The sequence below is a fragment of the Chrysemys picta genome, chromosome 4 (genome assembly GCF_011386835.1).
Source record: "Chrysemys picta bellii isolate R12L10 chromosome 4, ASM1138683v2, whole genome shotgun sequence".
NCBI classification, from domain to species: Eukaryota; Metazoa; Chordata; order Testudines; family Emydidae; genus Chrysemys; species Chrysemys picta.
Window position 1 is genome coordinate 35,117,448 of NC_088794.1, and position 288,358 is coordinate 35,405,805.

General features: G+C 42.5%; 3 protein-coding genes across 14 annotated transcripts; 1 reads left to right on the forward strand and 2 right to left on the reverse strand.

The window, feature by feature from the left end:
• The first annotated feature begins 7,411 nt into the window (after positions 1–7,411).
• AP2A2 (adaptor related protein complex 2 subunit alpha 2) lies at positions 7,412–109,141 on the forward strand. 12 transcript variants are annotated; one of them, XM_042862186.2, is made up of 25 exons: positions 7,412–7,615; positions 36,092–36,160; positions 60,897–61,039; positions 61,791–61,984; positions 64,339–64,468; positions 65,926–66,027; positions 68,380–68,488; positions 68,714–68,864; positions 73,521–73,689; positions 74,848–74,985; positions 76,256–76,438; positions 79,249–79,346; positions 79,534–79,765; positions 83,294–83,467; positions 85,204–85,353; positions 87,364–87,441; positions 87,977–88,140; positions 90,410–90,487; positions 91,268–91,350; positions 91,974–92,063; positions 95,351–95,474; positions 99,945–100,061; positions 100,268–100,337; positions 102,014–102,148; positions 105,883–109,141. In XM_042862186.2, exons 1-25 carry the CDS (start codon positions 7,549–7,551, stop codon positions 105,958–105,960), a joined length of 3,126 nt encoding a protein of 1,041 aa, XP_042718120.1. In that variant the 5' UTR covers positions 7,412–7,548; the 3' UTR covers positions 105,961–109,141. The 12 variants fall into 12 exon arrangements, with proteins under 12 accessions (XP_042718120.1, XP_042718122.1, XP_008162724.1 ...); XM_042862187.2 differs by having other exon boundaries at positions 7,437–7,615; positions 68,717–68,864; XM_042862188.2 differs by lacking the exon at positions 90,410–90,487.
• A 7,384-nt stretch (positions 109,142–116,525) lies between these two features.
• On the reverse strand, positions 116,526–224,112 carry MUC6 (mucin 6, oligomeric mucus/gel-forming). Its single transcript, XM_065594051.1, has 53 exons — positions 223,942–224,112; positions 207,343–207,438; positions 203,737–203,881; positions 201,107–201,247; positions 189,541–189,594; positions 186,756–186,990; positions 184,499–184,625; positions 182,780–182,867; positions 180,974–181,083; positions 178,939–179,146; positions 176,065–176,187; positions 175,131–175,251; positions 173,361–173,499; positions 171,636–171,740; positions 170,706–170,775; positions 170,451–170,588; positions 169,248–169,409; positions 168,719–168,813; positions 167,829–167,961; positions 166,829–167,078; positions 166,174–166,226; positions 165,959–166,068; positions 164,762–164,913; positions 163,671–163,812; positions 162,861–162,971; positions 161,025–161,210; positions 160,017–160,256; positions 159,226–159,382; positions 158,220–158,366; positions 156,538–156,600; positions 155,534–155,578; positions 155,259–155,325; positions 145,046–145,204; positions 142,817–143,355; positions 141,419–141,886; positions 140,928–140,966; positions 139,509–139,976; positions 138,111–138,578; positions 136,713–137,180; positions 136,212–136,250; positions 134,793–135,260; positions 133,395–133,862; positions 132,894–132,932; positions 131,475–131,942; positions 130,077–130,544; positions 129,576–129,614; positions 128,106–128,624; positions 126,039–126,593; positions 124,277–124,822; positions 123,607–124,005; positions 121,730–121,768; positions 120,261–120,363; positions 116,526–117,998 (listed from the first exon to the last, which is right to left on the reverse strand). The coding sequence occupies exons 1-53, from the start codon at positions 224,110–224,112 to the stop codon at positions 117,821–117,823; spliced, it is 11,121 nt and encodes a 3,706-aa protein (XP_065450123.1). The 3' UTR covers positions 116,526–117,820.
• Positions 145,810–154,663, reverse strand: LOC135982981 (mucin-2-like). The gene is made up of 5 exons (XM_065592019.1): positions 154,186–154,663; positions 149,504–150,280; positions 148,106–148,573; positions 147,605–147,643; positions 145,810–146,653 (listed from the first exon to the last, which is right to left on the reverse strand). Exons 1-5 carry the CDS (start codon positions 154,436–154,438, stop codon positions 146,106–146,108), a joined length of 2,085 nt encoding a protein of 694 aa, XP_065448091.1. The 5' UTR covers positions 154,439–154,663; the 3' UTR covers positions 145,810–146,105.
• Positions 224,113–288,358: the final 64,246 nt, after the last annotated feature.

Consider the following 288,358-nt stretch of genomic DNA (forward strand, 5'->3'; position numbering starts at 1 on the left):
GCAGGAACAGAGTACAGCTGGCAGGGTACAGTGTACACCCTTAGAATGCATTCGGGGGAACTGGAAAGTGTTTGGATCTGACCAGTTGATTAAAAGTAAATTGAAAAGGTTCTGTACAGTTGCTTGGCTTCAGTATCAGCTAGAGTGCCAAGAAAGGTGGCCACCGGAAGGATCACTCAATTACAACATGATCCTTCAGTTGCATCATAGGTACTCTAGATAAGTAGTATGTGATCATATAATGGAAGACTGTCATAATGCACATATACAAGAGTTAAGGTTGTACAAGCAATGTTAACTTTGGCATTTCTAGACTTGAAAATATCTACCTATGTACCTACGCATATGGACCCCCATCATCATATCTGAACACCTCCCAGAATTACAATGTATACATAAAGATATTTATCTCTCTCTCTCTCTCAATTTTGTCCAATCAATTAGAGAGAGACTAGTTATTTTTAATGTGGTACTATTGTGGAAAAATTTGTTCAAAGCAGCACATTTTTCATTTTGCCTTGAGGATACTCTGGTTTATGATTATCCTGTAATCTTCTGGGAGTGAATGCTAGATTTGTGGGCCAGTGGCCAAGAAAGTTCTGTCTACTGCACACATGAGATTAAATTTGTAGTAGAACATAGTTTTGGGAAGTCATGATCTCATAGTGTGAAGCAGCCCTTCAGGTAATTTGGGTCAATTCCATATAGGGCCAAAACCTTGAATCCATCACAGTATTCATCAGACAGCCAGTGTGGACAGCATTGAAGTACTGAGGTGATGTACTCTCTGCAACCTGTGTTGCTAAGCAGCCTGGCAGCTAGGCTGCTGTGTTCTGAAACAACTGTAGTTACTTTTTTATTAGGTTGGTGCTTTAACAATTAGGTGCAGAGTTACAGTTATCAAGCCTGGAGATCACAAATGAATGAGTTACTGTCACTAAGTCTAAATCTCAAGGAGGAGGCACAGGCTTCTTGTCAGAAAGATGGAAAATGGTGTACTTAGTAGCCATGACTATTTGATTATCTGTGATGTTCTGTTCAGGGCACCCAAAACTGTAACCCACTGTGACACTTCTGCCTCAGCAAGTGAGAGCTTTTTTGGAGATTAGACTGTGTGCCAACTCCCTGCCACACTAATCTGTCTGTTTCACCAGCAAACTCTTTGAGACTCTGCCAATCTGAATCTTGCCTTGCAAGTAACTGACAGTGAACCTCAGCTCCCAAGTTCCTCCAGAGATGTCTGTATGCAGTGTCATGTTCCTCTCGCAGAAATTATGAAGTTTGCCACCTCCAAAGAGATAGGGCACACACCAGCCTGTTAGGTTAGCTGAAAACTCACACTTTGCTGTAGTAACACAGCATTGAGATAGTTTTGTAATAAACTAAAAATAAGTTTATTAATAAAGAACAGAGATTTAAGTGGTACTAAGCAAGAGAAAAAGATACTGGTATGGTTACAAACAAAACATTATTTCTAGTGACTAAAACTTAATCCTAGCAAGGTATACCTTTGTCTAAAACAGTTTCTCATTGTTTCTCACAGTAAGTTATCAGCACTTTTTTCCCCCTTCAGGCCAAGAGGACCCAACTTTCACAGGCTGAGAGGATGCTGTTCCATATGCCCCTTAAGTGATGGATAACTAGACTGTCTTTCTGCACCCCTTTTTATTTTCCAAAGACCATTGTCTTTGGTTCAAGAGCCAGGAAGTGGCTGGGGTGAAAACTCTGTCCCCTGATGTGCTCATCAAGCTCCTGCTTGTTAGCTTTGTTTACCTTATAAGTAAATGTACTTTCATTGTCCTCTGGCTTACAAAGCTTGATCCAGACAGGTACATCCACATTCCTTTGTCTAATGCAGGCTGGTTTATCAACTCTCTCCACAACATAGTTTAGGAACATATTTCCAGCACACATACATAACTCTTTATACACCACTCATACATGCATCACACATTGATATTTGTGACCAGTATGTCACCAGCTTTCAGAGAAGACCTTGCTTGATGCACTTTTATAGTACAATAATATTGTATACAATCAGCTGATTTAATTGCTTAATATTTGGGAGTCAGAGCCCCTGTTTTCCCTCTGGGGTATCTGGACCCTAATTGTCACAGTATCCAGAATCAGTAAGGAGGCCCAAGTGGCCACAAGGCTGTGGACTGTCTTAATGATCTAAGGATTTACATAGGGTTACCATCCGTCCGGGTTTCCCCGGACATGTCCGGCTTTTTCAGCGTTAAATGGCCATCCGGGGGGAGATTTCTAATCAAGTAGAAATGTCCGGGATTTCCCCCTTCCCCTCATGCGGAGTGCGGCGCGGCTGATTGGACGCCTGGTCTGATTGAAAGCCGCTCACAGCCACTAGGGCCTCTAGCAGCCAGAGTCCCTCCCCCTCCCCTGCACCCTCCTCCCCCACAGAACAGCGCAGCAGTGTTTGATTCCATGTGGAGCCTGCATTTCTGCCTCTGCCAGGTGAGCGGGGGGAGCAGGGCAGGCGGCGGGGGTGTGTGTGTGTAGAGGCTGGCAGGGCAGGCAGGGGGCGTAAAGGCTGCAGGGCAAGTGGGGAGCAGGGGGCACAGAGGCTGCAGGGGTGGGGGGGTGCAGAGGCTGCAGGGCGAGTGGGGAGCAGGGGGCACAGAGACTGCAGGGGCGGGGGGGTGCAGAGGCTGCAGGGGCAGGGCAGGCAGGGGGCGCAGAGGCTGCAGGGCGAATGGGGAGCAGGGGGCACAGAGGCTGCAGGGGCGGGAGGGTGCAGAGGCTGCAGGGGCAGGGCAGGCAGGGGGTGCAGAGGCTGCAGGGCGAGGAGGAGCAGGGCAGGCAGGGGGCGCAGAGGCTGCAGGGCGAGTGGCGAGCAGGGGGCACAGAGGCTGCAGGGGCAGGGCGGGCAGGGGGCACAGAGGCTGCAGGGCGAGTGGGGAGCAGGGGGCACAGAGGCTGCAGGGGCTGGGGGGGTGCAGAGGCTGCAGGGTGAGGAGGAGCAGGGCAGGCAAGGGCATAGACGCTGCAGGGGCTGCGGGGCGAGTGGGGAGCAGGGAAGCACATAGCAACCCCCAACCAAGATCAGAGCAGGAGGGAGGAGGGGGAATGCGGGGTGCTCAGAGGAGGGGGCAGAGTTGGGGCAGGGACTTTGGGGAAGGGGTTGGAATGGGGGCGGAGAAGGGGTGGGGTTGGGGCGGGGCCGGGGCCGGGGCTGGGGAAGGGGCGGAGTTGGGGGCAGGGCCGAGGGCGGGACCGGGGCCCCGTGGAGTGTCCTCTTTTTTAAATGTTTGAATATGGTAACCCTATGTCTGGTCCCTCTCAGTCCCAAGAGCGAACGACTTCCCAAACAAAGAGCACAAACAAAAGCCTTCCCCCGCCCCAAGATTTGAAAGTATCTTGTCCCCTTATTGGTCCTTTGGGTCAGATGCCAGCCAGGTTACCTGAGTTTCTTAACCCTTTACAGGGAAAAGGATTTTGGAGTCTCTGGCCAGGAGGGATTTTATAGTACTGTACACAGGAGAGCTGTTACACCCTTCCCTTTATAGTTATGACAGATGCTATTGTGCTTTTCAGGTGCAGGAGCTGAGAGATCATACAGTCATATAAACAAAACTACAACAGATAATAATGAGGAAGGATGGTGTTAGGGTTAAGATGCTGAACTGAGACTGAGAGATTTCAATTCAATTCCAAGTTTTGTTACTTTGGGCAAGTCACTTAATCCCTCTGTGATTTACTTCCCCGTCTATGAAATGGAGATAATAATTCTTCCGTCTTCTTTTCTTCCACCTTTTTCCTGTCTTGTCTATTTAGATTATAAACAGTTTGGAACAGGAACTACTGTCTCTTGCTATGTGTATGTAAAACATTGGGACCTCCCCAACATTGGTTGAGGACTCTAGTTGCTGCTATAATAGAAAAAATAATAAATAAGTAATGATGCTAGAGCAACTGTGGACCAGACAATATTGTCCAGCTCGTAACATGAATTCCTGTGTCCGGTAACAGAAAAACAAATTAAGGTAATATATTTTATTAGACCAATGTTGGTGAAAGAGACAAGCTTTCCAGCCACACAGAGTTCTCTTTCAGCGCTGGGTACCACACTCAGGTACCACTGTTATGCTCTGGTGCCCAGAACTTGCAAGAGGCTACCCCCACCTCGGGAATGGCAAGGGGAGCTGGTGTTATTAATAGGGCTGTCAATTAATCACAGTTAACTCAGGTGATTAACTCAAATAAATTAATTGTGATTAAAAATCGTGATTAATCTCACTTATAACAATAGAATACCAATTGAAATTTATTAAATATTTTTGGATGTTTTTCTACATTTTCAATATTGATTTCAATTACAACATAGAATACAAAGTGCACTGTGCTCACTTTATATTTTTATTTTTGATTACAAATATATGCACTGTAAAAATGATAAAAGAAATAGCATTTTTCAATTCATCTCATACAAGTACTGAAGTGCAATCTCTTTATCATGAAAGTGTAACTTACAAATGCTGATTTTTTTTGGCTACATAACTGCATTCAAAACCAAAACAGTATAAAACTTTAGAGCTTACAAGTCCACTCAGTCCTACTTCTTATTCTGCCAATCGCTAAGACAAACAAGTTTGTTTACATTGATGGGAGATACTGCTGCCTGCTTCTTATTTACAATGTCACCTGAAAGTGAGAATAGGCGTTCACATGGCACTTTTGTAGCCTGCTTGGCAAGGTATGTATGTGCCAGACATGCTAAACATTTGTATGCCCCTTCCGTGCTTCAGCCACCAGAGGACATGTTTCCATGCTGATGATACTAGTTAAAAAAATAATGCATCAATTAAATTTGTGACTGTACTCTTTGGGGGGAGAATTGTATGTCTCCTGCTCTGTTGTACCCGCATTCTGCATATATTTCATGTTATAGCAATCTTGGATGATGTCCCAGCACATGTTCATTTTAAGAACACTTTCACAGCAGATTTGACAAAATGCAAGGAAGCTACCAATGTAAGATTTCTAAAGATAGCTACGGCCCTCGACCCAAGGTTTAAGAATCTGAAGTGCCTTCCAAAATCTGATCGGGACAGGGTATGGAGCATGCTTTCAGAAGTCTTAAAAGAGCAACACTCAAATGCAGAAACTACAGAACCCGAAACACCAAAAAAGAAAATCAACCTTCTGCTGGTGGCATGTGACTCAGATGATGAAAATGAGCACGCGTCAGTCCGCATGGCTTTGGATCATTATCAAGCAGAACCCATCATCAGCATGGAAGCATGTCCTCTGGAATGGTGGTTGAAGCATGAAGGGACATATGAATCTTTAGCTAGGGCTACCATATGTCCGGATTCCCCCGGACATGTCCGGATTTTCGGTCTATAAATAGCCGTCCGGGGGGGATTTTTAAAAATCTAAAAATGTCCGGGATTTCCCCCCGGTTGGCTATTTATAGATAGAAAAGTGGCGGCCAAGCGCCGCTGGGCAACCAAAGCCCCTTCCTGGCTCCCCCCATCCCCTGCAGCCTTACCATGATGTCCGGCCCCGCAGCTGTCTTCCCCCTCCTCCCCTCCCCTGAATGCTCCGCCCCTGCTCCTCCCCCTCCCCTGCTTCCCGCGAATCAGAGCTTCGCGGGAAGTCTGAAAAGAAGCAGGGGCAGGCGGGAGGCAGCAGCAGGTAAGCTGTTGCGGGGGGGGGCGCGAGGACGATAGCTCCGGGGAGGCGTGGCCTTGGCCGAGCAGCGCCCGGCAGCCCCAGCGGCTCCTGCCCAGCTCGGGCCCCAGCAGCGCCGGCCCGGCTTGGGCCCCAGCACCCCCGGCCCGGACCCGGCCCGGCTCGGGCCCCGGCCTGGACCCGGCCCGGCTCGGGCCCCAGCAGCGCCGGCCCAGCTCGGGCCCCAGCACCCCTGGCCCCAGCACCCCCGGCCCGGCTCGGGCCCCAGCACTCCCGGCCCGGCTCGGGCCCCAACACTGCCGGCCGAGCACCTCCGGCCCGGCCCCAAGCCCCGCAACCCCGGCTGGAGCGCAGCCGGATTCCTGGGCTCTTTAAAGCTAGCCCTGGTCAGGGGACGGGGGCGGGGGGATTGGATGGGTCGGGAGTTTGGGGGGGGGCTGTCAGAGGGGCAAGGGTGTGGAGAGGGGTTGGGACAGTCAGGGACAGGGAGCGGGGGGTTAGATGGGTCTGTGGGGGCTGTCAGGGGGCAGGGGTGTGGAGAGGGGTCGAGGCAGGCAGGTAGCAGAGGGGGTTGGATGGGTCAGGAGTTCTGGGTGTCCTGTCGGGGGCGGGGAGCAGTTGGATAGGGCATGGGAGTCCCTGGGGGTCTGTCTGGGGGCGGGGGTGTGAATATGGGGTGGGGGTGTGGATAAGGGTCGGGGCAGTCAGGGGACAGGTAGGGTCGTAGGGCGTTCTCAGGAGGGGGCAGTCAGGGGACAAGAAGCAGGGCGGCTTAGATAAGCGGTGGGGTTCTAGGGGGCAGTTAGTGGCAAGGGTCCCAGGAGGGGGCAGTCAGGGGACAAGGAGCGGGGGGCGTTGGGGGTTCTGAGGGGGCAATCAGGGGGTGGGAAGTGGGTAGGGTGACCAGATGTCCCGATTTTATAGGGACAGTCCCGATTTTTGGATCTTTTTCTTATATAGGCTCCTATTACCCCCCACCCCTGTCCTGATTTTTCACACTTGCTGTCTGGTCACCCTAGAAGTGGGGTGGGGCAGGGGCGGGGCTAGCGTGGGGCTCCTCCCCCCCCGTGTCCTCTTTTTTGCTTGTGGAAATATGGTAACCCTACTTTAGCGCATCTGGCATCTAAATATCTTGCAATGCCAGATACAACAGTGCCATGCAAACACCTTTTCTCACTTTCAGGTGACATTGTAAACAAGAAGCAGGCAGCATTATTTCCTGCAAATTGTAACCAAACTTGTTTGTCTGAGCGATTGGCTGACCAAGAAGTAGAACTGAGTGGACCTGTAGGCTCTAAAGCTTTACATTGTTTTATTTTTGAATGCAGTTTTTTATACATAATTCTACATTTGTAAGTTCAACTTTCAAGATAAAGAGATTGCACTATAGTACTTGTATGAAGTGCATTGAAAAATACAATTTTTTTCTTTTTTACAGGGCAAATATTTGTAATAAAAATAAATGTAAAGTAAGCACCGTACACTTTGTATTCTGTGTTGTAATTGAAATTAATATACTTGAAAATGTAGTATACATCCAAAAATATTTAAAATAAATGGTATTCTATTACTAACAGCGTGATTAATTGTACTTAATGTGTTTAATCCTGCGATTAATCGCGATTAATTTTTTTAATCGCTTGACAGCCCTAGTTATTAACTAAATAACCCTCCTTGACTCGCCTTCCCCGTCTCCACGCAGCAGGGGGCGCTGCGGGCCCCTATCTCACAGCCTCCCTCCCCCCACCACCTTGTTTTGCCTGCTGGGCCGGCGGGCGGGCCCCACGCGCGCCTGCGCAGACAGGCGGAGGCTGAAGAGCCCGAGTGCGGAGGAGGTGGTGGTTGTAGCGGTTCCGTTTTGCTGACGGCCCCGGGCTCAGCTGCTGGGCCAAGATGCCGGCCGTGTCGAAGGGAGACGGGATGCGGGGCCTGGCGGTCTTCATCTCCGACATCAGGAACTGTGAGTGCGGCCGCGGGGCCGTGCTGGGAACTGGGGGGGGGCTGCGGGGCCGTGCTGGGAACGGGGGGGGGGAGTCGCGCTTGAGACGGGGGTAGCGCGGGGGCCGCCCCGGGAGGGGGCCCGGTCTGGGGGAGCTGCTGCTGGGGGAGCAGGGGCTGCTGGGGGGCGGCTGTGCTGACGTGGGGAGGCCGATTGTAGCGGGGGTTATGCTGGGAGGGGCAGGATTTGTATGGGGAAGGGGACTGTGTTCCCTTACGTTAAATGGGGTGTCTTTGGGAGCCTGTACAGTCAGGGGGCAAACTAGTCTGTATGGGTGGGCTTGGACTCGGGGTTTCTGTGATGGTGATGTCTCTATGTGAGTGGGTTTCTGGCCTGTCCTTCTGCCCCCTCCACGCATGCTTGTTTTGAGAGCTCCAAGCGCTGCGGCGACCTGGGGCTTTTTTCTTATTGACTTGTGGTGAGGGTGACAGTCTCATTGCATGACGGCTCCTTCCTAGTTCCTGGTTGTGTGGGTAAAACCTGGATTGTTGTGGGGGTTATTCCAAGCCTTTAGTTGTCATTTTAGCCAATGCAAAGGAGTGCAGTGTGGGTTCAGGAGGAAGACTCTGGCCTTGTTCCATAGCAAAGGTTGTGGTAGTGGAACTGAACTCTGTCTTTAATTTGGTTTAAAGAGGTACCACACCCCCCTCATCCCCCAACCATTCTCCGTGGACACACTTAAATCTACTTTACAATAGGGTTATATCAATTTAGCTTAATTCAGGATGTTACTGAACTAAGCGAAATCAATGTCAGTTATAGGCCACTTTAATTTTGCCCACACAGGGTGTTTGTGCCAGTCTAAATTGTTTTAAAAAAAATCTGTTAGTTAGACAAGTGTAACATGTGCAGACAGAGCTTTTGTCCCTGATCTTTGAGAAGACCAAAGGTGAGGTGAAAAGAATCATGAAAAGAAAACTGTGTGGCTGAGGGTGATGGCAAGGGAGGGGTTGTGTGTGTCAGAGAGAGGCAAACACACATACTCTGCTGTGTCTGATAAAGGGAAAAGGTGGGGGAGGAGGAGAGCATGTTAGAGAGAAGCCTGAATTCTTTGAGTTCTTTGTGTGACCTTGGGAATTGGATTAATATTAAGCACAATGGTAACTCTTCTTAAAACGTTTGCAACCAAACACTGCAAGTTCATGAGAACTCCTGAGCACAGAATTAGTCATTGTTGATCAAATGTCACTCAGATTTTCAATGTGTTAAATAAACAAAACTAACACTAAAGTGCTAACTTAGGTAGAACTCTTAGAAGAAATTGCCTGACAGTGTCACTTTAATGTTCCTCCATGATACTGATGAACTAATGGGATCATTGAAACACTTTATCATTCTTTGAGTATATCTAATTTGCTTGGATATGGGATTGTGGCTTGTGCTACATATATACAGACTAGATGAGAGGCAGTATGATTTTTCACAATCAGAACTGCACAAAATGAAAATTCCATGGCCGGAAGAAATTCAACTTTGCTTGCAGTTGAAGATGACTAGAACTCTAGGAATCCATGATAACCAAAAAGCTGGTGCCCCCTTCTGCAGCTGTAACGATTACCTTAGTGTTCCACATTGATAAGATGAATCTAAAATGCTGACCTGGCATTCTATAGTTTTCCTGCCTGGACACGGCATAAAGAAAAACCCATACATTTTGCACGATGAAGACAAAATGCAAGCAGTGGTAATAGAGGCAGAGGTAGGGGTGGAAGAAGTGACTTAGTTGGAGTGTGTTTAAGGGTGGAAATGGGGGCAACATGGTCTTCAAGTAATTGTAGATGTATCTATTATATAAACAAGGCAAGAAGCAACCTATTGTATGGTTGTGACATTTAGGATCCTTAGCCTGCAAATGGAGAAGAAAGATGGTCCAGTGGCTAGGGCACTAGCCTGGGACTTGGGAGATCCAGGTTCAATCTCTGCCACAGACTTCCTGTGTGACATGGGCAAATCATGTAATCTATCTTCCATTTCCCATCTGTAAAATGGTGTTAATAGCACTTCCTTACCTAACAGGGTGTTATGAAAATAAACAGACTGATTGACCATGGTGCACTCAGATACTGTGGCAGTGGATGTTAGGCAACTAGGAGAGAGATATCTAAGATCAGCCATAAGCAGATTTTCTTATTTTTTCATTTGGTGGGCCCAACTGTATATTAAAGATTTCCTGGAGAAATGCAGAGTACTATGTTAATTCTGGGAATTTGGTGACATTTAACATCAAATATAATGGCTGTCATTCTTAATACTGCAACCATTGATTGTTTTCAAGTGGTTGTCCAATAGTGCTGCTATTCTGTTCTTCATAAAGATTGGTTATGATAGTTCACACTCTGAGAACATGTACATGTTCCTATTATCTGGGCTGAATTAATGGACCGAAAGAAAAATCAGTTAGGTGATAATGGAACCCAGAACAGATGAAACATACAAGAGAAAATTAATGGTCTCACCAGTTTTTCCATAATTTGGGCTCTTGATTTAGCCCTGTTAGATTTGCACAGGGACTTGAGTTTGGAGGCTATATCACATAGTAATAAGCTGGAGAAACTTGAAACTTGTAAGTGTCTTGTAATATTGTGAATCAAGTCTAGGCTCTGTGTGCCAAGACACTGCTAGGATGCTAATAGGCAGACATCCTGAATGTCCTCAGCCTTAGAAGGACCCAGCTGAAGAGAAATAAAAAGGCCTTGCTTGCATTTGCTGCATGAACTAGGTTGGCAAAATATTAACTTTATTACAAAATATTCACCCTCTCATTCTTCAGACAAGTTTTTTTCTTACTATACAGATGCTGCTATAAAATGAAAATAATTGAGCTCATTGTTTATATCTAGTGACTTTCTATCACAATTTTCTCTAGTATATCCACTATCTGCCTCTTAGACATTGTTTTCCTCAGTTCTTAATATAGAACCCTGTATTATTTTGTTTGCTACTACTAAGCAAAATGTAATACAGAATTAAGTGCATAATTAAAATAAAGAATGCCTTGACAACTAAAGCAGAGCAGTAATGATCACTTTAAGTATTTTTAAGATATCACTTACCACCGTTCAATAAAATAGAAGTTGATCCAATAAAAGATATTACCTCACCCACCTTGTCTATTACTTATTGGTGTCAGTTACAGTAATGTTTACATAGAGTTGTCCATAGTGAACTTTGTTCTTCACCTCTCTGGGGTTTCCCAGCTTTGCATACTTTTTCTTTTCTTGTAATCCTCATCTTTGTGGCTATGACTGCAAAAAAGTGGCTTAGTAACATGTTATGAAAACAGCAAAACTCAGGTTCAGCCTTGTTTTCTGGAAGGCAGTTCTACTGAGGTGGAGAGGCAGACTGGATTGAGTACTTTTCTCTGGATATTGTAAACGTCAATATGAGAAATGCTTGCATTGTTCCTTAGGAGTGCAGCTGTGTTTGGTTGCGGATGAAACTGGTTGTGAATTAAACTCTGTAGTTAGGCCCTGTCTATGGAGGGCCTTAAAGATTAAAACCAGAGCTTTGAATTCCTACTGGAAGTGAACTGGGAATGTGTCGTTGCGGCACACCACCATCGTAATATTTTTTCATGGGCCTTTCTTGTTAAGGACAGTAAAGTCTGTGTAAGATTGATTTTACATTGCCTACACCCTCATCCACAAACACAGTGAATTATAATAATCCAATCCAGAGGTGACTTGCACAAATCAGTATGGTCAGAATTTCATCCTACAGGAAAGAACATAATTTCATAGGAACTGGAAACAGGAGGGTTTTCTCACCACTGTTTCTGTCTGGATATCCATAATTAATTATGAGTCCAGTAGGACCTCAGGGACTTGTGCTGTATTAACAAATATAGATCAAATGCTGTGGTGGAAGTGGCATTGTCTTGTAGTTTTTTCAGCATGCATTTTCCCTTTTCAGTATTGTGAGTTCTGTCTTGTTTACGTTCAGTTTGAGTCAGCTCTTTTTCATTCTGGTGCTGATCTCTTAAAAGCATCACAGTGTCTTCGAGGGCAGTGATTTCTTCTGGTAAGAAGTTGAGATAAAGCTGATGTTATGAGCATGTAGTTGGCAATGGAACTTGTGCCATTTTGTAATCTCTGCCAGTAGTCAGAGTATGCTAAGATGTCACATCTTAAATTTAAGCCTGATTGAAGGGTATAGGATGTCAGTGAATGTTAATGTTGGAATTTGGTTGAATATTCTTGTGATCCTTGTCAAGGAAAAGGAGATTGGAAAGAGGTGGAAGCTGAAGAGACTGTCCTTCATTGTGCCTAGTTTCATGTGCCCTTTACTGACTATGGCATGTTTAGGGAGCTTTAAATGTTGTCAGTTTGTCAGTAGGCTCATTTACTTTTTGGGTAAAATTTTCAAAAGTGCCTAAGTTTAAAAAAAAAAAAAAAAATTAAAGAACAAGGATCTGTTTTTGCAAGTAGTAACACAGGCATTACTTAAACTTTCCAGTACTTCCTGTACATGATTGGGAAACTGGAGGCTGCTGCCCTCTGTTCTAGTTTGAATCTTCTGACTTCTGGAATTGGTTCTGTACTTAGGGAGGGGGAGTGGGGGAAACTGTACACCAAATACAACTAATTCTACTTAAATGAAAGGCTAAATATCTGACACACTTATTATCTTGTGCATAAAGCCCACTGGCATTCTGGGTTTCAAACTACATTTCTTGGACTTGCATTTTTTAGTGTAGATATTTTTGTTAATACAATTTATATTCAGGTGGAAAGGTTGCAAGCAAATAAATTAAGTGGTTGTTGAAACATTACTTTTGTAACTGATTCCTTCCCTGTTATCACAAATAACATTACTTGGATTAAGTGTGTTTGATTTTTATTTGTTAGTAGTTGCAACTCCTGGATTATGGAGGATTGGCTGATTTTTGCAGGTGCCATCACTAGCAGTTGAAGAAGGGAGGCTGCCAGTCCCGGGGGCCTCATAGCATTTCACAGCTAGACACTTGAGTTAACTCAAGTGCACAGACCAATTAACTTCTAAATCTCTGCTGGAAGCATATCAATAGATGTTCCTCCTGGTGTTGGAACCTGGGCTCTGAAACCCGCCAAGGGGGGTGGGTTTCAGATCCTGGGCTCCAGCCTGAGTGAAAATATCATCTGTACTGCTATTTTTAGCTCTGCAGCCCAAGCCCCATGGGCCCAAGTCAATTGATTTGGAATCTCGGAGTATGTCTACACTGCAGTTACACACCCACGGCTGGCCCATGCCAGCTAACGGGCTGTTTAATTGCAGTGTAGACATTCTTGCTCAGACTGGAGCCCGGGCTCTATGATCCTGTGAGCTGGGGGTCCTGAAGCTTAGGCTGCAGCCCTAACCTGAATGTCTTCATCACAGTTAAACATCCCCTTAGCCCAAGCCCCAGGAGCCCGAGTCAGCAGGCATGGGCCAGCCATGGGTTTTTAATTGCAGTGTAGACATACCCTTAGAGACTGGGCCAGCAGATTGGTTGGTTGTCTCTACATGCTATATTTAACAAATGCGTTCTCAGTCCCCTTACATGTATTTGTGTAATGGTTTACAAAATTCTTTGTATCTTTTGGCTTCACTGAAATGTGCTGAGTGTTTTACGTGCACTGTCAGGATGTAAACAACTTTTTTATTTGGGGGAGCTAGAGTTAAGAAATAAACTAGCTGTTGAATATCACTTCAGTGAGTAGTTTTGTACCACAAATAAATTTGTCCACTGCTAATAAAGTGCAAAAGGCACTTCCGTTCTAAACTCAGTATTTTCTTTATTCCGCTGTGTGCACCAGTACTGTTGAAAGTTCTAGTAATCATTAATTTCTGCTTTAGACTTTGTTTCTAAGTTTCAGAGCCACTTAATTTAAACTGTTGGTAGAACTTTTAAATAGCAAACACAGTGGTGGAGGTGGGAGAGCAGGTTGCTTACATTGAAATCTAGTTTTTTTTCCCTTAATGTTGTCATTGTTAAGGTACAAAATGGCACCAAAAGTCGTCCTGCATGGAAAATTTCTGCCTGAGCAGTTTAAATTTGGCAAGGTTATAAGCAGCTGAAAATAGTTCTTAAAATGCCTTTAGTTATAATTTATTTTGATTTCTAAAATACATAAAAGGATACATAAAAAAATCCAGTATCTTTTATCTGGCTTATTCAAATATAAATCCAAGGTCTGAAGCTATTACAATGTGTAAGAGAGATTCTTGATCTTTCTAAAATAGAGATTGTTTTCTTGAAACAAAGTGGGGAAAAGGTCTGTAAGATGTCTCCATGCAACTGGGGAATGCTGAAGGGGGCAATCACATCACTAACAGAAGATAAGAATTAACTTTTTGCAATGCCAACAATTATTGAGCCCAAGAGAAAAAGGTTGGTTTTTGGGGGAGAAGATGAAAAAGGTGCAGAGCTGAAGTCTGAGGAGAAGTATTAAGAGTTTGTATCAGTAGCTTTACTAAGTTACTGCATTTTGCACTGTTGGATGCCTCTCACATTGTGTATGAGAGCAGAGGCTAGCCCTAAAACGGCTGTCTGAATGGTTAGCTGTTCAGTATTTTCTAGACATAAAAGATGGGTATGTAGATCAATGCGCTGAGGTTCTTGGAAGCTAATTCTAGGCAAACTCCCAGTGCACAAAACACTGAATATTATAGTAAACAAAGTTCTTACTTTAATGTATCTGTTAAATGTGTTCTGTGCACAACCTCAAATCAAAATAGTTCTTTCCACATTAGAGCCCTTTTACTAGAGTAGGCTGGCCAATATAAAAAAAAATAATAATTCAAGAAAGTTATCCAATGAATGTACTTCTGATAAATTACTATACCAAATAGTGGTGTGAACTGACTACCTTAAGCCCCGTCTCTGAAAATTTTTAGGGAAATATCCCACTGGTCTAGCACCAGCACAGCTCCATCAGTGCTACCAATAGTGGGTAAGTTGTTGTAGACCTCCCACTGGCATTTTTACCTCTGGTGAGAGATTACAGTAAATGCCTGTGGCTGGTCTATATTAGCACTAGTACCAGTTGAGCTGCAATACTGGGGGGAATTCTCTGAAATTATCATTGTAGATCCAGCCTTACTGAAAAAGGTAGGCTTAAGGTAGGTACTTACATGGCCCATGACACTTTAGTATATAAACACTTCACAAATTAATTAACCCTATAAAAATCCCTGTGAAACAGGAAAATATCTCTATTTTACACTTTGATGTTGCAGTCTATATGGTTTTATAAAAATATGATAAGTGAATATAATGTAACTGGGATATGGTTCATGCAAAAGGTCTCTTGCAAGGTATAATTACAAAGCTTATAATCTACTGAGTGTGATCATCCTATTTGTATAAATGTACCACTCTTGTATCTGAAACGAGAAATATGAAATATAACTCTGAGGGCCTATTCTAATTATGCAAAGTGTGGGTCATTAATGGTGGTTTGGAATCTTGATGACTCCCATTAACCAGGACCGTTGTCTGCAGATGGCTGTGTTTTACTGAGAGTCTTCCTGTATGTGTGTGTGCTGGCAAGTGGGTAATGAAGTCTTGCAGTGACATGTGATCATGTCACCTGATCTGGAATCCATCTTTAACCTGGTGCTTTTCCAGTGGAGGGGGGGGACCCAGAGGGACAAAGGGTTCCCGCCTTATGCAAAAGATATATAAAGGGGTGGAAGAGAACAGAGGAGGAGAGGAGCCATCATGAAGAATCCCCTAGCTACCACCTAAGCTGGAACAAGAGCTGTACCAGGGGAAAGAATTGTTCCCAGGCCTGGAAGGTGTCCAGTCTGAGGAAAAAACTTCTTGAAGCATCTCTGAGGGTGAGATTATCTGTATTCAGTTTGATTAGACATAGATTTGCACATTTTATTTTATTTTGCTTGGTAACTTACCTTGTTCTGTCTGTTACTACTTGGAACCACTTAAATTCTACTTTCTATATTTAATAAAATCACTTTTTCCTTATTGATTAACTCAGAGTATGTATTAATATCTGGGGGAGCAAACAACTGTGCATATCTCTCTGTCAGTGTTATAGAGGGTGAACAATTTATGAGTTTACCCTGTATAAGCTTTATACAGGATAAAATGGATTTATTTGGGTTTAGACCCCATTGGGAGTTGGGCATCTGAGTGCTAAAGACAAGCACACTTCTGTGAGCTATTTTCAGGTAAACCTGCAGCTTTGGGGCAAGTAATTCAGACCCTGGGTCTGTGTTGGAGCAGACGGGAGTGTCTGGCTCAGCAAGACAGAGTGCAGGAGTCCTGAGCCGGCAGGGAAAATAGGAGCAGAGGTAGTCTTGGTACACTGGGTGGCAGCTCCCAATGGGGTTTCTGTGATCCAACCCGTCACATACACTTGGTAAACCATGACACAGCTTAATCCCTAAGGTCATAGTCTGTGGCATAGCTATGAATTGTACTTTTCTTCTGAGCCCCAATTTGGTGCCTTGACCACAAGAGCATCTTGCCACAATTAGTTTATATTTCTGTATCCTACCATCTTCACCGTAGTTGCTGTAATCTGGAGTTATTCAATTGGTCTTGCATAATGAGGAACCTTCTCTGCTAACTTGTTCTGTATCCTACTCTTCAGAGGAGATGCTGAATCTCCTATCGTCCTAGCAACATATTTGAGGCTACCATGGCTATTCAAAGATCTCAATCTTCTCCCAGGAAACCAATGTATGTGGAACTGTCACATGAAAAATAGAGCCTTTCTACACAATTAACTTCCAGAGGATCCATTTTCAGCATGATTGTACACTGTCAGTGTACAAATGTAGTTATGCAAGGGAGGCCATTAAACTACAAAATGTCTCCCTACACTTGAGAAGGGGCTTCTAGTACACAGTTAATGTATTTGAATCTTAATTGTTTGAGTGATAATGATCCTTTACAAGTGATTAACATGATGTACAGAATTTTCTTTTTCTTTATTTTTTCCCCCCGTGACGTTCTGGGGAATAAGAAACTGGGTCTGAACTGAATTTTGGATTTTCATAGGATATTAAACATAGGATTACCAAATCTGCTCACAGTGGCGCCTTCTAAATGAATAACTGATATGAAAAATACATTTACTGGTTAAATGGATTGAGTTATATGTAGTAAAAAAAAAAGCATATATTGGAATAAAAGATCTAAGACTTCTAGACGGAACGATGCTTTAAGGATTACTGAATTGATTACAAGCGACAAGTCCAGGAACAGTTTAATCTCATGATTGTCATTTGTTGCTTAAGTTTTGGAGTGATAAGATGAGCTTTGTCTCTGTCAAAGTAACTTACTGCCATTAAAACTAAGACAGCCCTTTCTAGAGCATGGCATAATGCAATGAAGTGGTATATAAACATCTTCTGATATAATCCTGACATATAGTGTGCCTAGCTCCTCTCTTGATTTGGCCAGTCAGTTTAATTTTAAACTTGACATAAAATGATCCCATCAAATGTGCTTAAGTTGTGACCTGATCCAGGTTCAGACTTTGAATCAAATGAGAAGTTACAACACTCCAAAAAAGGTAAATATTTACATCTGTTTTTCTTCCCAAACCAGAAACTCAAGTTATGCAAGTTATCCACACAGTCTCTTACCTTCTTTGTCCCCTGCAGATATGTTTAACAGTGCAATTTTAAATGTTAGCTCTTGTTTAAATGTAAATTGTAGTGGTGACAACTTGAAGAAAATTCAGATAACTTGCTTGATATACTGACAAATGCCCGGTCATTCTACAACAACTACAGAAGTTAAATTATAAGGATGATTTTGTACTACATTATAATGCAGGGGGAGGGTTCTTAAGAGGATATGTGTATCTATCACTATTTGGTTGTAGCCATGACTCCTCACCCCCTCTTGATTGCTAATAAAAATGGAAGCTCAAGTTTTCTGTGGAAAAAAAAATAAACAGATTACAAACAACTTGTTGCCCAAAACAATGCTTCTACTCTCTTCCTTTGTCTGATTGGTCGTACAGAATCTATTTTAACTCTGGATGTGATAGGTCTTATGATTTAGGTGATGCAAGGTATTGAGTAAGAAGCTCTGAATAGAATAGTGCTACATCTTCATTTCATTAATAGATTTAACAATAGTAGACAACAAATTGTCACATCTAAGGAATCCAGCTTTAGATCACATGGCCTCTGAAATGTGTGTTTTACTAAGTTTTGGACCATTTCATGGAGACCTAGATTTCCAGTTCAAATAGAAATCAACCCATCTGATTTCAGAACTGTGGGATAATGTAGTTCTCCTTCAGAATCCAAATACTTTTAATGTGTTTTAAGGGCTTATGTACACTGTAAGGGAGGCTGATTTCTAAAGCGCACTAATGAGCTGCGTTTTACTTGGTCCATGTAGACTCTACTGGAGCGCAATAAATGTTCTCTAGCATGCATTAATGTAGTATTGTTTCATACAGCACTATGTTACAGTGCATTAGACTAGGGAACCTGTAGTGTGCTCCAGTAAAGTCTGTGTCAACCAATTAATGCACAGCATGTCAGTGCTGTTGGGAAGTCACTTCTCCCTCTCCCCCACAGTGCATTACCCCACTGTGTAGACAAGCTCCAACTCTAATATATTATTGCAACACTCTGTACTCTTGCCACAGCTATCTTTGCAAATGCTTGCTGTTCTTACTACAATTGTTTCTGAGATGCAAGAGTTTGTCTTCCTATAGTACATTGATTCTATTGCTCAGTTATCAGAAACGAGGCACAGTTGGAGAGAGTAGCATTTCAGCTACTTAATCTTGACAACTGGATCTGACATACTTTTCCTGCAAAAGCAACATTCCATCTGTTTGGTAAGGGTGCTAATGGTGAACAGTGGTGCTGAGAAGAGCTGCTGAAGGGTTTTTACCTTAACTGATCTGAATAATGTAGGTAAAATAGTTAAGTTTGAGTTAAATTTGTTCCTCCTTTCTTAGACCTATTGGGCTTCGGCAACATGTGGCTGTACAGGCCAATGCTTTATAAATAGCTATCAGCACTTTAAAGGCACTCCTGGGCAGGGCGGGGGGTGGGAGGGCAGTATTGCAAGACTGGCTTCATGCTTAGAATCGTCAAAATAGGTTTCTTAACCATACACAGAGAGATTTAAGTTTAACAACACTTACTTATCTCCCAGCCACACAACTCTTCCAAATGGAACTACTAATCTCCACCCTGAAAGTGAAGACAGTTAACAGCCATATTTTTGCTATGGAAACTTATATTCCATTGCACTTCTTTAAAGTGCACTGATAACCCAACCCAAATACAGCACCATCTTGATGGAATGTACCTAGACAAGAAAGTGAGAGCTGTTCCTTGAGACACAGGAAACATGAGACTTCCATTGAACGTTTTTAAATAAGTTGTTTCTCTTGAATTTTTTGCTTAATGTACAATCCAGGAAAAAAATGCCAACAGCTTGTTTTTAGGCATACTTTGTATCTTCTGATGCTATTCCCTGTGTCTCCAGATGCTGCTCATACTTTTCTGTCTTTTTCAGGCTTTTTTTTCCCCCCAAACTTCTCCCCAGAGTTTAGTTTCAAACCTAGATTATCTGTCCCCCACCAGATTTCATACATGCATTTTCCCCCTACCATGTGCTGAAACGGGACAGGTGTCAAATCCCTTCAGGACACTGTTTTTATACCCACCGTGCCTTGAGAATGGTGTTCCTCTGTGTCTGGTTTGCACATGGGAAAATGGGCGCAATGTGGAGGAGAAGCAGAAGAATGTAGACTGGATTAGGGGAGTGCACACTGAATTTTCCCTCTGGCAGAAGACACCAACCCAGTGTGTATCCTTTGTGGTACTCACCCAGGGGCTACCACAGTCAGTGGAAGTCACTGGTAGAACTGCTTTCAAGGAGCTGGCAGTGGGGAACAGTGTGAGGTACAAGCTTCTCACAGGATCCTTGAGATTGGCCAGTTTGGGACCAACCTACTCCTTGGGTGGAAAAAGAGAGAGGAACTCACTGAGGTGAGTAAAAGTCTCCTTGAAGAGATTTCACTCCTTCCTGTGAAATAGCATGCATGGGAGGAACAGGGCTTTAGTGATCACATATTTGCCTAATTAACAAAAGAGACTGGCTGTATTTCAGCTGCAGCGTTAACTTAGGTTTACACTTGAGTATCTTTGAGTGAGTAGCCATGCTGCAAAGTAATGTTCTACCTGTTTGTGTTAGCAGCTGACAAGTTGTGCTAACTCAAGCTGTAGGGCATGGTGGTGCCGGCGTCCCCCGTATGGGAGACCTCTGTGACATCGCGGTCCTCACGCACGCCTTCCACCTCCTGACGTGCCCGGACGCCAAGGTGAAGAACGTTGCAAAGACCGCCCTACACGCCACCACCGAGAAACGAATCGGCAGACCTCCCTCCGACCGAGATGTGGCCACCTTCCTGAGCGGCTCCCTGGACGGTGACTTCGCTCGGGACAGAGGCGATCTCGCCTCGCTGTGGACCCGCGCCCGCAATGCCACGTGCCAGCTGGGAAAGCGACTGGGCTGCCGCTGGGAATGGAACGAGGAACGGCAGGAGCTGGGAGTCCTGATACCGCGGATCGGAATGGAGGACAACATCATCATCAGCCCCGGAGCCAGAGGCGTGCTGGAGAGATCCCTGAAGGCCACCGTCCACGCGCTCTACGTGGACACCCTGAAGAAAAAGCCGGACCAGGGTAAAGTCTTCGAAGTAACCAGCAAGTGGGACTCCAGTAACCACTTCCTCCCCACAGGCAGCTTCACCCGGTTCACCGACTGGCGGTTCATTCACCACGCCCGGCTGAATTGCGTCCCGCTCGACGGTGCCATCCGCCACGGGAACCGGGACAAACGCTGCAGGAAGTGCGGGTACGTCAACGAAACCCTGCCCCACGTCCTCTGCTGCTGCAAGCCCCATGCCAGAGCCTGGCAGCTATGCCACAACGCCGTCCAGGACCGTCTAGTGAAGGCCATCAACCCGCGTCTGGGAGAGATCACTGTCAACCGCGCCGTCCCTGGCACCGACAGCCCGCTGTGCCCAGACATCGTCGTCACAGACGAGGTTGGGAAAAAGATCATCTTGGTCGACGTAACGATTCCGTTCGAGAACAGGACCCTGGCTTTCCGCAAAGCCCAAGCCCGCAAGCTCGAAAAATACGCTCCCCTGGCTGACACCCTGCGGACTAAGGGCTACGAGGTGCACGTCGACGCTCTGCTCGTTGGGGCCCTGGGTGCCTGGGACCCGTGTAACGAACGCGTGCTGAGGACCTGTGGGGTGGGCCGTCATTACGCACAGCTCATGAGATGCCTAATGGTCTTGGACACTATCCGTTGGTCCCGGGACATCTACATCGAGCACATCACCGGCCACCGCCAATACCGAGAGTGAGCTGGGGAGACCTCGTGCACCCACACCCCCCCGCTGGACTTTATCCCCTGAGCCCTGAACCCACCAAACCTAACTGAATCCCACCACGTGAGGGTCACCCCATCCCCATTACCCAGCCCACTTACTTATACCCATGACTGTCTCTACTTCCTATATGGGTGATAGACCCTCACTGCTTATTGACTGTTTCCTGATCCCGCCCACCGGTTACCCACCCCTCATTGGGGACATTGCAGTCTGTATATACTATGTGTGCTGCCCAACCCCAAAACACCAACATACCCCTACACTCTGTATGTTATCCCCAATGACCAATAACTGATGCTTCAAACTTTCTGTATCATTTATTTTTTAAATATGCCTCCTGTCAGGCTAGCCAGTTCAAGATAAAAGCACCACCACACTGAAGCTGCAGGTTCTTGTGTGTGAATAGGACTCAAGTTAATGTGAACACTCAAGTTGCAACTCAAGTTAAATTTGTAGTGAAGACAATCCATCTGAAAGCTTTCCCAGTTTTTTAAATACTATATAATGTCTATTAAATGATTTAGTCTTGTAAAAGATCACTTTTGCTTTCCTCTCTTCCTCTGCCTCTCTTTTTTTTCTCAGTTTTCCTCCTCTTTCCTTTTAATGTGTTCTCTGCTTCTCTCTCTCCTACTGATTTTAATTTTTAGTATAATAGTCTAGGGGTCTAGCAGAAGCAGTAAAAATTAATTAAAGCTCATTTTACTCTGGTGCTGCCAACAGCACTAACTAGGAACAGCAAAACTAGAACTTGCATGATTCTCCTTGGGAGATTAACCTGGAGAGGATATCTGAAACATAACCTGCATTTCTGAACAATAATCTTCAACTGTTATAATTTTATCCTCCTTTTGTCCTTTCCTCATGAATTCTGAAGATTTTGTTTCTCAGTGGATGCTTACTCATTAGGGTAACAACTTTAAGAGCAAGCTTTGAGCCTGAATCACTAGCATCTATTTTATAACACAGCTAAAGATTTATAGGGGTTTGATGGACCTACTATGTATATCTGACTCCTCTGCCCCCCCCCCCCCAACTTCGTTGCAGTAAACTGTATTACCATCATTATCTACTGGCTTTGAAATATGAGGCCTGATCGACCAAAATCTGGGCCAAGTTAACAGATGCTTTTGTGGACTGTTACTGAGAAGATGCAGCTAAACTACACTAACTTCTGTTTTAATCATGTCTGAGCATGCTTATTTGTCATCCCCAAATTCCTCTGAAATAGGCAAGTTTAGAAACTGCAGATAAACAAGGAGAGTACATGGGCAAAGCCAGAGTACTTTTCATAGCTTCAGATGGCATTCTGTAAAATAATCTTTTTGGAGTAGTGTAATAATGTAGCATTGATCATAGAGATGTTGCCATACCGTTTGTAAGAGGCTACATAATTGTATGAATGTGTTTTGCTCCAGAAATGTGACTACTTAATTGCTGATTAGCGAGGGGGGAAATAATTTATTGGTGAATAATGCAGAAGTGCAAGAGTAGAAGCTTTAGGCTGTTTTCATCGGGGTGTTTCTTTCTTGAAGCTGTGATTTTTGCAGTAGGAATGAATGTTTCCTTAAATTAATCTACCAGATGGAGTTCAGATGTCCTAAAAATAGCCAGATTTGAACTTCTTATGGTAAATTGGTTTCTCTGGATGTTGGAAAAGTTGTACATGTAAGTGTTCGGTGTGGGAGCATTACATTCTCACTGGAACTAGGAATTCTGTTACATAGACCAGATTGTGGCATATCTCACTTGTGATGATGCACTAGGTCCCAAAACAGTAGACATTTCAATGATCTCAGGAGTAAAAAACAAACACACTGTTTATAAACTTGCACTGAAATATTATGTGGGTCATAATTTTCATATATGGATAACTTTGTGCCATTTGTGTTTAGTTCAGTTCTTGCTGTCTTTCACTGGCTATCACAAAAGCAGACTAGAGGATATTGGGGTTCTTTCACTGGAAATAATATGGACCAGTGTAAACCTGAGAGCTTTCTATTGATCTGAATAAGCTAGCATGCTAGTCCCCATCTGTTCACTCGAGTGTTTCCCAAAAATGAAGTGGAAGACATTTGGCACCACATTTGAGGAAAACAGGTTAGAAAAAGAGGAAAGGACTCCTCTTACTTTGGACAGAAATTCATGGTTATGTAGTAGCACATATAAAATGCCCATCATCATAGTCTCTATTAGATTAAACACCATCAGCAACTATGACAGGTTTCAGAGTAGCAGCCGTGTTAGTCTGTATCCGCAAAAAGAACAGGAGTACTTGTGGCACCTTAGAGACTAACAAATTTATTAGAGCATAAGCTTTCGTGGACTACAGCCCACTTCTTCGGATGCATACAGAGTGGAATAAATATTGAATATTTATTCCACTCTGTATGCATCCGAAGAAGTGGGCTGTAGTCCACGAAAGCTTATGCTCTAATAAATTTGTTAGTCTCTAAGGTGCCACAAGTACTCCTGTTCTTTCTATCAGCAACTATGTAACTACCCTACCTATGAATGCTACCTGCTCAGGGCAGGATTTTCAAAGGCACCAGGTGCCCAACTACCTATTGTGCCTTTGGAAGATCTGCCCTATAGCTGTTCAGAAAAAGAGGACTTTTTTGGTCAAGCTTACTCCCTGCAAGGGCAGGATGTAGTCTAATGATTCAGGCCCTAAGAGGACATTTCTATAACCTACTACACTTAATATATTAGAAAGAAGTCACTTGCACTGCATAATTTTGTACCTGAACAAAACTTAAGTAGAGTGTTTGTTTTGTTTTTTGCATGGAGGTTTACTACTTTGTGTAGGTGTCCTTGTTCATTTGACTCTGTCTCGAACATGTGATAGACACTAAGAGATCTGGGACCAGTTTGAATTCATCTGAAGGGAACGGTATGTTAGGATGCTTGCCCATGCTGTTACTGACAAAATCAACCATCCCAGATAATCAGTGGGATGTACCCCAAGTTCACACTTATACCACATAAGGGTAAGCGTGCTACAAAGAAGATAAGCACCTTGCAGGCAGCTGCTACAGGGTGCTATAGGTCTGTGTAGTCTGTCTGTCTTTTTTTTTTTTTTTTTTCTTCACCCTGCTGTGCCAGATAACCAGCTGCATGTCGGATTAGGGAGAGGAGGAGGGTGGAATTGACATCATACTTCATGAAGTTAATGACATTCTCTGTAGGGAAGGGCTAATCCTTACTGTAGTTTTGGCATCAGTGTTCTTCCATTGCTGATTAAAAGGAATAGTTTTCAGTGTATTGGTGCCAGAACTATACAGAATAGCAGATCAGCAGAGCATACAATGGGTACTTTAACTACAAATTTACCTGAACCTTTCCATCAAAGTGCAGAGTTGCCATTTAAAGGCAGGTGAAATGAGTAAAAATAATTTTTATTTATTATACTAAAACTTAGTATAATAGCCATGCTGACATCAATGAGTTACTGCAGGGGGAGTTTTTAAAGCCTGTGTCCACTGTCAGTGGGGATCAGGAATTCAGGACTTCCTTGTTTTCAATCCTGTGCTTGGTTCACGAGACCATTCTGCATCATACTTTTGAATGCCTTTCCTTTGGCCCAAAAATCACATTAACTGGTCAGCAGAGTATTTAGCTGAAATGGAACTAGTCTTGGAGTGTAATTCTGTGGGCAAGTTGATTGAAATGACACCCCCCTTACCTTTCTTTCTTAAAAATCTGTGGAATCATAATTTCAGTAGTGTCACTCTGCAGCGTGGTGGGGGAATGGGAACTTACTGCCTTCCTTTCCTCCCGCCCACCCGGCTCCCAGGTCCTCTAGTTGGTGGAAATTTTGATATTTCATTGGAAATGGGCCGAGTTGGGTATTATTCGAAAGTCCTTTCTCCCATGAGTACAAGGGTACCAAACAAGACAGACCTAGACCAATTATGTAGATGTATATTTTAGAAAATATTTAAAAATCAACATCTTTTAATTATACTTTAATACAGGCATGTCAGACATGCAGCCCTCACAAGTTAAATTGTGGTCCTCTGCTGACAGCACTGTTACCAGTTAATGCTCAGAACATGATGCCTGGTGACTTTTTTTTTAATATTCTAGATTACTATAAATGGAATGAGGGCTTCAAGTTGATTTGCCATCTTTGGCAGAAAAGAAGCATATTAGTAGTTTTGATTATCACTTTGTTTATTATGCCAAAAGAGTTGTAATGAGGCACTGGATAAAATGTCAGCACCCAGCCATAAATTAGTGAAATCCATCTGTAAATGGTATGCACGTACATTATATAACATAATTACAATCCCTAAGCAATTCATTATGGAATCCTTGTTTTTACTTGGGCCTTTATCATTTTTAAGGCATCAGTGGGCAGACAGAGTACCAACTAGTAACTAAATCCTTGGAGAGTACTGCTGCAGAGGCCTGGTTAAAAACAGCACTCAATGGCACCTTATGTGCCCCCATAAACTGAATTTGGCAAAATTGGAAAGGCAGTACATTAGGCATTAGGAAAAAGTTGAAGATGCTGGGACAGATGCCAGCTGTGGGCAAGACTCGTCTTATGCTATGTCCCCTGGCAAGCATTTTGAGAGGAACACCAGCTTCTTCTATAGGCTCTGTCATCTACCTATTACAGTTAAGATGGTGATTCAGTAAGATGCAAATCAAAGGAAGGTAAGCAGAAATTCAAAATAATTGTGGTGTTCGGCACTTAGGTCTTAAGTGGTCCAGCTGAATGCCAACCATAAAGATCACAAAGTAAAGAACCAAAACAGTATTCATAATATCAGAGTAAAAGCAAAAATGTCCTACTACAAATATCTTACAGTCCAAACCATAGTCCAGTAATAAAGGTTGTACATAAAACATCCTGGTGTTCAGGGTAGCTGTCTGCATCTGATATTTTCTGGAAGCTGCTGTGATTCTATATTAGTTTGTTTAGGAAATAAGTTGTACAATCTGTGGAGAACTAAATGGCAAAACAGCCCCCAGATAGGCCTTGTGTGTGTGATACAATCATTAATCTTGATTAATGAAGCCTTTACCATATATAGTGTATATTCAAAGCCAAAGCTGCTCCTTGGCACCTCTTTCTTATGAGCAACAATATTAAAGCTAGCAAGTTTGGATTAGAATTTCTACCTGCAGCATGTGGACAGTTTTTTAGATAAAGTACTGACTTCAATTCCAGTGCCTTTAGCCTTCTCTTCAGGAAAGGAAAATGTGCATCTCTTTGAGAACTGTAGGATAATAGCTGTTAGGTTGTGTAAGCTTCCTAAGAACACTCCCTCTTAGCAGAGAATGAGCTGCCAAATTAGGGTTAGTGGGTGCTTAAAGTTGCATCTCCTTGGAGGGTTCCATCTCTGCAGATATCTATGGAGGAAGTTGCCTGGGCACCTAATTAAGGAAAAGGGGTTCCAGTAAAAACCATTGGGTTAGGAAAAAAACTCCCCCTGCCTCCTAGAATAGTACACTGCAGAGAGCAATATCTTGGGTTCCAATCAAGGTCTTCATTCTAATTCTTAAACCCCATAGAACTTTCTTCAGTTAGTTCTTAAACACTCTAAAACTTTCTGTAATTAGCTCTAATTAAGATAATTACTGGTCACTAAACTCTACTTTCCACACTCTGGAGTTAATCTGCATTTTACTTTGTTATATATAATGCATTTAATGCCATATCTAACCAAATTCAGGTGTTGAGACTTGCATTGTTCAGCTTTACAGCCAAGTTTATTAGATTCAGTAGCTGGAGCCATCCCTGCACCAAGATGTACCTCCTTGCAGTTGGTGATTAAAGAAAGCATTGCAAGGAAAAGAGCTGTTCTTAAACATTCTTAAGGCCCTGAAACGCCTTGCAGCCAGATGAGCCAAAGCCAGTTGGAAAAACAAAGGAAAGATCATAAGAATGAATGGCTTTGTGCAGCTGAGAATGATCCATCTGTATTAGAGCCTGCATGTGTGCACCTTGGGCATGAAATGTAGCATGAGCAATTTGCATTTGTCCATGAAATGCATGCATTTGCTTAGTGTGGCAATGGCAACAACTAACCTTACTGGAGCAGCTCACTTATTTAGTAAGTATTAAATAATGAACTAATCAAAATATATTAAAAACTCTGTCTCAGAACCCTGGTTTCTGCCAAGCTGATGTCATAGATCTGAAACGTCCTCTAAACGAATAAACCAAGAAGGATCAATTCATCTCTTGTCTAACTCCTCCCGTCTCATTCATCTCTTGTCTAACTCCTCCCGTCTCTTCTGCTTTACTGATTTCTAGTAAATCTAGCTAGTTCAGATTAGGCTGTTTTAGATAATTATAATATTTATCTGATTGTGGGCTTATTTACTGTAAAAAAAAAATCAGCTATTTACAGTAATTCTCATTCTCAAAAGCATTGTTTTTTGACCGCCTGTGTTCTTCAGTGGTTTTATAATTACCCTCCAGCTTCTGGAAAAGAGGTGGTAATCAAATCTAATAGTACATTGGTGGAGACTGAACACATTGTACGTATTGAAGGAGGGCGGGTGGCAGGCTGTAAACTGTTAAATTCTAAGTCTGGTAAACTGCCAAATCCAGTTAAATAACTGATTTGAAAGTATAAAGGATGCTGTTTGCCACTCTGCTGACTGAGGTGCTTGAGTTGACTAGTGTTAGTTCTCTCAGGTACTGTTCTCAGATGCTTTGAAGACATGCAGCCTCAACAACACTCCCGCAACATCTGGATGTTTGCTTAGGCATTGAAGCAAATGCTGAATCAATGGATACTACAGTAATCAAACAGCAGGCCCACTTATATAAAAACAATTTGATGTATATGGTTAAATCACACAAAGATCACTTCTAACTTCCTGATAGTAATACCTAAATACAAAGGTCTCGAGCTACTCTTGATCTCATTGGTTGGCTTGGACCTGTTTCAGTAGCTTGTCCTCCAGAGACATGGACCTTGGTGAACTTGAGCTCAGAGTCACGTCTAACCACTGGATCACCCCATTTAGCAATTACTTACTGTGATGCTGTATCCATCTTTTGTCCATGACAATTGACTTGCTGGCTTTCCTTTTCAGCTTCAAATCTTGGGGTAAACCTAGAAACTAGAAAGACTGAAGTAACTAAGTGTGAGGGAGAGGATGTACTCTGAATTGAAATGGATACCCTTTACATTCCTGCTTTGGCTGTGCTTGAGTCTATTCTTATTTTCCTGCACAGAAGTATTTCCAAAGCCCATGCAATCATAATTCAGCAGTTCTAACTTGCTTGGCTTTGCAACACTAATATTCTTGTAATATAGTTTTTGTATGCAATTTCTCTCTCAAAAAAGAGAAATTTAATGGCAACTGTATCAACACACTTCCATGTGGCATTGGTAGGGTTTGAACTCTGGGCTTTCAGCGCTGCAGCATAGCTTTCTCTCATGTGAACTCAAAAACAAACATAAGCTGGCATGAGGAGTAGATCCTCCTCCTCTAGACCAACTATAAGCAGAGGTAAAGCGGTGGGTTAAATAAGCATTTTACAGAAAGTATCATTAAATGCACAAATCTGGTAAATTCTGTGAGGCAGCATGGCTAAGTGCAGAGACTTTGATCTGCCACATTTAGAGGTGTGTTTTACTCCCAATCCTATCTAACTTTTGTGAGGCATGAGACCCTGCTCACTAATTAAGAGTTGCGATGGGTACCCATCGCAAATCAAAGCAGTGCAGAGGGTTAAATGCACTGTACTGATGAAATGTTAAAGGATTTCACTTAAATCTTAATTTCTTCACTTTGTCAATTTTAATCTGAACAGTAGCAAGATCTTCTAGTTCTGAGTTGCATGAGCCACTAAAGTGAAAGTTGATTGCAGTAAATTTAGAAAAGTCGCAGAAGGCACAACCTGCTATCTTTAGTTTTGAGTGTAGTAAGCAAAAGCAGCATATTTATGATCTTGTGGCTGTTCTCAACCACAGCTGAAGCTGAAGTAGTGGTACAGCTGTAAAAGGAGAAATGCCAGGCAGACATTTACTGTAAGCAGCAGCAGTGGAGCCACCACTTTTCCCTCGAGCCACAATAATTTACTGTAGTAGTCTGAAAAAAATACATTCAAAAGCAAATCCTGTGCCTTTTTTGATCCCATGAATACAGAGGGTTCCCGGTATACATCTCCCCCTTACCTGTTGTTTTGGATAGCTGTCGCTCATCAATGGGGGGGATCTGTTCGATTTACGTTGGTCTAGATCTGCATATCATTGTTTGCACGGATTGGGACCGACATGAATTGGAACACATTCCCCTATTCTACGGTACTGTATTTGCGTCCTCCGGCCACATTCAAGGCTTATTACCTACAGAGGATGTTCTCCCTGCTGATTAAGGAGATAGCAGGTGAAGGAAAGCCCAGTATAAAGGTGTTTTGGAAGTCCTACAATATCTTGAACGCCATTTATTCATTGACGCGTCATGGGAAGAGGTCACTTCACAATGTATGAACGGCATTTAGCGCTGTGCATGGCCAGATGCTGTCCACCGCTTCATGGGATTTGATGCCGTTCCTGGTCTCAAGCAAGGTATTGTCAAGTTGGCAAAGGATGTCTGCTTCAAGGAGGTGGAGGAGGATGATGTACAGGAGTTGTTGCAGTCTCTTACTGAGCAGCTGACAAACGAGGAACTAATTGAGCTGGACCAACAACAGATATCCAGAGAAAGCAAGGACGATGATGACTTAGAGCAGGAAGCCAGGAGTGTGACGACAAAGAATCTCTCCCATTTCTTTGGATTGCTGGATGAGATGATGGAAATCTTACAGAGCGGTGATCCTTTTCGTGAATGGTCTGCCAAAGTCTCCAGGGCTCTCAATGATGCAGTGGCTTGCTACAGGGAGATCTATCGTTCAGATTCATGCAGGAGAGCAGATGTCGATAAAATCCTTTAAGACTTCTGCAACCAAAAACCCAGCCACAGAAAAGCCAACCCAAGAAAACCCACTCGCCACCCCCTACCTAAATTTCGTGTAATGGACCGTGTTTTATACTATGTTACTGTTATTTACTGTATTAAAATGTTGATGTTTGAACAGTATTAGTAGGGTTCTTCATTATTTTATTCTATGTTTTATGTGTAAAATGTGTACTGTATAACCTGTCAGCGTAAAAGGGTACACTGTTTAGGCGAAAAGAGCATTGTCAAAGGCGAGTGTGGTGAAGTTGTGAATGCATTCCTCCCCCCTCCCCCTTATTCCATTATTTCTTTATGGAGAAAAATTCCCTGGTATACGTCATTTCGGTATCCATCGCCCTTTCCAAAACTGCAACCCCAGTGTTTATAGGGGATTCCCTGTATGATACATTCCAGGGACTTGTTCTTTTGGCTTTGAGCCTTCTCAAGCAAGATGCAATCTGGACACTTCTAGCTGAAGTTAATAAAAGGGAATCCTCCAAAGGCAAAGAAAAACATGCCTCCATGCTAAATTTGACGTCTGTATTTCTCTCAGTTGCCCGGCTAGTATGGATTTAGAAGCCGATGAATTCAAGTGACCTTTTGTGAAGATGGCTTTCTGGACAGTTATTAAATGGTGTGTAGCTGAAAAGCAATTGCCTAGTCCTTCCCTGTAAGAAAAAACAGGGAAGGGACTGCAGTGTTCTACTCTGCAGAGCAGCTCATTCTACAAAAATACTACACTAGTGTCCAACACATTCATGAAGGAATTACTGATTTTATGTCCAAGGCATTAATGTAGCTGAAATCATCAAAATATGTTGACCAAGCAGATGACTTGGGGATTAGTTATGAGTTTGACTGTTGCCGGCCCTCTTACATGTGGAATACAGTAAATACTGAAGCAACTTGTTGGTAGTATAGACAGAGTTGCATCAGCTGCCTTGTTTGTGTTTTATTAATCTCCGTCTGAGAAGACATTTCGTTCATCATACTTTATGGCCTGGAACAATTTATATACTTTGCCTTAGGGCAGGTTTTTGGCTACTGTTGACAGGGTTTTATATAAATTCTGGACTCTGCTATATATTTGTGGGTACATTGACTTTTTAACGGAAACGTTAAGGATTTGGGAGAGTTCTAGCAATGTGTAGACTAGAACACTGTGAAATAGCCATTTTTTTTTCTGCTGAGAATGTAGTCTGGTAGGTTTTCTTTTCTCCCCCCTTCATGCATTTGTGATGCCAGCAACCCTTGAAGTATTTTGGTCCAACTTTCCTTATGCTTAGATACTTTTGTAGTCAACTGCCTCTAGAGAAATAAAAACCATTTCCTAGGCAAGAGTCCCAATAGGTAAAAAGCCTTTTTTGAAGTATTCTTTAGGGGCAGGGAAGGATAGCTTTTTGTGGTTAAAGCATCAAACTTGAAATTAAGATCCTGACTCCATCCAGGCTCTGAGTGAGACCTGGAGCACATAATTAAATCTCTTCTCAATTTCTGTATCTATGTAATGTAAAACCCACACACGCATTTTTTGTATTGTAATGTTGATGTTAAATTCTGTTTAAAGTGGGGTGAGATAGTTTAAAGATGTTATAGAAAGTGTTCAGTTTCTCTAATCTTAATTACACATATTCCTAAATATTCTGCTATCAAGTCTTTATTTTGCACTTCTCTTTTTATAAAAGCGTAGTAGATTTGCCTACACAAGAGCAAGGTATTTATTTTCTTCCTGCTGGCTCTCATAGAAACAATAAATGTAGTGATATCTCAGACTGATGTCGGTGTTCAGTGGTGCCTAGTTATCTAGATGAACTTTCAAAGGAAGTGCAAAATCTCTTGTGACTCAATGATTCAGGTCTTAAAGGTCAGCATTTTACTCTTCCCCTTTGTAAAAAATAAATGGTGCGCCAGCAGCTTTTTGTCAGTAGTCACTGAAATTTACACGAATACTAGCTCTTTGTTTTAACACTTTTTCCACAATTCTGGTTATATGGAAACAAGTTGGATTGCTGAAAACAGGACCACGTAACTAAAGACCAAAAGCCTTCTCTACAGGAGGGTTTCTTACTAGGGAAATTTCAACACAATTCAGACTTCAATACATAAACCCTTAAAATATTCTCATTTGTTAGTTGCCATATTTTAAAATTATTGTAACCCCAGTTCCTTAAATCATTTTCCTCTCACACCATCCTGTCTTTGTTCTTGCACTACAAAAATCCCAAGCCTGTTCTTAAAGGTAGTGATTAGGTAGGGTTGCCAACTTTCTATTCTCTCAAAACTGAATATCCTTGCCCCGCCCCTTTGCAGAGGCCCCACCCCAGTTCCATCCCCCCTCCCTCTGTTACTCACTCTCACCACCCTCATTCGCTCATTTTCACCGGGGTGAGGGCTACAGCTGGGGGTGTGGGGCTGGGAATGAGGGATTTGGGGTCCTCTGGGCTGAGACAGAGTTGTTCAGAGGGCAGTAGGGGGATCAGGGCTGGTGCAGGGGGTTGGGGTGTGGGAGAGGTCAGGGGCTCTGGGTGGTGCTTACCTCAAGCAGCTCCTGGAAGCAGCGGCATGTCCCCCCTCCAGCTCCTATGCGAAGGTGTGGCCAGGCAGCTCTGTGCACCGCCCCGTTCACAGGCGCTGCCCCCGCATCTCCCGTTGGCCGTGGTTCCCCGCCAGTGGGAGCTGCGGATCTGGCGCTTGGGGCAGGGGCAGCGTGCGGAGCCTCCTGGCTGCCCCTTTGCTGGGGAGGGGCGGGGGCATGCCGCTGCTTCTGGGAGCCACACAAAGCCAATGTAGGCAGGAAGCCTGCCTTAGTCCCGCCGCACCACTGACTGGACTTCTAATGGCTCGGTCAGCAGTGCTGACCAGAGCCGCCAAGGTCCCTTTTTGACCGGGTATTTCAGCAACCTGGCAGCTCTATGGTTAGGCCATTATTTTGGCCTACCTAATTGTCCTCCTGCATTGTTGTGCTGTTTAATGGAAGCATTCCCTCCCAATGTTTGCCTGGACTTCACCAGGATTTTGGTGCATAAATGGGGCTAGGTGTAGCTTCTTTGTAAAGCACTCTGTATCTTACAGAATGAAAAGCCACATAATAACTCACAGCTACTACTGTCAAAATGGCAAACAGAACCTTCAATGGGACAAGTAACATTACCTAGTTGTTGCTACACTTTGCTTTATATACTTGTGTTTTGTTTACCCTTTGTTGGTACAGAGTAGGAAAGCACCAGTGCACATACTACTCATTCTGTGCTTTCATTATTCTAATGTAATAGACAAGGCCATCTCTAGACGTTGTGGTGCCCTACGCAGCCCCCCCACGGGTTGGGGGGCTGGCCTCAGGCCTCCGGTGGGGGTGGGGGGGCTGTGCTCAAGGTCTGTGGGGGGCAGGAGCAGGCTTGGCGGGCAGGGGGGAAACACTCCGCCGGCTCGTGCTGGGAGGCGGGACATGTTGGGGCTAGGTCGCCCCACTTCCTGCTGCCCGGTGATTGCAGGGCGGGCCCGACCTCGCACTCATGGGGCGGCGGGAAGTGGGGCGACCTGGCCCCAGCCTGTTCCGCTCTGCTTCCCTGGCTCCCAGCCTTGCCCAAATTGCCCCATATTTCCTGGTGCCCTACGCAGCTGCGTAGTTTGCATATGGGTAAGGACGGCCCTGGTAACAGATGTATTGATGGCAGAACTGAATTTTCCTTTAGTCTTAATCACTTTCAGGTATTTGCAGAACCTGTAGTAAAGCTCCACAACTTTTTCAGTTCCTCTGAACCTTGCATTTAAATAAAAGGTAAAAAGCTAGTTTGAATTGTATTGGCCCTTGGGATTCTACTAACCTCAAAGGCCGGAGTATCATTGGAAACCTCCTCCTGGCCCTAGCTCCCTCACCTGCACAACCAGTTACCCTGGGTATCTCCCGTCTGTCCGTTGTCTGGATACGTTCTTTTGCATTGATGCTCCATGTGGTCAGCATTAAATTTGTGGCACTCTTGAAAACTAGTGAATTGTGCAATAAACTGTGCAGCAATGTGACTACAAAGAAAGCATGGGCCCTGGGTCAGGGCGTTCTAGCTAAATGCACATGAGTGAGGGCAGGAGTAGTGTTGGCTACTGCTGCTACCTGGAAATCTGAAGCCCCAAGCAGCCTTCTAAATGTGAATTTACGATACAAATTGTTGGCCCACGTCTCCAGTGAAAGGAGATTAAATGGTCTTTGTCATTCCTTCCATTTGCTTTCCTTCACATGCAAGCATTACCTCAGTCATGCCTTGGTTAAGTCTCAGCCAGTTGATCGTAGGGAGTAACTAAAGTTGAAGTGAATACAATACTATAACTCCATGTACTTGTTTGATATTGTTGAAAGACCGAACCCAAAAGCTAGTATACTGATTGCTGTGTACAGTTATGTGTTTGTGAAACTTAAATTATTTTGTTTGGGGTAAGCAAATGTATCATCACCTAAATGTCAAAACACAGCCACTTTCTCTGAATGTCTCTGTGTATTTTTTTTCTCCTCTAAGGAGAAAATATTTGACTTATAGCTTGTTTAAAAAAAAAAGTATTACAAAATGAAATCTAAATACTCCTTTGACAGCTGGTAGAGCAGTTTCCTATTGCTAGAGTGTAAATGCAAGTCCTCCCACAGCTATGCCTTGCTGCTTTTGTAGGCAAGTAGTATATTGGCTCATCATCAACATGCTCCTTTTTAAAGTTCTTTATTCCTGTTCTCATTAAGCGAGCAGGCTGCTGCAGAGCAGAAAAATGCTGTGCAAGCTCCAATGATAGTAAAGCAAACTCATGAACTTGTCGTGTCATTAGACTGTAAGGAACTTCAAAGTTTGTTGTTTTTTTTTTTAATTTCTTTATTTATGTTATAAATGTTCAGGGCCGCCCAGAGGGAGGGGGACAAGTGGGGCAATTTGCCCCCGGCCATACGAGAATATAGTATTCTATAGCATGGCAACTTTTTTTTATGGAAGGGGCCCCCGAAATTGCTTTGCCCCAGGCCCCCTGAATCCTCTGGGCGGCCCTGTAAATGTTTGATCAAAAGAACAATGATATGGAAGTATGCAAGTTAAAGCCTACTGATCATTAATGGCCACTTAATAACAAGAATTTAAGTTTAAATGGTTTATTTTTTAAGGACTTCAGGAGTAATGGTAGAAGGTTTTAAGACCACAATTGCTCGGTAACTGAATTGCTCAGGGAGAGTTCAGAGGGTAAAATCAAACTATTGACTAGATTTTAAAAATGAGTTAAAAGTTGTTTGTTACACACACACACACACACACACACACACACACACACACACACACACACACACACACACACACACACACACACACGTTCACGCTCCAATTTGTGTTTTACAGTTTCATTTTTCTATTTCTTATATGTCTGATCTCATTTCTTCCCCCCCCCCACCCCACATTTTGTAAAAGAGCAGCACACATATGAAAACTCTATGCAAATAAATTATAGGTAACCCTTTCGAAAGCACTGACTTCTTATTTTGAAAATGATGCCATGCATGATTTTTCTTTTAATAGGTTAAAAATCAGACTTTTTTTTTTTTTAACTTTTGGCTATTTGTCAAATACTCTGAAGCTTTGTTCTCGGGACACTTTAATGTGGGATTCAGAGTAGCAGCCGTGTTAGTCTGTATCTCCAAAAAGAAGAACAGGAGTACTTGTGGCACCTTAGAGACTAACAAATTTATTAGAGCATAAGCTTTCGTGGACTACAGCCCACTTCTTCGGATGCATATAGAATGGAACATATATTGAGGAGATATATATATACACACATACAGAGAGCATAAACAGGTGGGAGTTGTCTTACCAACTCTGAGAGGCCAATTAATTAAGAGAAAAAAAACTTTTGAAGTGATAATCAAGCTAGCCCAGTACAGACAGTTAATGTGGGAGAGCAGAGTGATAAGCCTTTTTAATTAAAAAAAGGCTTTCCATTTCCCCAGAAGATGTTAATGTACTACACTTGGTGTTCACTTTGTAGTCTATTATTGCTGTGGGGGAAAAAAGATTCTACCAATGTCTCCACTTTTAGTGAATGAATGGTGAGTTGAAAAAGCTGTGCTGAAAGAATTATAGTCAGATTAGGAGCTGTTTGAAATGCTGAACCTTGATGTAAATTGTCTTGATTTCAGGCAAAAGCAAAGAAGCAGAGATAAAGAGGATAAACAAAGAACTGGCAAACATTCGGTCAAAATTTAAAGGTAAGTGTATTTTAAGAACCTTCAAATCTTTACCTTGACTTTTATTCTGTACTTTATTCTCTCATCTCATCATGTGATAATTTTCTTTCTTTATTGTCTTTCATTTTTCTTCTGGTCTCAAGTGAGCAAAATGCTAATGTTATCTATCAAATATAATACTGAGAACTGAGTAGTTGTCCATTCTAAATGATCTGTCAACCTGCGAAAGTCCATGCCAGAGGATGTTATGAAAGCCAAGACTATAACAGGGTTCAAAGAAGAACTAGATAAATTCATGGAGGATAGGCCCATCAATGACTTTTTAATGGGGCTTCTAAAATTAGATTCAACATAAGCAGTTTTAAATTTTAATATAGTAATATAATGTGAGCAATACTAAGTATTCTTATAAAATGAAGACTAGAGAACACTTAGCTTCCATGCTGTGTAGTGTTAAAACTATACCTCAAGTGTATATTTAATACATCATATATACCTATAGTTGTAATCTCATCCAAGATTACTAAACGTTCTGAATTTAAGTGTCTGGTTTGTGCAGTTACTAGTGGCCGCTGCAATTTCCTAATGAAGTGTTTCACCAGCGGTGTCTTCACTCAATAAATGTTTATATTGACTTGTTATACTGAGTGAGGGCTGCATATATTTCAATAGTAATGTGTAGTAGGGTGAAAGCTGTCTGCATCTTCAAATTTACTATATGGTAAACCTGTTAAGATTTTTCTCAAAAGCTCCCCAAAAGTCTTGTATTCTCTGTCACAAATAGTGCTATTTCTAATCAGAGTAATCACTTGTTCACTTAGACTTTGTCTTAAAAACACCACCCCTTGAACGACAAAAGTTTTGCTGACGAAAAGCACCTGCGTGCTCCCAGCATAGCATTTTCATATGCCACAGGCCTAAGTGAATAGCCAGGAGATCCTGGTGTGCACATTTTACTGATCTGCCTGCAGTATATTTCAAACTTAGTAGATACAGCACTTCTGGGCTCTGCTCTCTTGATAACCTTGCAATAGTCCAAAGTTTTGGTGTATTTAAAACTGCAGACACAGCGGACTTAAATTTGTTTAGCTGGGCTGTTTATTTTATCAGGCAAAGTCTCTAGACATGAAGCATCTTGTTAGTAAAATATGTTGGGGAGCAAAGAGACGCTAGTTCACATGCTAATTAACAGACTTCTTTTGCAGAAACAAGTGTCTAGGGAAAGTGATACAGGTGGCTTCTAGAAGAGAAACAAATTAAGATTAACAACTGCAAGTGATAGTAGACACCACACATGTTTTTTCTTCATAAACATTGTACTGATTCAACATGATACTGATTATCAGAGATGTCTTCAAACTGATGAGAATGTTTACTGCTTTTAACTGAAAGTTTTAATAATCAGGCAAAGTTTTCACAGTTAACAGCAGCTGCTGTAATTTAAATATCTTCTGAATTGGGTATTTTGCAGCCTAAGTGCAGTATTTGGTGAAATGGAGCAGAAACGTGCACTGCATTGACAGTACGTCAGTGAAATAATTTTCTTCAATGAGAAGTAATAATCACAAGGTTGCATTATATTAGAGCATCAGACCTTTTTATCTAATACTAATATGTTCTGTACATGCCCAGACCTAGAGGTAAACTATATCGGTATAATAGGATTGCTTCAGTCTCCAAAGTCTTGTCTACAATTATTGATAATGGTGATATTTCTGTAGACTTGGGTAAACAGTCTTATACTTTGTCAAGACCATTTGCTTTGACCATTATCTGCAGTAATACTATCATTGTCAGCTATGGCACTGGTAATGGTGGTGTTGATGCAGGTACAGAATGTGGTGTATAGGCAAAGCTCTGAGTATTTATGATTATATTGCTCCCCCTCATAAAGCCTTGGTATTGTCCTAATAGCCACTTTACAAACTGACTTGCAGCAGGTTCTGTGCAGATAATGGCAGGGGGGATTAGAAGTATGTTCTGAACTTCGTATAATTACTAGGTTATAATGGTCCAGATAGCATGGTTGGATGCTTGGCTTACTCAGTTCATTGACAATCTGTTCAGTGTCGGCATAAATCCTGTTTGATGTGAGGTTTTGCACAGCCCACCATATTGCTGATGTAATCTCATACTGTTCTCTCTATTTGTATATTAATGTGACTTTTCTAAAAATGGCACATCTTCTCAGCTCTTCACTCCAGCTTCTGCAGGGGATCAGACATAACCATGCCGTATGGTGTTGGCTAATGTTTGTGACTAATAAAGAAATATGTAACACAATGCTAATCAACAGTCAAATTTTCCCTAACAAGCTATTTTCAAATATTAAAGTTTGACTCTACTTAATTAAGTTGAGAATACTGTGCCTCTTAAATTGTTAACTATTCTAACATTTTAAAACACCAAACTAGAACTCAAATCATGGTTCTAAAATCCACTCAACACCTCATGTATCCCTACTAACCTTTTACCTATGAGCTAGACATACTTTTACATGCTTACCCTATCTAGATTTCCAGTATGGGCCACAGACTGCCACCATCTCTACTGTCTTCAGTATACTGCCAGCTGAACAGCCCACCTGCTATTTATGGGCTCTAATCTCATGTCAGGCATGATAACCTCTTTCAGATTATCCATCCTTCATTCCAAACACATCTTCCTTTATCCGTCATCCCATGTGGGGCATGGAGTTCAGGAACCTGATATCTCCTTATGTGGCTGGAAAACTAGCTCTAGTCAGTGTGCATGGCCCTTGGTTCTCCATATAGTTCAAAGATCTATTTTAGCATGTTTACAATGGTACTATTCGGATCCTGGAATACCCTGTACATTGAAAGAAGGGAGGCTTGACTTCTGCTTTAGGGACAGAGGCTCACTTAAATATCTCCACTGTCTAAGAAATGTCCTCAGTTTCTTTTAGAGCTAGTCAAGAGTTTTTATTAAAATGTTAGTCAGACTTTCTGGCCACATCTACTTTATTAAATATGTACAAGAAGAATCTTTAACTTTAATGGATTGCACATGTGACTTCAGGTGCAAGTATCTCTAAACTCCCTTGAAATCTATAACTTGATGAATGCCATTCTCTGGATTTTTTTTTTCTTCAGGTGCACAGCACTAGTGCACTATCAAGGAAGCAAACAAAACACAGCTTGTACTGCAGCTCCACTAAAATAACATGAAGGGTGGGGAAATCAGTGTTTTGGGAAGAGGACTAAATCAATAGGTGAAATTTACTAAGACATTACAAATTATCTTAATATTCTTTGTCACAGAGCCACATAAATGTAAGTCTTCAGAAATAAGCCAATTACCCACACAGCTCAAGTTAATTTGACTGATTTTTTTTTTCCCCAAGAGTGGCATTCAAAAGCCTACATTGTTACTCCTGCAAGCTTGTTTTAATCACAAGAATGAGAATTTAAAAGTTGCTGTTTTGATATTTGAAGCTGGGTCCCAACCCACACTTCTCTCTGTAACTGGCTTTTTTTTAACAAATGAAAAACTTAAAGAGCATATGTAGATAGATAGCATATGGGATAACTGTACGCATTGCAGGATACCAGATTACACTTTGTTAGTACGGCTGCTTTCTGCTAGTGGAATTTCACTGAGTCGTTAGCATTGAAGGTCATTACATTAACATTTTGGAATTGTAAGTGTTTATGTGTTGAAGTCCTTATTTTAAAAACTTTCCCTCATAAAGCTGACTGTTCCTCAGTTGAGGATTTTTTGGGACTGAGACTCTCTCCTTTTCCCAATATCAGCTTTTTAAAAATCTGCCATGTTTCTGTGCAGATTGAGAAAATATTAATTACAGTGACTTTCCAGGAAAGCGTGAGCATTGTGGCTTGTGGGTTTTTTTTAAATCTATTTGTAGACCAGTTGTAGTTCTACAGCTGCTTGTATGGAGCCAAATTTAAATTAATGGAGATACCCTATCTTCTAGAACTGGAAGGGACCTTGAAAGGTCATCGAGTCCAGCCCCCTGCCTTCACTATCAGGACCAAGTACTGATTTTGCCCCAGATCCCTAAGTGGCCCCCTCAAGGATTGAACTCACAACCCTGGGTTTAGTAGGCCAATGCTCAAACCACTGTGTGAGTAGCAGCTGTGTTAGTCTGTATCAGCAAAAAGAACAGGAGTACTTGTGGCACCTTAGAGACTAACAAATTTATTTGAGCATAAGCTTTCGTGGGCTACAGCCCACTTCCTCGGATGCATAGAATGGAACATATATTGAGGAGATATATATACACATACACAGAGCATGAAAAGGTGGGAGTTGTCTTACCAACTCTGAAAGGCCAATTAAGTAAGAGAAAAAACTTTTGAAGTGATAATCAAGATAGCCCAGTACAGACAGTTTGATAAGAAGAGTGAGAATACTTACATGGGGAGATAGATTCAATGTTTGTAATGGCTCAGCCATTCCCAGTCTCTATTCAAGCCTAAGTTGATTGTATCTAGTTTGCATATCAATTTGAGTTCATCAGTTTCCCCTTGAAGTCTGTTTTTGAAGCTTTTCTGTTGCAAAATTGCCACCCTCAGGTCTGTTATTGAGTGACTAGACTGGTTAAAGTGTTCTCCCACTGGTTTTTGAATGTTATGATTCCTGATGTCAGATTTGTGTCCATTTATTCTTTTGTGTAGAGACTGTTCGGTTGGGGCATTGCTGGCACATGATGGCATATATCACATTGGTAAATGTGCAGGTGAATGAGCCCCTGATGGCATGGCTGATGTGATTAGGTCCTATGATGATGTCACTTGAATAGATATGTGGAGAGAGTTGGCATCGGGCTTTGTTGCAAGGATAGGTTCCTGGGTCAGTGTTTTTGTTCAGTGGTGTGTGATTGCATTACAAACATTAAAGACTTACAAAGTTAAGTCTTCCTCTTGTTGCTATTATAGAGTTTTCATGTTGGCATTTCCTGAACATTGAACAGAAATGGCTTTCTAAAATTAAGTTGAGTTGTGCAGTCTGCACTGAAATTGCCTTTAGCTAGCCCTGATCCATATTATTTATATGTTGTAATCTCCCCTCCTCAGGGACATTTTCTGCTGGTTAACAAAAGTGTCTTTTATTCTGAAAGCAGAGCTTGTTAATTGATGGAGGGGAACATAGATAAGTGAATGTTGTTGTGGAACAGGGCTTAAAATTCTTAAAATCTTTGTATTGCTGTGGCACTTTTACTTGGCCATTAGATCTGCTTGTACACCCAATATTAAGGAGCAATTTGACTCCGTTCCCATTAGCAGTAACCTGTTGTCTCCCCAAGCCAAGATTGGTGGTACATCTTCCAGTGAAATAAACTTCACAACCCTAAATTGTGTGCTTGCTTTATTTCATTATCTCTTTTTTACTATGTTTTTAGCATCACCTGCTGCCTGTTGTATCCATCTTCTTTACAGCTCTTTATTTCACAGGTCAATAAACTATATTTCCTTTTTGTATATTCTCCTCTCTTGGTTGTGCCTCTGCCCTCCGTTGATAGCTTTCCATATCTGGAGGGGAAAAAAATCCTGTTAACATCTATTTCATCACCTGCCTTAGGTGTGGTTTTTTTTTTTTTTTTAAACTATTGAAATCTGTCCCAACACCCCTATTAAGAATTTTGAACTGCCTGAAAATAGTACATCCAATATTGGGTTCAAAACCTTTATAAACCAACATATTTTAAACACTGGTAGGGTAGTAACTGGAGGCATAGCCATTAAGAACTTGGTGACTTAAGCCTCTGCATGCTTACAGCAGCACAACTGTTCTGATGCAGCTGCGCCACTGTAAGATTGCTTCTGTAGCCGCTTTATACCGATGAGAGCTATCTCGTCAATGTAATGAAACCACCTCCATAAGCGGCAGTAGCTATGTTGGTGGGAGACATAGCGCTGTGCACCCTGCCATTTATGTCGGCGAAACTTATGTTGCTCAGGGGGCTGTTTTTGTGTGGTGGTTTTTTTTTTTTTTTTTCACACCCTGGAGTCACACAAATTTTGCTCCCATAAGTGGTAGTGTAGACATGGCCTTAGAGAATGCATAATGGCTTAATTGTGCACTAGCACAGAAAAGTTGTTTTGCAAATGTATGCAGCACCCTTTTATTATAGTATCGGGGGTAGCCGTGTTAGTCTGTATCTACAAAAACAACAAGGAGTCTGGTGGCACCTTAAAGACTAATAGATTTATTTGGGCATAAGCTTTGGTGGGTAAAAACCTCACTTCTTCGGATGCGCATCCGAAGAAGTGAGGTTTTTACCCACCAAAGCTTATGCCCAAATAAATCTATTAGTCTTTAAGGTGCCACCAGACTCCTTGTTGTTTTTGTAGATACAGACTAACACGGCTACCCCCGATACTATAATAAATGCGCATCCGAAGAAGTGAGGTTTTTACCCACCAAAGCTTATGCCCAAATAAATCTGTTAGTCTTTAAGGTGCCACCAGACTCTTTGTTGTCCTTTTGTTATAGGGATTGTTATTAGCTCCCCCATATTTAAGTTGCCTAATGCTTTCATTATAAAAGGTCCTTGTGACCTTTTCTGAGAAGATCTAGCACTTCCATTGTTTCCAGTGATTCTCTGCCATGTAGCGGTGAGAAAGATGGCCCAAAGCCTTTTCTTTCCAATGAAATTACAGTTTTAGCCAAATCTGAATGCAAACTTCTGAAAACTACAATTGTTTAGCATTCTAACAAAAGCAGAGAAAATGTTGCTGAGAATTACTGAACATACTAATTAGAAGCTGGGCTCATACCACCACCACCACCACCAAAACAGCAATACACACTGGGTACTGTGGTGCAGAGCAAGTGTCTTGCTGGGCTTCTCTGAAAATCCTTCTGGATTTGCACATAGCTCCAGTGACCCATAACCCCTCTGAGAAGTGAACATGGGGAAGGAACTCCTCCACTTTCTGGGCAGAGCTGGGCCGTGCTCCCTCAGGCCTAGTAAGTGGCCCGACAGAGTCCCTTCCCTTCTTTTCTCCTCTCCTGCTCTTCCCCTCCACCCCCCCAAATAATGGCCGCCTTCTCCAGCTGCTGAGAGTTCAGGGTTCAGTCCTTGTTGATGCATAATGAGATTCTTATAGATCATGTAACTTGTTTTTAATCTTCATCTTTTGCTTTAAAAAAAAAAACTACATAAGCTAAAGAACTCTTTTCTGTGTTACAAAGTCAAGCGCTTAAAAATTAAGAAATGCTACAATTTAGGTTGCCCATGATACCTTACTTCTGTTTCCTTGTGTGTAAGCATTATGATGATTTTTAGCTATTTAAGAAGTTTTAAGACTAACAAATTCTAGCCACCAACATGGAAAAATTTCAGCCTGAGTGCTAGGATTTCACTCTGAATTTCAGCCTGAGTAATTTGTCAAAAGTATAATGCATCAAAGCCAAGGTTATTACAAAATTTTGCGCAAACATGACTAAGTATTGCTGTGTGCTCTGCCTATGCTTTGTTAAATGTTGTGTGTGACTTGTGTGTTCCTTGCAGAAAAGCCTCTCTCCAGTTAGTTTACCATGTGTACTTTTTCTTAATTTTCAACTTAGAATCATTTTAATTAGAGAGAGAATTACTTTATCTTCACAGTATAATTTGATATTCTACATTGTGATAATAAGAGATGAAATGTGATGTGTATGGCAGTTGGAAAGCTTGCAGTTGAAGAGCCTGTTATACAGGAGTTCTTGAGGCCTGGGGGCATACTACTGTCCCAGACTGTGTTTACAAATGCTCTGGCTAGAGAGAGTTTTGGTTGATGTAAATTGAGTTAATTGCCAGCTAGTTCCAGTTAACTAATCCTATTGGAAATATTGGCGCTGTAGGCAGAAAGTTAAGGTGAGGTGCTTACTGGTTGGATACTGTGTAAATTGCCTGAGGGCAGCCAGTCTAACAGTGCAGAGCTTACTGATAGCAGAGCTTGGGGTGGGCAGGGAGTGGTACTAGGAAGCAATGCTGGTGGCTGCCTTTATTTTTTCCTTCACCACAGTTTAGTGTTCTCTGCCTAGCACACCTTTGCCTGCCTGCTCTGGCATTGCTCAGATCCAATCATCTTCTCCATTGCTTTGCATCCTCAGACTTTATTGGCCCATATAGCTCCAGTACTCTGGCTTTCACTCCTACTCTTCCCCAACCAATGGACCCACCATGAGTTCTTTTGTAATTATCTTGTAGGAAGGGATGAAGAATTCCTTGTGGCTATTTCTCAAGGGTGGCTGGCTAGCCCCAGACTCGCGCTCTGTGACTGTTCCCATCCCACTGCATGCCATGGCACAGAGATCTTTAGAAAAAAGGGAACTTCTATACCCCAGCTGGTGGAGCCCAGGCAGCCCAAGTACATAGACCTGGGTTCTAGCACTGCCTTTATGTCGGTTTCAGGGAAGTCCTTCCCCCAGTGTGTTGGAGTTTCCCAATGGCTAAGGATCTACGCTAACTATCGACTTGGATTTTTCAGTACAAGGAAACTTGGCCACTAGGATTGGGCCTTCCTTGACTGTTGTTTCAAACACTCTCTCTTGTACACAAATCAAAACAAAATACAGGCCCAGGAGAGAGAATAGAGAATACAATTAATGTTGGTGTGTAAAGAGTGAAATCTAGGAGTCTTTGTCTTGAAAGAAAATTCTAATGTAGCCCTTTTATTTAAACATCTAGAAATGTGCCTTTTTCCCCAGTGGTAAATTGTAAGCATGGCTGTGAAGATATGAGTACTAGTAGTTCTTCTTCGAGTGATTGTTCATATGTATTCTACAGTAGGTGTGCATGCTCGGCATGTGCACCAGTGCCGGAAGTTTTTCCCTTAGCAGTACCCATAGTGGGGGAGCCCCGCTGCGACCCGTGGAGTGGTGCCTGTATATCGTGCCATAAAGGGGGCTGCGCGCTCCCCCCACCCTTAGTACCTTCTTGCCGCCAGTGAAGGTAGTTGGAACTTTGTGCTCCGGCCTTCGCTGCAGAGATTCTAGCCTTAATGGTACTTGTTCATCAGTAGATAGTTTCTTTAGTTGGTAGCCTGGCTCGGGACATGCCCCGTGCCCCAGGCTTCAAGTTGTGCGACTCCTGTCGCATTCCATGCCCAGAAGCGATCCAAACTCCAAGTGTCTTTGCCTCTGGGCAAGTCTCACATAAGTGAGTGGTGTAAAATTTGCAAGTCTTTTAATCCCCGGACTAAACGCGAACGCGAGATCCGACTCCGGGCCCTACTTATGGAATCGGCATTGGTACCGGCGCGCCAACCCGACCCGGTGCCGGGCACCGTGTCCTCAGTGCGGAGCGAAGCCCCATCCACCAGTCGGCACCGCTCCCCGGCCAAGAAGCAGGGCAAGTCCCAGCGACGCCGTGAGAAGGACCGGGGTGAGGCCGGACCTGAGTTGGCCAGCCCACGATCCCTTTCGGGACCCAGACCTCCGACTTGTGCGGAGCGGAGTAGTCCGGCCCCGTATGCACGTGCCTCCCCGCTGATACGGGCTCCTTCCATGCCGGAGGCAGCCCAGGCGGCGCATGACATCCTCGTCATGCCGGTACCGAGCGGGCCGCCAGAGCTGGGGCCCCGGTTCCGAGGGAAGCCGCCGTTGGGCTCCCAGCCCTCACCGGCCATGTCGGTCGTCGAGACCTCCACTCGATCCACCGGGCCCTCCCGTAGCCCCCAACAGAACTCCACTCTGTTGTCGGGGTCGCCGGGGAGCGAGTTGCCTGAGTAGTCCTCGATGCGAAGGGGCCGCAGGCACCAGCACGGAAAGCGTCGACGCTCTGCGTCTAGTGATAGCGGGTCTCGCCACCGCCCGTCATATCGCGACGATCGCCATGTTCAGTGTGCATCCCGGCACTCACCAGCCCCGCGGTGTTGCACTCGTCGTCGAGGTCGAAATCCTAGGGCAGGACTCGACGTGGATGGCATCGGTCGAGCCGCTCCTATGGCATCGTGCGATCCTTGGTCATCTCTACCTCGGCTCCAAGCCGCCCTTCCCTGGGCCGCACCGTTCCCCAGGAACAGATAACCCTGGTGGGACCCCAGACTGCTCAGTGGCAAGGGGCGCCATGGCAAGGACAGTAGTGCCAGTGGGCACCGTGGCCCAGGCGCCCACACCGCAAAGTCCCCGCTCCGTGGCTGGGGCATCCCAAGCCCCTCTGCGTCCCCACCTCGGCACAGAGAGCAGTCCTCGGGTGCCGCGCCACCGGCACCGCACCCGGATGCGGAGTGTGACCTACTGGCACCGCCCAATGCACTAAAGGGCCATCCAGGTCGCCCTGCCAGCACCGGATGAGTCCAGAGTGGCACCGCCTCCTCCTTCTCAGGAGGATTTCAAGGCACACCAGGAGCTCCTCCGGCATGTAGCCGCCAATCTACAGCTGCAGGTGGAGGAGATGGAGGAGCCACCGGACAATCTATTCAATGTCCTCTCCTCCTCGGCACCGAGCTGTGTGGCACTGCCGCTTCACCAGGGGGTGGCTAACATCTCCACGGGCCTATGGCAAACCCTGGCCTCTCTTCCACCTATCTCCAAGAAGGCGGAACGTAAATACTTTGTGCCAACAAAGGGGCATGAGTATCTCTATACTCACCCCCACCCCGAACTCATTGGTAGTGGAGTCAGTCAACCACCGTGAGCGGCATGGTCAGCCCGCACCAACCCCTAAGGATAAGGAGGCCAGGAGACTGAACACTTTGGAAAAAAGGTTTATTCCTCTGCCAGTTTCCAGCTCAGGGTGGCAAATCACCAAGCCCTCCTGAGCGGGTTTGACTTTAACTTGTGGGGATCTTTCCCAACTTTGAGCCCTTCCTTCAAGAGCAGGACAAAAAAGAGTTTTAGGGTGCTGCTTGATGAGGGTGCGGCGGTAGCAAAAGCAGCTCTCCATGGCAGCTCGTTCGACGGCCACAGCAATCTCCATGAGACAGGCATCTTGGCTTTCCCTCTCAGGGCTGTCAGTAGAGTCCCAGGCTCTGATGCAGGACCTGGCATTTGATGGCAAAGAGTTGTTTGCAGACCAGACAGACACCCATCTGCATGGGATGAAGGACTCCCGCACCACCCTGCAGACACTCGGTCTCTATGTCCCGCTAGCCAAGGACAAGCCCAGACCGCAGCCCTTGCCTCCCCCTGCACGGGGCAGATACGAGCCCCCACCCAAGAGGCCTAGGGACTAGAGGCGCAGATCTCAGCATCAATTCCGCTCGGCCCCACGAAGGACAAGAGGCCTGTTGCCAGGGAACCCCCCACCCTCAGTTAATAAAGTTGGTTTTTGGCAACCGTTTATCCGCCTTCAGGGTACATTGGTCCCGTATAACGTCGGACCGGTGGGTCCTCAGTACCATCTCCGAGGGGTACAGGCTGCAATTCGTTTCAACCCCACTGCACCACCCTCCACCCCAGGATGCCCCAGGGGACCCAGAGCACGCCCTTCTGTTAAGTCAGGAGGTGACGCGCCTCCTCACCCTAGGCGCGGTGGAGAGGGTACCTCAGGAATTTCGGGGCAAGGGGTTTTACTCCCGGTATTTCCTGATCTCGAAGGCGAAAGGCGGGCTCAGGCCCATCCTCGCCCTGTGGCATCTCAACCAGTTTCTGGTTCGCTGCAAATTCCGTATGGTGTCCCTGGCCTCTATTGTCCCGTCCCTGGACCCGGGGGATTGGTTCGCAGCCCTGGACCTCCAGGATGCGTACTTCCATATCCACATTTTCAAGGGCCACAGGCGCTTCCTACGCTTCCTGGTAGGGACAGACCACTACCAGTTTACAGTCCTCCCCTTTGGTCTTTCTACGGTCCCCAGGGTTTTCATCAAATGTATGGCGGTGGTTGCAGCCCACCTCAGGAGGAATGGGCTGCAGATCTTCCCCTACCTGGACGACTGGCTGCTCAAGGGCAAGTCTCGGTCCCCAGGCGCAGGTGGAATTCCTGATAGACTCCTGCACGAGTTTAGGCCTAGTGATAAATGAGGAGAAATCCACGTTAGCCCGAGTCCAGCGCATACATTTCATAGGGGCGCTGTTAGACTCGCTGGGGGTCATGGCCTCCCTCCCCCAGGACAGGTTCGAGACGCTCAAAGGCCTCATCACCTCGGTCACGGCCTTCCCTGTGACGGCGGCACGGATGTGCCTGCAAATCCTAGGCCATATGGCAGCATGCACCTTCGTGGTGCGAAATGCCAGGCTCAGGATGAGGCCCCTCCAACTCTGGCTGGCCTCCCAGTATTCCCAGGCCAGGGACAGCCTGGACAAGGTGGTCACACTGCCACCCTATATAGTTGCCAACCTACAATGGTAGTCCCTCCCGGGCAACATGCTCCAGGGTATCCCCTTCCGGGAGCCCCCTCCCTCCCTAGATCTGATATCGGACGCTTCAGACCTGGGATAGGGAGCCCATGTGGGGAACATCAGGACCCAGGGCAGATGGTCGCCCTTGGAATTGTCCCTGCACATAAATATCAGGGAACTCAGGGCAGTAAGCCTGGCGTGCCTGGCTTTCCGCCAGCACTTAGAAGGGAAGGTGGTCAGAGTCCTCATGGACAATACGACCCCAATGTATTATATCAACAGGCAAGGGGGCACACATTCAGCGGCCTTGTGCTAGGAAGCCCAACTCCTGTGGGAGTTCTGTATAGCCTATGACATCCTCCTGAGGGCCTTTCACCTGCCCGGCAAGCGCAATATGCTCGCAGATCACCTGAGCAGGTTTTTCTCCCAACAGCACGAGTGGTCTCTACACAGGGAGGTGGCCAGGTGTCTCTTCCTACACTGGGGCACTCCCCAGGTAGATCTGTTCGCCACTGTCCAGAATCGCCTGTGCCCACGATTCTGCTCCAGGGTGGGGGAGGGCGAAGGGGCGATATCAGACGCGTTCCTTATTCCATTGTCGGGCTACCTGTTCTACGTCTTCCCACCCTTTCCCCTGATAGGAAAGGTCCTACAGAAGGTGAAGGTGGACGGGGCGCGAATTATCCTCATAGCTCCGGATTGGGTCCGTCAGCATTGGTACGGGACCCTCCTGCAGCTTTCAGTGGCCCCCTGCCCGCACAGGCTGCTGCTTCGGCCGGACCTCCTCTGCCAGGAGGAAGGACGTCTCCTCCATCCCAAACTGGCTGCGCTCCGCTTGACAGCGTGGCTGCTCCATGGTTAAATGAGGAAGAGGGGAGGTGTTCGGAGAGTGTTAGACAGGTCTTCCTAGAAAGCAGGAAACTGTCCACACGTCGATCCTTCTTGGCAAAATGGTATCAGTTCTCCAGGTGGGCGAGGGAGAAGGGTGATTCCCCGTTCTCCGCACCCCTCCAACTCTTCCTTGATTACCTCCTGTCCCTTAGGACCCAATGGCTGGTGCCCTCCTCAGTCAGGGTGCACCTGGCGGCCATCTCGGCCTTCCACTCCCCGGTGAAGGGCCACTCGATGTTTTAACACCACATGGCGTCCCGGTTCCTAAGAGGGCTGGATCGGGCCTTCCCGTACGCTAGACCCCCGGTCCCGCTGTGGGACCTGAACCTAGTGCTCTCCCGCCTCACAGGGCCCCCTTCAAGCCCTTGGCCACGTGTTCTTGGTCCCACTATTGTGGAAAGTTGCGTTCCTCGTGGCCATCACCTCAGCCCGCCGGGTCTTGGCGCTCAGGGCCTTGACCTCGGAGCCCCCATACACGGTCTTCCATAGGGATGTGGTCCAGCTCCGCCCCCACCCGGCTTTTCTGCCGAAGGTAGTCTGATCTATGTGAAAAGCCGAGGATGTTTTCCTCCCGGTCCTTGTCTTGAGCCCCATTCCTCCAATGAGGAATGGCGCCTGCACATATTAGATGTGCTTACAGTGCTGGCTTTTTACCTAGACAGAACCAGGCCATTTAGGAAGTGTGTCCCCCCCCCCCCCCCCCCCCCCCCCCCAGCTGTTTATTGCATCAGCCGAGCGCATGAGGGGGCGACCGGTTTCCACCCAGGAGATTTCCCGCTGGATCACCTTGTGCATACGCACATGTTACGACCTGGCAGGGGTTCCCCCGCCTCCTATAGTGAAGGCTTATTCAACAAGCCTCCTCGGCTGCCTACGTGGCTCATGTCCCTATTCAGGACATATGCAGGGCTGCTACATGGTCCTCTGTCCACACCTTTTCATCGCACTATGCGATAGTCTCCCAAACGCGGGATGACGCTGGGTTTGGTAGGGCGGTACTCCGCCCAGGTAACCCTTAAAACTCTGACCCACCTCCATCAGGTATAGCTTGGAGTCACCTACTGTGGAACACACATGAGCACTCACTTGAAGAAGAAAGGACAGTTACCTGTTCCATAACTAACTGGCGTTCTTCGAGATGTGTTGCTCAAGTGTATTCCACATCCTGCCCTCCTTCCCCTCTGTCGGAGTTGTCTGACAAGAAGGAACTGAGGGTGGGGGGAGCGCGCAGCCCCCTTTATGGTGCAATATACAGGTGCCACTCCAGGGGTCGCAGCGGGGCTCCCCCACTATGGGTACTGCTAAGGGAAAAACTTCTGGCACCGGTGCACGTGGTGAGCATGCCCACCTACTGTGGAATACACCTGAGCAACACATCTTGAAGAACACCAGTTATGGAACAGGTAACTGTACTTTTCAATGAGGCTCTCTTTACATGACTGTTTCTTAAGGAAGCTTACTGGGTTAATAAATCACTTTAATCTGAAGATCTCAAAGCACTCTTTAAACCCTGAAGCTGTGAAAAACTAGTCTCAGATGCCAGCTATATGCTGATTCTACAGGCAAACTGTGTCTGTCTTCTCAGTGTAGTAAGTCAGTGGTAGAGCTGGGGTAAGAAAAGAGGAGCTCTAAATCCCAGTTGTCTGCTCTAATAACTCACTAAACTGTTCCTCTACTAAAGCTCAGCCACTCTAACCTAAGATGCTTCATTTTTATCCTTAAAATGTTTGTTGTTTAACTTGTGCTATTGAAAGATCCTGTAATTGTAATGGTCTGTTCTGATTTCTTATCAGAATTGAAAGTCCTGTCACTGTTCCCCTCCCCAAATTGTGTGCAGAGATGCATCATTAATACGCTTTCTACCAAATGATTAAGAAAGGGCTATGGACAGGATGCGGGACAGGTGCTTGATGATTATACCAAGAACTACAACAACCAGTTGCTTGTATTAGCATAACGTGAATACTTCATTCGTCTAAGCAAAAATGTTCATGCCAAAGGCTGGTCTTAGCAGACGACTGACTGACACATTTTCTGTTAACACTTTTTGAAGCAATATTTCTTTACCCAGTTTATATAGAACTTAAATTTAATTACTTTAGATAAAACATTCTTGGAGGTGGTTAACAGATTTTACTGTAAACTGATATTTAAATCCTGATTGTGCTTCCTGATTTGTAGGTATCATAGTAAGCTTGTCTGCTAGTATGCTGGCAACTAAGTACTCGAGGATTTATAACTGCCATTGTAAAGTAACTCCTGGAGACTTTTGCTTGTTCACTTAAACTGTTCAGTTAGGCTCCTTTCTAGAATTCCTGCCACACTTGCTGGCAGAAGTACATAAATTACTCTGAAGTGTATAGATGTGAACATAGAAGCTACCAAAACTAGATAGCACATTACAAGCTGTAATATGAGGGTTTACACCCAGAATACTTAATCTGCTGGTCCATTGGAATGCTGGAACTAGTGTACTAACTACACAAAAGCAAGTCATATAGAACTTAAAGCTGTCATTCAATTGCACAAACTGGTAAGCAAACTTTTTGCAACAGAATGTATTTTCTCTCTCCTGAAGGTAAACCATTACCCCCTTAACATAAAATTGAAATCTTTACATTCCAGTTGGTTACTGGCTCCAAAAAAACCCCACTTTACTAATACCCACATAAGCTAATTGGACTGGTTGGGTGTTATCCGTTACTTTAATTTGTGTAAAGACAGTCAATTTACATAGAATTGAGTGTTCTTACTCTTCTTTCTGATAGTGTTCAATAGACTATACTTTAAAAACTGCTGTAAAATTGCTGACTGCTCGAGATGTTTTCCTAATTTTCCCCTTTCTGTTGTGACTTCATTTATAAACTATTATTTGTACATTATCCTTGTTTAGGTTTCTGGTTGGAATAAATTTAGCGGAGACTTCATAATGTTGCTTTTTATGTATGCTTTTCCTATATTGATTAGGTGTCTGAGAGAAGCATGACCCACAACTACAGTTCCTATTGGTGTGTGCAGGCTCTAGAATCTGGTGCTAAAATCTCTGAAGTGGTAGGGGAAAAACAAGAAGAAATTTGAAATTATGATTTGCCCTTCTTTACAACAGTGCAATTTGCCTCATCAATGGATAGTAATTCCATCAGATGACAAGAACACCAAGTTTTCTAGGGAAAGAAGTCATTTTTGTTCTGTTCGTTGTGGTTGAAACTGCTGACCAGAATTCTTTGACTCCTTCCTGTTTCTGCTGAATTTCAAACATAAGTTGTTAAAGAAACTTACGTATATATTTTTCATTGAGGAGAACCTGATCAGAAGAAAAACATTTCCTGTTCCTTTCTGTTTCCTGTGAGGAACAAAATATGAACTTGCTGTTGGGGGTTAGAGGAAAATATATAATACTTTGTCACTAGAACACGGGGGGAGTGGGGGTTTGTAGTGAAATTCAGCATGGACAAGGGGTATTTATGCAATTTCAGACTACAATAAACTGTGCAAAAAATCAGAATAAGTGCTAGGATGGAGACTTCAGTAGTGCAAATTGAGGTTTCTTCAGCATACATAAGTGTGCCCAGGCATGTGTTTAAAGTGGAGCTGTTGAGTTATCACAACATACAGTACTTAAAATAAAGCTGTGTTTAAACAATAGTAAGGTTATTTAAACAAACAATACACAGTTCAATTTAGTCTTTGGAATTGGAATCCATCTTAGATTTTATATTGTAATACAAAATGAAACAAACTAGGGCTGTCGATTAATCGCAGTTAACTCACGTGATTAACTCAAAAAGTAAGTGTGATTTAAAAAATTAATTCCGATTAATTGCAGTTTTAATCAACTGTTAACCAATAGAATACCAAATGAAATTTATTAAATATTTTTGGATGTTTTTCTACGTTTTCAAATATATTGATTTCAGGTACAACACAGAATACAAAGTTTACACTGCTCACTTTATATTATTTTGGATTACAAATTTGTACTGTAAAAATTATAAAAGAGATGGTATTTTTCAATTCACTTCATAGAAGTACTGTAGTTCAATCTCTTTATCATGAAAATGCAATTTACAAATGTCGATTTTTGTTTTACATAACTGTTTTGTTTTTGAGTGCAATGTAAAACTTTAGAGCCTACAAGTCTACTCAGTCCTACTTCTTGTTCAGCCAAATAGCTAAGACAAAGAAGTTTGTTTACATTTACAGGAGATAATGCTGCCTGCTTATTATTTTACAATATCACCTGAAAGTGAGAACAGGTGTTCGCATGGCTCTTTTTAGCCGTCATTACAAGGTATTTACGTGCCAGATATGCTAAACATTCGTATGCCCCTTCATGTTTTGGCTATCATTCCAGAGGACAGGCTTTCATGCCGATGACGCTCATTTAAAAAAAAAAAAAAAAAAAAAAAAAAAAAGCATTAATTAAATTTGTGACTGAACTCTTTGGGGGAGAATTGTATGTCTCCTGCTCTATTTTACCCAAATTCTGCCATATATTTCATGTTATAGCAGTCTCGGATGATGACCTAGCATATATTGTTTGTTTTAAGAACACTTTCACTGCAGATTTGGCAAAACTCAAAGAAGCTACCAATGTGAGATTTCTAAAGATAGCTACGGCACTTGACCCACGGTTTAAGAATAAGAAGTGCCTTCCAAAATCCAAGAGGGACTAGGTGTGGAGCATGCTTTCAGAAGTCTTAAAAGAGCAACGCTCCAATGTGGAAACTACAGAACCCAAACCACCAAAAGAGAAAATCAACCTTCTGCTGGTGACATCTGACTCCGATGATGAAAATGAACATGCATCAGACCACACTGATTTGGATCATTATCGAGCAGAACCTGTCATCAGGATGGATGCATGCCCTCTGGAATGGTGGTTGAAGCATGAAGGGACATATGAATCTTTAGAGCATTTGGCACATAAATACCTTGCGACGCCAGCTACAACTGAGCCATGGGAATGCCTGTTCTTACTTTCAGGTGACATTGTAAATAAGAAGTAGGTAGCATTATCCTCTGCTAATGGAAACAAACTTGTTCTTCTGAGCGATTGGCTGAACAAGAAGTAGGACTGAGCGTATTTGTAGGCTCTGAAGTTTTACATTGTTTTGTTTTTGAGTGCAGATTTTTTTTTTTTTTTTTTTTACATATAGATGCCTCCCGGCTTACGCAAACCCGATTTACGCAAATCCGCACTTACGGAAAAAGTTCCGTAAGCTAGAAATAGTGTTTTAGTTTTTTGCGTAATGGTGGGGTATACGTTTCTGACTTACGCAAGCGTTCCCGAACGCCTTGCGTAACTCAAATTTTGTGAAAGTCGGGGAGCGTCTGTAATTCTACATTTATAAATTCAACTTTCATGATAAAAACATTGCACTACAGTACTTGCGATGGGGGGATTGAAAAATACTATTTATTTTGTTCTTTACAGTGCAAATTTTTGTAAGAAAAAAGAAATTGAGCACTGTACACTTTGTATTCTGTGTTTTAATTGAAATCATTATATTTGAAAATGTAGAAAACTTCCAAAAATATTTAAATAAGTCATATTATATTGTTTAATAATATGATTAATCACGATTTTTAAAAAATTGCTTGACAGCCCTAAAACAAATTATTCTTCTTCCTCCGATACGCATCTCTGCTGCCACATGTACAAGATGAATAGGTAGCAGGGTGGATTAGATTTTAAATCATAATTTAAATCACTAGTCAGGAAGACTCGATTTAATCATGTTTTCTACATAAGAGTGCATTCTTGTTGGTTGTTATAACCTTAATACATACTCTTCACAACTCAGAGATTGATGTAGGTTTAATTTTTTAGAATGTACAAATACTACAATGATTTATTTTGCTAATTTAACAGATTACTCTTACAGCTATATCAGAAAATGAATGATTGGTTATTTCATTTACCAAAGGTAATTGAAGCAGATATTTATGAAGTCATTGGAAGGTAAACTCTCTGTAATATTTGGAGGATTTTCTTGCCATGTTGTATTAGGAGGAGAACATCACCAGACAGACATTTTAATGTTTTTAGAAGGTCTCTTTCTATAATATATAACTAAACTATTGTTGTATGTAAAGTAAATAAGGTTTTTAAAATGTTTAAGAAGCTTCATTTAAAATTAAATTAAAATACAGAGCTCCCCCCTCCTCCCCCCCCCCCCCCCCACCAGTGGCCAGGACCCGGGCAGTGTGAGTGCCACTGAAAATCAGCTCGCATCCCGCAGGTTGCCTACCCTTGCTCTACAGTATCCATCTTACATTTTTTAAATCCAAGCTGCCATCTCTCCCAGTTCTCGCTCCTCTTCCATCTTTTTCCCACCCATTTTGTCTGTCCCACTTGCTCTTTACTATTGCCTTCTCTTGTCTTCCTTCCCTCCCTCCCTCCACTTTTTGCCTCCTTTGTTTGCTTGCCCTGCCCTGAAGGTGCTGCTGTTCCTTTTTCACTCAGTTGCATGAATCTAGTGGATTTTCACTCCACTGCTGTTGCTGATAGTGCTGTCTTTCCGCAGGATCAGCAGAGTTGTAAGCATGATTCATTGCTGAGGGAAGGATAGATTTATTTGCTCTTTTCAGTTTGCTTCTTTATAGATTGTCCCATCAGCAAAAGAAGATCCTGTCTGGCTGTACTGCTGTTGCTTTAGTGCTTCCCCAGCAAGAACAGCATAGTAACATTGACTATTTTGTCAGTTGACCTGTGTTGCTGCTTCTGTAGTACTCCTGCGGGAATACTGCACAAAAAATTGAAAACTCTGTGCACAATAATTTAAAATTCTGCAAAATTCTGCATATTTTATTTGTCAAAATAACACTGTATAATCATGCCAGTTTCAATTATTTTTGGTAATTTATTTCAAAATCCCTGTCAGCAAGTATGTCTGTAACAATACAGACGACAACAACAAATTCCCTCAGAGTTAAAGAAGCCACTATGATGCTTTTGTTGGGTGCCTCAGTATGGGTGTGCCACATGTGCCAGCTAGGCACCTGTTGGGGGGGAGAAAACTGCCCCTTTGGTCTCAGACACCCGCACCTCCTACCCCTCAGAGCCCAGCTGTGGGGCACCCCCAACCCCTCCAGAGATCCAGAGAGAGAAACAGCCTGATTCTGGGTCCCAGGCTTATACAGAGTTTTCTGCACGCCACCTCCTTCCTTTAGGATCTGCTGGGAACTGCAGCTGCTCAGAATCCTCCAGCTCCCCCTTCACTCCTCACCTCCTCCCCCACAGAGTCTGGAGAGCTGTGCTCCGCTTGATCCAGCGGCCCCTAGTGGCAGCCAGCAGCTCTGCAGCATCAGTTCTATGGGGGGAAATGAAATTTGGCATAGAATATTAATTCTGCATTGCGCCGTGGTGCAGAATCCCCCCAGGAGTACTATATGCAGAAGCACAGGCATGATTCATGGCTAATTTAAATCCTTGATTTAATTGTTCTGGCACTCATGGTCTCAAGAAGTCAAGGCAATCTTGTTTGCCTTAAGTTTCAGAATATGTAAAGGGATTTTCTTCATGCTGGCCATCGTGGTGGTTTTTTTTTTATGTTTGTTTTTTGTTTTTTTTTCTGTCAGTTTGTCATATCTACACTTGTCTGATATAGGTTAGAAAACAGTTTCTTCCCATTTTTTCCCACAAGTCTAGTGATATTTGGTTTTTTCTTCAAGCCCTAGCTCCAGGAATCAAGTGGTAACATGAAAATCTTTACTATAATTTAAAAATTTGTTAGCTTTCATGCTTGTAGAGAAACTTGAAAATTTGGACCCTCAAGGCTGAAAAAGCAAATATCTCCCCCTCCCAATCCCCCTCCTCTCCCTAAATCTTATGGCTCTTCGGAGCCTCATCCAGGTTTTTTGGCAATACTGCAACCAGTAGGCATAATCTGCAATATGCCAGGCAGTCTGTCTATGACATTTTGTACAGTCACTGAGCTTGCTATGTCAACTGCAACTAATTGAATTTATGTAATAGCAGCGCTTAAAAATTTTGGACATCTTTATAGATGTGAATGCTGAAGTTTCTCAGTATTTAACCACCAAATTAAATGGCCTGATTATCAATACATGTCAGTGAGTTGTGGGTACTTTGCACCTCTGAAAATCAGGGTCACTTCTTTAACTACATAAACATGGATTTGTTTGAAAACTGGCCTGTTGATTCAGGTGCTGTAGGTTTAGCTGGTCACTTCTCAGCCTGTTAAATACATGCAGTGAGTTGGGTTTTGCTGCTGTATTTTTGATTGTCCCCAAATCATATTTGCTCTTATGTAATCTTTCATATAAGGCTTTATTCCATATAATCCAGTGCTGACTAATGCTGCCCATCAAAAAAGAATGGTAATTGATTTGACAGATATATCTGTCTCACTCTGAGTGAGGCAAAAATAGCTGAAAAGTTTTTATAAGCTTCTGGGAGAAGCTTTCCCTGAAATTTTGTTACACTTACAGAACTCTAGGAAACTATCTGATAATTAGACATTTCCTTGTAGGCTTGAATGGGGAAAGGAAGAGGCTGTTGGCCAAAAGGCACAATGTTCATGTTTCTCTACAAGAAAATAATTCCTATACTGTAACAGATCATCTGCCGGAAAGATTGCACTTACAGCCAGATGGCTTTGGCTGTACTGTTCAGTACATAAGAATGACCATACTGTGTTAGACCAACGGTCCATCTAGCCCAGTATCCTGTCTTCCGACAGCGACTGGTGCCAGATGACTCAGAGGGAATGAACAGAACAGGGCAATTTGAGTGATCCGTCCCCTGTCATCCAGTCCCATTTTTTTGGAGGTTTAGGGGGCCACAGAGCATGGGGTTGTGTCCCTGACATCTTAACCACTGATGGACCTATTAGCCATCTTCTATGAACTTATCTAATTATTTTTTTAACCCAGTTATACTTTTGGCTTTCACAACTTCCCCTGGCAATGAGTTGCACGTGTTGACTGTGCGTTGTGTGAAGAAGTAATTCCTTACGTTTTGTTTTAAACCTGCTGCCTATTAAGTTCATTTGGTGACCCCTAGTTCTTGTGTTATGTGAAGAAGTAAATAAAACTTCTTTATTTATTTCTCCACAACATGATTTTATAGCCCTCTATCATATCCCCCCTCCCGTTTAGTCATCTGTTCGCTACAATAGGATTTTAACAGAGAAAATAAGGTTGGAAAATAATGATGATGAGCTTTCAGAAGTACATATTTTAGAGGTCTGTACTACAACCATAAAAGGTAAACTGTTTTAGAGCAATCCCCACCACCACTTTTTTAAACAAAACACCTTAACCTTGTAATCTAAACCATCTTGAAATTTGACTTGTAAAGCTGACTGGATAGCAAGTATTCAAGAGGAACTTAATCTTACCTTATTGCCTGTACACATGATAGTCATTGTAATGTTTCAGACTTTATAAAAAGGCATAATCAAAATAATGTTTTTGTCACTCTTCCTCCACTTCCTGATGTGTGCATTAACTGTTGTAGAATACTTAAATGCCTTAATCCAGAGTATTAGGGCTTTGCCATTTCCACAGATTGTGGGACAAAACTGACATTTGTATATTCTAGGGCTGTCAAACGATTAAAAAGATTATTTGCACGATTCAAAAGATAATAGAATACCATTTATGCAAATATTTTTGGATGTTTTCTACATTTTCAAATATATTGATTTCAATTACAACACAATACCACTATACAGTGCTCACTTTTTATTTATTTTTGATTACAAGTATTTGCACTATAAAAACAACAAAAGAAATGTGAATTTTCAATTCACTTAATACGGGTACTGTAGTGCAATCTCTTTATCATGAAAGTTGAACTTATAAAGGTAGAATTATGTACAAAAAACTGGATTAAAAAATAAAACAATGTAAAATTTTAGAACCTGCAAGTCCACTCAGTCCTACTTCTTGTTCAGCCAATCACTCAGACAAACAAGTTTGTTCACATTTGCAGGAGATAATGCTGCCCGGTTCTTGTTTACAATGTCACCTGAAAGTGAGATCAGGTGTTCTCGTGGCCCTGTCGTACCCAGCATTGCAAGATATTTACATGCCAGATTTGCTAAAGATTCATATGTCCCTTGATGCTTCAACCACCATTCCAGAGGACATTCTTCCATACTGATGACGGATTCTGCTCAATAACAATCCAAAGCAGTGCAGACTGACGCATGTTCATTTTCATTATCTGAGTCAGATACCACCAGCAGAAGGTTGATTTTCTTTTTTGGTGGTTTGGGTTCTGTAGTTTCTGCATTGGCGTGTTGCTCTTCTAAGACTTCTGAAAGCATGCTCCACACCTCGTCCCTCCCAGATTTTGGAAGTCACTTCAGATTCTTAAACCTTGGGTTGAGTGCTGTAGCTATTTTTAGAAATAGTACATTGGTACCTTCTTTGTGTTTTGTCAAATCTTCAGTGAAAGAGTTCTTAAAACGAACAACATGTGCTGGATCATCATCTGAGACTACTATAACATGAAATATATGGCAGAATGTGGGTAAAACAGAGCAGGGGACATAAAATTCTCCCCCAAGGAGTTCAGTCACAAATTTTAATTAAATTATTTTTTTAATGTGTCATCAGCATGGAAGGATGTCCTCTGGAATGGTGGCCGAAGCAGGAAGGTGCATATGAATGTTTAGCATATCTGGAGCGTAAATACCTTTCAATGCCGGCTACAAAAGTGCCATGTAAATGCCTGTTCTCACTTTTTGGTGACATTGTAAATAAGAAGAGGAGGGCAGCATTATCTCATGTAAATGTAAACAAACTTATTTGTCTTCACCATTGGCTCAACAAGAAGTAGGACTCAGTGGACTTTGTTTTTGTTTTTGAGAGCAATTATTTAACAAAAAAAATCTACATTTGTAAGTTGCACTTTCATGACAAAGATTGCACTACAGTACTTGTATGAGATGAATTGAAATACACTATTTCTTTTGTCAGTCATTTTTACAGTGCAAATATTTGTAATAAAATTAATGTACTCTTTGATTTCAATTACAACACGGAATACAGTATATATGAAAATGTAGAAAAACATCAAAATATTTATTTAATAAATTTCAGTTGGTATTCTATTGTTTAACAGTATGATTTCACGATTAATTTTTTTGAGTTAGTCGTGTGAGTTAACTGCAATTAATCGACAGCCCTAGTATATTTGGTTACCGGTGTTCTGGTGCCAATGTTTTGTAGAGACATCTGATCAGTGTTTGATTGCTTTGAAGCTTAGTTCAAAAGTATTGTACACCACTTTGGGTTGTTTTAAATCTGAATGTATTAATAGATATTTTTTTTTACAGTCAGAGTGTCTATCAGAATATCTAGTCAAGCTACCCAATAACTTTTGTATTGTGTAATAAGCACTTCATAGATTCTTCCATTTAATGGATCAAAAGAACCTTAAACATAAATAATGAAACCTGACAGGGTAAAACTAGAACTCTTGAAACAACATTTAGCACATGCTGTAGTACTTGAATGGTACTGTGTGGTACTAGAATGCTAGTGTGTGGCAATACAGAGATATACAAATGTTGGCCTGTGCTGCATTTCAAAGAGTCTTGGTTTTCAAATATGTTTTTTCTTAATTGTTTACTAGGTGACAAGGCTCTGGATGGTTACAGTAAGAAAAAGTATGTCTGCAAGCTACTTTTCATCTTCCTCCTGGGGCATGATATTGACTTTGGCCACATGGAGGCTGTAAACCTACTGAGTTCTAACAGATACACAGAGAAACAAATTGTGAGTAATTTATCAACCCTGAAGAAGGAAATATCTATGAAATGTCATACTGCCTAGGTGCCTATCCTGTCCTGCCTCACTATATAACTAGCGGCTTAAATAATTTTTTTTTCTCTTGCCTTCTTTCTGCATGGTCTTAGCTTGGTTCTAGCTGGGATTGCGGAGTAACTTTTAGCTGTACATATGAGTCCTTTACTTGTTTGAATAAGTAACTTTGATGGATTTTCTTGCCTTTTTAACCTCTAAAATAAATGTTGCACTAACTGCAACAGAAGACTAGTCATGTTACATTTTTAATGTACCTTATCAAGAAACACACATTCCATTAGACAAGGTACTTTCTTTTTGTAGAACATTAGACATTTTAGACTCAGAGGAAATCTAGCGTTTACTAGGTGCGTGTGAAGTGATGGTGTGTGACTAGTACTGAGCAGAGCTTGGGTCTTTGAGGAGCAAAATATATGATTTGGGTGGAACGTACATGTGATTTTCCCCCTCCTCCCCCTTTCCCCCTGAAGACATTGCTATCGTACTCTGCAACTCTGGACCTCTTTATTCTATTATTGGACTGAAATTCCAGGGACTTATTTACACAGAACTCTTGGGAGACCTGTAAGGACAAGTATTGCTGGAGGGGAACTGCATGAGTGCATAGAATACCTTACAATATTAGCAAATGACATAAAATTCGTTTTAGCTGACTTGATTTATCAGAAATATTACTTTTTCTTGTCCCTTTTCTGAACCACAGGGATATCTTTTCATCTCCGTGCTAGTGAACTCCAACAGTGAGCTGATCCGCTTGATAAACAATGCAATCAAGAATGACCTGGCCAGCCGCAACCCCACCTTCATGGGACTAGCTTTGCATTGTATAGCCAATGTGGGTAGTCGGGAAATGGCAGAAGCATTTGCTGGAGAAATTCCAAAAATACTTGTAGCTGGGTATGTATTGTATTGTATTTGAAACAACTATACAACAATAGGTAGTACTAGTGGTTCTCAGCATGAAGTTAGGGGTCGAAAGCCATATTTACGCACCTACGTGACTTGATGTTCTAGAGGTGCCAATTGCCGTCAGGAACTGAAGGTAAGTGCTCAACACACCTGAAAATCGGGTTGCTTGCTTAAGTGACTAAACATAGATATCGAAACTAACTTTTTGTACACAAGTTAAAATATTTTGGCCTAATTATCTCTTGGCTAATAACCCAAATTGCATTTTTGCAGAGTCCAGTTCATTACCCACGTATCTATGAATTTTTTTAAAAATATCTACTTTTTATCCCAGAAGTGTGATCCAAAATATTTTGCCTGGGAAAACAAAAGTTGTTTCCTTTTTCCTGTTCAGATAAATCCTAATAAAATGGGCAGCGAATGAATCTGAAAACACCATACTTCAACTATTTCCTTATTAGAAATGTACTCCATTGGAAGCTCATTATTGCTGTCTATGATTTCATTAGAAAGGTGAATTTTTTTTCCCACCCTATATTCGAGCTTCCTCCAAAATCCACATTTCCTTTCTAGGTGTACATAGGAATAGGCAAGGTTTTATATCCACAGGAAATCATTTGAGTGACTGTTTTCTTTTAAATTGCCACTAATCTTTTTTCCCTGTTTTGCCCAGCAAGACCGTGGCCCAAACAAAAGTTTTGCAACTATTATCTGACTGGAATTCACCCCAGTAACTGTGTAAATAAGAAATTATGATCATAGGACTAGGCCTATGTCCATGAGAATTCTCAGGACTTAAAAGAAATGAAAACCTCCAGGTAGTAATTCAGTTCAATTCTGCTTCCCGGCTCTCCGAGCTCTGGTCAAGTGAAAAAATTCTTTAAGTACTCTTAGTTTGTATGGATCCTTCTCATACACTTTTTGAAATACTACCTAGATTTTTGGTTGCCTCATTCACCTCTCATCATTGTAATAGAAAAATATTTGAATGTATCACATACTAAAAAGATAATTGGGTTGTAAAGTCAAGCCCTCCAGATAGTGCCAGATGTACTTGCTTGTGCAAGATTAATTCTGGCTTTGTTCATCCTGTGCACTGAATATGCCTAGGATCCTGTGGAAAAAAATTGCATATGATCATATAATTAGAAATTGCATCACAATGCACATGCAACCTTAATTGTGCACATGCAATTGTAAATCTAACATTTTCTACTTTAACAGCTTGACTTTGCCACTTAAAAACCATTCTTCCAGTTGCTCCTAGTATAGTGTTGTGGTGATACTGTTGCTGTAGCAACAGCAGCAATGGGTCTGGCTTGTTAGAATAATCATAGTCAGTTACTTTGACTTTCCTGATGTACACAAGCAACAGAAGGTAAATAAATGGTGATTGAACATTGCAGAGCTTAGCCAAGCCTGAACAGAATTTCATGATAAAGCAAAAGACAGTTTAGCCCTCAGGGTTTTGTCCTTGCTGGATTTCAAAAGTTATTTAGATTTTAGTGTTAATCTAAATTTAGGATTCGCTACCAGTTCCCCATACAATAAAGGGCTGCATTTAATTTTGTCTTAAGTCATGTGGCTGAAAGGAAAACGTTTAGTTCCATAATGTGGTACCAAGCAGGATACCGCTACAGAAATCAAGTAATGCCCTAGAAATTTAAATGTATTAGCTTGTTCGTGAATCACGTTTCCTAAAGATTGTGAGTTATTCTTAATGGACAAGGCAAATTAAGTATATGGAGTTTGATGGTGCTCTCCAGACAGCATCTTTTGGTATCTCTTCTCTGGGAAATAAAGGTCATACAATATTTGTAAACAATTTTTCAACTACGAACATTTACCTTGACATCCTGGTTTCACTCTCATCCCTTCCCTAGTTGCAGATGTATTCTGTCTGAAGATCATTGGTATTGCTTTACTCTGACTTGTCACATCTCTAACACTAGTGTACTTACAGCTATAGAGTGAAGAAAAATCTCCTGTGTACTGTTGCTCTAGGAGGCAAGGCTCATTATTGCTTTTATGTTGCCAAATAGTGTTTAGCAAAGGATGCAGAAGAAGTTACACCAGTTACTGTAACCAGCCAAATTTTTAAACCACTTATCAAAGTACTTAATAACAAATGTAAAGTAGCTGAAAGTAATTTAAATAATTAACTAAGGGATCTAATACTTTTAATAAAAAAAACAAAAAACTAAAACCCCTTGTGGTGGTTTCCATTCTTGTTTACTTCTGGATAATAGTGTTTGTTTGCCTGTGAAAAGCATGACAGATACTGGTCCACTGTGTAGTACCAAGACTCTTAATTTGCGCTGAAAAGAGGTGTTATCTTGCAGAGACACCATGGATAGCGTGAAGCAGAGTGCTGCCTTGTGCTTGCTGCGTTTGTACAGAACTTCTCCTGACTTCGTTCCCATGGGAGATTGGACATCCAGGGTGGTGCATCTTCTGAATGACCAGCATTTGGTAAGCTTATGATAGCATTATTTCTTCTGGGATCAGACTATTCAGTGGTCTAGCCCAGTCACTGTAGGGGAAATCATAGTTTCTGTTAATACGGTATGTTAAATGAAGGAAACTATTTAAATTGCTGTGAGACTAATTCATATCTGCAATTTACATTTTTGCATCACTGAGTGTTTTTTAAAAAATAAAACACAGGTTGAACTGCATTTCTCCTAAAGGGAGAAATAAAGATACCCCATAGCCTCTCTTTTAATCAGTTATTGGTTATACTAATTCCTGAGAGTCATGTCTAGAATTAGAGAGACCAGGTGGGTACAGTAATATCATTTATTGGACCAGCTGCTGTTGGTGAAAGAGACATGCTTTTGAGCTACACGGAGCTCTTCTTACTCTGGGAAAGGTACTTAATGTCTAGAATTAGTCAGTATTTAGACCTACATCAGTAAGGGTTTGGTATTCCCATGTGTTCTACTGTACGCCTGGTTTAAAAAAAAACTCGTGTCCCATATAACGTGTGCATGCGCGCATGTTTGACAAACACCTAAAAGCTCCCCTTGTGAGGACTGTGGTATAAATTAAGCGCCGATTACTATCAATATAGAAAAATGACAGGACCCTGAAATCACAGCATTGTCATCCTGGGTGTGGATGTGATTGCATATTGCTGTTCAGTAATTTCAAAACAGCAGTTAGCAGTGCATATAGGGGTACTTAAGCTACACTGAAACTTAATAATCAAACCATCTGAAGTTCCCATTTCATGATAAGTGAAACATAATACACAAGTTGTTTGCAGCTAGCCTGCTGTCACAATTGGGGTAGGTATCCTTTCTTCCATGCTTCTCTTGCAAAAGCAAGATCGCTCCTTCGTAGCTGTTTGCTTTCTTCCATTGCATAATTTGTTTTTACTGAACCTTACTTGGAATGTATATTTGTTTTAGCATTCAGAATTAGACTGAAATACTGCTTTTCTGATCTTTGATAGGGCTACTCCTTAATAAAAATGTGGAGCACCATCAATGCAAGCAAGGCATAGTGTAGCATACCACTGAAAATACATCAAATGTGTCATGCAGTAGCAAACATAAATAGTAATCATTTCAGCTTTTGGCCAAAAGGGAGGGTTACCAATTCTGGGGCCGTGTAGTGGAGAAATTGTGTATAAGAGGGAGTATCCAAGAAGTCTCACTACCTTTCCTTTTTCTACTTGGAAAAAAATTGACAAAAGCCAGCTAGCTTATTTTAAGGTATCACTTACAACTGTGGATTAATGTAAAATGGATTTTGGGTTTTAGGCTTAATAGTATACACTAAAGAAGATGATACTAAACTTAAGGATAAATTTGGGTGTCTGGTACATAACAAATGGCCGTCTTTCATTTGAAGCTTTTAAACAATTTCAGATGTAAAATATTTGATATTTGAACAAAAACGTTAGTAATTCTGTTTTCCTCCAGGGTGTGGTTACTGCTGCTACCAGTCTTATCACTACTTTGGCACAGAAGAACCCAGAAGAGTTTAAAACTTCAGTATCTTTGGCTGTCTCTAGGCTAAGCAGAGTAAGTCTCTTATTAAACAGCTGTAGTGAAATGTAACCAGGGCTGTTTAACTTTCTAGATCAGATTCACTTGGACTGAATTAACAGACTTGGGTTATAGTCTGCCCTGAAACAGACTTGCTGTATTGCATCTGCAAGTGATTTCAATCTCTGTTGAATATTAGTGTTTGCAAAGTACTCATATAGCCCTTCATACGTTAATATTTTATTGGTCTGTTGCTGATGAACTGAACATCCATTAACATTTCCTCTTGTCGCCTGTATCCTTAAAGATGAAGAAATCCACTGGTGCATAATTTAACTGTAAGCAGTGACATATTTTATTTTACTATTTACTACAATTTATTTCCCCTTAATGTCCAGCCAACTTCACATTGGGAAACCATTGTATTACATCGTGTTTAGACACATCAGACATTTGAGCCAGTTAAGTATCCACTCCTCTAAAAGAATTTCCAGGAATTCTGTGTCTCCAAAGTGGCAGATTTCAGATCTCCATTTGTGCAGTCTTTCAATGGACTTCCCAATATTGCTGGCTAATTTATTTACTCATTGTTTCAGGTTTGTTCTCTTCTCAAATGTTAATACCCATCTCCAACATATAAGAGGGGCAATTGTTTATTGAGCTTCATAGCTTCGGAGCTCTGGCTTTGCACAGGAGGTTCAGTCCATGGTAGAGAATTTGGCCTTTGAAGGGCCAGACTTAATTCCAAAACAGATGATGCTCTTCGTTTGCTGAAGGATTCACTGGCCACATTTCATTTCATTGGGTCTAAACCCCAACCTCTAGAAAGAAACACTTCAAATATGCTTACATCTGCAGAACAGCCTAGGGGGCAAGCTAAGTGGCTAGTTCACTTCCAATCACAAGTGGGAGATCAAAGACTCACTCAAATAAGACGTTTTAGATTACGGCTTCCATTGCATGGACCTGTTTGTGATATACAACAGTACACAAATGTCAGGTCTTCTGTTCTAGAGAGATTTATCATCCCAGGCTTTCTTTCGGTTGCTTTTCTAAGCTGGTGGTCAAGGACCCAATATATACAAACCCACCTATTTTGTGTTTATTCCTGAGGGTCTTACACAAGATTAGGCAGTACTGTGAAAAGATATTAATAGTACCAGTGTAGCAGAGACAATTTTGGTTCACTGAGATACACAATCTGTCTGCCACCTAAGATCATTGCCTCTGATTCCAGACCTTGTTACCAAACAAAAGGTCAATTTTGCACCAGATCTGAATTCCCTCTGTTTCCCAGCCTTGCTATCGGATGGCGAATGAACCTAGAGAAATCTTATTCTACATAGGTTCAAAATATTTTGATAAACAGTAGAAAAGATCCTGCAGTACAAACTTTTGTGGCAAAATAGATGAGATTTTCACCTTGGTATTAGAGGTCGTGAACTCCACAAGGCACTTCTGTATCTGATTATTGAGGGCTTCTGATTTTTTGGTTTTAATCGATGAATACTGATAAAACACCACGAATGCAAAAAAAGAAAAAGAAAGAAATTGGTGTTTATCCAGTAATCACCAGAAAAATACAAAAAATGTTTACTTGTATCTGTGGTTTTGTCTACACAGAGCAGTAATGTGGACGTCTAATGTGTTGTGCATTCATTAGTCTGTGTAGACCCTGCTGGTATGCACTAAAGGTTATCTAGTACATTTTAACATAATTCTGTTTTAAATAGTACTACTTTAAAGTAGACTAGGGAACATTTCAAGGATTACTCTATATACAAAGAGAGAGCCCTGAAAAACCTGAATTTTGAATAATTAAAAAAACCTCAAAATTGCCAAAAATCACTCTCCCAAAATGAAATTAATAAATCCTGAGAAAGATGATTTTTTTTTTTTTTTTTTTTTTTTTTTTTTTTTCAGTATCAATCTGAAGCATGAGAGTCTATCAAGGGTTCACTTTGCCACTATCTGCACCATCCGCTGGTGGATGGGTGCGTGATTTTTTTTTTCTCACTCATCTGTTTGTTTTTGAACAAACACTTCTCAGTCTTTATTAAATTAGGTTTCTTTAGTCCTATAAAACTAAATATAAGACATTTTTAATTGGCGGAGTTATTGATTACTGATATTGATACAACTGATAGTCTTCAGTGTCTTATTTAGATATATTGTATTTGCACATTAATCTTTACTAGGTGATTTGTTCAGCCTATTAAAAATGAAACTTATACTTTGCCTTTATATACTACTAAAATTTGTTATGTCTAACTGTAAGTTCATTTACACATTGTATTGGTACTTAAAATGAATAGTGAACATTTTCATAATGTCAGATCATCTTATGAACTCCTGTCATTCAGATGCTGATTATTTGTGTTTTTACAGATTGTGACATCTGCATCAACCGATCTCCAGGATTATACCTATTATTTTGTCCCTGCTCCTTGGTTGTCTGTAAAGCTTTTGAGGTTGTTACAGTGCTATCCACCTCCAGGTAATGGGGTAAAGAATCGTATTAGTTGCCAACACTGTTCCATGCAATGTAGGGAGTCTTCTAATTCCACCTTTATGCTCCTAGAGTTCTTCTGTAAATTTAGTGCTGACACCAACAATATTCTTCTGAATTGGGGAATAATGTCATCTGAAGGCAAGGATGGGTATTTAATCAGTAGTGTTGAGCAAAATGAAGTTGTCCAACAATTTGTCTTGTTTCCTCCAGAAGATGCTGCGGTACGTGGTCGTCTCACAGAATGCCTGGAAACTATCCTTAACAAAGCTCAAGAGCCCCCAAAATCTAAGAAAGTGCAACACTCAAATGCTAAGAATGCTGTGCTATTTGAGGCAATAAGCTTAATTATACACCATGACAGGTGAGTCTACTACTTGTAGAGCAATGCTTAAGGCTACCATGCTTGACATTGTCCTTAACATTAATGTACCTTCTAATAAAATTCAGTTTCATTTTCTGTTACCATCTCCTGAAAATTACTAGCTTTAACCTGCTATTTTATGATAACTCTCTCAGTTTAGATTTTAAAGAGTACAGTTGAACCCAGGTCACTTGAAAGAATATACACAAAGGACACATGAAATATATAAAATCATATTCATTGAGCAAGAGTATAGCTTTCTCCTCATGTAAATGTGTACCTGTAGGGTTATCTTGTAAACTTGAAAAAATAAAAAATAAAATTATTTTTGCAGTCCACTCAGTTTGATGTTAGACTTATGCTTAAGCTGACATGCTCGCTTATTCATAGATTCATAGATTCTAGGACTGGAAGGGACCTCGAGAGGTCATCGAGTCCAGTCCCCTGCCCGCATGGCAGCACCAAATACCATCTAGACCATCCCTGATAGACATTTATCTAACCTACTCTTAAATATCTCAAGAGATGGAGATTCCACAACCTCCCTAGGCAATTTATTCCAGTGTTTAACCACCCTGACAGTTAGGAACTTTTTCCTAATGTCCAACCTAGACCTCCCTTGCTGCAGTTTAAACCCATTGCTTCTGGTTCTATCCTTAGAGGCTAAGGTGAACAAGTTTTCTCCCTCCTCCTTATGACACCCTTTTAAATACCTGAAAACTGCTATCATGTCCCCTCTCAGTCTTCTCTTTTCCAAACTAAACAAACCCAATTCTTTCAGCCTTCCTTCATAGGTCATGTTCTCAAGACCTTTAATCATTCTTGTTGCTCTTCTCTGGACCCTTTCCAATTTCTCCACATCTTTTTTAAAATGTGGTGCCCAGAACTGGACACACTACTCCAGCTGAGGCGTAACCGGAGCAGAGTAGAGCAGAAGAATGACTTCTCGTGTCTTGCTCACAACACACCTGTTAATACATCCCAGAATCATGTTTGCTTTTTTTGCAACAGCATCACACTGTTGACTCATATTTAGCTTGTGGTCCACTATAACCCCTAGATCCCTTTCTGCCATACTCCTTCCTAGACAGTCTCTTCCCATTCTGTATGTGTGAAACTGATTTTTCCTTCCTAAGTGGAGCACTTTGCATTTGTCTTTGTTAAACTTCATCCTGTTTACCTCAGCCCATTTCTCCAATTTGTCCAGATCATTTTGAATTATGACCCTGTCCTCCAAAGCAGTTGCAATCCCTCCCAGTTTGGTATCATCCGCAAACTTAATAAGCGTACTTTCTATGCCAATATCTAAGTCGTTGATGAAGATATTGAACAGCGCCGGTCCCAAAACAGACCCCTGCGGTACCCCACTCGTTATGCCTTTCCAGCAGGATTGGGAACCATTAATAACAACTCTCTGAGTACGGTTATCCAGCCAGTTATCCACCCACCTTATAGTAGCCCCATCTAAATTGTATTTGCCTAGTTTATCAATAAGAATATCATGCGAGACCGTATCAAATGCCTTACTAAAGTCTAGGTATACCACATCCACCGCTTCACCCTTATCCACAAGGCTCGTTATCCTATCAAAGAAAGCCATCAGATTGGTTTGACATGATTTGTTCTTCACAAATCCATGCTGGCTGTTCCCTATCACCTTACCACCTTCCAAGTGTTTGCAGATGATTTCCTTAATTACTTGCTCCATTATCTTCCCTTTCACAGAAGTTAAACTAACTGGTCTGTAGTTTCCTGGGTTGTTTTTATTTCCCTTTTTATAGATGGGCACTATATTTGCCCTTTTCCAGTCTTCTGGAATCTCTCCCGTCTCCCATGATTTTCCAAAGATAATAGCTAGAGGCTCAGATACCTCCTCTATTAGCTCCTTGAGTATTCTAGGATGCATTTCATCAGGCCCTGGTGACTTGCAGGCATCTAACTTTTCTAAGTGATTTTTAACTTGTTCTTTTTTTATTTTATCTGCTAAACCTACCCCCTTCCCATTAGCATTCACTATGTTAGGCATTCCTTCAGACTTCTCGGTGAAGACCGAAACAAAGAAGTCATTAAGCATCTCCGCCATTTCCAAGTTTCCTGTTACTGTTTCTCCCTCTTCACTAAGCAGTGGGCCTACCCTGTCTTTGGTCTTCCTCTTGCTTCTAATGTATTGATAAAAAGTCTTTTTGTTTCCCTTTATTCCCGTAGCTAGTTTGAGCTCATTTTGTGCCTTTGCCTTTCTAATCTTGCCCCTGCATTCCTGTGTTGTTTGCCTATATTCATCCTTTATAATCTGTCCCAGTTTCCATTTTTTATATGACTCCTTTTTATTTTTTAGATCATGCAAGATCTCATGGGTAAGCCAAGGTGGTCTTTTGCCACATTTTCTATCTTTCCTAACCAGCGGAATAGCTTGCTTTTGGGCTCTTAATAGTGTCCCTTTGAAAAACTGCCAACTCTCCTCAGTTGTTTTTCCCCTCAGTCTTGATTCCCATGGGACCTTACCTATCAGCTCTCTGAGCTTACCAAAATCTGCCTTCCTGAAATCCATTGTCTCTATTTTGCTGTTCTCCCTTCTACCCTTCCTTAGAATTGCAAACTCTATGATTTCATGATCACTTTCACCCAGGCTGCCTTCTACTTTCAAATTCTCAACGAGTTCCTCCCTATTTGTTAAAATCAAGTCTAGAACAGCTTCCCCCCTAGTAGCTTTTTCAACCTTCTGAAATAAAAAGTTGTCTCCAATGCAGTCCAGGAATTTGTTGGATAGTCTGTGCCCCGCTGTGTTATTTTCCCAATATATATCCAGATAGTTGAAGTCCCCCATCACCACCAAATCTTGGGCTTTGGATGATTTTGTTAGTTGCTTAAAAAAAGCCTCATCCACCTCTTCCACCTGGTTAGGTGGCCTGTAGTAGACTCCTAGCATGACATCTCCCTTGTTTTTTACCCCTTTTAGCCTAACCCAGAGACTCTCAACACTTCCGTCTCCTATGTCCATCTCTACCTCAGTCCAATTGTGTACATTTTTAATATATAAGGCAACACCTCCTCCCTTTTTCCCCTGTCTATCCTTCCTGAGCAAGCTGTACCCATCCACACCAACATTCCAATCATGTGTATTGTCCCACCAAGTTTCAGTGATGCCAACAATGTCATAGTTGTATTTATTTATTAGCACTTCCAGTTCTTCCTGCTTATTGCCCATACTTCTCACATTTGTATATAGGCATCTAAGATACTGGTTTGATCTTTCCTCCCAGTTTTGTCCTGACCCTCCTTTCTCTCTGACAATATAGCCCACACTCCCTCTCGTTTCCGACCCATCTCCCCGGTCTCCATGTTCCCCACTTACCTGTGGGCTTTGCTCACCTGTCCCCGTCGAACCTAGTTTAAAGCCCTCCTCACTAGGTTAGCCAGTCTGTGTCCAAATAGGGTCTTTCCTCTCCTCGAAAGGTGAACGCCATCTCTGCCTAGCAGTCCTTCCTCGAATAGCATCCCGTGGTCTAGGAAGCCAAAGCCCTAGACCACGGGATGCTCACTTGCTTGAGAACAGTTTTGACTTCAAAATGGGCCATCATTTTAGCTTTTGCTTCTGCTTCTTATTCACATTTGAACAATGTATAACCATAACTCTGCTGAAAAACACTATTCAGTTTGTACAAGCTGAGTCTGTATTATCCATAGTGGAAGCAAAGTCTTATATTCACCTCTTTAGCTGTCTTTGCTGCTGCAAAATGCTAAAATTCAAGCAACTGCAGCAGGTCTACTATTTCTGAGTCCTAGTATAGATGAAAATCCATTCTAATAACACTTAATTGCAAGAATATCTATATGGAGTCTTCACTGTATATGCTATATATATTTAATTTCTTCCGTCAATTTCAGGTACTCAATTTGTACTTAATTTAAAAACTGAATAACTGCTTGGGGGCCAACAAGGCTTCAGACAATCGGGGCTGGGCTGTATCTTGGATAAACTTCTTTATTTGGCAATACAACTACATTGTTTCTGCTTTAATACCAAGATGTATCTATCAGGGTTATGCTTTGATGGTGGCCTGAGCAGCCCTGTGTAGCCTCCTGGGATCCTGTGTTCCATATTTACTCACCATCACAATAAAATACAGGTTTGATATTTTTTAATGTGGAAACTGCACAGGATGTATCCATGAAGGAGGAAAACTGTTTTTAATCATCTGGTAGTGAATGGGAGGAGGAATGTATCTGTGTGAGCCCTGCATTCATCTGCATAATGCAGGGAATTACATGCCTCAGTTGGGGGCAGCTGGACATACTTCGATTGGAACAATACTTGTGGCTACTGAATGTTGCACCAGATAATTGATTGTTTTGATGTTTGAGAAATAGCCCCTGAATTGGTGGATCTGGGCCCTGTTTCTAGTCTTAACCCACTTCTATAATCTAGAGAGAGGCTATGAATGTTTACACTATCTGAAAGCTTAATTATCTCCTGCAGTACATAGTGCACTCCTATCTCTGTAGGGACACTTAAGTAGTTTCAGTTTAATTCTTATTCCTTTATACTAAAGCCAATTCTGATGTGCACTACTCTTGTGGAGTAATTACCTAGTGTTCTTATAATATTTTTCTAATTTGTTGCTTTTTCCCTTTCACTTTCTCTCCTGTTCTGTGCAGCGAGCCAAACCTGCTAGTCCGTGCCTGTAACCAACTAGGTCAGTTCTTGCAGCACCGGGAAACTAATCTGCGTTATCTAGCACTGGAAAGCATGTGCACGCTTGCCAGCTCTGAATTTTCCCATGAAGCTGTGAAAACTCATATAGAAACAGTTATCAATGCATTGAAGGTAAATATCAAGCGCTTAAAAATTCTGGCATATGTTCTGCATCAGTTTTGAATCTGTTGCTCTTGTGCTAAGCTCATCAGTGTTCTTACTTCTCAGAGTGGTCGTGTCATAAGTTTTCTTACTTAAGCCACATGATGATAACATTCAGATGTCAGGAGACAAGACTTGAAAAGGAAGGAAACAGTAGTCTGTACTGTACATTCTTGTAGGTTTTTATCAGTGGACGGATGTTTGAACAGCAGTTGTGCCTAGAGTAGTGGGGTTTGAGGCACAATTGCAATTCAGACATCCACTGATTAAAAACCCGCTAATGAATTTAACACAAGGGCAACAGATTCAAAACACAGTACAGAATTGTTTTTTATCAGATATCTTGATTTCTTCAGTGTTTTTTGTCCAGTAGCACCTCTGAAGTATATTAATTTTCTCCTAGATTCATAAGGTGGGCTTTATGCCCTAGTTTGTCACAGCTAGTACCCTTAATGCATTTAACTGCAACTTCCATTAATGCTGAATATGTCTGATTTAAAACCTCCAGATAGCTAGTTAATTTCCCTCTTGTTCTGACAACTTGACAATCTTAGTAATGCTTATTAATGTCCCATAAGGTGGCAAATGCTTCGTTCTGTACAAAAAGGTAATAGGCCAAAAGGGTTAAATGGGCCGGTACTATCTCTGCATTACTTGGTAGGGTACTAGTTTGATATGTCATTTTATACTAAGTGCCTTTCCTGTTCTCCAGGCACTTCTACAAAATTTAAAATATACAGTAGAAAAACAAAGTGCACTAACTGTGAAATAACTTTTACACAATAACTCTTGCTCAAAATAAATAAATAGGCCTCAGCTAATCCCTTCCCTGGATGCATCATGGAGGTCAGAATGAAGCAAGCAGCTTGTATTACTGGAAATACAGTGTACTCCTATGTTCTTGGTTGCAGAATGAACTTGCATAGTACCTCTGCGTAGGAATAACACAGATAACTGTGGCAATTGTTACAGTCAATCTTTAACAGTAATTCAGTGTTCAATATGGAAGCTCTTCAGCAAATTACAGAAATTGCAAATGGGAACTGAAGTAATTTTGGATTCTCTTGCCTGTCACATGATTTTCCATAGAACTTTTGCTTTGAGTGAACATTATGGCTTCTCTTACAGACTGAAAGGGATGTGAGTGTAAGACAAAGAGCAGTAGACCTCCTGTATGCCATGTGTGACCGAAGCAATGCCCAGCAGATTGTCGCCGAAATGCTAAATTACTTGGAGACTGCTGATTATTCCATTAGAGAAGAAATTGTGAGTTATTTGTGCCCCCTTTGCCAATCTCAATTAGCCTGTGTTGGAAAACACAACATGCTGTTGGATGTTGTGCAATCACTCTCTATTAAAGATATTTTCAAGGTAGCAAAAATTTAAAAAATGTGATCTGGAAGGTGGTTGTAGTCTAATAATTTAGCTTTTTATTGTTAGAATTATGTGTGGTGTCCTTGGGAGGAGGAGTGATATTAAAAATGAAACTTTATTCTCAAATTCTGGATGGTGCAGAACTACGTACTGTACTGTCAATTTCTTTCAGTGGCCTCAAGAGTTGTATTTGTTAAATTGTACAATGTACAGCAGAACTCTAGTTTGTTTAAAAACTTAGTGTGATTAAATCAAAGGGCTAATTTGTATAGTATGTCTGTATGTAATACTCTAATTGTTGCAAAACCTAGAAGTGTCTTTCAATCCCGAGTACTTCTTGGAAATCAATACTTTATATGAGGTGAGAGTTAAAGTGGAGGAGAAGTGCTCAGGTATATTTTCTTGGCACCCTAACCGTGCTGGGAAGATTTGAGTGAAGATTAGTAATTGAAATGTCTATTCTTTGGTACTTGATGTAGTATTAAATATTGGCCCCCAGAACCCACTTAACAGCTATAACCCTTTAAGGCTTTACCCAGGGTATGAGCGTGTTTTATATGCTGGTAATCTGGGAATATTTTTTCCTCTGTACAACTGCAACAAATTGAGTTCTCTGATCAAGAGTCCTTAATTGGCTGGTTTAAATTGATCAAAGATCTCACTTCTTGTACTGTCCTATTCTGTCAGCAACCTGGATTAATTTATTAATTATACAGCTCAAGGATACCATAGTCTGCTTTAACTTGTTTACTCTTCTCTCAAGAAATGCTGTTATAGATACCTCATCTAGATTGGGGTATATCAAGCTGTCTCCAGGCTGCTGTGCGTATAACAAATGCACTCTGACTTTCAGATACACAGGTCTTAAATGGTTCAAATCTTATTAACTTATTTTTCTACATTGTTTGGCCTGCCTTTACTAAGGGCCCAAGTGTATATTCAGGCAAAACTGACACTAACATCAATAAGGGTTTTATTTGAGCAAGGATTTCTGGAACCCTGTCATTAGATACTGTGTTTTCTACATTCCTCCTTGACTTAACACTTATTTCAGTGAACAGCGCTTCACAGTAACTTCTTGGCTTGCATCATGCCTTTTAGCTAAGGATACCCATTCATTGTACATTTCTTTAGATTTACTTCAGTTTTTTGTTTTGCTCAGGTGCTGAAGGTTGCAATTCTAGCTGAGAAGTATGCAGTGGATTATACCTGGTATGTGGATACAATCTTGAATTTGATTCGTATTGCCGGGGACTACGTCAGTGAAGAGGTGTGGTACAGAGTTATTCAGATTGTGATTAACAGAGATGATGTGCAAGGATATGCAGCAAAGACAGTCTTTGAGGTAAGAATGACAGTTTTTATAGTTCCGAGATAGAAAGACCCTATGTTTCTGTATGGAAGTGCAAACTGCACACAATATTATCTAATTAAAAACCATATTCTCATTAGCCATTCCCATGATATGTTGATGGCAGTTAAATAACAGGGTTTGAAAGAGAAGAATGACTTCAGTTGCGCACTGCTGAACCTTTGTGTCTTGAATCAGTGGATAGTGTTGCCAGAGACCAAAGTCAGTGGGAAACCTCTATTTCTGATTTGGTTTTCCCCTGGTTTTCATAGGTAATGCCACAAGACCTGGAGGATTTGTTACTTCGAAAGCTTCTATTTTCAAAGTGGGTTTTACAAATACCTTTCTGGTGATATTGATAGTCCATGCTCTTTAATCGAAGTACATAGTACTTCTGAAGGTATTTTATAAAGGTTATATTGAGTAAAAGTGAGACTTTAGCAAGTTTAAAACAAACAGCTGATTTCCTCCATTATATTAGATCAGGGGCGGGCAAACTTTTTGGCCTGAGGGCTGCATCGGGTTTCAGAAATTGTGTGGAGGGCTAGTTAGCGGAGGCTGTGCCTCCCCAAACAGCCAGGCGTGGCCTGGCCCCTGCCCCATCCAACCCCACCCCCGTTCCCTGACCACCTCTGGAATCCCCACCCCTGACCGCCCCCCGCTGCCCCATCCTACTCCTCCGGTCATTCCTGAATTGCCCCCCCCCCCCGGACCCCTGCCCCATCCAACCACCCCTTCTCCCTGACCGCCCCGGAACCCCTGCTCCTGACTGCCCCCTGCCACCCCATCCAACCCCCCCCTCCTTCCTGCCCCCCAGGACCCCTTCCCCCATTCAACCCCCCTGTTTCCTGTCCTCTGACCACCACGCCCCTGACCACCACCCCGAACTCCCCTGTCTTTTATCCAACCCCCCCCACTCCCTGCCCCCTTACCACACTGCCTGGAGCACCGGTGGCTGGTGGCGTTACAGCCATGCCGCCCAGCTGGAGCCAGCCACACACCACAGAGCACCAGGTCAGGCCGGGCTCTGCCCAGCTGCCCAGAGCATTGCACCAGCGGCGTAGCGCGCTGAGGCTGCAGGGGAGGGGCCACGGGCTAGCCTCCCAGGCCAAGAGCTCAGGGGCCGGGCAGGAGGGTCCCGCGGGCCGGATGTGGCCTGTGGGCCATAGTTTGCCCACCTCTGTATTAGATGGTATCAACTTCTTATCCCTTTTTTACATACAGTCAGATCACCCATACAGAAATGTGTTGAATTTCTTTTTTGGTTTTCAAAAACGTTGTGTTCATTGTTGTACCTCACCTATTCCATTCTATGATAGTGGAGTAAGGCACACAGCATTAGGGTGCTGCCTGCTTGGAAGCAAGGCGACAGTCATGAACTTGCACCTCAGATTACATACGCCGCAGACAGATGTCTCGCAGCTTTCTTTGCCTCCTCAGCTTATAAGCATAGAGTCTTCACATTCTTTCCTGCTGTCTTCCTCCTGCATCTCCTTCTATTCTTGCTGTCCTGTCGGGGCTCCATGAAATTATGGAAAAAATAAACAAAGACAGAAATGAAGTCTGAGGCAGCTTCCAGCATGGGGGCTGAGCACCACCCCTTCGTGCAGACTGTTGTATCAGATACTGTAACTCTCACCTCCTGGTGAGTGTTGAGATGAGATGCTGAAATGGCAGTTATGATTTCACTGGCTCTGTAGTGACTCAGTTGCTACTGGATTTTAAACCTGATGAGCTTAGTGGTTACCCCACACTCCCAGTGGACATTGCCTGAGATTCCAGACTTGTTGTTTCTCGGACCTGTGGCTCTGGCAACCACCTTTTGGCTTTGGCTTGCCTCACGCTTAGTCTCAGATCTGGAAGATCTTCATCACTTGCTGTGACACCAGGGATGCTGCTGCCTTGTCTCGCTAAATCCAGTATGCTGGGACTTCATAGTTGAATTTCAAGAACAATCTCAAAGACCCTTAATGCATTCAGTGATACCTTAATGGGATATGACTCTCATCCTGCAGGTTCTGATGGGTGTCCTGTTTGAGTTCTGCCTTATTGCTGTGACCTTGTCCAAATGAGGTAGTTGAACTTTCCCATTTCTTCTTGCCCACCTTTCTTTCCAGAAAGATGGATTTTCAGCATCCTTGGGGATTCATTCCAAAGAGGAATACTGGATTCCCCCTTTACAAACTAGTATATTCACCCTTATCCCTATGACACAATGCTGCTCTTGTTTGGATATTGAGCATGTTCTCGAGTTCAGAAGAAGCTGAGCAACTGTTTCAAGGCTGTAACAAGGGAAAGGTTACAGATGAATTTAATATTTTTAGGTGAGTCTGAGGTGGCACTTAAGCTGGTATGCCTCATCCTGTGTTTTAGAGGCCATTTAGCTAGGGAAGCCTTCATTCACAGATGAGAACTTTCACAGTTTTTTAGCTCCTTCTTCCCAGTAGGTGGCACCATAGAACACTATCCTATAATTCACTGTTGTAGGATGGGAGAACAGGAAATTAACAGAATTACCAGTCAATAACTTTTCCTTGCTCCATTGCTATTTCTTTTGTATGTACTGCTTACATATGCATATTCCACTTTCTACTCATAGGAGATAAGGTGACCTGGCAGCTCTTTGCAAACCCGTGCAAGTGTTTTGTGGCTCACGCTTGAGGACCTTTTCCCTAAAAGTTGCAGAATAATGTAGCATCACTATAGTGATATTGTCTAAAGTAGAATAATACAGTCTTTCTTTTGGTCATTGATCCTTGATTAAATTCTTTGTCCAGTAGTTTTGACTGAATGGTCTTTTACAGGCCCTTCAGGCACCAGCATGCCATGAAAATCTGGTAAAAGTAGGTGGCTACATCCTGGGAGAATTTGGAAATCTAATAGCTGGTGACCCAAGATCTAGGTAAGAACACCTAAAACAGACCACTTAAAATACTATAATTGTTTATCATGGAATCTTATAGTGAATTCTCCTGGCTCTCTCAAATATTACGGTCACATACAGCTGAGTGTTTAACTGTTATTATTAATTAATGCATATGTATTATGATATCAGGAAAACTGAACAAACTGTATTTTTTTCCCTTAAGTCCTCTGATTCAATTCAACTTGCTGCACTCCAAGTTTCATCTGTGTAGTGTTCCCACCCGTGCACTGCTTCTGTCTACCTACATCAAGTTTGTGAACCTATTTCCAGAAATCAAAACTACCATTCAAGATGTACTGCGCAGTGATAGTCAGCTGAAGAATGCTGATGTTGAACTACAGCAGAGAGCCGTTGAATACCTGAGGCTCAGCACCATTGCTAGTACGGATATCTTGGTAGGTACATAGAGTTAAATATGGAAAAGTCTTTGCAAGTGGTTGACTATCAAATACAGTTCTAAGTCCTCTGTCTGGGCAGGATTCTACTTAAATGTTTTAGTGGATGTTGCTTAGTAAATGGACTTCCCAGAACTTTGTTAAGATGAAGTTAAGGTTGCCCAGTACTGTTTTATGCCATTCTAGACCATCGAGTTCTGCTACATTCTAAACTTCTGAAAATCAAAAAATGAACAGATAAGGTATAATGCAAATATAAATTTCTGAAATAGAATAGAGTTAAGATGCATGCCACTCTGACAACCCAGCTTTAATTCTGCTGCTTGGATCTGGCAGGAGTCATTGGAATGGTTCGCTAAGAGCGGAGCTATAGTAGGTAGACTTGAAGGGGCTATGCTAAAGTGTCATTGTGTTATGTTCCACTGATGTGAATTGCAGCATTTATCTGCATGTACTCCAGCAGTGTTCATTGTTAGGTGTAGCTGTTTTGAATAGTGGAGGGATTAGTTGGAGCAGGTTGACAGAGCTGCTACGTTAAGATGGAGAGCTGCATATGCATTTGAGGAGTAAAGTATGACTCTTCTCAGATTTGAGATCTTTAGGTTGTGTCACTAATGGTGCACAGAAGTTTTGTCATGGGGATTGTCAGCAGTCTGGTGACATACAAGTCTCCAGGACGAAGTGAGATATAAGTGAAGGCAATGTCTGTGATATCCTCATGACAAAGGTGAAGGAGTGGTAATGTTTAGCAAGTCTGGGGTGATTTGTGGGGAGTGACCTCTGTATGAGTGCAGGCGAGGTGTAGATAGCTCTTGTTTTGCTATGCTTGATCTAAACCAGAGTTTTGCCTCAGCAAAGAGAAGGTGTTAAACTTTGTCTTGGGGCAGGTCTTCACTACGGGGGGGGGGGGGGGGGTCGATTTAAGATACGCAAATTCAGCTACGCGAATAGCGTAGCTGAATTCGACCTATCAGAGCCGACTTACCCCGCTGTGAGGACGGCGGCAAAATCGACCTCCGTGGCTCCCCGTCGACGGCGCTTACTCCCACATCCGCTGGTGGAGTAAGAGCGTCGATTCGGGGATCGATTGTCGCGTCCTGATGAGACGTGCTAATTCGATCCCCGAGAGAGCAATTTCTACCCCCCGATTCAGGCGGGTAGTGTAGACCTAGCCTTGGAGTGCTTATGATTTGTTCCCAGACTGTTGGGTAACATCTCTAAGGGTATAGTGGTGGTACGTGTTGAGGCATTACTCAGAGTTAATGATAGTTTGCAGGGGTGGTGTATACCTTAACTCTGTGTGTTTCTTAATTTTCAGAGCTTTTAGTGTAGCTGAACTTGATGTCCTACAATGGCCCGAGGCTGCGCCAGGCAACCTTAATGCTGTGTCAAAGTTTCTAGGCAGATAAATTCCTTCCCCCCCTCCCCCGCCCCCTTTTGTTTCTGCTCTGTTAACATTTTTGAGCTCCTAAAGAGTAACAGTTAGAGGCACGGAATTTCACTGAAGGATCATAGTAAAAATATTTTCGGAAACTCAATTTTTCATCAAAGTGCTAGACATTGAACTGGGTTTAGAAATCAGTGTTTGGATGATTCCTTACATTAAGGGGTGGTCTACACTGAAAAGTTACATCAGCATAGCAACCTCTCTCAGGGGTGTGAAAAACCCACATCCTGAGAGATGCAATTAAGCCAGCCTAATCCCCTGGTGTAGACAGTGCTAGGTCAATAGATGAATTCTTCCGTTACCTAGCGACTGCCTCTTGGGGAGGTGGATTACCTGCAGAAGAAGGTCTCAAACTGGGGGCATGGAATCTATTCTTTGGGGGTATGGGGTGCAAAACCACTAAGCCTTCAGAAAGAAGCAACTGGAGAGCGGTGGCTGCTGGCCGGGCATGCAGCTCTGAAGGCAACGCCACTGCCAGCAGCAGCACAAAAGTAAAGGTGGCAATGCCATAGCATGCCACCCTTTTCTGTGCTGCTGCTGGCAGGGGTGCTGCCTTCACAACTGGGCACCTGGCCGGCAGTCACCACTCTCCACTCTGCCTTCAGAGCTGGGCAGCCATATATGTACTTGTGTGGTGGGAGATGCTACAGGCACAAAGAAGGGGGGCGCGATCAAATAAGTTAGAGAACCACTGATCCTACCACTGATCCTACAGCAATGGGAGAACTCTCATTTCTGTAAAAAGCAACAGAGGGTCCTGTGGCACCTTTAAGACTAACAGAAGTATTGGGAGCATAAGCTTTTGTGGGTAAGAACCTCACTTCTTCAGATGCCCATTTCTGTAGTAAGTGTCTGCACTGGAGTACTACAGTGGCGCAGCTGTGTCACTGCAGCATTTGATTGTAGATGTGACCTAAGGGATTTCTGTGTTGGTGTGTGCTAGCCCCTCAATAGTTGTGTCAGAGCACAGTCCTAATGGATAAAGGTTGTTAAAAGGGTAGAGCCCCTGCATTGCTTCAACACCCCTTGCACGTTCCACCTCACAACTCCAACCCACCCCATCGTACGCCCTTGCTCTACACCAAAAGAGTTAAGAAATCTGAATGTTAGCGTAGCTGTGTATTAGGAAGCTGTTGAGCAAATATCCAGTGATGACTTGCCTTTGATCGCAGTGGATTGAGGAGCATATGTCATGATGATTACATTACTCCAAATGCTTACTGCACAGTCTTTATCTTCTATATCACTAGTGCTTATTTCATTGACTGCTTCTAAAGTAAAATCAGAATCTGTATGTGGATTTTGGAGCACTTTAAAATATTTTAAACCAGAACAAAACTTCAAAAAGGAGCCTCCATAAAACGCAGGCAAAGAACAACTAACTTAAGTGTAACATTCTCCAAAAACTTCCACAAATTAGGACTTGAACTCTCAGTGCATGAGTGTTGCTTAGATTCAGTATCCATAGCATGTCACCTTGAGCCACCCAATTACTGTGACAGACAGCCTGCAAACCCTCTAGTCTTGCTGCATGTGTTGTATTTCACTGTTTTGTCAGTTTAGGTCAACTTGACCTGGAGCTCTAAACTTATTAACTCTCAATACTGCTACTCCAAAGGCACATGGGTGCTCTGAACTACTGAGACAAATCCCAAGGGATGATATCAGTTTGGGAAGGATCAAATCCAGGATATTTTATAAATGTGATGGTTGTTTTTTTTTAAGGGGATTGCATCTCAGGAATCGTTTGTTCAAATGATCCTAAATTTGGATCACAAACCCTACTGTGCATCCCCATGAGGCTCAGCAAATAAATCAGTCGGCGTATGGCTTTAAAGCACTTAATTCTTTTAAACCGTAAGCAACTCTCAACCTTAACTATAGCAGAGCTATTGCTCTGCCATAATGTGCTGCTGACTGTTGCGTAGGTGGTCGATTTCTGTACTCTGACGCAAGAAGCAATGCTATAGTGGTGTATCCTTTGAAAGGTTGGGATGATGTTCTGTTTTCTTGCAAGTGTCTACCTGTCTGAAGACACATGTGTTGTATTGAAAACTAATATTAGCTTATTTCATGGCAAGGCAACTGTGCTAGAAGAAATGCCTCCATTTCCAGAGAGGGAGTCATCCATTCTGGCTAAGCTGAAGAAGAAGAAAGGCCCTGGCACAGTTACTGACCTAGAAGAGATCAAAAAGGAGAGGAACTCTGATGTGAATGGAGGCACTGAATCCACCCCTGTTAATGCCAGTACTGTGGTATGTTTCTTTAAGTAATTATACCATTTGTGATAACCAATCTAATACCAATTATTATGATTTTCTAGGAGGGAAATGCAGAGATTCCTTACATTTTGCTTGTTCAGTGACTTGTATTGTACATTCACTGTTTCTTAAATTTGAGGCTCCTGATGTTTGTATAAAGTAGCTGGAAAAGCTGTATTTTAATTCTAAAGGTGAGGGAAGTAGTGGGTAGAATTTGCAGAAGTTGAAGTCTGTGAGGGGCCAAATTAGACCAAGACTGTGTGCTTTTGATAATCTGTGTATAGTTAAACCTATTTTAACAGTTTCAAAGTAACATTTTGAAAAGAAAAGGTTGACATTTTCTCATTCGTGGGATAAATTTTGGACAAAGTGTGTTTGAATAATCAACTTCATTAACAGTCTTAGAGGCTAATTATCTGTAATGTAGTTCTGTGAAACATTTTAAGCTAGATGTTCTAATTTTCTCTAGTACAGACTGACTTTTACCGGTTTATTTTTCTGTTTCAAAGCATTCAGGACACTGCTGGACTTTTTTGTACTTAATGTAATCTAACATGGATGTACTTTAATCTGATTTAACCCTTACTTATATTCATTTATATAAAGTCATAACTTGGATTAAATTGGTGCACATTTTAAGTTTAAACAACATCAATCCTGGGCTTTTCCTGATCTGTATCTACCAATTATGCTGAATTGCAAGGTGGTTTTGTGCTGGAGTGCTGTCTACTCGACTGACTAAGATGAGATTCATTATCTCTTTTGACTAAAAGCAAAACCAAAATTTGTAACTATTAGGATTATTTTTCTAAGCTTTTTAACAGTCTATTCTTAGGCACAGAATGTGTTACAAGACTATCTTTTTAATCGCTTCTCCTTTTAGACTTAGTGAAGATACTATGCTTTCCCTATTGAACTCTCATAGTGAATGGTACAACTCCACTATATTTGAAAGTTAGTGATCCAAGTTTTCCATCCCAAGATGATGATGTCCTCAATTTTCTTCTGAATGGATATTAAGCCAACTTTCTTGCATACTGTTTCTTCCACCATGCAGTGTTTCATACTGAATTGTTAGGGAGGAGTGCATGGTAGGGAGAGGTTCCAAACAACATCTTTCTAATCAACTAACTTCAGTTTATACCGCTCTACCCATAAAGGGCTTCACTTATTTCTTATTGCATAGAAATATAGACTGAGGCGGAACCTGTTATCTTCTGAAACACTTTTGGTGTGATTTCTAGTTTAGACATAAATAAGCGTCTGCACCTAACTTAAGTGTGAAGTATCAGGGGGTAGCCGTGTTAGTCTGTACCCACAAAAACAACAAGGAGTCTGGTGGCACCTTAAAGACTGACAGATTTATTTGGGGATAAGCCTTCGTGGGTAAAAAACCCCAATTCTTCAGATGCCTGAAGTGAAAATTACAGATACAGGCATAGATGTGCCAGTATATCTATGCCTGTATCTGTAATTTCACTCCATGCATCTGAAGAATTGGGGTTTTTTACCCACGAAGGCTTATCCCCAAATAAATCTGTTAGTCGTTAAGGTACCACCGGACTCCTCGTTGTTTTAACTTAAGTGTGTAATAGCAAATCTGCTCCTGCAGCTCTGATATTTGGATGCATAGGTTAAGCACGTGAATAGTGGCGCACACACAATTCTTGGTTTTGTTGCTGATTACTTGATTTTTTTTATTCCATTTTTTTTTCTGCATACTGTTGAAGGCCTTGCCTGATTCTCCACTTCAGGGCTCACTGGCTGAACTAGTTACTGGGCCCAGACCTCGCCCTTCTCGTCTGAATTCTTCTCGTTTAGCCATCCACAACCTTCAGACAGGAGTTCCTTGTTTGTTTAAAGGATTCTTCACTTCTGAGGTCTTTTAATTAGTCCTGTTGCAGGCATGAAGTCTTAAAACTTTTTGCTTTTTGGTGCTTGCAGTTATTCATGACAAAGCCTGCGCTACTTTGGGAAGTAGTTTGGGAGTGAATTATTAACATGCATGCAAATTTCAGTTTAAATATCCAGTTGTCTTAAACACTGATATACAGTCAACTAAGAAATTCAAACTTTTTGAATTGTTTCTAAATCCTCCTGTTGCTGTAATTTCTCATGTTTCCCTGCTCTCCATTATCTGATAGATGTCGCTATACTTTCCTGGGTTTCCCTCATAGCTGCTCTGCAAATACTAGAAATGTCACCAAACTAGACTCCATCCCATTCAAGACCTTCTGTTCTCTTGCAGGGTGAAATTTGCACAATAGTTTAAAACCTTGGCGTTGCTAGGCTACCTCTATTGTTTGGTAATTGCAATTTCCTTTTGACATAAGTGCATTTGGATATTTCAGAATTCCCAGTAAGTCAGGATCTTACTCTGTTGTCTTTATTTTTTTTTCCATTAGTATATACCTAATACTAATTTACAGTCACTTGCTGCTTTTCTTCCCTGGGTAAGGGAAGTAATAAACATTTAACCCAAGCCAATAAATGCTTTGCGTGCGTGTCTTTAGCATAGCATTGATATTAATTTTTCTGTTGATCATGTTAATTCCCTTCAAATTTTACATGATGATGGGTGTTTTTTTTGTCTTTAAAGAGAAGCAATAACATGGAAATTTTCCCTTAACTTTGTCTTTACGTATAATGGGAGTTTAATTTGCAGCACACTTCAACAAATTAGCTTTTCAAAGTGGATTTAGAAGACCCCTTGTGACCACAGATATATATTGGCCTTGATTTTTTTTTTCAAAATATATTTTTGAGGGGTGGTACCCAACGTAAGAAGCTTGTCCTAACATAATTCTCAAAATGAGAGACACACTCAAACTGAGGCACCTTTAAGATGTCTCAACTTGGGCACCCAAAATCACGGGTCACTGCTGAAAATTTTGACCATCAGTGGTGATGAAGGGTATGAGAAGTGTTGTCAATACTGTATATATGTGGTAAGGTTGAAGTTTTTAATTGTATTAAACTAGATGGACCCAAAGAGAAGTTGTTGGTTGGTTCTCCACTGCACCCAGGCTCTGCTTAGGAGACTGACAGCAAGTCTGTCCTAGCTTGCTGATTCTCAGCTGCCAAGCCCCAACATAAATTAAACCTGCAGGGGGCAGCATAGACTTATGCTGCTGGTGAAAGACCCAGGATCTTATTCCAATGTAGAATTGGGTACAGTGGTGCCTTGTTCAACCATGCCATCTCCCATGCTGCACCCTTGACATCCACCGTACCTCCCATTATGCAGGAAGGGGTATGGTTCCAGCACAAAGGTGGTGGAGCTGCCAGTGTAGAGGGAAATCTCAATGCAGATCTTTAGCTGCTTCAGGTTTGCTTTGTGAACCAGAGAATCTGTCCCAAATAACCATTACCGATTTTAAAAAATGGTCACTTTTAAATGCTTGTGGCTGTTTTGAACTTTACAGTGGAATCACTTAAAACTTTAGAAAAAAAATAAATCTAGTTCTGTTTAGCACATTTTGTAAAGTTCTACAAGAAGGAAAATATTTCCTTTCCAAATAAGTGTAATAAGGCCCCAATTTAACTTTCATTATAATCATCACTATAGAATCACAACTTGCATACCTGTACACATTGTGACTGGGAGTTTATATAAGTAAATTGTCCCTATATGTCCACTTATTAATATCTTGCTTTTCTAGGAGAGAGTTAAGTACCTTTCCCTCGATCTCCTTCCCTTTGAGGAAGAGGGAAAATTCCCAACCAACAGTCCAAGAAATATAAGTTCCTCAAACTTTTAATGCCAGACTCTCCATCCACTGGAACTCCTCTTTCATTTTACTTCCTTGCAACTTAAGTGTTGGTGCTCTGCTTGTTTTGGGAAATCTTGTACTAGATTTTATTTCCTTTCTTAACCAACTTTAATTTAGGAGCACTCTGGTTTCTGGCTTATTAGTCTCAATACTTCTCTTTTGAGTGTGTGCATGGCTTCAGAACTTAACATTCAGGTATATGAACAAAAAGCTATATTTTGTTAAAAGGAAAGGGTTTTTAATATTCAGGAAAACATCAGTTTTAGGCATCTGGGTTTGTCAAAATGTCCTGAAATGTAGGTTTACACAATAGTCTGTCATGTTGGGACACAAAAGTATTTTTGGATTAGAGTTGTGTAATGTTGGACTTCGCAAAATAGTACAGATTAACCTGTACTGCTTTTAATGTTCAAAGGTGAAGGAGGGAGATATCAAGAAGAACTAGGGTGCGTTAAGTTATCTGGTTTACAACTGGCTTTATGGGAAGGTAAAATCTAGTTATGGGAAACTAGTAGTTTTTTGGCTATAAAACTACCTGTCTGAGGCTATTTAAAGGGCAAGGTGATAGCCACATGTGGAAGATAGTTTTGTCTGTAGGAAATAAAGATATTTTAAAAATCTGAGCCAGTCTTTATTGGGGAGCGGGGATGAGGCACAGTTGTGTTTGGGCTTTGTATTAGTATATATGAATTAAATGCAACTTTAAAGTGTTCCATTTTATCTTCTACAGTCTACTCCTTCTCCATCAGCAGACCTTCTGGGCCTCGGTGCAGCTCCTCTCACCAGCTCTGCTCCTCCCCCTTCCTCTACTGGCAGTTTGCTGGTGGATGTATTTTCAGACTCTGCTTCTGTGGTTGCACCTCTTGCTCCTGGCTCTGAAGATAATTTTGCAAGGTAGTTAAAATAATTCTCACCTGAGTTGGGAGTAGGTGGTGCCTCTTATCTTCCACCTTTTCTACCCTACCCTTATGAAGAGTACAAACAGCTGAAACTTCCCCCCTGAAGAACAACATAGCTTTGTCAGTCCTACTTAATGTCATGTGAAGGGAATTCATATACTGATATAATCGCCTAAGGGCAAGCCTAAAGCGTGTTATTTTATGCTTAATATCCAGATTATATTGAGTACAGTAAGACTTAAATGCAATGATAAGGTTAGTGGATAACTTTGGGCCTGGCCATAAACGATTTCTATGTTATTGCTTTCAGTTTTAGGTGCATAAAGGTAAGCTGTTCTTCCATGCATTTCAATATCAGGCTGTAGGTATTAATGTATTAGTTTGTAGTAGTGAACTGTTATTTCACATTTTGGATTATCTAGCCTAAATTGAATAGAATTCCTTTCTTATTCCTATGCCATGCAGGACTCTAGCGTTTGTGTCCTTGCATCTGTAACAAATCACCGTTGTTGGGCCGGGGTGGGTAGGTTATTGCTAATTTGTCTCTCTGTGACAGCAGATCTCCTAGAGCTATTAAACATAGTCTGTCCGAATGCGTTAAACCAGTCACAGACCTGAAGGCATATTTAATTTGGCTTTTATATATTATTTATGACCTAACTACAGTCAATGGCCTCATTATGAAGAAGCAAAAATAACTTTAAACAATGTCCCTTGTATTTAAAAGTACATATTATCCTACATTCCAGCGTACCTTTTTAATTCAATGATCAGTAACTGCTTTTATTGATGGTTACCAGCATTTTAGGTGAAGTTCTCAATATAAAGCTTTCAGGCACTGTTCACAAGACATTAAATTCTTGGGTGTCAGTGTAAATATCATGAGAGGATCCATCTTACTGCTAGCTTTTTCTAGCCGAATTCTAGCATGTTAGCAGAGCTAATATTAAATGGAATATGTAACCTGAATCTCTTGTCATTTAACACTTAACTATATTCAAATGTTTTTCAGCTAAGACTGCCTAGTCGACCAGGGTTTTTTTGTTGATGTTGGTTGTTTGTTTTTTTTTAAATTCCCACTGTGTCAAACCTCTGCTTATAACATCTACTAAACAAGATTTAATACTACTGTGAACCAAGTCTTTAAAGTAATGAAGGGCAGCTAAGCCATTGCAGTATACAGCAGTCATGCTTTGTGTGTTCCTACTTCCCTATTAAGTATAGGGATAACTATGTGCTCCAGCACAGCTCTGTAAAATTGCCAGGGGAAAGTACCAGCTCAGGCACGATCTACTTGCCTGCAGTTTGCTATGGTTGAAAAATTTCATCCTAAAACATTTCATTCTTGCAAGATATAGTGGATTGTATTAAAGACAAATTTTAAGTGGCTCATACATGGTAACCTTTAGTGTGTGGCAGTAAAGTTAAATGATGTTTTAGAGCTGGCATCTGCTGTACCTCTTCTCTGTCCTTTCTCTTCATTTTTAGTGTTAGGCTACTAGTTCAGGAGTGATCTACAGGGGTGAAGCATTAATGCTTTATATGTGGACATTTGCTGCAGAAAAATGACTAGCATTGCTGACCCCTACCCTGTTTGCAGTCGTTGCATTTGGTAAAGTGCTTGTCTAAGGTAGTTACTACCTAAGCGTCTTCTACAGTAACCTCTGCCACTTTTCCATAAGTAGTAAGGTGGGATTAAGGAGGAAATCTGTTACTTGGTTAAGGGATGTTCTGGACAGTCTACCAGTGTATTTACTGTTGCATAATTGTTTTAAATTGTTTTGGCAATGCTTGTTCTTTCATTCAAGCAGTGCAGTTTTTTTCGAGTTAACTAGAAATGCTATCCGTGGCAATGAGGACCTGGCATCCGTATGCAGACTAATGGAAGTTAATGGGCGTTCTTAAATATGCACTTAATCCAAATTTTTTGCACAATGGTGCCTGGACTTAGATGTCTAAAAAGGATTTAGAGGCCTAAAGTGGTATGATTTTAAGTGCTGAACATTTCCACTCTTATTGAAATCAGTGGGGACTGCAGGTGTTCAGCCCCTCTGAAAAATCCAGTTGCTTAGATTGCTAAAGTAATTTAGGTACCTAACTCCAGGTGTCTTAGTTCAAAAATGTAGGCCTTGGTGTGTCCTATCCCAAAGTGCTGTTCTGAGGGAGGAAATAAAGGAAATGACTAAGCTCTCTTTTTTTACTAACTTATAACTCTTGCCATCTCTATTGCTACCTCCTTTCTTCCTTTGTGCTGCTTGAATTAGCCCTGACCTGGCTTCATCTGAGGTAGTTTCTGAGGAACCAGCTGATACTGTGCATGATGCTGATGAGCTTATTCACAAGTAAGCAATACTAAAATCTTGCAAAAATGGCAACTTCCAGAGCATTATCACAAAATAATCAAAAATCACAAAGCAAGGGATTAAACTAAGTATTAACCCACTATTTTTCAAAGTGGCCAGTGTTTTTTCTAGACATGCAGTAAGACTGGTAATGCACAGAGCTGGTTATAGATGCTGTGTTGTATATGCTGTATACTCATTCACAACATTGCCAGTGCAGCACAGCGCTCACCTGCAATACCACATGCTGCTCTAAAACTAGGCCTCTCCTCATCAGTGTTAGTTGTATGCCACATTTTGCAATCATTTGGGGTTGAGAACAAATGTAACTGGTGATTAGGTAGGCATAGCCAAGAGTATTGGTATTGCAAGTGCACTTTGTTCAAGTGCTTAGTAGGTGAAACACTGAATTGAAGTTCATTAATCCACTAGATTAATGCTGTATTGAAAAATCTGTTGCCTGGTACTTATATAGCATGTCTGTATGTCTTGGTTTCCTCCCTATTTTCATTTTAAACATAACATTGAAATAAACTTGAATAGTTAAAATGTTCATTACGAGGAAGGTGTGGGCTATAATATAAATTCATTTAATTAAGTTTACAATTTTTCTGTTGTCTGTCCTTTTTACTGACTACTTCAAGGCACCTGGGCCCACAATTCTCTTCTTTATGCTGTCCACAAGACCTTTAAATTCTGTGGCTTTGATTGCTTTGTAATAATTTGTCTTGTAGTTAAAATATAAACTCTTACCTTTCAAATGTGCCTATCTTTCTCTAGGTTTGTATGTAAAAATAATGGAGTTTTGTTTGAAAATCAGCTGCTACAGATTGGACTGAAATCTGAATTTCGACAAAACTTGGGTAAGACCGATAGTTTTATGTTTTGAATAGATCTGGTAGTTAACATGGTGTTAACTTCCTTGTTGTATCAACAGCAGTGTCAGCACAGAATTGGGAATAAACATTGTTAGTTAAAAATGGTTATTTTGTTAATTTACTGGTGACAAATTTTCTAAACATCTAAAAGTGGATCAGATTTGAGGCCTAACCTAGTTAAGGAACCCTTTTTGTGGTGTTGGTGGAAAACAGTTGTCTTAGGCTGTTGCGAAGACATAGTCTATGTCAGCAAAACTTGTCAGTCAGGGGTGTGAATATTCCACACACCCCCCTCACCCCACCGTGACATAAATTACACCAACATAAGTGCTCATGCATGTGACTTCTCCCGCCGATATAGCTTCTGCCACTTGCAGAGATGGGGTTTTTTTATGCTGACAGGAGAGCTCTCTCCCGTCAGCATAGAACATCTTCACCAGATGCACTGCAGCAAGACAGCTGTATCTGTACAGCTGCACTGCTGAAATGATGTACATATAGACCCAGCCTCAGACTCTTGCTCCAAATGTAGTCAGTGTACTTAATTAATGTTATATGGCTATACTTGAGGATTTTATAATTAAATGTTTTTACCTATTTCTTTCCAGGTCGGATGTTTATATTTTATGGTAACAAGACTTCCACTCAGTTCTTGAATTTTACTCCAACACTAATCTGTTCAGATGAACTTCAGTCAAATATCCTTGATTTAATTGCTCCACCTCATATGCAAGTAGTAGTGTATGCACCTGATCATTACATATATCAAATGGAAAAATAAACAGTAATAAAGAAATACTTTGGCTAATGCAATGGCTGCTAGATTCAAAGTCTGATACATCACAAGATGAGGAAGTTGTCACTTCTTTATCTTAAAAATACAACCTTTTGGTGTCAGTGTAGAAAAATTAATTTAGCAAAATCTATGGCTCTAGAAAAAATGCTACACATAGTAGTATTGTGTAGGATTTGTATAGGCATATCTTACTGTTGTGAGACGTTACCTAATACATTTTTGACAAGATACGTGGTATTGTATGGGAAAAGTTGCAAAGTACCAGCTTCCAGGAGAAAAAAGGGAGCATATTAAAATCAGGTATTTGATTAATTTACCACAGAGCTATTATCTATTGCCAAGTTTAGTTTAGGTCTCTCTGCTGGTACTAAAGTTGAAATGGTTTTAACTCTTTGGTACCAAGAGAGTTAATTAAAATTTAATCACAAAATACACTGTGAGTTAAAAGGGAATAAGTCAAATTAGACAAATGCAAACTAAATGAGAACTTTCCAGCTATGCAAGCTAATGTGGAGAGATTATTCACTGCTCTTTAACATATTTGTTGCACTACCAAAACAATCACTTTTAAGCGGTTAGTAAAAGTCTAGCTATGGATTTTGAATATACTTGATAGTATCAAAGAAAATAAGGACGCTTTATTAAAAATTCCATTAATATAGCATGTGGTAAAGTAATCAATTTACTACATCACAACATTGGTTAGTTTGCTGAAGTCAACTTGGAAGCTACAAGAAATGTAGTTAAGCCTTTGGTTACTAACTAAAGATCTTGATGCTAAAATATATATTTTTGGCAGGCAAACTCTTCAAAAATGTGGTTGTGATGAAACCTCTTCCTTGTTCAGAAATGGTTAGATTAACTTTCTGACTCGTTCCTTGCTTTCCCCATGAATTGAAAATATTTGTTTTGCTTGGTCTAGCTTTTCTAAGTGGTAACTTTCATTGTATCCACAAGCATAAGTGGTCTCAGTGGAACAGTTCATAAATCCTTTAAAAAAATGAATGGAATTTTAACTATAGAGTTTAGCTGATAAGGCCTAGTCCATGTACTATGTAGTATTTTACAAACATTAACATAACACTGAAATTGTACTTGCGTGTTAATGACCTACCACTATTACAAGTAATGCCTAAAATTACTAAACTGAAAGATTATATGGAGAGGGTTTTTTTTCAAATTACTTTGCACCCTTGACATCACTATAAGGTTAATTGACTATGGTGAAACAGTAAGTTTCCATTGTTCTTGTGAACCTTTGTGGTAATGAATGGGAGGGGCAACAAATAAAACAAAAATTAAGACTTTTCTTTTAAATGATTGCTGGTCCTCTTAGTGCCATGTGTTGTGAAAGCAATAGGGAAATCAGAGACATCTCAAACTTTAGAATAAATTGAAACAAGTCCATGGTATTAACATTAGTCCCAGCAAATATATTACAAAATAAAATGTAAATTTTGTTGGATAAAAGCTTCATACCATACTTATGAGTCTGCCTTTCCTCTCATATAGAAAGACAATATGGTACAATTTTTAGTTCTTTGTTGAAAATTTTTCAGGCAGATGAAGAGTACTGTGCATTAGTAGAGTCATATTAGTAAAAACGAATAAATAAAATAATAAAGAATAAATGCATATTAGTAAAGACTGAATAGCTGTATGAGAAATGCAAAGAAATTGGACAGTTGGATAAAGAGAATAACATGAGATGTATCAAAAGATAAGAACCTTTAATTAAAGAAAAAAGGTGACCAATACCACTGTAAAGGACAAAAATGGACGATATTTGACAGACCCTAAAGACAAGAACGAGAGACGGTGAGAATGTATCAAGGAACTATATCGTGGTGATAGGCCTGAAAAAGCTTAGCTAGAGATTAATTAAGTCCATCAATAATGGATGAAGAAATCTTGGCATCAATAAAAAGACTTCCGAATGGAAAAGCACTAGGTTGCGATGGAATACTGGCTGAATTGTTAAAGTATAGTGGATGAAGACTTAAAAGCCCAGTCAGAGGTAATGAAGAATATATTTAAGACAGGAGAATTGCCAGAATACTTCAGAACCTTACATATCCAAACTGAAAAAAAGACCAGTGCTATGGATTGTAAGGACTACAGAACAATCGCATGCCTCTAAGGTGTGTCTACACTGGGGAGAAAAGAAAAAACAAAACCCATGGCAGTGAGTCTGGGTATACAGATGCTATATACCCTAGGGTATGTCTACACTGCAATGTAAATCGGGTCTTTGGGCCCCGGGCTTGTGAACATGGTGTTTCCAAGCCTGCACTTGAGCATCTACACTGTATTGTAAACCTGGTCTTACAATTGCTTGATCTGGGTCTTACATCCATGCTGCAAAATTACAGGGTTTGGACCTGAGTTACAGTGGGGTTCAGGCTCTGATCCGCCCACCTAGCAGAGTCCTAGGTCCCGGCTCCTGAGTCCTTGCTGACCCAAGTCAAAGTGATTTGTGTGTGGATGGAAGGGGAGCTTGGCATCAAACCTGTGTCAGAGCCTGGGCTAAGTGTGCTGTGTAGTTCTATTTCTAAATATTTTTGTGAGTTGTTCAAGACCTAATACAAGGAAAGATAGATAAGGAAAGAAATGGCCAACAATACTGCTTCAGACATGGAAAGGGCATGATGAACACCATTATGAACTTTAATCTCATATTAGAAAGATCATTTGAAATGGGGGACACAGTATAGTTGTGTTTTATTGACTTCCAAAAAGCATTTGACAGAATCTACAACTACAAATTACTCAATATATTAAGATCTGTAGGGATTGATGAATACAAAATGTGAGTAAAATTGAATATCACTAGCAGTTCAGAATTACCATCTACAGCGTATAAGACTTGTTTGGACATCTTATGTTTGCATACATTGCATGCACTCAATACAGTGTTTAATATTGCAAGGGTTACTAGCAAAAATTGTCTCTTACTATCTTGAATCTGTGTATTGGTATGGTGCTTGAAAAATTATCCACATAACATCTAGTTAATATTGTGTTTCACAGGGACATTTAACTTACTGGTGAAAGTTGGTTGTTCCCTCCCTTCCCCCCAGTGGCCAATTTCTCCATATGAAGATGTAAATCTATATTTAAAGTCAGTGGTAATGATTAAAAGCACAATCATTTTTTTTCTGTGAATTGGTTTCCTTAACAACCTCTCACGCCTGAACCTGCAGACAAAACCAGTGGATCCGACAGTGGATGGGGGCGCTCAGGTGCAGCAAGTTGTGAATATTGAGTGCATATCAGACTTCATGGAAGCTCCAATCCTAAACATTCAATTCAGGTAAAAGGTGTTTTTTGTTTTTGGTGTTGAAGTAAAGCTTAGCATAGACATGGACTTCGGCTTAGACTTCAGAATCTGAAAATGCATTGGAAGCACAGAAAAATTAAAAGGTACTCTGGACAGAGGAATTGCCTGAGGGCTTGTTCTAACAAGTTGCTAAAGGCCTTCAATTTAGAGAGACAAGGTGGGAGATGTGATACCTTTTATTGGTCCATCAGCTGTGGGTGAAAGACAAGCTTTTGAGCTACACAAAACTCTTTTTCAGGTCTGGAAAAGGCACTCAGTGTCACAACTAATACAAAGTGGAAGAGACTGTTTAGCATAAATAGTTAACACATATCCAAAAGACCATTCAACATGAAGTGGCCTGCTAAGGCCTCTCCAAAAAAAAGGGTTAGTGGGTTACAGATTGTTGTAAAAAGCCGTGAATCTTTAAAGGTACTGCACAAGTTTCCTCCGAGGACAAGGACTGAGGGGGTAGATATGGAAAGATCATTTTGTGAGATGTGTTTGCCCACAGGTGATACAGTGTTTGTCTTTTATCATTTTTTCTGAGAGGGCTTATTTGAGAGCATAGAGATTGTATGGTTTCACCCACATCGTTGTTATTGGGGCACATTATGCACTGGATAAAGTATACCACATGTTGTGATAGGTTTGTGTAGGACCCAAGGATTTTGAAAGGTGTGCTTGGGGGGGGGGGGATATTGATCATCGTAGCAGTGGAGATATGGATATGTCTGCAGGTTTTGCATCTGTTATGGCAGGGTGGGGTGCCACTTTGAGTTCATGAGTCCTGGTCTGGAGGGAACTTGCTACTGATAATGAGCTTGGTGAGGATGGGAGATTTGTTTTGAAGGCCAGAAAAGTAGGTTTGGAAGAGATTTCTTTCAGTGTGTGGTCCACACACTTGATCGTTACATTGATTGCTTTTGGAAAAAAAATGACTCTGAAATCCTTAACAAAAATCACATCCATCACAATCACTCCACCACCAATAGGACAGCAATACAGTCCCTGAAAACCAACCCCAAGACAAAGGGGTCCCATCATACTTCTCAACCGTGATAACTATGTCAGCGAGGCCAACGAACAACTCTTCGACACCACCTACTACAAAGAACTTGAAGACCCCACACCACAATTCATCCAGGAATGTAAGGATATCATACAATCCTTCCCCAAACAACTCCAAAAGAAACTCTACAACCTCATCCCCCACGAATCTACTCCAGGGACCTCACAGGGTCCCAGAACTAGGCTCAAGCCTGAGCCTGAATGTTTACACTACAATTAAACTGCTCCTTAGTCTGAGGCTAGGTCTACACTACCCGCCTGAATCGGCGGGTAGAAATCGACCTCTCGGGGATCGATTTATCGCGTCCCATCGGGACGCGACAATCGATCCCCGAATCGGCGCTCTTACTCCACCAGCGGAGGTGGTAGTAAGCGCCGCCGACAGAAAGTCGCAGAAGTCGATTTTGCCGCTGTCCTCACAACGGGGTAAGTCGGCTGCGATACGTCAAATTCAGCTACGCTATTCACGTAGCTGAATTTGCGTATCTTAAATCGACTCCCCCCTGTAGTGTAGATGTACCCTGAGTCAAATGACACAGGCTAACCGTGGCTTTTTAATTCCAGTGTAGACATATCCTCTGAGTACCTTTCCCAGAACTGAAAAAGAGCTCTGTGTAGCTCAAAATCTTGTCTTTCACCAACAGACATCGGTCCAATAAAATATATTACCTCACCCACCTTGTCTCTCTAATATCGTGGGACCAACACAGCTACAACAATACTGTATTCAACTCAAATAGTCATTCTTTGGAACAACATAGTAGGTAAACTCTAACTGAAAGTGACCATAGTTCTCACTTATCTTTCCATTTTATTCAATAAGGTTGAACTCCAGATTGCTATGCAATACAAAAAGGAAGTTTCCCTACATGAAAATTGTAGATTAACTTGTTGTCCAGAAACATTTTCATGATACAATGGAATTTTTTTAATTAGTTTTCTACAGTGCTTACAGCCAATATGTATGCTCCCAGGATATTCCAATGAAAATCTAAAAGTGAAACTTAGTAGAAGCTATCTACTATTTTTCAGGGTCCAAGCTGAGTGAAATGCAAAACGGTGAACAGGCAACATGAACTGTAAAGTAAATTCAGTTTTAATAATTCCTTGACTTATCCAAGGTGATGGTTCTTAATATAAATGATTGTGTGTTAAACTTGATTAACCTGAGTGTCAGTTTACGAGTTACCCTGAAATGACTGTATGCAGTTAATTAATTGAGATGCTGGCTGCGAGGAGTTGTTTAATAAAGGAGGGTGTAGGAGTCTCTCCTCATCTAACTGTGTAATCTTCCTATAAGCCAATATCAAAGCAAGAAGGCATATTATAGGTGAGTATTTTGACTCAGGCTTTCCACATTTCTTAGAGCGTTTGTTTAAAAAAATACAAAACAAAAACTTTTATCATCAGAACTGTTGGGGCAGGGGGAGATTTAAACCTGTGGCCTTTCACATCTTGAATGCTGTGAAATTTTCTTAGGCAATATATCCTATTCACAGTTTTTAGTATTTAAGAAAAATGTTAAAGATGCCTAGAAAAGAAATGCACATGGTAACAACGTTTAGATGGCTGTTTTAGGCAAATTGTCCAAATAAAGAATAGACATTGTTCAGTCATGCCTACTTAGTAATTTAAACATTAAGATTATCAGCCTTATAAAGGCGAGATGCTAACTTTGCATTGTGTTGATCTAAAATGGTGGTATTTTGCATTGGTTTATTTATTTCCATCGAAATAAATCTGTTCCCCTTCTTGTAGTTTATAGTGAGATTGTACCTTTTGGAATGTCTATATGCATGTTTCCTCTAAAGTGTAAACCTGATTTAATGATTTACCTATTGATTATTTTTATACAGGTTTGCTATTGTTTTATTCATTCTGTTGCTGTGGATGAAAATTAACATTTTTACATGTAGAAAGCCATGGTTTTAAAATAAGCAGTAACAGATACTACTACTGCTGTTTACTTTGCTTTTTCCCCATTACAGTTGGCCTTAATGCATGGGAGGCTGCAGTTATGAGTCCATTCTCAATGTTTATTTGGTTGGCATTATCTATAATGTCAGCACTCTAAATGTGAACTTATACTCCAGTTCAGATTCATGGAATTCTTATTGAAGTGTTGATGCATTTAACTATTTCTGTCTTCATACGCATCTAAAATGAGTTATTCCTAAACTTTTCTCATAAGAACAAATGCTTATCTTTTCTCCCACATACTGCCCCTCCGAAAAAGAGTTTATAATCAATAGTCTGAGTCTAAAGTATATTTACTTCAGAATTCTTTGTATTCTCTGTGAAATAGTGAATGGCTCTTTGATAAGGCAATATAATTTATGCTATCCGGAGTGGCTCACAATTGAGAATGCCTACCTCAGGGCAGACTGGCAAAAACAGGGCAGACACCCCAAACTGGTGGTATGTTCTATAATTCGATTTCACCAACTCAGTAACAAATGTCAACTCCTAGATCACTGTAACAGTTCTACCATAGAGGCACAGACAGTCCCCTTGGGCTCTCCAGTCTCTTGCCACACTGGCAAGCTGGTCTTAGTGATAAACAGTCATCACAAAATATTCAGGTTGCTTCCAGTCCCAGGAGATCTGTCACTTACCCCAGATCCATTTTTACCTTAGACCTCATGCCAAAGACAACACCTGCAGTCAATCCTGTAATTAACTATAGGTCTATTAACTAGGAAAAATAAATGATTTATTTACAGGTTAAAACAAGCAAGCATGGAAACACAAATGAGTTTCACCATTTAATGTCTTTAGGGTTGACCCTGGGGATCTCTGTTTTTGTTTCTTAGCTCCAGCCCTTGTGAGAGTCCAAACAGCAAAGATAAAAAAATTTTCATGTCATCTGTTTTTATTTACCCATAGGCGGAGGCCTTTTGCACATACTTGTCGATGGGTGGATGAGGCAGTTAACAAAGCTTTTGTTCTGTGATGGCCTACTTAATTTTTGATAGCCCTTCTGGGTGGGCAGTGGGAGCCACTATTCCCATCTGAATTCACACGTTCAAAGCAGGCATTTTTATAATTATAAAACACTTGCGTTTTACCTTGCAGCATGGAATACAGACATTACAAGTGAGATTAATGCATACAGCAATTTTACAATCATTTCATAGCTTCTAAGCAGTAAATACATTCTTATAAGACTAATACTTGTTTTGAACAAAACTAACATTTCGGAGAAATGCTTTGGTTTCCAGCTATGAGTTTCAGTTCTTAGCTAACACCCACGGCGTTGGCCAGAGCTGGCACTTGGTTTACCAGCGTCACAGTATCTTTCAGTGTTTCACTTTTTTTCTTAAATAAGTTCTGAAATACAGTCTGTAATTCATCATAACTTGTACCACATTTTTCTCTTTGTTCTTCATGCAGATATGGGGGAACATTTCAAAATATTTCAGTAAAACTACCGATCACACTGAACAAATTTTTCCAACCTACGGAGATGGCCTCTCAAGACTTCTTCCAGCGTTGGAAACAACTGAGCAAGTAAGATTTGAACCCAGATTGTAAATTTCTCAGTGAAAGGGCTATGTTGAATAATACCTAGCTTAGTGGTGCTTCATTTCCGATTGAGGCTTGTGAGAGCCACTTCAATATAAGTAAATACTACTGTTGAACTTCAGCACTCTACCAGCTATGCTCTTGTGTTACATGTTTTTATAGCATGATACTAACTTGTATGTTTCTCACAGTCCTCAGCAAGAAATGCAGAACATCTTTAAAGCAAAGCATCCAATGGATACAGAGATCACAAAGGCAAAGGTAGGTAACAGTGTGGTATTTTAACAGATGAATTTCAGATTTGGAGGAGTGGCATTAATAAATGTAATGATTCTATTGATGCTGATATTTTATTATGTCCCTCTTTTTTTTTTCGGGGCATTTGGGTCATGCTGCTTAGGCACGAACACATTGCAAATTAGTCAGGGAGGTAATTGCACTTAGCAGTATGGAAATATCTGTAGGATTTACATAGGGGTTAATCCAATTTGGTTTATTTCTAAGAGTTCTAGGCCTTGTTGTGAAGAACCTTGAAGTGGTTTATACTGAAATGTGAACTTCATTCATTAAATTGAATTGGAGGGAATTTCGAAGTCTACTCTCTACTAGAGCTACTAAAAAAAAAAAAACATTTTGAAAATATTTTTCATGTAATTGTTTCCTTTTTGTCAAAATGTTTTGACTAAATCTACCTGGTCAAAAAGCAGGGTGAAAACTGACTCTTTGTTGACATTGTGAAATTAGAAAACTTTCAACCAGCCCCTCCTTTTTTACCATTCAAACCCGGTTTATCGCTCAACTGTTTGCTATTATACTTGTGTATATATCATGAAATCTTATTAGCGTGATTAAATATTCCAGTGAAAACTTTACTGCATGCCATCTGGCAACTGGAGTTAAAATCTGGCTAATCATCAGATAGGATGACTAATATCGGTTAGCCGCTTACCCCTGCTCTACTCTGGTGGGGAGAGGAGGGGATCAACCTAAGATACGCAACTTCAGCTAAGAGAATAGTGTAGTTGACGTTGACGTATCTTAGGTTGACTTACCTCGCGTCCTCACAGCGCGGGGTCGACTGCCGCTGCTCCCCCGTCGACTCCGCTTCTACCTCTCGCCGCGGTGGAGTACAGGAGTTGACAGCAGAGCGATCGGGGATCGATTTATCACGTCAACGCAATGAATCGATCCCCAATAGATCAGTCACTACCCGCCGATCCAGCAGGTAGTGTAGACGTACCCTTAGTATGGGAGGTTTTTCAATGAGGCAGTTTTTGGCCACTCTAGTTCAGTGTCCCTTCACAGTACATCCATTTTTATAACGTTTGGATAGAAAACATAACTGACTGGTTTCCTTTGTATCCTTTCTGAAGAGCTTACAATTTAAATAAACAAACAAGCCAAAGGACAGGGGAAAGGGCTAGAGCATAAAAGTAGAGTGATCAGTATGACAGCGACAGGCATCATGTTCCATTGAGTCTTTTGTGGATGGGGTTTAGTTAAGAGGTGATTAAATGGAAAGACAGTGAAAGGGAGAGGGGCTAGGAGAAATGGAGCAGGTGAGGAGGAGGAGAGGAAGGTATGAGGGACAGGTGTGGAGGAAGGACTTAAGTGTCTGAATCCAGAGAACTCAGACCCCTCATCCTATTTATAAGTGTTGCTACTACTTGGAGTGCCAAACAAGTTTATCTTAAAAGTTCAGGTTGTGGTATAGTGGTAGTGTTAAGATGTCAGAATTCTTATACTACTATTGATGCTTTAAAACTTATTTTCAGAGCTAAGAAGTTCCCTGCCTATTTAACTAAATCAATTACCTGGTGACCGTGATCAGGTGAATAGGCTGTTTCATGAGCATTCTTGGACACTTTTTGTACTTTTGTCTTCCTGTCCCTGCACTGTCTCTAAACAAAGTCTCTTTTTTGGGTTTTCTTTGATAGATCATTGGCTTTGGCTCTGCCCTCCTTGAAGAGGTAGATCCCAACCCTGCTAATTTTGTTGGTGCTGGTATAATACACACAAAAACGACCCAGATTGGGTGTTTGCTGCGTCTTGAACCCAACCTTCAGGCACAGGTACCTGCTTTTGTATTTGCAAGTTAAATAGAAGTGCTGGTTTACAGAAACGGAATAAAACTGATCTTACCAATGCGTTTGACTAAACATACCTTCTGTGTTTAGTAAAAATAACTTGCAGTAGAAGTACTGTATTTTCTGGCGTATAAGACTATCTTGTAACCCAGGAAAATCTTCTCAAAAGTCGGGGGTCGTCTTATACGCCGGGTGTCATCTTATAGGGCGGGTGCTGAAACTTCCAAGCCGGACTGGAGAATCTGCGGTCACCGCATATGGTGGGGGGAGCTCAAAAACGGCCGCGGCCGCATCCCCGCCGTATGCGGCGACCGTATGAAAGCAGCAAGGGCGGAGCAAGCTGCAGGCGTCCGGGACGCCCGGGGTATGGAAAAAAGAGAGAGAGAGCGGCGCTGTGCCCAGAAAAACACGCGGTAGCGCAAACATGCCTCTTTCACCCGTCTGGCCCGCCCTTGTATCCTATTACCTCCTTCTCTGCCTCTCAGATCTCGCTCCTGAGGACTGCAGTGAAGCGGCACAGGCACGCATGTGCGAGATCTGAGAGGCAGAGAAGGAGGTAATAGGATACAAGGGTGGGCCAGACGGGTGAAAGAGGTGTGTTTGCGCTACCGCTCTGATAGTCTTGGAGACAGGGAGGGCTGGGCAGGCAGGGAGAGCTGACCAATCCAAGCAGGCTTTGTATACAACAACCAGCCAATCGCCGGTAAGGTACATCGCTGTTGTATACTGGGTACCACATACAGTACAGCACCAGTATCTGTACCTGTTCATACAGTATAGCACCAGTACATACAGTACAGTATACAAATTTCCAACAGTCAAAACCCCATCATGGCTCCACCAGCAAGAAGAAAGAAATATGAAGCCAGTTTCAAACTTAAAGTTGTAAACTTTGCCATGGAACATAATAACTGCGCTGCTGCAAGACAATATGGAGTAACAGAAAAGATGGTTCGGGACTGGAAAGCAAATGAAAAAGCATTAAAGAGTATGCCAAGGGGTAAGTGTGCATTAAGAAGAGGCACCCCACATTGGCCAGAACTCGAAAAACATGTAGCAGACATGGTGAATGAGCATCGCCAAAACGGTTATGTAGTGACACGAAATAAAATACGTTTGTTTGCACTTCAGTGGGCCAAATCTAACCCAGATCACAGCAACAGATTTAAGGCCACTGTATCCTGGTGTACTAGATTCATGGGAAGGCATAATATGGTACTGAGGCAAAAGACGAAAATTGCCCAAAAATTACCTGCAGATCTTGATAGCAAAGTAAATAGTTTCCATCGATACGTAATACAACAGCGCACTAAACATGGCTATGCGTTAAGTAGTATTGGAAATATGGATGAAACTCCAATTAATTTTGATATGGTTGGAAATAAAACTGTCCATCAAAAAGGTGAAAAAACAATTTTAATTAAAACAACAGGACATGAGAAGTCCAGTTTTACAGTGGTACTAGGATGCACAGCTGATGGCGCCAAACTGAGACCAATGATTATTTTTAAAAGAAAAACAATGCCGAAACTCAAGTTCCCTGTTGGTTGTTTTGTACATGTGAATGAAAAAGGCTGGATGGATGAAGAAGGGGTAAAGCTATGGCTTGATAATGTATGGAGCAGGCGACCAGGTGGACTTATTCAAAAATGTAGTCTACTGGTGTGGGATATGTTCAGGGCTCATTTAACTCCCAGCACCAAGCAAAGGCTTGCAAGACTAAACACAGATGTGGCAGTTATTCCTGCAGGATTGACATCGTTGGTACAGCCACTGGATGTGTGCCTAAACAAGCCATTTAAAGATCGCATTCGAGAACAGTGGAATGAATGGATGGTTAGCGGCGAAAAGTCATTCACAAAAGGAGGAAACATGCGTGCTCCACAGTTGGATGTTTTGTGCAAGTTTGTCATAAAAGCCTGGAATGATATTGATGCAGAAACAGTAATCAAGTCTTTCAAGAAGTGTGGCATATCAAATTCATTAGATGGTATGGAGGACGACTACTTGTGGCAAGATGAAGAGGAAGCTGAAGCTGAGACCACACCATCTGATATGGAATTCGATCCATACGATGACTGCCTTACAAATGTATCACAAGATGTCATTGATGTACTGATGATATCAGATGACGAACAGGAGGATTTTGAAGGCTTTTAAAGGGAAACTGTCATGCCAGCAAAACCTGTAAAAATACCATAGCTTGCAGTTATGATGGGCATTGCTAACTCGCCAGGGACTTGCCCGGCACTTGCTCTCTCTCTATTGTTTGTTATCTTCCTCCTATCATCACCAGTTCCAGTTTGGCTGACAGCTTAGAAAACAAACAGCATGGCAGCTCCCATGGGTTTATTGTCTTATCCTTCCTTTCAGCTTTAGAGTGAATTAGGAAAAGTTTAATCCACTTGCACTGTTTTATGTTTACATGTTTGATGACAAACAGCCTTATGTTTATAAGTGACAGTTTTCCTGCTAAGTACCTGCATGTCATAAGCATTTGAATTAAAATTACCATATTGAAATCAAATCTGATGTTTTTTTAATTTTTATTTGGTGTGCGTTGGAAGAGGGGTAGTCTTATACGGCGAGTATATCCCAAACTCTATATTTTAACTGGAAAAGTTGGGAGTCGTCTTATACGCCCAGTCGTCTTATACGCCGGAAAATACGGTAGTTATATGATGTCTCAGACTCAGTTGTCAATGTCAATAAACCCCAAATAGGTTGAAAACGGAGGCAGCTGTTCTGGCTTTGGCTTTCAGCAGGCTACTTTTCAGCTTTCCAAAGGCCTCTGCTGTTTTGCATGCTCACATATTGTGTTACTCTGAGATACTTCCCTGGAAAATATTCCATCCTATCATAAAACTACAACTCCTCTTATTGTGCAGAGGACACTAAATTAATCTTAATAGTCTTTTGTATTTGTTTGATACCCCCTTGAAAGTTAAAAACTTCTGACTAAATTTTCCCTTCAACATCTTAGAAAAAAAATGATTTTTTTTTTTGCCTCATCTGTTTCTAAATGAACGAAACATAGCTCTGTTTTGTTGACTACTTTGTGAACCAGCAGCGGAAGGATGCAAATCTGTAGGAATAGTGTTTGCTACAATTGTAAAATCAAAGGGACTGCACATGATGGCTGTGTTTTATATTTCCTGGTGATATTAGAGTTGAAGAAAATCCATGTTTTGGGGGGTTGTGTTGGTTTTCAGTGGGAATGAAATGTATTGCTTGAGAATCCTGGTTTCGTTTACAAATCTCTGCTTCCCAAGTTAATGGGGTTAGTGAGAATGCCTTTAGTAGCTCAGAAGCAATTCCTCCTCTTCCTGCTGCTGATCACTTAACGGGCTTTCAAGGATTGTCCATATTTCAGCACCAAGGTATGGTAGCAGAAATTTGAAATTTCTACAGAGGTAGTTAAGCAGGAAAATCTATTTGTTTTAGAGTACAGTTAGATCTGGGCAAAGCCCAGGGGGAAAAGTACATTAAACACCTTCAGAACTCAGAGGACGTGTCCCCGCAGACTTTAAATATTTTTTTGTGCCTGAATAAAGTTGTCAGTGTCTCACATGAAATTTACTAGCCATTGCTCATATCACGACCAAGAGGCACTGCTTTGTTCCTTAATCTGTATGCTTTTTCTGATAAGTCCATCTAAATGCAGACATGTTTTACTGTTGTCTTTATAATACATAGATTTCTTATGTGCTCTCTTTCAGATGTATAGACTCACACTACGAACAAGTAAAGAAACCGTATCTCAGAGATTATGTGAACTGCTGTCAGAACAGTTTTAATAGTAACAAGATCAGTCCAGTTTTGTTTCTCCATTTCTGCCATAGTTGTCCTCATCCTGCTGCAAATAAATGTCTTGTACATCAGTGTCTGAGTACTGCAACATTACCCACCACCAACTCCCAGCCTTAAAAGGACTTGTCCCTTTCATGTGAAATTAAGGATATAAAATGTACGGTATAAAATGACTTCTAGATATAAAAAAATCATGGCTTTTTAGCTTATGCTATATAAAGGATGGGAGCGATGTCTATCTTAATTGTGCTCTATTTTTTGTGTTTAAGAAGTTGGGCTTTTTAAAATTTAACTAAAGGGAAATGAGCTTAGGCAAGTGTGATAACTGAGTATTCTCATTGAAATGCCACTGTAAATTGCTGGTAGCATGGTGCTTTAGTGCCTTTACTAAGTGCACCTTTCTGCTTTGAGCTAAAAGAAACCAAATGTAATGTCCAGTGAGCTTAATTCATATGTTTGTTGAAGGTCAGATTGACCAATCTGCAAGAAATTGATCCGACACTTCGGTTCTGGATTAAGATTGTCAGAAGTGATGTTGACTGGTTGACTGAACTCATGAGTGAAGTTTCTGAAAGGTATTGGCACCAAGTTTGTGATGGGTAGAGAGGACAGATTCCAGGGTATGTTTTAAAATCTTGTTGTTCAGTCAGAGCACTGCCATATCACACAGTCAAATATATTGCTTAGTCAGTGTAGCATTAATATTCAGTTGACTTCTAGTGCACATGTAAATTTTTCAGGACCAAATTTTTGAAAAGATAATATTCTCAACATCCCCCTTTACACTAGCTTCGAGTTCAGTTTTTCTCCTTTTTGCAACACAGGATGCAGGAGGAAATTTTTTTGCTTAGCAGTTATTTATAATTCAATTGAGGAAGAGGGGATGTAAGAAATCCAAAATGGATTGCATGAAATGTCCTTCAGAGTCAATATTGGGTCATTCGTCTATTCACGTCTGTTTTTTCATCTTGAGGAAAGCAATACCTTAACTAGTCTTGGTTTTCCTGTTCTTAGTCAAATGGAGCAACTGAGGATAGGAAGGATGTCCATTTGGTTTCTCTGTTCCCTGTCAGATTGTTCCTTGGTAATGTTGATTACCTAATTAACACTGCATCAGTCATGGAGAGCAGGTTATGATTACATGATGCTGCAACACAAAAAGAGAGGGTGGGGAGAAATCATCCTATCTGATCCTCAAGGCACAATATGTCCATTTGACTTTTTAAAAAATGAAGTACAAGATCTAATTTTAGACAATATTTTCTCAGATAACATTTATTGTTTAATCATGTGACCAAATTGCTGGGCAGTGAACAATTAATACTTGTACAATTCCTTCTCTGCACTGCCGAGAAGAATAGTAGTGGTGAAAAGAATCTCCTACAGTCATGTCAGGTATGTGTGTTGGTTTCTTTTGAAGTTGGGAGTAGAAAGGCTATAACGTTCAGCTTTTACAGTGGTTTTCCTGACTCTATGCATTAATAGCTCATTGTTCTACAAGAGCAAAGATTTGCATCTCCTCTGAAGAAATCAATTAAACATAATTATCTTGTTTACATGCTTCAGACTTTTAGATGCACCAAAGGTTACCTAAGCAGATCAAGCTCTGCTGTTAAGACAGGCTGGGAATTAGCAGCTATCAACAGTAGGGATGTGTGGGACAGATTAAATACAAAGGAGCATGTCTGCCAACACTGGAGTCACAAGTTACAAGCAATCTCTCATATTCAGACTGTAAAATTTCTCTCTGAGACTATATATATCTCTTAAGACCTACTGTCTTACAGTATGGACATTTGTAACCAAGCACACCCTTACTGTGATGGCTTGAGATGCAGTACTAGTAAGATGTTGGAACTGCACACTAAATGAGGCTTTTTTTGACATGCAGCACAATGCACTTGTGAGGAATTGGATGCTGCATGACTAAACATGCCTTGTGACTTCTTACTTTTTAGATGACTCAGGCAATGGAACTGGATAGGTATTAACTTGGTTCAGTCAAGGGCCAGTGATGTATTTTGAATGCAAGTTGAAAATGAAAGACCAAATCCTTCAAAAGTGACTAGTGATTGTGGATACCACAATTTTTGGGTGTCTGTTGAGATCGCTTACAGGGGCCAGATTTTCTGACAGTGTTGAGCACCCTCCGTCTGAAAATCAGGCCCCTTTAGGGAGTCCCAATTTGGGCACCAACAAATCACTAGCCATTCTTTAAAACCTTTGACATCTCCTACAAACAAGTTTGGCTAGGTAAACTGAAGTACTGTACTGAACTACCTTCTGAATTTGGCAATTAAAAATAACGGGCAGTAACTAGGGCCAATGAAGTCCCAAATGACCCTTAGTTGGGGGGTGGAGGGGGGTCCCAAATAAGTCCTTTTTAATGGGCACATTTTTGTACCCTTGGAATCTGTGCTGTTGTGTGATATATTATAAAAAATTGAGATGTTAAACCATGCTATGTTAAAGTGAGTGCTGCAGCAGATGCAAGGAGAGAGCTGCTATTTCATTCTTCCAAATCCCATTGTACATCTGTCCCTTTGGAAATACAGATCCTATATCTTCATTAAAGGACACCTGAGACACTGTTTTTTGTGTACTGTTTTAGTTCACTTTGCTTTGGTTCAAGTTGTGGTGAATTGTGTATTAAATGTGGGAAGGAGGAGGGGGAAGAAGGATTAATAAATGTCTTAGAATGTTGGATGTATTTAAAAAAAAAAAGAGTAATCAAGCTTTATTCAAATGTCTGCAATTCTGTATTTGATGAGATGGTTCAGAGCGCCACACTAGCAGTGTTGTGAACAAAACTAAAGACAAATATTGTTTGCTTTGTGAAATGATGGTTGGACATTACCAAAGTGATTGTATCCTCTCTCAAGCAGTTTATGCAGTGAAAACAGTATTATTGTTCAAAGTACAGTATTAGGCATTGACACATGAAAATAACTGAACAGCAGGACAGATTATTGTGCACTTTTTGATCTACACTCCAATGTGTAACATTTATGGTGATCATTTCATTTGTATAAATCACAAGAAAATTCTGACAAATTGGAGGATTTTCTTTATTATGACTATATAGAAGATTGAAAAGAAATAAATGCATCAAAAGAACTATGTTACCTTGAAACAAAAAATAAATGGTTAGAACAGTAACCTAATACATTTATCTGTCTTCCATGTTACTTTCCTGTTTTGGAGGGGAAGGGGGAATATGCTAAAATGTATTCGGGATGTAGTGCATCATAGTTTTTCAAATACTGTATTGTACTTCATCTACAAAACAAAGGCTTTCTGCTCCTACAGATGCAGTAATGTGGGAAACAAAACTATATAAATGAGGTTTATATTTTGAAAAGTGACTATTGTATATGTACAGAGTAACTTGGGGTTCTGTGCTAATCTCTTAGAATTCTTTACTTGAAGCCAGACCTGAGATCTGAAAGTCTGTTTCTGACTTTCACATGATCACCAGTTATTAAAAATAACTGTATTTGAAACTCATTTGGATGCATGAGCTGTAAGACAATCCAGCTCACTCTCCCATGGTGGGTTTTTAGGGCCAACACACTGACAGGAATAAAGTAATGAAAATGTCTCAAAGTAAGCTGATGGAATGCTGAATACACACAAGGGCCCATCTGCTAAGTGAAGTGGTATTGCATTTTTGTTCTTATTTGTTTTTTGGACCACATCATCACTTATTTTATCTACATCAGAACTCCTTCATTGTAGTGCAGATTTTCATAATCGCATATATTAAACTTGCATTACTCTAGTCAAGCAGTTGTGATTTGTAAAGGAAATTGTGCAAAGTTATAAAAACTTGCACTGATTTTCTGCACTGTCAGTTAAGTGAATTTGCAGGTAAACTTGACTTTTAAGGGTTTTTTTAAGAATTGTTGAGTAGCCTCATCCTAAAGTCTAATGGAGGCTCCAGATGCACAGCATTTCTAAAAACCAGGCTGTTTGATTCAGGTGCTACCTTTCCCTCAAATCTTTTGTTCCGTTTACACAGTTATCCAATTCAAATGATATGGACTGGTTGTCTCTCTCAGTATCCATTAAAACACACATCCTGAGTAAAATACCAGTCTCCTTGACAGTGTTTCAGTGTGTTACTCTAATCTTAATAGGTTAGTCTTCTGCCTACCTTTTCTGTTTTGAACTAATTGCTTATTGAAAATATAGGGAGCCATATTCTGAACAGCAAATTGGATCATTTCACTATAGATTCCATTAGATATTAGCTAGTCTGGTTCCTGTCAGAGCAGGATTGCTCTTTACTGTACATTTGTTGACATGCTGTACAAAAATGAGCTTTTTCTCTGGATCCCCTAATATCTGAACTGATACTGATCACCTTACCTTTAGTCTTCCTTTCAGTATAACTGGCAAGCTGCCTCAGTCTGACTTTCCTTTGCTCTTCAGTCCTTATGTGCAGCTCTTCCATTCCACCTTCCAGCGGTTACAGCTTTGTCTGACCTTGTGGGAGCCAGGACAGTGCACCGGCTGCTGCCCTCTTTCTTGAACTGCATGCATTGAGATGCAGTGGGTGATTCACACCAAACCCTGGTGGTGGTCAATCTGGAACAGTTTTCAAAATCCCTGTGCTGTAAAATGCTCTGTTTCAGGGACGAGGGCAGCTGGTGCTCAGAGGTATCTGGGTCTGAAGTTTCTTGTTAATATCGGGAGGATGGTGGGAGTTTTTTAGGGTAGGAGGGAGAGCCAGGGAGGGAGTCTGGAAGGCTAGGAAGGTGAACAGCAATGTCCTCTCAATGTTAACAAATGCCTATTTCTAATCTGCCAGACTTTCCTGCACTCACAAGGAAAAGCCCCCACTTCAGTCTGTTTCATACTCACAATTTTATTTGGGCCTGGAGGATTCTCTAGGAGCCCATTAACACTTTTTTCCCCTGCTACATATTTGTTTCAGAGCCATACGTATAAACTGTCCTCAGCAAGAGTTGATAGTCTGACACACTGAGAGAGTCAAAGACCAAATTATAGAACCCAAGTCTCCTGTGTGGCTATAAAATGCACTAATCATAGAACAAAATCATCCAACCATTAGATAGACTTTTGATTAGTGAAATAATTGACACTTGTGTCTTATTAAAAAGAAAGTTGTTGGCTATTGCAGGTCTCTTTCCTGTTATATGGTTTAATTGATTAAGAGAGTTCCATTAAAACTTGGTCTAGCACATCAATAACTTTAATCATATGCTGAATTAATCTATTCTTGCTTTCAAATGTAGGAAACAGGAATATGGTGAATGCCCAGTAGACAAAAATACCTGACCAAATCATGCAGGTGTGGGGAAACACCTGAGGAGCTGTGCTGGTTTCGATATTTCCCGGACTGGTGATCATCAGTTAAAAAGCTAATCATATCGTATCTTATTGTAGTCTGAATTAAAATATTGACATTTACCATTCAAATATTAACATTCCAAGGGTGGTGTTGTACATTGTCTAATAACACCAAATTTCTCCTTATGTAAACTCTCTCAGCAACCTAACAATTTTTATTGTCTGATCTCCATCTCATATGTTAGCTTTCTGACAATGAAGTGCCCAGAGCTGAATTATTCCTGGTTAAGCTGCACTCTAATCGTAGAAGATTAGGGTTGGAAGAGAGCTCAGGAGGTCATCTAGTCCAACCCCCTTCTCAAAGCAGGACCAACACGAACTAAATCATTCCAGCCAGGGCTTTGTCAAGTCAGACCTTAAAAATCTCTAAGGATGGAGATTCCACCACCTCCCTAGGTAACCCATTCCAGTGCTTCACCACCCTCCTAGTGAAATAGTGTTAACTAATATCCAACCTAGACCTCCCCTACTGCAACTTGAGACCAATGCTTCTTGTTCTGTCATCTGCCACCACTGAGAACAGCCGAGCTCCATCCTCTTTGGAACCCCCCTTCAGGTAGTTGAAGGCTGCTATCAAATCGCCCCCCTCATTCTTCTGCAGACTAAACAAGCCCAGTTCCCTCAGCCTCTCCTCATAAGTCATGTGCCCCAGCCCCCTGATTATTTTCATTGCCCTCCACTGGACTCTCCAATTTGTCCACATCTTTTCTGTAGTGGGGGGCCTAAAACTGGACGCAATACTCCAGGTGTAGCCTCACCAGTGCAATGTTCCTACTAATGCAGCCCAATAGGCCAGTTGCCTTGGCAACAAGGGTACACTGCTGACTCATATCTAGCTTCTCATCCACTATAATCCCCAAGTCCTTTTCTGCAGAATTTCTGTTTAGCCACTAGGTCACCAGCCTGTAGCAGTGCATGGGATTCTTCTGTCCTAAGTGCAGGACTCTGTACTTGTCCTTGTTGAATCTCATCAGATTTCTTTTGGCCCAATCCTCCAATTTGTCTAGGTCGCTCTGGACCCTATCCCTACCCTCCAGCATATCTATCTCTCCCCCCCAGCTTAGTGTCATCTGCAAACTTGCTGTGGGTGCAATCCATCCCATCATCAGATCATTAATGAAGATGATGAACAAAACCAGCTCCAGGACCGACCCCTGGGGCACTCCGCTTGATACCAGCTGCCAACTAGATATCGAGCTGTTGATCGCTACCCGTTGAGCCCGACAATCTAGCCAGCTTTCTATCAACTTTATAGTCCATTCATCCAATCCATACTTTTTTTAACTTGCTGGCAAGAATACTGTGGGAGCCATATCAAAATCTTTTCTAAAGTCAAGATAGATCACGTCCACTGCTTTCCCCATGTCCACAGAGCCAGTTATCTCATCATAGAAGGCAATCAGGTTGGTCAGGCATGACTTGCCCTTGGTGAATCCACCTTCCTCTCCTCCAAGTGCTCTAAAATGGTTTCCTTGAGGACCTGCTCCATGATTTTTCCAGGGACTGAGGTGAGGCTGACCGGTCTGTAGTTCCCCAGGTTCTCCTTCTTCCTTTTTTTGAAGATGAGCACTATATTTGCCTTTTTCCAATCGTTGGGGACCTCCCCTGATCGCCACGAGTTTTCAAAGATAATGGCCAATGGCTCTGCAATCACATCAGCCAATTCCCTTAGCATCCTGGGATGCATTAGATCTGGACCCATGGACTTGTGCATGTTCAGCATTTCTAAATAGTCCTTAATCTGTTCCTTGACCACTGCGGGCTGCTCACCTCCTCCCCATATTGTGTTGACCAGGACAGCAGTGTGGGAGCTGACCTTATCTGTGAAAACCGAGGCAAAAAAAGCATTGAGTATTTCAGCTTTTTCCACATCTGTCACTAGGTTCCCTACCCCATTCAGTAAGGGTCCCACACTTTCCTTGACCTTTTTCTTGTTGCTAACATACCTGTAGAAACCCTTCTTGTTATCCTTCACATCCCTTGCTAGCTGCAACTCCAGTTGTATTTTGGCCTTTCCTGCATGCTCAAGCAATATTTTTATACTCCTCCCTAGTAGTTATCTGTCCAAGTTTCCATTTCTTGTAAGCTTCCTTTTTGCATTTAAGCTCACTGAAGATTTCACTGTTAAGCCAAGCTGGTCGCCAGCCATATTTGCTATTCTTTCTGCACATCAGGATGGTTTGTTCCTGAGCCCTCAATAAGGCTTCTTTAAAATACAGCCAGCTTTCCTGGACTCCTTCCCCCTCTGTATTAAGGGTTTTGTAGGACAAGAAGAATGCAACGATGCACTGCGGGGGTAAGGGGCATGTAGTTGGCCCCTCTCAAAGAATAGCTATTAAGTAAATGCTAGGGTTGGGGTAACTTCCAGTAGCTGCAGTTCACCCATGTCTATATCTAATTGATCCCTGGTAAGGATCCCTTTTATTCCACAGGATCCTTATGTCTCAAGAGCATGTTTTTGCCTGAGGAATGCAGTGTTAGATGTTTTAAAAAAATTCCTTGGGGGCTGGTACTACCAAACTGCTTTTAGAAAGGTCTCTAATCCTCTTTTCCCGGAACCCAGATGCATTGGAAAGGCCAACTCTGGCTAAGATGCATGTCTCCCTCTCCTGAGCTAAAAAAGAGGCAGATATGATGGGGAAAGCCAGTTATAGTGGGATCTTTTCCCATCTTCATGACGGGAGTAACTCCAGAAAGAGGGTATGTCCACTGGAAGAATGTGTGAGAGTCCCTAGAGCCTGCACTAACTGCCTTGCTCCTAATTCGCAAGCTTAGCTGCTTCCTCCCTTCAGACTGAAGATGGGAGGGACCAGGTTACCATCCTTGCCCCACTATCTGGTATGGCAGGATCCAGATTCAGAATGGATCCTGCCATACTAGATAGTGGGGCAAGGATGGTAACCTGGTCCCTCCCATCTTCAGTACTAATATTCCGGCTGGGTCAGAGCATGCGAGGAGACAATCAGTCTTTGAGGGTAAGGAGAGTCTGAATCATCTGAAATATTTGAGTGAGCTGAGCCCAATTTCACTCCTCCCTCTCAAGCAGGAGCATAGTCATGGAAACACAAGGCAAACAAATGAAAATTAATTCTCAGGGGAGGGAGAGTCAGTCATCTGAATCAGTTAGAGGCTCAAAAATATTTAAATAAAAGTATAAACTTTTTCACTCAGAATGGTTTGTAACAGAGCAGGTCTGTTGCTGCCCTAAGTAAGCTATAGTAACTCTCCTTTTCCCTGGGGAAGATATTGACAGGAATGGGAATTTCCAGCCACACACCAGCTGTGAAAAGTACTGGGCTCTTATCCCCAGATGCTGCTGTAGGCCACCATGTCCTCTTACAGCTAGCCTACGTCAATCCACCCCCTCCCCCGCAAGCAGGCCCATGGATGTTTGGGACTGGGAGCAACCCAGTTGTGGAAGAATAAGCAGCTCACCATTTCCTACTTTCCAGACCTCACCCCCATTTCAGGACCCTAAAAAGTTCCCCACTGTGCTCTAGTTCACGTTCAACGTGGTGTCAATGCTGAAGGTAAATGTCTGTCTTGCCTGGTGCTGAAGGACTTTGTGTTCCTAACCCAAGTAGATTTTCACATGCATGAGTGGGCTCCTTGCTCAGGAGGAATTAAGGGATCATCTGATAGGTCAAAACCTAGTAAAGCCCCAGCCTGATGTGATCTCAGCAGATTTCCATCTCTCTTCTTGGGCTTCCTGGGAACTAGGCAAGGTTGAATTCAAGGTTTCAGTCCTAAACTCCAAAACCTGCTGTGGACTGGCCAGAGTTCCCTCACCCTGCTTGAGCATGACCCTCTGATAGCTACATCCTCCTGAAGCAACAGAAATCTCAACTTCCAACGTCAAAATGTGTGCAAGGGACAGAGCTTTCTTGGCATTGGCCATGAATCTGGAACAAATCATTCCCTGAAGAGATCAGGATGGTCCTGAACCTCAGTATCATCAAACCAAAATATAAAACACATCATAATTTTAGTGGTATTTTTTTAATCTAGCCCCCAGCCGCTGCTGACTGTAGGGATATGAGAATTTTTTAAGACATGAAAGATACCAGTACCAGGAACAAAGGTATGACTAACAACTTCAGTAAAAGGCCACTGCGCTTGTCTCTATTGTAGATGCCTGCTCTTCTGGGAAACATGGCTGCTAAGCCTTTAAGAGTTGTTGGAAGTTTAAGAGTCTGGATGGGCTGAGTAACAGGGGAATTCTGCAGTTAGCAGTTCTGGAATCCTGGGACAGGTTGGAATTGGCATCTGCATCTGCGCTGAGGTGGTGAAGGAAGAAACAGAGGTGGGGGCGGGGGAAGCCTGCAGAAAGGTAGAGGAAATTAAGTTCCACAGATGGAAAGAAAGGTAGGATGTAATTAGAAATGGGAAAGTAGCTTGTCCAAAGCAGGGTTAAGGAGGGCATCAGGGATCTAGTAAGACAACTTGTCAGAACACTTTATCATATACATTATTCTTAACTCCCCCTCTCAAATACTTGATTTTTTTCTTCATTTTCAATTTTATTCCATTACATTCTTACATGGCCAGGTACCTGTCTCATTAATGCTTTCCATGAAACCCAAGTTCAGTGTAAGGACCTGTTCTTTCACTCAGTGCTGAAGTGACTCTGTTCAGATAGCTGGAGTGAAAGGCTGATGGTCACATAGGGAAATCTGAGCCACATGCGGCTCTTCAGAAGTTAATATGTGGCTCCTTGTATAGGCACCAACTCTGGGGCTGGAGCTACAGGCACCAACTTTCCAGTGTGCTAGAGGGTGCTTCCTGCTCAACCCCCTGGCTCTGCCACAGGCCCTGCCCCCACTCCACCCCTTCCTGCCCTCTCCCCTGAGCCTGCTGTGTCCTCCCTCCTCCCCCCCCCCCGAGCCTCCTGCACCCCATGAAACAGCTGATGGGGAGGGAGGGGGAGGCGCTGAATGGCTGCCAGTGGGTTGAAGGCACTGGGAAGCGGGGAGCTGATTGGGGGCTATTGACATATTACTGTGGCTCTTTGGCAATGTACATTGGTAAATTCTGGCTCCTTCTCAGACTCAGGTGGGCCACCCCTGATCTAGGTCATGAACATGTAAAAATCCCCCTGCCACTCCTCCCCCATCTTGTTTGTGTTAAACGAGAGATGGGAAAGGAAACTATTGAAGGAATACACAGATGACATCACTGCTGTGCTAGCTTTTTATTTGCAATTTATTGAACATACATTTAAAAAAGAAATGCATCTCTAACCCATAAAAGTGCAAATGAGAGTACACTTCTCGATAAAGGGCACTGAGCCACTGTGGACAAACATTCTGTTAACAGGTCCCTCCTACAAAAATGCCTCAACCTGACTCCAATTGTCCAGGCTGCCAAACTGTCCTGCAACTCCCAGGCAAACTACAGAAATCTCCACCTGCCTGACAAGTGATTCCTCATACTCTTCCAGCTGTTAAAACTTCCCATAATATCCCTTATAGGTGCTCTGAGACCCAGCTACTGAACCCTCTCACACTCCCCAGAGAAACACTTTAACCCAACCTCTCCGTTCTGCAGAAAGCCTTGCCTCCCATCTTGCTGTATAACTTGCCTGCAAACCCCTCCAACATCCAGCTGCTGACTCAGCCTCAAGACCCAATAAGTACGCTGGACTTTCCTGCAATCCCCTCACTAAAGAGCACCCTATGTTTGCCAGCTCTCCCTATTTTTAGCAGAATATTTTTCAGCTGCTGCTCATCCAAAAAGATCCCCCCGTCGTCTGGTTCCGTGGCATTTTTAAAGGTTGTTTGTATTTTTTCCTGCTTATTTGTCTCTCTTTATAGTATTCATGTGTTGGCAGGTATGTTCCCTTCATCTTTAACACCCTCAGGAAACCCTCACCACTCACAAATAAGTGTGATGGCCTCCCTCCCAGATATCATACCATTCTCTCACTTCCTGGCAAGCCCCTTGGCTAACTTCTTCTCTCCTCTCCTAGTTATTCTTTTCAGATGTCATCCACTTAGACACTGGCTAGCATTCTATGGATTAACAGATCATTTTATGAATTTACAGAAACACTGCAGCTGTTTACAGTAGAAAGTGCATTCTAACCCAATGGTCACTTGAACACAGATGTAAAGAATTAGCAGTTCGTCACATTGTATTTGAAAGAGCAAACCCCCCATTAGTATTATATAGTACATAATCAGTCAGGCCAGCCTTCAGCATTTGGTTAAAGAGTGTCTTGAGCAAGCCAGACACTCCTGGATCCTCCCTTTCTCCCCCCCAATTTAGAAATAAATTATTCACATCATTCTAATACTATAGTTATCTGCATTCTAGATAACTGCCCTGGGTGTCTCCCTACAAAGCTGGCCCATGTAATCAGCAGAAGTAGACATAATAATGAACAGTCATTGTTTGAAACGTTGTAAATTATTACCATGTAATTTCATTTAAAAAAAAAAATCGGGTTTGATACTGTTTGAAAAGGCCCAGCTAGTGTGTGCAGCCATCATAGTTACATACGCAGCCACCAAATATGATGATTTCCATAATGAGCTTCTTTCCAGGGCGATCTGGGTCTGGGCAAGGCATTTTCAGTTCCTTTTTATGTAGTGTGACTGGCATACAGCAGCCACATTCCACATCTACCATCATCTTTGCGATATTTAGCCTGTTAAAATGAAGAGAAATCAAGTATTCGATTAGGCAAAACAGCTGTTTGCAAGCCCTTAGCACAAGAGGTGGGTTTACAGGCCATGTTCTAACTTGTATGGAAAGCACATATCGTGTAGATTCATGAGAACTTGATACAGCTGGTTCTGAAGGATTGTGTCATTAACCTATGCTTCTGACAGTAATGTCATTTTATGGATTCTGGACATAATACGCTGCTGTGGTGGCATTTATAACTACAAAGGTCTGTAACATGAGTTAAACCCTTTTGTGCTTCAAACAGGTTAAAATATAAAAAGACACAGCCAAATGAATAAATATAAAACTATGGGCCAGATCCTCAGCTGGGGCAAACTGGCACAGCGTCATTGAAGTCAATGATTTATACTATCTATTTGGCCGTAAGATCCTAAATAGATTCAGAAAGCTACATGTGGATACGCTTAAATATTATAGATGTATATTTTAAAAATAAATTTGAAGATCATTCCCTCTTATTCATCAGCAAAGACTTGTTATAGTGCTGTTTTTCCTGCAAGAATTAATAGAATCCTTAATAGCTAAAGGTCTGTAAGCAATGCAACAACCTGCCCTGTTTTATGGGTTCATGATAACTTTTTGTTCAGGAGAAATATAGACCCCTGAACTTCTACCCTAACAGATACAAAACAAAACTTTCAATTTACATTTTAAGGCTGGAGCTTCAAAAGGGCATACGAGACTTAGCCACTCAACTCCAATGAAAATTAGTGGGGTTTGGTTGCCTAGTTCCCCTTGAATTCCTTTGAGAGTTCCAACCTAAATTGTAATTTTAAGGCTATCCATTAAAATATGGGGGTTCTCTACAAAATGGCTTTGAAATATCTATTGTTTATACAGTGGTTATATTATGCATCAACAATTTCTCTTTGCACAGTTTGCGTGTTAAAAATGTTTTTTTCCCTAGCTACCAGCACCAGAATCTCAGCTGAAAATCTGAGAGTCAGGCTATGTCATTTTCTGGCTCTGATCTCAATAACAGAGTAACAAGTAGGAAACTTCCTATGCTATATCTGTGCTGGCGCTACGGAGCTAACAGGTATAAAAGTAGTAAAAAATAATTTTAGACACTAAAGTACGTAGATGAGACTCGGATTCTACTCTGAAGATGCTATTTTTCATAGTTTTATGCCTATAGCCAACTACATTTTAAAGAGCAAATTTTGTCACCGTGTGTGCGCGTGGTAGAATTTGGCCTAGAGGTCTCAAACAATTTGTGTTTACAGTAACAATTACATAAACATTTAAATTAGGGAAACTGAAAAATGGAAAAAAAATTGGTTTTGCCCTTTACGATTCTTATATCATATGATCTATAAAGAAGGAAAAGATTGGCTCAATTTATATTATATTATCTATGTTTTAGCCTCCCTTTCCTTGATGATGGTGAACATCCTTGGAAAGATAAGTAATCCCTCTCAAAAATCAGTTCCAGATATACTGTGGACCCTAAAATCTTTCTCCAATCTTAAGATCTTTATTTTTGTTTGTTTTTTTGTTTTACCCCATTTTGTGTTTAGCTACTAACCTGTATTTTAAACTGCTGATGGAGAACTGAACTCATTTATAAGCATGCATCTTTTTGCTTCAGAATTTACTTATGTTAAATATTGTAGCCATTCACTGTTTTCTTTTCAATAGCCTGGCTCTTTATGTTGACTGCTGGGCGGATATAATAAACACTTCTATATTGTTCAGAATTAGTGTACACCACTGCTGGACCTCTCCATTCAAGTGGCAAATTCCTAGTTTTATTGGATCCTTGATCCCTTGCCTGGGCAGCTCTATTTATTCACTGGGGCTGTCTGTTTGAGAAATCATTTTCATAACTGTAAACACAATTGATCCATATGCAGCATGATGTAGTGGAGACTGCTGAAATGCCATTATATATAATGTCACCAAATATGAATTTGGGAGAAATTTCCTGGCTTGCTTTCTACCTTTATTTGTAAACTTGGAGATTTTTGACAATTTTAGTCTGTGATGACCTCCTCTGTACAAGAGAACAGAGCAGCTTAACATCCTTAGAAGTGACACATGTCTTGGACGTAGACGTCCATGTTTTTATTTTAGGGAAGTGGGGAAATATAGTTCTCTGCCTTGTAAAGCAGTTCAGCAGACTGGTGCTTACCAAAACACATTATTTTAAAAAAAGGTAATAAAATAAATCAGTGTGGTGTAGCTCATCTTTGCTGTGCAATTTCTCATAGATCCTTACTTTGCTGAAGATGGACACATTCCTTCACAGCGGGTCAAGGTGACATTTGTAGTACATCCTTTGTAAGTCACTTGCTCCTCATATTCAATCTCTCTACAACGTTCTGTCAAATGTAAAAGAAAAGAAAGATAATGATCAGAAATCTAACTTGAGAAGATATTGGATTAGCTCTGGTGGACTGAAAGCATACAGGCTAAATCCTATGCAAAAACATTTCAATTAGACATTTCCAATAGGCTGAAGAGAACTGATCATTAACAAGCCAATAATATAAAACAAGTAATTTTTAACTTAGGCACCTAAGTTGAATCAGAGCTGAAACAAGAAAATACATTTGAGAAAAGGGTAAGAAACTGGAATCTCTAATGAATGAAATAGAATCCAGTTTTAAAGAACAAAGTGAAAATGACACTCAACAGGGAAAACACTTGAATTGTATTACTGATGAGAATGAAAGGATACAAATAATACAGGCTATCAAGCCAGTTCTGGTTAAAAAATCTTTGATTTCTTTGCCTTCTAAATAGCATAGAGGTTAAGGACTTAAAGTATGTCTCTCTGATATAACATGTCCGAAAACGAATGACAGTCAGATGTAGCCAACATACAGAATGTCCATGCTGTAGCATTGATCAGGCTAATGTTATAAAGTTTTACTTCTCCTCCCCTCCCCACCAGACTTGCATTCTAGGTGGAACACACAATGCTACTTGTTGCTTAGTGACTATGCTCAATGAGGTTACCAAGTGAAATATATTGATGTCTTATTTTATATCATGAGGTAACTCAAATTAACACTACACACTGAGCAGTACGTTGACTGAAAGGTCTAATGCTCCTAGTCTGGGAGTGCTGTGAACAGAGATTGCTTTCCCCCTGTGTCTCAGCACCTCATTCTACTTAGTGGTTTGAGCATTGACCTGCTAAACCCAGGGCTGTGAGTTCAATCCTTGAGGGGGCCACTTAGGGATCTAGGGCAAAAATCTGCATGGGGATTGGTCTGCTTTAAGCAGGAGATTGGACTAGATGACCTCCTGAGGTCCCTTCCAACCTTGATACTCTATGATTCTTAAGTGATCTTCTCTAATGAGTACTTAGAGCAGTGCTAAGCCTCTCATCCAAAAGAAGGGTTGCTGGGCTGTAGGACCAGACTATAGTATTGACAAGGTAAATGGAATAAATTATTAGGAACCGTAAAGTCTATCCTATTAGACACAAGGATGGGATGCCTCCTTCCAACCATTATTTTATAGTCTGTCTCTCAAGAGCAATTATTTGAGCCCTTCATTTTGATTAAAACTCAGCTTTTTGAAAGGCATTGGTAATGTCCTGAAAGGTCAGGAAACGTATATGAATTACCCACATAGGGGGTGAAAAAGTGTTAGAGGAAAGAAAATAGCATTATAATAACAAAATATCATGGAAGCCAACACAGCACTATTACATTGCTCACTGACTGAGGAACTAACCTTTTGAAGGTGTTGTAGTTAGTAAAGTAGGCACTGTGCCTGTGAAAAAGGAATACACAGTAAACTGTGAGAATGAAAAGAAACAAAGCAGATATCAAAACTTAAAAGATCAAATAGTGGCGGAAATCTTTTGAGATTTAATTTTTCTCCCATTCCAACAAGGGGCTCACTACCGGAGTAACATCAAGGGCAGTATAGGGTATTTTAATCAGGTATAAATAGCACAATGTCATATCCTTTAATCAGGGTGCTCAATCTTCAAACTACAGAAATTATCTTGGATTTATATAGTCCCTTTCCTACCCCATGGTATCAGAAAACACTTGACAAAATGAGTTATACAATCCATTTCAAATGATGGCTGTTGCATGAAACAAGATACTTTTCTGTTTCATCAGAAAAATAGATAGAGCTCTTAATCTGAATGCTTTTTCACCTCAGTTACCAAAGATAGTCAGTACTTCAGTACAAAGAGACCATTTGGTTGTCAGACATGTAATGTGAGTGACGGCAGAATTGTGACAGGCAGTTACACAATTGGTTAAGCAAGCAAAGATCTGCAAAATATAGAGAACTGCTCTGACTGCAATTATCTTCCAAAATTTTCAAAAGTGTACCCTCCAAGTTATATTTTCCAAAGAGACTTAGGTACCTAAATAAGTCAATGAAACTTAGGCTCCTAAGTCACTAACATGCTTTTGAAAAACATTACCCTCTAACTTTTCCAAATAGCCTAGCAAAGGAAAGACCTGAATGAACTAGTATGTAACCTTGGGGAAACGTGAGTAATTATCAAATTCTTAACAGGCATTGTCATGCTACATGCACCAACTCACAAATAGTTGGGAATTCATCACTCAAACACAACACTCCCATCCTGGTCACGTAAAACTGGTGAACGGGAGAAGTAAGTTGAGAGAAAAGGAAGACTCAAATACAGGGGGGACAATTTAAATCTTCCCATCCTACAATGTGAAGTACCAATTTTAACAGTGGTCTATGGTACTTTCAGCCAATTCTAATGCATTTTCTGCTCTAAAAGCTAAAAGTGGAAATGTTCAACTATCAAAATTATTTTTATAACAACGAGTTGAAGACGGTGGTTAAGCCATAAACCAATGCCGACAGAACAGCAGGGTTTGTGGCAGGAAGGAAAAGGTGTCTAAATACTCCACAGAGCCTAAAAAGAAAGAGAGAAAGGATCAGAAAAATAAATGCAAAATAAAAAAAATAGTTGGGGAACTTCGTCGTTTCCCTACTTTTTTGTCTTGTTGTAAAAGGAACTATTTTAATAGGAGAAAGACACATAACATTGCAAAAGCATGTAAAGTTAAAGCATACCAAATTAATAATATAACCAATAACCTATGACACTTCTTGGCTATTCTTGCATGAACACTCTACTAAAGTGAAAATTTTGTCCTGGTTAATGGCTATATTGATGAATCTCCAAATGGCAGTGTTCTGTTCAGAATATAATGAAAAATAAAAAAGGGTTTGAATATATCAAAAATGGCATATTATATCACCAAGAAATACTAATGATGATTGTTAGATATTTATTGGTGGGATCTTAAGAAGGCTGCTTAGCTGAATACATTCTGAATAAAATGTATTACTTCACATAAAACCCATATTTTTCAGCTGCAGGAATATGTGTATCAAAATAAAAAGGAGAAAGTGGGATGGAGACAGAATGCAATTAGGGACATTTGCTAATGTTTGTTTAACTATCATCGTTTATGACTATAAGATGTATAAGCTCTTACATATAAACATTCAGAAAAATTATTTTAAAATTATGTTAAAAGTGATTGTAGCGTACAAAAAAGACAACAAACTATAACAGATTGCATAATACTCCATTTAAAACTTACCAGGGGGGTGAAAGCCTGTAGTAAATGCAGTAGAAGCTGTAGTTGTTTCATTGAATAGAGCTGTGGTTTTTGTTGTGGTTGGTGTTATGTATGTAGTTGATTTGATTGTGGCTGTCTCAGTTGATGAACTAGTTGGGGTAGTTGAAAAAGTTGTGATTTTGATGGTTGTGGTTTTCGGAGTAGTGGATGTTATCACAGTGAGAGTCGAAGCCGTAGATGTGGACGTAGTCATTTTTGATATCGGTTTTTTGGTGATTGAGGTAGTGGCATTAGGCAGAGTGGTGGATTCCAATGTTGAAAATTCAGTTGAGGTAGAGATTGGCGTAGTTGTTTGTGAAGTGCTTGTAGTGGATTTAATAGAAGTACTGGAAGTTGTGGTTTTTCTAGTTGACTTTATTACTGCAAAGTAAGAGTTTAAAGAAAGGGAAAAAATGAACATATGATGTGGCTAAATGAAGACACCTCAAACTATCAAACAAGATATTTAAATTGGCATATATATAATATTTTGGACCAGTGAGCTTTCTGTGGTGATCAAAAGAAGGTAACAAAGAGTAATGGTTCCAACATTTTTGAATAAAGAAATCTGTGTTGCATAAAAGCAATTAAAAGACAAGTATTATACCAGTAATTTCCCATGCACAGAATGAAAGGAAAGAGTAAAATGTACCTGTTGGTGTTGTCCTCATTGTGGATTTAGTTGAAATAGCAGTAGAAGAAATTCCTGTCAGTGTTGTGGCTTTTATGGTGCTTGGGGTGATGGACTCTGATGTTGACCTAGCTGTTGGGACCGTTGTCGTCAGCGTGACAGATGTGAGTGTAGTTGGGGTGGTGGTTGTGCTGGATGTGGCAGAGGTAATGGAAGGTATAGGGGTTGTCAGTGATGTGGTTTTTGTGGTGGTAGAGGTAATGGTTTGCGGGGAGGTGGACTTTGATATGATGGTCTTCGCTGAACTAGTGGTCAAGGTAGTTGTCGTCAGAGTGACGGTTGTGGGTGTAGTTGGTATGGCGGTTGTGCTGGACACCGTAGACGTAGTAGAAGGAGTAGTCGTTGTCAGAGTTGTGGTTATCAGCCTAGTTTTTGGTGAGGAGGTTGGAGTGGACTCTGTAGAAATAGTGGTTTTGGACGTTGTAGAGACAGATGTTATTGGTGTTGTTTTCGTCGTACTGATGAGGATAGTTCTTTGTGGTGATGTGCTTTCTATAGTCTTTATTACTGTCAGAGAGAAATGTGAGTTGATATGGTGAGACTGACAAGAAAATGGTGGATTGCAGAAGAAGAGTTTACCATAACAAATTATATGAATATGAACAAGGTTTTTAGAGAGAGCTCAACTTTTGTGCTAGATTAAACAAGAAAAAAAATGGAAATAACTGACAAGTGACCCTCTCTCATCCTTCAGTAATGAAGAAATGGGGGAGCACTTCAGGGTGGAAGATTTGACTTGAGGCAGGAGTAGTAGGTTTAGCTGACCCATTTCATGCAAAGCAAGAGTGTAAAGAAAAGAAAACAGCTTGAACCCTGTGAGTGTGACTAATGGAAGTAGGCCTTACCAAACCATCAACCAAGGCTATTATATTCACCTAATTGGAAAATAGCTGTGGATATGCATGGAGTGCATATGTGAGAGAGACAGCATTCACATTCTTCGACTCTTATTTACAACCCATTTCAAACTCTCTGGTGTGTTTCCTTTCAACCACAGATGGTGCAAATGGTTTTTGGTATGTGCCTTTCACAAAAAGGTATAGAGACTGGATTGCATTGGAATGAATTGGGTGTATTGGCCTCTGTGTCCGTACCCAGGAATTAGTTCGAGTTATATATCTACAAGGATCTATGCAATCCTAATGATTAAGAATCTGAAAAGGAGGTGGGATATATTGGAAGAGCGAGCTTTGTGTTGTGAGAAAAAGCAAGTTAGATAGAACAGGAAAAATGCTGTGTTTACACCATACACTTCTTACAAGAATGGCATTTAATCTCCTGTGGTGGAGCTTTGTGACAGGGGCTGCTCTTTTCTCATAGTCTCTCTTCCCTACAAGATTCCAAGTTTCCCCTATCCTGTAACTTGTTTCCTCCCCTTCCTTGGCAGTGAGCTCCACAGCAAGGAGTCTTGGCTTTGCCTGCTAGGGGAAAGATTGGGCTCCCTCGTTCTGCCGGATTGGAGTGACTGCAGGGCACTGTGGACGGGGACCTTTGCCAATTAGTCTGAACAGAGAAATGTCAGAAGAAGCTGGGTGGGGGGAGGGGCTGGGGAGCAGAGTGCAAAGCCAATGAAGAAAAAAATGTTCCCCTGGCCTTTCGACATCTAGGTACCAAAGAGTAACGCTTCAGTTATGTTTGGCTGAAGAAGCCTATGTGGCGTAAAAATCAGTTATTATACTGGTAATTACCCAGGAACAGAATGAAAGCAATGACTAAAATGTACCTGTTGGTGTTGCCCCCGTTGTGGACTGAGTTGATGTAGTAGCTGGAGTAACTGTCGTCAGTGTAGCTGTTTTTACGGTGCTTGGGGTGGTGGACTCTGATGTGGTGCTCTCCGTTGAAGTACTGCTCGGGGCTGTCGTCAGAGTGACGGTCGTGGGTGTAGTTGGTGTGGTGGTTGTGCTGGACTTGGTAGAGGTAATGGAAGGGGTAGAGGATGTCAACATTGTGGTTTTTGTGGTGGTAGAAGTAGTGGTTTGGGTGGAGGTAGACTCTGAGGTGGTGCTCTCTGTTGAACTAGTGGTCAAGGTAGTTGTTGTCAATGTGACGGTTGTTGGTGTAGTTGGTGTGGCAGTTGTGCTGGACTGAGTAGACATAGTGGAAGGAGTAGTCGTTGTCAGAGTTGTGGTTATCAGCCTAGTTTTTGGTATGGAGGTTGAGGTGGACTCTGTTGACGCAGTGGTTTTGGATGTTGTGGAGACTGATGTGGTTGGTGATGTTTTCGTCGTACTTCTGGGGGTAGTTCTTTGTGGTGGTGTGGTTCGTATGGCCTTTGTTACTGTGAGGGAGAAATATGAGTTGATATGGTCAGATTGACAAGAAAATTATAGATTGCAAAAACAACATTTAAATGAATATATAATAACCTAAACTTGAACAAGCTTTTTAGAGAGAGCCCAACTTTATGCTAGATTAAATGAAAAAAATTTTGGAAATAACTGACAGGTGGCCCTCTCTCATCCTTTAGTAATGAAGAAATGGGGGAGCACTAGAAATAAGTACCATTAGTGCCAAGCTTGTTAAAAAAACATAAATGAACAAGGGTTTCTGAAGGGGAGAGAATATAGGTGGTTTAATTCCTACTGATGGAACATATATAAGGATGGAAGAAACCATGCCGCACTCTTTTCAATTAATATATGTCTAAAATGGAAATGGTTTTTGGTATGTACTTTTCTCAGGAATGTATAGAGACTGGATTGCACTGGAATGAAGCGGGTGTATTGGCCTCTGTGTCTGTACCCAGGAATTAGTTGGAGTCAAATATCTACAAGTATCTATGCAATCCTAATGATTAAGCATATGAAAGTTGTAGAGAGAGATGTGGTTGGTGTTGTTTTCCTGGTAGTGCTCGGTGTTACTGTGAGGGAGAAATGTGAATCGATATGGTGACGTTGACAAGAAAATGGTAGATTGCAGAGGAAGAGTTTACCATGACTAAATAATTGTATCACTATGAACAGGGGTTTTAGAATGAAGGCAACTTTGTGCTAGATCAATGGCAATTTCTTTTTTGCAAACAATTGAGAAGTGGCCCTCTCTCATCCTTTAGTAATGGAGAATGGGCCAGCGGTTGAAATAAATGACTTAATTGCCAACCGTTTTAAAAATGCACACATTTGCAAGGGTGTTTACTGGTTGGGAAAGTAGTGGGGCGGGACTGTTTAAATCATTTTGAGGGGCTAAAGTCAAGACGGATGAACAAGGCTGATCTAGATCTCTGATTTTACCAACCGATTGTGGAACTCTCCCCTTGAGACTGGAGTAGTATGTCTAGGTGACTCTTTTCATGCAAAGCAAAAGTGTAAAGAAAAGAAAAAAGCTTGAATCCTGTCAGTGTGACTAAATGAAGTAGGCCTTACCAAACCATCAACCATGGCTGTTAACTTGGCCTAACTGGAAAACAAAATGAATGGACTGGAGTGCATGAATGAGAGAGAAAGCACCCACATTGTTTGACTCGTATCTGCAACCCATTTTAAACTCCCTGGGTCTGTTTCCTTTCAGCCACGTTGAGAGGAAATGGTTTCCAGGATGTGCCTTTTTCAGGAAGGTACAGAGACTGGATTGCCTCTGTGTCCGTCCCCAGGAATTAGTTTGAGTCAAATCTCTAAAGGGATCTATGCAATCCTAATGATTAAGAATCTGAAAAGGAGGTGGGATATATTGGAAGAGTGAGCTTAGTGTTGTGAGAAAAAGCAAGTTAGATAGAAAAGGGAAAATGCTGTGTTTACACCATACACTTCCCACAAGAATGGGCTTCAATCTCCTATGGGGGAGGTTTGTGTACCTGTTGGTGTTGACCCCGTTGTGGACTTAGTTGACGTAGTCGTTGGAGAAACTGTCGTCAGCGTAGTTGTTTTCACGGTGCTTGGGGCGGTGGACTCAGAGGCGGTGCTCTCCGGTGAAGTACTGGTCGGGGCCGTGGTCGTCAGAGAGACGCTTGTGAGTGTAGTTGGTGTGGTGGTTGTGGTGGGCGTGGTAAAGGTAGTGGAAATGGTAGGGGTTGACTTTGATGTTGTGCTCTCTGGTGAGCTAGTGGACAAGGTAGTCGTGGTGAGAGTGAGGGTTGTGGGTGTAGTTGGTGTGGCGGTTGTACTGGTTTCGGTAGACTTGGTGGGAGGCATAGTCGTTGTCACAATTTCTGCTGGAGCGGTTTTTGGAGAGGAGGTGCTTCTTAGACTTATTATTGGTGAGAATGTAGGCCTGGACTCTGTTGATGCAGAGGTTTTGGATGTTGTAGAGACAGATGTGGTTGGTGTTGTTTTGCTGGTACTTCTCGGTGTTGTGGTTTCCACGGTCTTAGTTACTGTGTGGGAGAAATGTGAATCGATAGGGTGACATGGACAAGAAAACGGTGGATTGCAGAGGAAGAATTTTCTATGAGTAAATAACTGTATCATTATGAGCAGGGGTTTTAGAGTGAGTGCACCGTTGTGCTAGATTAAAAGTGACAAAATTGGGTAAACATTTCAGAAGTGGCCCCCTCACATCTTTAGTAATGGTGATAAGTGGGAACACTGACAATAAGTAACTTAATTGCCAATGTTGCGAAAAGAACAAAATAGCATAAAAGCAAGTGCATTTACTGTTTTGTATAGAAATCCAGACGTTTCTGGAAAGGAGTATCTTGTGATCGGTTGTGGTGTTTTAAACCCCCCTGATGGAAGATATATAGGGCGTGAACAAATCATGTCTGACTTTTGTAAGGTAGTATATGTCTTTCTGGAAGGTTTTGTGTTATGTTTGTTGCTTCTTTGTGGTACGTTGATCTAAAGCTTTCTGGGTTACACCATACCTCCAGAGAGAGATACTCTCATCTCTATGCCACCTAATGTTTCTGAGAGAGATTATGCTTGCAGACCTTTACCAATCCACTAAAAATGAATGCTGGATTATTTTATCTTGCATGTTTCGGTCCCTATTCCTGGAAGATGCTGAATGCGTTCTGATCCCTCTGTTGAAGCTAGGTGTGGGAGCTGGCATCTCTTCACCTCACAGGGTAGGGTCCTTCATGCTTTGTTAACTCCCTACCTCAGTTTAAATGTTTTGATCAGGGCACAGCTAGATCTGTGGTACCCCGTATCTGCTTTTTAGGCCCAGAAAAGATACCGAAGGTGCAGGGAGCTATTTTAGCTTCCAGAGGGCACCTTGTCCCTAGTGTCTTTGCAACCTTATCTGGAAGGGCTCAATGCAAGGGTCTAAAATTGAGACGAGCAAGGCTAATCTGTAACTCTTATTTCACGAACTGTCAACTCACCAGATGAGGATGGAGTACTAGGTTTAGTTGGCTCTTTTCCTGCAAAGGAAGAGTGAAAAGTAAAGAAAAAGGGTTGAATCGCGGGAAGGTGACTAAATGAAGTAGGCCTCCTTAACCATCAATCAATGCAATTATATTGGCCTAACTGGAAAATGCTCCTTGTCAGTAAGTACCACAGCAAGGAGATGTGGCTACCTCTCCTAGCGAGATGATTGAGCTTCCTTGCTCTCCAAGACGTGAGTGACTGCAGGGCACTGTGGAAGGGGACCTTTGCCAATTAGTCTGAACAGAGAAATGTCAGAAGGAGCTGGGTGTGGGGGAGGGGATGAGGAGCAGAGAGCAAGGCCAATGAAGCAAAAAGTTCCCCTGGCCTTTCGACATCTAGGTACCAAAGAGTAATGCTTCAGTCATGTTTGGCTGAAGAAGCCTATGTGGCGTAAAAATGAATTATTATACCGGTAATTACCCAGGTACAGAATGAAAGCAATGACTAAAATGTACCTGTTGGTGTTGCCCCCGTTGTGGACTTAGTTGACGTAGTAGTTGGAGAAACTGTCGTCAGCGTAGTTGTTTTCACGGTGCTTAGGGTGGTGGACTCAGATGCGGTGCTCTCCGGTGAAGTACTGGTCGGGGCCGTCGTTGTCAGAGTGACGCTTGTGAGTGTAGTTGGTGTGGTGGTTGTGGTGGGCGTGGTAAAGGTAGTGGAAATGGTAGGGGTTGACTTTGATGTTGTGCTCTCTGGTGAGCTAGTGGACAAGGTAGTCGTGGTGAGAGTGAGGGTTGTGGGTGTAGTTGGTGTGGCGGTTGTACTGGTTTCGGTAGACTTGGTGGAAGGCACAGTCGTTGTCGTAGTTCTTATTCGAGGGGTTTTTGGTGAGGGCGTTGGGATGGACTCTGTTGATGCAGTGGTTTTTGAAGTTGTAGAGAGAGATGTGGTTGGTGTTGTTTTCCTGGTAGTGCTCGGTGTTACTGTGAGGGAGAAATGTGAATCGATATGGTGACGTTGACAAGAAAATGGTAGATTGCAGAGGAAGAGTTTACCATGACTAAATAACTGTATCACTATGAACAGGGGTTTTAGAATGAAGGCAACTTTGTGCTAGATCAATGGCAATTTCTTTTTTGCAAACAATTGAGAAGTGGCCCTCTGTCATCCTTTAGTAATGGAGAATGGGCCAGCGGTTGAAATAAATGACTTAATTGCCAACCGTTTTAAAAATGCACACATTTGCAAGGGTGTTTACTGGTTGGGAAAGTAGTGGGGCGGGACTGTTTAAATCATTTTGAGGGGCTAAAGTCAAAACGGATGAACAAGGCTGATCTAGAACTCTGATTTTACCCACCGACTGTGGAACTCTCCCCTTGAGACAGGAGTAGTATGTCTAGGTGACTCTTTTCATGCAAAGCAAGAGTGTAAAGAAAAGAAAAAAGCTTGAATCCTGTCAGTGTGACTAAATGAAGTAGCCCTTACCAAACCATCAACCATGGCTGTTAACTTGGCCTAACTGGAAAACAAAATGAATGGACTGGAGTGCATCAATGGGAGAGAAAGCACCCACAGTGTTTGACTCGTATCTGCAACCCATTTTAAACTCCCTGGGTCTGTTTCCTTTCAGCCACGTTGAGAGGAAATGGTTTCCAGGATGTGCCTTTTTCAGGAAGGTACAGAGACTGGATTGCCTCTGTGTCCGTCCCCAGGAATTAGTTTGAGTCAAATCTCTAAAGGGATCTATGCAATCCTAATGATTAAGAATCTGAAAAGGAGGTGGGATATATTGGAAGAGTGAGCTTAGTGTTGTGAGAAAAAGCAAGTTAGATAGAAAAGGGAAAATGCTGTGTTTACACCATACACTTCCCACAAGAATGGGCTTCAATCTCCTATGGGGGAGGTTTGTGTACCTGTTGGTGTTGACCCCGTTGTGGACTTAGTTGACGTAGTCGTTGGAGAAACTGTCGTCAGCGTAGTTGTTTTCACGGTGCTTGGGGCGGTGGACTCAGAGGCGGTGCTCCCCGGTGAAGTACTGGTCGGGGCCGTGGTCGTCAGAGAGACGCTTGTGAGTGTAGTTGGTGTGGTGGTTGTGGTGGGCGTGGTAAAGGTAGTGGAAATGGTAGGGGTTGACTTTGATGTTGTGCTCTCTGGTGAGCTAGTGGACAAGGTAGTCGTGGTGAGAGTGAGGGTTGTGGGTGTAGTTGGTGTGGCGGTTGTACTGGTTTCGGTAGACTTGGTGGAAGGCACAGTCGTTGTCGTAGTTCTTATTCGAGGGGTTTTTGGTGAGGGCGTTGGGATGGACTCTGTTGATGCAGTGGTTTTTGAAGTTGTAGAGAGAGATGTGGTTGGTGTTGTTTTCCTGGTAGTGCTCGGTGTTACTGTGAGGGAGAAATGTGAATCGATATGGTGACGTTGACAAGAAAATGGTGGATTGCAGAGGAAGAATTTTCTATGAGTAAATAACTGTATCATTATGAGCAGGGGTTTTAGAGTGAGTGCACCGTTGTGCTAGATTAAAAGTGACAAAATTGGGTAAACATTTCAGAAGTGGCCCCCTCACATCTTTAGTAATGGTGATAAGTGGGAACACTGACAATAAGTAACTTAATGGCCAATGTTGCGAAAAGAACAAAATAGCATAAAAGCAAGTGCATTTACTGTTTTGTATAGAAATCCAGACGTTTCTGGAAAGGAGTATCTTGTGATCTGTTGTGGTGTTTTAAATCCCCCTGATGGAATATATATAGGGCGTGAACAAATCATGTCTGACTTTTGTAAGGTAGTATATGTCTTTCTGGAAGGTTTTGTGTTATGTTTGTTGCTTCTTTGAGGTACGTTGATCTAACGCTTTCTGGGTTACACCATACCTCCAGAGAGAGAGACTCTCATCTCTATGCCACCTAATGTTTCTGAGAGAGATTAATCTTGCAGACTTTTACCAACCCACTGAAAATGAATGCTGGATTATTTTATCTTGCATGTTTCGGTCCGTATTCCTGGAAGATGCTGAATGCTTTCTGCTCCCTTTGTTGAAGCTAGGTGTGGGAGCTGGCATCTCTTCACCTCACAGGGTAGGGTCCTTCATGCTTTGTTAACTCCCTACCTCAGTTTAGCTCTTCTGATCAGGGCACAGCTAGATCTGTGGAACCCCGTATCTGCTTTTTAGGCCCAGAAAAGATACCGAAGGTGCAGGGAGCTATTTTAGCTTCCAGAGGGCACCTTGTCCCTAGTGTCCTTGCAACCTTATCTGGAAGGGCTCAATGCAAGGGTCTAAAATTGAGACGAGCAAGGCTAATCTGTAACTCTTATTTCACGAACTGTCAACTCACCAGATGAGGATGGAGTACTAGGTTTAGTTGGCTCTTTTCCTGCAAAGGAAGAGTGAAAAGTAAAGAAAAAGGGTTGAATCGCGGGAAGGTGACTAAATGAAGTAGGCTTTCTTAACCATCAATCAATGCAATTATATTGGCCTAACTGGAAAATGCTCCTTGTCAGTGAGTACCACAGCAAGGAGATGTGGCTACCTCTCCTAGCGAGATGATTGAGCTTCCTTGCTCTCCAAGACGTGAGTGACTGCAGGGCACTGTGGAAGGGGACCTTTGCCAATTAGTCTGAACAGAGAAATGTCAGAAGGAGCTGGGTGTGGGGGAGGGGATGAGGAGCAGAGAGCAAGGCCAATGAAGCAAAAAGTTCCCCTGGCCTTTCGACATCTAGGTACCAAAGAGTAATGCTTCAGTCATGTTTGGCTGAAGAAGCCTATGTGGCGTAAAAATGAATTATTATACCGGTAATTACCCAGGTACAGAATGAAAGCAATGACTAAAATGTACCTGTTGGTGTTGCCCCCGTTGTGGACTTAGTTGACGTAGTAGTTGGAGAAACTGTCGTCAGCGTAGTTGTTTTCACGGTGCTTAGGGTGGTGGACTCAGATGCGGTGCTCTCCGGTGAAGTACTGGTCGGGGCCGTCGTTGTCAGAGTGACGCTTGTGAGTGTAGTTGGTGTGGTGGTTGTGGTGGGCGTGGTAAAGGTAGTGGAAATGGTAGGGGTTGACTTTGATGTTGTGCTCTCTGGTGAGCTAGTGGACAAGGTAGTCGTGGTGAGAGTGAGGGTTGTGGGTGTAGTTGGTGTGGCGGTTGTACTGGTTTCGGTAGACTTGGTGGAAGGCACAGTCGTTGTCGTAGTTCTTATTCGAGGGGTTTTTGGTGAGGGCGTTGGGATGGACTCTGTTGATGCAGTGGTTTTTGAAGTTGTAGAGAGAGATGTGGTTGGTGTTGTTTTCCTGGTAGTGCTCGGTGTTACTGTGAGGGAGAAATGTGAATCGATATGGTGACGTTGACAAGAAAATGGTAGATTGCAGAGGAAGAGTTTACCATGACTAAATAACTGTATCACTATGAACAGGGGTTTTAGAATGAAGGCAACTTTGTGCTAGATCAATGGCAATTTCTTTTTTGCAAACAATTGAGAAGTGGCCCTCTCTCATCCTTTAGTAATGGAGAATGGGCCAGCGGTTGAAATAAATGACTTAATTGCCAACCGTTTTAAAAATGCACACATTTGCAAGGGTGTTTACTGGTTGGGAAAGTAGTGGGGCGGGACTGTTTAAATCATTTTGAGGGGCTAAAGTCAAAACGGATGAACAAGGCTGATCTAGAACTCTGATTTTACCCACCGACTGTGGAACTCTCCCCTTGAGACAGGAGTAGTATGTCTAGGTGACTCTTTTCATGCAAAGCAAGAGTGTAAAGAAAAGAAAAAAGCTTGAATCCTGTCAGTGTGACTAAATGAAGTAGCCCTTACCAAACCATCAACCATGGCTGTTAACTTGGCCTAACTGGAAAACAAAATGAATGGACTGGAGTGCATCAATGGGAGAGAAAGCACCCACAGTGTTTGACTCGTATCTGCAACCCATTTTAAACTCCCTGGGTCTGTTTCCTTTCAGCCACGTTGAGAGGAAATGGTTTCCAGGATGTGCCTTTTTCAGGAAGGTACAGAAACTGGATTGCCTCTGTGTCCGTCCCCAGGAATTAGTTTGAGTCAAATCTCTAAAGGGATCTATGCAATCCTAATGATTAAGAATCTGAAAAGGAGGTGGGATATATTGGAAGAGTGAGCTTAGTGTTGTGAGAAAAAGCAAGTTAGATAGAAAAGGGAAAATGCTGTGTTTACACCATACACTTCCCACAAGAATGGGCTTCAATCTCCTATGGGGGAGGTTTGTGTACCTGTTGGTGTTGACCCCGTTGTGGACTTAGTTGACGTAGTCGTTGGAGAAACTGTCGTCAGCGTAGTTGTTTTCACGGTGCTTGGGGCGGTGGACTCAGAGGCGGTGCTCCCCGGTGAAGTACTGGTCGGGGCCGTGGTCGTCAGAGAGACGCTTGTGAGTGTAGTTGGTGTGGTGGTTGTGGTGGGCGTGGTAAAGGTAGTGGAAATGGTAGGGGTTGACTTTGATGTTGTGCTCTCTGGTGAGCTAGTGGACAAGGTAGTCGTGGTGAGAGTGAGGGTTGTGGGTGTAGTTGGTGTGGCGGTTGTACTGGTTTCGGTAGACTTGGTGGAAGGCACAGTCGTTGTCGTAGTTCTTATTCGAGGGGTTTTTGGTGAGGGCGTTGGGATGGACTCTGTTGATGCAGTGGTTTTTGAAGTTGTAGAGAGAGATGTGGTTGGTGTTGTTTTCCTGGTAGTGCTCGGTGTTACTGTGAGGGAGAAATGTGAATCGATATGGTGACGTTGACAAGAAAATGGTGGATTGCAGAGGAAGAATTTTCTATGAGTAAATAACTGTATCATTATGAGCAGGGGTTTTAGAGTGAGTGCACCGTTGTGCTAGATTAAAAGTGACAAAATTGGGTAAACATTTCAGAAGTGGCCCCCTCACATCTTTAGTAATGGTGATAAGTGGGAACACTGACAATAAGTAACTTAATGGCCAATGTTGCGAAAAGAACAAAATAGCATAAAAGCAAGTGCATTTACTGTTTTGTATAGAAATCCAGACGTTTCTGGAAAGGAGTATCTTGTGATCTGTTGTGGTGTTTTAAATCCCCCTGATGGAATATATATAGGGCGTGAACAAATCATGTCTGACTTTTGTAAGGTAGTATATGTCTTTCTGGAAGGTTTTGTGTTATGTTTGTTGCTTCTTTGAGGTACGTTGATCTAACGCTTTCTGGGTTACACCATACCTCCAGAGAGAGAGACTCTCATCTCTATGCCACCTAATGTTTCTGAGAGAGATTAATCTTGCAGACTTTTACCAACCCACTGAAAATGAATGCTGGATTATTTTATCTTGCATGTTTCGGTCCGTATTCCTGGAAGATGCTGAATGCTTTCTGCTCCCTTTGTTGAAGCTAGGTGTGGGAGCTGGCATCTCTTCACCTCACAGGGTAGGGTCCTTCATGCTTTGTTAACTCCCTACCTCAGTTTAGCTCTTCTGATCAGGGCACAGCTAGATCTGTGGAACCCCGTATCTGCTTTTTAGGCCCAGAAAAGATACCGAAGGTGCAGGGAGCTATTTTAGCTTCCAGAGGGCACCTTGTCCCTAGTGTCCTTGCAACCTTATCTGGAAGGGCTCAATGCAAGGGTCTAAAATTGAGACGAGCAAGGCTAATCTGTAACTCTTATTTCACGAACTGTCAACTCACCAGATGAGGATGGAGTACTAGGTTTAGTTGGCTCTTTTCCTGCAAAGGAAGAGTGAAAAGTAAAGAAAAAGGGTTGAATCGCGGGAAGGTGACTAAATGAAGTAGGCTTTCTTAACCATCAATCAATGCAATTATATTGGCCTAACTGGAAAATGCTCCTTGTCAGTGAGTACCACAGCAAGGAGATGTGGCTACCTCTCCTAGCGAGATGATTGAGCTTCCTTGCTCTCCAAGACGTGAGTGACTGCAGGGCACTGTGGAAGGGGACCTTTGCCAATTAGTCTGAACAGAGAAATGTCAGAAGGAGCTGGGTGTGGGGGAGGGGATGAGGAGCAGAGAGCAAGGCCAATGAAGCAAAAAGTTCCCCTGGCCTTTCGACATCTAGGTACCAAAGAGTAATGCTTCAGTCATGTTTGGCTGAAGAAGCCTATGTGGCGTAAAAATGAATTATTATACCGGTAATTACCCAGGTACAGAATGAAAGCAATGACTAAAATGTACCTGTTGGTGTTGCCCCCGTTGTGGACTTAGTTGACGTAGTAGTTGGAGAAACTGTCGTCAGCGTAGTTGTTTTCACGGTGCTTAGGGTGGTGGACTCAGATGCGGTGCTCTCCGGTGAAGTACTGGTCGGGGCCGTCGTTGTCAGAGTGACGCTTGTGAGTGTAGTTGGTGTGGTGGTTGTGGTGGGCGTGGTAAAGGTAGTGGAAATGGTAGGGGTTGACTTTGATGTTGTGCTCTCTGGTGAGCTAGTGGACAAGGTAGTCGTGGTGAGAGTGAGGGTTGTGGGTGTAGTTGGTGTGGCGGTTGTACTGGTTTCGGTAGACTTGGTGGAAGGCACAGTCGTTGTCGTAGTTCTTATTCGAGGGGTTTTTGGTGAGGGCGTTGGGATGGACTCTGTTGATGCAGTGGTTTTTGAAGTTGTAGAGAGAGATGTGGTTGGTGTTGTTTTCCTGGTAGTGCTCGGTGTTACTGTGAGGGAGAAATGTGAATCGATATGGTGACGTTGACAAGAAAATGGTAGATTGCAGAGGAAGAGTTTACCATGACTAAATAATTGTATCACTATGAACAGGGGTTTTAGAATGAAGGCAACTTTGTGCTAGATCAACGGCAATTTCTTTTTTGCAAACAATTGAGAAGTGGCCCTCTCTCATCCTTTAGTAATGGAGAATGGGCCAGCGGTTGAAATAAATGACTTAATTGCCAACCATTTTAAAAATGCACACATTTGCAAGGGTGTTTACTGGTTGGGAAAGTAGTGGGGCGGGACTGTTTATATCATTTTGAGGGGCTAAAGTCAAAACGGATGAACAAGGCTGATCTAGAACTCTGATTTTACCCACCGACTGTGGAACTCTCCCCTTGAGACAGGAGTAGTATGTCTAGGTGACTCTTTTCATGCAAAGCAAGAGTGTAAAGAAAAGAAAAAAGCTTGAATCCTGTCAGTGTGACTAAATGAAGTAGGCCTTACCAAACCATCAACCATGGCTGTTAACTTGGCCTAACTGGAAAACAAAATGAATGGACTGGAGTGCATCAATGGGAGAGAAAGCACCCACAGTGTTTGACTCGTATCTGCAACCCATTTTAAACTCCCTGGGTCTGTTTCCTTTCAGCCACGTTGAGAGGAAATGGTTTCCAGGATGTGCCTTTTTCAGGAAGGTACAGAGACTGGATTGCCTCTGTGTCCGTCCCCAGGAATTAGTTTGAGTCAAATCTCTAAAGGGATCTATGCAATCCTAATGATTAAGAATCTGAAAAGGAGGTGGGATATATTGGAAGAGTGAGCTTAGTGTTGTGAGAAAAAGCAAGTTAGATAGAAAAGGGAAAATGCTGTGTTTACACCATACACTTCCCACAAGAATGGGCTTCAATCTCCTATGGGGGAGGTTTGTGTACCTGTTGGTGTTGACCCCGTTGTGGACTTAGTTGACGTAGTCGTTGGAGAAACTGTCGTCAGCGTAGTTGTTTTCACGGTGCTTGGGGCGGTGGACTCAGAGGCGGTGCTCTCCGGTGAAGTACTGGTCGGGGCCGTGGTCGTCAGAGAGACGCTTGTGAGTGTAGTTGGTGTGGTGGTTGTGGTGGGCGTGGTAAAGGTAGTGGAAATGGTAGGGGTTGACTTTGATGTTGTGCTCTCTGGTGAGCTAGTGGACAAGGTAGTCGTGGTGAGAGTGAGGGTTGTGGGTGTAGTTGGTGTGGCGGTTGTACTGGTTTCGGTAGACTTGGTGGAAGGCACAGTCGTTGTCGTAGTTCTTATTCGAGGGGTTTTTGGTGAGGGCGTTGGGATGGACTCTGTTGATGCAGTGGTTTTTGAAGTTGTAGAGAGAGATGTGGTTGGTGTTGTTTTCCTGGTAGTGCTCGGTGTTACTGTGAGGGAGAAATGTGAATCGATATGGTGACGTTGACAAGAAAATGGTAGATTGCAGAGGAAGAGTTTACCATGACTAAATAATTGTATCACTATGAACAGGGGTTTTAGAATGAAGGCAACTTTGTGCTAGATCAATGGCAATTTCTTTTTTGCAAACAATTGAGAAGTGGCCCTCTGTCATCCTTTAGTAATGGAGAATGGGCCAGCGGTTGAAATAAATGACTTAATTGCCAACCGTTTTAAAAATGCACACATTTGCAAGGGTGTTTACTGGTTGGGAAAGTAGTGGGGCGGGACTGTTTAAATCATTTTGAGGGGCTAAAGTCAAAACGGATGAACAAGGCTGATCTAGAACTCTGATTTTACCCACCGACTGTGGAACTCTCCCCTTGAGACAGGAGTAGTATGTCTAGGTGACTCTTTTCATGCAAAGCAAGAGTGTAAAGAAAAGAAAAAAGCTTGAATCCTGTCAGTGTGACTAAATGAAGTAGCCCTTACCAAACCATCAACCATGGCTGTTAACTTGGCCTAACTGGAAAACAAAATGAATGGACTGGAGTGCATCAATGGGAGAGAAAGCACCCACAGTGTTTGACTCGTATCTGCAACCCATTTTAAACTCCCTGGGTCTGTTTCCTTTCAGCCACGTTGAGAGGAAATGGTTTCCAGGATGTGCCTTTTTCAGGAAGGTACAGAAACTGGATTGCCTCTGTGTCCGTCCCCAGGAATTAGTTTGAGTCAAATCTCTAAAGGGATCTATGCAATCCTAATGATTAAGAATCTGAAAAGGAGGTGGGATATATTGGAAGAGTGAGCTTAGTGTTGTGAGAAAAAGCAAGTTAGATAGAAAAGGGAAAATGCTGTGTTTACACCATACACTTCCCACAAGAATGGGCTTCAATCTCCTATGGGGGAGGTTTGTGTACCTGTTGGTGTTGACCCCGTTGTGGACTTAGTTGACGTAGTCGTTGGAGAAACTGTCGTCAGCGTAGTTGTTTTCACGGTGCTTGGGGCGGTGGACTCAGAGGCGGTGCTCCCCGGTGAAGTACTGGTCGGGGCCGTGGTCGTCAGAGAGACGCTTGTGAGTGTAGTTGGTGTGGTGGTTGTGGTGGGCGTGGTAAAGGTAGTGGAAATGGTAGGGGTTGACTTTGATGTTGTGCTCTCTGGTGAGCTAGTGGACAAGGTAGTCGTGGTGAGAGTGAGGGTTGTGGGTGTAGTTGGTGTGGCGGTTGTACTGGTTTCGGTAGACTTGGTGGAAGGCACAGTCGTTGTCGTAGTTCTTATTCGAGGGGTTTTTGGTGAGGGCGTTGGGATGGACTCTGTTGATGCAGTGGTTTTTGAAGTTGTAGAGAGAGATGTGGTTGGTGTTGTTTTCCTGGTAGTGCTCGGTGTTACTGTGAGGGAGAAATGTGAATCGATATGGTGACGTTGACAAGAAAATGGTGGATTGCAGAGGAAGAATTTTCTATGAGTAAATAACTGTATCATTATGAGCAGGGGTTTTAGAGTGAGTGCACCGTTGTGCTAGATTAAAAGTGACAAAATTGGGTAAACATTTCAGAAGTGGCCCCCTCACATCTTTAGTAATGGTGATATGTGGGAACACTGACAATAAGTAACTTAACTGCCAATGTTGCGAAAAGAACAAAATAGCATAAAAGCAAGTGTATTTATTGTTTTGTAAAGAAATCCAGACGTTTCTGGAAAGGAGTATCTTGTGATCTGTTGTGGTGTTTTAAATCCCCCTGATGGAATATATATAGGGCGTGAACAAATCATGTCTGACTTTTGTAAGGTAGTATATGTCTTTCTGGAAGGTTTTGTGTTATGTTTGTTGCTTCTTTGAGGTACGTTGATCTAACGCTTTCTGGGTTACACCATACCTCCAGAGAGAGAGACTCTCATCTCTATGCCACCTAATGTTTCTGAGAGAGATTAATCTTGCAGACTTTTACCAACCCACTGAAAATGAATGCTGGATTATTTTATCTTGCATGTTTCGGTCCGTATTCCTGGAAGATGCTGAATGCTTTCTGCTCCCTTTGTTGAAGCTAGGTGTGGGAGCTGGCATCTCTTCACCTCACAGGGTAGGGTCCTTCATGCTTTGTTAACTCCCTACCTCAGTTTAGCTCTTCTGATCAGGGCACAGCTAGATCTGTGGAACCCCGTATCTGCTTTTTAGGCCCAGAAAAGATACCGAAGGTGCAGGGAGCTATTTTAGCTTCCAGAGGGCACCTTGTCCCTAGTGTCCTTGCAACCTTATCTGGAAGGGCTCAATGCAAGGGTCTAAAATTGAGACGAGCAAGGCTAATCTGTAACTCTTATTTCACGAACTGTCAACTCACCAGATGAGGATGGAGTACTAGGTTTAGTTGGCTCTTTTCCTGCAAAGGAAGAGTGAAAAGTAAAGAAAAAGGGTTGAATCGCGGGAAGGTGACTAAATGAAGTAGGCTTTCTTAACCATCAATCAATGCAATTATATTGGCCTAACTGGAAAATGCTCCTTGTCAGTGAGTACCACAGCAAGGAGATGTGGCTACCTCTCCTAGCGAGATGATTGAGCTTCCTTGCTCTCCAAGACGTGAGTGACTGCAGGGCACTGTGGAAGGGGACCTTTGCCAATTAGTCTGAACAGAGAAATGTCAGAAGGAGCTGGGTGTGGGGGAGGGGATGAGGAGCAGAGAGCAAGGCCAATGAAGCAAAAAGTTCCCCTGGCCTTTCGACATCTAGGTACCAAAGAGTAATGCTTCAGTCATGTTTGGCTGAAGAAGCCTATGTGGCGTAAAAATACCGGTAATTACCCAGGTACAGAATGAAAGCAATGACTAAAATGTACCTGTTGGTGTTGCCCCCGTTGTGGACTTAGTTGACGTAGTAGTTGGAGAAACTGTCGTCAGCGTAGTTGTTTTCACGGTGCTTAGGGTGGTGGACTCAGATGCGGTGCTCTCCGGTGAAGTACTGGTCGGGGCCGTCGTTGTCAGAGTGACGCTTGTGAGTGTAGTTGGTGTGGTGGTTGTGGTGGGCGTGGTAAAGGTAGTGGAAATGGTAGGGGTTGACTTTGATGTTGTGCTCTCTGGTGAGCTAGTGGACAAGGTAGTCGTGGTGAGAGTGAGGGTTGTGGGTGTAGTTGGTGTGGCGGTTGTACTGGTTTCGGTAGACTTGGTGGAAGGCACAGTCGTTGTCGTAGTTCTTATTCGAGGGGTTTTTGGTGAGGGCGTTGGGATGGACTCTGTTGATGCAGTGGTTTTTGAAGTTGTAGAGAGAGATGTGGTTGGTGTTGTTTTCCTGGTAGTGCTCGGTGTTACTGTGAGGGAGAAATGTGAATCGATATGGTGACGTTGACAAGAAAATGGTAGATTGCAGAGGAAGAGTTTACCATGACTAAATAATTGTATCACTATGAACAGGGGTTTTAGAATGAAGGCAACTTTGTGCTAGATCAATGGCAATTTCTTTTTTGCAAACAATTGAGAAGTGGCCCTCTCTCATCCTTTAGTAATGGAGAATGGGCCAGCGGTTGAAATAAATGACTTAATTGCCAACCGTTTTAAAAATGCACACATTTGCAAGGGTGTTTACTGGTTGGGAAAGTAGTGGGGCGGGACTGTTTAAATCATTTTGAGGGGCTAAAGTCAAAACGGATGAACAAGGCTGATCTAGAACTCTGATTTTACCAACCGATTGTGGAACTCTCCCCTTGAGACTGGAGTAGTATGTCTAGGTGACTCTTTTCATGCAAAGCAAAAGTGTAAAGAAAAGAAAAAAGCTTGAATCCTGTCAGTGTGACTAAATGAAGTAGGCCTTACCAAACCATCAACCATGGCTGTTAACTTGGCCTAACTGTAAAACAAAATGAATGGACTGGAGTGCATCAATGAGAGAGAAAGCACCCACATTGTTTGACTCGTATCTGCAACCCATTTTAAACTCCCTGGGTCTGTTTCCTTTCAGCCACGTTGAGAGGAAATGGTTTCCAGGATGTGCCTTTTTCAGGAAGGTACAGAGACTGAATTGCCTCTGTGTCCGTCCCCAGGAATTAGTTTGAGTCAAATCTCTAAAGGGATCTATGCAATCCTAATGATTAAGAATCTGAAAAGGAGGTGGGATATATTGGAAGAGTGAGCTTAGTGTTGTGAGAAAAAGCAAGTTAGATAGAAAAGGGAAAATGCTGTGTTTACACCATACACTTCCCACAAGAATGGGCTTCAATCTCCTATGGGGGAGGTTTGTGTACCTGTTGGTGTTGACCCCGTTGTGGACTTAGTTGACGTAGTCGTTGGAGAAACTGTCGTCAGCGTAGTTGTTTTCACGGTGCTTGGGGCGGTGGACTCAGAGGCGGTGCTCTCCGGTGAAGTACTGGTCGGGGCCGTGGTCGTCAGAGAGACGCTTGTGAGTGTAGTTGGTGTGGTGGTTGTGGTGGGCGTGGTAAAGGTAGTGGAAATGGTAGGGGTTGACTTTGATGTTGTGCTCTCTGGTGAGCTAGTGGACAAGGTAGTCGTGGTGAGAGTGAGGGTTGTGGGTGTAGTTGGTGTGGCGGTTGTACTGGTTTCGGTAGACTTGGTGGAAGGCACAGTCGTTGTCGTAGTTCTTATTCGAGGGGTTTTTGGTGAGGGCGTTGGGATGGACTCTGTTGATGCAGTGGTTTTTGAAGTTGTAGAGAGAGATGTGGTTGGTGTTGTTTTCCTGGTAGTGCTCGGTGTTACTGTGAGGGAGAAATGTGAATCGATATGGTGACGTTGACAAGAAAATGGTGGATTGCAGAGGAAGAATTTTCTATGAGTAAATAACTGTATCATTATGAGCAGGGGTTTTAGAGTGAGTGCACCGTTGTGCTAGATTAAAAGTGACAAAATTGGGTAAACATTTCAGAAGTGGCCCCCTCACATCTTTAGTAATGGTGATATGTGGGAACACTGACAATAAGTAACTTAACTGCCAATGTTGCGAAAAGAACAAAATAGCATAAAAGCAAGTGTATTTATTGTTTTGTAAAGAAATCCAGACGTTTCTGGAAAGGAGTATCTTGTGATCTGTTGTGGTGTTTTAAATCCCCCTGATGGAATATATATAGGGCGTGAACAAATCATGTCTGACTTTTGTAAGGTAGTATATGTCTTTCTGGAAGGTTTTGTGTTATGTTTGTTGCTTCTTTGAGGTACGTTGATCTAACGCTTTCTGGGTTACACCATACCTCCAGAGAGAGAGACTCTCATCTCTATGCCACCTAATGTTTCTGAGAGAGATTATGCTTGCAGACTTTTACCAACCCACTGAAAATGAATGCTGGATTATTTTATCTTGCATGTTTCGGTCCCTATTCCTGGAAGATGCTGAATGCTTTCTGCTCCCTTTGTTGAAGCTAGGTGTGGGAGCTGGCATCTCTTCACCTCACAGGGTAGGGTCCTTCATGCTTTGTTAACTCCCTACCTCAGTTTAGCTCTTCTGATCAGGGCACAGCTAGATCTGTGGAACCCCGTATCTGCTTTTTAGGCCCAGAAAAGATACCGAAGGTGCAGGGAGCTATTTTAGCTTCCAGAGGGCACCTTGTCCCTAGTGTCTTTGCAACCTTATCTGGAAGGGCTCAATGCAAGGGTCTAAAATTGAGACGAGCAAGGCTAATCTGTAACTCTTATTTCACGAACTGTCAACTCACCAGATGAGGATGGAGTACTAGGTTTAGTTGGCTCTTTTCCTGCAAAGGAAGAGTGAAAAGTAAAGAAAAAGGGTTGAATCGCGGGAAGGTGACTAAATGAAGTAGGCCTCCTTAACCATCAATCAATGCAATTATATTGGCCTAACTGGAAAATGCTCCTTGTCAGTGAGTACCACAGCAAGGAGATGTGGCTACCTCTCCTAGCGAGATGATTGAGCTTCCTTGCTCTCCAAGACGTGAGTGACTGCAGGGCACTGTGGAAGGGGACCTTTGCCAATTAGTCTGAACAGAGAAATGTCAGAAGGAGCTGGGTGTGGGGGAGGGGATGAGGAGCAGAGAGCAAGGCCAATGAAGCAAAAAGTTCCCCTGGCCTTTCGACATCTAGGTACCAAAGAGTAATGCTTCAGTCATGTTTGGCTGAAGAAGCCTATGTGGCGTAAAAATGAATTATTATACCGGTAATTACCCAGGTACAGAATAAAAGCAATGACTAAAATGTACCTGTTGGTGTTGCCCCCGTTGTGGACTTAGTTGACCTAGTAGTTGGAGAAACTGTCGTCAGCGTAGTTGTTTTCACGGTGCTTAGGGTGGTGGACTCAGATGCGGTGCTCTCCGGTGAAGTACTGGTCGGGGCCGTCGTTGTCAGAGTGACGCTTGTGAGTGTAGTTGGTGTGGTGGTTGTGGTGGGCGTGGTAAAGGTAGTGGAAATGGTAGGGGTTGACTTTGATGTTGTGCTCTCTGGTGAGCTAGTGGACAAGGTAGTCGTGGTGAGAGTGAGGGTTGTGGGTGTAGTTGGTGTGGCGGTTGTACTGGTTTCGGTAGACTTGGTGGAAGGCACAGTCGTTGTCGTAGTTCTTATTCGAGGGGTTTTTGGTGAGGGCGTTGGGATGGACTCTGTTGATGCAGTGGTTTTTGAAGTTGTAGAGAGAGATGTGGTTGGTGTTGTTTTCCTGGTAGTGCTCGGTGTTACTGTGAGGGAGAAATGTGAATCGATATGGTGACGTTGACAAGAAAATGGTAGATTGCAGAGGAAGAGTTTACCATGACTAAATAATTGTATCACTATGAACAGGGGTTTTAGAATGAAGGCAACTTTGTGCTAGATCAATGGCAATTTCTTTTTTGCAAACAATTGAGAAGTGGCCCTCTCTCATCCTTTAGTAATGGAGAATGGGTCAGCGGTTGAAATAAATGACTTAATTGCCAACCGTTTTAAAAATGCACACATTTGCAAGGGTGTTTACTGGTTGGGAAAGTAGTGGGGCGGGACTGTTTAAATCATTTTGAGGGGCTAAAGTCAAAACGGATGAACAAGGCTGATCTAGAACTCTGATTTTACCCACCGACTGTGGAACTCTCCCCTTGAGACAGGAGTAGTATGTCTAGGTGACTCTTTTCATGCAAAGCAAGAGTGTAAAGAAAAGAAAAAAGCTTGAATCCTGTCAGTGTGACTAAATGAAGTAGGCCTTACCAAACCATCAACCATGGCTGTTAACTTGGCCTAACTGGAAAACAAAATGAATGCACTGGAGTGCATCAATGGGAGAGAAAGCACCCACAGTGTTTGACTCGTATCTGCAACCCATTTTAAACTCCCTGGGTCTGTTTCCTTTCAGCCACGTTGAGAGGAAATGGTTTCCAGGATGTGCCTTTTTCAGGAAGGTACAGAGACTGAATTGCCTCTGTGTCCGTCCCCAGGAATTAGTTTGAGTCAAATCTCTAAAGGGATCTATGCAATCCTAATGATTAAGAATCTGAAAAGGAGGTGGGATATATTGGAAGAGTGAGCTTAGTGTTGTGAGAAAAAGCAAGTTAGATAGAAAAGGGAAAATGCTGTGTTTACACCATACACTTCCCACAAGAATGGGCTTCAATCTCCTATGGGGGAGGTTTGTGTACCTGTTGGTGTTGACCCCGTTGTGGACTTAGTTGACGTAGTCGTTGGAGAAACTGTCGTCAGCGTAGTTGTTTTCACGGTGCTTGGGGCGGTGGACTCAGAGGCGGTGCTCTCCGGTGAAGTACTGGTCGGGGCCGTGGTCGTCAGAGAGACGCTTGTGAGTGTAGTTGGTGTGGTGGTTGTGGTGGGCGTGGTAAAGGTAGTGGAAATGGTAGGGGTTGACTTTGATGTTGTGCTCTCTGGTGAGCTAGTGGACAAGGTAGTCGTGGTGAGAGTGAGGGTTGTGGGTGTAGTTGGTGTGGCGGTTGTACTGGTTTCGGTAGACTTGGTGGGAGGCATAGTCGTTGTCACAATTTCTGCTGGAGCGGTTTTTGGAGAGGAGGTGCTTCTTAGACTTATTATTGGTGAGAATGTAGGCCTGGACTCTGTTGATGCAGAGGTTTTGGATGTTGTAGAGACAGATGTGGTTGGTGTTGTTTTGCTGGTACTTCTCGGTGTTGTGGTTTCCACGGTCTTAGTTACTGTGTGGGAGAAATGTGAATCGATACGGTGACATTGACAAGAAAACGGTGGATTGCAGAGGAAGAATTTTCTATGAGTAAATAACTGTATCATTATGAGCAGGGGTTTTAGAGTGAGTGCACTGTTGTGCTAGATTAAAAGTGACAAAATTGGGTAAACATTTCAGAAGTGGCCCCCTCACATCTTTAGTAATGGTGATAAGTGGGAACACTGACAATAAGTAACTTAATTGCCAATGTTGCGAAAAGAACAAAATAGCATAAAAGCAAGTGCATTTACTGTTTTGTAAAGAAATCCAGACGTTTCTGGAAAGGAGTATCTTGTGATCGGTTGTGGTGTTTTAAACCCCCCTGATGGAAGATATATAGGGCGTGAACAAATCATGTCTGACTTTTGTAAGGTAGTATATGTCTTTCTGGAAGGTTTTGTGTTATGTTTGTTGCTTCTTTGTGGTACGTTGATCTAAAGCTTTCTGGGTTACACCATACCTCCAGAGAGAGATACTCTCATCTCTATGCCACCTAATGTTTCTGAGAGAGATTATGCTTGCAGACCTTTACCAATCCACTAAAAATGAATGCTGGATTATTTTATCTTGCACGTTTCGGTCCCTATTGCTGGAAGATGCTGACTGTGTTCTGATCCCTCTGTTGAAGCTAGGTGTGGGAGCTGGCATCTCTTCACCTCACAGGGTAGGGTCCTTCATGCTTTGTTAACTCCCTACCTCAGTTTAAATGTTCTGATCAGGGCACAGCTAGATCTGTGGAACCCCGTATCTGCTTTTTAGGCCCAGAAAAGATACCGAAGGTGCAGGGAGCTATTTTAGCTTCCAGAGGGCACCTTGTCCCTAGTGTCTTTGCAACCTTATCTGGAAGGGCTCAATGCAAGGGTCTAAAATTGAGACGAGCAAGGCTAATCTGTAACTCTTATTTCACGAACTGTCAACTCACCAGATGAGGATGGAGTACTAGGTTTAGTTGGCTCTTTTCCTGCAAAGGAAGAGTGAAAAGTAAAGAAAAAGGGTTGAATCGCGGGAAGGTGACTAAATGAAGTAGGCCTCCTTAACCATCAATCAATGCAATTATATTGGCCTAACTGGAAAATGCTCCTTGTCAGTGAGTACCACAGCAAGGAGATGTGGCTACCTCTCCTAGCGAGATGATTGAGCTTCCTTGCTCTCCAAGACGTGAGTGACTGCAGGGCACTGTGGAAGGGGACCTTTGCCAATTAGTCTGAACAGAGAAATGTCAGAAGGAGCTGGGTGTGGGGGAGGGGATGAGGAGCAGAGAGCAAGGCCAATGAAGCAAAAAGTTCCCCTGGCCTTTCGACATCTAGGTACCAAAGAGTAATGCTTCAGTCATGTTTGGCTGAAGAAGCCTATGTGGCGTAAAAATGAATTATTATACCGGTAATTACCCAGGTACAGAATGAAAGCAATGACTAAAATGTACCTGTTGGTGTTGCCCCCGTTGTGGACTTAGTTGACGTAGTAGTTGGAGAAACTGTCGTCAGCGTAGTTGTTTTCACGGTGCTTAGGGTGGTGGACTCAGATGCGGTGCTCTCCGGTGAAGTACTGGTCGGGGCCGTCGTTGTCAGAGTGACGCTTGTGAGTGTAGTTGGTGTGGTGGTTGTGGTGGGCGTGGTAAAGGTAGTGGAAATGGTAGGGGTTGACTTTGATGTTGTGCTCTCTGGTGAGCTAGTGGACAAGGTAGTCGTGGTGAGAGTGAGGGTTGTGGGTGTAGTTGGTGTGGCGGTTGTACTGGTTTCGGTAGACTTGGTGGAAGGCACAGTCGTTGTCGTAGTTCTTATTCGAGGGGTTTTTGGTGAGGGCGTTGGGATGGACTCTGTTGATGCAGTGGTTTTTGAAGTTGTAGAGAGAGATGTGGTTGGTGTTGTTTTCCTGGTAGTGCTCGGTGTTACTGTGAGGGAGAAATGTGAATCGATATGGTGACGTTGACAAGAAAATGGTAGATTGCAGAGGAAGAGTTTACCATGACTAAATAATTGTATCACTATGAACAGGGGTTTTAGAATGAAGGCAACTTTGTGCTAGATCAACGGCAATTTCTTTTTTGCAAACAATTGAGAAGTGGCCCTCTCTCATCCTTTAGTAATGGAGAATGGGCCAGCGGTTGAAATAAATGACTTAATTGCCAACCATTTTAAAAATGCACACATTTGCAAGGGTGTTTACTGGTTGGGAAAGTAGTGGGGCGGGACTGTTTATATCATTTTGAGGGGCTAAAGTCAAAACGGATGAACAAGGCTGATCTAGAACTCTGATTTTACCCACCGACTGTGGAACTCTCCCCTTGAGACAGGAGTAGTATGTCTAGGTGACTCTTTTCATGCAAAGCAAGAGTGTAAAGAAAAGAAAAAAGCTTGAATCCTGTCAGTGTGACTAAATGAAGTAGGCCTTACCAAACCATCAACCATGGCTGTTAACTTGGCCTAACTGGAAAACAAAATGAATGGACTGGAGTGCATCAATGGGAGAGAAAGCACCCACAGTGTTTGACTCGTATCTGCAACCCATTTTAAACTCCCTGGGTCTGTTTCCTTTCAGCCACGTTGAGAGGAAATGGTTTCCAGGATGTGCCTTTTTCAGGAAGGTACAGAGACTGGATTGCCTCTGTGTCCGTCCCCAGGAATTAGTTTGAGTCAAATCTCTAAAGGGATCTATGCAATCCTAATGATTAAGAATCTGAAAAGGAGGTGGGATATATTGGAAGAGTGAGCTTAGTGTTGTGAGAAAAAGCAAGTTAGATAGAAAAGGGAAAATGCTGTGTTTACACCATACACTTCCCACAAGAATGGGCTTCAATCTCCTATGGGGGAGGTTTGTGTACCTGTTGGTGTTGACCCCGTTGTGGACTTAGTTGACGTAGTCGTTGGAGAAACTGTCGTCAGCGTAGTTGTTTTCACGGTGCTTGGGGCGGTGGACTCAGAGGCGGTGCTCTCCGGTGAAGTACTGGTCGGGGCCGTGGTCGTCAGAGAGACGCTTGTGAGTGTAGTTGGTGTGGTGGTTGTGGTGGGCGTGGTAAAGGTAGTGGAAATGGTAGGGGTTGACTTTGATGTTGTGCTCTCTGGTGAGCTAGTGGACAAGGTAGTCGTGGTGAGAGTGAGGGTTGTGGGTGTAGTTGGTGTGGCGGTTGTACTGGTTTCGGTGCTTGGAGTGGTGGACTCAGATGCGGTGCTCTCCGGTGAAGTACTGGTCGGGGCCGTCGTCGTCAGAGTGACGGTTGTGATTGTAGTTGGTGTGGTGGTTTTGGTGGGCGTGGTAAAGGTAGTGGAAATGGTAGGGGTTGACTTTGATGTTGTGCTCTCTGGTGAGCTAGTGGACAAGGTAGTCGTGGTGAGAGTGAGGGTTGTGGGTGTAGTTGGTTTGGCGGTTGTACTTGTTTCGGTGCTTGGAGTGGTGGACTCTGATGCGGTGCTCTCCATTGAGCTTGTGGGTAGAGATGTCATTATTAGAGTTTCAGTCGTGTGTGGAGTTGGCATAGCTGTTTCTCTGGTTTTCGTTGACCTAGTGTAAGGAGTAGGCGTTGATGAAGTAGTTGTTGATGTCTTTGTTATAGTTGGTGTCGTAATGGTTGTTGTCATACGTGGAGTTGTATGTTTTTTTGCTTTTTAAAGAAAATATATTATATTAATATAATAGTAATAATATGATATATAGAAAAATAAACTGATAATTTTGCAAACTATGAACTAATGATAAGTGTAGCTGTTAATGCCTCTTATTTTTAAGGTTGCCCAATGCTTCCTATTGTAAAGCCCTCTTTCTAGCTGGCTATAACTTTGTCAACTTTAATTATGTGTGTGAAATTTTCTATTTCCTGTGCCTTTATCAACCTCATTTTTTCTGGAAAATCTGCCAAAATTTGTTCATGCTATTAGGTTTTGAAAAATCGCAGTTCATGCATCCTCAGTGAAGACTTCTTTGATTCTTAATCAAGTAGATGGAGCTGTGTATTACATATAGGTAAGCATGCCCAGTGCACCGAAGCCAGAAAACTCTGCCTACTAGTACCATAGAGGCAATGCTGATGCCCTGTGGCCCTAGCCCCTCCCTTAGTTATATAATGGCTGCACCACCCCAACCCCTACTCAGTTCATTTTCACCCCCTTCAGCTAGACTTCACATTTTCAGTCTCAGCTTTCTGAGAGATTTTTCCGTTTTCCTCTAGATAATAATTAGTAGTATCTCAGGTGTAGTTTAGTGTTAGTGTAGCGGTAGTTAGAGTAATTGGCTGCTGTGTGTCATGCCCTCACCAGAGTTCAAGCATTGTCCATCATGTGTTGAGGGGCATTCCCAATAGTGATCCCCACATGAGATGCTTGTTATATCTTGGCAAAGGACACATTAAGGAATGGTGTTCCATCTGTAAATCACTTAAAAGAGGACTCAAGTGGCAAGAGACTTATAACTGAAGCAGCACCTTCTGGAGCAGCTTATGAGGCCTGGTTTGGCATCGATGCCCTGGTGTAATTGGTGGCTGCCTTCGGAACTGGCCGGTGATGCTGCTTCACATTCAAACCCTGCTGTTTCCCGCAAAGGGAAGATGATTCATTCTCCCTCCTCTGGTGCAGGGATGAAGAGGTTCCATAAAACTAATCGGGAACACTCTAGGGCTCAGGGAGACTCTCTCATTTTACAAGAGGAGTGCTGACCAGCACTGTACTCCTTCTGGCATGCGGGATAGAAAAGGTCCATTTACCTGCTCCCCAGTACTGCTCTGAGATCAGCAAAAGTCTGTACCATCGACTCTTGTTCTGGCCAGGGGGTGTCCACTGAGTCCAGTACTGATGACGTCAGCATCAGCACTGACTGTCTCCACACTGGTGGCATATCAGATGGCTTCAGACCTGCTTTGCCCCTTGCTCACTGACTCTCTACTAGTTCAGCAGTTTTCCAGTGCCATAGTTTCTATCACTTTGCTCTCCGTTGTGCCATTGGTACCTTCAAGCTATAGCACATTGCTGCCGGGTTCATTGGCACTGCAGCTCATACCATCTACAACAGAATTGAGGCTGACACCAAGCTCGGCACCAAAGTCCCCCTCAATGCTGGTGCATCCTTTGGCACAGTCACTGCCCTGGCAGCAGATCCTGTCATCGAGATTGGTACCATTGTTGACCTCAGTGCCAGCACCTCCTCCAGTACTGGGTGGAAGTGTGTCTTGCTCAGTACCACTGGTGCCAAGTCCCTGTTCCTCTTTGGCACTGATGCTGTCCCCATTTTGGACTTTGGATGAGTCTGATTGTTTGTTTGCCTCATCAGGGATGGCTCTCCTGTTGTCAACAGGGACTCTCCGGGACTCCTTGAAATCCAGGTGTCATCCTCCCCTCCTTCCTCACCCAATAGGCACCAGAGACCATCTTTGGATCACCATGGATAACAAGATTGGCATTGTTCTCGCAGTCAAGACAGGGCTCTTGGCCCAGTGCCCACTGGTCACCAATGCCATATTCATTTGCCCAGTGGCCTCCTTGGGATGCTCATTGGTCTTTGAGGTCTCATTTGTTGACCTGCTCCACAGCAAGATTGCCAGTCCCATTGGTGGCTCCTGTTGCTGAACCATTGCAGCTAGAAGTGACCATTGAACCTGTCCCCTCTGGGCCTTCAGGATTATCCGACTGGTTCCTGTTGTTCAAGAACAGGATCCGTTGTTGGCACTGCAAACCACTTCTTTGTCCTCTCCAGATGACTCTACTGTGCCAGGCTTCTCCTCTTCCTTGATGCCTGGGGACTTGCAGGCATATCAGGACTTCCTGAGGCATGTGGCCACTATCTTAGGCATCCAGGCTGAATTTCTGCAGGAGGATTTGCATAAGCTGCTGGATATTCTTCACTCATCACACCATCCACCTCCTGATAAATTAGGCTCTCTTGGAGCCTACAAAGGCCCTCTGGAATACTCCTACATCATTGCCTCCCACAGCAAAACATGCAGAGAAGCGGTACCTCATCCCCATGTGGGGTTTTGAGGATTTCTACTCCCACCTGGCCCCTAATTCTTGTGGTAATTGCAGAAAATGACAGGACACAACAGGGAAGGTATAAATCTATGCCTAAAGGCAAGAAGTCCAAAAGGATGGACTTGATGCGGAGGAAGATTTATTTCTACTATTTCCTCCAGTTGTGCATCATCAACGCCTTCTGGTTCTTCTCTAAATACAACTTTGTTAATTGGGCGGCCATATCTAAGTTTGAGGACAAGTTGCCAGAATCCTCCAGGGAAGACTGTAAGGCATTAATTTCACTGGGCTTTATTGTAGCCAAGACTTTGTTACAGTCATCCATGGCATCAGATGTGATCATGAGGAGGGCCTCATGGCTGCAGAATTCAGACCTGGCATCTGATGGACTAAAATTTTGATGGTTGGGTTTTGTTTTCAGAAAAGACTGATGGGACCCTGCAGTCTTTTAAAAGGGCTGCCCTTTGGTCCTTTGTACATATGTTTACAAACCACTATGCTGTTTCTACTGCATCCAGCTCAGATGAAAACTTTGGGAAGGCAATCCTGCAGTCCTTGTTTAAATAGACTCCAAGCCCCACCTCCTGTGAGTACTACTTGTGAGTCACCTACATGGAATACATGGCTGCATCCACTCAAAGAAGAAAAAAAGGTTACTTAACGATATTATAACAGTTGTTCTTCAAGATGTGATGCAGATGTGCATTCCACAACCCACTCTGTGTTCCCCTCTGCACTGGGGTCTGTGTTTCGGTGCAAAGGAAGTTAGGAGGGTGAGGGAGGTGCTGCCCTTATATAGCCAGGGAACGGACTAGGGCCACAGGGTGCAAGTGCTGCCAATATAGATACTGCTAGGCAAAGTTCTCTGGCTTCTATGTTCTGGGTGCATGCACACCCACATGGAATACACATCTGCATCACATATTGAAGAACAATAGTTACAATACCGGTAACTAACCATTTTTTAGAAGCTAAATTCCCTTAAGATGCTATCTGCATTGCTCATGTCCAAGTCTGGTGTGGAGCACGACTTTCTCTGCAATTGCAGCTCTTGCAAGTTGAGGATGCTCCTACTTTTAGTATTTATTTTAGTGCATGACAAACTGAAATTAGAGTCCTCTGCTGTTCACAATAAAGTTTCACTCTCATGGCATTTGTATAACAAACAAAACATTAATTGTTAATATCTTCAGTGCTATTCGAATAGGTAAGATTTTCAGTTCTCTAGGCATAAATGATGTATATTGCAAAAATCTTTTTTAAAAGAGCACAGTATTGAGTGTACAATTTGTACAATAGAATGGGAATTAAGTCTAGGTAAAATTAGTGGCGCTTCCTGTGACTCTCATAAACTCAGTCTTTCTTGAATATGGATTGAATTTCATAGTGACATAAAACCCCATATACTTCACACTTTTAAATGCTTCCATTCTGCAGCCTACACACGTTTTTCTTAACAGTGTACTTTTTTTAAACATGCAGACAATTGGATAAATGTAATTTAATTGAAACAATGGCAGTAATGAGAAAAAAAAACAAAACAACGTACCAGTTGTTGAGATGACTGTGACTGTAGGGGTGAGTGGTGTTTCTGAGGTTGGAGATATGGTTGTTTTGGTGGTGGTTATTGGTGACGTAATCTCAGTTACTGTTCTGATTGGGGTAGTTGACCGTGTTGTCTTTTTCGTAATGGTGGTTACTGGTATGGAGTGAGTAGTGGATTTGATTGTGATAGGTGTTGTTTTTATGGTTACTTTTGTAGTAGATAGGGTGGTTGGTGTAGTGCTTAAAACAGTGTGCATGGTGGACTCTGTAGATGTAGTGGCTGTTGGTGGTACGGTAGTAGTTGGTGTTTTAACTGTAGTAGTGCTTCTTGGTGTTTTAGTTTGTACTGTTGTCGTTACTACAAGAAAAAATAATACAAATGTGGATATTGAGTACAAGAAATATTTTTTAGTAATGAATTTCTATAAATGTATGTCATATGAATAGAAAAATGATTTTAGGAAGAAGTAATATTACAAATATCTTTTATTAGACACACACAATTTGACACAACTTAACTACCCTCCCCTTCTCTGTCCTTCTTAATAATGTACTGATAAATGGCCCAGAATAGGAAGATGTCACAAAAACTTTATTCATTTTTTCTTTCTTCAATATACTTTTAAGTTATGTCAGCATTCATAAATATTGCTAAGAGCTATGGAAATTAGTCTATTATCCTCTGAATTTTACAGTGTGGACAGTTGGCACTGTAATCTTTTCAACACTGCCCTTACATTGGCCTTGATTTTACAAAGACATACACTTGCTTTGAGTTCCACTGACATAATAGGAATTCCACGCAAGTGTAAGGGTCGGCAACTTAGATCTCTTTAACATATTGGACGAGTATGTCTTGACTGTTATGTAGAATGAGCACTTCTAAGATTGAGAGACTGTTTGATCTCCAGACATGATCAGTCATTAGTCTCTGAAGACTACCAACTAGTCACAATTGTGATGCATATATCTCTCCACTAAGAACTGAGCTGAGACTACTGATTAATTTAATATACAAGTAGGCCAAGTCAGGTGATAATTGTCTTTTGTCGACCTCAGCTTGTCCTGAATTTTTACCAGTAGAGATATCTCATTGCCAATGTCTTGAAGCATTCAGTAATCACAATCCCGCTATAACTTCCTTCTGAATTTAAGACAAAACGTTCAAGAGAGTTTTGTATAATGCCAGGATATATTTCATTATTGCATCTTAAGCATTTCAGAGGAAGGTGAAATAATCTTACAAGGACAAAAAGTGCTTACTATTGAAAATGAGAAGTCAATAATATGTATCTGGACGATAATATGTGACTATTGTATCACATATTATTTCCATTGACTACAGAACTAACCTGTTGACGGTGTAGAGGTCTCAGGGGTCGTCAAAATGTGTTCTGCTGTGTACAGATAGAAGAAAAGTTTTAACATGTGAAAGAGAACAAATTAAGAAGCTATTCCAAAGGGGAGAGTTTACAGAATGAGTGAAAAATGAAAGAATTGCAACAGTCAGCAAGACATCCCTGAAAATGCTCAATTCTTATATATTTCATTGCAAATCTTTATTTCACTAGAAACAAACAATATTGAGGAAATCAGTACTTTGTTTGAATGGCCATGCTTTTTCTATCTTTGTCACTATGTTCATATTTAAGGATAGCTTTATTTCTCAGGAAAATGTACATATGGATTTTCTGCAGATGGTATAGCCCCAATAACTAGGAGCCTGGAATGAAGGTTGTTATTGTATAGCATAGAAATGGCCCTGGATCCAACATCTAGATGAAGATCCAAATTTTGCAACTTTGGGCCTATCTGTAATATTATCTACCTATCTATATTTTTATAAGATTCCCCATCACTGTGATATAGGGGCACCACTTAGTAGTAAAGATTTCAAAAGTAATATAAAGCTGGCATGTTAGAAAAAGGAACTTGTTAGATAAAGTCTAGGAACTGGATTCTGTCCAGTGCCAGAACTCCGCTCATTGTGGGAAAGGTGTCAGGGAGCCAGTTATTTTCAGGGGCACTGAGACATTTATAAAATGCTCAAGCTTAGAATGAGGGTAACCTTTCATCACAACTATTAAAATCAATCTGAGCATTCCAACTACCACTGAATTTACAATGCTTCATAGCCTGATGTTTTTTAGTTGCCTGTTTTCATTTAACCATCTGATGACGAGTTAGCAGTAGAGCAATGCAATTATTACAGAGGAGATTTGTGCTTGGATGAGCAGTCATTATTAACCAATAGTTATTAAGAACAAACTCCTCCTTCAAAGTATTCATCTTATTCAATTTTTAATGCTTCTAGCTTTTGCAGAGAAAGAGAGTGACTGTATAAATCTCTACTTACTGCAGGGCTTGCACTGTCTCTCCTCGTGATCAAAGTATTCATTGTGTGAGCAGTTGTAACAGCCTGGAGATTGTGGAGAGAAGTACATTACTCAGTCCTCAGATAATAGCAGTTTTCTATAACCCTTCTTCCTAAACCTGTCTGGTTTTAAGATTAAGTTAGATAAGTTTATGGAGGGAATGGTTTAATGGTAAAACATATTAGCCAAGGAATACCAAGCAATGGCAGGTAAATAGTATAATGGCTAACAGGGGTCAGGCTAGAGACTCTTGCCTACATGCTCGGGGTCTTACTGATCGCCATATTTGGGGTCGGGAAGGAATTTTCCTCCAGGGTAGATTGGCTGAGGCCCTGGAGGTTTTTCGCCTTCCTCCGCAGCATGGGGCAGGGATCGCTAGCAGGAGGGTTCTCTGCCAATTGAAGTCACTAAAACAAAGGATTTGGGGACTTCAACAGCAGAGTCAAGGGAAGGGGTAGGGACGGTTTTGTGGCTTGCAGCATGCAGGGGGTCAGACCAGATGATCATAATGGTCCCTTCTGACCTTAAAATCTATGAGTCTATGAGTCTAATATAATAATATGAAGTTAACAGAAAATGAACATGTATTGCCCAAAAGCTGTGTCTGTCATTTAACCAGTGGCATCTACAAACTCCTTAAGGAAATTTCTCTTGATATGGTAAGGATTAGAAGCTTCACATTCAAGACAGGCTGAGCTCATTAAAGCACTCAGTGTACTATGCGTCTATGTCAATTACTTATCATTGTGATATTAGTAAGAGAAGGTGAAGATGAACATACAACAGTAAGACTATGTAACCACTGCTCCAAAAATTATGCCAATGGAAACATCATTGTCTTAACCATTGGTTAATACAATAAAGATAACTATTGCGTTATTATTTTCAGCTTTATAAAGTCATTGTGACAGATATTGCAACCACATGCAATATCTTTGGGGACCATATTGTATTAAATTAATGAATGGTTTATATAACATTGTAGGCCAGGGATTGTATGCAACTCCAGGTGGGGAGGTTACCACAGCTCCTCCAGGAACCTAAAAAGTGAGGTGTGATTAAAGTGAATCACTCAGGTTGTAAACACCTCTGGAGAGGTGTCACACCCAAGTCAGCTTGCATATACTGGTTCAAATTGGGTTTTCCAGAGACCACCAGACAAAGAACGGACTTCTGGTATAAAATGTCTGAGTTTAAACTAACACAGGGCCTTCTTCCGATTCAGCAAATGGACAGGACCCTTTTGGAAGAACTTTGGCTTACTAGGACCCTATAAGGCTGATGGGTGACCTCTCAGAAGTTTTTAGCATGCATGTAAGAACTTTTATTGTTTTTATGTGTTTTCTCTGTAATGCTTTTACCCTAAGAATACATGTATTTAGTTTTTGTGAAGACTTAGTGGTAACTGGTATACACTGCTGTAGCCCTTGGAGAAAGGTTAACCACAGGTACTGGACCCGGGTCCAACGTGCTGGGGAAATCACAGTGAAGTGGAGAAGGACTGCAAGCCTAAACCCCGAGTCTGGAGGGAGAGAGGCATAGAGCTCTGCCTGAGAGGCATGATGGCTAGGAGCTTGAAACCATAAGTGGGTGTTCTCGAGGAAGACCTGCGGTGGGAGAGTGGTCAAAAGTGCAGCTAACCCTGAAACTGTGAAATCATTACCTTCAATGTTGACATATTTGTAGTTTTGTTGTGGGCAATTACAAGGTCGGTAATGCCAGGTGCAATTTTGTTCATCCCAATAATTGTAGCTGTAGGTGCCCTCACTGCCTGACTTTCGGTGTGTGTTGAAGTAGTCACAATAGACAGCTGAAAAAGCAAAAACAGAATGAAAGGTTGAATTTTTCAATTTATGGAATGTAATTCCTCAAAGGATTCAGAATAGGAGGAAGAAAGCGACTCAATGGTACTTGGTGACTCAAGGTAAGCCCTCCAACCTCGACTGTGGGTGAACTGATTTGAATCTGTGTTCTAGTGAGGTGTGAGTTAATTTCCTCCTTTCATAAGAAAAGGGGCAGATATAGGCATTTAGATATTTGTAATGTATAATATATTGATGTGTTAAATAGAAGCTATCAAGAACTATAGCTTTAAAGGTTTGATTATAATACTCTGTGAAGCCTATGCATAAAATTTCTCTATATAGCAACCATTGATAATTTTTCTTGCTTTATGGAGCCCCAGCCAACACAGCTTTCTCTGTTTATTTCCTTGCAATCCGCACAAAGATGATTTCATCACAACTATGAGAACAGGTTTTTTTTTTTTTTTACAATATTGTGTTCCCTCTACTGTCTAGTTGGCTGTCAGTTCTGCAGTAGCAATAGGGAAAATATATTGCAAGATTATTATTTATGACTACTAGATTTTTCTCCCTCATTTCTCCATGACATGGTAATGTGTTTCTGGTGAGGTTAATACTGATGAAATGTGCACGGTTAAGAGCACTACAGGATGAAATCATCCATTTATCTAGCGCACAGATACAACATGGGAAGTGGCCACACAAGCAATCCCCCATGCTGCCCCATCAATGTACCTTAATCCTGTAATAATAATATGTCCCTTAAGCCCCTTTATAATTGGGCAAAGTGTAAAACGAATTGAAAACAAAAGCTAGTAATAAAAATCACATATGTCATTTTTTAAAGGTGTTCAAGAAACTTACGACAGAACTCTGGGGCTCTCCAGTCAATGCAGACACCTACATCTAAGCATGCCTTGGCATACACTGCAATGGCATCACACATGCATTCACAGTCTCCTCCAGAGTCACACCCACAGGAGTCTCGGACACAGGCATCATAATAAGGCATGCGGTATACCTTTGATTGAGAGAGAAGGAATAAATTGGTTAACCAGGATTCTCTTGTACCTGTGCATTGATCAAAAAAGTTTCTTTCCTGTTTCTAGCTGGGCTAAACTACAGATGTTAGCTCAGGGTAAAGGGAGAACATTCAGAACATAATCTGCTCTGCTAAGTGAGAGTATGAATTATTCCTCTAGTTGTTGTGTAGTAAAATAAGCACAGCAATAATACAATTCCAATTCAAACTGTAATCTTTAGTAAAAATTTAGGCACTGCAAAATATCAATAGAAAATTATGACATTTTGAAGGATATCTCTAGAGCTGTATGTGTACTTAAAAAGCTGTATATAGTTTCCATGTGATTAGGCAGCAAAACACATCCGCTAAAATAGAGGCACCTAAATTCAGCAGTTTCATACCCTGCACGGACACACATAAACACTGTTCACATTTCTCACTTGAGTTCACTTTTTGAAGACATGTTACAAACAGGAGGTACAAAATATTAAAGTGAAGCAGGTGCAAGAATACATTTCATGCATATGGCACTAATGCATCCTGGGGAGGAGGAAGGTACACACTGAAGTGTGAGGGGATCATCCTTTGGAAGACTGTAGACTATGTGTAAAGAAGCCAAAAACTTGCTTACCTTACTGTGACATGGAGCAAAGACCTGGCTGTTGATGATGGAACACTTCCTCTCTGCCCAAGCTTTACGATAAGGGTTCTTGCTACAGGGATCAACTACAAAGAACACATCCCCACACATAGGATTTTCCTTCCAAGAATTTACAAACTCCAGTTCATTTGCTGCCACGTATTTGCTTCGAGTTTCAAAGTCATCTCTCATGTTCCCATTGTAATTCCCACACAAACCGCAGAGGTGATCCTACATGAAGAAATGAAAGCATTAATATCAAGTTGCCCCCTATTTGCTAATTGCAACCAATTGTCTGAATCACACCTCTAGCCCGATATAACGCTGTCCTCGGGAGCCAAAAAAATCTTACCACATTATAGGTGAAATCATGTTATATTAAACTTGCTTTGATCCGCTGGAGCGCGCAGCCCCCCTGCCCCCAGCGCTGCTTTACTGCGTTATATCCGAATTTGTGTTATATTGGGGTCGCGTTATATCTTGGTAGAGGTGTATCTTTCTGTTATCTGCACTACTTTTTCTGATCCGCGATTGCTATCTATAAATACTGTGCCACATACTGTTAGTTTTTTGTATGTACAGCCTTTCTTGTTAAATGAACAATGGAAGGACATAGTGGAGTTCTTCCTGAATAGTGTTCACAAACAGAGATATAATCTGCACCTTTATGAGGTCAAAATAAATTCAAATGCCCTGTACAAATTTCCCTGCCCTTCTGGGGGATGAAAGGATGTGTTGTCATTTGGACAACACATGAGCTATCAGCTCAAAGATTCATGTTGTTATGAAGTTTGGTAAGCAGCTAATAAGCAGCATCCAGTGAAGATCTCTGCTGCTCCAGGAGGGATGAGAGTTATGAGAGGCCTTCCTAGGAGACTTCTGCTGCTGTAGAAAGTTGTTACAATTGCCATCTCATGTACAGTTTGATTTGAATCTGGGGGTAAATGTATTTAACAAAGAAAGTTAAGGAAAGTTTATTAGGAAGTTACTTTGAATTACCTGTGCTTCTCTGAAGATCTTGATGAAAATATTCATGTGCTTGTTCCAGATAAGAGTCATGTTGTATTTTCCTGGGATAATGATATCGAACATCAGGTGAAGGACATTCTTTTTCACGTGGAATTGTGTCAGAGGATTGTCCCCATATACAAAGTAGGTTTCCTCTGCCAGTATAAGTGTCATATTCTGAAAGCAAATTGGCCTGTAAGTTATAATATATCTCTCAGTATGTCCCTTTCTGTCTTTGTAACATTACCAGGAATCACTAAAGGGTGCTGCTACAGATTGTCATTTCTCTGTTTTTCTGAACTGATTGATTGTGTTTAGCTCTTGGAGAATTATTTATTGTCAGCTGAGTCACAGTCCTTAGATGATGAGCATCTCTGCCTGAGGTCTGGTCTACACTACAAACCTATATCAGTATAACCATGAGTGATGTAGTTGTACTGACCTAACCCCCCATGTAGACAGCGCTAAGTTAGTGAGAGAGCTTCTCCCCTAGACAGAGCTACTGCCTGTCAGGGAGGTGGATTAACTACGCTGATGGGAGAACTCTCTCCTCGGTGTAGAGCATCTTCATTAAAGCACTACAGCAGCGCGGCTGCATTAGTGCAGCTGTGCCAATGCAGTGTTTTAAGGGTAGATGTGCCCAGACGGTCTATTTCTCAACATCATTCTGAGGTGTAGATGTAGCCTATGTTATGCTTATGTAAGAAAGCAAAGCAGTGCATGATGCCAAAACATTATTCTCTTCTTCCATCTGCACCTATCCCATGCAAAGGTAAAACCTAGCCTGCCCCCAGCTGCCTGGATTTGTTCTATGAAGATGCAAGTTTTGATGAACATGAAACAAACCCATCATGTTTCATGGTCAGTGTAGGGTGCAACAGCATTTTGTAATGGATTGTTTTGTTGTATATAACACTGCCATCACACTTATTTTATCTGTGTGCAGCAGGCTGAAGCACAGAGTTTTATTTCCATGATTTAAAATGAGTAGATGCAAAGTTACATAGAGAGATGGTAGCTAATATTGAGTCGATCAGTTTTGCCTTTCATGCACTCTTGTACTTTTACATCTTTCCTGAGAGCAGTGGTGCACAATAACAGTTACTTTTGAACCAATAATAGTGTTCCTCTGGAGCAAGTATTTAGGAGTTAAGTGCAAAAGAAGCTACTAGCTTCTTCAGTAAAGCATTGGCATTTTGCCTTTGCTGTTGCTAATTAACCAGGTGGCAAGTGTGTGCTGTATGTAGTGATAGTTCCCTGGTCAAAACCCCAACAGTCCTCATTTGGTTTGCTATTGAAGCATGACTCTGAGATAATCTGATATTGATGTACTTTTGGTTCCCTCAGGACTAAGAACCACAAACCTACAAGAGAGGATGGAAGTTCTTTGGTAACAGAGAAAATAAGAATAATCAATTTCTCTAGTTTATGTATGCACCAACAGTGAGATAGTAGAGGAACTATAGGCAATTGGAGCCAAAGCCCACTAGCTGGATTACAGGGATTTTTTAGAATTCATATGCTGACCATGATGAGTCTTCCTTAATTTCACACAACTGCCTTCTTGGCTTCAATCTGTGGCTCAGGCAACATGATTGATACGCTTCCGTTGCAGGATTCTCCAATGTGAGGGTAAAATCCAAGGCTTTACTCTCATGGCTTTTAAACAGACCACAACTTCGGGGAGTGAAAGACTGAGATAGGGATTTCAAACCCTACTCCACAGCTCTAGGTCACCAAGTAGACTGCCCTATAAGACTTGACTGTAGACTCCTACACTGATATGAGGTCCAACCCAGATGGATAACAGCAGCATGATGTTCTTACCCCAAGGTGGATCTTGATGGACCTGGAGCAGGTGACTCCTGATTTCCCACAGATGACATTCTCAGTCACAATTTTAAAGGTGGAGTGAGAGCTGTTCATACCGCAACCATCCTAAAGGAGAGAAACAGAATTGCTTAACCATTTGAGAATTCAAAGTAACAGGGTGAACAAGAAGATTCAATGTGCTGAACTATCACTTCAGGGAGTTTGCCTCTCAGCAAAACAGGCCAGCCTCACACACACTATCCCCATTCCCTGTGTAGCATGCTATAATTCCATCTCTGACTAGCTTCAAATCCAGTTATCAAGGAAATCATTTCAGTGGAATTTGTATACTGGCATCCCTCAGCTTCTGGGGTATTCTATGGCTTGGGGCAGCTTGGGCATTTTACCCATCTCAGAAACCACATTTTTGCAGGGGGAAAGGAGGGAGTCAGTAGGGTACTGCACCCTTGCATGGTGTTACTCTTGAAAGTACCAATGATCAAACTGCTGATTTGGTTTTAAGAATTACATCACTTCATTAGAAAACACTGTGTAGCTGGTGCAATATGCCTATGTCGGTAGATCATCCACAGGCACTCAAGTATGTTAGGAAATTTTCTTAGTGTCTTTTTGTGATTTCATATAAAATGTTGGGACTATGGTTGGTGTTGTTTTGTTTTTTGTTTGGTGTGTGTGTGTGTGTGTGTGTGTAAGGGGTTTTCAGATGAGGTCTTGAAATGAGCCCTAAATATGTCAGAGTTCATAAATCAAGCCATTTCTTGGCAATGAGTACATTGCCATAAGAAGCACTAGCACTGATGTTACCGTAGCTAGTATGTATTCGCAGTTGCCATCAAACACAAAGCGCTGTCCATCAAAAGTGGTGACATGTCCTTCTCCATAGAGGGTACATGTTGAGGAGCATTTAGATTTCTGAACACATTTCCATTTGCCTCTTGTACAGGTGCTAGTGGTGAGAAGAAAATTCTTGTTAGGAAGTTTTCAAGGGCATGCAGCTTTAACTCATCGCTACATACACACATTTTATATATGCTGTATTAACTTCATTGACTTAGTTTATATATGCAATGTAGTCAAATTATGATTAATATGGGAACTGTAACTTCAAATTTCCTGACTTTTGTGAAAATTAATGCATACTAAAGATGAAATTTTAAGTATATTTTTCCATTTAATTTACTTTAAAAAAGAGAAAACATGAGGCATTACAGGTTACATTGCCTTGAGTAAACAGCTCTTCTTGTCACTAAAGCAGATTTTGCTGTCCCTTTGGTTATTTTAATGAGAAGATGTGGACAGGGATGCTGGAACAATTTTTATAGTGGGGGTGCTGAGAGCCATTGAACCAAACTGTAAACCCTGTATATAATGGAAACCACTTCAAGTCAGGGGGTGCTGCCGCACCTCCCTGCTCCCCTAGTCCATCACCTATGGGTGTGGAACTGGAAATGGTAGCAACTGCTGACTGAGAATGTAGCTAGAAAAGATGGAAGTAATATCGATGGGTCAGTTGATCTATCTAGAGAAAGGGAGGATTGTGCTTGCACTTTCAATTGTGGTGGAATTGATATACTTTTCTAGTATGGCTTATAGTTTGAGGGCGCTATTGGATCCCACACTGCTTCTGGATGTGCAGATAGCATCAATTGTCATTATAGCCTTATCATTTTTGTGGCTGACCAGGAGACCACGACCTTTCCTCTTAGATATAGACATTGTCACAGTTATCCGTGGTTTTATCACTTTCACGCTTTATCATTATGGCAGAATTTGTTTAGCTCTGACCCTCAACTGCTACCTATTCTTCTTCTCCTTGCAACCATACTGTTGCACTGTATGCTTGTACAGTCTAGACAAATAAATAACTAGCAAAGAGAAAACTTGTAGATTCTTACCAGGTTTTGCATTCAGTGTGGATTTCTTCCCCTTTTTTATAAGAGATGCCACCATATTCACAGGGACACTCATCAGGTGGTACACACATTCCATCTAGATTCTCATATAGCCCATCAGTGCAGACACAGCCTGATTCACACCTAGTGGGTACCTAGGAAAGATCAGGAAATTGCAACATCAGTCATAAAAAACAATGCATGAAGGAAAGGAATGTAAAGAGAATGGATTGAAACATTTTGTTTTTATTGACCTATAGCCTTTCTTCAGTTTTGCTTTGTGTTATTTATTTGGTGCCAAGAGCCAGCCTATGCTATTACTTAAATCACTTTTACTTGTGCAAGTTAATGCCCTGTTATACAAGTTTTACTGCATTTGTAAAATATAACTAGTGTCTGAGGCAATAAGCTTTCTGGGGACTCCTTGAAAAAAGTTGTATTTCATGGGTACCAGCTGCTCAGACAATTCAAGAATAATGTATGTTTCTTTTCAGCCCAGAAGTCTGTTACATTATAATTCTGCTAATTGCTGTTTCTTTATTTAATAAGAAACCTTTATTACATTATGAAATATATATATATTGTTAGGTATATATATCGATATATATGTGATTTGTAACTCTTTTCCTGTAATCAGTCAACATTTGGTGCACCTGAAATTAAAAAAAAAAAATCTATTTCTTGATATATCATGTTTTATTGTTTGGCATGGAAATCTACAGGGCAGTTTATTAAGTAAGTATTGCAATTTTCATGAAGATTCACTGTCTCGCTATTATTTATTGATAGTTCTTATATTGCCTCCATTACAGTGGTATCAGAATACCTATCTGAAACATATTTATTCTCACAACACTTCTGTGACTTAGGCAGGTACTATTGTCCCATTTTACAGATGAGGAACTGAGAGATTAAGGGACAGATTTTTTAAGGTATTTAGGTGCCTTGTGTGATTTTTTTTAAAAACTAGTTGATTTTAATGGGTGTTAGGCTCCTAGATGCTTTTGAAAATTCCACTAGGCATCTAAATATCTTTAAAAATCTGGCACTAGGAGACTTGCCCAAGGCTGCATAGGAAGTCTATGACTGAGCAAGGAATTGAATGTGGGTCTTCCCAAGCCCCAGGCAACCACTGCTTCATCCTTCCTTTCACAGTGTGTTTCCATCACTGAGATGTGATCATAAAGATGTGGAACTCACACATTCAATTCCAGTGGCCAGCATCTGACAGGTAGGGGAACAGGAGGCTCCATATTTGTTCTCTGAGTTCTGTGAACATGACACATATTTTTTGGGAGGCTTGCAGTTTTCTAGCAGAAAAAAAAAGAGAAACAGAAAGTTATGAAGGGATAACTCCGTTACATGGGGAAAATAATGCTTTTGAAGGCGAAGGTAAACTGTAGCCAAATGCATACCTGCAGGGTCTTGAGGTTTGCCAGTGCAACTCATCTTTCCATTAACACAAAAGCTAGAAAAGAAAAGAATATTTCAGTGTACATCCCTTACTAAATGGGACAATTAAAACTCGAGTTGTTTTATGGTTTTAATTTTTCCTCTTTGAATGTGATACCCTCCTAAGAAAACAATGTTCAGGCTTTTTGTCAAATGACTTCATCCTTTTCCAAGAAACAAACATTCCATCTATGCCTCTTGAGCCTCCCAGTTCCTTTAAAATGGAATACAAGCCAACATGCCTCTGCTTACTCTTTGGACTGCAACAATATAACCAGCAATGTCAGTAGTGTATGCAATGTGAGGCAGGGATCCTGTTTATGTGTTGGCACAGCACCTGGCAGCATAATTCTTATCTCCTAGTGCTTCTCCAACATTTTCAGGGAAGACTAGATTTTATGTGCCTAATATTTCCAAGGTAAAAGAGAACCAAATAAAAAAAAAAAACTTTTGGACCCACCTTTCTTTTAGAAAGAAGCAAAAAAAAAAAAAAAAAAAAGGGGGGGGGAGGCAACAGCCCTATTGTAAAAAAAAAAATCTCTGCAGTTTGACAAAATCAAACACATGAACAAGCCCTCCCTTTGCAGTATGTTCATTTCTTTTAACTCACAAACTTACCAGGTAATGCCACCAATTATAGTTGACTGGTCAGGCAGGAGGAACCTCTTATCTTCCAGGTAGCAGGGACACATGGATTTACGCACACATTCACTTCTGTGGTTCAAGTAGGTACCTTTAGGACAGTTGCAGCCATCAATAGGGATGTCAGTAGGATAACATTCCAGGGTTTGGTCGGAAAGTGACAGGCACGTCCTATCACAGGCTTCAGTGTGGTAGCTGAATGTCTGATTGCCAGTACAGGAAATGGCTGTAAAATGAAGAAAAGAGTGTGAGTTACACTTCATTTCCCTGATCTCCCCTCAAAGGGGTGCTGGAGCCAGGGGAAGGTGCTGAATTAACAGTTTCAGTGTTAACTGCTGTCTCTTGCTTTCCTCCCTCAGAGTGAGAGTGAGATAGAGTCCCTCTCTCAATCAAAGCATGGCTCCTTAGTGAGCTTTGCTGTGAGAAGCAGGAGGGTCTTTGGGAGTAGAGTAGACCCTGCAGGCCATCTTTGTAGAAACCTTAGGATCTGCAGGATTTCCCCTAGATGGAAAATCGACTGACCCTGTGGGTGATACCAAAGGATGAGGACTATAGAGCTGTGTGTGCTGAAGCACTCATAGTTTCATGAGTAACTTCAGTCATCTTTGTGCTTCTTCCATGGGAGTTGGTGATAAAGCTCAGAGAACATCCTACTTTTTGGGGTATTTTGCATATACATTCCTTATGAAATCAAACCACTCCTAAAATGCAAATTCTGTAGAATTACCTACAAAAGTGATTTTTTTTGTGCCTGAAACTACTCCATGATACTTAATGATATTTCAGCAGCTTAGAGAGAATTTTAGAAGTGGAACTGGTCTTAACCCAGGAGAGGACAGCACCGCCCAATTTTGTTCCATATCAAACACTGGAATTTTCCAAATGGAGGAATGTTTTTCTGAGTTTTCTAGGTAGCAGAGATGATATAGATATGCATCTGATTACAAACTTTTAAGAGCTAGTTGGGGTCACTTACTGCAGTTGTCTACAGTGTCCCTCCAGTTTACAAGGATCAGCCCCATTGAAGCACACACTCTTGCATAAGATTCCAGAGCAGAACAAATATAAGGAAAGGTCTCCTCATAGTTACAGGCTTGGTAGATGCATCTCTGAAAACAAACATAGAGTATTCTGTTAGGTCAGATGTTTGGAAGTCATCAGCACGCTCAGAAATAAATAATGCATTTTATAGATTACACGGAACAATTGAAAATGAACATATCTGTCTGAGTGGCTGATGTAAGTAAAATATACTTAGCACCAGGGCCGGCTCCAGGCACCAGCTCAGCAAGCTGGTGCTTGGGGTGGCCAATGGAGAGGGGCGGCACGTCCGGCTCTTCCGCGGCAATTCGGCAGCGGGTCCCTCGGTTCCTCTCGGAGGGAAGGACCTGCCACCAAATTGCCGCCGAAGACGGAAGCGGCGGTGGTAGAGCTGATCGCGATTGCGGCTTTTTTTTTTTTTTTTTTTTTTCTGCTTGGGGTGGCAAAAACCTTGGAGCCGGCTCTGCTTAGGACTTATACAGTGCTTTTCATCCTTAGATTTCAAAATGCTCCACAAAACTGAGCGCAAGTATCATTATCTCTATTTTACAGACAGGAAAACTATGCTCAAAAAGGTTAAATACCCTTGACGATGTTCATTTGGGGAAGGTTCTTGGGAAATACTAAATCAATTAGCTGTGTGAGAAAAAAACCTATCCTCTCCTTCCTAGTGACTGGGGGATAGCAGTCTGTGATCATACCAGACCTCGCCTGGCTAGGAGAAAGGTGTTTTTGAATGATTCTTGGTCCTAAGCCCCTCTTGTGCTCCCACACCATGTAGTGCTTCTCACTGCCTCACCTCAAGACTTTAGCAGAAGCTCCTACCTTGTAAAAAGGAGCAGGATTCACCACAGAATGGCATTTCTCAAACACTGTGCCCTTCTTAGTAAGAATGGAGCAATGGGTCTCTGCAGACATTTCTAAATGAGAGAAACAGTCATAGATGTTAAGCAATAGAGAGGTCAAGAATAAGAGATAAGGAGGTGGCTGTGTCTGTCTTATTTAATTTATTGAGAAGGTGATACTAGTTTTCAGTCACAGAATAGGAAAGCCAGAGACTAAGATCTCAAAGGACTTCAGGAAATCAGTGGGAGTATCAAGAGGAACTCCTCCAACTTATCAAAGGTACTTCAAACCCATAGTCAGATCTTTAGAGAGAGATCTTGTCATAGATTGGCTTATACAAGTATATTCTAGAAATCTACATCTTCCTATAGATGAAGGAATCAGTAATGTACAGTCCTCTTCTTCTTATCTCTTAGACCCTCTGTTCCCTTGTGGATGAGCTTATGGTAATCATTCAGAAAGAGCAAGTCAATTGGGGTGATCTGATAGGTCAGGGCATTCGACTTACTGTTCAATTGACTCATAGAGCATGGGTCTGTATCCCTCTCTGCAGCAGGGTGGCAGTTCCCTGATCTCCAGGAGTCCACAAACAGGGATGCTGTTCCTTCAATAATATCCATGCTGGTCATGAAATCATCTGTAGTGTCTCCATTGTAATTGCCACACAACCCTGATGACATGGGGAACACAAGGGACGAATGAAAAACAAGGAACATTTATTCACTAATAATATGTCTTTGCTGTATAGTAATAATAAAATGTATCAGTAATTATAACTGGAGTGGTAATGACTACTATAGATTAAATGGGTTAAGCATTTCTGTTATAAAACTGTTTTTCAATCACTCATAACTTTGTCTGTTTCACTTAGTAAGTTAAAATTCACCAAGTCTGTTCACTTCCTTCAGGTGAATTTGTATGGAAAGTTTTTTAGAGAAAAATAATTCAGTTCTTTTAAAAAATAAAAAGAAAGGGAGAAAATATTCTCCCAATTCCAACCGAAAAAAGTTGTTGTGACTTTTTTTTTAATGCCTCTAACATCAAAACAATTAGGTATAGAAAGTTAGAATGTGGCATGGAATATAGCCCTCACTGAGCACTGGAATTGAGTGTTCCAGTAAAACTTGGTTTTGATTTGGCTGAGTTTTGAGAGCTTGAAGAAATTGCTCTTTCTGCACATGCAGTGATCTGGTGCTGCTTATAGCATTCTAAACAAAAAGTTGTGCAGAATATGTATTCTTGGCTAAATCCGCTGCACAGTAAATACGTGTATCCCCTAAGATGCCCATTGATCAAAAGAGCCATTGGGTTCTTGACTAATCAATGTAATCTTCTAAGATGCACCATGAATTAGGTTGGGCTATATAGGTGCCATGACTCATTTGATGTGTAGTAAAGTACATGTTGAACAAGGCAGGGTTTCACAGGCATTCTTGCCTTTTACAAAGCACACCTTGTAGAGGATAGGTTGGGAAATCAACGTTATTACAAAGGAGTGTGGATATCACACCTAGTCTGTGCCACTTCAAATTCTATTAATTGCTTTTGTTAAGGTTTTTGGAAAAAAGCTCTTATCAACACACAATAGCTTTCCATTGTAGCTTTTTAGAATCATAGGAAGAGTCTATCCATTATACAATGGCCATTAAAAGACACAATTTCACCGCCTCCCTCCTTCATAATGAAATGTGGAGGAGACTGTATTTCTTACCTAGGGTTCTGCCTTTGAAGAGAGGTCCAACTTTTATATAGACGTGAAACACTGGCCAAGTTTGAACTATTAGTTCCAGCCCAAAGGTGGTATACATTTGAATGTGGGTGGAGGACTGTCTGAAAACGGTGATGTCAGCTAAAATAAATTAGATGATTTAAAATAATTACTTTGATTTATCTATTTATTTTAAAATCAGATGAATGAAATGTCTAATCCAGTCTTGCACATTCCGCGTTCTCCCTTGTTCTGTACCTGATCTAAAAGGCAGCCACCTGAGTTCATCATATGTGTGAAGGTCATTTTGAGAAATCACAATTTTGTCCTGTGAAGAAGAGGGCACAGAGTCATTGAATCATAGAAATGTAGGGATGGAAGGGCTCTTGAGAGGTCATTTAGTCCATCCCTTCACACGGAGGTAGGATTAAATCTACTAGACATCCCTGATGGGTTTTTGTCCAACCCATTCTTAAAAATCTCCAGTAACAGGGATTTCACAACCTCCCTTGGTAAACTATTCCAGTACTTAACTATTCTTGTAGTTAAAGTTTCTCTTAATATCTAACCTTAATCTCCTTTACTGCAGATTAAGATGATTACTGCTTGTCCTACCCTCTGTGGACATGGAGAACAATAGATCAGAGTCCTCTTTGTAACAGCCCTTAACTTATTTTACAACTGTTATCAGGCTTCTTTTCTCAATTAATCTTCATCATTAAAAAATGTCTCAATCTGGACATTAATTGAGTCATTACTGCATAGCTGGGCTGAAGGCCAAGTGCCTCTTACTTCCTGAGACCTGCACGCAATCCGTGTACCCACAGAGTGGGAGAGAGTTGGTATTTCTATTATCTTTATTTTAATCAACTATTACTGTCATCATGATATTTAGTGAGAAAAGTCTCATTAATTCTTTCCCTAGCAGACATCCTGCCACCCTGTTCTGATTTTTCACTTTGTAAAACTGGTCACTCTATGTTCAGCACCCCTAACTTGCTGAACTGATGTGACATTACACATCTCTCTGAAGTTATCTTTCCATTATGGAATACACTGCCATTTGAAGCAACTATTTTCCCCCTTTCCCCAGATTTTCATATGACGACACCTGCAATGCCTCTGAACATTAACTCTGATAGACTGGCTACTGGAATGTTGCATAGGACTTGTGTACTGCACTCTTACCTTTGTAGAAAGGTAAATTATAGCAGTTAATGATGTTTCAGAATGAGAGTAACCAGACTTATCATACACAGCCATCAGGGTTCCATTATACGGAAGGCTGGGACTCTGAAGGAAAACAAAAAAACATGGTTATGATGGGGAAAAAATAAACTATACCCCAAATCCATTTATCACTACAGAATCTTGTATTGTTCTTGCTGTTTTACCCTGAAATTGCACTTTTTGGTGGCGTTCGTATAAGATTCCTTGTAACCCTTCTCATTCTCACAAAATGTAAGTGAACTTGAAGCAATGGAGGAAGAAGGTATTCTGTGGTGCATTTCCAATACATCTTTAACATTTTATTTCTACAGAGTGACCCTTCTTGTATCACAGCACATTTCTCAAAGTAAACTAACACTGGGGACAGCCTGGTCTCTCCAACCTCTCTTAAAAAGAGAATATGGCGGGCTCCGTTTTCAAGTGCGGGTTCCTTTAATGCAGGATTTTGACGTGTTACTTAAATGCTAAAAAATTGACACTTAGGCATGAATATTTAAAATAGCTGCATTAAAAAGTCAACATTTTTCAACTGTTACTAGCCAGTGATATCTTAGATACTGCAATTTTATCCCATTCTATGTATAGGGAAATATTGTTGTGTCTCAGATACTAGGATTTCACTGTTAGCAAATGTTGACTTTTTAATGATGGCCATAGTAATGTATGGGGTGAAATGCAAAAAAAATTGGGTTTCCTGTGTACCCGTTCACAGCCAATACCTTCTTATCAGCATTTGCATCAAGGAAACCTATTTTGGCGATCCTTGGATTTGAGGTTTTTTAATTTTGCAGTTTGTGCCCTTTATTAGTTACTAAGAGAATTTACTGGTGATACAAATGCCAGAAACAACTTAAGCTGTTTGAATCCTTGGTGGCCAATGGCTGCTTATCTCTGCTCCTTTAACAAAAACAGTGTGGACCAATCAATCTCCCCTTCTCAGCAAGACTTCAACTAAACTACGAATAGTAATTTTTCCTCTAACAAGTGGCAGCCCTTTCTAGGGCAGATACTCAATGTCTGTTCCAGGGGAAATTTCATTTCAGGTTTCTGTTTGTTCCAAGGTGATGAATAAGCTGATGGCATCTTCTACCTGTCTGAAGCTAGGGCAGCCCTGTAAGTAAATACTTTTTACCTGTGGCAATTGCTGGTCAATCTTATGATGGATTCTGAATTACAAAGTTTCCATTTTGTAATTATGTTTACTTGCAAATCGGAGCCATTGAGTATAAACTGTTGAGATGTTATCAAATAACTACAATAAAGATTTCATTTTACATCTATGTAATCTTACCCTTTGGACCTGGAAGTGACGTTGGAAATAAATTAAACAAAGAACTTCTGTGTGATCTATCTGGGACAACTATTCCTGACAGCTTCAACCATCCTTATAATGATTATAGAGTGTTATAAAGTTAACGAATTATCCCAAAGCCAATTGTGCATAGTATCATTTCCTAATGCTAGGAGTTTTGGGGTTTCCTGACATTACATTATGCAACAATGCAAAACACTTGCCAGCTTTTTCAACACCAAATTGCTACTTGGCATCACATGTGATATGTGGGATAAATGGAGGTCATTGGAAGATTTTAGTTTATATGGGGGGGCGGGAATAAAGGTAGATTGTACGTATGACACTTCCCTTCCGTTGATCTTGTGTAGTTTATGATCTCTGCAGCTTACCTTCATGAGGATGTATGTGCAGACTCCGTGGAACCTGTATGACCTGGAATCAAATGTGGTGACAAAGGAGCCTCCCTCCAGGGAACATCTTCCTGGGCAGGGTAGTTCATTGCAATTCCACTGGCCCATTGTACATTTACTGGGGAAAACAAGAATGTGCGTTAAATGACTATTACCAGTCTAGCAGGATTTGGTTCCACTATCTGGGGGGTTTGTTGTTTTTTTATTGCCTTACAACAGCATGTCTGTGGTCATATCTCTGTGTAGCAATATTTTGAAGTTGACAGCCTCAGGCTCTTCCACTGTGGAAATCTGAAGATGACTAAATTGATCATCTTGGATAGTGGTTGATGTATGTCACAATGAGTAGCCAACATGATATAGTACCTTACATGTTCTAAACTTTCATTTCCATTATCTCCTGAATTCTTTTTTTTTTTGGCTCTAAATGTTCAATAACTTCTTAGTAAGGAAATATATACATTTAATATGTATATATTTCTTTTCCTCTGTGAATTTTTTGTGTTTTGCATTATCATTTGCTAAATATATTAGTAGACACTATTTATCTCAATCTGTAGCTGATGAGACCCTTGTGTGATGGGGTGTCCACCTCACACAAGACTGGAAGGGGTTACGGTGGCCAAGTAGGCCAATTAGCTCCACAGGTTGAACCTAGAGGAGGAGCCAGGGAGCAGGTAGTTGAATGAAAGGAACAGGCAGGGCCTATAAAGTCAGGTAATGGGCTACAGATAGGGCTGTTGGGAAAAGCAGTCAGCAGTCACTCCCTGGGAAGAGGGAGGAGGGTTGGTGGAGCTGGTATACTCAGGAAGAGGGGGAAACAGAGGGTAAGAAGAAGGCCAGGGAAGGAGCAGTGAAGCCAGAGGGAGGAAGCCGAGAACTGCTGAGCTGAGGGTCCCTGGACTGGAACCCGAAGAAGAGAATGGGCCCGGGTTCCGCTACCAGCCACCAAGGGTGTGGCACAGAACTGGGCTGCCATAGGGGAAGACTGCCTAGGATTGCTGATGGACTGTTCCCCAGAAGGGGAGGACCTTATTGACCTAGCTACAGTGCCAAGCCACGAAGAGGAAGCTGCAGTTCCTGAGGTTGAGAGTGGGGCTCCAGAGTGAGACAATGGGAGAAGATACCACCAGAGGGCAAGTGTGAGCTGGCAGAGCTAATCTCCAGTTTGGCCAGCAGGAAGCACCACTGTGGTCAGTGAATCCCGTGACACCTTGTATGGCTTGGGTCTCCATCAGCCATGTAAATCATAAATGAATCCATGATGAAAAGTGTTGCACTGGAGACCAAATTCCTTTCTTTATCCGCAGACTAGATGCAGCATGGAAAACAGTAGAGCAATATTCTCCACGTTGCAACACCAAATTATTAAAACACTAACCTTGGAGAACCATTTCTAGTGGTAAAAGGGGAGTTTAGTCCCCACAGCCCATTCAGTGCTTTAAAGCCTCCTGCTCAGATTGCCAGCAAAGTTGACCATTAGTAATAACTTTGGTGATAGTTATTGCACATTTGCACAGAATAAGGCCACGTTTGTTTTTGTATAAATAGATCAGAAAATTAGGCATACATTACTCTATCAGCAATTGCAGAGGTAGGGTCCTGAGTGTTCAAAACAGATTTGTGTACAGATGATGTAAACACATTTGTGTCTGTTCTTTGAAAGTCTGGGCCACAATTATGTCAATTTTTCCAGCCACTTGGCCAGGATGCTTTCCACACTTTTCAAAGAAATCTGACACCACTCACCAGCTCCTGCATGTTGCTTTCATGGTAACGCCAGGATCATATCTCTCCCCATTCAGTGTACACGGGCACTGGTCAATGGGAACACATGTTCGATTTTTTGAGATGTCATCAAGAACAGTACCTATCAAAAGAAGCAAATAAATTAGATAGATAGTCATTTTCAGACGCTTAGCTACCACTTAGCTCCTCAGCACTCAGAACTGTTATATTATGTGCCCAGTGTCTTGCAGAGGCAACATTTCAGAGAGTGGCATTTCAGCACAGCCTTTTGTGCAGACACAGAGGTGTTGTATATAGTGTGTTTTTCCATATCTGCTAAATATTAGCTCCCTTATTTAGAATAAGATTAAGTCTCTATAAAGAATAACAGATTTTGGCCACGTAATGGGAATGAATTAGCTTTACATTTTACTACTGAAATGTCAGGAAATGCCCAAGAATAATGGGAATAAACTGAATTTTTGTAGAACAGTTCAACCTGAAGTATGCCTTGGGCTTTTACAAACTCTGCATAACAAAGCACAATCTCTCTATTCACCAATGAAATGCAGCCACTTCTGGATGGCAACTGTCTAACAGCGCATGGCAACACCACATAAGAGATTAGCACAACAAGTTAATTATATCCAATCCAATTTAAACTATAGGGGGGAACTTTAAGTAGGCAGGGTATAATTATCCCATATTGGCCAGAATGGGGGTGTTACTTCTCTATTCTTGAAAAAAGTGTCAAGGGATCTTTAATGACCCCAAGGTGTCAGGACCTCAGTTTTATATCTCATCTGAGAAATGGCACTTCCAGCAGCACAGTGTCCAATACCATGATGTGGTGTATTAATTAAATGGACAATTTTTGTCTGCTGGATATGTGCCAAAACTATTTGCATGAATGATTTATGATGAAATCAATACTAGTTTTACGGTAATACTTTACCTTCTGGGCAGAAGCAACCATATGTACAGTAACTGGAACAGCTGTACTCTGGGTTGGAACAGGTTTTAACACATGGAGAACCACACTCCTTGTATATTTGGTCAGCTGAACATTTTCCTACAGCTGCAATACAACAACAATGAAAAGTATTAAGGCATCTTTCTAAATATGAACAAAGGAAAACTTCTCACCTGCCCTAGAGACTGGAGATGAAGCTCTCCCCACCCTCCTGGTATCTGGCACTCCCTGTAGCACAAGAACCTTCAGAAGTCCCCAGTCTATCACCTCACCATAGCCCAGACACCCACTCTATTCATTTTTCATTCTTTATCCCAGACGTACTGGAGACCACATATTCCAGACAAAGGCTAGAGATCAGATCACCTTTTCTACATGCACCCTACACTTATAGGCGTCAGACCCCTGAAACCATGCACACTTCTGAAAAAGGAGCCTGAGGTCCCTCTGTATCTGTGACCGGCTGGGAGAGTGAGAGCAGATTATACCAGTTACAATAAAAGCCATAGGTGTGGTTTTAAAAAGTGCCTATGTGACTTCAGGAACAATCTTATTGACTTTCAGTGGGATTTGTGCTCCTAAGTCACTTAGGTGCTTTTGAAAATCCTACCCTATAGCATTATTAATATACAGAACAGGGGACATGTAAGTTTTTCATATGACAACTAGTAGGATTCTCCCATCAGGAAGGGAAAGATAAGTAGGAGAAGGGAGAGTTAAGATTAGCATTGGAATTTCAAGCACCAGATCCTCCACTGCCTTGCACCTTATGTCGTGATTTTTCCTGCCAAAATCATTGCCAGGCTCATTAAGTAATATTTGGCACCCATTTTGCACAAGTATCAATGACTATGAATGGTGCAGAGCAGGGGATAATCAGACCCTTGATGTTTTCAGAGTTTCGGACACTTGTTTTTTGGAGTATAATATTTTTATTTCCTAACTGGCAAATATTTGTTTTTTAACCTTCACTCTGAATATCCTCACTTTCGCTTTTTTTTATAACTACAAATTCTAGTAACTTTTTTTTAAGTGAATGGCCTGCTTGCAACATTAATATTGTCGTAACAAAAGCTAGACTGGGGATATTATTTTTAGTATGATTAATGAGCATTATTATATAGCGTTGTAAACATGTACAGTGCCTTACAAATATTGATTGGGAAAGGCTTGCTGCCCTGAGGACTTTACAATCTAAAAGAGGCAAGACAAATTGAATGCTAAACAAAACTGGGACACCTATTTAGGGAAAGGAGATTGGGGGGAGAATATTGGAGGGATGAAGAAAAGAACAATTCCAGGAAGAAGTGGGATTTGGAGGAGTGGGAGTGGGAGGTGGCACTTGGCATGCAGGAAGCAGGAGATTTTCCCTGAGCACAGGGAGAAGCATGATGGAAGGCAGAAAGCCAAAAGTGTAACAAAGAGCTGGAGAGCAGTCATACATGAAAACTGGGAGTAGTACAGGGACTAAGCGAAGAGACGGATATGAGATCAGAGATGTAGGCAGGGCAAGAGGATACAAGGCCTTCAAGGTGAGAATAAGGAACGTGTGATAAAACATCAGAAGTCAATTATTGGATTCAGGAATATAATCCTGTCTGGATTATATTCATCTCCCTTCTCATGCTAAACTCCAAATAAATAGTAGCAGATGTTGAAATCACATGTAACAGAATAAGGAGGAAGGAGAAGATGTTCCTGTTAAAGCAATTTATTTTTAAAAATAAGTTATGTTTGGGTACTGAACACCACTTATAGAGTGTGAGGCAGCTCAACTTTCCCATTAACTAGGTGCTTGGAGTTTCAGAGGGATATGCTTCACTGCCTTAGTGACTGAGTGTCATTTGGCATCTTGATCTCTTCCCAAAATTCTGCCTAGAATTCTGTCTTCTGTCTTATCCATTAAGCTTTCAACTGGGCTGCATTGTGTTGTAATTAAAATTAATGAATATGCTTTTTGAGAGTCCTTTGCCAAAGGTTTGCCACATCATGCCTCCTGCTTTGTTAAACTTCAAAACAGGCATGATGAAATCAAACAATTTTGATCCATAAAGGGTTGTACTTTCAGTCTCTTGAGCTCCATTTAAAGTTACAAGGAAATTATACACATCAAAACAAAATTCACTTGATGCTGCCTAGCTTCACCTGATTTCACTTCATAACTAGTCATTTCATAGGATTTCAATGCAAACTAAAATATAATGCAAACATAAACTAACCATTTGTGACTTTTGCTGAGCCTGATCTGATTTGTGTTTGTAATGAAACCTCTAACCTGGAGAATTGAATTGTTTTGAGTTTAAACGCGAACAATTAGCACAGGTGTAGCTGAACGTAACATAGCACCTTTGCTAAGATGACCAATAATTTAAAACAATAGGACAAGCACTGAAATTAATTTGAATGGTTAGTTCCTGCATATTTCTTAATAGATGAAATATTACTTTGCCTGTAATGGCTTGTCAACACTGCAGTTTAGCTGACAGAAGAATCAAAAGCAAGCATTTCAGAATATGGTTTGTTTCTTTAAAAGAAATATTATTTTAAGGTGTTTGATAAAGAAACAGCTTTAGGAATGTGTGACCTGGTCAGCTGACTTAGCTGTTGAGCTACGGGGACACAATTTAAGTTATAAATTCATCTTTTTTTTTTTTTTTTTTGCGGGATACCAAACTCTGACTCTTGTAGGTTACCATTTGCTCAAAGATCATCCCAGGGTCTATAACCCAACCCAACCCAACCCCTCCTTGATTTATATGGGTGGAAGCTTTCCTAGAGGCTTTTTAAAATTTCATGAATCATTCTTTATCTATATGACATATAAGTAAAGTTGTGGAGTAAAACATGATAACTTACAGCAGAAGTCTTCACTCCTCCAATCAGACACTGCTTGATTGGACATGGTACATTGCCTAGAGTACTCTGACAGTGTAGCACAAGTACAGTTTCTTTGCCCTGGATCACTACAGTCCTGCATATCAAGCTGACAACGGATGACAAACGCTTTCTTGGACACGTTGCAAGCTGGAGACACAAGGTTGAGTAACTGGGAGCAGATCCTGGCCTAAATAAATAATAAAAAATAATTGGAAAGTGGATGCTAGTCATGTCCTTGCTATATTCAAATGTCAATGAAACAAGCAGAACTTGATCATTAAATTACTAGAGGAATTGTTTGCAGCTCTCAGTTATACTATTGTGTTTATTTGGATCAAAGTGCATAGGAAATTCTGGAAATGGAAGAGAATACAAATGATACATTTTAAAGGGGAAAGGCTCTGTAAATATTTAATCTATTTTCCCTCTCATCATATTAAAAGCTAATCATTCTTTTACTGTCATCACATTTCCATGACCATGGATTACAGCGTTACATGCAGGGATTATGTTCTCTCATGAAGAATTAGCAAAAGGAAGAATGTATTTTGGAACAGGCTGTTTTTTATAGCCAAATCTAATGGAATTCTTGGATTGTCAAATGAATGGTAGAAAAATATCCTTAAAATAGTAGGGATGGGGGGAAAGTGTAATGCTGCCCATTTCAAGAGAAAAATCGCTGTCCTTTCAGCACACTCTATTTACATAGTGTCTACATACAGTAAAAAAATAATCACTTTATAACAGCTGCAATATAAATGCATATTCTGACACACAGTTACAATTAGTCCAAAATGAACAAGCATATCTTGTAATCTGCACCACCATTTCAAAGATAAAAATAAGTATTTGCTTTTTAGGTACGTGGTATTAACTAGACTCCAGAAAATCTTCTAGATAAGAAAATCTGTGATGCAATGAGATAGCGGAAACTCCATTAGTGAGAAGAATGGGTTTATTCCACATGAAACTGCTGTGGGTTCTGCAGATCCCTTGACATCCATGCTGGTCTTATACCTCTCAACTGTCTCCTGCCTCCCCCACCTCCACCCTCATCATCCACAGTACAATGGATTCTGTGCTTCCATGGTTACAGGTGCTCATCCATTACCCCTCTAGTGTAATTTCACTTGATGGTAACAGACACCATGTGAGACGCTGCTGCCTGGTAAAATGATCATTGCACACTGAATGTCTTTGAGTTTACACAGTACTTAGTGGGGAGTCATACTGGCCTAATACAAAGATCAGTGAAACCACACTGACCTCAGCGGGATTTGTATAAGGAGTCTGTAGTCTGAGAAAGCTGGGTGCTAAGCTTTTGTGTTTCCATTTGTGAGCTGTATAAATCCACACCTGGTAGTATTTCTGGACTGTTTAAAACACGTGTAACGCTGACAGACCCCAGTTTTCAGTGGGCAGGATTGAACCTAGGACCTGTGGAGCTAAATGCATGAGCCTCAAGCCATATGGCCATTAGCTAAGGCAGTAGAGCAAACTCTCTAAGTGGTCTCAGTGCCACTAGAGGGGACAGAACACCACACCCAGGAGATGTGTGGGTTACATACTTCCCCTCACTGAGGAAGCATATCCCGTGCTTCAGAGACTTCCCAGTTGAAATCCTGGACAAGCCCCCACTTGTAACACTGACAGGCTCCGATCATCGGCGGGCAGAATCGAACCTGGGACCTTTGGAGCTTAGTGCATGAGCCTCTACCACATGAGCTAAAAGCCAACTGGCCATTAGTTAAGGCTGTAGAGCAAACTCCATTAATCTCTCTCTCTAAGTGGTCTCGGTTCTACTAGATGGGACAGAACACCACATCCATGAGGTGGGTGGGTCACACATGCATTCTGGTGCAAAGAACCTCTTTTCTTCATCTCCATACACTGAATCTGTTGGTGATGTTAATCACTATCCTGTCAACCACCATCTCTGAGTTCATGATTCCCAATTCATCTACTTCTCTGTTCAAGTTTATGCTGTAGGCAAGGCCAGAAAAGTGATACTTACATATTTTTTGCGAGGAATATTGGGAATTGCCATCTCCTCAGATGGGCAGATCTCTGATGGGTCATCCATTTTTTGTAAAGTGGCAAATTGGTATGCATCCAGCAATCTACCTGCAAGTTGAGGTACAGAGTAGAAAAAAGGTCTATCTAGACTAGTTTGATGAGCTGATGGTAGTGTCCTGCACTGCCATGCAGAACACATTCGATTCTCTCACCCAACAATGTGTTAGTGAGCAACTGTGTAGTTAAGTATGTTGCTAAAAATAATGGAACATAATTTATAATAAATCCATACCAGCAGATCTACATTGAAAGGAAGTGTGTGGGCACTTAATGGAAGACATGATTGCTGGTATGCACTGAGTTTGGGGAAAAATTCGATTTCCACGATTAGTTGTGTTTGAGGCTGTTGCTTGCACTCCCTAAAAGCAGATATCAGCCTGGAGCATCCAGATGAGAATAGCAGTGTATGTGCCAGCTCCTGCACTTATGCTGCCTGAAAGGCATTGGATGATATAAACTGTCACTTATCAAATGGCTTTAGTAAAGTTCCTATGTTACCTGCTAATAAGTAGCTATATGACTCACAAATCTACTTCTCTACCTGTCTTCCTCTGTTCAAATCCAAATCTCAGTGTATCTTTTGGATGACTCCTTATGGATGTCCAGCTATCAAGTTTAAATTCAACCCCAAACTGAACATGCAATGTCCCTCTAAGTGCTCCTCTCTCCTCCCTTTCTCTGTCAATGTGGACAATAAAACCATTCTCCCATCACTCCTGTCTGAAATCTGGGTATCATCTTTGACTCAGTCCACTCTCTAGACCTAAGATGTGCCTAAATCTTGAAGATTCTTCCTACCTTATATATCTAAGATCTGGCCTTTCCTCTCTTTCTCCACTTCACCAAAACACTCATCTTGACTACTTGCAACCTACTTCTCCCCTGGCATTGATGACTACAACTATGCCTCTCTGCCCATATGGAAGTCCAATCAAAAGGCTGCGGCTAGAATCCTCTATGTGGCTCACTACTCTGAGAATGTCATCCCTCTTTTTGACTCCCTCCACGGGCTTCATTTTTTCCACTACGTTAAACAAGATTTTTTAAAAATCTTTTAAGGCCCTTCACATGTTAGCCCTATCTTACCTATCAGATCTATTATCTTACTAAATGCCTACTGCTGCCTTTGCTCTGCCAACAATACCTCTTTTTACTGCCTGTTAGGGTGAAGGTGTTTGTGGGAGAAGTAAACTTTCTTCTGTGATGGCCTCTACAAGTGGGGTAAAATTAATCAAACTCTTTAAACCTATCGTATTGCCCTTCAGTTCCCTCCTTAAAACTCACCTCTATGATGTGTACAGTAAACTGCATCTGACAAAGACTAGCCAAGTATTGAGCTAAGACTACAGAATGTTGTGCAAAAAACATGTTTGTTTTACTGTTACCTCATTCTCCCCACTTTGGCTGTTTCAGCCATATGTCATGTCTTGTCATAGACCTAGATTGTGTAAATTCCCTGAGGCAGAGTGATTGCTCTTTACCACATTTGTACAGTGCCTAGCACAAAGTGGTTTGATAACTGATTTGAGGGCCCTTAGAGGTTACTGTAATACAAAGAGAAATTGGCCCTGTTCTGGAGAGCCAGGGTGTGATGGTTGATAGGCCTGCTGGTGAATTATGTGGGGGTCTTATTTACTTCAGAAACAGTATGGATAATCTGAGCACAGGAATCTTCTAGCTGTTAAATTTGCTTATTGATCTGGTGTGGTTAGCCCCTTGTGTCTGGTTTGGCCTTAGCTCTTACCTTCACTCAGAAACTCATTTAGTTCCTGTCCATCAAAATTCCCGCACATTCCACAAGTTTTCCTCATATATTTTCTCTCAACCATAACCTAAAATTAAAAACAAACAAAAGGAAATATCATAATTAAGAAATGTCTGTGGGCCAAGATATTTTCTCAACTAACCTTTGTTGGGATACCCAGGTAAAGTCACCCCTTTCAGTTAATTTCTGTGATTTGAGGGAAGAGAATTGAAAGTGATATGCTCCTTTTCCCAGTCAGGTATTCTTTTCCTCTACTCAGTAAGTGGTTATAAGAAATGTGGATCTGGCATTCACATCTATGCCAGAGCAAACCCAGGTATTGAATATTTTTTTAAAAGAACATGTTGACCAGATTTCTTGGGTTTATCAATATATTTTATATATCTGTTTGGTATCTTTTAATGAGGTGGTAGATTTGGTACTCTTTAAAGTGAGGGCCTATTATGGTAGCTGTAAGAAGGTAAGATGTATGAAGGCCATGTGCTAGTTTCCACCATACAGCACTATCAATACATCTCAATCCTGACCTGCAAGCACTTATTGCTGTTCCACTGTTGAGTTTGTCCTGAACAAGCATTGCAAATTGTGTGGAGGTGGACATGGGCTAGGTGGATATTTCTGCTGCAATGATGCCTTAGGGCTTCAGAGCATCAATTGCTCTTCTTTCTTCCATAGCCGGTGTAGAGAGAGTAAGAGGAAATGGGCATCAGCTCAACAGATCTGCTCAGACAGGGGTCTGAAGACTTTGTAAGTTTTTGTCCTTGTCCATTACATTTGTTTTACATTTCTCCCTGCTTTCTCTAAACTCCACCTCCATGATATTCACAGCCCTGGACACTGGAGAAACAGGAGTTGTTCTTAAAAATGGAGCATTTAATTCTTCTTTTATTTGTTTCAGTTTTACTCCTGTGTCACTCTGTTTACTCCCCTGACTTCAATGAAGTTGCTGCTGATTTACACCAGTGTACATGAGAAGAGAATTGGGCCTGAATTTCCTGCAAAGAAGTGTACAAGATGGTGCTCTAGGCTAGACCCATGCTCATCATGTACCGTACTACATTTCTTTAAAGACAAGTAGATACTTGATCATACTCTCAGAAGTAATATGGTCTTCAACCTAGTCCCAAGGGATAGCTCAGTGGTTTGAGCATTGGCCTGCTAAACCCAGGGTTGTGAGTTCAATCCTTGAGGGGGCCACTTAGGGATCTGGGGCAAAATCAGTACTTGGTCCTGCTAGTGAAGGCAGGGGGCTGGACTCAATGACCTTTCAAGGTCCCTTCCAGTTCTAGGAGATGGGATATCTCCATTATTATTATTATTATTTCTATATCTAGATACCCAACATGACTCCCTCTACCTCTCTGGAATATCAGTGAAGCACATAAAAGTAATGACAATATCTGTTACTAACCTGCATTATAGCCAGTGAGAAGAAAACTGGGTTTTATGTATTTTTATGTGCACTAACTGTCCCCTTATGTATACATCCATTAATAAGGTGAGTAAATGCCTATACTGCCCTCACCTTGGAGGGCTATGAACCATTATGCCATACATTTAAGGACTTTAAAGGGCACATTCACAATCTTAGTCCAAATAAAAACAATGAATGCATGTCAAGACACCCACTTAGGGATAGTAAGTCTTTAGTATTCCAGCAAAAGTTTCTCCTTTGCTTTGTGACAAGATTTTACTCACCATGAGATAGTCGTCGTTGTTCCAGACGACTTCCAGCTCCATCTCCATCAGCTTGGTCACCAGGCGGACAGTGCGTCCAAAAGGAGCAATTTGGATTCCATTGCTGGTGTACGGCAACTTGATGATACTGTTATGAGGAAGAGGAAAAAAAATGGATCCTATTATGTAACAGTGTATGCGCTAGTATCAGCTACAACTGGACAGTCATTGTTTGTAATGGAGATACTGCATAGCTATCTGTGTACCACATGGTATTTGGTGGCAAATTAAGAAAGAAATTTGTTCCCTCATAGCTGGGACATTTCAGGATATTTGAAAACTGCTACTGAATGCAAGACAATCAGCTGCTTAAAAAAAGGACCAACAATATACAGCTAAAGCCCGATTATAATATTAAAAATCAGTATGGGATATGAACATTGGGGTGGGGGGAATAATGCTATATATTAACAGTAGAGCTCAGCTTGGTTTGGTTTTTATAAGGCAATTGCTAATCTCTTCATAGGTACCTCCAGACACATATTGTCTGAGTACTAGTAGCTGTCAGTCATTACCCTGAAAAGGTCATGAGAGTCCCAGTCTATGTTAATATAGGAATTCCTCAGTGCTGAGGCTTGGCACTGTGAGGAGGAGTTGCATAATGGGAGCTGTGTAGCAAGAACGGGACTTGGGACTAGTGGCTGAATTCTAATGCTACAGACCAGTGGAAAAAAAGAACCAATATAAATATGTATTGAATATATTTAATCATTGCTAGTCTGGGGACACCGAGTTTAAAATGCAAGCTCTGGGGCTAGTTCCATTCATTTACACAGTTGTCCTTGCAAATCAATCGGTAAGCCAAGTATTTTTCAATGCAGTTTGCCAAATTGAGATACGGTTACAAGAGCAGCTGGGTAAATTAATTTTTTTGGTTCACTGGCAGTTCCAAAGAATTGGAAAAGAAATTGGTTTGAGTCTAACTGAATTTGAAAACTTCAAAAAGAATTTGGCAAAGCAAAGAAGTCTACTTCAGGTCTTATGCAACATTTTGTCTGACCAGAAACATTTTGTTCCTGGGTGTTTTTAAAGGGGCTAGATTCACATAACATATGACGATACTGGTACCACTTCTCTTATCAGCTTTAGCCCGGTGGTTAGAGGCACTCACGTGGGTTCAATTCTCCCCTTTACCTGGTGGTGAGAAGGGATCCCCTGTTGCATGAGAGTGCTCTAGCCATTGGGCTATGGGATATTCTCATGTGGGTCTCTCTGGTTGAAGCTGATCCAATGTCAATAAATAATTTGTTATTGGGCCAGAGAGACAGAGAGAGACTCGATAGTGAGGTGGTTAGGATGCCTGCCTGAGAGGTGGGAGACTCAAGTCCCGGAACCAATGGCTATTGATTTATACAAAGTGAATTAACTGTTAGTTGAAAAAAATGTGTCCAGCTGTAGGTACAAGTCTTGTTTTTCTGCTGACGATAGTTATAAATACATGGGTGAATATAATATACAAACTTTATACAGCCATCCATATCCTTCCTCTGCATTCATCCATAGGCAAAAACTCAGAGTTGCCCAACTCATGAACATTGCTGAAATTTCATTTTGGGAATTTCAGCTTCTGGATGGCAATGAACACATTTCCCAAATCTCCCTAGCAAACCGTTTCCCATGAATCTGCTGCCTTCTGCAGGGGATAGTTCCAGCAGTAATGAGACCAGAAAGCAGCCATGGAGTTCCCAGCAAGTCTCCAGATGTTCCCCTATTTTCTGTTCCCCTACAGAAGTGCAACACTCATAAGTTTGGGTTCACGGTCATTGAAATTCAAATTACCTCAAACCAAAACACACCTAAACCTCTAAATTTCACCTAGTTTCATGAGCTGGCCCAGGTGAATTTGAAACTAGAACTAGGCTCACTTAAGAGGATTGCTAAGCTTTAAGTCAATGTAGTTTTAATTTGGGAATTATTGCGAGATGAGAAATTTCACCTGCTTTTTTGGCTTCACACTGTACAGGTGTAGTCTATGCTTGGTTTACATTTATTTGGCAGCCTGCTCAACTCTGGCTTTGGTAGGAGGAGATAAAGTCAGTCTCTAGCTAGGTCATTTGTGTCTGATTTCTAATTTATTAATCCATTTTGGGCACGAAATGGATAAGTGAAATGGACAGACTGAGCTTCCCTGCAGTACAATCACAGACTTATCTAGTGTATCTCACATAGCACTTTGCCTTCTTTACCCACTGCTATTCAATATATCCCTGAAGCTTACCCAACATTCTTGAGTGCAATGATGTTCTTTTCAACTGTGACGACGACAGGTCCCAACTCCATGATGATTCTTGTAATTTTTTTGTTCACCCCGCGGCGGAACTGGATGTTGAAGTCCGGGCTAACATCATTGCATACGGTGGTGAAGATGTAGTTGCAGGACCCAGAGAAGTCATACAAATAATTATCAAAGGTGGAGAAATGCCCTGCACCCCAGGTAGAACATGAGCCCTTGTCTAAGAAATGAAAGAGAAAATGTATTTAGGTTATCTTGTGCCATGTTTGATGAGACTGACATGCATTCCAGACACTACCAGTTGTGTTCTAATAGCAGGAAAAGCTGATGAGCTTAGAATTTACATAAACTCTCAGAGAAACTGAATTTATATTCAGTTTAGGATCTATTCTTTTTCCAGAGTATCTATATGCCTTTAATTCTTCTCCTTTATTTTTTGTCCGTGAATGACATTTGCATTAGAGCATCTGATTTTTTTCTCTCCTTAAATTTTAAGTCAATACAGTGCTGGTGAAAGATGCTCCGAAACACATTTGGGCTGTCTATTTATACACAGGGCAAATACAGCATGGACAACACTACTGCAATCTTCCTTCTCACTGCCCCAGAAAATGTGTCTTAATCCCAGGGGTTAAAGAAAGGAAGGTTGGGGTGTTGTGCAGTTCTCTTTCTCTTTCCTTTGCTATAAGTAGAGGGGAGCTTTCCATCTCTCCATAACTTGGGAAAGCATTGCTCCCTCACAGTCCCCTCTCCTCCTTGGCTGGCATCTCCTACTTTAGTTACCGCTCAACTCTAATTCTGAGGGACTATAGCTAAATACTGGAGAGGGTAGCTCAGGGTTCATGTCCACATGCCCATTCAGTCTCTGGAATTTGTTGAGATGGCAATCAGGGGACCCGATTAGTGACAGTGAGGTGTAGAGTTAGATGACATTTTTTGGTACACATTTTTGGGGGTGAAAAATGCAGATTTGGCAACACAGGAGTATTTCACAAATTCATGTTGTTTTGGAAAAATTGTTTTGGCTGGAAAAAACGTGAAAACATCAAACCATTTCATTACATTTTCAAAACAAAACATTTAAATCTTTTAAATTGATTTTTGTTTCAAAAGTTCCTTCAATTTTATTTTAAAAACTGAACATTGAAAAATGATCAAAATCTAAATGTTTCATGAAACATGTTAAATGAAACATTAAGATCTTGTTTGGTATCAAATGACTTTTTTCTCAACTTTTTGATTTGCTGAAAATTTAAAAAAAAATTATTTTTGGTTTGACCTGAAACAAAACCTTTTCTGATATTTTTGGAATTGCCAGTGAACTGAAAAATCTGTTATTTGCACAGCTTTAGTTGTGTGTAATGTAATCACTTGTTCTTTATAGAACCAGCCCAAATCTTAAAGGCATGAGATATTTTGAGGTAAAAATTGGAGGTGTAGATGCAATTGGTATATCACATAATAATAATGAGCTGGCAAAGACATGCTTAGCCTTCAGCCAGACATGCCATGTGGGAGTGGGGGGTGCATGGGTAAATAATATAGTGAACTGAACTGTGCCGCGGTTTTCCTGAAACCGCTATGTTTTAATCAAAATAGTTATTGATTCATTAAATACAATATTCCAATAACCATTTTGATAATGGTCTTGATAAACTTTTGAGTAACCATTTCAGTTAAAAAAATGGAGAAAAATTGCACAGAATAATGGGTTCATTTTGAAACAGGGTGTATAAAAATTATGATTAAAACAAATATACAGAAAAGTTTTATTTAAATTGGTTTTTAAAAGATTTACATGTTTCTAGTGTTTTACTTTTGTCCCATTTTAATGTTTTAAATTGCTAAAGAGGATCTTTAGTAGTTGGTTCTTTTGTTTCCTAATTGTTAAAATTTTGTATTTTACCAAGAATGTTCACATTTTAAATATTCATGTATGATGTAAAGACTATATTAGGGCCTCATAAATATCCTGACATTGAGATCAGGCTATCAGTGATGTGGTTTGAAGTAAATGGGACTTGTGCTCCTAAATCACTTAAATGCCTTCCTAAATCCCACTCTTAGTTGCCTCAATACAGGTTTATGAGCCTAACTTGCGTTCTGTATTTTTGAAAATGTTGGCTTATGTGAATAAAAAAGTTTACAATAACAAAGTATTGAAAGTCTAAATAATTTTTCATGGTTACTGTGATAAAATTTCATTTTGAAGTGGCAAAGATTGTATGCCACTAAAAGAATTTTTTAATTAAAAAATATACTTTTAGCTCCTGATGCTGCTAACATTTAGAGGTACATACTTAAGCACATGAGTAGTCCCACTGAAGTCAATGATTCATGTGAGTTAACCTGCTAAAGTGTTAATAGGATCAGGACCTAAATTTTCAATAGTTTGGGGGTTTTTTTGCTTGTAGCTGTTTTGTAAAATTCAAGTAAGAGACCTTATCAGTAGTGGTATTTTTTTTTTAAAAAAGCATTTATTATAAATTTTAATCTAAAGTTGCAATAAAACAAATTTTAAAATTAGTTTTACAAAGCCTAAACCTCATTTAAATAGATTATTTTTGAAAATATTATTTAAATCACCCCACCCAATTTCAAACTTGCAAAATGGAAACAACTTCAAAACATTGGCATTTTCCATGACATTTTTCACTTTATTTTTCAATCTGCTCTAAAGGATACAATGGTCACCCTAACTCCTTCTCAAGGATGGTCCTTACAAAATACTTCACCACTTTTATCCAGCAAGTGTAAAAGAAACTGTTACCTGAACGCAGCATAGCATCATCTTCTGCACTTCTGGACTCTTCACTGTCATCATCTGGAAAATAGGAGTTGGTTAAATATTACCACTGATCCTTCCAGCCAAACCTTGCATATTTTAACATTAATACAATACTCCTCTTTGCACTTGCTAGTGAGCCTAGCTTGTTTGGATCTTGCCTATTTTCCATTCACCGAATAGGTATTAATGGGACATATGGAGATAGTGCCATAAATGGTATTTTCTATAAACACAGGAATGCTGTGATAACTAGGATTAAGGTGTTTCAGTTGAAATTCCAATGTAGATAAATAATAAACAGGAATGCCAAGGCACATAATCCGTGTACTGAGTGCAATTTTTGCTGAATGACTTTAGCTGACTTTGTTTTATTTTGTGTATAAGCAAGAGCAAGGTTTTGATAATTATTATAAGCAAATCATGAGCAGAGATGGGGATGCAGAGGAGAATTTTTCTCCTTGATCTCTGCTGCACAGGGAATTTTGCTCCCTTCAGGGTTCTCTTCCTATAGCTTTTACCCACTTATGACTCAAAAAGAACAGGAGTACTTGTTGTCTACAAGCCATCAGGAACAGTATCCCCAGATGGACTACAAGCCATCAGGAACAGTATCTCCAACCACAAGTACTCCTGTTCTTTTTGCGGATACAGACTAACACGGCTGCTACTCTGAAACCACTTATGACTGATGAAATACTCACTTAATTCAAGCCAGTCATTGCCTCTGCTGCCTGAAGGAAAGTAAATACTTACAGTTAAGAATCATCTTAGTATAACAAAGCTAACATTTATATAGTGCCTCTCATCCTAAAACTCTCTACAAACTAGATTCAGGAATCTCATCATCCGTCAGTGAAATGCAGACAATTATGGGGTGAATGCAACAGCTTGTTAACTACACATAGTTTAAGATAGAAAGTGAAGAAAATAAAATACTGTATTTTTTCCACAAAGAATTTTAAATAGGCAGAATATGTGAGATAATTTATTCAGAATACTAGAACTGACATGCTAAGCCATATTTATTTAATTTTTGTAAAGGTAGCGAAGGCTTTTTTTTTTTTTTAACTATAAGTGCTTAAGAGTACGGATGGATAAAATTTTCACACAACTTTTTTCAGAAAAATGTAGTCAGCAGCATCAAAATGTTTTGTGAATTCATGTCAGTTTTAGTTAATTATTTGTCAAAAAAAATTCTGAAAAAAATTCAAAAAAGTCTAAACATTTTGTTTTGACATTTTTGAAGAAAACCTTTTTGATTTTTTAGTTCAAAATGACTTTGTACAAAATTTCCTATAATTTTATTTAAACAAACCAGTGAAAACATTTAAAAATGCTTGAAATCAAAACAAAACATTTCAACCCAAAATTACTTTTTAAAACGTTTTGAGTCACCAAATATTTTTTAAAATTTCATGTTTAGTTCGACCTGAAACAATTTTTTTAAATTGTCAGCAAACTGACAAATCCATTATTTGTGCAGCGTTTTAAGGCGAGTTAAACAGTTACATATTAAATAAGAACCATAAGTCCACAAGAAGGGCTTGTGATTTGATTTAAATCCATCACATTATTCACTTTTTCCAACTCTGTAGTAAAACACGATACCAGAAAATGTAGTATTATGGGTGACACCCAAATTGTGGTATTCCTAATAGTGCTTCAGGAAGCTGCCTTATGGCCATGGCAATTTACCAAGCCCAACAGTCACTTTATGAGTGTGTAGCTGTGGTAACCATGGCAGAGCTGAGACCCCTGGCCAGGTCTGCAAGGAGGAGGACAAATATTGGTATTTGTGAGATTTTGTGATATATGTGCTTCACCTGCCACAAAAGTCACCGGCTGCCACTGCAATCAAGTCCAGTTTGAGGCATCACTGCTTAACCACAAGAACCCCATTCAGTTGCCACCTAATACTGTAGGTACCTAAACTCACTCTGTGCCTACATTTTTACTGTAAAAGCTCCCTAAGCACTTAGCATGTGCACTGCTGCCTCACTCTGTGTATGTATACATAAGGACAAAAAACCCATGGCAGGCCTGAGTCATTTGACTTGGGCTCATGGGGCCCAGGCTCTGGTGCTGAAAAATTGCTCTGTAGACATTTGGGCTCGGGTTGGAGGCCGAACTCTGGGACCCTGCGAGTCATTATTTCTTTGTAGGCAAACCCTGCAGTCCGAATGCATAAAGTGTTTTACATAAGCTCCTCGATGCAGGGACTTTCTTACTATGTGTTTTGTTCAGTTCCTCATCTTAAATGTGTAATAACAGGCAAAGTATTTACCTCTTTTCAGAAGCTCCTTCTGCCTGTAGGGAAATTGATGGGATATATAACTCCCTTCAAGCCCTGTGAAAGCAAAAGGTATAGATAAGTCATCATCACAAGACAAAACAGAAATGCAGCATCAGTTTTTAAAAGCTCCTTCCTGTCCTTTGATTTACTGTGCTCATCACTGTCGTAGGGATAACAATTACTGTGCTTGTGTCAATGCATGCACAGCTTGTAATGACCTGCTTCTCTTCAACTGGTAGGAACGTACTTTAAATGGCGAGAGCAAAGAGCATCCCACAGAAACCACATATTACTCTGTTGTGCCTTCTGCATGTTACGCCCATACATAGTACGAAGAAACAACCCAAAAGTTTGCTAATCATATATAACATACAAGGCCTAGCTATATGTATACATGGCTGTCCTGCAGAGTTCTGGTGGCTTCTGAAACACAAAAGACACTGATGGCCACTAGAGGGCTCATTAACTGTTTAAACAGATATTACCCAATTCCTATACACTGCACCCTCAGTGCTTGATTGAGTGTGATGAAACAGTTGGTACTGTGAGTAGTGAGCTGAGAGGATAGCTGAGGTGCTCTCTCCTGTTTGTATGTGGCCTGATGTTGAGACCTATCGGTGTTTAAAATAGCTTTGACTCTCAGGCTTCAGCCTTTGTCTCCCTTAAGCAGAATTTGATTTAAATAGATAGCCAGCTAGTGAAAAGAGGTATTCCCACTAGTGCTTATTGGAGAGAAGGGCTTGAATACTTGTGTTTCGTGGAAGAGCAAAGATGGTAGTAAGGACAGATGACAGTGAAAAATTCTTTGCTATGGCACCTTTTATGAGCAGGAACAAGTTAAATATTGAATGACGCAACTTTCTGCATTGTCTCATGGCCACATATGATATAGTGTTTTCTGGCATTTTTAGAGAAGCTAGGTGTGCGGAAGGGATCCCAATACTTCAGTCAAATTAAGCCCAGTTGAATCTTATATTTGTTGCACATAGAGGAGTTACTGCAACATCTGCAGCAGCCAGGTTTGGTAGTTCCCCAGGTGTTGTTTGTGATGTTGAGACAGGAGAGGAAAGAAAGAAAGCTAACAAGATGATTCTTTTCTTACATTTTGTAAAGCCATAGAAAATCCGGAGAGAACCATGGCAGCCAAACTGGATTACAAGTAAATGTATTTTAAATGCACAAACTCCTCATTTGAAGAGATATGAGGCAAGATAATCTTCTGGTTAAGGTGATGAGCTGCAACTAAGGATATCATGGTTCAATTCCTGTGGCTGTGGCAAATTACCTAATCTCCCTGCCTCAGTTTCCCACTGGGATAGTACTTATCACCCATGCTGTTGTGAGGATAAATTCAGTTATGTTTGTGAGAGCTAAGATACTGCAGTGATGAGAGCTATCTATGGGAAGTGCCCTAAACAGATGGGAAATTACTGAAGTGGTGGAAATCTATCTACCAACAGTGCTTTCTTCACAACCTATGACAACATCAGAGGTGTGCTGTCTTACAGAGGAAACAAGTAACTACAGAGTTCAAAGTAAATGAAATTTCATAACCTTAGGGCTTGTGTGTATGAACACATAGTTTGCAGCAACCTGCAGTGTAAATCTACCCTACAATAGCTTGCTGTGCACTAAGGCCTTGGCTACACTTACCGGCAAGTTCGACGGCTGGAAATCGAACTTCTGGGTTCGACTTATCGCGTCTAGTCTGGACGCGATAAGTCGAACCCGGAAGTGCTCGCCGTCGACTGCGGTACTCCAGCTCGCCGAGAGGAGTACCGCGGAGTCGACGGGGGAGCCTGCCTGCCGAGTGTGGACCAAGGTAAGTTTGAACTAATTCGAAATAAGGTACTTCGAACTTCAGCTACGTTATTCACGTAGCTGAAGTTGCGTACCTTAGTTCGAATTAGGGGGGGTAGTGTAGACCAAGCCTAAGTGTCTGCGAGGACCTTGCTGTCATGCACTAAATGTTCCTTAGTGCACTTTAATCTACTCCTTGTTCTAAGTGGGGTAGATCAAAGTACACAAAGGAACTTTTAGTGCATGGCAGCAGGGTTCACGAGGATGCTTAGTGCGTGAGAAGGTTAGCGTGGGGTAGATTTATACTAGCTTGCTGCTAACTAAGTATTCATATAGTCAAACCCTTAGAATCAGTAACGATAATAATGTGACACTTTTTTGTTGTCTTCAAGTGATGAGAGAAAAACTTTGTGGAACTACTTCAGCAGTCACTCAACCACCAGCTGCCAGTCACCTCACCAGGCAATCAGCACTTTTATTTCCACAATGGTCTGAGACAGCTAATATCAGAGCATGACAGACTATACCTGTATACCCTCAGATCCTGGGCTTGGCCAAGGCTGGTCTCAGCATCTGGCATAATTTAGAACAGAGTAGACCACTGGTTGCTCTTAATTTTGCCAGCTTGAAATAATCCCTATGAGTTGTTATGCATGACAGGTATTTACAGAGGACAACGTGCTCCAGTTATGCCCTCTTCTGCCCCTGGTATGTTCTCAATGCATCCCTTACAATGAGGAGCAAAAAGAGAGGAACACATAATTAGGTAAGATGGCTGTATGGCAAGTGAGGTTTCATTGTTCAGATCCAGTGTGGTGGCTGAACTTTCCAAGTCTTTTGTATGGAGTCATCTGTTTGTTCATGAATCCACCGAAGGTGGATAAAATGTTCCACAGTTGCTACACCTAAATCCCAGGCTTTGAAACCTGAGTCACTCCTACCCCTATTCACAGACGTCGATGCCTTTTGTAGATATTTGATGAGCAGGTCTTGAGAGAGAGAGAGCCTTAAAGCATCACTTGAAAGGCAGACTCATCTAGTGAGCCTGATGTAAAACATGAGGTCTACGCTTCTGATCCCCAAAAGTGCTAATCTTTTAGCTCAGAATAGATAGTGTGCTGATTTCTAATGCTGTCACAGTTCAAGCATGCCAAACAGTTTCAAAATGCTAAGTCTATGCTACTCTTACTTTGTTTCAGGGAGTGGAATAACTAAATGGAATAAATAGTATTGAGTAAAGGGACATGCAAATATAACAGAGATAATTAAGTACATTACATTTGCACAAACTTTTTTGCTCCAAAAATTTCTGCTCTACAAAATATGGATTCATATACTGACAGCCTGTAGCTCAGCGTTGATCCTGTCAGACTTGAACTACGCAAATGATTATAATACAGTAATTTTGCTCTCCAGGCATATTCACCCTTCCTTGTCTAGCTCTAAAAAGATTTAGTGAGAACATCCTGGTAATTTTATTAACCAAAATGCACCTTGTGTGCAGTCCTATGTAAGAGCTCATTGGTAATTTTCCATTGAAATGGTTTTCTGACAGAAAATACACTTTCTGAAAAATGGAAATTTTCCATGTGAAAAATTTGATGTTGCCAGAAATTTGCTATTTTCTGTTGGGAAAATTGAAATGAAAAATTTGGGGTTTTGAGCTGACTCAGAACTTTCTGTGTTGAACTTCTTCAAAATGATATTAAACTGTATTTCCCTATCAATGCATTGTTTTATGGGAGTTGTAGTTTGGGACCTTATTTTCTCCTGTGGGCTGGGCTTCCTGGAGAACTAAATCTTCCCATAATGCAATGTGGATTTTCCTCTGACTCAGCTGCTTGGTGTGCTGTGAGAGTCACATGACTCTGGGTGTACTATGGGAGATGTAGTCCAGCCAGGGGATTATGGGGGCATTGGATTCCCAAACTACAGTTCCCATGAGGCAATGCACCACTATGTGAAAATGCAGTTTAATATTGAACTGACTTGAAACACAACATTTCTATTTTGGGAATGTCAGAATGTTTCATTTTAATTAAAATGTTGAAATGAAATTGTTTGACATTTCCAAATCACAATTTTTCAGAATTTCTGGACTGAAAATTTTTGCAATTTCAACTTTTTGTCACAATTTGGGGTGAAAACCAATGTTGGAATTTCCCATGAGATGGAAATTTCAAATTTTGCTCAGCATTAGTTATGTCATTTTAAAACCACGTACGTTCCTACAAAATATCATTGTTTCAAAGGAATTTTGCTATGTTCCACTGCAGCATGGAACTTCAGCAAAACATAGCAGAGAAGGGATTAATACACCAGGTAATATATTATCTACACACCTCCTGTAACATTTGCATTAATGAGAGCTTATCCTCACATTAAGAGTAAAAATACTCCTAAATTTGTAATCAAGCTTAGAACTTATTTTTTTAAATTTGTTTTTACTGGCACTTTTTTAAGATGGTAGATGTACACATAGATGTTATAAATGATACAGTATTTATTTTGGTACAGCATTGTTAAAACTGAATAAGGCTGGCTAAGTCTATTGTGACAGTCAAACTAAGTAAGCCACAATTAAATATCAGTAAAGTAGGAGCCCTTATATCAGGATATAGTTAAAATTAACCATCTTAATCCAGTTTGCATTATCAGTCATGTTTGCTGTATTAAGCTAATGTACACTTATTTGAGTTGGCTCCAGAACAAGTAAGCAAGTCTCAAGATTTCCGAGAGCTTTTTTACCATATACACACTGCAACAATGAATATTTAAATTTAAAATTAGAGCTGGGCGTAAGCTGCAAAATTTGGATATAGATTTGAAACTCCCAGAGTTCAGGGGAGGGAGATTGGATCTAGGGAGTTTGGTTTAGTCCATTATACAGATAAGGGCTAGTCATGCAGTTTGGATCCAGATTATAAAACTCTGAAAACTCCAAACCAAAGATCGGGGCGTTCAGATCACAGGTTTAGGTGCAGATTCATGTCCACTTAAAATTATTATGTTTTAAAGGCTTGTTTGAAATAACTAATTCAGCATTTACTTTTATGATCCCAAATGAACAATGTGAATATTATGTCTAAAATGTATAATTGTAATGTTAAATCCTTCATCCAAAACATGTCTGCTTGTCAGGGAATGATTCTGGGAATAGCTAATCATTGTATTGGTAGTGCAGCACACATTCTATCTATTTATCAGGTACTTATATGGCTCACATCATGGTAGTAGCTGAGTGCCTCACAAACTTTAATGTATTTATCATAGAATCATAGAATAATAGAATATCAGGGTTGGAAGGGACCTCAGGAGGTCATCTAGTCAAAGCAGGACCTAATCCCCAACTAAATCATCCCTGCCAGGGCTTTGTCAAGCCTGACCTTAAAAACCTCTAAAGAAGGAGATTCCACCACCTCCCTAGGTAACCCATTCCAGTGCTTCACCGCCCTCCTAGTGAAAAAGTTTTTCCTAATATCCAACCTAAACCTCCCCCACCTCCCCCACTGCAACTTGAGACCATTACAACACACCTCTGAGGTAGGACAGTGTTACTATCCCCATTTTACAGATGGAGAGCTGAGGATATATCTACACAAACATTTAGTTTGTGGCACGCTGGGGTGTGAATCTACCCCACACTAGCTTGCCACAGACCTTCTGTTGCTGGGCGCGGCGGGCTAGTGTGGGGTATGTTCACACCCAGCTTGCTGCGAACTAAATGTTTATGTAGACAAGCCCTGAGGCCCAAATATATGTCTGTACTACAATAGGGGTGTGTGATTGCAGCACCCAAACTAGCTCACTCAAAATGGCAGTGAAGCCATGGCAGCATATACAGTAGTAGCGTGGGCTAGCTGCCTAAGTATGTTCCCAGGGTCTGTGGTGGGCTTGTACCTGGGTGGCTAGCTCATGCCATTGTCTGTGCTGCCATGGCATTGCTGCTATTTTTAGCAAGCTAGCCTGATCAGAGCTAGCTCTGGTATGCCTATACATGCTACAATGGCACCTCCCAATTGCAGGGTAGACATACCCAGGGAGGCTAAGTGACTTGCCCAAGGTCACACAGGAAATATGTGGAGGAGCAGGGTTCAACAGTAAATTCTCAATTTACTGTGAATGTGTGGGTTAACATTTAAACATAACATGTGATTACAGGCAAAATATGCAAAAATGACACTCAACATCTTACTCAACATTTCTGTTCCCTGTGTGTCTGAGTCTAGCCGTGTGCTTCACAGGCAAAATAAGATTTACTCCTCTTAGCACTGCAGAGCCATTGGAGCTATGGAAGAACAACCTAGGCTCTATTTTGCTTCATACTTCCTTAGTGGACTTACCACTTAATGTCTCTTTTAAAAAATGTGCATTTAGTATTCATGAAAGGTGCTACATTTGATAGGCCTGGAGCCATAGACATAGAATCATAGAGTTGCAGGCCAGAATGGGCCACCAGCTCATCTAGTCAAAACTCCTGTATATCATAGACCACAAAACAGCATCCAGCCTCCCCAATGCCAAGCCCAACAACCACAATTAGACCGAAGTATTACAGCCCAAAGGAAACTAAACAATTGTGTGCCATGGACAGAGAACAGGAAGGACTGAGGTGCATCAAAGCCTGAGGCCCCTACAGTGGCAGGGAATTGATTAAATGAGATATACCCAGATGATCCTAGCAAGTGACTTAAGTCCTGTAGTTTTCTATATTAGACATACGATGGCACTGTCCCATCAGTGTGCCTCAAACTTTGACCAGTAGGGTTTATCTTTAGTGGTAAGACAGTTCAGCCTCCATATTTATTCATTCCTTGGTCCTTCTGCAGTGACTATCAACAAGGATATCAACTGTAGGACCTGACCACTAGGAACTACATTGAAACTACCACCTAAGCTAACCAAATAGCAATGATAGTAGCATTTGGCTACTATCTATCTGGGCTCATCTTAAAACAACGGCAGTGATAAGGGCTCTGTACTATCCTTAAGCTATCACTTAGGTTCTGATTACAGAATCTTTATTACTGGTGGTTAGGTGAGAAAAAAAAACCCACGGTTTGATTTTTTCACATTCTAGGTTGATTATGCAGGGATGTCAATTAGATAAATAATCTTTTGACTTCAAAATTGGATGCATTTGACCTGGATGTCAGTGACACAGAGCAAATATGGAACCCCACTATGTAATTTTATAGACACCTTTACTTTTATTAAAACTGCACTTTAAGCCTCTTTGATGATGACTTATTACAGAACTCAAATCTAATACTTGATACCATATCGATAAGTAACTTGGAATATGGCACCTGAATTAGTTTTAGGATTCAGGGGCCATGTTCTGATCTTGGTTGCAATGGTGTTAATGAAGTCAATAGCGATATTGTGGGATTTATACCTGTATAATTGAGATAAAAAAATGGCCCGCGGAGTTTACATAAGGCTTTAATTGTTCATATTTTTCTTTCTCCAGTTACGGTACAAATCTCTGATTTAAGAATAATATGTACTGTTACTGGATTAGTATTATATGGGCCATTAAGTGTGGTAAACACAATACAGAAGAAATAAATATAGCTTTGTTCAAACTAAACTAAATAAATTATGCATTTTAACAGCTTGGACCATGTGCTTGAAACATTTTTGGCAGCCTTCAGAGCAATTGTAATAGCTGATAATTATGGAGCAGACATAGAACAAATAGAAGAAAAGGAAACCACAGTCTAAAACAACACACAAATTAATCACAAAGTAAAGACAGCCCTCAAATAATCCAGTGCAAGCACTTACGGGAAAAAGAGGCACATTACAGATTCAACATATTTGCTTTTCAACCTAAAAACAAATAAATAAATAATCTATGACATCCAAAAAGGTTGGCCCAGAAAGGGGTGGGAGGCCAAATCCCTTAATGAAACATAAATCGATTAGTTTTATATAAAGAGCTAGACAAACACATTGAGAGATTTCATTTGAACATTTTATAGATTTGAACAATTTCCCACATTTCAAGCATGGAAGTCCTCTTTTAAAGAATGGGGTTAATCAAGAAAAATTATGCCCTTTCTCTGACACATATTTAAGACCTTGTGCACCGTTCTTAACAGGCGCAATTCTACAGAGGGTACATATGCAGGTCTCCCACTAACATCAATGTGAGCGCTGCATGTGGAACTACTGCAGGGTGGAGACCCTTTGTGTTTGCAAACACAATATACAATTTACCATGAGGGATGTGACATAATTCACTTACTATGTACCATGCAGTGAATGATCCACCAAGAGTCTCAGTAACCAGAAATTCCAAATAGAGAGAGTAGGGAGGGGAAAAAAATAATTTAAAATTGTTCTACTGGGTCGTATTTTCAGTCATGTGTTGGTGAAATATGCAGTTGCATATTTTAAACTTCTGATGGGAAAAACATAAATGGAAATGATTGTAATTCCACTGAGGATGGGGGAAAAAGTCTGCATCCCATGTACTGTTAGTATAATAATGGAATCTCTAACATCACACACTGCAATCTCCCCTTGTTTCACTATATACCTATTTCCCTTTGAATAACACTTAGTCAAATATCCATCCAAAGAAATCTCATGCCTAGCTAGAGATCTTAGACTTACCTGTGCAGTGTAGAAAACTGCAGGAAATTATTAGTAGTAGTGCCAAAAGCATGGTGTTTGCCTTGAGTGAAGAGTTTCTTTTTTCAGGGCTCTCCGCCCCTACCTGCTCAAAAGGGGCAGTGCTGCTGCTGCCACCTTCAAAGCTTGCCTTTTCAAGCTTGGATGCTTTATATATAGAATGGCAAAGCCCTCCCTCATTCCCATGGTCTTCAGAAATTGCAACAGCTGGCAAAGTGGAGTAACCGCCAAACAGGATCTTCCACCTTATCAGGCTCAACACACCTAAATGCAGACTTATAAAAGAAGAAAGGGAAAAAAAAAGAAAACAAAAAACTCCTTCAGTTCATTATCATTTTTCCAAGGGCAGTTTAATGGATGTTTTGCAACAGTTCAAACACATTTAACTCTATTTACTGTACAAATTTGGTATCACGTCCAAAAGAAATTCAGGTCGGTAGTGCGTAAATTGTGATAGGATCTGATAAGAAGAAGAGTAACTTTGGGATCAATACCCCAAGTGGGAATAAGAGGTGGGGTGAACTGGAATGGGGAGAGGGGAGTAGGGAGAGAGATGCTAAAGTATGAGGGAACAGTACAGATCTCAAATCTTCTGATTAGCTCTTCTTTTTCTCTCATAACTGTCTTATTAATCTTTTCCTTGATTGACTTTTCAAGCAAGATGGCGAGAAACTTTTCTTCCGCAGAAGTGATAGTATTTGTTTCCTCTTGAGGGATGGGGAAATTTCATCTCAGCTCCGGATATCCTACTTTCATTTGAGCTGACATGTTAGTTTCCATACTGGGATATTCCGTTATAACATTGTTTAGTACCCCCTAGAAGTAATCCCTTCAGCCAGAGTTGAGGCATGTTAAGTGGATCAAGGTGGTAGCTTGTAGCATTGCTGCTACCTTTGTACCAATGCTGTGTAGAGAGGATGTCAGTCCTCATGGTGACTGATGTGGCATCTTTATCTGAGACAAAAATTAATGGAATTAATGGAATTAATTTGGAATTAAGCTACAGATGTTCTTCCAATATTATAACAATAAGATATATAAAAAATATGCCTTTCCCTGAGAAAATATCATGTTTATGGGTCACTTCTCCATATGCATTCTCCTTGGCATCTATTTTTTACATATGGACCACCCTCTTTGTAGAGACCTTCACATGCCTGGGTTTCTGTCACTCTGCCCTTCCTAGTTTTTCCTCCTAGCTAAACGAGTACACCTTCAGTGGCTCCTCATATTGTTCCCAACCCCATCTCTGTTGCCGAGCAGACTGGTGGGCACAAGCAGTGCAGGCATTATTTTTAGTGGAATATTGTAGCTCAGATTGTCTCCACATCTCCCCTCCATTCCTTACATTCGTGCACCACTCACGTTCAGTGATATTTTGTTAACATTTAAAAAAGAGACAGTAGGTATCATGGCCTTGAAATCTGTTGAAGCTGTTTTTCATGTTGCTTTTCATTCACAAATGCACACACCTTCTGGCATCTTCAATGAAGGCTCTTGTCTTTTGGCTGAGCACAGGGTTAGAATCCCTGATAAAGTGTGGAGTATGTGTAGGTCCACTTGAGGTGCATCCACACTGATATGCTTACTATGGGTTGTTCAGGAGCACAGATAATCTACATTTTATGCTTTTAGCATAATATCAGAAGTTCTGATTCTCTTTCCTCTGAAGCATGGGACATAGGTGCCAGGATAATCAGGGTATATCTCTCTAAATTAAGTATCTGCAATTACAGGGTCCTTGGGCCATTGGTGCATCTCAGTCCCTCCTGTTCTCTGCCTGTGTCATACAATAGTTTAGTCTCCTGAGGGTCATAATACCTTGATCTAATTCTGGTTCTTGGGCTTTATGTTGAGGTGGCTGGATATATAGGAGGTCAGACTAGCTGATCTGATAGGGCCTTTTGGCCTTAAACTATGTGACAAAGTCGTGCATTCCTAAACCTTGGAGACACTGTTCCCTATCCTTCACTAGCAGGTACCTATGGTTACTCATTTTCAGTGTATCTGGACCCAAGCAAATCTGGGCAGATTTATAGTATTGATGCAAAACCAAGTGTTTTCTGGTGATTTGTTTTTTTTTACATTTATTTTTTCATAAATAAGAAAAATCTAAACTAAAATAAAAGTCAGTAGGAAGAAAATTTAAAAATACCTCAGTAAGAAAATAAATATTTAAATGAGGGGGTGAAAGTCCTGAAGCCTGATCTTACAGAGATACTGACTAGAAGTGGTTGGAAATTGTTTTAGCAAAAAAATTTACCTTTTCATTGAAAAACTGATTTGTTTATTTCAGCAACTAAAAAGCAAAACATGTCTAACCAAAAAATCTAAAATTTTCAGCTAAAAATTTTCTGGGTGTGAGTTTCCAACAAAAAAAGCAAAAACTTTCTGCGGAAATTTCCTTTAAGTCAAAAATCTAATTTTCCACAGAAATTTTTTTTGATAGAAAGTTGTTGATCAGCCACTAATACTGATGACTAGCAACTCACATGGCTTCAGTTAGAGTTGTGAGTACTCATCACATTTGAAAATCTGACCCATGATTCTTTAGTGAGAAGTTTTGAATGATTTTCCTTTGTGGGTGTCTTTAAATTCTGACTACCATTGACTATTCTTAATGTTAGACATTGTATGCCAACATAATAAATATTAAACTGCATATAAGATCTCTCTTTTCTGAGCTATCTAGCTTTTTCATAAATCTTCCTTTAAATATTCCAGAATTTTTTGAATTTTTATTCCAGTGTGTTTATCTTTGAATCCTTCCTGTAGTCCTAAAAGCTTGTAATTTAATCAGTCCCTTTTTTTTGAAGATATAAATGAGAGAATATAAATTTAGGCCATGATTTTCAAAAAGTGATTCATAATGTTGAGTGTTTCTATTTTTGGGTCCTAAACTTGAGATACATTAAAGAGACCTGATTTCAAAAAGTGAGTGCTCAGTACTCTCTGAAAAAGTTGGGTCTTTTTAAGGGGTGTCAAGTTGAACACCCAAAATCACAAGTCACTCTTGAAAATATTGACCATAGTGGTAAAATATTAAGTCCTCTGGACAACTTGAACTACAAAAAAAAGGTCAATTAAGCCAATACTACATTAAATCTATTATCATAATTATTACAATGCTTCATGCTAGCATATAATACACTAAATATTATAAAGACTTAGCTCCTAAATTCTTATTAATGCGACAAAATCTAGAAAGTCCATTTTCTCTTCTTTTAGGATTTAATCACGCAATCATAATCAGGAATAATAGCATTCTCTATTAACTTATCTACTGAATCATTGATATTTTCCAAATATGAGTCTTCCTTCTCCTTGACTGAGTTAATGACAACAACCTAGCATCATTGTTGTCAAATAGGTATTTCTTCTTTGAGTGATTGCACATCAATCAGATGTGTGCCATCAATCAGAGACTTTTCCCTCAGTGTTACCTATTGGGACGGCACATGTGCCCTCTGTTGCCTCATGCTGCTGCACCATGGTATGAAGGATGGAGTCGCCCATAATAGTAAGTTCCTTCTTACCACCCACAACAGTTGTTGGAGCATATGTTCTTGCTAGTGCAAGATTTTCCTTCTATTTGTATATAGTTTGCACCCATTTTAGTAGTTTTTAGTGTTGGTTAGTTATAAATTTTCTTTTTAAGAGTTTTCAGATACTTTAGTTCCCATTCCTGGGTACTGACATTGGTGCTGGGGAATGCCTCAGTCACCAGAGTTTCAACTGTACCACTTGTGCAAGAAGCCAATGCCAGTGAGTGACCCACACCACCTGAAGTGTCTTGGGGAGACTCATGTCAGGGATCAGTGTCAAATTTGCAGAAACTTTAAATCTAGAACCAAGAAAGACAGGCAAGGAGGGGTCTGGTTGGCTCTGCTATGCTAGGAGGTGATAAGGCTGTTGGATTTCTGCATCGCTATTTCTATCCACCTCAAAGCCTCTCACCTTCCTGGAGTTCACAATACTCTGGCAGACTGGTGAAGCAGATCATTCATGACTCACTATGAGTGAGGCTTAGGTTTCTGCTGATGGTGGCAGCACTGCACCCAACTTTGGAGCCTCTCTGCTTGCAGTGGCCACCGAGTGAATCTGTGTCCATTACAAGTGCTCCTCCTGCTTTGACTGAGCCTTCAGGCCAATCCCCCTCACTGGTACTGAGGAAGAGGCACCAGAACGTATCTAAAGACTTAGCATCTGAGAGATTGAGATCCTCAGCACTGAAGCCCAATAAGCACAAGGGCAGTGGGGTGCACTTGAAGAGGAGGACCTCTTTGAGGCAGTCATCAGTCCAAGGGGGTCCATTGACTCCAGCACCAGCCACGGTCCCATTGAGACTGGCCCCTGAAGTGGTGTGTACTTCAACAGTACAGCCCATGATGTCTCAACAGCAAGGATTATTCCGGGACTGTCTACGAAGGCTTTCACAGTGGCATGGGAACTGCTAAATCTCTTGGTGCCAGTTTCCTTGGTGGTCCAGGAGTCTTTGCACCCTGTACCAGCACCTATTTTGCTTGTGCCAACCCATAGTCTGGTTCTTGGGGCACCTCCAGCCTCTCAAGTACCTCTCCAAGTGGTGACATCTAGAGGCAAGTAGGCCGTGATCTCACTGGTACCACCTTCGGATAGCAATGATGGGAATAGTCCCCCCCACTTCACCCCCACCCCAGTGAGATGAAGTGGATTTCTTGTTGGAGTCAGAGGTTTGCTCTTACATCTCATGGCCACATCACATACAGCAATATCCCTTGCTCGGCACCTATCGACCCAACCATGTGGCCAGTTTGGACACTGCAGGCTCAGCAGCTTGGGCCAAAGCATTGGTCACTATGATGTGTAGATGTTCCTGGCTTCAGTCATCTGGTCTCCCTCAAGAAGTCCAACAGACCATACAAGATCTGCCCTTGAGGGTCCATCACTTTTTTCTGTGCACACCGATGAGTAGCAGCAAATCTTAAGCACCTGAGGATAATGCTCAAATTTTGGGCATCTTTTTCTGAAGAGGAAGCAGTTTTGTCCTCAGCAGCCTCACCAGTATCCTACTTTCATGCCTTGCATCCAGGACCTAATCAGAAAAAAGGCAGAAGTTACAGGAGAAGACCACTCCCTCCTTCTTCTGCTGCAGCTACCAGTTTATCCAGGCAGCCTGGGAGTTCCAAGCAAGCATTCTGATGTGTTGGTTGAGGACAACCTACCAGTATCCAGAGTGCCAGCCACTCCTACCCTGCTTGTTGCCAACTATCTCTTTATCCGAGTGCTTGGTTGTACATCACTACCCAGGAACATTCTCCTGTAGGAGGTAAGTCTTTCTTCCAAGTGGAAGCCATAGAGGAAGTTCCTGTTTTTCAGAGGGAAGGGATTTTACTCTCACTACTTCCTAATCTTGAAAGCAAGAGGGGGTCTCAGGCCTATTTGAGACCTAAGAAAGGTCAACAAATTCCTGAAGGAAATAAACTTCCAGATGGTCACTCTGGCTTCTATTATCCCCTCCATGGACCTTAAGGTTTGGTATGCTCCCCTCGACTTAGAAGATGTGCATTTCCATGTGGCAATACACCAGAGCCAGAGGAAATTCTTCAGGTTTGTGGTCGACAAATCCCACTACAGTTTATATTATTACCATTTGGACTGTCTGCAGCCCCTCGTATATTCCAGATCTGGCTATGACTGGGAAAAGAGAGCTCTCAGTGCCTCATGAATGACCTGCTTCACCAGTCTGCCAGAGTATTGTGTACTCTGGGAAGATGAGAGGCTTTGAGGTGGACAGAAATAGCAATACAGATATCCCACAGCCTCATCACCTCCCGGCATAGAAGAGTCAACAAGGTCTCTCCTTGCCTGTTCACATAGGACATGGCTGCTGTATTGTCTGTTAGTACTAGCAGATCTTACCCCTTGATAAGGGGAAGGAAGGCCAGACAAGCTAGCTGGATGTCCCCCATTTTTCTGGCATTTATATGTAGAGTCAAATCATGGGCAGACCACAAACCTTGAGTCTGCAGGGATCCAAGGTAAGCTCCCCAACGAGGATAGAAACATCTGTAACTAAGGGGAAAGCTGGTTGAGGAGGAGCAAATGGAACTCCCCCACAAACATTTGAAGGGTCTTTCTGCCAGTCTAGAGAGGTCAAGACTTGTGTGGACATCCAAACTTACATGTTTAGGGGATTATGGATCAGTGAGTACCCCAATGCTAACCACCATTGTAGTTTCCTGAGATGGAGCCTGGCATGCTGAACTAAGTAAGTGCATGAGGCCATATGTCCTAGAAGCAGAGGCAATTTTGAACTGTCCTGGTAGGATGAGCCTTCATATCCAAAGCAGTGTTAGTATTGTCTGGAATCTTAACTGTAGAAGCAGGGACCTAGTGTCCATAGAGTTCAAGACCACCTACACTTTATCCTTTGTACAGGTGACAGGACTGACTTCTCTCTGTTGATGAGCAACCCTAGTGCATCGATGGGGGATTGGATGACCGTCACACTGGACAGTACCTGAGCCTTGAACTGGCACCTCACCAACCAGTCATCAGGTAAGGAAACACATGAACTCCTATCTTTCTCATGAAGACTGTCACCACTGCCAAGGCAGCCCCACATAGATATGTTTGCAACAAAAGTAAACAGGAAATGTCATCGGTTTTGTTCTTGAGCAGGTCACAGTTCAAGGTCTTTCATGGACAATTTCCCATTGCCTTGGACAGACAAACTCCTGTACACATTTCCTCCAGTTCCACTCCTACCCGAATGTTGTTCAAAATCAAACAACACCAGGCTCAAGTCATACTTGTAGCTCCACAGTGTGACCTCGACAACATTAGTTTTTGACTTTGCTGACCCTTTTGGACAAAGATCCTCTGATACTTCCACCAGATTCAGACCTGATCTCTCAGGACAATGGGCATCTCCTTCACCCCACCATACAGACCCTACACATGACACCTTGGATGCACCGTGGCTGGCTCATCTGGAGAAAATTTGCTCAAAGGAGGTTCAAGATGTGCTTTTAAATGTTAGAAAGCCTTCTATTAGGTATACTTACCTGGCAAAATGGAAGAAATTCTCCATCTGGTCCCAGCAGAAAGGTATTTCCCCACTCCCAGCTTCCATCTATCAGGTATTGGACTAGCTCGTATACCTGAAACAATAAGATCTTGCTATTAGTTCCATCAAAATCCATCTGGCAGCTATTTCGGCTTTCCACCCACCAACTGATAACTGCTCCCTTTTTTCCAAGCTTATGGCAATCAGATTTCAAAAGGGTTTGGATAGGTTATTTTCCCAAGTAGAGCTCCTATTCTCCCTTGGGACTTAATCCTAGTGTTAGCAAAGTTAATGGGTTCCACCTTTGAATCAATGGCAACCTGTTCCTTACTTCATCTTTCCATTAAGGTAGCCTTTTTGACTGCAATCACCTCAACCAGGAGAGTGGGTGAGTTATGAGCTCTGGTTTCAGAACCTCCTTATGTTATCTTTTATAAGGACAAGATTTACCTCTGCCCTCATCCAAAGTTCCTCACTAAAGTGGTGTCCAACTTCCACTTTAATTGGGCAATTTATTTACCAATTTTCTACCCGAAGCTTCATAATCATAAAGATGAAGAAAAAGCTCACACCTTGGACATTAGAAGAGCTTTAGCATTTTACCTGGACCACACTAAGTTGTTTAGGTCATTGTCACAGTTATTCGTGGCAATTGCAAACAGACTGAAGGCCCTTCCAGTCTTCTCTCAAAGGATTTCCTTATGGATCTCCTCTCATATTCATTTGTGCTACAAGCTGGCTAATGTGACAACCCCAAGAAAAGTGTTGGTGCATTCAACTAGATCATATGCAGCCTCTGCAGCCTTTCAGGCCCAATTGCATATTCTGGACATTTGCAAAGCAGCAAGCTGGTCATCAGTGCATACTTTTGCCTCGCATTGTGCCATTTCTCAACAATCTAGACATGGTGCCAGGTTTGGTCATGTGGTCCTTCAATATCTATTTAGGTAGACTGCGATCCCACCTCCAGACTGAACTGCTTGTGAGTCACCTTAAGCGGAATGGACATGTGCAATCACTCAAAGAAGAAGAATGGTTATTAACCTGTTCAGTAACTGTTCTTCAAGATGTGTTACACATGTCCATTCCACAACCCACCCTCTTTCCCCCCGTCTATCGGAGTCTATCTGGTAAGAAGGAACTGAGGGGGAGGGGTCTGGGTGGCTCCGCCCTTTATACCATCTGCAGTAGCTCAAAGCAGCAGAGGTGCATGTGCCACCATGACAGGTATCACTGAGGGAAAAAATCTTTGACAGTTGCACACTAGGGTGCACACACCTGGAGTGGAATGAACATGTGCAACACATCTCAGAATAACAGTTAAGGAACAGGTTAGTTACCCTTTCTTCTTACCGTTTATTATAAAACCTTCTTTATCAAGAAAGGATGATGAAGCCGGGTTGATTTCAATGAGAGCTGCACAAATGGAGCGTTTGCAGGGCTGGACATTCAACAGTAAATTTAGTGCTGATGTAAAAGTATCAGACTGACAATTCTAGGAAATGAAGTCCTTCATTTATCCACAGGAGAGGTATAACCTGGTGATCCATGTTGTTACTGGCCATACACTGGTCAACCAACGTGTCTTAACTCTGACTTGCCAGGGCCACCTTAGGCAAGATTATTTCAGTCCCTGAAGATGTAAGTGAAGGTATCAAACCTGTTCACTTGAAACTGGAATAAGACTACTATTTCATTTCATACAGGGCACCAAATAGCCATTAGACATTAACAACTCTGTCTCTGTGGACCTGGCTGGATTCAAACCAGTGATCTAGAGGTAAAAAGTTTCATATCCCATTACCATTCCCTAAACCTACTGTCTTCCTTTGTAGTTAAGCTTTTACAATTTTTTTATATTACATTCATACATGCACTGTAAGAAAATGATCGTAAAGTACATATGCTGGTATGGTACTAATAAAAACATTTCCATCAAAGGATTGCTATTTTTACCTTCTCATTTATTGCAATGTTCTTAGCTGCCATTCATTCTATTAAAGAAAATGCAGTAAGTTCAGCTATCTTAGAAAAGATTGCCATTAAATCAGTCTTAGTACTTATGACTCAAAAATCTGCTTCATATTATATGAAGACATCTAAATGTCATAATGCTCTAGATAAAATTAACTAAAAGGAGTACCCAGGAGCATATTTACTTTATGGGGACAGATCAAGATTGAGCTCAACAATGAAACATTTATTGGTGGTCAGAGGAAGTTCACAGGGTTTCATTGAACGAATAGCTGGTTTTGGTTACAGAGCTTAGTGAAAAGTTAACATATCTGGTTGTATATGTGGAAATCGCCATTCTCACCGTAATAATCTGCCAGTTTTTGTCCGACTCCATTGATTCCATTTATTAATATTTGGTATTATTCTGTTTTTGCATGGCATCATTGTGTTTTTTTGGCTGTCACCATAGCTTTTAGGAATCAGAACGGGTCATATGAGCCAAGATAATTCAATGCTAATATATTTTCCAGTCAAAAGCTCTCAATATTGAGTTGTATTTCAGTTTCCAGAAAACACATTGCTTGAGTGTTTTGCAATGACAGAGAAACTTAGGGAAACCTCTAAAGCTGTCTATATGGAGACAGTTAAAACAGTTTAATTTGGTGCCAGTCTATTATTGTACGGTATGTTTTAGGTAGGATTTTCATTAAGGTATGTCTAGTTTTAGGGAACACTTGCTTTCTAAGCATTCTCTAAGAAGCTGTTCCACTTCCAGTGTTACATGTATTTCTTCTATCATGTTCTGGCTAGTGGGCCTGGGGAAGTTTGGATACAGAAACAAATTTGGCATCTGATGGCCTACCTCCATAGTGGGCCAAACCAAAACCCAGCATCTGTTCATTCCTTTCTCTCCTTGATCTTTGGAAAAATTCACATTAAGATCCAAATTTTATAGCTTTGGACCAATTCTAGTTTTGAAGACTCTCCAGGCCAGTGATACTCAGACTGCAGTGGTTCAAGAGCCAAATTAGAGATCAACATTACCCAAAAGAACCACAGTCGTGTGAATTCATCTTGTCTGTCTGTCTGTCTATCTGTCTGTATGTCTGATTCTTGCAGCAAATAAATTAATAACTTAGTGCAAGTTGATAATTTAATTGGTTAATAACATAGTAAAACATCCAGATTGGTTAATAACTAAATAACAGTGTTTTAATATCATATGCTGCAAAGAGCTTCAGGAGATAAATTAAAGAGCCACTTGCGGCTTGCGAGCCTGAGTCTGAGTATCACTGCTCTAGGCCATTGTTAGGGTTACTTTGCTCATTCCTGAATTTATTGATATCAGCTGCAACATGACAAGAACCAGCAGTTGGGTTGATATTTTGAAGAGGCAAAACACTTTTATGTATAACTCAGTTTAAGGCATAGGTTTTACTGTACTTCCAAATTTGATTGGCAAGCAGAAACTCATGTTTTCTAGATCAGCAGTTCTCAACCAGGGGTCTGAGGCCCCCTGGGGGGCTGTGAGCAGGTTTCAGAGGGTCTGCCAAGCAGGGCCGGCATTAAACTTACTGGAGCCTAGAGCAGAAAGCCAAAGTCCTGCTGCCCCAAGCCCCACCACCCGGGGCTGAAGCAGAAACCTGGGCAACTCAGTTTTTCAGGGTCCCCTGTGGTGTGGAGCCCCAGGCAATTGCCCTGCTTGCTACCCCCTAATGCCGGCCCTGGCTTTTATACAGGGACACTGGAAAAATTTGTGTAGTGGAGGTGCTGAGAGCCATTGAACCAATCTGTAAACCCTGTATATGATGGAAACCACTTCAAGCCAGGGAATGCGGCTGCACCCCTAGTTCCGGCACCTATGCTTTTGTATGCAGAAAAGCAGCTGTTGTGGCACAGGTGGGCCATGGAGTTTTTATAGCATGTTGGGAGGGGCCTCAGAAAGCAAAATGTTGAGAACCCCTGTTCTAGATGATCTTAAGTGGCTGGCCTTCAGACAAATCTTTCAACAAATTGATGCCCATGCTTAATTAATTATGCTAGATAATTAAAACCTTCCATATCTCAAGGATATTAAGCCTGAATGAGGCTTTTGAGAACCAGTAAGGATGGTGATGTAAGGATTTTAATGCCAGAGTCTATACTAGTTGCAGTTTTTATTCAGTTGGAGTTATCTTTATTTTTCATGACTGAGATGCTTATTACATTTGCCATAGTCATTCCAGGTTCTACCTGCTGTCAAGTTGACTACGAATCTTCATTATGATGTTTGCCATTTCAGGCAGAGGTTTAATATCTACAGCATTTTGTAGCTAGTATGACAAACCATTCTTCTTTGTGGCAGGTAGATTAGAAGAATGTGGGTTGTTATGATAACATCTTGATTTCTTTAGTACAGGCTGTTTCAAAGAAATATTTTTAATTTTCTCTTGATGTACTTGAACTAAATACACACTTGAGAAAGAGTGGTTTAGATACAATTTTTTAAAGAAAATTAACATTTTTGGCAGTTCCTATGTTCCTGTTTCATGGTCCATATTGGAGTGGACCCAAGCTCCATCTCATCCAATTTACTGTCTCCAGCAGTGGCCAAAACCAGATTCCTCAGAGGAAGGTGCAAGAATCCCACAGTAGACAGATGTGATATAATCTGTCCCGTTTCTTCCCTCCCCCCCCCCCCCCGAAAGTCTCAATCTCATCCCTAAAAGTTGGAGATTACTTTAAATGCTGAACCACGGGTATTTTTATCCTTTCAAAAGGTCCTTGTTTCCATTAACCGCTATAACTTTGGATAGTCTTGTTATTTACATTAACATCTGATCCCTCTTTGAATTTTACTAAATTCTTATTTTGACAACTAAAAGGATGCTCATAGACTCATAGACTTTAAGGTCAGAAGGGACCATTATGATCTTCTAGTTTGACATCCTGCACAACGCAGGCCACAGAATCTCACCCACCCATTCCTGTAACAAACCCCTGACCTATGTCTGAGCTATTGAAGTCCTCAACTTGTGGTTTAAAGACTTCAAGGTGCAGAGAATCCTCCAGCAAGTGATCCATGCCCCATGCTATGGTTGTTTTTGCCATCAGCAAAAATGGTGCAATAGTTTTCAACTATAATGTTAGGGGGAAATAGGTAGTGTTTCCAACATTAATTTATTTCCAGGCATTCTGAAGAGATCTAGAAATGCCATACTTAAGAGCAAAAGCCTGAAATTTGGCAAAGGGAGTCTTGGGGCTCAAGAGATGTCTTTTGCTGGCCCCATAAAATTTTATCCAGATTTGGCCAATTAAGGCCCTGAAAAATTTCCATTTGTACATGCTTAATAAAGCTGGTTCGAGGTCGGCTGCTAAAATCTTTGAACTTCTTACTCCCTTGGAACTCTCTGAACATTGAGCATGTTTTCTATCCTTACATGATCCGGTATTGTAGAGAGGCAAAGCAGTAGCTGAAAAATAACCTTTGGCTGAAAAGCATTGGATTAGAATCTAGGAGGCAACCATGAAGTTTAGTTTCAACTCTTCCACTAACAAGAACTAATTGTGCCCTTCACATGTCTTATTATTGAACAAGGCCTCATTCGTATTCCTCTCAAGACACAAACAATCATCATTCACCCCCATTTTACAGATGGGATAACAGATTGCACAAAACGAGTACTGGCACAACTGGGTAAAAACCTAGAGCTCTAATATGAAAGGCCCATTTAACCAAACTGCCTTTCAGAACGAACATGCCAAATCTGTGTGTTCAGATATTCTGTCTATAACCACTGCTCTATCCTCTAGTCCATTCTCCCCCCGAGCCTGAAATAGAATTCTGATTGCCAATACTGTTCCACTGTCTAGCAAATAGTTGTGTAAGCCATTAAAGTGGGCTTTGCATTCCCTTCCAATGGCAGGCCCTCCCACATAAAAGACAACTGCTTATTGCTGCTACTTCTCCAATGCAAAATTCTCTAGTGTTTAATAAGAACAGAATTTGACCCCGGTGTGGATAAGACTTTCACACTGTATATGAGTATTCTGGCCTCAGCACAGACAAACTTCAAACTCAGGAAGAACTTCTTTTTTTGCAAACATTTTGCATAGGGATATTTAGTATAATGGCAAGGTCCAGAGAAAGTTCTCAAGAGACATTCTTAGTCTGCATACACATTGTACATTTCATATCCAGTTTCTGGCATTAGGCTCTGTCCCTGACTTCTGTTCTCACACTAACACCTTAAGTGAGGAATAAAAAGAAAGAAAGTGTTCAGTCAGAGTCCAGTGATTTGGATGAATGCTTTGGAGAAGAGCCAACAACCTCAGCAACACCAATGCTTGTTGGGGATTGAAAAAAGGAGTGAAATCTAGACAAAAGACTAGGTTAAAATAGAGTTAAACTTGTAACTATGTGCTCTATCTACCTTATATAAAAACAACCTAAGTAGAACACTATTTCAAAATAAACTAAAACATCAATAAGTCTAGCATTACTCAACAAATATAGAAAGAACAACTTTAACTTTGCCTTCTTGCTTCTCACCAGCATTGTCTGTGCAACTTAGCTAGGTGGTTGCATGCTTCATTGCAAGTAAGGCCGAGTTCATTGCACACCCCAGGGGCTCCTGTTGGTTGGCTGGCAAGAACGCAGGCAAGTAGGTAAGCTGGCCAGTTTGTCAACTTGCCTAGTATCAACAAAAATATTTCCAAGGAACGTTTCAATTTTGAAGAACTGGCATTTTCCAAAGGAAAAAAGTTCTAGTCAGGGAGCCTGGCACACAGAGGGGTATGAGGACATGAGGCACTTGAACTATAGTGCCCATGAAGGCACCATGAAGGCATTTATAAATCAAAATTTTGGGTTTTAAACCAAAAGTTGTGGGCTGGAAACTTTTGTTTGTTTGTTTGTTTTACACTTAATAGTCAACGTTTTCTGCAGGGAAACAAAAACTTTTCAGATTAGCTCAATTTGAGTCGTCTTATGTTCGTGTTGTAAAATTTATCCTGACAAGTCAAACATATGTGTCCTCATTTCAGAAGCCTTACACTTCTCCATCATTCCTTCAATTATGCTGTGCTTGGTTGCTCTCATACCTACGCACCTCAAAAATGTACACTGACTGACTTGAGTTTATATAAGAAAATCTGTTACATAAGAGTGGACAATTCTTGAATCTCTTGATTCTAGGAGTTAGGAGCTGAGGGTCTAAGCAATATACCAAAAATCATGAGACTCACAATAAAATAATGAGAATTGGCAACACCTGGATGGTTGGTGGGTGGTTGGTTGGGTCAAGTGGATAAAAGCCTGGCTACTGGACTAAGGACATTCAGGATGCACCAGGCATCCAGGAGCCCTGCTTCGAAAGGGGCTGGATCTGATGGGGAGCAAGAGTCTTTGTGGAGTTGAAGCTGATTGGTGCCCAGTTAACCCCCCCTACTTCCAGCTAAGCCTTTGGCTCGTGTTCAACCATAATCCAGATAAGAATTAACAAGAACTTCAAACTTATAAAACAAGTGAAAACAACTGCCCATTGACACAACTCAGACGTACTAACCAAAATAGATGAAAACAGACATTATGACTCAAAGAATTGTTTCCTGTCAATTGAATAAAGTGAAGGATATAAGTAATAATCATGGTGGCTTAACTGTGTTTCTTTTAGATAACTATCTAAAATCCTGCAGTGTTTAAAGAGGATGTTATAGTTGGACATTTTGGGCTTCCTTAGACATTTATTTTATGGTAGAGTCTGGAAATACTTAAATCAAGCTTGTGAAGACCTAAAATAAATGTGCGCAAAAGGAGAAATTTACATATGGTAATTCAAATATCAATTTTTTAAGAAAGTGGCACGTGAACTAATATTGTTTGGGAAATATAGATAAGAGTGTTTCTTATCTTTCAAGTAAGTAAAGGAAAATGTAGTAGAGGGTTAGTGTTATCAAGTTTAACTTCTATGCTATTTTGTTTGTATGCTATGAATGAGTTTTGCCAAGGCTTGGTAAATATACATTGCACATCCTGTTGCTCCACTGGAAAAACTGCGCTTGTTTCTGAAAGGTCATGTCTTTAATCAGCTTTGGAGATCTGTGTACCCTGAAGGCATAGGAAGTGAGTAATCTTAGTGTGCTCCCAAGTGCAAGGACTGCAGTTGTGCCTGTACTTTATGTGAGCTTCATTGGGTATGACTCTTTGCACACATCCTATAAACATCCTGTACACCTACATAAGGGCCATGCATAACCTGACCTAAAGTGAGTAAATCAAAGCTTCAGGCTCTAAGAGTCTAAGAATGGCCTGATTTCATTTACATCTTGTGATTCTGTTTAGAATTAAAACATGATTCTATGAAATATCTCTAGACCAGGGGTGGGCAAACGTTTTGGCTCGAGGGCTACATCTGGGTATGAAAATTGTATGGCGGGCCATGAATGCTCACAAAATTGGGGGGTGAGGACTCCAACTGGGGGTGCAGGCTCTGGGGTGGGGCCAGATATGAGGAGTTCAGGGTGTGGGAGAGGGCTCCAGGCTGGGGCAGGAGATTGGGGTGCGGAGGGAGTGAGGGCTCCAGCTGGGGGTGCAGGCTCTGGGGTGGGGCTGGGGATGAGGGGTTGGGGGTTCAGGAGGGTGTTCTGGGCTGGGACCAAGTGGTTTGGAGGGTGGGAGGGGATCAGGGCTGGGGTGGGGGTTTGGGGTGCAGGTAGGGGTTGGGGGTGCTTACCTCAAGCAGCTCCCCGAAACAGTGGCATGTCCCCCCTCAAGCTCCTATGCAGAGGCGCGACCAGGCAGCTCTGCGCACTGCCCTGTCCGCAGGCACCGTCCCTGCAGCTCCCATTGGCCGCGGTTCCTGGCCAATGGGAGCTGTGGGAGTGGGGGTAGTGTGCAGGGGCTCCTTGGCTGCCCCCACACATAGGAGCCAGAGGGGGGACATGCCACTGCCTCTGGGAGCTGCGCGGAGTGGGGCTCCCAGGCGGGAGCTCGAGGGACAGATTAAAACATCTGGAGGTCTGGATGTGGCCCCTGGGCCATAGTTTGTCCACCCTTGCTCTAGACAGTTACCACAAACAGTATCAGTTTATGTAATCCCCAGAGCACTACCTATCTTATTTTTACTATCTCCCCCCACCCCAAACTTTAGTCCTCATTTGGTCAAGTTATGTAAACTTGGTATTTAGTACTGTTAAGCTTTCCTGAAATGGCAGTCTCTCCAACATTTTGATGATGATGTTTATCCTTTCTCTATACCCTCTGATTTCTTGACAGCGTTTATAGTATGGGGGGAGAGGGGGGCAGAATGTACTCTCTTTTTTTTAAATGTTATTTCACTAGTCATATAAAGAGAGACTATTAGGTAATAGTTTGCTTTCAGTGTTCCTACAAATAACCTGTCAAGTGTTAATAATATATTTAAAACATTATCAGAATGGTATCCAGTAATGTATCCATGCCTTCCTTTCTGTTTATCAGGAAGTATTAATTCCATGACTTTGTTAGTATACAATAGTATAGATATGCCTTATTGGTTTAATATGTTTTAGAAATATTAAAAATGAAATTTAAAAATGGTAAAATCAAGGCAATTTGCAGTTATGCCTGACATTCCAACTTTAATTCAGCCAGCTGAACTAGAATTTAATTAAGCTTAACTTCTCTTAGTCATCTGAGCTTTTCAAAGGCATATTAACAATCATATATGCACACTGGTCAGTACAGGACTTTTACACTCTATCCTTTGTTTCACCAGAAGAAATAGTAGTTGTCAGAGTAAGTGGTTGGTAAATAGCATACAGGCTGATTCAGTTCCACCAAACTCAAAGAGCAGAGAGTCAGTGCTGGTCTAAATGTTTAGTTTAGGTTAAGGAAAAACAACAAGAGAGAACCAAAGTAAACAGAAAAGTTCTCAGAGATTTAAATTTCAGTACACAGAAAAAATCATAACAGTTGCATAGCTATATACACAAGAACAAACAATTGTAAGTAAAAGGATGCAAGTTATATCTATCCTGCAATTCCTGAGGTAGGGGATACTTAGCCCTGGTCTACACTGGGGCGGGAGGGGGAGGAATTGACTTATCGTGGTGTCTTCACAGTGGTGAGTTGACTGCTGCCGCTCCCCCGTCAACTCTGCTTGTGCCTCTTGCGGCGCTGGAGTACAGGAGTCGACGGGAGAGGGCTTGGGGGTCGATTTATCGCATCTAGACTAGACGTGCCCACCTGGGGGTAGGGGGTGGGAGGAGGGGATAAAGGGGGCTGCGGGGCAGGAGCCAGGCAGCATGACACCTGCAGCTCTGCTGCCGCTCCACCTGCTGCCACTTTGCCTGCTGGGCGGCCGCCGACTGCTGGGTGAGCAGTACTTAAAGGGTGCCAAAGAAAGTTCACCCAGGGCGCCATTTTCCCTAAGGCTGGCCCTGGCTACCGGGGCTGAATTTGCTACCACTATAGTTCTCCTAGGTGCTGTTAGCCTAGGCAGTGAGGGGGACTGTGCTATCACCCAACAACCATGCCAGCCAGAAACCTCTGTTCTTTAAGCTGCATTTGTGAAAGTGCCATCACTAATGTGTCCCCCCCACCTTCTTCAACTCTGTCATACTTTTATTATATCCATATGATCGTTTTTATAATCCTAAGTTTCCTGGAGGAAGAGGAGGTCAGGAGGAGGAACGACAGTGGATGATTCTCATTTTCAAGTCTCTTTTCTACCCTCCCCACAACTCAAGCAGCTTTGAAGAGGAACTGCTGCTTCTTACCCTTACCCAACTCAACTGATAAATATGGGAATGAAGGAAAAATTAAATGTAGCAATTAAAGGGGGAACAAAAGTGCACACTTGAAAGTGGTTTCAGTGATTCTTAGCAGGTATTATTCTAGCATTGAGAGGAGACATCCTATCTATGGTAAAATACACACACATAAAAGGGCAATGTAAGCATTTGATTACCACTGACTTCTTGTTGCCAGCTCTTAATATTTGTGTAAATAACCTTTTTAGTTTTCTTTCATAGCAGTATAGGTCTTAGCTTGTACTTAATGGATTCCCTATTCACATTACCTGTTTGCTTTTCATTCCACATCCGGTAATAATCATACCCAGTAGGATTATGAAGTTAACAGACCGGTTGTGTCTATGACACAGTAAATGGTAAAAAATTGTTAGGTTTACCTGACTCCAACATGGACATTAATTACAAACCGGAGCTTTGCACAGTGGGCTGGCAAGTATTATGCGGGCTGGCAGTGCATATTAGCAGGAACTTCAGGTGGTTCTTCTTCTGTGACCCAATGAAGTGGTTTTGATTCACCCCCACTTTCAGATATGCTCATGAAAACTTATTGGGGGTCTAGCATTTCTTTTCCCTTTTTCCCACTTGCTGTATGCAGTAGAAATGTGTGCCCAACCATTTTCCTTATAAACAGTTCAGGGTGATGGCTGGGTTTCCCCATCCCTACCATCAGGAAGGAAATGGAAAGTGTAGTTAAAGTCTAATTATTGAATAAACTTGTTTATGTGAAATCTTGGACCTGTAGTATATCTGTTCCATGCTAACACAACACAGAGAAACCCAAAGCGAGGTGTTGGGGATACTTTGGTGCTAGTTTTCACTTTAGTTCCTATCTCAAGCAAAAAGGGGCACATCCTACTTGGAACTGGTTCAGGATTAAGTCTAGTGTAACTCAGCACTTTGTTTTGAGGTCATAATTGATGCCAAGGGTTTAGCAGACAAAAAAAGTTCCCTTTTTCTCCCTACTTAAAGCAGATCAAAAGCAAATGATAGAATGGGAGTATTGATGTATGGACCAAGGCAGCCACTAGAAAATAAATTGGTCATCCAGAGCTGTTGTGCTATTAGTGCTGATTGCTGTGTTTGTGTGGTGGTGAGAGAGAGAGAGAGACAAAGAAAGCAGAGGATGGAGGAAGGTTATCCGTAAATGGGAATTCTTGTATAGATGTGCAGTTTTTCCCTCTCTTCTTCCTCTGTTTACTCTCTCCACCACTTCTGTTTCCTGCATAGTGCTTCTCCACCATTTCTATCCTGTGTATGGGTTGCAGCAGCCGCAGAATTAAACTGACCTGAGTCCCTTTCACTGAAGCACCTTTTCAGTGCAACCCAGATCACTTCAGAGATCAGTATTCAAGCCAATCAGAGCTTGCTGCAAGTATATATTGAATGCAGAGGTCATCATCATAGCTTGTTGCACCAAAGCTGCAGCCAAGACCGGGTGTTGTCACTTGTCTCGAATAATTCCTTAAGAGTACAAGTTGCTGACAGATGGCACCGCATCAGGCAATGTTCAAGTGCTTGCCTATGCTTTCCACATTCATGTTTGGAGCCGATCCTCAACTTCCACTTGGTAACATTGTCACCAGTCTTTAACTGATTTAGAGTAAACCAGTATTTTCATTCAAAGTCAGTGCCTGGAGGGAGTTGTTCTGAAAAAACTAGGTGGCAGAGGAACCCAATGCAGGAGCTAAGAGAAAGGAGTTTAGACCTTTCCCATACTCCCAGTCAAGCAGAGAATAGCAAGAGCTTTGCATGTCTCTTGACAGCTGTCTACCCAATGGCTGCCATTTTTTTTTACTTTACACGGCTTGTTCCAAAAATCTTAAAAGGTTTTGTCTGGGTTCCTGTTTTTAGGCCAGCAGACATGCTCCAGAGCACTATGGGAGTGACAAGTTCTCTCAGTTTCTCTAAGGCTGGCATTAGCAGAATGCAAAGTGTGACTGACACCAACAGAGGTCCCCACACCTGTGGTATCTGAGGTTTTGGTCATGGTGAGTGTCACAGGCACAAAGCCAACACAGGGAGGTCTGAGGCCATTGTCTTCAGGTAATTATGATTAAAACCCAGGCACAAAATGGTGATGTCTTTGCCACTTCAGAGAGGCATATTTTTTTTAAATTAATTTCTCGCTTTTAACAGGTCTGAGAAACGGAATTGGCTCTAGAGCCACCACAACACAAAAGGACAATAACTGTAACAATGAAAGAAAGTTCTATAGAGTTCAGAGTTTATGTACGCTCTGAAATAAAAGAAATAAAATCCTGTACAACACTTAGTGCAGTTATTTTTATGTTGTGCAACAAATACAATTAAAAATAAATTAAATAAATGAAACCATAATTAACTATTAAAATCGCAAATTGGAAGCATTGCTGTAGCCCAAAGAAAGGGCTGGCCGTTATACCAAAAACCAAACTGTTTAGGGTTGTACAGGAGTAACAGGAAAATAGGACATGGCCAGGAAAGGAAATGAAGAAAGATAAAATATGTCAAAGGAGAGAAGCAGAATAATAGGAGGCAAAGATATTTTGAAAATGGAGAAAGATATTTAAGAAGGAATTAAGTATGCAATATGGAGTCTAGTTTTCTAACATGGTGGTGATGTTCAGACCTTGTAAAGGACACCCACATCTTCCATTTGGATGGTTAAACTGTTTGGGTTTGTTAATTACCTGTTGGAAGCACTGATTTGAACTTGCAAATGTCAGTAAGGATTAGAGATGGTCAGAAAGCCAATTTTTTTACTCTGAGAAGTTTCAAACAAAAAAATTTTTTTCACAATTTTTCAGTTGAAAATTTTCCATTTTCAAGAAGTTTCAAACGATTTTGAACTGACATTTAGAAATGAAACTTAAAATATCATTTTGACTTTTTTTTTTTCAAAAAAGAACCAAAATGACATTTTAAGGCAAAATGGACCAAAAGTGCTTGCTTTATGCCAAAATGTTGATTTTCCTGCAAGAAAAATGATTTTTTATTGAAATTGACATTTTCCCATAAAAAACTGTTTCGATAAAATTTCCTGCCACCAAAATGTCAACAAACTCCAGGTGTGAAATATACCTGTTATGTACCCTAAAGTTCACATCAGCAAAGGATCTCAGCTTTCATTTAAAAAATAATAGATGTTTCTAGCCATTCTGGTTGCTCAGAAAATCTTGAAAATGTGAAGTGAGTGCACCTTAAAAGTTCATAAATTAGAAGGCAAATTTAAAAATATTCATCAGGAAGTTGCTGGAACTTGAATTTTTATGGACATCAAAAAATGGTTGCTGTGACACAGAGAGGATCATTTTCAATATTAATTTGTAACGGGTCTAGAATCTGGGATTCTAAGAATGTTAAGTATCCAGCGTCACTGTTATCAGGCACGTCATAAATTGTTTACTCTTGCTTGAGTTTCCAGGACCTAAATTTGGTAATCAATCAGTAGATACAGTACCTTTACACATTGTTAACACTCTGTGAGTCAGATTTTCACATTTATTTTCAAAAGCTTTGAGATTAATATCAGATTCTGAGGTCAGAATCTTCACACCATTCACGTTACTTTAAAATCAGGGCCGGCTCCAGGCACCAGTTACAGAGAGCTTATCAAAGTAAATTGAGCTAAAAAGTTGCAAGAGGTAGTTCATAGAATCATAGAATATCAGGGTTGGAAGGGACCTCAGGAGGTCATCTAGTCCAACCCCCTGCTCAAAGCAGGACCAATCCCCAACTAAATCATCCCAGCCAGGGCTTTGTCAAGCCTGACCTTAAAAACCTCTAAGGATGGAGATTCCACCACCTCCCTAGGTAACCCATTCCAGTGCTTCACCACCATCCTAGTGAAAAAGTTTTATTGCAAGTTGTATTTTAGCATGTTTAATTGGTGTTAAAGGAGCTCAGCTACATTGTATTGATTTTGGATCCAGACAGGCCTAGCACTCCCTTTTTCCTTTAAATGTTATTTCCTGTTTAGTACAGGTGAAAAAAAGTATGTCTTATCTTCAGTAAGTACAGTACCTGATATTTGCTGGGCTAAAAAATACTTGCATTATTTAATTGTTTAAAGTCAGTAAATTAACTAGTAAACAATTTCTGTGGTTGAAAGTAGCTTGTATAATGTCTGGAAACACAAAAACCTTGTTTTCTACATCAGCGCATTGGCAAACTTATTTTCATTGGCCACTTTCTGTCAAATTTCAGTAATAAACTATACCTTTTGTGACAAAGTTCCTCCTCTGCCTGGTCCTGGTTCCTGGGTTTTCCCTTCCACAGGGACCCCATCTATTTCTGTCACCTCCTTCCTAATGTTGTCATACCTTGGGTCTTCAGCTTGGTCCCCTCCAAAATTCTCTCTCCTGGGGATAATCTGCCCGAGTGCTAGGGGGCCAGTCTCTGTTGCCTCTCCTGGTTCAGAGATATTAGCGTGGTGGTCAGGCTTGGGTGCTTCCTCCTCCAGGGCAGCCTCCTTTCCAGCTACCCTGATCCGCCTGCCCACAAGGGTGACCCTCTGTCCCTGGATCAGGATCCGGGTCCCCAAGGCCTTAGCTGCCCTTCTTTCCCTTTTCATCTTTCTACCCTGCCTGGGAGTAGAGAACAAATCTGGGGATATTTCAGAGCAGATTGGGGGTTGACAGTTTACTGTGGATGCCTCACTAACTTCAAGGTTTCCCCCTTTCTTCAATCCCCCTATTGGGAGTAAGTCTCCAAATCCTGGGAAGTCCCTCCCTATGAGCCCTGGGTATGGGAGTTTAGGGACTACACCTGCTGCTACCTCAGTAGTGTTCCCCTGGATTTCAATTTTTACGGGGATGGTGGGGTAGTAACTAACTGTTCCATGGACGCATGTCATCCTTGTGCGCTTTGCCTGTAGCAGCTGACTACGCTTCACAAGCTTCCCTGAAAGAAGAGTGATCGCAGTCCCCGAATCAACCAGTACCATGGTCTCTGTCCCATTTAGTTTTACTGGTCTGGTGTACATATGTGGGGTTAGTGTGACCCCCACCAGATGGACTAGGGAGCATGGGTCTGCCCAGTTCCCCAGGTTACACCGCATAGGCTCCTCGGCATTGGGACACTGTGCAGCTATGTGTCCCCACTCCCTGCAGGCGTAACATCTGTATGGGGCCCTATGCATTCCCCGGTCTCTTGGTTTGGGCAGTGTAATGACACTATTCTCTTCCCCCTCAGTGCTCCGACTCTTTGTGGCCTCTGGTGAACCGTCATTCAGCCCCTCTCTTTTTCCACCTGGGCCCTCCTGGCTGCCCAGCTGCCCGAGCTCTGGGGCTTGGTGCTGCTAGTTTAACCTGGGGTGCCTCTTCCTTAACTGGTTGGGTCAGCTCCGTTGCCATCCTTCGCCTCTCTACCAGTGTGACAAGCTCATCGTAGGTAGAGGGTTCGTTCTGGCTTACTCAGGCTCAAAGGTCTGGCTGTAGTCCTCTCACGTACCGTTCGATGACCAGAACCTCTAGTATCTCCTCCGGACTCTGGGACTCGGTTCATAACCACTTTTATGCGAGATGGATAAGGTCATATAATTGGGATTGAGGGGTTTTGTTTTCCTGGTACCTCCATTCATGATACTGCTGGGCCCGTACTGTGGTCATTACCCCAGATCTGGCCAGGATCTCTGCTTTCAGCTGGGGGTAGTCTGCCGCAGCCTCTTCAGACATATCATAGTAGGCCTTCTGGGCCTCCCCACACAGGAATGGGGCCAGGATGCCAGACCACTGACCTCGAGGCCAAGCCTCCCGTAAGGCTGTCCTCTTGAAGGCCAGGAGGTATGCCTCTACATCATCCTCCCATGTCATTCTCTGCAGCCAATAATGGCCCGTATGATCTGCGTCCCATCATGGCCGTGGTTCAGCTCTGTAAGGGTCTTTACCTGCTTTACCAGTTCCCGCAACATAGCATGGTCTTGAGCAGTCTGGTCCATCAGCAGATGATTAGTCTCTTGCTGCAGCTGGACTACCTCCTGTTGGGCGGCTGCCTGGACATGGGTAGCCTCCTGCTGGGCAGCCATGGCTTGTATCAGTGCTCGCAGCATGTCATTCATTGTGGTGAAAAAAAAAACCCCTCTCCTTTTTCTTTTTTTGTTTTCACTCTCCTTCTGCCACACTGTGCATATTTTATCCCACTCCTGATACCAGTTGTGACAAAGTTCCTCCTCTGCCTTGATAGGTCCTGCGCTTATTGGCAGATTTGCTCGCCTCAGAGATTCACGGCAGCCCTCAGTTTGGCCACTTTCGCTAGTGGCTCAAACCTGCCATTCACTCAGCTAACCTCAGCACTGGCCAGCATGGGGAAAGGGAGGAGAACAATCCCCGCAGTCTCTGCTGACCCACCTAGTGGGTCAGGGGATAGGCCAGGGACCTTCTCTCTGGTGGGACCCACAGTCCAGATCACCTCCTCTTGTCTCAAATTGGGAGTTGAGGAGGATGGGGGGAACCCACACATGCCCTCTACTCCGGGTTCCAGCCCAGGGCCCTGTGGATTGCAACGGTCTACAGTGTCTCTTGTAACAGCTGCGTGACAGCTACAACTCCCTAGGTTACTTACCCATGGCCTCCTCCCAACACCTCCTTTATCCTCACCACAGGACCTTCCTCCTGATGTCTGGTAACGCTTGTACTTTGCAGTCCTCCAGCAGTAGGCCTACTCACTCTCAGCTCCTTGTTTCCAGCTCCTCACACGTGCCTCACTAACTGAAGTGAGGTCCTTTTTAAAACCAGGTGCCCTGATTAGCCTGCCTGTCCTAATTGATTCTGGTAGCTTCTTAATTGGCTCCAGGTGTCCTAATTAGCTTGCCTTAATTGGTTCCAGCAACTTCGTGATTGTTCTGGAACAGCCCATTATCTTACTCAGAGAAAAGGGACCTGCTTAATCTGGGGCTAATATATGTATCTTCTATCACTTTTCTGTAGCCATCTGGCCTGACCCTGTTACACTTTGTATAGGAGTATCTTTTTCCAATAACGTTTTCCTAACAGTGATACCCAGGAGAGATCTTACTGATCACTCTTAAATGGTTAACTATAACTGAAAAACCAATTAAAAATTAGTGTTCTCCATTTTTCTCCCTATGCATAACAGTAGTTATCACATCTATTTGGTGAGGTTATTCTGAAGTGACCCAACTTCCCAGCAGTCTTCATCCTTTATGTTTTTAATCCAAATCCTAAATCAACTTCATTCCTTAAAATCTGGGGAGTGGGGGAAGGGGTATCTTTCTGGGCCCCAGTTTAGTATATGTCTCTCCGCTTTGTAATGTAATGCTGTTGACCAGCTTGTGATGCAATGCCTGGAATGCCATTGGATTGGGTTGGCTGATTTTTGATGCAATGGGATCCATTAACTGTATATTTGATTCAAGCAATTTTTACTATTCCTCATGTAAGGAAAGGTAGAAATGATTCACCGTGGAGTTGATTTATTAAATTCTTCTCCATAATGTTGCTAGCAGCAATGGTGGGCTTAAGACTAAGCTACCTATAGATTTCTGTTGTGTCTTTTGATTTTTATACAACATAGTTATATGAAGAAACCACATGGGTACAGTGGGGGTCCAAATAACCATTTACACTAACAATATACAACATGCCAGAACTAGCTACATGGATGCACTTCTGCTTTTCAGGGCTCTGGTGGCTTCTCAAACACAGAAGACAGTGTGGGCCACTAGAAGGTTCACTAACTTTTAAAGGGAGTAAATGGAGCAAGCTCATAGCATGTCTCCCTGTTTCAAAAATGAATTTACAGTCAAAGCTTTGTTATACGGCATGTTGGGGGAATGGAGGGTGCTGGTAAGACCAAAATTCTGGCTAACTAAGAGGGTGGGAGTTTGGATGTGGGAGGGGGTGTGTGTCAGAGGGTTGGGAAGTGGGAGGGGCTTTGGGGTGCCGGGTCCGGGTGGTGCTCACCTTGGGTGGCTCCCCTCAAGCGATAATCTGTCCCTGCTGCTCCTAGGTGGAGGCATGGCCAGGCAGCTTCGCACGCTGCCTCTGCCCCCGCAGTTCCCATTGGCCACAGTCCCCAGTCAATGGAAGCTGTGGAGCCAGCGCTCGGGGTGGGGCGGGGCGAGGATAGCGCATGGAGTCCCCATGGCTGTTCCACCACCTAGGAGCAGCAGGGACATGTTGCCACTTGTGGGGAGCCACCCGAGGTGAACACCGCCTGGATCTGGCACCCCCAAAGCCCTCCCATGCTCCAACGTCTTTCCTTGAGCCCCCTCCCACACCCAAACACCATCCCAGAGTCCGCACCCTGCACTCCTCTCCATCCCCCGAAATGCCGGGTTATAAAGCTTTCCGGTTGGTAAAGTGCTGGATAACACAGCTTTTACTGTATCATGCAATTCCTAGATAGGTGACATTATTTATGAAACTGAAGGGAATGGAGAATACACTTGATACTACCCAGTTCCTATACACCACAGTTTTCATAGTGTCCCACTCTGATAAAGGCTTGGTACCAGGTGTGCACACCTGCCTTATCTGATAGAGCTTCTTCTGCTAATCGTTCTGTGGTCATAGCTGCCTTTGACACCAATGTGCTGTGGGAGAGACTGAGTCCCTTATCTGCCCCCCATGCTCTCTGCTTGGATAGATGCACAATCTTCTTGTTTCCTAACCCATGTAGGGGGTCAAAGAAAAAAGTAAAAAAGATCATATGTATGCTACTTTACATAAATTTTGCAGAAAAATAGAGCCAGTCCTGGCTTGTGGTCAGAAGAAACATCTCCCCTCAAACAAGTAACTCCGTTCAGGGCCGCCCAGAGAATTCAGGGGCCTGGGGGTCTTCGGCGGTGGGGGGTGTGTGTCTTCGCGAGAGTTTTCCGGGGCCCCCAGAGCGAGTGAAGGACCCCGCTCCAGGGGCCCCGAAAAACTCTTGTGGGGGGCCTGGGGCAAATTGCCCCACTTGCCCCCCACTCTGGGAGGCCCTGACTCCGTTTAGAGGAAAGTAACCAAACTGGTGCTATCATAACAATTTTGGTCCAACATTGTCTCCTCTGAACCATTATAATGTTACTCAGCTACTTGTTCTGTGTCAAACCAGGACACAAAGATGACAGGGAGATCTGATATTGCCAACCAAGGAGGTAATTTGAACTTACTTTTCTGCCATTTACTCAGCACAGTCAGTCCATAGAATTTAACAGAGCAGTGACCCATTTTACCACATCTACAATTTTGCCTATCTAATGCACTATAAATATGTAATCACATTTGGCCACCACTAAGTTTACACTTGGGGGCTTCATGTCTGCTGGAATGGTTCTTCTATGTCTTTTCCTCACCAACCTATCATATACTGTATCTTAGTGGCATTTCTGAAAATGCTATCCTCAGCACTCCAGACTGGAAATAGTAATATAGATGGACCGACCACATAATTGTAGGCAGTTAACAGCCCATTTTTGCTAGTCACATATTCCCAGAATCTGAGGTCAATACTAATACAGCCATTGATAAAAAAAACAGTAATTGAAATGGCAAATGTTCTCTTGCCTCGCTATAGGCAACATTTTCCCATTTAGCTCCTCCTCAGTGTGGGACCGGAAATCCGTTTTATCCCACAGAGAATCCGTGTGCCTTGGCAGATTTGCTGTTTAAACTTGATTGCCCAAATAGAACTCCCCATTGTAATCCTTGAGCAAATTTGGCTGCTTCTGCTTGCACTCTGCTGTCCCCTTAATTGCTTCATTTATAAAGCTCCGTAGGCAGGAGTGACATTTGTATGGTTTTATTTGGACTGTGTTTGAGCTATTACTGAGTACATAATGACTGACGCATTTGACTATACAGTCACTGCAATACCCATATCTTATTTGTAGTTGTCAAAGTGGTTTGGATATGTTGAGTTTGAAAGGCACAACATTCTTCATTGAGCCATTTACCAATCACTTATTTAGTAAATGAGATTTATATGTCCCTACTTCTAATTTCACAAATAATAGGCAAACATTTGATCTCAGTTATATTACTGGTGTATGTTAGGAGAAACTCCGTTGTTCGCTTTCTGGATTTACACTGGTATATCACAACAAAATTTGTCTAGCTGTAAGTAAATCTTCATAAATTTGGATATGCAAGCAAAAATTGCCATCAGCAGCAGAGATAGTTGTTTAATTGCTGAATTATGTAATAATGTTTTGGATACAAGTTTCCTAGAACTACCTTTTCATTAGGTGCTTGGGTGTTTAGTAATATTATAATTAAATCTCCTATGATGCGGGTTATTCTATCACAAGTCTCATTACCAGATCACTGCATTTACATAGTGAATATTCATATGGCCATTATAAATCAGATGTATGAAAGGAAATAGTTGGTTGGGAAAATAGTAAATAATTTTTTCACCTTGTTTTAATGATTATTTTTTAAAAGTAATTTTTTGTCTAAATTGTCTATTTAATCTTAAAGCCTGTAGGTATTTTAGCTCTCTAGGATTACCTTCTATTCTTGCTACTTCTACCAACACTTTCTTGCTACATCATTTTTTAACTTCTTCTGTTTCAAAAAGCAATATCCAAAACAATTAACAACTTTTGATTTATAGCCAAATTCTACTCTCAGATTTGCATCCACAGTTCCCACTGACTTCAGTCACTGGGAATTGCAGCTGTATGTCTGTAGAAAGAATAGGTGGCTTGGCTTTCCCAAGTGGAACTGAAGACACCTGGGAAGTGATTCTAGAAGCAGTGAGTGGTGGAATCCAGCCCAGCCAACACTTATGTCTCCAGGAGAACCTCACAGGTGGCTGCTTTGAAAATAGGCTATGGAGAAAGATGATGTTGATGATAAAGGATGCAAATGGAAAAAAAAAACAGCTTTAAAGGAACAGATGTTTTTTAAGTAAATGGTAGGAAAACTTACCCTTTCCCCCAACCATTTTCTCCTCTACCTCCACTATGGACTATTTTCCACTGAAGAAGGTATTCCCAAAAATAGTAAAGAAATATTCTTTTTAAAAATTAATATTTAAAAGATAAATTTAAAAGAATGTAAGACTTAAGAAACCAAGGAAGTCAAGCCCCTCCCCCAACCCCAAATAAACAAACCCTTGGATAAGAATGAAACAATAGAAAATCAAAAAGTAATCTAAACCATAAGGAAATAATTCTATTGTTTAATATCTAGCAATATCAAAGACATATCTCATCTCAGATTCGCGGACGACATCGTACTAATTGCCAAAAGAACCAACCAACTGCAGAACATGCTACAAAGACTCGACAAGAAAAGCAGTCAGGTTGGCCTGAAAATGAACCGCTGCAAAACGAAATACATGCGATCAGACGTCTTACAGAAAGCCGAATAACTGTAACAAGAGAAGAAATCGAAGAAGTGGAACAGTGCATATATTTGGGCCAAGAAGTTAATAGGTGCCAAGATCTGAACGGTGAACTCTCACGAAGGATTCGGGCAGGGTGGTGTGCGTTTAATTCCATCAAGGACGTCCTCAAAGGAAATATTGACAAGATCACACGTACAAATATTTTCCATTCAACAATGCTGCCAGCCATGCTGTATGGTAATGAAACGTGGGCACTGATGAAGAGAGAAGAGCAGCAGCTGTTGGTAGCTGAAAGGGCAATGGAACGAGCTATGTTGAGAATTTCCCTTCTGGATCGCATCCCAAATGAAATGATCAGAGAATGCAGCAGTGTGAAAGATATTGTCGTGGAAAGCAGATATAACAAGATGCGATGGGTGGGCCACACAGCACGGCTCACGGGCAATAGGTGGACCGCAATCATTGCTGAGTGGTACCCGCAAGAACAGAAAAGACCACCTGGTTGGCCTCCAAGAAGATGGGAAGATGACATTGTTAAAAGTCTCAGACAAATGTGGAGAAGAAAGGCAAGAATGCGAGAAAAATGGCGGACGTGTTGTGATTGGCGCAGTCTTAACGACAATTGAAGACTGATTGATCCAGGTGATCAAAGACAGTAGTAGAAAGTTTTACTCATGATCAATATCGAATTGAATTTCACAAAAATTCGTATTGCTGATTTTTTTTAGTATTATTGATCTATTCAGATCAATCAAAATGAGTTGCCAGTGATCTGAATAGCTCACCTTCAATGCCTGACTTACTATTTTCTTTGGTGATAAGTTGCTTGGAGTGAGCAGTTTAGATATTTACAGGGGAAGGTTGAAGTCACCAATAAAATTTTAAATAATTGGTTACAGATGGATAAAATCCTTCCCTTCACATTCCTTGGGAAAAAAAATAAAATAAATGGTAGAGAGGTGTTCTTATATCTCAGACTGCTTATAAAGGAGTGTCTTCATACTCTGGGCTCTCTTGACATTGGTAGCTATTCAATAAAGCTGCCCACTCTCTGATGTCATCTTTTGGGGAGGGGCCAATGGTAGAGGCCTTCTCAGGGTAGTAGTTGGTCCAGTGATGAGGAGGAGAGGCTATAAATTCCACTTACTCCCCAGTGTCACTTCCTGTGGGTGGGAAGGCAGAGCCTTCTTGGTTCAGCGGCTGCTGTGCTCTGAGGATGGCTATAAAACCCCTGCTCCCTTAATTCAGTTCTGGAGGGAATGTGACCAGTAATGGGGTGGCTGCTCTATGCTGGGGAGATTATAAACCACCCAATCCTAAATGTGATTTTAGCTGCTGTGGGGCCAGTAGAGGGGGCCCACTCATTACACAGGGTGCATCAAACAGAGCAAAGAGTACCATTCATATTGCAGTTAAAATGATGTTAAGAGACCTTAACTAGAGTCTAAAATGTCTTTGATGTCTAAAATGTTTCATTCTGCAGACAACCAAGAAGGCTACTACAGAACATTGGCGCTTCACAGAAATCAAGTTTGAAAACCGCCATATTATTTATCAAAGTCAGTTGTACACTTAAATAAAGAGTTTCTAATTCAAAACATATCTGTTTCCCTTACTTGGACTGGTAGCCAAGCTGTAATGGTGAATTTGTTAGCTTCTTGGACACTACTTGACTAGGAGGACAGTAGGGTAAAACTATTTTAGGTCAAACGAACACTGCATCAGACAATTGGATTGTGTTTGGCAATCCAAGGGTGCAATACATAGTTGATATACTAGCAGAACAGGTGACTGTGTGTATGTATTACATACATGTACACAAACCAGCTTATGTAATGTTATAGACCACATAGTGCAATTTATAAATCAGATAGCACTTGTATGTTGGAATCCTGTATGTTACTTAGTTTCTATACAGAAGTTGTCTCTAAGTTATATAGAAACTCTATGTTGCACAGTATAATTTCTGTATAATGGCACTCTGGGCAGTATATAGTTTCTGTGCTCTGATTTTCACAACATCTGAGCAAACTTTTTCATGCCATCTGGCTAGGTCCCAAACCCACTTCTTAAGTCATTAGTGGCTGGTCTTTTGTGGGTTTGTAATTGTTTGGAAAATTGAGGCTTTTGCTAAGGGAATGTAAGCTGCATTAAGAATGTCAACAGTGACATTGTTTGGGTTTTACATTAAGGATATGCTGATCGTTTCTTGCGTGTGTCATTCCTTTTAATTGTTTCAGGATCTCCTTAAGAACAAAAACGTGTTGATATCTGATTTCAGATAGTTGTTTAACCTTTTTTTCCATGTGTTGTTTATTTTCACTGGTTAAACTGATAAAAGTCGTACCCCCCGCCCGCCGCCTTTTTTTACTTGGGCCCACCTTGATAGGATTGCTTTCCTTTCCTTGACCCTGCTAGCCTTTCAGATTGTAAATATTATTATATGTAAAGAAAAAAGAAACAAAGAATAACATAGGAAATAAGTTGTTTCTCACAAGTTTTATAGACCAAATTCTCATCCATATGCAAAGTCTGAGTCAACAAGCTTTGTCTAGGGGGTTTCTGTGGGAATAGGGGATGGAATTCTTCCTCCCAGGTGGTGACGCAGATGAAAAAAATATGCAGTTCATTTCTCAAAGCTGTAGATGCAGGTGGAAAGATCCGTGTGATGTAAGGGTGTAAAAGGGCCATCATATGTGGGTGATTTTGCAGCCCTGCACCATGAAAAGACAGATTGCTGATGTGAATTAATACTTTTGTTGTAGGCCTGCTTGTGCCTGCAAAGTATAAATGGAAGGAAATATTACCTTAAGCGTGCAAAGTTCTCCTCATCCTTATTTAGGAACCTTGACATATAGTATATAATGCCTTTTAAAATGTTGAATTTGGGCCAGCTGGTGAGAACCACACCAATTTACACTAGTTAAGAATCTGTCCATTTATCTCTACATGAGCTTCAAATATTGTGCTTCACGTGACTTTGATTTTAAATTGCACCTTTAAATAATAAAAACTGTGATTAATTTTTAGCATTCTTAAAGTTTTGCTGTCCATTAGGTTCATTTGTCTATATTAGTGCTGCAATTAGTCATCTACAAGGGGTAATACAATTTTAGATTTGGTTTTGGTAAGTAGTGACAATATTATAGAAGAGCTGGTCATAAAAAATAATTTTGGATTGAGTGATCATGAGTTGATTCAGTTTAAATTAAATGGAAGGATAATAAAGAACATGAGCATGAAGGTAAAATTGCTGATGAAAATGAGTATATAGAAATGGAAATTACCACATCCAAAGAGGAAGAAAACCTTAAGGAGATTAATGTGTTCAAATGGGGAGGCTCAGATAATTTCCATCCCAGAATACTGAAAGAATTGGCACATGAAATTTCAAATCCAGTAGCAAGTTTTTAATAAATCTATCAATTTGTGGGACAGTACTGTGTGACTGGAGAATAGTTAACATTGTACTTATATTTAAGAAAGGGAAAAAATGATCTGGGCAACTACAGACTCATTAGTCAGACCTCAGTAGTATGCAAGTCTTTAGAACAAATTTTAAAGGAAAGAATAATTAAATACTTGGAGATAAATGAAAATGGGATGAAACATGAGTTACCAAAGGCAAATTGTGCTGGTCTAAATATCTTCTTTGAAAAGTAACTGATTTCTTAGGTCAGGGAAATGTGATCTAATATATCAGGACTTCAGTAAGGCATTTGATATGGTACCACATAGGAAATTAGTAGTTAATCTGGAGAAGATGGGAATTAGTATAATAATTGTTAAGACGGTAAGGGGAGAAGACAACAGGTTTGTGCTGAAAGGTGACATTTCAGGCTGGAGGGAGGTTATTAGTGGAGTTCCTCAAGGATCAGTGTTGGGAACAGCCTTATTTAATATTTTCATTAATGACCTTGGCATAAAAAGTAGGAATGTGCTAATGAAATGTGTTGATGACATCAAGTTGAGAAGCATTGTCAACACAGCAGAGGATTGGAATATTATACAAGAAGAATTGGATGACCTAGAGAACTGGAATAACAGAAATGGGATGAAATTTAATAGTATAAAGTGCAAGGTCATGCTCTTAGGGACTAATATGAATTTCTACTATAAACTGATGGCTCAACAGTTGAAAATGACTGAGGAAGAGAGAGGTCTGGGTGTATTAGTTGATCACAGGATAACTATGAATCACCAATATGATGTGGCTGTGAAAAAGGCAAATGTGATCCCAGGATGTATCAGGCGAGCTATTTCCAGTAGGAAAATATTAATATCATTGTGCAAGGCACTGGTAAGATCTCACTGTGTACAATTCTGGTCGCTTATTTTAAAGAGAGATGAATTCAAACTGGCTCATTCCAGGGGTAACTGGGGGGTGGGGTTTAAAGGCCTGTGACATGCAGGAAGTCAGGGTAGATGATCTAGTGTTCCTTTTTGGCCTTAAACTCTATGAGTCTAAAGTTTCCATGGAGAGCAATCTGGGGAATAAGTAAAAGAAGACAAGGGAGATCAGGGAAGGATGACCTCATTTGCTGATTCCTATCATAAAATGAACAGAATTAACAGTTCATGATGCCAAGTGATCGGTTTTTCTTGGGCAGGGAATAATGCCCCATTATGTTCATTAATAAGAAATAGGACCTTGTACCAGCATTTGCAACTGCCAGATAATATGCATTGGCAACAGGTGACCTCTCAAAACATTTCATAAATATTCTCTGCCCACTGAATGATAATAGTGAAACTGAGGAGCTTCAGCACATCTTTACCTATCAGTGGTGGAAGCTGACAATGCAGTTACAGAATATGCCCCACACCTCGGTATATCTGTAAAGACATGGATAGTTTACTACTTAGAATCCTGTGTGAACCACTGTAGGCCAAGATAATGGAGAAATTGCCGTATTTCAATTTACTGTCTCCTCAATAAGTGTGACAGTCCCAGCATAAACTTCTTACTAAACCAGTCCCATTAACTTTTAACATTATTACTGCTTCACACTTCTACTGTAGACAATGCAATCCTGCTTAAGCAACATGCCATGATTGTTTTCACCCACACCTGCCAAATAGGTCCAGGTGCACACACAAAAAGACATTTTCAATCCTGTCTTCCTTGCAGTCCTTTGAAAATATATCCCAAACAAGAAATCTCAAACACACATGGATTTAAATCATTAGGCATCAAAAACAACAGTACTGGATCACATTCAATTTGTGTATCAGTTTTACCAACTCTGAGAAAGTCACCCCATGATTGGTTGTGGGGGTTGCTCACTCCTCTATAACTCTTCAACAAATGTAGTTTGAATACTTTGGAGGACCAACATAAGTTTAGTATGCCAGTTAATGTAGCTGCCAGATGTCTAGCAGCACAAGAGAAAAAGTCCTGTATCATTGCTCTATAGGCTATCTTGCTTACTTGGAAACATTCTGCTGACTTGGAGCCTGACTAGAAACAAGAGCCAATTTGTTCATATGTCTGAATATGTCTGTTTCTCATCTGCACTGATCTCAGTGTAACATCCTGGGTTGATATTTCTGATCTCTTCAAAGGTCTATATTTGAGGACTGACCTATGTAATTGAACCCACAGCACAGATCTTTGTGGGCCTTCTGTCACAGGCAGATTTTCTTGAGTGGAGTGAGGGCAGGAATCTAATTGAGGGACTTGTCTGTGATACTATGACCTCACTATTTTAATTAAATAGTTCCGGTTTCCAGCCTGTGACTTCTGCCTCTGGAGAGTCAGGCCTTTTAACGAAGTAAGTGTGGGGAAAAACACTCTCTTTTATGCCACCTCCATCTTTCTCCGTATTTCACTATGAATTAGCTGCAGTGCTAATGCCTCTCTACCATTCACTATGTGCTTGTTCCTTTAATCCGATTGGCTGTCCTAATTGCTTCTACATATCTCTTGTTTTAAAATCATGATTTCATTAGGTGGCACTAGAGCTCCTATCCTTTCAGTATCACTACTGCACTTCTGTTGAAGGCATACGCCTCAGTTAAGGAAAGTATTAAGCTAGTGCTTAAGTGCTGCCTGGTATAACAGCTCTTTTATGAATTGAGGCATCGAGATTTCATGTTTTTATAAGCACAGCTGCATCAATTTGCATTTTCAGAACCAGCTTTTTCTTTTATACTCAAGTGGCTCCCATTTTTTTGAGTTACTTATTCTCTTTGGCTGGAACATAGCTACTCTATATTTAACTGCTTAAGTTCTGCCTAACGTACCAGGTAGATGAGGCAAATTACACCTGCAATATCAGTTTTTCTCTCATAGAGCTAGAAGTGGGTTGTAGCCCACGAAATCTTATGCTCTAATACATTTGTTAGTCTCTAAGGCTTGGTCTACACTAAACCCCCAAATCGAACTAAGGTACGCAACTTCAGCTACGTGAATAACGTAGCTGAAGTTCGAAGTACCTTAGTTCGAACTTACCTCGGTCCACACGCGGCAGGCAGACTCCCCCGTCGACTCCGCGGTACTCCTCTCGTCTAGCTGGAGTACCGCAGTCGACGGCGAGCACTTCCTGGTTCGACTTATCGCGTCCAGACAAGACTCGATAAGTCGAACCCAGAACTTCGATTGCCAGCCGCCGAATTAGCGGCTGGGTGTAGACATACCCTAAGGTGCCACAAGTACTCCTGTTCTTTTTTAGGTCACCACTAAAGTACCAACATTCTAATGGAATATTATCGCTCATCAAAACCAGCACTTACTTCTACCATTAGTTCTCAGAGAACACTGCTTCATTCTACCACTGCACAGAGAAGTGGTCACACAGTGGGGCTAGCAAAGCTTAGTGCTGGACACTTAAGGAGCCATATTTGGAGGGGACAAGGTGGGTGGGATATATCTTTTATTGCACCAACATCTGTTGGTGGAAGGAGTACTACAAGTCTCACTCTGAGAAACCCTGCTTCCCATAAACCAGCCTTGCCTAGGGACGGCACAATAGAGTAACTTTCAATAGCATACTATCTGCTGGTGCTTGCAACAGGCTCATTGGTTGTGGCCACAAAACTGTGAACAATGCCTGGAGAGAAGGTTGGTTAATAAGTTACAAAGCCTTCAAGCTAGTTGATTGTGAGTGACCTGGATCGTGGTGCATTGCTTTACAATGCAGTAGTTCGCAATGTCTTATTCTGAGTACTCTCTTTGAAGTACTTTGGAATATATATAGAGACAAATAAGCCAAGGGGAAACCAGCAGCTTATGTACAGTACCATAGAGAAGTGAATGTCAAAGTCTCAAAGGTCACAGATTTGATTTCTTTTTTACTGAATTCTGGAATTTGTGCAGCACACCTGGCTGACAGTAGGGCTGATTATAGCCTCCCCAGAGCATGGCATGGACACTTATCACACTCCTAACAGGCCTTGATTGATATTGTGGCCTTGTCCAGGTTCAGGCAGTGAATGCTATCATTTGGAGAGAGTGATATAACTTGTCTACAGAAGGAGGCAGAGCCTTTCCTTTTCCCCTTCCTTCTACAATGGTTCTCTACAAGAGTCCCTTTCCCATAGCACATGATTTCATTAAAGTGGGAGAGTTTGTTTTTATTGCTTTTTCTTTTCTATCCACTGTCTGTATTTGCAGAGCACCAAAATTTCTTGGACAGATATGTGAACATTGGGAGAATATGGCTACTTACCATTTATTCCAATCTTTATGTCATCAAAGTACTGCACAAAAGTTGTTGGATGCTCACAACTTTCCAGTGAGCTATGTAAGCAAGCATCATTATTCCTATTTTGTAGATGGGGAAACTGAGTCAGCAAGCAGTTAAGTGACTTCCAGTCAGTGAGCAGTTAAGGTCACAGACAGGGTCAGTATTACAGCTAGAATTAGAACTCAGTCCACAAAATCCTGCTGCCTCACATAAATGGTAGTTGTATTAAATTACTTCATCTTCTTAATGGGAAACTGCTACCTTATAATCAGCATCACCTGAAAATCCCCATCTAATGTTAGAATTGGGCAGTATAGTCCCCCAAATCAATCAACTATTTCCCCGAGATGTTTGCATCTTCATGCAGAATGTTATACTGGTGTGACATCATGTTGTGACATGATGTAAAGATATGAGATGACAATTACCAAAATAAATTGTATAGTCTTCTATTGTCCTGCCAGCAATACTGTTATCCCCATGAGTTCAAATATCAGAATACAGTTCCTCTAAATCAGTAGATTAATCTAAAACACTTGACATTTATTTTCAACCTGAGATGTATTTCTACTCTTCTGCTTTATGGAAGTGTGAAATAAAAATCTCTTCTGTGTTTTGGGATGTGCATTATCTTCTCTTGACTCTGTGCAGATTAATCCAAAGAATAACCAAGGTATCTTAAAAATGTAAAATGTAAATATCAAGGTAGATTCCCATGTGATTTTAGGCAAATCATTTAACTTCCTAGAACTTCAGTTTGACATCTTTAAACCTTTATCTTTTGTACAGTGCTTTGAGATCGTTGGATGAAAGCTGCTTTATAAGTGAAAGGTACAGTTGTTCTAAATATTTTAAAAGCTTTCCTTACTGCTCTGAAAATCCATAAATAAAGTGACTAGTCTTTGTATCTGACTTTAAAGGAAGATCTCTCCTGCCCTTTACTGATGACTGTTCAGAGGAATTTAAAAGTTACAGATCTATTGGACAGTTTTTGATAATTATCAATAAACAATTAACAAAATCATCCAAAGCACAGGACTTGATGGTGATGGGGACTTCAACTACCCAAACCTCTGTTGGGAAAATAATACAGCAGGGCACAGATTATCCAACAAGTTCTTGTAATGCATTGGAGACAACTTCTTATTACAGAAGGTGGAGAAAGCAACTAGGGGAGAGGCTGCTCTAGATTTGATTCTGACCAATAGAGAGAAACTGGTTGAGAATTTGAAGGTGGAAGGCAGATTGGGTGAAAGTGATCATGAAATTATAAGAGTTCATGAGTCTTAGGAATAGTAGGAGGGAAAACAGCAGAATAAAGACAATGGACTTTAAGAAGGCAGACTTTAGCAAACTCAGAGAATTGGTATGTAAGGGCTGGTCTTCACTATGGAGAGATCGATGCTGCTGCAATCGATGAAGCAGAGATCAATTTAGCAGATCTAATGAAGACCTGCTAAATCGACGGGAGAATGCTCTCTGGTCGACCCCGGTACTCCAGCTCCCCGAGAAAATTAAGGTAAGTCAACGGGAGAGGGTCTCCCATAGATGCAGTGCAGTGAAGACACCATGGTAAGTCGAACTAAGCTGCGTTGATTCCAGCTATGTTATTCATGTAGCTGGAGTAGTGTAACTTAAGTCGACTTACCCCTGTAGTGAAGACAAGCCCCAAGATACCATGGGAAACAAGTCTAAGGGAAAAAATGATTTCAGAAGAGTTGGCAGTTTTTTAAAGAGATGTTATTAAGGGCACAAGAGAAAACTGTCCCAGTGCACAGGAAAGATAGTAAGTATGGTAAAGAGACCATACTGGCTTAATCAGATCTTCAACAACCTGTAACTCAAAGAGTCATGACATAGAGCAGGGGTTCTCAAACTTCATTGCATCGCGACCCCCTTCTGGCAACTAAAATTACTTCACGACTCCAGGATGGGGGACCGGAGCCTGAGCCTGCCCAAGCCCCAGTGCCCTGGATTGGGGGGCCAAAGCCTGAGCCCCACCACTCCAAGCAAGGGGGCCAAAGCTGAAGCTCAAGGGCTTCAGCCCCAGGAAGGGGGCCTGCAACATGAGTCCTGCCGTCCAGGGCTGAAGCCCTCGGGCTTTGGCTTTGGCCCTGGGTAGTGGGGCTTGGGCTTCAGCAAGTCTAAGCCAGCCCTGGTAACCCCATTCAAAGGGGGTCACGGCCCACTTTGGGGTCCCAACCCACAGTTTGAGAACCACTGGCACAGAAAGTACACTTATAAAACTTGCAGATGATACCAAGCTGTGAAGGATTACAAGCACTTTGGATGACAGGATTAGAATTCAAAATGATCTCGATAAACTTAGAGAAATAGTCTGAAATAAATAGCATGAAATTCAATAAGGACAAATGCAAGTACACTTAGAAGGAATAATCAATTGTACAAATATTAAATGGGAAATTACTGCCTAGGAAAGAGTACTGCAGAAAAGGTTTCAGGGGCTATAGCTGGATCACAAACTAAATATGAGTCAACAATGTATTACAGTTGCAAAAAAAACCCCCAGAAAAACCCAACATTATTTTGTGTAGCAGGAGTGTTATAAGTAAGGCACGAGAAGTAATTCTTCCACTCTACTCAGCACTGGTAAAACCTCAGCTGAAGTAGTGTGTCCAGTCCTGGGCACCATACTTCGGGAAAGATGTGCACAAATTGGTGAAAGTCCAGAGGAGAGCAATAGACATGATTAAAGGCAGAACATATGACCTATAAGGAAACATTGAAAAAAACAGATTTATTTAGTCTGGAGAAGATAAGACTGAGAGGGGACATAATAACAGCCTTCAAGTATGTAAAAGGTTGTTATAAAAAGGAGGGTGATAAATTGTTCTCCTTATCCACTGAGTACAGGACAAGAAGTAATCGGTTTAAGTCGCAGCAAGGGAGATTTAGGTTAGTTGAAATCTCCATCATTGGAGGTTTTAAAGAATATATTAGACAAACATCTGGTAGGGAAGGTCTAGCTAATACTTAGTTCTGCCTCAGTGCATGGGGCTGGACTGGATGAGCTGTCATGGACCTTTTCAGTCCTACATGTCTATGATTTCTGTAAAGACCAAAGTGTACCAGATTCCAGTTAGCCTTTCTCCATTATTATAGCTACATTCAGTGAAGATGCTCTTATTGCGTGTTCTTAGAGTTGAACTCCAGGAAGGGAGTGGAAGAGCATTCTCTGTTGAGGGCTTTTTTCTTTGAAATTCACTACGGCTTTTTTTCCATTGCAGCCCAAATTTGGCCACTTTAAGACACACGTAAAGACATATCTATCTAGTTAAGCTTTTAATTTTTCCAGTGATTTACTGATGGTGAGTGAAGGTAAATTAAAGTTGCCTGTTTTTTCTGGACAAGATTTGTTGGCTATTGTTCAATCTCTCTCTCTCTCTGTATTATGATGCAGTTTTTAAATTACATGATCACAGGACTCCTGCCTCATTCAGTGAAAGCTAGTTTTTCAATATTTATTTTTATCTTCCTCAGTCAGTGTGTGGCCCCAAACTTTATTTAATGCAAACCACCCAAACCCTGCATTAAATACAAAATTATTAATTTCCTCATGGGCATTTTATGGTCCTCTTTCTCTAATATCTGCCTACTTCACAACTATTAATGAGTGCGTCTTTACAACACCCTTTTGAGATCAGGTGGTACCATCCTCATTTTACAGGGATCTTAGACATAGAGATATTAAAACCAAACTTGTCAAGAATATCCACTAATTTTGAGTGCCCAACTTGAGACGCCTAGGGTGTGATATTTTCAGAATACATAGCATTCCTATAGCATTTTATTTGCTTGTCAGTTCTGCAAATCTGGGCCCATATGTCTAGTTGGGCTCCCAGAAAATGAGGAACACACAGTGAGTGGCTAACTGAAAATTTTTGAGTGACTTGCCCAGGATCACGCAGGAATTCTGTAGCAGAAGCAGGAATAGAATCCAGTTCTTCAGGGCAGCAGCCAACTTTCTTAATCATGTGGTCATCCTTTCTCTTCTGCAATTCTCTGCCTCTTTCACTACACACTTAAATTCTTCAATAAATGAGGTGGGAGTCCTGCACAAAACTGTCTCATTCACTACATAAACCTGATTCTTTCCCTGAACACCATTCATCCTTTGCACTGAATGAGATAGGGTCCCACAAAAAAAAAAGTGCATGATGATGTAATTAACGACTCTATCGTTAAGCATACACACAAGTGATGGGGGCAAATTAAGGTTGCACAGACAATTGTAATTCTGGCATTTCCTAATTTTTGAGTGCTTGATTCTGCAAATATAAATTCTCCTTATTGTAAGATTTAGTGTACCAAACTAAAGCAGATGGTTCTGATTGCGAGGGTGGTAGAATTTGGTGATGGAAGGGTTTATAAATGCTCTGGATATAATGCTTTCAGCACAGACCTCAAAGACTGTTAGGCTGGTTTCCCTAATTTTTGAGACTACAGGCCGGCAGGTAATCTCCTTTTCCTAGCACACAGGGTGCAGTGCAGAGATGGCTTCAGATCAGCTGACTTAGGGACTAAATTTGAAGTAGTGTGTCTCCTTTAAAAATGACCTATTTGCAAAGCCAGCCAACCTTGTCTTTGCTGTTACTTGTCTTTACTGTAGATTTGGAGGCCAGCTACCACTTATTAAGATGGATTATTAAGTGTCCTTTTCACTACACCCCAGGGCTGGAGGAGACAGAGAGGAATGAAAAGTATACTATAGCTCCAGGAGACTTAAACTAAAAAAGAGATTTATTGTATTACTCAGATTGTCTTTTCACATAGAAAATTTCAAGGCAAGGGGCAGAGAGGAATGAAAACTCTGAGGTTCACCCAGCAATTCTCAAGACATCATCCTTCTAGTGGAAGGAGCTTGTGGGGCCCTGAACTGGGTATGGAATGAGGTGTCCTGGATCCATGGGGTTCCCCAGGGCCATGTAGGAGAGAGCTGTCATTCATGGAGTGCCTCCACTCAGTGGTCTCAGCTGTTATGGTATCCCTCCTGCTGGTAGTGAGACTCTGGTGGGACCCATACTGGCACTGGCTGAGTCCCACCCCAGCCATTGGTTAAAGCAGGTCAAATGTGGGGAGAGAGTTCCTCACCCACCACCATAGCTGCTATCTGAGCCAAGGCTCTCCTGAGCAGTTCAATCTTCTCTCCACCATGGACACTCTTCCTGCTATGCACTCCCCAGAGTAGCTCTCCTCTTCCCTGCCCCCTTTACTGCTGCTTTTATCATTGGGGTGGGAACCAAGGTTTACCTGTTCCCTGCCCGCTTGAGTCTGTCACTCTTGCCAGGGCTCCTATTAGCATTTCCAGCATGCCCTGATCCCCTTCCACACATATACTGGCTGCAGCTTCTATTGAGGCATTTGCGAATGATTCACTTATGTTGTTCACTGAGCCTGGTGCTCCCCTCAGCAGTTTTCTTGTTTGATTTGTCTCTCTCTGTCTCTAGAGCCCATCCTCTCTATCTCCCCTTTTCCCATGACGTTCTTTTGCTTCATCTCAATGGAGCTGTGACACCAGCATCACAGGGAAGAGGGATGCCTAGCGTATGTGCTGGGGTTGGCTGACATGGGTTCTGGTGAGTTGGGTACCTGGGGTGGGAGGAAGGTGCTTTCTCCATGGTTATCTGCACTGGCTCCTGGTCCATGGTGGCTGTGAGCCAATGGGGGGAACAGCAAGAGTGTAGGTAGACAAGCGACCTGTGAAGCAAGCACCACAGCAGCAGGAGTCTGTGAGTAGTTGCAGAAACAGCCTCTCCAGGCAGTGCATTATTGTGTGTGTGGACTGGGTCTGAGCCTGAGCCTCCAGCCATCCCCAGGACATGAGGGAATGCCGCCTCTGATTTTAGCAGAGATGGTAACCCTTGTTTGCAGTTGCTCAGTAGGTTCAATACACCTCCAAGAAAAACTCAAGATGCTGCAGGAAATGGTGTTTCTGTGGTTCAGTAGGTGCCACTATTTCTCTGACTTGACATTGAACTGGTGATGCAACATGGTACAGAGTAAGGCTGTTAGCCCCTGTCTCCTGGCCAGTTATCCTTCTTCTTCTGTAAAAATTAATCATGTACTTTAAATTGAATACGATTTCTCTCCTGGATATTTGTGTATTGTTGCTGTGCATATTTAAATAGCAGCTACACTTCATCCCAGTGAGGTAGCTGCATTTCAGTCGTGGGTGACGTTATCATTATATATGATAGGAGTTATTCTCAGCAGTGTATTTTGTGGGGTTTTTAATATGTTAAGAATGCTTATTTTAAAGGTCCTATTATGTTTCCTAGTGTTTTTAATTATAAATAATGGATGCCTGTAAAGTTAATGGAGGACTTCAGGATGTTTAAATGAAAGATGCTATGTAATGGTATTTATTAAAGTCTATGCAACAGAGAGAATGTTTGTATTAGGAGAAGAAGGTTCTAGGAGCTAGTGTAAAACTAACTTGTGGCTTCTCTTACATGGCTTATCTCAGTTCAATGGCCCCATCCAGTGGTGTGATATCTGAGCCATTAGTGGCAAAAAAAACCATTTGAGTTGTGTGCAAACAGCTTTGAAAGTGCTTTACCTTAGCTGTGTTAATACAGGTTGCTTTTCAGCTGCAGCTTTGGAGCTAATTTTATTTCTATGTTGTACACATGCTGTATTGTTAAACATCAAAACTGCATCTAAAATTTAGTACAAATGCGCATATGTGTGTTTGGGTGTGGAGGAGTAAGGGGGTGATTTGACCCTTTTCTTCTGCCTAGGATTCTGTGTTGGTGTTATTTTTCTGCCACCTTTCAGACAATTTGGCAATCCAAAGGGTTTGTGCCTCTTAACTGAGTGGGTTTGAACAGCTTTAGTACTAGACAGTAAGTCAGTGCTAAGTAGTCATTTTATGCTCATTCTGCCTAATTTAATGGCCACAGTTCCAATATTTTTTTTGATTTGTGTGTTGGAATAGGGAGGTCTAATTTCATTATGAATGAGACAGCTAAAAATATACTGGCTTTGTTAGAACTACTACACATGAATGTGTGGTATGTTAGCTACAATTTATAGCACAGGGCTTATATTTAAAAAGTGCTGAGGAACTCTTCATGAACAATGCAAATACTAATGTGCTAGTCCCTTGGCAAATGTAAACATGAATACAATATAGGTGAATATTTGAATTGTCCATTCGGTGTCCTCATTATTACAATATAAGATAATACATAACCATTCTAAAGGCTCCGTAAAGAATGTCAATGTTTAAGCTCAGTGGAAGTGATTTTTGCTGGAAGTTAAATGATGCAGTACAGACACTGGTCTAGAGGGCTAAGACAACATGTTAAGTACTAATAGCTGAGCTGGAAATGAGGCTGCTTCCAGTTCAAACAGCTGTGAACTATCAAATGGTTTATATGCTTCTTATAAACTGGTCATAAGAGCATAGGAACATAAAAATGGCCATACTGGCTCACACCAATGGTACATCTATCCCAATAGCTTTTCTTCCGACAGTGGCCAGTTCCAGATGCTTCAAAGGGAATGAATAAAACAGGGCAATTTCGAGTGATCTATCCCCTGTCATCCAGTCCCAGCTTCTGGCAATTGGAGATTTAGGGATACCCAGAGCATTGGGTTGCATCCCTGACCATCTTGGTTAATAGCCATTGATGGACCTCCATGAACTTATCTAATTATTTTTGGAACCCGGTTATACTTTTGGCTTTTACAACATCCCCTGGCAATGAGTTCCACAGGTTGACTGTGCGTTGTGTGAAGAAGTACTTCCCTTTGTTGTTTTAAACCTGCTGCCTCTTAATTTCATTGGCTAGCACCTAGTTCTTGTGTGATGTGAAGGGGTAAATAATACTTCCCTATTCACTATCTCCACCTCATTCATGATTTTATAGACCTCTATCATATCCCCCCCCCCCTTATTTGTCTCTTTTCTAAGCTGAACAGCCCACCTCTTTTTATCTCTCCTTGTATGGAATCTGTTCCATACCCCTAATCATTTTGTTGCCCTTCCCTGTACCTTTTCCAATTTTAATATGTCTTTTCTGAGATGGGGTGACCAGAACTGCATGCAGTATTCAAAGTGTGGGCATACCATGGATTTATATTGTGGCATCATGATCTTTTCTGTATTATTATCTATTGCTTTCCTAATGGTTCCTAACATTCCTTTAGCTTTGTTGATTGCCCCTGCATGTTGAGTGGATGTTTTCAGAGAACTATCCATGATGAATCCAAGATCTCTTTCTTGAGTGGTATCAGCTAATTTAGAACCCATCATTTTGTATGTATAGTTGGGATTATTTTTTGCACTTTGCACTTATCATCATTGAATTTCATCTGCCATTTTGTCACCTAGACACATTGTTTTGTGAGATCCCTTTGTAACTGTTTGCACTCAGCTTTGGACATACCTATCTTGAGTAATTTTGTATCATCTGCAAACTTTGCCACCACACTATTCACTCCCCTTTTCAAGTCATTTATGAATTTTTGGAACAGCTTAGGTCTCAGTACAGATCTCTGGGGGGCTCAGCTATTTGCCCCAATCTATTATGAAAGCTGTCCATTTATTCCTATGCTTTGTTTCCTATCTTTTAACCAGCTACTGATCCATGAGAGGACCTTTCCTCTTATCCCATGACTCTGTAGTTTGCTTATGAGCCTCTAGTGAAGGACTTGTCAAAGGCTTTCTGAAAGTCCAGGTACACTATATCCACTGGATCACTCATGTCAACATGTCTGTTGACACCCTCAAAGAATTCTAATAGATTGGTGAGGCATGATTTCCCTTCACAAAAGCCTTGTTGACTCTTCCTCAACATATCATGTTGATCTATGTGTCTGATAATTCTATTCCGTACTGTAGTTTCATCCAACTTGCCTGGTACTGAATTTAGGATGATTGGCCTGTAATTGCCAGGATCACCTCTGGAGCCTTTTTTAAAATTTGGCATTACATTGGCTACCCTCCAGTTATCTGGTACAGGGGTTGATTTAAGTGATAGGTTACATACCACATTTAGTAGTTCTGCAATTTCATTTCTGAGTTCCTTCAGAAATCTTGAGTGAATATCAGCTGGTCCTGGTGACTTATCACTGTTTAAAGTATCGATTTATTTTGTTATAGGCATAACTTAAATAAAAATGTAATTACCTTTCAAAATGAAGTAATTCTCTTCCTCTTCCCTCATTATCCATTATGGGATTTATGTAGTAGTTATTCCCATTGCACAAGACATTTCTAAAATTTCCTTTGTTCTTTACAATGACAAAAGCAGGAAATGTCATACCAATGATTTTGCAACACTGCAAAAATGTGTCCTCACACTATATGCCAACATAATGATTTAGTATCATCATGTTGTAATGCATATTGGAAGGCCTGAAATAACTTAGTTTATTTAGTAGGTTTGGACTGCGGATCTACTTGTGCCAAGGCTATATCCTGTTTCCTTAGTACCTGTGTCCCACATTCCAGGCGGCAATTCAGAACAGTGAGAAGTTTTGTCATCGCTTGTATTATAACCTTGAGTGCCCCAAAATGCTTCTGCTATTTGTGGCCAGGGCCGGCTTTAAGCCGATTCAGCCGAATCGGCTGAATTGGGCCCCGCGCCTAAGAGGGCCCCGCAGCTCTCCACTCTGCCCCCAGCTCACTTCCCCCTCCTCCCCTCCTCTGAATGCTCCGCCCCCTGTTCCTCCCCCTCCCCTGCTTCCTGCGAATCAGATGTTCGCGGGAAGTCTGAAAAGGGGCAGGCGGCGGCAGCAACAGGTAAGGGGGGGGCGCGAGGAGGGCTCCTGGGAGGCGCGGCGCGGCCCAGTCCGGCCCTGGCGGCTCTGGCTCCAGCCCGGCATGGGCCCCAGGACAGCAGCCACAGTTCCGGCTGAGCACCCCCAGCATGGCCCCACGGCTCCGGCCCCGGCCGAGCACCCCCGGCCCAGCTCGGGCCCCACGGCTCCGGCCCTGGCCGAGCACTCCCGGCCCGGCTCGGGCCCTGGGGCGCTGGCCCGAGCGGCCCCGGCCCGAGCCCCTCGGGCCCCGGCGGCTCCGGCCTGGCCCCGGCCCCAGCGGCTCCGGCCTGGACCCAAACCCCGCGACCCCAGCCCGAGCGGGGCCCGATTCCTGGGGGCGGGGCTTGCCAGCGGCAAGCCCCGCCCCCAGGAATCGGGCCCCGCTCTTGCTAAGGCCGGTCCTGTTTGTGGCTTCCTCCTGGGGACACACAGCAACAGTAGCTAGCATGCACTTCATGTTCTGTAGGCTGCACAGCTCTGACTCAACCATTTTGAAATCAACAGTCTTCCCCCAGCAGTTATCACTGACACACTCTTGTCTTATCAGACTTGGTTAATGTTAGCAGGTGACCTCAACACATCCTCGATCCTGAACTTTCCCAAACCTGTGTTCTCTGCAAGGTCCATCCCTTTCCTGGAACATTCAGAGGAATAATAAAATCCATTTGTCCCTTTAAAGAGACAAAACCCACTAACTTGCCACATTAACTGGAGTTAACTAACACTTTAATTCAAATACAATATTGTTGGTTTAGCTTAATAGTAAGACAAGTTTATTAACAAAAGTAGATAGGATTTTAAGTGAATTCAAGTATAAGAGATAAAGTTAGAAATAGTTACAAACATATAAAAGTGAAAACGCATATCTAAAAGTCTAAAACTTAATCTAGCAAGGCTTTGTTCAAGATGGCTTTTCTCATACACAGTCTTCCAGTACAATGGTGGACGACCAACACCCCCCTCTCCCCATCAGGAGCTCCTTCAGAAGCCCCGAAGTGCAGGTTCCTTTGTCTTCTTAGATGAAAGAGATTACGTGGGGTTTTCTTCCCCTTTCTTTTATAGTCCACTTCACCTTTGAAATGGATTCTTCTGAAGGTTACCCTTCAAAGTAAAGTTTGCTCAAGCTGTGAGGGAGGCAGCATGGAGTCTGATCGAGAAGGAAGGTCCATGATCTTTCTTCCCCCACTTGTTAGTTTAAATGTAAATTCTTCTCTTTCCTGCCCTCTCTTCCCCCTGCTGTCTTGATGGACCTGATTAGAATTTGTATTTAAATTGAGGTAAACCCACATTCCTTTGCTTAGGACAGACCTGTTTACCAAGTCCCCCTGACATGCCTGGTTAAAACTTATTTTAGTCATAATTTCTGCATGTTTCTATAACTCTTCATACACATGGCATACGTACATTACACTAGGATAGAAATTATCTGAGACTTATTAGTTTTTAAATGATGCCTCAGAAGGTATATTTTGTACAAAGATTATTAAACTAGTGTGTAGGGTCTGAATACCTGGGTGCTTAGGGTCATGCTGTGTATAACTAATTTTATTACGCAGTCATTTCTGCTATAAGTTGAGTCCAAAGATACATTACTACTATACTTATCTTTCTAAAATTTGCTCTGTGGAGAGCTGAGTTCAGGCATTTTCCATATACAACAGGGACTGTTGTTTCCCCATTTATTTGCTTGCTCTGTTTAATGGATCTATTCATTGTGATCTGGTTTTCCTATACGAAATGTTTAATGTTATTAATTTGTAGAAAAAGGTGCCCTTTTCAATGAAGTGGTTTTCCATATTTGGTTATGGAAGGACAAAGAAGAGTGAAACTGGGTTCAAGTATATATGAGATCCACTCATCTGTCACCAGGGGCAGTGACATGAACACCTGATGTGGGCAGAATTATAGTAGTCTATCAGAAGGAAGTTGTGGCTATGGTCTCTTCAGCACCATCTCTTGGTTAAGTAAGAGTAGCATGAATCTCTAATGTAATCTTTATGGAGACTTGCAGGCAAAACAGATTTTTACAGCTGGTTAGGTATTATTGCTGTTCTTTTGTGTAATTTAGTTCTTTGTTCTGTAAGCTACTATAGGCCTCTATTTTTAGAGATTTATAGAAATATAAATCTGATTTGTCAGTAAAAATTTACTGTGACTAATATTCAGCAAATAATGTCTGCCTTTGGGAAGATGAGGCTGTTTCATTATTTTTCAAGCTAGGGTAATGTAGTTGCTTATTATACTCACTGGACAGAGATCTATTGTTTTCAGAGCTGAAGGTAGTGAGTTTCCGTCCCTTTGCAATGGGCTGCTGACCATGCTGTCTGTGTTTGGGTGCAGTCGTGGATTATCCTAGGGCAGATCTTGCCACCACCATTGGAAAGCTAGTGTCTCTTATACATGCAGTTTAAATGTAGAGAGAGAAGAAGTTTAGAAGTTAAATGAATGGATTATTTTCACGGGACCATTAACAGTCACATTCTCATTTTCATATAGATTTGCTATCCAAATCTTAGATCAGTTTACTTGAATCACAGGTTGTGTATGTATTTTGTTTAAAATATCAGCATTTAAAAACACTACCACTTCCTAATTTTTACTTGAACTTGAATGTTTTTGATTTGGCACTCTGCTTAAGCAAGAGAGGGGTCATGAAAAATCCATTAGAAAAAGTAGAGTAAAACAGAGTGGAGAGCCTTTGAAATGAAAAACAAACACAGAAAGACTATGGAAAAAGGAGCAGAGAGGTGGAGACAGAAAATTTCCAGTTAAAAAAATGTATATACGTACCAGATATAGGTATATCTGTACTATATATGTACATGCTTGAAACAGCCTTGCTTGGGGGATTCTTCTAATACTAATATTCCATTTAGCTAGAAAACCAAGCTTTTAAAAAGAGTTGGGGAGGCATGAGGTTTACATTATATGAAAAAGGAATATATAGTAATGTGTGTAGTGAGGCAGAGTGGTTTCACTCCAGAACACAGTGGGTTAATCCATCTTGCTGGGCACAGCTAACCCAGCCCTGGCCCCCTCCCAGGAAGTATGGGGGTAGAGCAGGAAGTGTACGAGCAGTGTCCTGCAGCTCAGTTGGGGCCAGACCAGGGAAGGAACCAGACGTCCTTCCCTGGGAACCAAAACACCAGCAGAGCCCTCGACTGGCTGAGCCAGCATGGAGAGAAGGCCATCTGCTGTCCCGGGAGATGGAGAGACCGACAGAGGAAGCAGAGAATGAGCTGCTCAATGCGGAGACGAGGTACCAGGCCCCAGCAGCTGGGGAGCAGGCCCACCAGACACTGATAGGAAGTAGCCCAGGGAAGTGAGACATTGACTCGGCTGTGTTGCTGGGAGACAAGGCAGTGACCCCCCGCTTATCTTGTGGAAGGATCACCCATTGCTTCTAGGGCTGGGACCTGGTGGATCAGGGTCGGCGCAGGTTCCCCTACCCCTAGCTCTGCACTTGGGACTGAATGACCCCTAACCCCTAGGCCAGGAGGCCAAAGCCACAGACTGCTTACGGGCTGAGCCCCATCCAGGAGGCCTGAGCTACCACTTGTCCATTGACCTCCTGAGAACCAGGACACCTGATCGACCCACCTGGCATGAGCACCTATTCCCCACTGCCGCCAAAGGGGTTGCCCTGACCCTGAGACCGCAGGAAGCTTAAAAAATGGTGGAGAATGTGGGCAACAACCCACCCCTGAGGTGAGGGGACGGATGAAATGTGAACCCGAGTCACTTGCTGGAGAGAGGCAGGGAGTTTTCCCCTCCTACCCTGATGGAGAAAGAGAAGTCGATAAATTGGCTTGCTGAGAGCCATCAACAGCAACAGGCTGCCCAGCAACAGACACTCCTCCAACAGCTGGGCAACAAACAACTGCAGCTGATTCGAGAACTGGGGAACCAGCATCAGAAACAGCAGCAGCACTACCTGTAACAGATCACTGCCGTGCTGCAGCCGCCACGACACCAGACCCCAGGGCAGAGGGTCGCTGATATGCCCATGCCCCGCATGCCCTGATATGCCCAAGATATGGCTCGATGATGACCTGGAGGCTTTTCTGGTCACATTCAAACAGGTCTCCTTGGCAGCACCATCCTCCTAGTACCATATCTGACAGGCTCAGTGCAAGCTACAGTCCAAGACTACACTCAAGTGAAAAGGGCAATGCTTGACACTCTGGACATTACACAGTGGCAGTGGTTCCAGGGAGCGATGTACCCCCTTGGGGCCAGACTGCGGATGGTTGCACAGCAGCTGAAGGATGCCTATTGGTGGTGGCTCCAACCTGAGCAGCACATTGGGGTCGAGGTTGCTGAATGGGTAATTCTGGAACAATGTAGTCACATCCTACTGCCACAAGGAAGAGCCTGGGTCCTCCACCATGAGCTGGGGCCTCTGAGAGAGGCAGTCACCTTGATGGAGAACTTTATGGCTGCCAAAAGCCCAGTCGGCAGACTGTGTAACCAAAAGAGGAACAACGGGCAGGGCCATGGCCAGGACCAAGTGAGAGACCCAGAAAAGAAGTGGAGAGTGATCTCGTGTACTGGCAGCAATTGCCCAGAGCATCAAGGTGGCCCCAGAGCCCACTGATCTAATGATGGAAACCCAGGTCCCTGCAAACCTGACCTTCTTGACAAGTCCTAGAGATTGGCCCAAGCAGTCTGAAATCAGCCTGTGTTTCATCTGTCGCCATTATGGCCACCTCTGCTGAAAGTGCCTCACAATGAACTGTGACTTCAGACAAGTTTGGACAAGGAAGGCTCAGGCTTGGAAACAACCCTCTGGTAAGCTGATGATCCCTGTGGAAATCGACGGGATAAGATTGCTGCTTTCATGGACTTGGAGTGTGGACAGACACTCACGCTGAGGCTGCATCCCCAACTCAAATCTGCAGAAAGAAGTCATCTGTGTACAGTGAATCCATGGGAATGTGAAGCCATATCCCAATGTGCATGTTGCTGTGACTATGAGACCCAAATTATGATGGTAGGCTTGGTCTCGAAGTTTGCCTACCTGGTCATCTTTGACAGTGATTGAACAGGAGTTGTGAAGGTTCTACGCACCATAATTCCTGAGCCAGACAACCTGCAACCTGTATTTGAGGGGGAACTCCTTGAGGAAATGCGGGAGACGTGTGGTAAAACCAGCACTGATGTCAAGGAAACCTGGGACAGCAAGCTCAACCACCCAGATGAGGAGGCAGACCCTGTTCACCAACACAGGGAGGATCTGCCAAACTTGGGAGCTGATTTTGGCTGAGACCAGTGAGTAGACCCTACGCAAATGGGAGGGTCATGGAGCCCTGACTAGTGATGCAGTACCCCCGGGTTAAGCTAAAGGGGGAGCACCTATACCAAGTTGACTGCAACCCGTAGACACAAGAGGCCCAGACTCAGTTCGTAGTCCCCCAGTGCCACAGGTGAGCTGTCATGGGGTTTGCCCATGACATCCCCACTGCTGGACATTTGGATCATGTGAAGATGGCCTGAATTTTGGTGCACTTTTTCTGGCCAGGAATCCATTGGGAAGTAACAGACTTTTGCAGCTCCTGCCCAGAATGCCAGCTCATCATTCCATGGGGAGTACCAAAGGCATCAAGTCCCACTACCCATTGTGGGGGTACCCTTCTAGAGGATTGCCATGGACCGCATGATGGGGCCCCTTGAGGAGACCATCACCCATTTTCAGGTACATTTTGGTGATCATCGAGTATGCTATCAGCTTCCCTGGAGAAATCCCCCTCTGGAACATCACAGCCTGGACTATTGCAGCCAAGATAGTCAAGGTCTTTGCTCAAGTAGGCCTCCCCTGAGAAATCGTGACAGACCTGGGGACAAACTTTAATTTGAGGCTGCTCAAACAAGTCGGTGATCTGCTGGGCATTAAGATGATGCAGAAGTCCGTGTATCACTGTCATATTGACAGCTTAGTCGAACATTTCAACAGAACCCTCAAGGTCGTGCTCCGGAGGTTTTCCCCAAGGGAGTTCTGCTATTGGGACCAGCTCATCCTCCTTTTGCTATTTGCAATTCAGGAAGTTCTCCAATCACCAACCAAGTGCTCCATTTAGGCTGCTTTATGGGAGGCTGCCATGGGGACTCCTGGATCTGGTGTGTGAGAGCCGAGAGCAGGCACCTTCCCCGTTGCAAGGTCTCCTGCAGTACATCCTCCAACTGTGGAACCATCTGGAGAAGGTGGGTGCCTTATTATGTGACAACCTCTACAATGTTCAGAAGTCACAGGAGCAGGCTTATAACCACAGGGCCTGGGAAAGGGTCTTTGAGCCCGGGGTTAGGGTTCTCCTGTTGCTCCCCTCCGAGGAATCAAAACTGTTTGCCCAATGGCAGGGGTCCTATGAAGTGATCTGCTGAGTGGGGCCCATTAACTATGAGATCTGGTAGCTGGACAAGAGAAAGAAATGACAAATTTATCACATCAACCTCTTAAAACCCTTGCAGGATCTGGACGGGGTCTGATGATTGTTCCGTATAGCCCCGAACCGGAATTTGATCCACAGGTCCCAGTCCCGACAGACACTGAGGAACCTCAAATCAGAGTCACTCTGACTCCTGAACAAAAGAAGCAAGTCAGTAGTCTGTTGAAAGCCTTCCCCAAGACTTTCAGGGCCTAGTCAGGACAAACCACCCTCATACAGCACACGATCCTGACAGTGTCAGGAAACATAGTCTGTGAGAACACTTGGCCCCTACTGCAGTGGAGAAGGAGATCCAAGCCATGATAGAGCTTGGGGTAACTGAGGAGTCCCAGAGGGAGTGGCACAGCCCCATCATTCTGGTTCTGAAACCCGATGGGACCCTCAGATTCTGTATAGACTTTAGGAGGATGGGCACAATATCAAAGTTAGATGTGTACTTGATGCCCTGGGTTGACGAATTGTTCAGTTGGCTTGGTGATGCTCATTACATTACCACCCTAGACCTCACAAAAGGATACTGGCAGATTCTGCTGGATGCAACCTCCAAGGAGAAGTTAGCCTTTGCCACTCCAGTGGGACTATACCAATTTACAGGATACTATTCAGGCTCTATGGGGCCCCAGTCACCTTTCAGCACTTTGATGGACCACATCCTACAGCCTCATGGCACTTATGCGGCCACCTACTTGGACGGCGTGGTCATGTATAGCAGTAACGGGGGAGACCATCTCAACCAAGTGGTGGCTATCCTTCAAGCCTTATGCGCCACCGAGCCCACGGTGAATCCCACCAAAAGCAAGCTAGGCTGGGAAGAGACCACCTATCTAAAATACACCCTGGAGTGCAGCCAAGTCCATCCCCTTGTTGGTAAAGTCCAGGCCCCTCAGACCTATCCACCGCCGTCAACCAAGAAGGCGGCAGTTCCTTGGGTAAGCGGGCTATTACTGCTGCTGTCCCCAACTTCTCATTGATCGCAACCCCCTTTACTGTACTGCTGAAGAAGGACAGCCCCCAAACAAATTTGCTGGAAAGAAGACTGCGACTAAGTCTTCCAGGCATTTAAAGACTGCATGTGCAAGAACCTGAGCTGTTCAACACGACTTCTCTTGTGAGTTCATCCTTCAAACCAACACCTCGGAAGTGGGGCTGGGAGTGGTCCTCTCCCAAAAAGTTGAGGGAGAGGAGCTCCCTGTGATTTACATAAGTTGAAAGTTGTTTCCCCACAAGTGGAATTACTCTGTAATCAAAAAGGAGGCCCTCACTGTCAAGTGGGCCATAGAAGCCTTGTGGTATTATTTGCTGGGAGCTCCCTTTATGCCAGTGACCAACCGCTCCCCATTGATGTAGCTGCATATTGCAAAAGAGATCAACCCACGGTTAATGAGGTAGTATTTGACCCTCCAGCTATACGCCTTCTCAGTTGGACATGAAACTGGAAACGCACACTCAAGGCATATTTTTTTCCCCAGGTGGGGGAAGATGAATCTGCCACCTCTAGTTGGAGATGGACTTGAGGGGGTGCATGTATGTAGTGAGGCAGAGTAGCCTCACTCCGGGACAGAGGGGGTTAACCCACCTTGCTGGACTCAGCTAACCCTGCTCTGCCCCCATTGCAGGAAGTACGGGGGTGGGGCAGGAAGTATAAGAGCAGGGCCTGTAGCTCAGCTGGGGACAGAACAGGGAAAGAATCAGATGTCCCTCCCAGGGAGTTGAAGCACCAGCAGAGCCCTTGACTGTCTGGGGCAGACGATGACTCCCCTGAGCCAGCCTGTGGAGAAGGCCAGCCGTTGCCCTGGGAGACGGAGAGATCCAGAGAGGAAGCAGAGAGTGAGCCGCTCAACATGGAGACAAGAAGCCAGGCCCCAGCAGTCAAGGAGCAGCCCCACCAGCCTCCCATAGGAAGTAGCCCACGGAATTGAAACATTGACTTGACTGTGTTGCCTGGAGAAAAACCAGTGACCCCACGCTTCCCTGCTAACCCTGTGACGGGATCACCCATTGCTTCTAGGGCCTTGCGCTGGGACCCGGTGTAGCAGGGTGGACCCTGGTCTCCCTCCCGGCCCTGCATTTGGGGCTGGATGAGCTAGGGTTGACAGGCGTCCGGTTTTCAACTGGAACACCTGGTCAAAAAGGGACCCTGGTGACTCCAGTCAGCACTGCTGACTGGGCTGTTAAAAGTTGGGTCGGCAGCACAGTGGGGCTAAAGCAGGCTCCATGGCTGCCCTGCCTCCATGTGCTCCTGGAAGTGGCTGGCATGTGTGACTCCTAGGCACAGGGGCAACCAGGGAAGCTCAACTTGCTGCCTTCGTCTTGAGTGCTGGCTCCGCACCCATGGAACTCCCCCCCTTCCCCAATTCCTAGAGCATGATTTTTAGAAAAAACATCTAATCTTGATTTTAAAATTGACTGTGATGGAGAATCCTTAATATTTCTATCTTGTGCCTCAGCCTCCCAGGACTGGTAAGACTATGTATTGTCTTTTTTGTTTTTTAACTATAGCTGTCTATTTGAATACAACAAATAACATCTGAGACAGAGGGTTTGGTTTCCAGCCTTTTATAAAAGAAGGTTGCAGAATTCATAAGGAGAGAACAGAACTTTTGCTACTTACATAGATTTTCCTTCTAGTCTTTTGTTTATTACCTTTCCCTAAACAGAAACCATGGTGCCATCTGCTGTCAGAGGAGGTAACCTTTGCTGGAAGTAAGTGGCCTCATGATAAGACTTATAATTAATGTATGATCTGCAGTTGAGTTACAAATGCTTTTAGTCAAGTTTACTACACTGATCTGGGGCATGAATGTCACACTGAGATGATTAATTTTGTGTGCAATCCATGGATCATGAAGAATTAAATCAATAAGGCACACAGAAGGATACATGTCCTGTCAAATACATAGTGGTCATGCTTTAATAAAGATCTTTAATTAAATTGTAATGAGGGTCATATTAATTATTAACATCTTGTTAATCAATGAGACTAATGTTTGTACAATCTGTCCTATGGAAATAGCTGAATACATTTAATCTGTTGCTATTCCTGTCTCTGGCACAGGGTGTCTCTTTCATCCCAGTTGGAGGCCTGAATTTCCTGCAAGTTTTAATCTCCACTCTGAAGACTCAGTGTTAACTTGGAGCCACCATCATTTTAGCCAAGATTGACACTCACTTCAGTGCCTGTCTCTTCTTAATTGACTGGTGGGTTTCTGTTGAGTAATGCAACATATTCCACCATAAAGTGTGAACATAATTCAACCTCCAGTCACTGGAGAATGGGAGACTAGAACAGGACATCAGATCTGTGATCGGTGATACAGTTTTTTTGGCTGTAGAAATACTTGTTGCTCTGATTCAGTTTGACCAACCACAATGCACTTGAAGGGACTGGCTAATAAGTCATTGTGTGTTTCACTCTTTAATAGTTTGCTCCCACTGTAGCTGCAGGGGTAATACAGAGTTCAATTCAGACTGACAGAGAAATGAAGTTCACGTTTCATTCCTTATGCCAAGTGATGACTGTTATTATTAGTCTCAGGGAGACTCCTCTTGATGTAGACTTCACTAAGTAATGTATGAGAGTCACACAGATTCCTAAACGGGGTGTATGTTCCTGCCAGGAATGGATTTTGGCAGCACCTTTGAATGGATATGGAATAAGTATGTGGACAACAGTTCCTAGCACAATGTGAATTTTGAAGCAATATTTTTGAATTTAAAAAAAAAAGTGGAAATTAATTTTGGGAAATCTCAGTGCTACTCCAATGTTACAGTTTCATACTTTTCCTAGGCTTTTTCTAGGTTCCATGTGAGAGCTCACTACTGCAATCTAGTGATAGGAACTTCTCTTTAATTGATCAGAAAGTCTTTGACTCGCCTCTTCATTCTGGGCTTGATTTTTCATTTTATAATCCTATTCCTCCTCCTTCTCCTCAAATACTGACCAACATCACAACGGCAAGCCTAAAACTACAGGAAGGCAGGCAACCTCCAAAACAACTGTAGTGCTTAAACTGTAATCTGAGAACATCTGAAATGTTGTTAATATGTAGTATTGCACTCAGACACACCCAGTTGAAATGTAAGGGAAAATACCAGAAGGAAATATTTATAAGAACTAAATTTAAAATGTTCAGCAGCATCTAATATTTCATTTGACTTAGTAAACTATCTATTCCCTTTTAGTATTGGATTTGTCAAAATGCATTTTCCCTGTAAAATCCCACTTGGGATCAGGGCTTTGTTAATTTCTAAGCATAAGATACATTATTCTGAATTTCCTCTTTTCAGAAAATGGATGATCCTGAGGAGCCAGATTGAGAATATATTTCCTGTTTACATTTTGCTTATTTTACACATTTTATGTAGGTCATACAGGGCTGAGTGCTGAAAACTCTGGTCTTTTGGAAGCTATGGAAATATTTTTCCATAAATGGCAACACAGGGCCACTAAAGTGTGCTAAATGTTACATCTTTCTCCTCAAAACTAGCAACATTTCTGGTGTCATCATTAATTATCAACCTCTCCAAATTTTCTGGTGTGCTTAGCTTGTTGGTGAAGTGTTATAAGCCTTTCCTCCTAGTTAAGCAAATAGTTTATTTTTTTCTAAGAGCATTAAAAAGTGATTTGTGTCTGACGTCAGATGCAAAGGACCTGTAAGTGAATATAGTTTCCTTTCATGAGAAGCAGGAAACAGACAAATCTATATGGCAGGGTCTTTGTTTTTGTTGCTTTACAGGTCAGTGAATGGTATAACTACACTAGCTACTGGAGTCAATAGATAAAGTTCTCTATTGTGTGCCAAGAAATAGAGTGTTCTCATACCAGCTTTCTTGTGTGACACACATTTATTTCAAAGGGGCAATGGTACCTGAAAATGGCATAGGCTTTGAAGATGAGAGATGTCAACTTGTTGTAGTTTTGATAATTAAAGGTTAGAATATGGCCACAAGGGTGGGGGGAATGGGAGGAAAGGAGGCAAAAAGCCATCCTTATCACATGCAGCCAATGTTGTCAAAGCTCACAATTTAATCATTAGTAATGTGATTTTGACCGCTGCTGGAGATAATTGGGCCAAGACTCAAGAAACCAGCCTGCACACAATTTTCAGCCTTGCTCTGATTGGCCACTTTCCTTACTTCCCTGCCTGCTAGGGAAGAGACAACATTCTCACTGCAGGGAAAAGGAAATGAGAAAGAGTCTAGCAGCTTGAGGCTGCTCCATTCCCGAACTCCAGCGAAAAATGGGTCAGTCTGCTGTCTGCTCCCCCTTTCTCCTCTCCATCCCTGAAACATCAGGACTGGAAATGGGGGTGGATTGAAGCTCAAGATATCCCCCCTTCCCGCCCCTCACTGAAGCCTGGAAAGGGGGAGAATGGGGATCCTGATGCAAATGCTCCCAGACCTGGGAAGGGGTGAAGAATCCCTGAAGCTGCAGGAGGAGCAGAGGTGCACTGAGGAGCAAGGGAAGATGTAGGGTTCAGGGATCTGAGCTGAACTGTGGCTGGGGGGACATACACAATTAGAATTTTGGGGTTTAGGGAGAATCTGGACACTCCACACCATCAGGCTACATTTTATACAAATCATTATCATTTGATCTTGCTGTGAGAGCTCCTGCAGTGTGGGACAAAATCACCTTACTCTCTATATTTGGGGGAGCTGGCAATATTGTAATTGTTGCACACACATGGGGGGGGGAAGCAGGGGGACTTCAAAAATCAAAAGACAGACTACAAACAACATAAAATGTAAAAAAAAAACCCCAAACAACCCCCCCCAAACAAAACCCTGATGATTTTAGGGTCAATCTCATGATTTTTTTGTAGTCTGACTCTTGATTTTTTAACTTTTGTGGATGGCAAAACTGTGCACTTGTGCAAGGGGATGCTGCAATCTTGAATCTGGGTTTTCCTCTCATAGTGAACCCGCTGTCTCATTAGTGATACTCTCTCCTCCTAAAGAAAAGGATTGTGTCACAGGTCATTGTGAGGGATAGGGGGACCCAGTTCAATATTTGGCTGGTAAAAAGCAGTGGTTCTCAAACTTCATTGCACTGTGACCCCCTTCTAACCCCCAAGCCAACAGAAATTACCACATGACACAGGAGGGGGGACCGAAGCCTGAGCCCGCCCAAGTCCCACTGCCTGGGTAGGGTGGACAAAGCTGAAGTCTAAGGGCTTGAGACCTGGGCAGTAGGGCTCAGGCTTCTGCTTCAACCCCAGGCCCCAGCAAGTCTAACATCAGCTCTGGTAACCCCATTAAAACAGAGTCATGACCCACTTTGAGGTCCCAACCCACATTTTGAGAACCACTGTGGTAGAGGACTCTGTGATTTTGAGTGAACAGTAAGAGGAAAATGACATTGAGAGGGCACTAGGATCAATCACAGGCAGAGCGATAGAGGGAGAGTGTGCATGTGAGCAGCAGGTTGTGGAAAGCAACCTGGAAGATGGCTGCTTTGCTCTTGAAGGTTTTCTCAAGCTACAGGGCCTAAACTGTTGTCTTACTTCCTTATTTAAACTCTTGAAAATAAGAATGGCTGGCCTGGATTTTATGTAGAGAAGGTTAAAAAAAAGTGACAACAATTTTCTGTTGGAAAATGCAGAGTTGTCAAAAGTGAAAAATTTTGCAGAAACATGTCGCTTTTGACAATTTTTGATGCAAGATCGTTAAAATGGTGCATTTCAAATTTATCATTGTGTTTCAATAATGTCAAGTCAGTTTTTCAACTTCTTTCATGTTGATAATGTCAAGATGTTTAATTTAGACTTTATATTATAAAATGTTAATGTTATATTTATATTGATTTAATATTTTATATTAAATGTATTTTGACATTATGGAAACAAAATGTTTTTACCTTATTGAAATGAAACATTTTGACATTATGGAAAGAAAATGTTTCAATGGTTATGAACGGAAATTTTTCAGAAATTCTATTCCATGGCAAAGTTAGAAATTTCAGCTTTTCATTCCAATTCAGAATGAAAACAAATTTCAAAATGTTGGAACTTCCTGCAGAATGGAAATTTCATTTTCCAACCAGCTCTAATTTTCTGTCAGATTCCATTGTTCCAGCTCCAGCTTCATTTTCTCTCACAGCCAGCAGGGCTGCTGGTGCCCAGCGGAGTTTCTCCTGCAGTGATTCTACCTTGCTACTGGAGGGTGCTGTGGTACCAGCATTGAGAGCAGGAAGACTGTTCCTTTTTCCTCCTCTGCTCTCCACTCCTGTAGGTAATCAGCCAGCATGGTACTGCTGAGGGAGGAGAAGGCAGCTGGATGCCTCAAGACCTTGCTGGCAGGGAGCTGAAAGGATCAAATTGAGTAGACTGGGGCATAAGGGTGAAGAGGCTGGAGGCATGAGGGATCCCCTGGAGCTCCTGTTACCTTGTTTTGCCCCACCAGCCACTTCCTACTTGACCGCTGTGAATCCCATGGAAATTTGCAGGTCATTCTCCAGTTTCTGTCTGGGTCACGCTATCCAATCTGGACACACTTTCTGATAATGGAATAAGCTCCTCCATCTCACTGGAGTGTGTCACAATAAGTATAGGCTATAATAACTGTATACACCTTAATATTCTCATCTCTCAATCACTGAATATTGTCTTGAGCAAATGTAGGGTTACCATACGTCCGGATTTTCCCGGACATGTCCGGCTTTTGGGGGCTCAAATCCCCGTCCGGGGGGAAATCCCCCAAAGCCGGGCATGTCCGGGAAAATCGGGAGGCTCGGCCGGGGCCTCTTTGTCCGGGGTCGGGGGCATGGTGCCGGGCCGGGAGCGCGGTGCCGGTCCGCCGGGCCCGGGGCCGGTAACCGGGCCCGGGGCCGGTGCGCCGGGCCCGCGGGGCCGGCAGCCGGGGCCGGGGCCGGGGCCGGTGCGCCGGGCCCGCGGGGCCGGCAGCCGGGGCCGGGGCCGGTGCGCCGGGCCCGCGGGGCCGGCAGCCGGGGCCGGGGCCGGTGCGCCGGGCCCGCGGGGCCGGCAGCCGGGCCCGGGGCCGGTGCGCCGGGCCCGGGGCCGGTGCGCCGGGGCCGGGGTCGGTGCGCCGGGCCCGCGGGGCCGGCAGCCGGGGCCGGGGCCGGTGCGCCGGGGCCGGCAGCCGGGGCCGGGGTCGGTGCGCCGGGCCCGCGGGGCCGGTGCGCCGGGCCCGCGGGGCCGGCAGCCGGGGCCGGGGTCGGTGCGCCGGGCCCGCGGGGCCGGCAGCCGGGGCCGGGGTCGGTGCGCCTGGCCCGCGGGGCCGGCAGCCGGGGCCGGGGTCGGTGCGCCGGGGCCGGGGTCGGTGCGCCGGGCCCGCGGGGCCGGCAGCCGGGGCCGGGGTCGGTGCGCCTGGCCCGCGGGGCCGGCGGCCGGGGTCGGTGCGCCGGGGCCGGGGTCGGTGCGCCGGGCCCGCGGGGCCGGCAGCCGGGGCCGGGGTCGGTGCGCCGGGCCCGCGGGGCCGGCAGCCGGGGCCGGGGTCGGTGCGCCGGGCCCGCGGGGCCGGGAGCCGGGGCCGGGGTCGGTGCGCCGGGCCCGCGGGGTCGGTGCGCCGGGCCCGCGGGGCCGGGAGCCGGGGCCGGGGTCGGTGCGCCGGGCCCGCGGGGTCGGTGCGCCGGGCCCGCGGGGTCGGTGCGCCGGGCCCGCGGGGCCGGGAGCCGGGTCGGTGCGCCGGGCCCGCGGGGCCGGGAGCCGGGGTCGGGGTCGGTGCGCCGGGCCCGCGGGGCCGGGAGTCGGGGTCGGGGTCGGTGCGCCGGGCCCGCGGGGCCACCAGCCGGGGCCGGGGTCGGTGCGCCGGGCCCGCGGGGCCGGGGCTGGGAGCCGGGGGGTCCGCCGGGCCCGCGGGGCCGGGAGCCGGGCCGGTGTCGGTGCGCCGGGCCCGCCGGGCGGGGAGCCGGGCCCGCGGGGCGGGGAGCCGGGGGGTGCGCCGGGCCCGCGGGGGGTGGTCGGTCGGGGCCGGCACCCCAGGGCCCGAGCCAACCCAGGCTGGAGCCGCCGGGGGGCCAGCCTGGGCCGCGCCTCCTCCCCCCGCCCCGCTTACCTGCTTCAGGCTTCCCGCGAATTAAATGTTCGCGGGAAGCAGGGGAGGGGGCGGAGACTTTGGGAGGGGGCGGAGTTGGGGCGTGGGCGGGGCTGGGGGCAGGGCCAGGGCCAGGGCCCCGGGGAGTGTCCTCCATTTGGAGGCACAAAATATGGTAACCCTAGCAAATGGGAAAATGGGGCCTTAACAAATTTGTTGTGATAAAAGTTAGGCCACCTGGTGGTAAAAAGTGCTATTGAGACTTCTTTGTGCCTAGGGTATTTGCAACCTTTATTTCCTGCCAGTGCCTGTAAAGACACTTCATCTATTCATACAAGTTTGAGTGGCTGGAATGTAGCACCTAGAGCTTGGAACACTTAGAGTTCTTGCCTTTGAACTTGTAGTACACATAGCACGCCACCAAATACCTACAAGTAACTGGTGTACCACAACTCTCAGGGTACATCTACAGTTAGAGCTTGGGGTGTAATTCACAGCTTGAGGAGACATACACTAGCTCTCACTGAGTTAGTGTGCTAAAAATAGAGCATAGCCTTGGCAGCAGGAGGGGCTAGCTCCCCCAAGTATGTGCCTAGCATCTTGGATGGGTACATACTTGGGATGGCTAGTGCTTTATGCTCTATCTTTAGCAAGCTAACTTGATCAGAGCTAGTGCAGTTGTGTGTCCTTGAGCTGAGAATTATACCCCCAGCTCAAAGTGTAGACACTCCCTCATGGACATCCTGCACTGTAGTCCATTATGACCTGACTGGTAAATGGTATGACTCATAGCTGTGAGTTTATAGTACTACAATTGTATAGGTGAACCACCCCACGGAACTGAGCAGAATATTTATTTAGAAGTTTATTTACAGACTTCTTCTATCAGGCTGTAGAGGGGTTTGGCTGAGGTTCGTCCCTCTCCAGGGCAACAGGGGCCCAAAGTGCCTCGGTATTGCCCTCTAGTTGTTGACGGGCAATAGTGAGTCCAGGGCTCAGGTCCTCAGGTAGGGGCTGAGCAAACAGTTATATAATTATATAGGTGAACAATTGTATAGGTGAACCACCCCACGGAACTGAGCAGAATATTTATTTAGAAGTTTATTTACAGACTTCTTCTATCAGGCTGTAGAGGGGTTTGGCTGAGGTTCGTCCCTCTCCAGGGCAACAGGGGCCCAAAGTGCCTCGGTATTGCCCTCTAGTTGTTGACGGGCAATAGTGAGTCCAGGGCTCAGGTCCTCAGGCAGGGTCTGAGCAAATACAGGTAAACAACCATCCAGCTCTCGGCTCAGAAGGGCCTGGGAGAGGGGGTAACTGCCACCCACGAATTGGGTGGCAGGGGGGCCGCAGGCCCACCCACTCCACTGTGTCCCAGCCTGGGGCCCTAGCAGCGGCAGAAGGCCTGCTGCTGAGTCAGTGGGGATTCTGGCCACAATACACTGACATAGGCTCTGACAGTGCTACAGCCAGACTAGGTTTGGCTGCCCCCGGGCTACTTCCTAATTCCCCCTCTAAAGGTACCTGGGTCCGGACGGTGTCCTCCAAGGGGTCAAGCACCATGGGCTCCTCTGGGTAACAGGCGAGGGGTAGGTTTGTCAGCTCCTCTGGGTAACTGGCGAGCGTAGACTTGGCAGCTCCTCTGAGTAACTGGCGAGGGGTAGACTTGGCAGCTCCTCTGGGTAACTGGCGAGGGGTAGGTTTGGCAGCTCCTCTGGGCTCTGGTCAGCATCAGGCATTGGTCAGGTGGCCAGTGTTCGGGTCCGCCGTTGGTTGCTGGGGTCTCCCAACCAGGAGCTAGGCCGCAGGCATCTGGCCTCTCTGGCAGCTGCTCCTTCAGTGAGCTCTGGGGTTGGGCTTTTATACTTCCTGACCTCTGGGGGACAGGTACAGGACTCGCCAGCTCCACCCACTTTGGTGTCCGGAGGGGCTTGTCCCTTTCCGGGTGGTAGGGAACCACACTGCCTCTCTACACATATCCCTCTCAAGTCTGGCTTCCGCTCGTCGGGGCCAGAGTCTTCCATACCTCCCAGGCAGGACAGAAAGTCTGCATTTGCATAGTCCTTACCTGCTCTATGGCGAACAGTAAAAGCATATGGCTGTAGTGCCAGGTACCAGCACATTATTCTCGCATTATTATTTTTCATTTTGGTCAGCCACTGGAGCGAGGCGTGGTTGGTGACCAAGGTGAACGGGCCCCTGTGGAGGTAGTAATGCAGGGCGTCACAAGCCAATTTCACTGCAAGGGCCTCCTTCTCTACCACAGTGTAGTTCTTCTCCCACAGAAACAATTTCCAGCTAATATACAAGACTGGGTGTTCTTCTCCGTCGATTTCCTGGGACAGAACAGCCTGAAGTCCTACCTCCTAGGTGTCCGTCTGGAGGATGAACTCCCGGTCAAAGTCTGGGCTATACAGGACATGTTCATGTCAGAGACTCTCTTTGAGTGTCTGAAAGGTGTCTTCACACTCCAGGCTCCAAACCACATGCCAGGGGCTATCCTTGGTCAAAAGCCTGTTCAAGGGGGCTGCGATGGATGCGAATCAAGGAATAAAATGCTGATAGTAGCCAGCAAGTCCCAGGAACTGGAGCACTTGGCGCTTCATGGTGGGCGGTGGGCAGACCACCAGGGCCTGAACCTTTCCCATGAGGGGCTTCACTTGTCTTCTCCCGATGGTGTACCAAGGTGGCATTTTTTTGGATTGGCTGTCAACCTGGCTGCTCGCAGGGACCTCAGGACAGCAGCTACCTGCTCTAGGTGGTCCTCCCAATGGTGGCTTTAAACAACCACATCATCCAGGAATGCTGCAGCGTAGTCTCGGTGGGGTTGGAGGATGCCGTCCTTCAGCCATTGAGACGTTGCTGGTGCCCTATGGAGGCTGAAGGGCATCCGAGTAAATTGATACAGGCCCGTGAGGGTGGCAAATACGGTCTTTTCCTTGGAGGCAGGGTCGAGGAAAATTTGCCAGTACCCTTTGCTCAGGTCGAGAGTGGTAAGGAAGCGGGTCTTCCATAAACGGCCCAGTAGTTCACAGGGCATTGGGTACGCACAGAATTTTGAAATAGCGTTGCCACGTCTGAAGTCAATACAGAAGCACCGTGTTCCATTGGGGTTGGGTACTATCACTACCAGGCTGCGCCATTCACTCTGCGATGGTTCAATGACTCCCAGGTTTAGCATAGCCTGTACTTCCTCCTCGATGACTTGCTGCATGCGGCCTGGTCTGTTCCCAGATCACCACCCCAGGCTCCGTCTGAATGGTATGATTAACTAGGGTTGTGTAGCCTGGTTGGACTGTGAAGGTTCATGGGAATGCCTGCAGGAGGCACTGGGTCTATGTACATTGCTCCTCAGTATGTGTCTACCTAAGCTGGGGTCCAGCGGGGGCCTCTGTCAGGAGTGCATGTGGGCTCAGCTCTGGCTCTAGCAGGCAGGGTTAATTACTAGGCTCTCTCACTCCTGCCAGGGCTTCAGGAGGTTGAAATGGTATAGTTGAGTTTTCTTGCGCTGGTTGGGCTGGTTGATCTCATAGGTGATGGGCCCGACCTTTCGGACCACCTCATAGGGCCCTTGACAATGGGCCAGTAGCTTTGAGTCGCTTGAGGGCAGAAGAAGCGGGATATGATCACTGGGTTTGAAGTCGCAGATCCGCATGTCCCAGGTATAGGCTTGGGCCTGAACTTCCTGTGTGGCCTTCAAGTTTTCCCAAGCTAGGACTCCTGCCTGAGTGAGGCATTCCTGAAGCTGAAGGAAGTACTTCAGGAGGCTTTGGGTCAGTGATAGGGCTTGCTCCCATGTCTCATGCAAGAGATCCAGCAGTCCCCACAGGCGACGTCCATACAATAGCTCATGGGTGGCCAACCTGTTGCTCCGGAGCCACATGCGGCTCTTCAGAAGTTAATATGCAGCTTCTTGTATAGGCACTGACTCCGGGGCTGAAGCTACAGGCATCAACTTTCCAATGTGCTGGGGGGTGCTCACTGCTGAGCCCCTGGCTCTGCCACATGCCCTGCCCCCGCTCCATCCCTTTCTGCCCCCTCCCCTGAGCCTGCCATGCCCTTACTTCTCCCCCTCCCCCCAGAACCTCCTGCATGCCACGAAACAGCTTATCGTGAGGTGTGGGGAGGGAGGGGGAGGCGCTGATCGGCAGGGCTGCTAATGGGGGCGGGGGGGTGGCTGCTGATGTATTAGTAAAAAGCAACAAAGAGTCCTGTGGCACCTTATAGAGTAACAAATGTATTGGAACATAAGCTTTCGTGGGTGAATACCCACTTCGTCAGGAATCTTTTGTTGCTTTTTACAGATCCAGACTAACACAGCTACCCCTCTGATACTTGATGTATTAGTGTGGCTCTTTGGCAATGTATATTGATAAATTCTGTCTCCTTCTCAGGCTCAGGTTGGCCACCCCTGCAATAGCTGAAAGCGGGGAAATTTTGTGGAGGATTGGGGCACCTCATGGACAGCCAGAAGCAAGGGCGGGAGTAGCTGATTCCATCGGTGTAGGTCGTCTAGGGGAAACTTGCACAGCATGTCCTTCAGGATACAGTTAAACCGTTCAACCAAGCCATCGGTTTGCGGGTGATAGATGGAGGTGTGCAGCTGCTTATTAATCTCCAGGAGGTTGCACACCTGCCGCAGCAGCCAGGGGTGAAGTTGGTGCCCTGGTCAGTGAGGATTTCCCAGGGCAGGCCCACACTGGCGAATACCTTCATGAGTTCGTCAGCGACTGTTTGGGCGGTGATGCTCCATAGCGGTACAGTTTTGGGGAAATGGGTGGCATAGCCCATTATGACCAGCACGTACTGAAATCCGGCAATGCTTTTCAGAAGGGGGCCCACCAAGTCCATGGCCACTTGCTCGAACAGCATTTCTACAATAGGCATGGGAATCAACAGGGCTTTTGGCGTCCATGGGGGAACAGCTAGCTAACTTTCTGGACAGGAACTACAATAGTCCCTCACCTCCTGGTGCACACCGGGCCAGAAGAACTGTGTCAGAATTTGGGAGAGGGTCTTTTCATGGACCAAGTGCCCTGCAGCCAGGATGTTGTGGGCGAGTTTCATTACAGCTTGTCGGTGACATCGAGGCATGAGCAGTTGGGTCTGGAGCTCTCCAATGTGGGGGTCTCGTTCCATCCGATAGAGACGGTCACAGCACAACTCAAAATGGGGCCACCGCTTTGTCTGGGACTGATCGATCAGGGTCCCATCAAAAGCCACTAGTTGCTCATATGCTCGACTGCGGGTGGGGTCCTGCCTTTGGTCCTGGCAAAAATCAGTGCTAAGCATGGATTTGACGTCAGGCCCCAGTGGGGGGGGGGTCCTCAGGCTCTCCTCCTTGTCTGTTGGGGTCTGGTTCCTTCCCCTCCTCGGAGCAGGTCTCGGGCTGCCCCCTTCCAGCGCTGGGGTGACCCCAGGGCCTTTCTCAGCATTTGAGTGAAGGATCTCTGGGAACTCAGGTCAATCACATCCAGGATCAATGGCTAGGCTAGTCCAGAAGGCAGGCCGACCACCATCAGCCGCATGACCCCATCCATGGTTAGCTGGACTCGGGCACTGGGTTAGGGCCGTACATCACCGTGGATGCATTGCAGCCGAATCATTCCCAGGTACAGGTCAGCTGGGAGGCCTAAGCTTTGGCGGATTAGCATCTAGCCACAGCCTGAATCAACCAGGGCCAGGCTCGGGCAATCCCTTACAACTTCTGGCACCGTAATCTTGGTGGGGTGCGGCCGTCAGGTGCAGGTTTCTTCCATGCAAACATGACCGAAGCTGCAGTCCATCTCATTGCAGTCACATTGCAGGTGTCTGTATTTCCTGCAGGAGAAACAGGGTCCTGCAAGATGCCCAGGCCGGTTAGATGTTCCCCCAGGGCCCTGGGGCGGCTTCGGTTGGTCCCCCTGACCCCTGGCTCAGGAGTCACTGAGGCTTGTTGAACTGACACCTCTGGACGTCTGGAAGGGTTTTGCAGTTCGGTCCAGGTGCTCCCCTTCTTCTCTAGGTTAGGGCGCTCAGGCCCTGGTGGGTGGGCTCAACTCGCCGGTCCCCCCATGGCTTCAGCCATGAGGAAATCCTCTATTAGAGTGACGGTGGCGGCCGGGCCCATCCTTGTGGTGGGAGGTTGTGGATGAATTGTTCCATAATAACTTGCTCAGTGAGTTCATCTGGGCTTCACCTCTCGGGCTGTAGCCACCACTTGTACGCCTCCCTTAGCTCCTGGGCCACCAACCGAGGTCAGGTACCCATAGGGTAGATCTGAATCCAGAACAGCTGCTGGAAGGTTTCCGGGCTGATGTCCAAGGCATCTAGGATCGCCGCCTTTACCCAGGTGTAGTCCCATGACTCCTCTGTTGATAGCCCGCGGTACACGGTTTGGATGGGCCTGGTCAGATACGGGGCCAGGAGGGTAGCCCGTTGGTCTCAGACCCACCCCGTGACTAATGCCATCCTCTCAAAGGTTATGAGGAAGGCCTCGGGGTCATCATTGGGGCCCATCTTGGTCAGCCGGATCAGCGGGGCTACGCTAGATGGCCCAGCAGCATCTCCCGGCTGGGGTTCCGCAGGTTGGGGGAGCAGAGTCGCCAGCTGCTACAGGCATTGTTGCTGGTGGTCCCTGTTTTGGCGTCCCAGCTCCAAAATCAGCTGTGGCTGCTGTGCCCCTAACTGCTTGACCAACTGCTGCTGCTGTTGGAGCTGGGCTGCCTGCTACTGCTGCTGGCTCTTGGCCAGGATCTTAATGAGCTTGTCCTTATCCATGGTCGTCCTGGGCATGTTCCTCCTCAGAACCTTCTCACAGGGATCGAAGGACCACTTCCCACATTCTCCACCAAGTGTAGAGGGGTTTGGACGAGGCTCGTCCCTCTCCGAGGTGGCAGGGGATTACAGTGCCTCGGTACTTCCTTCCAGTTGTTGACGGGGAATTAGCCTAGCCGTGGGAGTCTCTCGCGGTCAGACTGGATGATCACAGTGGTCCCTTCTGGTTTTATAATCTCGGAGCTCTGCTCCTGTTGAAGTTAATGGAAAAACTCCCATGGATTTCAGTGGGGATCGAATTAGACCAGTGCTAAACATTTTTGAAATATTGCACACTAAATTTTAGTAATAATTAATAATAAATAAATGTTATAATACATGTAAAATAGAAATTTAGAGATTAAAGAAGTATTTAATAAATCACTAAGAAATATATTGTAGGGATCAAGCCTTCATTTGTAAGAAGATAAAGAACGTAATTTGTTTTTCCATTTCTAATTTACATTATTATCTCACTGAGCCATTTTCATTGTTATTTCATTTTAATACTCTAATCACAATAAAACATATTGTACAATGGGGTGTGGAGCAGCTCAGAACAAAAGCACCATTGTCAGACTTCTGCGACTGGTCCTGATGGATATATGAAGGACATGGAGTTGCCATGTAACCATGCATGAAAATGGTCTATTTCAGATTGAAGTTAAAAATGAGTTACCTTGCATGATGCTCCCTTACATTCATAAAGCTGCAATAAGGAAATGGCTTGCAAACCGGAGCTTAGTTAGTCTACAACAGGAACTCACTGTAAATCAAAAAAGTTTCAGGGAAATTAGGTGAACACACCTTTGCCACCTCATAAACATAGCTAGCTTTTATCAGTTTGAGGCAAGCAGCTGTTGTCAACTCCTTCAACGCAGACTGAAACATTTATTGTTTGTTCCTTTAAGAAACTAGGTGGTGGCTGGCACATGATGGAATTCCTTACCCCACCTGTTTACTTTGGATTATAAAACCTTTTTAATAAGACTCCTGTACTTAACTCTATCATAGAAAGACATGCCATTTTCCAGATCTGAGCGGTCTTGGAGACATTTTAAAATATTTAAGCTATTCAGATCCAAGAGTAAATTAATATCACATCTGAGTCATGCATCAAAAAATGTGGATATTTACATGAACCATTTGAGACTTCATGAAATTACAGTTCCTCTGACAATATTCCTTTTCAAAGACCTTTCGCTCCTTTCTGTGTCCAATCCCAAAACAAACCCTACCTCCTTTGACTTCGGCCACCAGATTTCAAAGTTGCTTTCCAGTTCAAGAAGAGGGTCCCCACCACTGCCCTGCCATTTTGTGAAGATCTTTTGAGTGAGGGCTCAGTGTATGGACATTTTGAATCTGTGATCTAATTATATAATATTTGCTATTGCTTCTAACTTTCTAAAAAATTCTGCTTAGGTTTAAATGTTGTCATGTTTATTATTCTTAGCTTAAAGGTGACAATTTTAAGTACATTTGGTAAATTTCCTTTTTAATTATGTTTGAGAGTATTTTAATAAAAGGGGATACTTATAAACTGGCATCCCCAGGGGAAGGCAGAGTTAAGGTTGTGGTGTGTGGGCTTGTAGTAGGGTAGTTGTAGTAGTGGTAAGTTGTGTGCCTATGAATGGAGGAACTGAAGGTATATACTGCTAGATGGTGCAACTTTTTATTTCTTTGCTTTTGTGGATTTGTATTAGGTATGTTGTGTGTATATTACCCTTAATTGTTTCATAACAAAGATTTTGTGTGTTAATATAGAAATTTTGTTCAGTAACAATGAAGTTAAAATCAGGAATGGAAATCATGAGCTCTGTATGTACAGTATAAAAACAACGAGGAGTCCAGTGACACCTTAAAGACTAACAGATTTATTTGGGCATAAGCTTTTGTCGGTAAAAAACCCACTTCTTCAGATGTATGGAGTGTAAATTACAGATGCAGGCATTATTATACTGACACATGAAGAGAAGGGAATTACCTTACAAGTGGAGAACCAGTGTTGACAGGGCTAATTCAATCAGGGTGGATGTAGTCCACTCCCAGTAATTGATGAGGAGGTGTCAATACCAGGAGAGGGAAAGTTGCTTTTGTAGTGAGCCAGCTATTCCCAGTCTCTATTCAAGCCCAAATTAATGGTGTTAAATTTGCAAATGAATTTTAGTTCTGCGGTTTCTCTTTGAAGTCTATTTTTGAAAGTTTTTTGTTCAAGTATGGCTACTTTTAAATCTGTTATAGAATGTCCAGGGAGATTGAAGTGTTCTCCTACTGGCTTTTGTATGTTACTATTCTGGATGTCTGATTTGTATCCTTTTATGTAGAGACTGTCCGGTTTGGCCAGTGTACATGGCAGAGGGGCATTGCTGTCACATGATGGCATATATCACATTAGTAGATGTGCAGGTGAATGAGCCCCTGATGATGTGACTCATGTGTTTGGGTCCTCTGGTGTCACTAGAGTAGATATAGGGACAAAGTAGGCAACGGGGTTTCTTACAGGCATTAGTTCCTGGGTTAGTGGTTCTGTGGTGTGGTGAGTATTTGCTTCAGGTTGGGGGGCTGTCTGTAAACAAGGACTGACCTGCCTCCTAAGGTCTGTGAGAGTGAGGGATTGTTTTCCAGGAAAGGTTGTAGATCTTCGATGATGTTATTGTTATTTTCCATGGAGGCCCTTGAAGAATTCCACCTGGACTTCAACAATTTCTACCCCACCATCAACCTCAGCCTGGACCAGTCCACACAAGAGATCCACTTCCTGGACACTACAGTGCAAATAAGTGATGGTCACATAATCACCTTGCTATACTGGAAACCTACTGACCGCTATACTTACCTACATGCCTCCAGCTTCCATCCAGGACACATCACATGATCCATTGTCTACAGCCAAGCCCTAAGATACAACTGAATTTGCTCCAATCCCTCAGACAGAGACAAACACCTACAACATATTTATCAAGCATTCTTAAAACTACAATACCCACCTGGGGAAGTGAGGAAACAGATTTGACAGAGTGAGACAGGTACCCAGAAGTCACCTACTACAGGACAGTCACAACAAGGAAAATAACAGAACACCACTGCCCATCACATACAGCCCCCAGCTAAAACCTCTCCAGCACATCATCAATGATCTACAACCTTGAATAGGGACTGGTGCCACTGGACTCCTCATTGTTTTTGTGGATACAAACTAACACAGCTACCCCCTGATACTGTACAGTATGTGAGTATGTACAGTATGTGAGTCTACACTAATTTTTAACACTGTTCTGAAAATGATTGTAGTGTTATGTAGGTGCACACAACTACATATATTTGGAGAACTGCATTCTGAAACACAAGATATGATGGAAGCTGTATGTTTGAAGCTTTCATATATCCACAGAACAGGTAGAGTACAAGCAGCGGCAGTTCAAGCTTCTCCTCCTCACCTCACCATTGTATTTCAGTCCTGACATAGTGGAACCAATTCTAGGATTGAAAGGGCAACCTCAGTCCCCACGCCCATTTAATCCTAGATATCTCTAGTGAAACAAACACAAGGATATCAATTCATGCTAACTGTGATGATTTTACTGAGATGGACATTGTCTACTAAGAATTGTACTGAAAACACCATGTAGATGTCACATAGATCACTAAAATATCAACATACAGTAATGACTTTTGGTTACTGCCATGATCTGGGTTTGATCTGAACGGGTAACCTAGATATAAAAAGTCTCCAGATCACATTAACAGTCCTTTAGAAATCTAGTTCTTCCAGTATAAATGCATTGTAAGCCATTTGATCCATATAGTCCTTACGTGCAACCTTCTCAGCCATCTCTCCTTTTAACCTTTCCTCCTGTCATGCCTTACTTTTATGTACAATCATTAGAAAGACTGACAGACTTACTGAGCTTCTTTCTATGCTAGGTGTATGTGGGTTAATACTCATTTCCCTGTCTTTTAGATGGCATAACAGCAGGAGGCTTAACTGCTTTCATATCCTTTTTTTCTCCACTGCACCCTCTACTCCCACCCTAGTTGCTGTGTTCTAATTTTTTATGCCCTGTAGAATACAATGAACTCTAGGGGCTTGTCTACACTATTGTGTGGGGTCGATCTAAGATACGCAACTTCAGCTACGTGAATAGACGTACTTAGATCTACTTACCACGGTGTCTTCACTGCGGTAAGTCAACAGCTGATGCTCTCCTGTTGACTCCGCTTGCACTCCTCGTTCTGGTGGAGTACCGGAGTCGATGGGAGAGTGCTCAGTGGTCGATTCATCGTGTCTTTACGAGACGCGATAAATCGAATCCCGCTGGATTGATTGCTGCCCGCCGATTTGGCGGATAGTGTAGACAAGCCCTAGGTTATACAATCCAGAGTATATGAAATTTGAACGTAATGTACAGTCTGTAGTGCACACATACATAAAAGCAGGTAAGTGGCTGTCAATTTTAAAAATAAAAATGTACCAATAATTACCACATTATGCCAGGTTTCAGAGTGGTAGCCGTGTTAGTCTGTATCAGCAAAAAGAACAAGGAGTCCTTGTGGCACCTTAGAGACTAACAAATTTATTTGAGCATAAGCTTTCATGGGCTAAAACCCACTTCATTGGATGCATGCAGTGGAAAATACAGTAGGAAGATATATATACACAGAGAACATGAAAAATGGTGTTGCCATACCAACTGTAATGAGAGTAATTAATTAAGGTGAGCTCTTAGGTGAGCTATCATCAGCAGGAGAAAAAAAACTTTTGTAGTGATAATCAGGATGGCCCATTTCCAACAGTTGACAAGAAAGTGTGAGTAACAGTAGGGGAAAAAATGTGCATGGGGAAACAGTTTTAATTTTGTATAATGACCCATCCACTCCCATCCACTGTATTTTCCACTGCATGCATCCGATGAAGTGGGTTTTAGCCCACGAAAGCTTATGCTCAAATACATTTGTTAGTCTCTAAGGTGCCACAAGTACTCCTCGTTCTTTTTACCACACTATGGTATCTCATTCACCACAGTTCTACAGTTACTGAACAGTACTGTGTTGTCTTGGACAACACAACATATTAACTAATTATACCTGTTGTTTTTCTTAATGGCAAACACAGTATACTTACTGAATGTGTTATTTAACTCTCTTCACAATAGAGACCACACTATGAATGTAACCTATAATTTTGGGCACCTCAAAACAAGAAAGAGATCCATGAAATGGAGGAAATTAAGGAAGAGAAAAATAATTAAGGTATGGAGGGATTAATTAAAAATTTAAAAGAGGTACATCTATGTAGCTTAGATAGATGACAACTAAAGCGGATTTGACAATCAAATTATTTCTGGGGTCCATGAGTAATGGAATGAAATTGCAGAAAGGAAAATTCTGGATGAATATGTGAATATTCTGTGGAAGAGTCACCTAATGGAAGCTCCATCACTTGAGTCACTTAGAAATAGACTGGAAAAAGTAGAAAATACACTGTGGGAAGAAATCCTGCAATTACAGAGGGAATAGACAAATGTCTTCTAACTCTGATTTGTTTGAATGCAAACAATTTCTTTGAATCACATTTGTTTGTTTTTATTCATCACAATCAGTATTCGAATCTCCCTGGGAGCAGTTGCATAACTAGTAGCATATTGTTTTTTCTTGACGCATTCCAGTGGTCACATTTATTTGCTTTTTCCAATGTGTTGAAATAACTTTTACAACATGAGAACAACATATTGCTAGTGTCTATAAAGATACTGTGTACATAGGTAGATGAGTTCATAGGAAGGTTATGTTTAAAGTAGCGAGGAAATAGAGGTGAAAAGGCAAATCTTTCTCATCAGGAAATGAATTATTTAAGGGACATCGTCTGAGTACCTACTAATTACGTAAAGTCCACTCACTATGAAACTGATATGAAGAGAGATGGCCACAGTTATTAAGCTTTCAAATTAATGTACTTAGATAGTGGTCTTATATAAGGCTGGATTAACTCTCAAGTGTGGATGCTAAACATGGGGTGCCTTTCCCTTCTCTCATATAATTGCTAAAAGTGGGACTGGTGATTTTGCCGTCTGTCAGCATTTTCTGCAGGGCAGGAAGAAGGACTGTATTAAATCTAGACCCAGACCTGGATCCTTTTTTTAGGGATGATGCCATGTCCTGAGTTGGGAAATTGGGGGTGGAAGGGGTGACAACCTTGTGGGGGAGGCAAGAGGACAGACAAAAGAGAACCAACATGGAGGGGAGTGTGAGGAAAGGAGTGAGACAGACAATATGGTGTAGAAGTGGGAAGAAATGGGAGGGAGGGAGAAATTTAACAAGGAACAATGTGACGATGTGTCCTGGAACACCCAGATTGTCCCCAAAGTTTGTGTTTTGTCTCCATTTTTATATGAACCCTTGAAGACTCGTCACTTGAAAATGTTCCATCAGCCAGCTGAGCTTCTGAAATTAACAGCGGGTTAGGAGTGTATGTGCCTGAAGGACCACCGCTCCACCAGGCCTGTAAGAGGTTGCAGCCTGCTTTCCCCCCACTGGCCTTCTAGTAGAGCTGATCAAAAAAAAAATCCCATAAAAACTCATGTTTTTGCTAAATCTTTTGCTGAAAAAATGAAAATTCCCATGGAAAGAAGACACTTTTTGTGAAAATTTTCAGTTAATCCAACTGCAGTTTTCCTTAAAAAAACAATTTTGGACAGAAAATATTTGACCAACCTTCCACTGAGTTGACATCTGCTGCATAAGTCCTCAAGCCAAACCCCTTGCACAGATACACAGTGCCATGGGGAGGAAGAACATGGGGGAGGGCTGCTTGGCTGCGGAGAGAGAGGAGTGGTCATCCTGTTAGTTACATTCCTACCATGCATGCTTACCTGATGTCCATATTGCATGCTTTCAACCTCCCATCCATGGAGCTGAGATTCACATTGACAATGTAACCTTTGTTCATTCTGGCTAATTTAGGACAGTGTTTCAACAAAGAGAGTTCTTGAATATTATTTAATATACCATTGACCCATCAAACATTGAGTATCATGGTGTACTGTTTAGAAGTCTCTGAAGCAACACTCTTGACTGTGGACACACAGGGAGAAATATTCAGCACAGTAACCATGAATTTCTTGAAGAACTCTGATTCCTGTAACATGACGTTCTGCATGTGCAAAATACCATGCATCATTGTCAGAACTTCCTTTTTAGAAAATCTTGACCAGAGACCAAAAATCAGGTCACCTAATAAATGATCTTAAAGGCCAGAATCTTGACTGTTGTAAATTGGTGTAGCTCCATTAATTCCAATGAAATTTACACCAGTTGACGATTTGGCCCCAAATTTCCATAGGCTGAGCAGATAATTGGTACTCAAACAAATCAGCTTACCAGAAAATGTCTGCCTGAGATCAGAAAAGGTTTTATCTGCAGCACCATGGACAGAGCATGAAAAAGGGAAAACTACCAAAACAAATAGGAGGGGGAAAAAAACATAAAATGGAGTAGTGAGAAAGAAGCACATGTTTCATGACTATATTGTGGGCTCTGTTTTAACTGGATTACCAGTGGCAAATATCTGGCTATGTTTATCTACCACAGAGATGTTATTATTGACTCCTTTTCTGCATCAGCTATGGTTAGTTTACAAATAGATGTTCTTTCTAACTCAGCCATGCAAATTCAGTTTGGACTCTGAGAATCATGCTTCTTTTCCCCAATTTATGCATCGTCATTAGTAATAATGATTTAGACTTTCACCAACACCTGTGCAACCCTATTTTCTTTAGTAGGGTTGTACAAGTATAACTGAGCAGGACTTACTGGACAATTCTGTTGATGATTCAGATGACAGAATTCAATCTGTAGTCATTCAGAGTTAGCTGTGTTGGTTCTACATGGCTAATGGAAGTAAAAAAGCAGTAATACCTTGTAGTTTGGCTACAAAAGCTAGCACTAGAATAGACCTGTTGAGTAAGATCATTATTAGAATGACCTTTCAGCGCAGAACTATATTTTTAGTCTGTCACCATGCCCTCATTAGCACTTATGGTCATGTTGCATAGTGAAACAAGTCAAGTACAGAACAGGATTTCCCAAAGCTGAGCACAGCTGACTTCTCAATTTTCAATATGTTAATGGCAGTGTTTGGTTATTGTGGCAACATTACCAATTATTAATCATATTTTAGAAGTGTGATGTGGGATAATATGCCTCTGCCCCTAAACTTAGTTAGATATCCTAACAACTCATGTTGGATAGGAGGCTTAAATTTCCTTGAGAAAACAAAACTTTCTCAGGGTACGTCTACACTAAAAAATTAGGTCGAATTTATAGAAGTCGATTTTGTAGGAAGCGATTTTATACAGTCGATTGTGTGTGTCCCCACTAAACGCATTAAGTTGGCAGAGTGCGTCCACAGTACCATGACTAGCATCGATTTTCGGAGCGTTGCACTGTGGGTAGCTATCCCACAGTCTCCGCAGTCTCCGACTCCCATTGGAATTCTGGGTTAAGCTCCCAATGCCTGATGGGGCAAAAAACCATTGTTGCGGGTGGTTTTGGGTACATTTCGTCAGTCGCCCCTCCCTCCATGAAAGCAATGGCAGACAATAGTTTTGCGCCTTTTTTCTGTGCCGACACCATACTGCTTTCAGCAGACGGTGCGGTAGGACTGCTAACCATCGTCATCGAATGATTGCTTCCACTGCAACTCTGCTCTCCTGCTCTCCTGGTGCCATGAATCCACCGCACAGGTCCTCTCGTCATTCTGAATAAATATCTATTCTCGTGGCATCCGCTGCAATTCTGCTCTCCTGGTGCCATGAATCCACCTCGCAGGTCCTCTCATCATTCTCTATAAATGTCTATTATCGTGGCATCTCTATAAATATCTATTCTCGTGGCATCTGTCGTTAGCCACTGCTTCCTCTGCAACTCTGTTCTCCTGCTGTCCTGCAGACGCCATACCACGGCAAGCATGGAGCCCGCTCAGATCAGCGCTGCAGTTATGAGCATTGTAAACACCTCGCGCATTATCCTGCAGTATGTTCAGAACCAGAACCTGAAAAAGCAGGTAAGGAGGTGATGGCAGCATGGTGACGAGAGTGATGAGGACATGGACACAGACCTCTCTCAAAGTATGGGCCCCACAATTTGGACATCCTGGTAGCAATGGGGCAGGCTCATGCCGTGGAATGCCAATTCTGGGTCCAGGAAACAAGCACAGACTGGTGGGACCACATAGTGTTGCAGATCTGGGATGATTCCCAGTGGCTGCGAAATTTTCGCATGCATCAGGGCACTTTCATGGAACTTTGTGACTTGCTTTCCCCTGCCCTGAAGCGCAAGAATACCAAGATAAGAGCAGCCCTCACAGTTCACAAGTGAGTGGCGATATCCCTCTGGAAGCTTGCAATGCCAGACAGCTACCGGTCAGCTGGGAATCAATTTGGAGTGGGAAAATCTACTGTGGGGGCTGCTGTGATCCAAATAGCCAACACAATCACTGAGCTGCTGCTATCAAGTGTAGTGACTCTGGAAAATGTGCAGGTCATAGTGGATGGCTTTGCTGCAATGGGATTCCCTAACTGTGGTGGGGCGATAGACAGAATGCATATCCCTATCTTGGGACCGGACCACCTTGGCAGCCAGCACATAAACCGAAAGGGGTACTTTTCAATGGTGCTGCAAGCACTGGTGGATCACAAGGGATGTTTCACCAACATCAACGTGGGATGGCTGGGAAAGGTTCATGACGCTTGATTGTTCAGGAACTCTGGTCTGTCTGAACAGCTGCAGCAAGGGACTTACTTTCCAGACCAGAAAATAACTGTTGGGGATGTTGAAATGCCTATAGGTATCCTTGGAGACCCAGCCTGCCCCTTAATGCCATGGCTCATGAAGCCATACACAGGCATCCTGGACAGTAGTTAGGAGCTGTTCAACTATAGGCTGAGCAAGTGCAGAATGGTGGTAGAAAGTGCATTTGGACGTTTAAAAGCACGCTGGCGCAGTTTACTGACTCGGTTAGACCTCAGTGAAACCAATATTCCCATTGTTATTACTGCTTGCTGTGTGCTCCACAATATCTGGGAGAGTAGGGGGGAGACATTTATGGCGGGGTGGGAAGTTGAGGCAAATTGCCTGGCCGCTGATTACATGCAGCCGGACACTAGGGCAATTAGAAGAGCATAGCAGGGCACGCTGCGCATCAGAGAAGCTTTGAAAACCAGTTTCATGACTGGCCAGGCTACAGCGTGAAAGTTCTATTTGTTTCTCCTTGATGAAAACCCGCCCCCTTGGTTCACTCTACTTCCCTGTAACCCAACCAACCTCCCCCCTTCGATCACCATTTGCAGAGGCAATAAAGTCATTGTTGTTTCAAATTCATGCATTCTTTATTAATTCATCACACAAATAGGGGGATAACTGTCAAAGTAGCCCGGGAAGGGTGGGGGAGGAGGGTAGGAGGGAAGGAGAAGGCCACACTGCACTTCAAAACTTATTGAAGGCCAGCCTTCTGTTGCTTGGGCAGTCCTCTGGGGTGGAGTGGTTGGGTGCCCAGAGCCCCCTTCCCTCCCTCACATTCTTGGGCATCTGGGTGAGGAGGCTATGGAACTTCGGGAGGAGGGCAGTCAGTTACACAGGGGCTGCAGCGGCAGTCTGTGCTCCTGCTGCCTTTCCTGCAGCTCAACCATACGCTGGAGCATATCAGTTTGATCCTCCAGTAGCCTCAGCATTGCATCCTGCCTCCTCTCATCAAGTTGCCGCCACCTATCATCTTGCTCCTGCCACCTCTCCTCTTGCTCCCGCCACCTGTCCTCTTGCATGTCCCTCCTGTCCTCATGTTCATTTTGTGCTTTCCTGGACTCTGACATTGTCTGCCTCCACGCATTTTGCTGAGCTCTTTCAGTGTGGGAGGACTGCATGAGCTCAGAGAACATTTGCTCGCGAGTGCGTTTTTTTCACCTTCTTATCTGCGCCAGCCTCTGGGACGGAGATGATAGGGGGAGCGTTGAAACATTTGCAGCTGTGGGAGGAAAAAAAAGGGAAAGTAGTATTTAAAAAGACACATTTTAGAGAACAATGGGTAGACTCTTTCACAGTGAACCAAGCTGTTAACATTATATAGCATATGTGCTTTCGGTACAAGGTAGCATTTTGCCTCTTATATTGAGGGCCTGCCAGTTTGGTGTGAGAGATCACACACGCAGGGCCGGGCAACAGAATTCAGCTTGCAGGCAGCCATGGTAAGCCACAGTCTTTTGGCTTCTTTAACCTTCATAACATGTGGGAATGAATGTCCCTTTAATAAAATTTCCCTATTTCAACCAGGTGACCATGAATGATATCACTCTCCTGAGGATAACACAGAGAGAGATAAAGAACGGATGTTGCTTGAATACATTCCAGTAGCTGTACTGGCGGTGAATGCATCCCAAGTCTTCAGGGCAAATTAATCATTAAACGCTTGCTTTTAAACCATGTATTATATTTACAAAGGTACACTCACCAGAGGTGCCTTCTCCGTCTTCAAGGTCTGGGAGCCCGCCTTGGGAGGTTTGGGAGGGTATTGTCTGCAGGGTGATAAACAGTTCCTGGCTGTCGGGGAGAATGGTTTCTCTGCTTGCCTGCTGTGCACTACCCTCCTCATCATCATCATCTTCCTCGTCCCCCAAATCCTCCTCCCTGTTGCGTGAGACTCCCCCCTTGCAAGAGTCCACAAACAGGGGTGGGGTAGTGGTGGGGGCACCCCCTAGAATTGCATACAGCTCATCATAGGAGCGGCATGTCTGGGGGTCTGACCCAGAGCGGCTGTTTGCCTCTTTGGTTTTTTGGTAGGCTTGCCTGAGCTCCTTAAGTTTCATGCGGCACTGCTGCGGGTCCCTGTTATAGCCTCTGTCCTTCATGCCCTTGGAGATTTTTTTTCAAATATTTTGGCATTTCGTTTTTTGGAACGGAGTTCGGATAGCATGGATTCATCTCCCCATACAGCAATCAGATCCAGTACCTCCCATTGGGTTCATGCTGGAAATCTTTTGCGATTCTGGGACTCCATGGTCACCTCTGCTGATGAGCTCTGCACGGTCACCGGTGCTGATCAGCTTGCCACACTGGCCAAACAGGAAATAAAATTCAAAAGTTCGTGGGGCTTTTCCTGTCTACCTGACCAGTGCATCTGAGTTGAGAGTGCTGTCCAGAGCGGTCACAATGGAGCACTCCGGGATAGCTCCCGGAGGCCAATACTGTCGAATTGCGTCCATACTACCCCAAATTCGACCCGGTGATGTCGATTTCAGTGCTAATCCCCTTGTCAGGGAGAAGTACAGAAATCAATTTTAAGAGCACTTTAAGTTGACAAAAATGGCTTTGTCATGTGGATGGGTGCAGGGTTAAATCGATCTAACGCTGCTAAATTTGACCTAAACTCATAGTGTAGACCAGGGCTCAGACACATTCAATATCTCTCACAGGGGGGCCATCATGGTGTGAATAAATATCTTAATACTCCATACCAGAACTCTTCACCTGTAATTACTGAGCCCAAATGTCACTGTGACTAGTGTTTAAGAGTAGACATGCAAACTAATAACTGGTAAAACTGGACTGGGGTAGGGAGAATGGGCTGTCTCTTCAGGAAATACATCTGCAGCCAGAATAGGTCATTGTAATTATGTTAATAGATTCTTGCTGAAGTGTAATGAAAGAACAATGTGACAGATTGGGAAATACGTCTATGTTGGTTTATGAATTCCTTTTTGTTTTGCACTGCAGAGCTACAATTCGTTTAAAAACTTAACACCATTAATTTGGTCTTGAATAGTGACTGGGAGTGGTTGGCTCACTACAAAAGCAATTTTCCCTCTCTTGGTATTGACACCTCCTCATCAATTACTGGGAGTGGACCACACCCACCCTGACTGAATTGGCCTTGTCAACATTGGTTCTCCACTTGTAAGGTAACTTCCTTCTCTTCATGCGCCAGTATATTTATGCCTGTAGCTGTAATTTTCACTCCATGCATCTGAAGAAGTAGGTTTTTTACCCATGAAAGCTTATGCCCAAATAAATCTGTTAGTCTTTAAGGTGCCACCAGACTCCTCATTGTATTTATGATTGTAACTTTCTGTGTGGATTAGAACATCCATTTTGTTAGCAGAAACTGACTGTGTCTGGGAATCTGAAAAGGGGCTATCAAGGGGCAATCAACATTCAATAGTCCTATCCTTATAGCCAATTAGTTCATTTTATCGTCTTTCAACAGATGATCATTGATAGAGGAATGGTTCCTCCTGGGATTTCCCATGGAGTTGTCCCTTGAGGTCTTCCCACTTTTACCCTACCAGGGAACCTCTTTTATATTGTTGTTCTGACAACACCTAACACCTTATGCATACACTTACGGTGTTAGGTGTGGTCAGACCAACATGTGGTGGGAAGATGGTGTTGTTACTGGGAGAGCCATTGCATTTTAATGGCAGAGGTTGGAGCACAGAAAGTCACCAGCAGGAGAAAAGAATCAGAAAATGTGTCAGAGGCTGCTTTTAAAAGTGCCAGGCTCTCTATACAAAAGAGGAGGCAGTTTATTACCCGAAACAGAAGACACAGCTGGAGAAGAAGAGACAGGAGGCGCTTTGCCTTCATTTAATGACATTGACCAAATGCAAAGACTCTCTCAAGAGTGGTGTCTCTCATGGGCAGATTGTGTTCAGGCATTTATTGTTTTGTTTAGATGTGTAACTCTCCTGGGCTGTTCAGGAATAAAGTGTGTATATTTAAGAAGTTTCTTTGCAAAGCCTGTGTACCTATTTTATTTGTCATGTTTCAGAGTAGCAGCCGTGTTAGTCTGTATCCGCAAAAAGAACAAGAGTACTTGTGGCACCTTAGAGACTAACAAATTTATTAGAGCATAAGCTTTCGTGGACTGCAGCCCACTTCTTTGGATGCATATGCATATGCATCCGAAGAAGTGGGCTGCAGTCCACGAAAGCTTATGCTCTAATAAATTTGTTAGTCTCTAAGGTGCCACAAGTACTCTTGTTATTTTACTTGTCATGTGTCCCCAAAGAGTTAAACTATAAACCAAGTGCCCATGGAGATGGATCTATGGGGAGAATGCACAAGTAATTGGGGATTCTTGGAGGTGCAGCACTGGTTTCAGGAACTAGGGCCATTAGACAGCTGAGTCCCACAAATCAAGTAAGGGAACGAGACAGGAAGTCTTCTGGACTCTGCCAAGGTGAAGCTGGCTTGGATACACATAGGATCCAGAGTTGGGTCTGATTATCACAGTCTGGTGATCAACCATTAGGGGAGCTCAGCCAGGTCTGTGACAAATGGGGAGAATGATTTTCTTAAAGGAGCAGAGACTCATACTAAGGTAGCTCTTTGGCAGGAAACAAAAGAGGAGGAAGTTGGCTTTTGAGTAGAGGGCAGAAGGTCAGATTGCTATACGTACCATGGAAGGAATTACCTTTGACCATATTTCCGTAACTTAATCTAAAATCTAATTAGCATTTGGGATAAATGAATCTTGATATGATGAGACAATAATTTGTTTGTTTAAAGTATTTTTATCTCTTTTTTTAAAAAAATCTTATTTTGCAAGGGGATTTGGTTATAGGTTTGGAATGTCTACATGCTTAAAAAAATTCTGTCAAAATTGTTTTTCACTATCTGCAAAGTGCACTTTCTGCAAAGTGTCTGCTTTGACTTTCGATCAAAAAACTAAAAATCTGAATACAGAAAGGCAAAAGTTCAAATTGTTTATGGAACATTTTTACAAACAATTTTATTTTGTTATCAGCAACACTTTCCATTGTGCATGGGGGATGGAGAAAGCCATTTTCCAAACACCTCCACTGCAGTTTTGCTGCTGAAGAAAAGACATCCAGATTACCTAAAAATGGGAGTTTAAGGGAAGAGTTCTGAAAGCTGGGGCACTCCACTCCTGTCTCAGTGCAAGGCCAAGGAAGAAAGGGTTCTTTTCCAGTGAGGGCTGAGTTACATAAGGTAAACTCATCAGAAGAGTGAACAAGAGACCAAGCAACAGAAAGAAATAGAGGAAGGGCCCATTTTTAACAGTCATCCTAAAACTGACTTTCACCATGAACATGTCATTCCAATGACGTAGAAAGGCTGCATTTTATTGGGAAGTGCTGCTTCACTTAGTTTTTGAAGCGCTCATGCTTTGAAAGGGCATGCTACAAAGCCCACTGAAGTTAATGAAAACACTCACAGTGACTTCAACGAGCTTTGAATAAGGTCTTGAGTGTTTGGTTGCATTTAACAAGCCTGCACATACATTTGTGTGGCCGCTGCTTTTCCTGCTAACTAATCATTATTTTCACAGCTATTATTTACTTAGTCTTGTTTGTATTCTAGGTGGTTTCAGATGTATATTCCATTTCATGAGATGAACTTGGTGAACAGATGGATTTGGGGGAACAGGAGTAGGTAGGCAAAGATGATGAAAGATGATGACCTTCCATCAGGTGTGTTATTTCTGCACCCGAGGAAAATATTTTTTCAGTTGCATCCCTGAAATGTTGGTCTTTGCTCTAATACAGTCCACTTGGTCAAACATTTCATTAATTTTGTACTGGGTAGTGTGACAGACCCAGACCAGTGGGGTACAGGAGTCTGGTAGAGGGCAAATATACTGGTCACTGGATGAGTAGTTTTCTGTTCCCTGACTGACCAGAGAAGGGGCTGCACTAGAGTAATCAGGAACCTGCTAGAACCAGTTAAGGCAGGCAGGCTAATTATGACACCTGGAGCCAATTAAGAAGAAGCTGCTAGAATCAATTAAGGCAGGCTAATCAGGGCACCTGGGTTTTAAAAGGAGCTTACTTCAGTTTGTAGTGCGAGAGTGTGAGGAGCTGGGAGCAAGAGGCGCAAGGAGCTGAGAGTGAGAGGGTGTGTTGCTGGAGGACTGAGGAGCACAAGACACCAGGAGGAAGGTCCTGTGGTGAGAATAAGGAAGGTGTTTGGAGGAGGCCATGGGGAAATAGCCCAGGGAGTTGTAGCTGTCATGCAGCTGTTACAGGAGGCACTATAGACAGCTGCAGTCCACAGGGCCCTGGGCTGGAACCTGGAGTAGAGGGCGGGCCCGGGTTCCCCGCAAACCTCCCAATTGACCTGGACTGTGGGTTCTTCCAGAGAGGAAGGTCTCTGGGCTGTTCCCCAACCCACATGGTGAATCTCTGAGGCAAGAAAATCCGTCAATAAGCGCAGGATCCACCAAGATAGAGGAGGAACTTTGTCACACTGGTGTCAGGGGTGGGATCTTGGGGTGCACAGTGTGGCGGAAGAAGGAGGGTGATTTAAAAAAAAAAGAGAGGGTTTATTTTTTTTCACCACAATGGATGACATAGTGCGGGCACTGATACAAGCTACGGCGACCCAGCAGGAGGCTACCCATGTCCAGGCAGCCGCCCAACAGGAGGTAGTGCGGCTGCAGCAAGAGACTAATCGACTGCTGCTGGACCAGGCTGCTCAAGACCGAGCTATGTTGCAGGAACTGGTAAACCAGATAAAGTCCCTTACAGTGCTGAATCGCGGCCATGATGGGACGCAGCTCATACGGGCCAGCCATTGGCTGCAGAAAATGACAGTGGAGGATGCCTGAAGAGGCTGCGGCAGACTTCCCCCAGCTGAAAGCAGAGATCCTGGCCAGATCTGGGGTAATGACAGCAATGCGGGCCCAGCAGTATCACGGTTGGAGGTACCAGGAAGACAAAACCCCGTGGTCCCAATTGTATGACCTCATCCATCTCGCACGATGGTTGCAAACAGAGTCCCGGAGTCCGGAAGAGATACTAGCGGTTCTGGTCATCGACCGATACATGAGGGGACTACCACCAGACCTTTGTGCCTGGGTAAGCCAGAACGAACCCTCCACCTATGACGAGGTTGTCGCCCTGGTAGAGAGGCGAAGGACAGTGAGGGAGCTGACCCAACCAGTTAATGAAGAGGCACCCTGGGTTAAACTAGCAGCACCAAGCCCTAAAGTTCGGGTGATTGGGCCACCAGGAGGGCCCAGGTGGAAAAAGAGAGAGGCTGAAGGCCCATCAGAAGCCACAAAGAGTTGGAGCACTGAGGGAGAAGAGGATCGTGATGTTAGACTGCCCAAACCAAGAGACCAGGGAACGCCTAGGGCTCCATACAGATGTTATGCCTGTGGGGAGTGGGGACACATAGCTGCACAGTATTCCAATGCTGAGGAGCCTATGCAGTGTAACCTGGGGAACTGGGCAGATCCATGCTCCCTAATCCACCTTGTGGGGGTCTCACAAACCCCACATATGTATACCAGACCAGTGAAACTAAATGGGGTAGGGACCACGACACTGGTTGATTCGGGGAGTGCTATCATGCTTATCTCAGGGAAGCTCGTGAAGCGTAGTCAGCTGCTACAGGCTAAACGTACGGGGATAACATGTGTCCATGGGACAGTTAGCTACTACCCCACCATCCCAGTAAAAATCGAGATCCAAGGGAACACTACTGAGGTAGCAGCAGGTGTAGTCCCTAAACTCCCATACCCGGTGCTCATAGGGAGGGACTTCCCATGGTTTGGAAACTTACTCCCAGTAGGGGGATTGGAGAAAAATGGGGACCCAAAAATTGGTGAGGTATCCACAGCAGATTGTCAACCCCCAATCTTCTCTGAAATATCCCCAGATTTGTTCTCCACTCCCAGACAGTGTAGAAAGACAAAAAGGGAAAGAAGGGCAGCTAAGGCCTTGGGAACCCGAATACTGACCAAAAGCCAGAGGGTCGCTCTTGTAGGTAGGCAGACCTGCGCAGCTGAAAAGGAGGCCACGCAGGAGGGAGAAGCACCTGAGTCTGACCCCCACCCTAATGCTTCTGAACCAGTAGAGGCAACAGAGACTGGGCCCCTAGATCTAGGGCAGATTAGCCCCGGGAGAGGAAATTTTGGACGGGACCAGGCAGAAGATCCAAGGTATGACAACATTAGGAAGGAGGTGACTGAAATAGATGGGGTCCCCGTGGAAGGGAAAACCCAGGGACCAGGACCCTACTTCATAATGAAGAAGGATCTCTTATACCGGGTTGCACCAGTATAGAGGCAGAAGGTACAGCAGATTCTAGTACCTCAAAAACACCAGAACGCTGGTATTAAGTCTTTCTCATAGTCATCTTTTTGGGGGGCATTTGGGGGTAGAGAAGACCCTGGCACGAGTCCTACGATGGTTCTTCTGGCCCGGAGTACATGAAGAAGTGCGGAGGTACTGTGCCTCCTGCCTGGAGTGTCAGCTACACAGTCCCTGTCCCCACTTGAGGGCACCTTTAGTACCCCTTCCCATCATAGAGGTCCCCTTCGAGCGGATAACCGTGGACCTAGTGGGACCCCTGGAGAAGACGGCTCGGGGCCACCAATATATACTTGTTGTTTTGGACTATGCTACTTGCTACCCAGAAGCCGCCCCCCCTGTGGAACACGGCCTCTAAAACTATAGCCAAAGAGCTGGTGGGGATCTTTGCCCAAATGGGGCTACCAAAGGAGATATTAACCGACCAAGGAACCCCATTTATGTCGAAGCTAACGAAGGACCTCTGTACGCTGCTCCATATACATACCCTGAGAACTTCGGTCTACCATCCGCAGATTGATGGGTTGGTAGAAAGGTTTAACTGAACCCTCAAGGCTATGATAAGGAAGGTGGTAAGTCGGGACGGGAAGGATTGGGACATCCTACAACCCTACCTTATGTTCGCTATCCGGGAGGTACCTCAGGCCTCAACTGGGTTTTCCCCCTTCGAGTTATTATACGGGCGTCACCCCCGTGGCATACTAGATATCGCCAAAGAGATCTGGGAAGAGGAACCAAATGAGGGGAGAAATATAATAGAGCATGTAATGCAGATGCGAGACCGGATAGCCCGGGTTACCCCTATTGTATGGGAACATTTGGAGAAGGCACAGGAGGCCCAGCGAACCCATTACAATCGCCACGCAAAAGTGTGACAGTTCCAACCAGGGGATCGGGTTATGGTGTTGGTACCCACGGCAGAAAGCAAGCTTCTGGCCCAATGGCAGGGGCCCTATGAGGTGGTTGAACCCGTGGGGGAAGTAACCTACAAGGTGCAGCAGACAGGACGCAGAAAACAAGAACAGATTTATTACGTTAACCTTCTGACACCCTGGCATGCACAAGAGGCATGCACAACGGTCCAAAAAGACCTAACCCAGGAAAACAAGCCTTCCAAAGAGGTTAGTGTCTCCCGATTTAACACCAGACCAGAAGAATGAGGTGTCTGAGATGATCTTCCAGAACCAAGA

Excerpts from the sequence above, each read along its gene's own strand:
- LOC135982981 (XM_065592019.1), bottom strand. The coding sequence starts at position 154,438 with ATGCACACTGTTTTAAGCACTACACCAACCACCCTATCTACTACAAAA. Across the intron at positions 148,574-149,503 it reads AACGGGGTCAACACCAACAG|TAACACCGAGCACTACCAGG; the intron begins GTACACAAACCT and ends TCTCCCTCACAG. Across the intron at positions 147,644-148,105 it reads AACGGGGGCAACACCAACAG|GAAAAGAGCCAACTAAACCT; the intron begins GTACATTTTAGT and ends CTTCCTTTGCAG.
- AP2A2 (XM_042862186.2), top strand. The coding sequence starts at position 7,549 with ATGCCGGCCGTGTCGAAGGGAGACGGGATGCGGGGCCTGGCGGTCTTC. Across the intron at positions 100,338-102,013 it reads CAGAGATCACAAAGGCAAAG|ATCATTGGCTTTGGCTCTGC; the intron begins GTAGGTAACAGT and ends TTTCTTTGATAG. Across the intron at positions 102,149-105,882 it reads AACCCAACCTTCAGGCACAG|ATGTATAGACTCACACTACG; the intron begins GTACCTGCTTTT and ends GCTCTCTTTCAG.
- MUC6 (XM_065594051.1), bottom strand. The coding sequence starts at position 224,112 with ATGAATGACATGCTGCGAGCACTGATACAAGCCATGGCTGCCCAGCAG. Across the intron at positions 166,227-166,828 it reads ATAATTGGTGGCATTACCTG|CTTTTGTGTTAATGGAAAGA; the intron begins GTAAGTTTGTGA and ends TTTCTTTTCTAG. Across the intron at positions 132,933-133,394 it reads AACGGGGGCAACACCAACAG|GAAAAGAGCCAACTAAACCT; the intron begins GTACATTTTAGT and ends CTTCCTTTGCAG.